At 49.1% G+C, this 286,210-nt stretch overlaps 4 protein-coding genes and 1 long non-coding RNA gene across 11 annotated transcripts in view; 4 read left to right on the forward strand and 1 right to left on the reverse strand.

Moving 5' to 3' along the window:
- Nucleotides 1–33,350: 33,350 nt before the first annotated feature.
- CHST8 (carbohydrate sulfotransferase 8) lies at nt 33,351–178,485 on the forward strand. 3 transcript variants are annotated; one of them, XM_008987701.4, is made up of 4 exons: nt 33,351–33,684; nt 98,948–99,163; nt 176,485–176,519; nt 177,000–178,485. In XM_008987701.4, exons 2-4 carry the CDS (start codon nt 99,034–99,036, stop codon nt 178,104–178,106), a joined length of 1,272 nt encoding a protein of 423 aa, XP_008985949.4. In that variant the 5' UTR covers nt 33,351–33,684; nt 98,948–99,033; the 3' UTR covers nt 178,107–178,485. The 3 variants fall into 3 exon arrangements, with proteins under 3 accessions (XP_008985949.4, XP_002762041.4, XP_017823524.1); XM_002761995.6 differs by lacking the exon at nt 33,351–33,684 and adding an exon at nt 94,729–94,977; XM_017968035.4 differs by lacking the exon at nt 33,351–33,684 and adding an exon at nt 165,140–165,311 and having other exon boundaries at nt 99,012–99,163.
- LOC144580787 (uncharacterized) lies at nt 170,198–208,658 on the reverse strand. 5 transcript variants are annotated; one of them, XM_078359821.1, is made up of 7 exons: nt 208,505–208,658; nt 174,555–174,667; nt 174,189–174,318; nt 172,808–172,856; nt 172,442–172,566; nt 171,807–171,884; nt 170,198–171,077 (listed from the first exon to the last, which is right to left on the reverse strand). In XM_078359821.1, the coding sequence occupies exons 4-7, from the start codon at nt 172,820–172,822 to the stop codon at nt 171,065–171,067; spliced, it is 231 nt and encodes a 76-aa protein (XP_078215947.1). In that variant the 5' UTR covers nt 172,823–172,856; nt 174,189–174,318; nt 174,555–174,667; nt 208,505–208,658; the 3' UTR covers nt 170,198–171,064. The 5 variants fall into 5 exon arrangements, 3 of the variants coding, with proteins under 3 accessions (XP_078215947.1, XP_078215946.1, XP_078215945.1); XR_013530929.1 differs by lacking the exon at nt 171,807–171,884; XR_013530930.1 differs by lacking the exon at nt 171,807–171,884 and having other exon boundaries at nt 172,791–172,856.
- LOC144580786 (uncharacterized) lies at nt 208,130–213,103 on the forward strand. Its single transcript, XM_078359817.1, has 3 exons — nt 208,130–208,725; nt 211,288–211,383; nt 213,066–213,103. The coding sequence occupies exon 1, from the start codon at nt 208,247–208,249 to the stop codon at nt 208,706–208,708; it is 462 nt and encodes a 153-aa protein (XP_078215943.1). The 5' UTR covers nt 208,130–208,246; the 3' UTR covers nt 208,709–208,725; nt 211,288–211,383; nt 213,066–213,103.
- KCTD15 (BTB/POZ domain-containing protein KCTD15) lies at nt 213,065–228,159 on the forward strand. Its single transcript, XM_008987703.5, has 5 exons — nt 213,065–213,158; nt 213,785–213,960; nt 219,486–219,630; nt 223,699–224,004; nt 225,199–228,159. The coding sequence occupies exons 1-5, from the start codon at nt 213,093–213,095 to the stop codon at nt 225,355–225,357; spliced, it is 852 nt and encodes a 283-aa protein (XP_008985951.1). The 5' UTR covers nt 213,065–213,092; the 3' UTR covers nt 225,358–228,159.
- A 56,044-nt stretch (nt 228,160–284,203) lies between these two features.
- Nucleotides 284,204–286,210, forward strand: part of LOC108589723 (uncharacterized) — a 12,305-nt gene continuing 10,298 nt past the window's right edge. The window contains exon 1 of the long non-coding RNA XR_001909031.4: nt 284,204–284,336. This is a non-coding gene — a long non-coding RNA (uncharacterized LOC108589723). The remainder of the gene's footprint in view (nt 284,337–286,210) is intronic.

Below are 286,210 nucleotides of genomic sequence, written 5' to 3' on the forward strand. Positions count from 1 at the left end.
CCAAAATCACAAGCTTAAGGAAAAAGTCAAGCTGGGAACTTCTCAGGGCAAACCTGCCTCCCATTCTATTCAATGATTTGAATGTGTCTCCCAAAAAGCAAAATGTTGGAAACTTGATTTCCAGTGCAAGTGTTGAGAGGTGGGGCCCAAAAAGAGGTGATAAGGTCATGATGGCAGAGTCAATGGATTAATGCTGTTATTAATGTGAGCAACCTTCTGCACACTGAGATTAATGCATATCTGATCGCCTCCTTCAGAGAGGCTAATCAGAAACTCAAAAGAATGCAGCCATTTGTCTCTTATCCACCTATGACCTGGAAGCTCCTTTCCCACTTTGAGTTGTTCTGTCTTTGCTTCGAGTTGTCCCTCCTTTCTGGACCAAACCAATGTTCATCTTACATATGTTGACTGATGTCTCATGTCTCCTTAAAATGTATAGAACCAAACTGTGCTCTGACCACCTTGGACACATGTCAGGACCTCTTGAGGCTGTGTCACAGGCACACATCCTCAACCTCAGCAAAATAAACTTTCCAAATTAACTGACACCTAACTCAGATATTTGGGGTTCACATAATCCAGGGGGATGTTTCTCAGTGTTGCATGGGAAACCTTCACTATTGACTTATTTCCTCACTCCCATCCTGTCTCAGTCAGTCTTTGAGGGAGGAACAGTTTACTTATAACCCCACTTCTGGTACCAAAGTTGATTTTTGTTAATATTCTTCTTATTACTTCATTCAACTAGAATGGGCTTAGACACAAACATTTTTTTTTTTAATATGCAGAATCTGTGAACAGGAATCCAGCCAGGTTTCAGGAAAATCTGTGACTCACTCTGGACTCCCATTACCACATGATTGAGAATATGGCTGGCCCCTTTCCTGACTGTTTAAGTCACTGGTTTAGCCACAGGAAGGACTGAGTTTCCTAGATGTATTCCAAAATTCTGGTCAGGGGAATCTCTGTTGGCCCAGTTTGGGTTAATGACCACTCTTGGTTCAAACTTCATGGGCCAGGATGGAGGTAGGGTTAGGGTTGGGGAGCAGGTAGGATGATACTGTGCAGAATGGATACCTGTACAATTGTCAAAATAAGAGGCTGGGATTAGAAACTCGTTTGAACAGAGAAGACACCTCCAAAAGGTAAACAAAAACCTAAAGACATACAGGCATGCCTCATTTTATTGCATTTCACTTTATTATGCTTCACATATATTGGATTTTTTTACAAATTGAAAATGTGTGGCAATCCTGTGTTGAGCAAGTATATTGGTGTCATTTTTCCAGTCACCAAAATTGCTGACTTTCTGTCTCTGTGTCACATTTTGGTAATTCTTGCACTATTCCAAACTTTTTCATTATTATTGTGTCTGTTATGGTGATCTGTGATCAGTGAAGTTTGATGTTACTATGTAAGTGTATATACATGCCCATATAAGATAATAAACTTAATTGGCAAATGTTGCGTATGTTCTGACTGTTCCACCAACTGACCATTCTCCCCTCTCTCTTCCTCTCCTCAAGCCTCCTGGTTTCCTGAGACACAACAATATTGAAACGAGGCCAGTTAATAACCCTACAGTGGCTTCTAGGTGTTCAAGTAGAAAAAAGAGTTGGCCATCCCTCACTTCAAATTAAAAGCTAGACATCATAGCCTTAGTGAAGAAGGCATGTCAGAAGCCAAGATGAGCCAAAAGCTAGGCCTCTTGTGCCAAGCAGATGGCCAAGCTGTGAATGCAAAGGAAAGGTTCCTGAAGAACATTCAAAGTGCTACTCCAGTGAACATATGAATGATTGATTAGAAGGCTAAACAGCCTATTGGTGATATGGAGAAGGTTTGATCTTCTGTCCAGAAGATTTTCTGGACATTTTCTTAAGCCAACATTTTCTTAAGCCAAAGCCTAATCCAGAGCAAGGGCATAACTCTCTTGAATTCTGTGAAGGCTGAGGGAAGTGAAGAAGCTACAGAAGAAAAGTTGGAAACTAGCAGAGGTTGGTTCATGGGGCTTAAGGAAAGAAGCCATCTCTGTAACATAAAAGTGTAAGGTGAAGCAGAAGGTGCTGATGGAGAAGCTGCAGCAAGCTATCCAGAAGATCTATCTAAGAATGCTGATGAAGGTGGTTACACTCAACAGCAGATTTTCAGTGTAGACAAAATAGCCATCGATTGGAAGAAGATGCCATCTAAGACTTTTAGAGCCTGGGAGGAGAAGTCCATGCCTAGCTTCAAAGCTTCAAAGGACAGGCTAACTCTCTTGTTAGGGGCTAATGCAGCTGGTGACCTTAAGTTGAAGCTAATACTCATTCTCCATTCTGAAAATCCTAGGGTCCATAGGAACTATTGTAAATCTACTGGGCCTGTGCTCTGTAAATGGAACAACAAAGCCTGGATGACATATTCTTACAGCATGGTTTACTGAATATTTAAAATCCACTGTTGAGACCTACTGCTCAGAAAAGAAGATTCCTTTCAAAATATTACTGTTCATTGACAATGAACCTGGTCACCCAAGAACTCTGATGCAGATGTATAAGGGATTAATGTTGTTTTCATGCCTGTGTATGGGAGTCAGAGACCACCTTCAACACCTTATGTGGGCTTCAACTCTTATGTGGTTCTTCAGCGGGATCTTGAAACCAATGGACACAAGGCAAATTAACAAGAGAAAAGCACACAAATGTTATGAGTTTTACATGTACATGGGGATCTTCACAAGAGAGTGGAGCCTGAAGTGGCCAAAGCAAGATCTTTTCATACTTTTTAGATAAAGAACAATGAATTTGAGAAGAAATGACAGGACAAAGAAAATTTTGCTGGGGCAGTAAGTTTTCTAGGAGGGCAGCAAATTTTCTAGGAGTCACTAGAAGATATGGGGAGGGAAACTAGTGGAAGACAAGAGTTACTTTGTTAAATCTATTTATTCAGGTCCAGTGTAGCCACCAAATCCCAGTCTCTGTTCATCAGGGCTGTTTTCTTGACCTGGTATAGGTGAGGGCACCAGTCCAAGAGGAATCTTTATGGCTTGCTGAATGCAGAAAGAGACAAGTCAGCTAGCCCTTTCTGAAACCGTAATTTCTCTGATGTTTTCAAAATAATCAATATACTAATATATGCTTGATATAATAATCATTGTACCAATCAATAATCAGTTTTTTGAGATGGCATGTCCTTTGCTCCTTTATCTATTAACACAACATCCATTCTGCAGATCAAGGAGTAATTTTGTTTTTTAAGTCTAATTATTTAAGAACCACATGCTGTAAAGATACAGCTGTCATAGGCAGTGGTTCCTCTAATAGACCTGGGCAAAGTGAATTGTAAACCTCTTGGAAAGAATTAACCATTCTAGATGCCAATAAGAACATTTTTGATTTATGAAAAGGAGGTCAAAATATTAACATTAACAGGAGTTTGGAAGAAGTTTATTCCAATCCTCACCGATGAATTTGAGGGATTCAAGACCTCGGTAGAGAAAATCACTGCTGGTGGGGTGAAAATAGAGAACTAGAATGAGAAGTGGAGCCTGAAGATGTAACTGAATTGCTGCAATCTCGTGATCAAACTTTAACGGATGAGGAGTTGCTGCTTATGCATGAGAGAAGAGAAAGTGTTCACTTAAATCTACTCCTGGCGAAGATGCTGTAAACATTGCTGAAACGACATAAAGGATTTAGAATATTACATAAACCTAGTTGATAAAAGCAGCAACAGGGTTTGAGAGGATTGACTCCAATTTTGAAAGAAGTTCTACTGTGGGGAAAATGCTATCATACAGTATCGCAGGCTGCAGGAGAACCTTTCATGAAAAGAAGAGTGCATCATATTTCATTGTTGTCTAAGAAATTGCTACAGCCACCCCAGTCTTCAGCAACCTTGACCCTGATCAGTCAGCAGCCATCAACACTGAACCAAGACCCTCCACCAGCAAAAAGATTACGGCTAGCTGAAGGCTCAGATGATCGTTAGCATTTTTAAGCAGTAAAGTAGTTTTGAGTTTAGGTACATGCATTTTTTAGACGTAATCCTATTGCACACTCAATAGACTGCAATATCACATAAATATAACTTTTATATGCGCTGGGAAGCAAAAAAAAATCATGTGACTTGCTTCATTGCAGTATTTGCTTTATTGAGTTGGTCCGGAAGTGAACCTGCAATATTTCTGAGGTATGCTTGTATAAGATGTATTTTCTATTCAGGAGAAATATCTGTAAATAACAGATAAATCAGATTCAAGAAAACAGGAAACACCCTTGATATCACCTATTCAGACAATTACTATTAACACCTTGGATTTGGGGGTGGTTTTTTATTTGTTTTATTTTTTAGAGATGGGGTATCGCTATGTTACACAGGCTGGACTTGAAACCTGTTGCTCCACCCTCCCGTTCCCTCCTCCATGTCATCCTTGGGTACACATCCTAACAGTCTTTTTTCCCCTGTTTTTGTAAGAAATTTTACATGTATGTGGCAGCCAAATATAAGAGCTCACCTTGCTTTATTAGAGGCTGAAAATAATTTGATCTTTCTTCTCTTTTTTGTTGCTTTAGAGAGACAGAATACAAATATCTTCTCTCTCCTCCTGGGAAGCTTTGCATAATTAAGCCCTTCCTGCCCTGGAGGGAGAAGGGTAACCAGGTTTTTGGTTCTTAAATGATAGGTTGAATGGCTCATCCAATCAAGTATATTGTGAAAGAGCAAGAGAAGATGAGGAGTTTGTTGGCATTTGAGGTCTGCAATAAACAATACTGTTCCTTCCCACCACATTTGAACTGATTGAAAAATAAAATACAGTAATCAGACAGATGGAGATGAAATTGTCAGCATTGTTGAGGCTAACAGGATCTGTAGCCCCTGTTGTCTATTGGGCTTCCCAAGATAGATATTAGAAAATACATATTAAAATATATTTTGTTATATATAATAGATATTTACATATCATATACATTTGTTAATTATATATATGTCAACTTTATATATATGATAAACATACATCATACATAAATTATATGAAGTTTATTATTATATGTTTATATTATATATATGAAGTTTATTATATATACGTTTATCATATATACATATGAAGTTTATTATTATAGGTAATAAAAATATATATTTTATTATACAGACAAAGTCTTACTCTGTGTCCAAGCTTGAGTGCATGCTGCGATCATAGCTCACTGTAGCCTTGACCTCCTGGGCTCAAGCCATCTTCCTATCTCAGGCTCATGAGTAGTTGGTGCTATAGGCATACAGCACCACACCCAGCTAATTAGAAAAAAATTTTTGTAGACAAAAGATCTCACTACATTGCCCAGCTCTTGGTCTCAAGTGATCTCCCTACCTCCCAAAGTGCTGGGATTACAGGCCTGAGCCACTGTACCTGGCCTGGACTTCCTAATACTACACCCCACTAGCAACTCCCTCCTCACCAGCCATGACAATGGTTAGTGACAACCCCCTGCATATATGTCTGCAAAAATGGGTACTACCATATTCACTTTGCTCTGAAACCTGCGTTGTTTCTTATCAATACCCTTTACTTTACGGATCTCCGTTAACTGGCGTCTTTGCTATAATAACTTGGGACTATTATGGAAAGCGCTGTAATGAGCATCTTTATTCATATATTGTTTTTAATCTATTTGATGATTTACTTATGATAAATTCCAAGAAGCGGATCACATTGCAAGTGTATACATATATGGCCACACTAGTGTCAGGAAGGGGAATAATAATTTAGCTAGCAGCATTAGAAAGTTCTTGTTTTTCCACATGCTCATAAGCATTGGCAATCCTCCTTTTTAACTCTTTGCAAATATGATAGACCAAAACATTGTTTTAACATACACTTCTTTTGATCACTGAAGTTGAATGTCTTTTCATGTTTATTGGCTGTTGCATATCCTCTCTTTTGGAATTGGTTGCATTTGTCTTTTCCTCTTTTTTTAAAATTGTTTATTAAGAACTCTTTATATGTTGAGAATGAAACCACCTTTGCAAAAATTATGACACTGAGAAAAATCTGACATAGCTGACTCCATCTAGGTTTTAGCCTCAACACTGTACCTGTTCATTCCTGGACATAGGCCAAGCTAACTATAGAAAGCATTTGGTTTATAGTTTAACTTTGAAACAAAGACGATAACAGCTCCTTCCTACAACCAGCCCCTCCTTGCTTTGGGACCAAGATTGCCTTTGTAAATCTAACAGATTAGCCACAAGAAACTGAGTAAACAGAAGTCAGCAATCATTCAACCCCGTATGATTTCAATCCTGACCCTACCAATCAGCATTCCCCATTCCTCAGGTTCCTTCCCACAAAACTATCCTGGAAAAATCCTAGCCTCTGAGTTTCCAGGGAGGCTTATTTAACCCCCATCCTTCCACTAGGCTGGCCCTGCAATTATTAAACTCTTTTTCTACTGTAATACTGCTGTTTCAGTGATTTGGCTTTATCTGTGTCACAGGCAAGAATAACCCATTGGATAATTATAAGGACAATGATCTGTGCTCATCACAATATGAGCAAATATATGTGAACATAATATGAGCAAATACAAAAATGTGAGTGCTGCAAATGACTCTCCACATACATTCTCCTGGTAAAATTTTGTTTTCTGGTTTTATGGATAAGATATAGGAATCACCTGGAAAATTTTCAACATACACATGCTGGCTAAATTTACTAAATATTTAATATATTCCAGACACTCCTCTAATTGTTTCACATACATTACTTTATCAAATCCTCCAATCCTCACAGCAACAGCTCTGGGCACTGAGAGGTTAAATAACTGCCCAAGGGCACAGAATCAGCAAATGGGATCTAAGTTCATTTACTGGCCACAGAATCCTTGTTCTATGTCCTAATGCCACATGTATTGACTTGAAACACTGGAAAGTCTGCAAAGTTTCCTTGGGATGAGGCTGTTGCATGCATGTTAAAAAACTCTCCAGGCAGTTTGACATACCCCCCAGGATGAATACCACTGATTAGTAGTGTTTTGTTTGTGTTTTGCCTAACAGAAGTTTTAAATTTGTAATGTAGTCAGATTTGTCCTATTTCTGTCATTTTATTCTTTAGTACTGCAATAAGAAAAGAGCCTTCCTCAGTCCAAATGCATCAGTTACCTATTACTGCACAGGAATCTGCTCTCAAAACATAGTGGCTTAACACAATAGCAGTATATTACTTGTTTCAACTATCTAGATGGTATTTGGGTGGAGCTCAGCTGGGTGGTTTTCCTGCTGGTCTTGCCTGGGATCACTTACACGGCTAAAGCTGATAGGTGGTTCTGGCTTTGGGTTGGGGCATGAAGGAGTTCCAGAAATGCCAACCCAAAAAAATGCCACTTTGGACTTCAAACTGAGGCATCTGGGGAACAGTAAATGCAGGAAGGAGATTCATTTGAGCTTCCCTTATCTGCCTGAAGACAGAGTCTTCTAAAGGAACTCAGATGTCATGAATTGCCTCCCCAGTAATCTCATGAGCCAAGGAAATTTAACTCAGATCACAGGAGAGAAAGCTGGAGATCAACAATATGTCAACACTTTGTCCCAGGCTGTCACCTGTTCTTCTGAAGGGTCATCCATCATTCCCCCAAAATCACTTACTCCCCCTTAGGCTGCCTACATCCCCTCTCCTCTATGATGAGGGTATATAAGATTGTAGATCTCACTGGATTGGAGAATGTCCACTTTCTTTCCTGCAATGCTCCCATGCATGTAATACATGCATGGAATCTGTTAATCTGCCCACTGTCAGTTTATTTCATAGACACAATTACTGAATCCTCAGTAAGTAGAGGGATGGTTTTCTCTCCCCGGTAGGCACTTCCATTCTGTACCACATAGCCTTTCATCCTCTTAGAGGTTAGACTGGTCTTTTTGTGACATGGTGATCGCAGGCCTCTAAAAAGGCCAGGTGGAAATTGTAACATCTCTTAAGGTAGAGGCTTCAGAGCTGATGTGGTATTGCTTCTCCTGCACTATATTGGTCAAAGCAGGTCATGAGGCCAGCCTACCTTTAAGGGATGACATCTTTGTTCAGTTCATTTCTTGATAGAAAGAACAACCAACAAAGCCACATTGCAAAGGGTCATGGGATGGGGAGGCGTGACTCGTTGGATGACATTCTTGTAACAATCTACCACATCAACATGTTAAATTCACTCTTCTGTGAAGTCTTCTAGTACTTTTTTTTTTTTTTGAGAAGGAGTTTTGCTCTTGATGATCAGGCTGGAGTGCAATGGTGTGATCTTGGCTCACTACAACCTCTGCCTCCGGGGTTGAAGTGATTTTCCTGCCTCAGCCTCCCAAGTAGCTGGGATTACAGGCATGTGCCATCACGTCTAGCTAATTTTTTGTATTTTTAGTAGAGACAGGGTTTCACCATGTTGGCCAGGCTGGTTTCAAACTCCTGACCTCAGGTGATCTGCCTGCTTTGGCCTCCCAAAGTGCAGGGGTTACAGGTGTGAGCCACCGCGCCCGGCCCTAGTACCTTTTTTAAAGGTAAAATTTATGTCATGTAAAATTAAGCATTAACCACTTTAAAGGGTATAATTTAAAAAGATAATCCACATCATCTCTATCTAGTTTCAAGACAATTTTATCACCCAAAAAGAAAAACCCATACTCATGAAGCAGTCTTGCTGCCTCAGCCCCTGCCAAACACCAGTCTGTTTTGTTTCTCTACATATTTATCTATTCTAGAGTTTTTATGCAAATGGAATCATACAACATGGGGCCTTTTGGGTCTGGCTTCTTTCCCTTGGCATCGTGCTTCCAAGATTTACCCATGTTGAAGTAGGATTGGCGCTTTATTCCTTCTTATGGCTGAATACTATTCCACCACATGGATATAACACTTGGCTTGGCTATTCATCTGTTGGATATTTGAGTTGCTCTGACATTTTGGCTATCATGAATAGCACCACTGTGAGCACCCAGTACTCTTTTGATTATTCTTAATGTTGAAATTGTTTCCACATCTGGAATTCAATTTTGTATGTGGTTTGAGATAGGAAATTTCACTTCATTACTTTCACTTATCCCAATGTATTTTATATGCTATTCTTCTCATACTGACTTCATCTTCCTCCCTTGTTAAACAACAGTGTGTGTCCTTGAGCAGGTTTTAATTTTTTTATTGTTTAGTTTTTGAGATGGAGTTTCACTTTGTCACCCATGCTGGAGAGCAGTGGCACAATCTCGGCTCACTGCAACCTCTCCCTCCCAGGTTCAAGTGATTCTCCTGCCTCAGCTTCCCGAGTAGCTAGGAATACAGCCGTGCACTGCCACACTCAGCTAATTTTTGTATTTTAGTAGAGATGGGTTTCACCATGTTGGCCAGGCTGGTCTTGAACTCCTGACCTCAGGCAATCTACCCGCCTTGGTCTCCCAAAGTGCTGGGAGCATGCTCGGCTCTGGGCAGGTTTTTAAAAAAATTATTTTAGAGATGGAATCTTGCTCTGTCACCTAGGCTGAAGTGCAGTGGCACAGCCATAGCTTACTGCAGCCTCAACCTCCCAAGTTCAAGTAATCCTCCTGCCTCAGCCTCCTGAGTAGCTGGGATTACAGGCACAAGATATCACCCCTGACTTGGGCAAATTATTTACCTTTTTTTGTGCTTTCATTTCCTCATCTATAAAGGTGGGATATAATGGTAACCTATATGGGTTGATGTCAGGATTAAATGAGTTATACCATGTTTAGAACAGGGTATAGCCCATAGCAAGTGCCCAGTAAGTACCTGCTATTACTGTCAGTAATTCCAAATTTCTACATATGCAAGGGTCTACTTTCTGTTCAGTTGTCTTACTTGTCTATTTCAACTGTTAGTCAGCATCCCAAGTCTACTTTCATTGTTCTTTTTCATTTTTTAGTTCATCTTAGTCCTTTGGAATTCTTCCAATTGAATTTTATCAAGTTCTTCTCCCTAAATCCTGCTGAGAATTTTATTGGAGTTACATTTACAGATTAATTTAGGATGGATTGAAATATTTTTATTGCCAAGTCTTCTTATGCCATAATGCATCTCTTCATTTATTAAGCTCTTATTTTATATCCCATGATAGAGTTTTATAGATTTTTAAATATTAATATGTATTGCAAATTTCTTTTCCTGGATATTCTTTTCCAGGATATTTTATATTTTTGATGTTGTGGTGAATCTTTTTCCTCCATTATATTTATTTTTATTTATTTGTTACTTTTAAACATGGTTTTTATTATTTAGAGACAGGGTCTTGCTATTGCCCGGGCTGGTCTTGAACTCCTGGCCTCAAACCGTTCTTCTACCTTGGCCTCTCAAAATGCTGGGATTAAAGGTGTGAGCCACAGAGACCAGACCTTGTTATATTTAACTAGTTACTATTTTTATTTGGGAAAACTACAGATCTCAGACTCTTTTTGTTGTTGTTGGTGGTGGTGATATTCTAATGGTTTTTTATTTGTTTAATTTTTTGAAATCAAATAACTGCCTTTTTTTTTCTTTTTCCGTCATTACACCTACATATTTTTTCTTGACTAATTGCGCAGGCTAAGACTCTTGGAGCAATACTGAATAACAGGCAATAGTGACTCTAAGAGGGGGTTTGAGGAATGGCAGTGGGCGGCAGGGGAGGGCACCTCCTGAGCAACATAAATGGGTGCTTCCCAGAGGGAAGGCAGTCACATGTCTAGGGACTGCTCCAAAGAAGAGAGGATGGTCTCCAATCCAGAGTGAGGGTTGTGCCTTTGATTCGGTAAGTGGTGAACAGTTATTAGCGCTTTCTCAGCATCTCGGCACAGTCAGGTCATATTTTAGAAGCACTCATTAAGTCCTTACGAATCATCAAAGGAGAGGTGCTGAGGATGGGAGTTCAGTGCGGCTGTAATGGAAGACGCCAGGTCTTCTTTAGAGATTAGTGTTATCTTAAACCCCTGTGGCCCTGCACATGCAGAGAGCAAGTTCATGCTTCCTCCTAAAGAGGTTCAAGTGAGGCAGGGATGGAGCATTTTCCATCTGATATCAGACCCTCCCTGATGGCTGGCCCCAAGGGCGACCTCTGTGATCCTTGCTGTCTCACCCTGGAGAAGAATGTCTCACTTTATACTTCCAAGTTGGGCCCGGCTTTGTTTTTAGTCTTGTTATTGGTTGTTGGATGTAAAATAAATAGCAATGCATAAAAACTCAAATTTTTCAGCTGGGCATGGTGGCTCACACTGTAATCCCAGCACTTAGGGAGGCTGAGGCAGGAGGATTGCCTGAGGCCAGGAGTTTGAGACCAGCCTGGGCAACAAAGTAAGACCCCCTGCATCTCTACAGAAACAAAAAAATTAGCTGAGCTTGGTGGCGTGTGCCTACGGTCCCAAGTATTTGGGAGGCTGAAGTGAAAGGATTGCTTGAGCACAGGAGGTCCAAGCTGCAGTGAGCTATGATTGTACCACTGCACTCCAGCCTGGGTAACAGAGACCTTGCCTCTTAATAAAAACAAAGAAACACCCAAGTTTTCAGGCCTCAAATGGTTGTGGCCCCAGGTTTCAGTATAACTCATCTCACAAACCAGTGGTGGTAACTCAACTTTGTCTTTCTGTGGTGAAGGTCTCCATTATCTGACCTTCCTTGGCTCAGCTCCATATGGGGCTGGGAGCACAGTGGTCATCAACAGGTCAATGGAGATGGCCGGACCTCAGCAGCAGAAGAGCAAGAGGAGCTGGAGAACAAACCTCCATCTGGAAACTGGGAAAGGAAAAGACAGCCCAGGCCCACGCAGGAGGGAGCAGCTACTGTTCCCAGCAGAGGCAACAAGGAGGGGCAGCCCTCATAGGGCAGAGAGGGGAGCAGGCTGATGGGAGCTGGCAGGGCTTCTGTGATGAGTTTGGGCAGTGGGGCACATCTTTTTTTTTGAGATGGAGTCATGCTCTGTCACCCAGGCTGGGGTAGAGTGGTGTGATCTCCACTCACTGCAACCTCTACCTCCTGGGTTCAAGTGATTCTCCTGCCTTAGCCAACCAAGTAGCTGGGATTACAGATGTGTTCCACTATGCCTCACTAATTTTAGTATTTTTAGTAAAGTTGGGGTTTCACCATGTTGGCCAGGCTGATCTCGAACTCCTCACCTCAAGTGATCTGCTTGCTTTGGCAAGTATTGGGATTACAGGCTTGAGCCACAGTGCCCCACTCTGTTCATGTTTAAAAACAGGTTTGCTGGGAAGTGGAGGTTGCCGTAAGTCAAGATCACGCCACTGCACACCAGCCTTGGTGACAGAGTGTGACTTTGTCTCAAAAAGCAAAATAAAGACAAAAAAGAGGTTTGACCTGAGAAATGGAGACATCTCAAAGTCCTAGAAGGAAACACCCAGGGGGAGGACAAGGCCCAGCAGAAAGACCTTTGTCTCTCTGACCGCAAGTCCCACCAAGAAACCGAAGCTCTGGTGGTGGGTGGGCCTACTTAGACCCCACTCTCAAGCCACACTCTGGCTCCGCTGGGCTTCTAATCAGCCCTGGCTGTCCCTGGTTGTCTTTATTTTCATAAGGATGAAAGCAATGCAAGTGTCCCTGGCTTCTGGGACATCAAGGTCCAAGAATGGTGGTAGGCAGTGGATAGACCCCAATTTTCTGCCCAGGCCCAGCCTGGGATTCCTGGCTGGGGGCTTTGACTTGGCAGTTGACACCAGGGTGTCTTGTGGGGATGCAGGTGGTGGCTTGAAATAGCCTTTGCAAAAATTGTGACAATGAAAGGAATCTGACCCAACTGACTCTAACTTGCTTTTAACTTCTAAGCTGCCCTTGTGCATTCATCGGCAAAGACCAAGCTAATTTATGGAAGGAACTTAGTTCATAGTTTAATTTTGAAACAAAGATGGTAATAGCCCCTTCCTGAAACAAGCTCCCTCCTTGCCTGGGGACTAGACCGCCTATGTAAAACTGACGAATTAGCCACAAGATTGGAAATTATGGTTTAGGAGTAATGCAGCCAGTGGCCACAGGATTCCTAACCTCCCCAGTTGCTCCTATGGATAACACCACTATTGTCAAACCTAAGATTGATGTTCGAGATAGTTTTCAGACCCCGCATTCCAATGGACCACCTGGTGCCACCCAGACTGGTAAAGACTGGTAAACTGGCTCAACTAGTTCCATGATCCCACCTAGTAACAGAAGACAGAAACAAAACCCCACTTTAATCCCCCTGATTTCATTGCCAACCTGACCAATCAGCATTCCCCACTCCCTAGTCTCCTGCCCACCAAATTATCCTTTTAAAACCCTAGTCTATGAATGTTCAGGGAGACTGATTTGAGTAATAAAACTTGTGTCCTGTTTATCTGGCCATGCTTTTATTAAACTCTTTCTCTGTTGCAATAATGTTGTCTCAGTAGATTGGCTCTATCTAAGCAGCAGGCAAGAAGGACCCATTGGGCAGCTACAGGCTGCTGGATGGACAAGGCTGCTCTACCCACACCTGACAGTGCCTCAGTCTCAGTTGGTGAAGCTCATCACTTCACCTGAGAAGGGCAGAAACCCGTATCTATCTCTTATCTCTGGCAATAGAAGGAGCAGAGTTTTCCAAAGCATCTAAGACAGATCCCAGATCTTGAACAAGGTAGACCACTCACCCTGGCAACTGCTTACTCTGATTATGGGGTAATGAGCCCTGCTTCAAGGGAGCACTCTGAAGTTGCAGCTTTCTTTCTCCATGATAGACCTTGGCTCATGGATCACACCTCTGCCCCATCTCTGCTTGGCTTGTGGTTCATGACCTACATGAAGAACCAATCTAAGTCTGGTTTGGGCTCTCCTTCCTTCTTTCTTTATTTTTTTAAATTTATTTCTGAGACAGAGTCTTGCTCTGTCACCCAGGCTGGAGTGCAGTGGCACCATCACAGCTCACTGCAACCTTGACCGCCCAGGCTCAAGCAATCCTCCTGCCTCAGTCTCTGAAGTAGCTGGGACTACAGGTATGCACCACCACACTCAGCTAATTTTTAAATTATTTTTTGTAGAGATGGGGTCTTGCTGTATTGATCAAGCTGGTTTCAAACTCCTGACCTCAAGCAATCCTCCCACCTTGGCCTCCCAAAAGTGTTGGGATTACAGGTGTGAGCCAGTGTGCCTGACCTGGCTTTATTTTCATGTGCTTGCCCTTGCTGGAAAGAGAGCCTATTGGCAATTGATACAGAGGAAGTGTTTTAATTAACGGAGCTGGCCTGAACATCAGGCTGGTGCAACTTTACTCAGCACTAAAGATGATCACAGTTTAACGTGGGGGTGAAGAAAGCAATGAAGGAAATAGATCAGATGAGGCAATATTGGGAGTTTATGAAGTCAGTGCATTTTCCAGTGGCTTCACAGTGATCGCTCTTAAACCAGCTGTCACCCACGCATGAATTATTGCCCCAACCTGGGAGGATGGGGAGGCCGACAAGACATACACCCGCATACAGGGCATGGGCTCTTGCCTGGATCGTAATTCTTTCTCATGCTGTTAAAACGGAGAGCGCTGCGATAGCAAAGAGATATGTGGCCCTTGTGATATCTTCAGAAAGAAAAAACCCTGGGGGCAGGAGAGGAAAGAGGAAAGCTAAGAAATAAATAACAAAGCAGGATGCTATTTACATACTGAGGGAAGGCCTTTGAGACTGAGCTCAGCGCCTTGGATGTCAGTAATAACTTGGTGATGGGAATAAAGAGACTCACTGCAAAGCCACATCGCCGAGATGGTATCAGCGATGATTTCCTCTTTGTTTCCAGACAAATTTCAGCGCAGTGATGGGAAGACAAACCTTGTTGAAGGAAACAGCGAGGTGGGGGTGAGGGTGAGTCCGGTGGTCCCCGTGAAGACTCAATTATGTTGGCTGTGAAGAGATTAATTAGAATTGAATTTTCTATTGATGTAAAACCGCCTTTTGCACCTGCTGCTGGCATCCTCATTACTGGTTTTCCATTATAGGGGATTATATGGTACAATGAAATAAACTTTATGCTTCCTGGGGGATGCTCCTAAAATGGGTTTACTGTGCTTAAACTGGTGGTGAAGTGAGTTACCTGAGAGGACTGTGATTTAATCCCTGTCTTTTCTTTTTTTGAACCAGAAAGCCTCTATCCCTTTCTGGAATCATAAGTTGCAGACGTTTTCAGGTCTGCGGGCCAGGCTCAGGCTCTGTGAGGTGTAGGCCCAGGCGTGCCTGCTCGCTCTGTCCCCAGACATCACAGAGATGATGAAGTTGAAGGAATCTTTGGCTCCTTGCAGCAGAATGAACCATAGAGGATGAGGCTCTGCAAGAGCTGGCCCAGAGCCCCGAGTGAAGGGAATTGGAGCCCTTGGGATTTCTGTAACTTGTTCTTTGGGAAGGAGGTAAATGTGTGGGTGGAGGCATGAGAGGCATCTGTGGCCTTAGAAAATAATGAGCAAGTAAACACCAGGTGAGGGAAAACCGTTTCCTGTGCTGTGAACCACCTGTTCCTCCCTCCCAAAGTTAAGCTGGGGAAGCCCAGGTCCAGAGTGAAACCATCTCTGCCTGAGATGACCTCAGTAAATGCTTGTTTTGTTTGTTTTAAGTTTTAGGGTACATGCGCAGGATGTGCAGGTTTGTTATACAGGCAAAGGTGCCATGGTGGTTTGCTGCACCGATGAACCCATCACCTGGGTATTAAGCCCAGCATGCATTAGCTATTTATCCTGGTGCTCTCGCTCCCCCGCAAGCCTCCACAGGCCCCAGTGTGTGTTGTTCCCCTCCCTGCATCCAGGTATTCTCATAGTTCAGTTCTCACTTATAAGTGCAAACATGCAGTCTTGGTTTTCTGTCCTGCACTAGTTTGCAGAGGATAATGGCTTCTAGCTTCATCCATGTCCCTGCAAAGGACATGACATCATTCCTTTTTATGGCTGCATAGCATTCCATGGTGTATATATACCACATTTTCTGTATCCAGTCTATTATTGATGGGCATTTGGGGTGATTCCGTGTCTTTGCTGTAAATGCTTCTTAAATGGAAAGCAGAAGCACCACCCTCAAGAGCCCTTACTCATCTCCAACCAGGATAAGTACTGATCTTTCAGCCTCTGCTATTCCATCTGTTAAATGGGCATACAACAGGATGGTGGGGACTATGGGAAGCCATTGTTCTCAGTAGTTTGATGTGGACCTGATTTAATCTAAATCACCTTATGATGCTACGTTCCAAACACAGCCAAAATTGGATCTCCAAGGATGCAGATGGTACCTTGTGTTTACATGAAGGTGCACTGGAATCCCATGTTATGGGGGCGCCCATGAGCTGGAGTGGGGAGCCTGGATGGGAAGCAGAAATGTCAGAGGCTCACACACACCTGCTTGTGCTTGTCTATCCCTGAAGCGCTGCTCAGGATGAACCCATCTTGAGCCCCAGAGCTCACAGATGTCACTGCTTCTCCTGAGCAGCGGCCACAGCAAATGCTTTCCTGAGGCAGAGCCGGGGAAACTGCTGGGCATTGCCTCAACTTCTCTGAAGCATCAGTAAATTTGTGTTCAAAGTGAAGATTGAGGGACTGAGCACAGTGGCTCATGCCTGTCATTCCAGCACGTTGGGAGGCCAAGGCAAGAGGATTGCTTGAGCCCAGGAGTTTGAGGCCAGTCTGGGCAACATAGTGAGACCTCATCTTTACAGGTTTTTTTTCTTTTAAATAGCTGTGCAATAGGGCCGGGCGCAGTGGCTCACACCTATAATCCCAGCACTTTGTGAGGCCAAAGCAGGCGGGTCATGAGGTCAAGAGATCGAGACTATCCTGGCCAACATGGTGAAATCCCATCTCTACTAAAAATACAAGAATTAGCCAGGCATAGTGGCACATGCCTGTAGTCCCAGCTACTCAGGAGGCTGAGGCAGAATTGCTTGAACCCGGAAGGCAGAGGTTGCAATGAGCTGAGATCACACCACTGCACTCCAGCCTGGTGACAAGGCAAGACTCCATTTCAAAAATAAAATAAAATTAGATTAAAATTAAAAGAAAGAAAAATGTTTGTTGTAAAATAAAACAGAAAAAAATAAGTCAAACACATGCATAGCTTATTGAGTCATTATTATTACAGCCACCACCTAGATCAAGAAACAGAACTTTGCCAGTGTCCTGGAAGCCCCGCCTGGGTTTCCTTCTTGTCTGAACTGCCACCTTCCCTGCAAAAGTGACTCTCAAATAACTTTAACAGTAACCTCTTCTCTGTCTTTGTTTTTGTCAGAGGTGTTTGAACCAGAGGGACTCCATCTTGAATAGGGGCAAAATGAGGCTGAGACTTACTTGGCCCTCTTACTTGGCCCTCCCTTAGAAGGTTAAGGCATTCTAAGTCACAGCACAAGATATAGGTCATAAAGACCTTGCTGATAAAACAGGTTGCAGTAAAGAATCCAGCTAAAACCCACCAAATCCAAGATGGCTATGGGAATGATCTCTGATCATCCTCACAGCTACACTCCCACCAGTGCCATGACAGTTTACAAATGCCATGGCAATACCAGGAAGTTACCCTATATGGTGTAATAAGGGGAGGCATGAATAATCCACCCTTTGTTTCACATATCATCAAGAATTAACCATAAAAATGGGCACCCAGCAGCCCTCGGGGCTGTTCTGTCTATGGAATAGCCATTCTTGATTCCTTTACTTTCTTAATAAACTTGCTTTCGCTTTGCACTGTGGACTTGCCCTGAATTCTTTCTTGCATCAGATCCAAGAACCCTCTCTTGGGGTCTGGATCAGGACCCCCTTCTGGTAACATCTTTCATCACCTAAGTGTGCCTTCCAAGACACATGATATAGTCCTGCCATTTTTAAACATGCGATCTGTTGAGTCTCTTTCAATCCACAGGTTTCCTCCCCTTCTTTTCTTTACAATTTCTCTGTCGAGGAACCAACGCCTTTTGATCCACAGAGTTCCCGCTGTCGGGATTCTGTTGATTGATACTCTTGGTGCAGTTCAAGATGTTCTTCCCTATTCCCTGCAAATTGGCAGCTGGATCCAGAGGTCAGGTCAGACTCGCCTTCTTTGGCAGGGCCAGAGGTGCTGCATTCCTTCATTAGGAGGAACATAATATCTGGTTTGTCTCTCTTTGTGTGATGCTAACAGCTGTTGCTGCACAATGCTTAGCTCTGTTAATTCACTAGGGGTTTCAGAATGGTGACATTCTAATTCTGTCCTTCCTCCTCACATACTAACTTGAGTACTTCTCTAAAGAGATGTTTCCAGTCATCCACCATTTGCTTACCCAGTCGTACAGTTCACGTATAAACAGAGGCAGAATAAATGTGTGATTCTTTCCTCTTTATTTACCTGTTTTTAAGAGAGTGAATTTGTTCCTCATACTCTGAAGGTGACAGTGTTTTAGGTAGTTTCATAAATTGATGATTTAAACATATTTGGTGGGTTTTTACCCATTACGATGATCATCTTTGTTGATGCTCAAATGGTTCTATAGTCAGCCAGTGGGAGCCTCTTACAGGTGGTTCCTGTGTCCTTTTGACATGATCTTTCAGTCTCTGATAGCCTCCTTGGTATGAGAGAAGTATGACAAGATGTTTCAGGCTCATCTTAGACATTTCCTGTTCCAGACCCTGAAGCAGCCATTTTTCCAAGAAGTCCTGGTTTCGATCAGTAGAGAATCTATGTGTCTATCTATCTGTCTGTCTATCTATCTATCTATCTATCTATCTATCTATCTATCTATCTGTCTGTCTATAATCTATCATATATCTATCCATCTGTCTCTCATCTGTCTATCTTTTCAAAAAAGAAAAAATGTCAAAAGAGTAAGAAGTCAAGCCACAGACTGCAAGAAAGTACTTCAAAACCTTTGGGAGGCCAAGGCGGGTGAGTCACCTGAGGTCAGGAGTTTGACACCAGCCTGGCCAACATGGTAAAATCTGTCTCTACTAAAAATACAAAAATTGGCTGGGCATGGTGGCACATGCCTGTAATCCCAGCTACTCAGGAGGCTGAGGCACAAGAATTGCTTGAACCCGGAAGACAGAGGCTACAGTGAGCCAAGATCCCACCAATGCACTCCAGCCTGAGTGACAGAGTAAAACTCTGTCTCAAAAAAATTTTTTTTCAAAAGATATATCTAATAAAGAACTGTTAATCAAAATATACAAAGAAATGAGCTATTAAGCCATGAAAAGACATGGAAGAAACTTAAATGCATATTGCTAAGTATAAGGAGCCAATGTGAAAATGCTGCTAACTATATGATTTCAACTCTATGACATTCTGGAAAAGGCAAAAGTATGAAGACAATAAAACACTCAGTGGTTGCCAGGGGTTTGTAGGGAGGGAGGAATGAATCAGCAGAACACAGAGGATATTTAGGGCAGTGAAACTGTTCTGTGCAATACTGTAATGACGGATGCATGTCATTATATGTGTGTCAAAATTCACAGATAATAAGAATGAACCATAATGTAAGTTGATATTGGTCAATGTTGGTACATCAATTGCAGCAGATGTGCCACACTGATCTGGAGTATTGATGGTGGGGGAGGCTATGTGTGCCTATGGGAAGTGGGTATACGGGAACTCTGTACTGTCTACTTAATTTTATTGTGAACTTAAAACTGCTCTAAAAAATAAATTCCGTTAATAAATTAATGTAAAACGTCTCACGTGTATATATTGATTCTTCCAATTCAAATGTAGAATTATTTGGTGTTGGTCAGGCACAGTGGCTCACCCCTGTAATCCCAGCACTTTGGGAGGTTGAGGAGGGAGGATTGCTTGAGCCTAAGAGTTGTATCGTGACCAGCCTGGGCAACAAACACAGCAAGACGTCCATCTCTATGGAAAAAAAAAATACTAAGAATTATTGGAGGTTGGGTTGAGTGGCTCATGCTTATAATCCCAATACTTTGGGAGGCTTGCTTGAGCCTGAGTTCAAGACAAACCTGGGCCACATAGTGAGACTCCATCTTGACTTAAAAAAATTTTTTTTAAAGAAATATTGGGTGCTTACTTATTCTTTCTTATACCTGAATTCCTTTTTCTCACCAAAAAATCCTGGTTCTCAAGGGCCCAGGAGTTGACAGAATTGAAATACGCAATAATTACTTATCTCCTTTATCCCATATTACACACACAGCATTCTCAGTATAAAATGCCAATACTACTTCAATCAACATCATCGAAAAGTTACAATTTTTTTAGCATGTTTTTTCTGCTTGCTTTCCTTCTCCTATCCCTTAATTTGTAAATAACTGTACTATATCTATAGTCCGTGAATATAGCCATTATATACTATGCTCTTTTCAATTTTCACTTATTCCTAATTCTGTAAATTATATATTTAAAGTTCACCACCTTATGCTGCTGTCTCTATAGACACTTTGGTTCTATAAAGTCCATTCTCTAGTAAATTCCTCAGGAAGGAATCATGGGAACACTATTTCCTGAACTTGCATATTGATAAGTTTGTTTGTACCCTTTATACTTGAAAGTCAGTTTCCCTGAATATAAGATCCTTGGCTCACATTTTATTTTCTTGAGTTCTTTAAATATGTTACTCAATTTTCTTCTGGCACAAATGTTGCAGTAAAAAAGTTGATGATAATCCAATTTCCAATCTCTTACACATCATAGGCTATTTTTGCTTAGATGCTCAAAAGATTTTTCTTTTCCTTTTAAGTTCCATCATTTAACTAAATTCATGCCTTGGTGTTAGTTGTTCTGGGTCAATATTCTCAGGAACATGGTGTGACTTTTCAATATGTAGTTTGAAAACCTTTCTATTTCTAAAAGGTGTAGTTTTGAACTATAGCTTCTAGTATTTGTTCTGATCCTGCTTTGGGTTTTTCTTCAGGGAACCCTATTCTCTGTATGTTGGATCCTCTTTACCTAACTTTGAGATCTGTCACTTTCTCCTGAAGCCTTTATATCCTTGCTTATTTCTTTGATTTTTAAAAATGTCCACTTGTTTCATCCTCCATTTCTTCTAAGGAATTATCTCTAGTGTTTATTCACTCTTGCATTCTTTCTAGGTTAGTCTTAATTTCTGAAATGTTTTTCTTTTAAACCTATTTTACCCCTTAAGTTTATTTAATTTCTGAGTTTTTCTACTTCTGATTTATGTTGTTTTGTTGCATCTTATTTTGTTTCAATAACTTCTTCTAGCTTGTTCTAAAAGAACAGGTTATAGTTTTTTGTTTTGCAGGCATGTCTTTTGGTGTGTTGCCTGTGAAGATGTTATTCTATTTCTTATTCTTCTTTTAAAAAATAACTTTATGTGGAGTAGGACTTTGATCCTTGCCTGCTGCTCATTTTTGTAAAGATGAAATTAATTTTTCTGGATTTAAAAATGGGGTTGAGTTCAAGGCAGCTTTTATAACTTCACAAAGCTTTCTCTTTTGTTGTTTTCATGCACTGTTTAAAAAAATGGTGGCTTATTTATTATTTTTAGATTCTTGATTCTTATAAAAATGTTTCCACTTTTATCTGGATCCTCTGCTTCTTTCCCCTCTATTGTTCCTGCTCTGTTTAATTTTGATTCCTATTTCAGCAGTTTCTGTTTGGTGTGCAGCCCTGTCCTGGAAGGACGACCTGGCTGGTCAGTTTCAAGAGTTCACAGGGGCTACCCTACTCCGTCCTCTTCTCATCTTTTTACATGAGGCCCTTTGTACTTACACACTATTGGAGTGAACAAAACCCTTCCATTTCACCTCCTGTTGTCAAGCTGGATCTCTGTGCTTTCCAGTGAATGAATACCTGTTGCCTCTTTGGGGTTACTCCTTGTCTTAGTTCCATTTTGGGTTGCTATAACAGAACACTGAATAATTTATAAAGAATAGAGGTTTATTTGGCTCATGATTCTTGGGACTGGAAAGTTCAAGACTGAGCAGCTGCATCTGTGAGGGCCTTGCGCTGCCTCAACTCTTAGCTAAAACAGAAGGGAAGTGGGGATGTGCACGAAGAGATCACATGGCAAGGGGTTACACAAGAGGGTGAGAAACCAAGAGACACCTTGCTCTCATTGTAACTAATCCATTCCCTCAAGAGCAAGAACTCACTCTCTTGAAAGGACATTAAGCTACTCATGACTCAAATACCTTTCACTGGGTCCCACCTCCCAATGCCACCACACAGAGGATCAAATTTCAACATGAATTATGGTGGGGACAAACAAATCACACCCAAACTGCAGTGTTCCTGTTCTTAGGGATGACAAACACCCTGTTTCTTTCCTTTGATTCTTTCTGCACACATACTAATACTATGCAGGTTTAATTAACTGTTAGTTACAAAATGGGCAGTCCCTACCCACCAATATTTTGGTGTTTTAGGGAATTGCCTACTAGTTTTATTGTGAATGTTTCCCACAGGTTTTTGGTTTTGCTGTCTAGTTGGTCTGTTTTTATTAGTGACATCTTCAAAATGATGCCCCTAACACTGTTGCCATCTTCTCAAAAACACCCTAGGGAGAACTTCAATACTGACAATTTAATATCCTTAAGGAATGCGTTGTAACAACCAAACAGGTGGAGAAAAAGTATGTAAACTGTAGTTTGCATAGAGTGTCCCATGCTGATTATGACACTGTACCTGGTCCTGCTGATGACTTCCCCTATCTGGTCAGCCCACCCAAGGTCAGCCCCAGGAGGCAGTGCTATTCTCAAGCACCTACATCTCTCTTCTTCTCCACCAGAGACTTTCCCTTGTACCACCAAAGCTTGCCAGGCTGCCTTATGCTTCCTGAGATCACTCCCAAACAAGCTGCCTGAACCCACGTGCTTGTCTCTTGTCTCCTTTTGAGGAAACACAACCCAAGGTGGACACCAAGTTATATTCCAGTAGCCTGGCCTGATTCAAGCATTTCTCATGTAGTGTAATGATACGATTTGTCTCTATGTCCCCACCCAAATCTCCTGTGGAATTGTAATCTCCAGTGGAGGAGGGGCCTGGTAGGAGGCAACTGGATCATGGGGGTGGTTTCTAATGATTTAGCACCATCCTGCTAGTGCTGTCTTGTGATAGAGTTTTCATGAGATCTGGATGTTTAAAAATGTGTAACACCACACACTGGGGGCAGTTGCGGGGGTAGGGGAGAGACAGAGGGGAGTGAGGAGGGAGGGGAGAGTGGGGAGGGATAACATGGGGAGAAATGCCAGATATACACCTAAAGTTAAATAAATAAATTTTTAAAAATGTGTAACACCTCCTTCTTCTCTCTCTTCCTCCTGCTCCCACTGAATAAGATGTGCCTGCTTCCTTTCACCATAATTGTAAATTTCCTGAGGCCTCCCCAGAAGCAGAAGCCTATACAGCCTGCAGACTCGTGAGCTGATTGAATCTCTTTTCTTTATAAATTACCCAGTCTCAGGTAGTTCTTTATAGCAATGTGAGAACAGATTAACACATGCAATCTGCTTATGATTTTCAAAAACGGAAAATGTTAGCTTTATATATATATGTGTGTGTGTGCGCGCGCGCATGTGTGTATGCATATATATAGTGAGATAGGGCCTCGCTCTGTCATCCAGGATGGGGAGCAGTGATGCAATCATAGCTCACTTCAGCCTCAAACTCTTGGACCCTAGCAATCCTCCCACCTCAGCCTCCCAAGCAGCTCGAACTACTACACCACACCCGACTAATTTTTGTACTTTTTGTGGACAGGGTCTCACTTTGTTGCCCAAGCTGATCTCAAATTCCTGGCCTCAAGTGATCGTCCCATCTTGGCCTCCCAAAGTTCTGGGATTACAGGTACAGGCAACTGTGCCTGGCAGCTTAATATTGTTAATGGCCTTTGGTGAGAAATCTGTTTAGTCCACATAAATTCAATGCTTATCTCTCCTCGTCTATACCCCCTTAGTTCCCTCCAGAGGCCCTGGTTGATTAGTGGCTTGCCTCGGACATTGTCTTTCCTAAATGCTAGATTTGTTTTCCAGAATTCAGCAAGCTTACCTTCTAATTGAAGGTTCTATTTTCTTTTTTTTTTTTTTTTCTGAGCATGGAAGTGAGAGTTCTTTATCTGTAGGTGCCAGGGTCTCCTCTGTGTTTAACAAAATACATGTTGCATCATTGTCTCCTTGGTTCTTTGTGACTGAGAGTCTTATTATAAGTGAGGCCATGCCAGGTGAGACAGGTCAGGGCAAATGCCACCTTTGATCCCCAATCCCCAGGGTGGACAACTCAGCCACCCTGCTCATGGCTCCATCCTAGTCTGCCTTATATTCTAGTTAAAGTCTGTTTGTCTCTGTCTGTCTATCCGTCTGTCTTCCTGCCTTCCTCCTTGAGGATGAGCTGCCTTATCCCTTTGCACTGCCCACCTCCTGCTCCCCACCCTCTCCCTCGTACCTCAGCAAGGGCTTGGCTGGGCAGTCTGCACTTGAAGGCAGATGACCCAGACACCTGTAAAGGGAGCTGGGCTTTGCCTCTGAGCCTGCCTCCAGCTAGTGCTTGGGCTTGGGAATCATCTTAGCACATCTGTAACTGGGGCTGAGCTCTGTCCCCCTGAATCACAGGACAAGGCACCAATGCAGGAACAGGGGTGAATGGTGCACTCATTGGAGCCCAAGACATCGCTGCAAAGAGAATGCAGACAGGAAGCTCTGTCTGAGGATAGGGACAGGAGACAGAGTGTGACAGGTCCCACACTGGGATATTCATGGCTGCCTTCGTGCCACAGGCCCTCTTGCATGATGTCAAAAGAGGAGATTTGCGTTGTCTTGCTTTTTTCAAGCTAACTTTAAACACGACTGACAGCAAGATGTCTCCGGCACGAAAGCCAACAGGGAGGCGACTGTCTCTCTGTTTCCATGGCTACAGACAGGACGCCACTGGGCAGTGCTTTCAACTCCAGGGCATCCCAGGCTCAGCCTGAGGGATGAAGTTTCCTGGGCACTGGAAGAACCCAGCAACAAAATGGCAGTTGCTTCTCTCAGTTTGTGCTCCAGCTGCCTTCTATTTTTAGTGAGAGAGAGTTTCATTTTTTCAGATGTCCAAGGGTGTCCATTCAGAACACCTGCACCCAGGAATCTGGGAAAGCTGGAGATGTCTCCATAAGCCTTCTGCAGGCCATGCCATCTGTTGACCTTGGCACCTTCTCTGCACTGGAGGATGGCTTAGCAATGCTGGGAAGGGGGTGTCCCCTGGGAGGCTGGCTGGCTGGCTGTCACTTGCTGAGCAGGGGGCAGAAGGGGTTGGCAGTACATTTTCGCATTACCTGCTTCCAATTTGGAAAAAATGTTGTGCATCTAGGAAACCAAACGCTTAGGCTTTTCCAGTTTCTCCTTTACCTCCGTGGACCTGTAAAATAAGGATCTGAGCACATCCCTCCAAAGCTAACTTGTAAATTTCCCGTTGCATTGATAGAGTTGGGCTGTTTCCCCACCCAAAATCTCATTTTCAATTGTAATCACCATAATTCCCACATGTCAAGGGCAGGACCAGGTGGAGGTAAGTGGCTCATGAGGGCAGTTCCCCCCATGCCATTCTCATTATAGTGAGTCTCACGAGATCCGATGGTTTTATGAGTGGCTGGTATTTCCCCGGCTTGCACTCACTCCATCCTGCCTCCCGTGAAAAGGTGCCTTCCATTATGATTGTAAGTTTCCTGAGGCCCCCCGCTATGTGGAATTGGGAGTTAATTAAACCTTTTTTCCTTTATAAATTACCCAGTCTCGGGTATTTCTTCATAGAGGCATGAGAATGGACTATGTGCATCTTCTCATAGGAGAGTGGATGGCAGAGGCTGCCCTTCAGGGGCCCGGGTTGGGTGCTGGACATGGGGCTGGCATTCTGGGTCTGCCACTCTCAGATGTCCCTCTGAGGGGCACCCTGCCTGATAGGTGGACTCCCCCCTGATTTTGTCTCCTTGGATACATCATCTGTGAGGCTTTTGTTTTCAGTCCCGGTGGAGAGATTCTTACTGCCAGGCACTATGTGGGCTCCTGGCACATTGTGAAAATAACACTTACTCAGGACTGCCTGGGGAAGAAAGGCCATACCTGCTGCTGTTTTTCCATATCTGCTGTGGTCGCCCACATGGTTTACGGCACAACTTGCCTATGTTAAAAGAGACTGAGAAAACCTTGGGCACTCACCAACTACGTTTGGCAGATTTTTTTTTTTTTTACGAGTGTCTGTCTCGGGCAGGCAAAAATCAGTTCCAAGCTTGGTGACCCTTTTGCTTTCTAGCTCTGGGGGTGCAGACCTGAGGCTCCTCCAGAATGCAGTCCCCCCAGCCTGGCTATGACACTACCACTGGCATGTCCTTGATGCCACATTTCTAAGCCCATCTGATCATAAACCTCCCTGGGACAGGGAAGTCTCAGAGTGCACTTCCTCGCCTAATGGCATGCCCCCAGTGGCATTTGATAAACGTTTCTGCAGTGTTCCTGGGGAAATAGTTTTATTCACTTCAAAGCAATCCTTTCTTTCTTCTCAAAATCTCCAAACCCAATCCTTAATACCAAGCATTAAATTTAGAATAGAATTCAAGTTTACATTTTAAAAATGCTTTTTTTTTTTTTGAGACAGAGTTTCACTCTTGTTGCCCAGGCTGGAATGCAATGAAACAAACTCAGCTCACCATAACCTCTGCCTCCTGGATTCAAGCAATTCTCCTGCCTCAGCCTCTGGAGTAGCTGGGATTATAGGCATGTGCCACCACAACCGGCTAATTTTGTATTTTTAGTAAGATGGGGTTTCTTCATGTTGGTCAGGCTGGTCTTGAACTCCCGACCTCAGGTGATCTGCCCGACTCTGCCGCCCAAACTGCTGGGATTACAGGAGTGAGCCACTGTGCCTGGCCAAAAAAAAAAAAAAAAAAAATGCTTTTAGGTACTTCAGGAACTCAGAAGATACTTAAGCCCAACTTCCTGCCACATGACAGAAAGACACTTGGAAAGGACAAAGGAGTTTTGAAAATGCACTCTGGGCTCTGATTCTGGACAGGAGATCCTGCTTTCAGAGGCCCCGCTACCCCACTCGGACCCCAGAGGGTTGAATATAGTTGAACAACCTGCAGCCACTCTGCTCTGGGAAGTCCGTAGCAGGTGCTGAGCCTGGACAACTTGGACTAAGCCAGAAAGTTCTCCAAATTAGGGAGCATTTAAATAGAAGGGCTGTTTATTTAGGTCATATAGTAATTTCCACATTTTAATAGCTACCCCAGTTAATGACTAACAACATATAACCAAACAAAAGGGTTAGCCCCACCAACTTGATTGAATAGAGAGAACTATTTATAATGAGCTCATTCGTATCTGAAGGCAGATAGAGGCACAGAAATACTCCAGTGTTAATAGAAGTCAAAATCCATTTACTACAGAAGGTGGGGAGATGTTCCCCATGCAAGCTTATACCCACTGTCTTTCACTGACAGTGCAAAAGTAAACTTCAGCCTGGCCCTGTATGACATGAGTGCTCAATTAGTTTGGTTCCAATTAAATAGGATTTACTGAATTGTGACATGGAAATATTCTAGAATTTTAAACTCTTTACCCTGAAAGTAAAAAGAAAAGTCTCTACTATTTCTATCAGGAACATATTAGACCCCCCTCCTGCAGTTCATCACCACCTTAGTGTCCTTTGCCTCACCATGGGCAGGGTTGGAGAAGGAGTCCCTGCTCTGTCACTGGAGGATCATCCGTCTCAAGGATCCTTGGGAACTGAAGGAGTGACCGGGAGCAGACAGTCAGTGGAGATTTTTTTTTTTTTTTTTTTTTTTTAATTAAGAAGCATCAAAATGAACTTGAGTTTGGCAAGACCTCAGCAGAGAAGCCAGGCTGGCTGTGAGCCCGGTTTGCATGGGAGGCTGGACTTGGTTTGGGTATGGCTCTTTCTTGGGCTCTGGGATCAGCAAAGCCCCCTACAGACCTGCCCACCTCAGGTTCTGCAAGGCAGGGAGTGTTCTGCAGCTCTAGGAACAGTGGTCACTGCTAGAGAGCCAAATGGCTGCACCCAGGGTACTCCAACCTTGTTCCCTGGTTTCTGCCTGCTTCCCTCCTGGGTACTCAGTTCCTTTCTGCTCTGTTGGATTCTCCAGTGTCCTTTTAAGAAAGTCTGGCAGGGCATGGTGGCTCACACCTTTAATCCCAGCACTTTTGGGAGGCTGAGCAGGAAGATCCCTCCAGCCTAAGAATTTGAGACCAGCCTGGGCAGCATAATGAGAACCCGTCTCTAGAGGGGGAAAAAAAAAAAAAGCAAAAAACCTGGATGTCGTGGGGCACACGTATGGTCCCAGCTGCTCAGGAGGACGAGGTGGGAAGACCCCTTGAGCCCAGGATTTTGAGGTTGCAGTGAGGTAGGTCATGCCACTGTACTCCAGCCTGGGTGATAGAGTGAGATCCTGTCTCAAAAAAATAAAATCCCCCCTTTTTGTTCAAGTTAGTTATGGTTTCTACTGTGTATTACATAGAAAACCGTATCTGTTCACCAACTCTCCTCTGTGTTAATGACTGCTGCCACTTCAGCCTGCCTCAGAAACTTCTCTTTAAAGAGAAACCATTCTTTTCTTTTCTTTTCTTTTTTCTTTCTTTCTTTCTTTCTTTCTTTCTTTCTTTCTTTCTTTCTTTCTTCTTTCTTTCTTTCTTTTTGAGATGGAGTCTTGCTCTGCTGCTGAGGCTGGAGTGCAGCGGCACAATCTCGGCTCACTGAAACCTCCACCTCCTAGGTTCAAGTGATTCTCTTGCCTCAGCCTCCGCAGTAACTGGGATTATAGTCATGCACCACCATCCCCAGCTAATTTTTGTATTTTTAGTAGAGATGGGGTTTCACCATGTTGGCCAAGCTGGTCTCAAACTCCTGACCTCATGATCTGCCCTCCTTGGCCTCCCAAAGTGCTTGGATTACAGGTGTGAGCCACCGCGCCTGGCCAAGAGAAACCATTCTTAGGCCCTGAGGAATGATGGTGAAGTTTCAGAAATTATGACAGGTATATGGAGTTTAGGGATGCCTAGAGCCCCCAGCAACATTGCTCATGCAGGGGACTCCCCCCAAGATGTGCCAACGTCAGGAAATTTCAGACCTCTCAACTCAGAAGAAAACAAAGCAACCCTCCAGCTCCTTGAAAACACAGAAGTAGGGCCGGGTGCAGTGGCTCACACCTGTAATTCCAGCACTTAGGGAGGCTGAGGCAGGCAGATCATGGGGTCACAGGACCATCCTGGCTAACATGGTGAAACCCTGTCTCTACTGAAAACACAAAAAATTAGCCAGGCGTGGTGATGCACACCTGTAGTCACAGCTACTACTCGGGACACTGAGGCAAGAAAATCACTTGAACCTGGGAGACAGAGGTTTCAGTGAGCTGAGATTGTGCCACTGCATTCCAGCCTAGGCAATAGATTGAGACTCTGTCTCAAAAGAAAAGAAAAGTCAAATGGTGACAGAAATGGGGGAAGAAGAGAGGGAAGGACTGGGAAAGAACATTTATCCCACAAGGTGGCCAAGGGATGCCATGGCTGGAAATGGATCTGAGCCTCCTTCCCTGGTGAGAAATTTTTAGAAATCATGGAATCACACTGCAGGCCTGGAAACAGGGCTCCAGATCCTGGGCTCCCATCCCTCACCATTTGAATGGGGAAGTCCAGGCCTGGAGAGGGGTGGTCTGGAGCCCACACAGCAGAGCAGCTGGGGAAAGCAGTTCTGTTTCCAGGAGGAATCTCCTGCCTGGACTGCACTCTGATCAGCACATCACTGGCCCATCTGTGTGTTGAACTTACTTCAGGAAACCTTGGGGTCACAATATTGCAGAGGCCATTACAGGGCCAGATGCCAGATGTGGAGGCCAAGCCATACCCGGAGGTGACTAGTCTGTGGGTGGCTAGGGGCAGGCCAGCCACAGGACTCCAATTCCCAAAATGCCGTGACACCCTTCACCTTTACTCTGCAGGGACAGTCTATTGTTCTTCTGCAAACAGGGAATAGGCTCCGAGGGGTTAGGAGATAACTTCAAGACCCCCTAGCTGGCGCCTGGGAGAGCTGAAACAGACCCCCTGCCCATCTCATCATTCCCTTCTTTCTCCCATGGTATAAGGAGACAGAAGAGGTGTTCCTGACTCGCCGGTATAGATGGCTCCCAAACCCTCTGTAGAACAAGCATTCTTCTTCTTCCTCTTCTTCCCCTTCTTCTCCTCCTTCCTCCTCCTCTCCTCTTCTCCTCCTCCCCACGCCTTCTTCTTTTGAGATAGAGTCTTCTCTGCCACCCAGGCTGGAGTGCAGTGTCACGATCTCAGCTCCCTGCAACCTCTGCCTCCCAGGTTCAGGTGATTCTCCTGCCTCAGCCTCCAGAGTAGCTGGGACTACAGGTGTGCACCACCACGCCCTGATAATTTTTGTATTTTTAGTAGAGATGGGGTTTTGCTCTGTTGGCCAAGCTGGTCTTGAACCCCTAACCTCAAGTAATCCACCCACCTCAGTCTCCCAACGTGTTGGTATTACAGGCATGAGCCACCATGCCCAGCCTGTTCTGGTTTCTCTCATGGCAACAGATGGAAGGTTCAGGACTCAAGACTCAGTCTTGCCAAACACAATGTGAGACTGTCTCAGCTTCCCACTGTGCCACCTTCAGCCCCCAGCCCAAAGGTGGGCAGGAACCTTCACTCGAAGTATTGGCCGGAGGGAAGGGGGCCCAGAGCCAGTGGAGGTGGGAGTTTGCCTGTGTGCCAGAGCCAAGCTCCCTCCTCCTTCCTGAATCCTTGTTGCAGCAAATAGAGTGGCATGTGAACCTCTCTATTAGCCCTTCTGGGGCTTAGGCTGTGGGCACATGGGGCCATGCACTAAAAATGTCTTTTCACCTTAGTTGGGATGCAAAGAGACAAGTTTGCCACCAATCTTTCGGTGGAGACACACATATCAAAAACCGCAAGCAAGCACACAGGGCTTCATGCCGGGGAATTGCAGCCTTCCTGCTCCTCCCTCGCTGCAGAGGCTGAGCCTGACTTTCAGAAAAGGGCATGCAGCCCTTGGCAAATCTCGGAGGAAAACTCACTGTGAGTTGGTGCCAGGGGCCGCAGCCCCCTTGGGGGATTTCCCCACAGCCTCGAAAAACAAGAAGGAAGTCTGCGTTAAAAATGGAAAATGGAGAGAATATCGAAGGAATGCAGCGTTGCTGATTCCTAGTGGTGTCTGCCTGAATATCAGATGCAAATAAGTGCTAATAAGTACAGTTGGGGAAGCTAATGGAAAAACCATCCTTCCCAGGAGGATCGCGGCACACAGATGCACAGGGTTGCTGAGATGGCTTGGCTCGCTCCACTCACTGGTCACAGCAAAGCCTGTGTAGATGCATCCCATTAAAATAAAGCCCGTGTAGACTTGTCCCAAGGAAGTACTCACAGTCCAGAGCCCCCTTTCCAGCTTTGAGGCTGGGCTCTGGGAATGGGAGCTCCCATTCTCTCCCCATTGCACAATTAAGTCTGTGTGTTTGTGTGTGTGCACGCACGCGCGCACACATTTGCACTCCCGAGTGTGCATGGTACTGAAGAGGTTCTCTTTATCATCAGGCCTCTGTGGCCAGAGTTGTGTGTTCTGTTCCAAGCCCAACTGCAGACAGGGAGCTCATGGGCAGCAGGCCAGCCAAGCTATGGTCAGGAGCCTGGGTGGCAAGAGGGGCTGCAAGTGTGGGGCGAGGGGGCCACAGGGACAGGGATGGGGTCAGTGCACTGTGAGCTAGTCCAGCAAGTGCCTTTCTGCTCACTCCATCCTCCCCTTTCTTTATTTCTGCCTTCTCTCCTGCTCTGCTCTGACAGCTTTGGGATGTGGGATGAATAAGGGTTCTACTGCCCTGTTCTTCCTGACACTTGAGTCCCTGGCCTTTGCACTCAGCTCCTCCAATCTGCACCTGACTGAGGTGGAGGAGGGTGGTTTCAGCCACACACACACACACACACACACACTCCCTTCACGCGTGCAGGCAGTGGAGCGTGCCTGGGTCCCAGCACAGCCCCAGGCTTGGGACATTCCGAATCTACAGTCCTGGAGAGGGAACCCCAAAACCAAATTTATTCCAGTTTGGACTCATCACACCTGGGCCATTCTCCAGAGTGTGGAGCCCAGCAACCTGGTGGCATTCTTGCACCTCAATTCTGTCTATAACACGAGTGATACTGTCTACTTTGTTGCTGCAAAAATTAAAGGAAGACCATGAGCTGTTTGTCATGTTTCTATTTGTCTTCTTAACTGTCCTTGTCTATTTCTGGATGCTATGAGCTTACCTGGAGCATTAAGGAGGCCTCGGGGCCCTCGAGTTGAGTGGTTCTGCTCTCTGCCTGCTTTCCCCCATTCCAGTCAGTCAAGAACCACAGGCCCATCTTGCTTCCCAATTCCAGCCCTCACTCAGGGTCAGCTGGTCCGAATCAGGCCAACTAGCCAGCAGGTACCATTAGAGAGGGGAGGGCAAGGGTGTTTCACGTTATTTTATTAAAGGCTTCTCAGCAGGTGTTTGAAAATACTGGGTGTCTCTTCAGGACTGATAGGAGACTAATGTGCCCAGTTTCCTAGAGCTCCTGTGAGAAAATAGCCTGCGCTCCTTTCCAAGGCCTGCTTGCCCCTTGCAGGCGGGGGCTGCCTCTTAGAAAGAATAAGGACCCGAAACCAGGGCCCCGTGTTCCTGTCCCTGCGCTGCCCCGGTGCTATATGGCTGTGGGCCGGTTCCATTCCCCACACTGTTTTCCCAAGTGTGTATGAAGAGGGTCGGTTGGCCCCGCTCTCAGGCTGGTGACCTGAGAAACTTCCAGGATGAAGCCCTGAAGGAAGAGCCTGGATCGCAGGGCACTTTCAGCAGAATCCAGAGCCTCAGGGATTGGGGATGGATGCAGACACGGGGGTCTGAGGCAGCCCGCGGCCTTGGCCGAATTCCACTCGAGCTGAAGCCCGGAGAACTCCCAGAATCTTCCTCAGGATCAGTCTTCCGCCATTCGCGGGCCCTGCGCCCCCGCAGCGTCGGGTCCTGGGCGCGCGCCCCTGCCCGGCTGTGGTCAAGGCCAGTCCCGGTGACGCCCGGTCTTTTACCCGGGTCGGCGCCGCGTGCGACGAACCGAGGAAGTGGCAGCACTGGCCACGGTCTGGAGCCAAGCGGCAGGCCGGAGTCCGGCTCTCCGGGACCGGGAGACCGCCGCAGCCCCCGCCACGACCGCTCCCACCCCCGCGGCCGCCGGACCGCGCCCAGCAGCGACTCTTTCTGAGCGCGCGGCCAACAGGGCCGCGGGAGCCGCAGAGCGCGCGTGGGCGCGGCAACCGCGAGCCCCCGGGAGGGCCAAGCGCATCGCGGGAGCTATCCGCGCCCGGCCCGGCTACCGCCGTCGCCGCCACCACCGCGGGGCGGGGCACGGGCCGGGGGCGGGGCGCCGGGCGGGCGCCGCGCTATTTCCAGCCTCGCCGGAGGCTTCGCTCTCACTTCGTTGGGAGCCTTCCTGGCGCGCGAGCCGGCTCCGACAGTGCTGCGGGAAGGAGAGAGGACAAGGCGGCGGCGGCGGCGGGAGGTGGGGGACAGATCGCGCCGGGGGCTGAAGAGGAACGCCGCACCGCGCCCTCTCGCTCTTCCGCGCGCTCCGGCCGCCGGCCCCACACCACTCGCCATCAGATCGCACCGGGTTCCACTCGGAGCAGGAGGAGGCACCGGGCTCGAGCTGGGGCGGAGGTCCTGCGCGCCCCGAGCGGAGGATCCACCGCGGAGAACCGCGCCCGGACTGGAGGCGTCCGCGGCCTCGGGAGCGTCCGCTGCGCCAGGTAAGTGGCTGCGCCCATACTCCATCCCTGTTCCCGCCCTGCGCAGGCTCCTGGCCTGCAGGGACGCCAGGAGGGGTCCCGAGCGGGCCCGGGACTGCACTGCGCGCCATCCAGGCCACCGCACCTGGATGGGAGTCCGAAGCCGCGGGCGGAGGTGGGGCGCGCGGGGCTCGGGTCTGGCTCCACTTTAGGGACCAGTCCGGATAGCGGGAACTTTAATTAGACTTTCGCTCCTTGGATCTCACTCGTCGCCGCGCTTCTGTGAACTGCCGCCCCTCTGGCCCTCTGGGTCCCTGCGGACCCGCGCTTCTCCTCTGGGCCCTGGGTGCTGCGCACGGGGAGGCGGCGTCGGGCGCCGAGACGCGAGCGCCAAGGGCCGGGCAGGAGCGCTCGGGGTGCCGGGGCTTCCTCGCGCGTTCCGGGCCGGGACTCGGGCGGGTTGCCGCGGGCAGGGGCGAGGGGGGAAGTTTAAGTGGCCTTGGCTTCCTACCTAGCGGCTCCGTCGCACGCGGCCCCACCCCGCGACTCTCCAGGGCACCCGCCTGTTAGTGTTGGAGGCGAGTGTGAGTGCGTCAGTGATGGTGTGAAGGTGTGTGCGTGCGTGTGTCCGGGAGTGCGGGAGTCGGAACCTCGGGCGGCTCCGGTGGGCGCTGAAAGGATCCGTTTGGGGCGGGACCGAGCCGAGCTCTGGCGGCAGCTGCAACTCCGGCTACCCACTGCAGCCTCTGCAGACCCGCTCTGGCCTCGCTGGAGGCCGGCCGGGCCAGGAGGGCGATCGCAGGTTTTGGCAATTTCGGGGCGGGGGTTTGGGTCTGAGGTGACCCCGATTTCTTCTCCGGTGCGGGACTCCAGCCATCCTAACTTTGGCGTACGTCTTGTCTCCACGCCCGCGACCCCGACCCGGAGCTGAAGCGGCTGCGGCTCCCTCGGCTGTGGGCGCTGCTGCCTGGCTGGCTGTTTTAACTGAGAAGTAGGCGCCGAACCTGGGACTTTCTGTCCCGCAGTCGTTCCCGGTGTCCCAGGGGGCTCCGCGTCCCTGGGCCACCCTAGCTGGCTCCTGAGCCGTGATCAGCTCCCTTAAGGGGAGCGGGCGTCCCGGCCCCTCCATCTGCTTGGCGCGATCTGGCGCAGCAGCAGAGCACGTGGGAGAGGCGTTGGGTGCAGGGAGGTAGTAGCTGCTCTGGAGTGGATGGTGGGTGGGGCGGGGGACAGGAGTAAGAGGAAGATCAACCCCCTTTTATCCCCCCTGCCCTCCCCAGAGCTTCAGTACCAAGCCCACTTTCCTGGGTCACCCTTCTCTTCTGAGTTGACCTTGACCCTTGCCTGCCTGTGGGGAAGACCTGCCCTAGGACACAGCACCCGCTGGAGCAGGCTGGGCAGAGCCTTCTTTAAAATTTTTCTAACTGCCAAGACCTTTCCTGCCCTGTCCCAAAGGCAAGGCAGACAGATCACAGGAAGGAGTGACACTCATCCCAGCAGAAGATCCTCCTTTAATTTTAATTAGGACACCCCAGGCACAGAAGGTGGGGGTGGGGGTGGAAGTTCATTCAGGAGTTTTCAGTAGACTGGCCTCTGTGAAGTGACCCCTGGGAGGAATAACTTTGGAACCCTGAAGAGAGGGAACCTCTTGAGGGTATGAGTGTTGGTTCCAGTTGGATCAGCTGATCAATTATCCAATAGCATTTGAACACAGAAAACCTCAAAGTCGGAACCTGACCCATCTCCTGGGCCAGTCACCCGGGGACACATAGTGCAGCCCATTTCTTTACTTATTTATTTATTAACCTGGAATCAGACTCGGTAAGAGTGAATTATGTTTCCCGGGTATTGATTTTTTTAAAAAGACCCCAAATTAAAAAGTCAAGGCTTTCTCGAAGCAAGGTCAAGGATTAATTATTTATTGAGAGGCATCAATCAGGCAGCTCGGGGGGCTCATTTATAAACCGCCTGAGCAGGCAAAATAAGCGTCTTCTGATTTTCCTTGGCTCTGGCTGGGAGGGGACAGCAGGCTCATCTGACCTCCTAGGCTTGGCAGAACGTCCCCCTGGACTGTGACCGACGACGGAGGATGCTTTGTAACTCAGCCTGCTGTTAGAGATGCCTTTTTAATCTTGTAGCCAGAGTATCACTTGGGAAATTTCATGCATATTTGCTGTGTTTCCATAATGAACATTTACTGATTACAGGGTATCCAGGGAATTTCATTTTTTAAACATTTATTCAAATCTCTGTTTATGTAAGCTAATAAGTCTGAGAAAGTTCAGAAACTACTTTTTTGCTGTGTGTTTGTTGAGAAACTGTGCCTTGTGGGCTCGTGTCAGAATTTGTCTTCAATTCTCTTTAAAGGAGGAGAGTCAGATTAGCCTGATTGGAAATGTCCCGCAGGCTGCCCCCCTGCTCTGAGCTCCGAGTTCCTGCCAGAGGCGGCCTGATAGGCTTTTTGTGGTTTTGCTGATGGAAGAGAGAGAAAGGGCTCTCTGAGCTTTGATCATTGTTTGCTGATGCGTCTGGCTGGAGAAATTTTTTAGTGGGTGTGGCCATGCTTTTAGGGGCTGATGGGGTAGGTGTGTCCCTGGCTGACAACCCCATCTTCTGCCTGCTGCCTGGCCTGTAGTCTGAGATCCTTGTCTTAGCCAAATCTACTGCTTTGCAGCTTGGAAAATCTAACCACCCCAATTTACTGGTGCGTGGCAGCCACAATGGAGAAACGTGGGGCAGCTCTTTAATGAGCAATTAGAGCCAATAAATACCACCTGGAACAAGGGGCCAGCCTTTCAGCTAACCAGAAGGTGATGAGTTATAGAAGGACATTTATATGGTGCTGACCCAAGGAGATCAATGTGACCCAGCACCGAGACAGCAAAAAATGAAATAAATAAGTACATAAATTTTTGAAAAATTGGGTGCAGTGGCTCACACCTGTAATCCTAGCACTTTAGGAGGCCGAGGCAGGCGGATCACTTGAGGTCAGGAGTTCAAGACCAGCCTGGGACACATGGTGAAACCCTGTCTGTACTAAAATGACAAAAATTAGCTGTGTGTGGTGGTGGGATTACATTGTAATCCCAGCTACTTGGGAGGCTGAAGCAGGAGAATCACTTGGACCCAGGAGGCAGAGGTTGCAGTGAGCTGAGATCGTGCCACTGCACTCCAGCCTGGGCGACAGAGGGAGATTCTGTCTCAAAAAAAAAAAAAAAAAAGTTTAAATTGAGGATGGTGCCCAGATGTAGATGTGGCATCAGTGTCTTGCGACTTTGGAAAGCAGGCTAGGCGTGAGCAGCCTGCATGGTGACAGTGTGCTGAAGGTAGGCTGTTTGGTGCTGTCTTTGCTGCCACATTCAGGACTCATCTGACTCCAGAGTGGCTATGTTCCCTCTGGAGGAAGCCCATGGACCCAGACAACCCGGGGACAGAGAGCTGCATTAGCTCAGGTAGCAGAGGATGCAGGAGATGCCATCTCATTTCTCATCAGCTGGAGGATGTGTGACCCTGTGGCCAGTAAATCAGTGTGGCAGATGATGAGGCTTACAAATTGGTCATGGAAAAAAGTGACTTTTACCCTGTACAAAACTACCTGTCATTGTGATGTGGCGTGCTAGCCTGCACTGGCTGGGTTCCTTGCAGGGCTCTTATAAATTTGGCGGTGCAGCCTGGGCCAATGAGAGATTGGGGAAGGCTGCATGCAGGTGAGTTGACACCCAAGAAGCAGCCCTGGCCCTGTGGCCAGAGCCACCTTTCAGGAAGTCAGAGAGTATCTGTGCAATAGTTTGGATGTTTGTCCCCTCTGAATCTCATGCTGAAATGTGATCCCTGCCTAAAATGCAATTTTTAAAAAATGCGATCCCTGATGTTAGTGGTGGGGTCTAATGGGAGGTGGGTCATGGGGGTGGATCCTTAATGGAGTAATGCTATTTTGGGGGAGTGAAGGAGCTTTTGCTCTATTAATTGCCATGACACCTGGTTTTTTAAAAGAGCCTGGCACCTACCCCCTACCTCTGTGATCTCTGCACACATCGGCTCCTCTTACCCTTCCATTGTAAGTGGAAGAGCATGAGGCCCTCACTAGATACAAATGCTCACACCATGCTTCATACATGTACAGCCTGCAGAACTGTGAGCCAAATCCTTTTTTTTTTTTTTTTTCTTTTTTAGAGGCAAGTGTCTCACTCTGTTGCCCAGGCTGGAGTACAGTGGTGCTATCACAACTCTCTGCAGCCTTGAACTCCCAGGCTCAAGCAATCCTCCTGCCTCAGCCTCTTGCATAGCTGGGACTACAGATGCACACCACTATGTCTGCTAATTTAAAAAAAAAATTTTTTTTTAGAGATGGGGGTCTCCCTATGTTGTCCAAGCTCATCTTGAACTTTTTGCTTCAAGTGATCCTTCTGCCTCAGTCTCCTAACGTGCTGGCTTCTTTTTTTTTTTGAGAAGGAGTCCCACTCTGTCACCCAGTCTGGAGTGTGCAGTAGTATGATCTTAGCTTATTGCAACCTCTGCCTCTTAGGTTCAAAAAATGCTCCCACTTCAGCCTCCCAAGTAGCTAGGATTATAGGCATGCACCACCACGCCTGACTAATTTTTTTTTTTTTTTTTTTTTTTTTTTTTTTTTTTTAGTAGGAATGGGGTTTCACCATGTTGGCCTGTCTGGTCTCGAACTCCTGACCTCAAGTGATCTGCCCACTGCAGCCTCCCAAAGTGCTGGGATTATAGGTGTGAGCCAGCGCGCCTGACCTTTATTCTTTATGTATTACCTAGCCTTCAGGATTCCTCTACAGTAAAAGGAATGGACTAAGACAGTCCGTATGCAGGCCTGGGGCTTGGGACAGCAGACACAGCTGTCCTCCCAGGTTGGTGGCCTGGGTCTCACATTCCCTCTCCCCACATAGAACACCATACATTTCTGGGAAATCAGTATTTCTTGGTGCTGGTGACCGAGGGCAAGATTCCCTTTCCCTGCCAAGCCATGGCCAGTGTTGGCCCTGGTGAGTGACATTTATTTGAACTAAATTGGAATCATCAACATTGAAACCTTATGCCAAATGATTCTCTCCTACACTCCTGGTGCCAGGCCCGTTGTCACTGTCCCTCACCCTATCCTCCCTGAATGTTTATGGAGCAGGCATTAGGCACAGTACCAGGCATGAGGTGAACAAAGCTAAGGGTGGTCCCTGCCCTTGTGAGTTTATAGAGGGTAGGATGGAGACCCTCCTCATTTAGTCCTCATTCACTATTCACTTTCTGCCAAAGACATTAATAAAAAGAATGGCAAATGTGTGATTCTAGGCTGTGATAAGGATACAAAGAATATAAGGAAGTAAACACCCAGGTGCTATGAGACCTACCAAAGAGTAATCTAAGCTAGACTGAGAGGTCAGGAGGACTTCTCAGAAGAGGTGGCCCTTCAGCTGAGGTCTGAAGGAGTGGGAACTAAGCAGGGTTGGGGGGCTGTGTGGGAGGAAAGGACTGAGAGAGAGACTCCAGCATGCCAGGCAGGCGCAGGCAAGAGCGTGCCAGGGCTCCCTGTGGAGGGAATGTATGAGAGGGAAGGAAGAGCGCTGTCCAGGAGCTGTGGGAAGGCCCATGTGGCCAGCAGAGTGAAGGAGCAGGTGAGATGTGGCTGGAGACCCGGCTATGTAGCAGCTTCACAGTCAGGGAGGGACTTGGGACTTTATCCTACGAACTCCTGCAGAGGAGGGAGCTGCAGTAATCCTGGAGAAAGACCACTGTGGCCTTAAAGAGGAGTGGATGGGCTTCCCCTCAAGGCGTTGGCCTGGTCCATCAGGCTCTGGCTCCTGGAGCCAGGATGGTTGAGCCTAGCGTGCAGTGCAGTCTGTCTACGCTGGTTGAAAACACTGTGATGTAGGTGGTGCATCTATGCTGGTTGAAACCAGTGTGTGATGTAGGTGGTGCATCTACACTGGCTGAAATCAGTGTGCAATATAGGCGATGTGTCTACACAGGTTGAAACCAGTGTGCGGTGTAGGCAGTGTGTTTATACTGACTGAGCTAGTGCACGAAGCAGGCACTCTAACACTGGTTGAGCCCCTAGTTTGTGATGCAGGCCGTTTGTTTATACTGGTGGATCTCAGCACACCATTCATGCCATCTGTCTACATTGGTCAAACCAGTGCGTTCTGCAAGTCATTCTGTCTAAACTGGTACCCGGCTAGGTGTGGGAGGGGACATGGTGAGGAGTGGTCAGGATGCTTACTCATGGGACACTATTGGGAGCTGTCTACTCCCAGAGATAGGGCCGCCCCCTGGAGTGCCAAGCACCTGTCCACTCTGGCTGGCTCACATCCTCCCAGGGCTGGGTGCCAGGCCACTGTTATGTGCTCTGAGCCCTTGGTTCTTCTACTGTCCTCCTCTCCTGTCTGCTCACCATTCAGCCCTAGCAGGTCTGGGGCACTCGGCAAGTGACAGCCCAGTGCCTGTGGCTCCGTGTTGGGGACAAGCTGCTCAAAGCTCAGATCCGTGGTTCTGGTCCAGCTTTTGCCTCCAGACTCATTCAGGATGGGCCTCCACCCAGGGGAATGGAGCTGACCACCTGCAGTGGCTCAGATGCCCACTTTCCTCCAGAGCTGAGTGCTGGCCAATGGTGATCTCTGTTTTGTCCACTTAGCTTCCTGGACCCCCAGAGGTCCTTCACCTGCCACCTGCTTGTCCCAGAAAGAATCCTCTCTTATACCCTTTTCTCACTCTCAGCCTTCTCTCCTTTTCCTCCTTCCCAAGGGAGCCAGTCTCTACCTGCTGTACCCTCTGCAAGGGGCTCTGCCCAAGGCTTGGGGCTCTACAGTGCCCTCTGATGTTGGTGAATTTCCTGTGGCCTGCTGCAGCACAGCTCGGGCCGGGGGTTCCCTGCAGATTATGGCCCCATCTACCAGGCTCTGTCCTCCAGAGCTGGTGACCAGAGAAGCAGGTCTATGAGTCACCCCATTTCCCGTTTTGCCCACGCTGCTGGCTGCAGGCTGAGTGGCTGCCGAGCTGCAGGCAATAGCCCAGGTCGCTGTCACCTTGTCCTCACTGCCTGGGTCTGAGCCAGTTCCTCCCTGGCTGGGCCAGACCCAGGGATAAGAGGGAAGAGAGCCAAGCAGAGGATGCTAGGAGCTACACATTACTCCTTGGTCCCTAGGCCCCCTCCCAGAGCTGATTCCTTGCCCAGAGGACACCCTCTTCAGGCAAGTCTTCCTGGGCTAGACGGGCCACTTCATTCTGTCTGCTGCCTTCACCACTGTGGACCCTGGATATACCCAGATGCCAATCAGTAAGAAGCTGACACGGGAGAGCCCCTCTGCCAGTAGCCCATAGCCTGGACACAAACTGACCCGCACTTAGTAGGCAACTCATCCCCACCTTCAAGGCTGCCTCTTTTGGGAGCTGACTCATCTCTTAGGACAAGACTTATTCAGGCCAGCCTTGCAGCACTGAGACCCTCCTCCAGCCTTGAGCTGCAGGAGCTCTGCTTGCTGTGCCACATCCAAGTACCCAGCAGACACTGACCCGGACCTGCCATGTGCAGAGCCTCATACACTGAGGAAGTTGAGCAAACAGAAGCAGGTCAGTGTTGGTGCAGATGCTGCTCTTTCCAGCTGTGTTGGCTAGGAGGAGCTCGGCATGGAGAAGGCACTCAGAGATTACCTGTGGGCGGGCAGAGTGCATTAAACTGTGCAGTCTGTCTATATGAGTGGAGCCAGTGCGTGGGGCAGGAAGTCTGTCTACACTGGTGGGGCCAGTGCGTGGGGCAGGCAGTCTGTCTACACTGGCGGGGCCAGTGCATGGGACAGGCAGTCTGTCTACACTTGGTTGAGTCTAGGGCATGAGCAATGGAACCTTCCATGTAGTCTGTGCTTGCTCCACTCTGTGGGGTCTTTGCACAAGGTTCAGAGCTCTCGAACTCTCTGGATTCAGTGGCTTTTCCTGTGGCTGAGCTCAGCCCAGGTCCCGGCTTCCTCTCAGATGTTGGCCAGGACCATCAGGCTCTGTGCCCCAGAGCTGGGGTGGTTGAAGTCAATGTGCAATACAGTCTGTCTACACTGGTTGGAATCAGTATGTAATGTAGGCAGGCTGTCTACACTGATTAAGCCAGTGCACAAAGCCGGTGCTGTCTACCCTGGTTGGGCTCAGCATGTGATTCAGCAATCTGCCCACACAGGTTAAGCCGGGGGTAGATGCAGCCAGCCTCTCTCTGACTTGCTGAGGCCAGTGCTCTTGGTTCCTTCTGACACCTTCTCCTTTTCGTGTGTGATTCTTTCTTCCCTATTCCTCCTATAGACATGACATCTAGGGCCGATTTCATTCTGACTTCAAAGGACTCAGCTTTCTTGTGTCTGTTTGAATCCCCTTGGCAGAAGCTGGCATGGGCTGGGAGTGGCACTGGGATCGAATTTGGACGTCCCCTCCCTGTCGCTGTGCCTGGGGCTGGGCCTGCTGCTGGTGCAGATGCCGCCTGCTATCAGTGGTCAGCGCTACCTCGCCATCCCTCTCGGCAGCCACTCACATGCCTCTTTCTCACAAAAGTCATTTCGCAAGGAGTACCGCCGTGGCATGTGTGGGAAATTGAATTTCTCCTGGTTGGGGCCATCTTGCTGTTTCTTGCTTAGATTTGGGGCCTCATGAGGTTTGGCCTCATCTGCAAATTTAATTTCATGACCATTCATCCCTGTGAAAGCGCAATCTATGCCTATTATTTCACTCTTGTTGATTACTTCTTCCACGGGTTAATGTGTCAGTGCACAGCCATGGCAACCACTCCCCGCCCTCCCTCCACCCCGGGCAGCCACCTCTAGGTTGCGACTGAAGCCGGCACCTGGAGTCAGACCACCTGGGTTCAATCCTGGCCTTACCATGTGGTCACTGTGTGGACTAGGGACTCACTTTCCTTATCTATAAAACAGGATAACAAGAGAACCCAGCTTCTAGAGCTGCTGTGTCTAACAGCCCACAATCAGTGCCAGCTGCTACTGCTATTATGACTGTTATCCCAGTGAACGGTCACTCAGTCCCGTTTTATCTTGAATGTCAGGAAGCGAATTCATCAAGGGCCTTGCCCGGTGATGTGACAGAGGCTTGGGGGGCATGTAGCCCCACTGGCCAGTGTCCCCTCAAGTCCTGCTTTTTCTTTCTTATCTTTTTTTTTAAAAAAACAGGGTCACCTTCTGTCACCCAGGCTGGAGTGCAGTGGTGGGATCTCAGCTCACAGCAACCTCCAAACCCTGGGCTCAAATAATCTTCCCATCTCAACCTCCCAAGTAGCTGGAACCACAAACTCCCACCACCATGCCCAGCTTATTTTTTTTTTTTTTTTGTATTTTTAGTAGAGAAAGGGTTCTGTCATGTTGCCTAGGCTGGTCTCGAACTCCTGAGCTCAAGTCATCCACCTACTTTTGGCCTCCCAAAATGCTGGGATTATACAGCCAAATGCTGTTTTTTCTAAGCAGTTTGCTAATGATGTCTTCTTGTCCTGCATGTACTACCGTACATATTTAAGCCTTTTATTCTAAATGTAGTACGCATACAGAAAAGCGAACAGACCCTACATGTACAATGCAGTGAGTGTCTGCAAACTGAGCATGCCTGTGTCCCCAGCACTGGAGAAGGAATTGGAACATGACGGGGACCTGAGAACCCCCTATGACCTCTTCCAGTCGTTCACCTCTGCCACAGAAAACTGCTCCCCTTACTCCTAATGACATGGATTGGTTTTCCTTGTGTGTGTGGTTTCTTTCTTTTTTTTGAGACTAGAGTCTCACTCTGTCACCTAGGCTGAAGTATAGTGGCATAATCTCGGCTCACTGCACCCTCCACCTCCCAGGTTCAAGTGATCCTCCTGCCTCAGCCTCCCGAGTAGCTGGGATTACAGGCATGTGCCACCATACCTGGCTAATTTTTGTATTTTTAGTAGAGACAGAGTTTCATCATGTTGGCCAGGGTGGTCTTGAACTCCTGTCCTCAGGTGGTCCACCCACCTCAGCCTCCCAAAGTGCTCTGACTACAGGCGTGAGCCACCACTCCTGGCTCCATGCTGGATAGCTTTCTAAAGTGGTCGTACTGATATTCCCACCTCCTCACCAGTTACGCATGAGCGTTCCATACATAACTCTCCCGCTCTGCGTCCTGTCCAACCAACACTTGGCATTGTGGGTCTTTCCCATTTTAGCCATTCTGTGAGTGTGCAGAGGTATCACACCGTGGTTTTAATTTTATTTCTCAGATGACGAATGCAGTTTATTTTTTTACCAAGGATATTTTGGACCTGGAAACATTATTCAACAAATTTGAAAATTTCCTTTCGTCCCCAAATTGTAGAATTCACTTCCATCCCCACATTGTGGAAACGGCTGGCGGTGCTTCTGATTTCTCCTGCTGGGCGGGTTTGAATCTCCCAGGCTGGAAGCCAACGGATGGAGTAGACAGGAGTTTCTCTGGATGGATTTGGAGAACTGGCCACCTGCCCCAGAATCACATGGGTTGCTGGTCAGAGATGCAGATTCTGGGCCCTAGACCAACTGTGGACTGATGAGACAGGCTTTGATCCATTCATCTCTCTAGGGCTCTTTTTTTCTTCCTCTTGTCACGAGACAAAAAAAAAAAAAGAAAAAAAGCGTGGCGGCTGCCCTGTCCGTCGTGCCCATGTTTGTGTCACAGTGCCCAGAATAGTCCTGCACAGGGCAGGCCTGCCGGGGTGAAGGGTCTCCCATTGGTGTCTCCATCCTTTCCCACCCCAGCTGACTTGACGGGGACTCATCAGCTGGGCTGCCATGGTGAGGGCTCTGGAAGTTGGGTTCTTGTTCTGGGGGGTGTCGCACGTCTGAATGACCTCCTTCTCCTCCAAAGCCAACTTCCACCAGAGCTGCTGCAGTGCACCCCACAGCCTTGCTCACCCCCAGTCCTCTAGGCACTGGCCATTTGAGAGCATCTTTGGGTGACCTCCTCCCTGATGATGCATCTGTCATTGGGTCCCTCTGGAGAAGCCTAAGAACCCCCGTTCCCCCCCAAAACAACAGCACTCCATCCCTCCACCGTGCGGCCTCCTGAGCTTTTCCAACACTGTTTTTTCATAGATGATGTGCCCTTGGTCAAACAAATGCAGAAGAGCCATATCTGTCATCAGCTGCTCCACTCCTGCCCCCTTGGCGTTTTCATGAGGACCGTGGTGAAGCCTCCTTTCTTCGGATGTGGCTTGCCCCTCCTTCCTCAAGTCCAACAGAGCTACTGGGAAAGCAGGATGGCCCAGGGGAGGAGAGCTCTGGGTCAGACCCTTTGGGTGGTTTTGAGACCCAGCCATTGCCCCCAGGGGAGGGAGGCAGTTTCATACACAACCCTGACTTAGCCAGCAGGGAAGGGAGGGCAAGGGATTCTGGCTGGGATTACTCCTATAATGCCAGCTCTTTGGGAGGCCCAGGCAAGAGGATCTCTTGAGCCCAGAAGTTGGAGGCTACAGTGAGTTATGATGGTACCTGCTCCACAGAGGAGGGAGCCCCAGGCTGGGCCTCAAAGATGGGTGTGTTGGGGGGGGATGACAACACCTCGTGGACCACTCAGTTTGAGCTCTGTCCCTGAGGGCCAGCAATGGAAAAAATGCGGGCTTAGTTCCCAGGAGATATTGAGGTCCAGTTGACCCAAACACAAGTACATAAGGCGATGGTCAGGGTTCGCTGGAGAGCTATGGAAGGTTTCCTGGAGGAGATGAGCTGGGGATTGCTTATTTCAAAGGCCAGGGGTGAGAACTTTTTCCTGGCACAGTGGAAATTCTCTCCAAGCTTTGGGACCGGGGGCATGGACAGTGTAAGCCAACTACCATTTGCTTTAAAATAGGGTGAAAATGAAACCATGACACACACATTGTTTATGCGATATGGAGGCCGGCGTGCAAAGATGGAAGAGCTAAAAGCAGTTTGGGAAAAACAACACCTTTTTTTTGTGGGAAGACAGATTAGAGAGGTTTATGCTCTTCTGTGATAACTAATATGAAAGGTTTATCAAAGTTATATTAAAAAAAAAAACCCTTGACGCTTTCTCCAAAATTGATTTGAAGACTTGGCAGATTTGAGGAATCATTCAGTAACGTTTTACGGGTCGATGCTAATTTGATGCAGCAGACCTGTGCATCGCGCCAATTTCCTGCCAAACCAACATTAAGCACGGACCTCTCGTGCAAGGTTTATAGGCAGACAGCTCATAAAGATGCATGCTTGACAAGTATTCTGTTTCTCTTAGGATGTGGAATATGAAGTGTTTATCAAAAACCACCTAAATCGCCCTTGCCTTGACTCGTAAACAATCTGGCGGCTTCAGGCTTGGGTCCCTCGCAGTATTTCACATCTCACTGCTCCAGGTTCTGGTACGTGCGTGAGTGCATCTTTGTCTCCAGAAGCCACAGTTAGAGGTAGAAGTGTTACAGGAAACGGTCCCAATCCAGACTCCAAGAAGAGGGTTCTTGGATCTCACACACGAATTTGGACAAGTATGTAAAGTGAAAGCAAGTTTATTAAGAAAGTAGTCCGGGCGTGGTGGCTCACACCCATAATCCCAGCACTTTGGGAGGCCACGTCCGGTGGATCAAGAGGTCAAGAGATCAAGACCATCCTGGCCAATATGATGAAACTCCATCTCTACTAAAAATACAAAAATTCATGGTTGTGCACACCTGTAGTTCCAGTCACTCAAGAGGTTGAGGCAGGAGAATCACTTGAACCTGGGAGGTGGAGGTTGCAGTGAGCTGAGATCGTGCCAATGTACTCCAGCCTGGGCAACAAGAACAAAACTCAGTCTCAAAAAAAAAAAAAAGGAATAAAAGAATTGTTAAATAAGGGGTAGATTATTCACGCCTCCCCTTTTTAGACCACATAGGGTAACTTTCTGGCATTGTCACTGCATTTGTAAACTCTCATGGCGCTGCTGGGAGTGCAGCAGTGAGGACGACTAGAGAGGTCACTCTGTTACCATCTTGGTTTTGGGTGGCTTCTTTACTGTAACCTGTTTTATCAGCAAGGTCTTTATGACCTGTATCCTGTGCCTACCTCCTGTCTCATCCTGTGACTTAGAATGCCTTAACCATCTGGGAATGCAGGCCAGTAGGTTTTAGCCTCATTTTACCCAGCCCCTATTCAAGGTGAGGTTGCTCTGGTTCGCACGCTGCCGACAGAAGGATCCTTGTGGGGTATGAGTTACCTAAAGAAAGGTTAACTTTTATCTGGGCACAGTGGCTCACTCCTGTAATTCCAGCCCTTTGGGTGGGCCAGGTGGGAGGATCTCTTGAGCCCAGAAGTTCGAGGCTGCAGTGAGCTGTGATGGCACCACTGCACTCCAGACTGAGCAAGACCTTGTCTCTTAAAAAAAAAAAAAAAAAAAAAGAAAGGTCCCAAAGTGTAGGATCCAAAGCATGGAGAATCCAGGAGGGCTCAAACATCCCCTCCCTAACAGACTCTCCAAGGCTCCCTAAAAGGAAACAAAGGCTGCACCTTAATGAGATCTTTGGCCCTAAGGAGATAGATTTCTTTTTATTTTTTATTTTTTAAGACAGAGTCTTGCTCTGTTGCCAGGCTGGAGTGCAATGGCACCATCTGAGCTCACTGCAACCTCTGCCTTCCAGTTCAAGCGATTTTCCTGCCTCTGCCTCCCGAGTAGCTGGGACTATGGGCGGGCACCATCGTGCCCAGCCAATTTTTTGTATTTTTAGGAGAGACTGGGTTTTGCCACATTGGCCAGGATGGTCTCCATCTCTTGACCTTGTGATCTGCCCACCTCGGCCTTCCAAAGTGCTGGGATTACAGGCGTGAGTCACCGCACCCAGACAGGAGATAGATTTCTTGTTCTCATGTTTGTTTCCTGTGCTACTGCATGATGGATCTTCTCTGCATAGCTGTCTCCATCCAAATCTGCTGTCAGAGCCTCACCAATTTCAGGAGATCACTCGAGCTTTGTTTTGCTGGTCGGAAAGTGTTTAACAGTAAAGATTATCAAAACTCCTTTCTTTCACCACTGCACACCACCGCTGATGTTTTCCTCAAAGGACAAGTGGACTTGTGCGGTGTTACTTTACGGTCTCTGCCACTCCAGCCCCTCTGGTCTCCTCCCAGGGCAGCGTTAATTACCCGGGCTTAAACGAGGAAGGTTGCAGGTGGGGCAAGGCGCGCAGGCTGCTGTCAGCACAAAGCCTCATGGGTTTCCGAAAGGGGAAATTTGATCTTGGGCAAATGTCAAGGCGTTTTTGAAATCTGTGTTATGATATCAGCTCGTTGCTGGTGTAGGACTTCATCTGGATTTCATAAATATTGTATGGGACTCCCTCATTGCCACCCTGGCCGGCCAGAATGCACCACTGCCACGCCTTCACACACACACCGGCTCTCCATTACAATTGCAATCTATCGCTGAGTTGTCATGAAAAGCCAATTGGTGATATTTCAATCACAGTATTCTTGTAACCAATTCCATTCAAATTCCGTTGGAAAGGGAGTTAAGGTTTCATCCTGCTGCTGGGAGAATGATATGCTAAATGGAGCTTCCTGGGGCTCTGGCAGCCAGCCAGTGCTTTGTAATTTATAGTTCACCTTTGTGGTTCTCCAAGTGACCTTGGAAACTGCACGCTGGTGGATTTTTTAGCTTCACACGCTGTCTTCCATCCCCTGGTGAGATTGCTCCCCAAGTGAGCGCTCCCTGGTCCCTCAGGCAAGAGCCTGAAGGAGAGGATGTGGATGGCGGGGGGGAGGCGAGGATCAGAACATTTCTTGTTGCTGCTGACCTTTTTCTAAAATTACTGTCAGCCAGGAAACAGTCAAATATTGTGCTTAAAGGTGGCTTGCAGGTGACAGGAGCCTCTCTCCAGCCCCAACACACAGCAGGTGATCCTGACAAAAAAAAAAAAAAAAAAAAAAGGAGGGGGTACAATGTTCGATTACGTTCATCAGCTATTTTTGGCTGAGGAATAAACAAAATGGCCCAAACTGCTGCCATTGAAGATTCTAGCAGGGGAGTGGCATGTAGAAAAGATTAATGTACAATTAAAACCCATGTACGGGGAAATTACAGGGTGACAGCTATCTAATGCAAACACCGCAGATGTGTAATTAAGAGGAGTTACAGCGCTGGAGTTTGAATTTGCTGAGGGAAGTGCCAGGGTGCTGCTGGAGCCCAGGGGCAGGGGAACGCGGCTGAGATGGTGTGGGGGCTGCAAAGGGGATGAGGAGGAGCCCCTCAACATCGGGGCAACTTTGTAACCATAGCAAATCCATTGGCTGATGCACACCGCAAGTCAATGTGCTGAGATGCCAGGTTGCGGCAGAGAAAGAGGATTAGTGGTAAGGTCATGGAACGAGGAGATAGGAGGGAACCTCAAATCCCTCTCCTTGGGGAATGTGGAGTTAGGATTTTTAAGTTGTGGAGTGGGTAAAGTGTGAAGGTGGGAGAGTGCAGGGTGAAGTCTTGGGACTGGGAGAGAAAGAAGCTGTGTTCTCAGGCTGATTCCCATCCTCTGTGGGGAATCCTCAGACTGTTGGCTGCAATTTGGGGTCTGAAAAACATCTTTTTTTTTTGACACGGAAGTTTCACTCTTGTTGCCCAGGCTAGAGTGCAATGGCACGACCTCTAATCACCGAAACCTCCTTGGCTCCTCCGCCCCAGCAGTTTCAAGCAATTCTCCTGCATCAGCCTCCCAAGTAGCTGGGATTACAGGCACATGCCACCATGCCCGGCTAATTCAGTATTTTTAGTAGAGACAGAGTTTCATCATGTTGACCAGGCTGGCCTCAAACTCCTGACGTCAGGTGATCTGCCCGCCTCAGCCTTTCAAAGTGCTGGGATTACAGACGTGAGCTACCGTTGACAGGCCCTTCTGCTACAAGGAAGTGGGCCAGAGTGCAGCCTGATTAATGCTTAATTATAACTGTATTTCTGTCCAGAACCCAGCATGCAATTCTTGCCAACCCCATGGGGACAGTTTCAATCTGGGCTGTTGTGGAAGCCGTGGCTCCTTTGCGGCTCAGCCCACCTCTCCGGGTCTGCCTGTCCCTGTTCCAAGCCTCCAGCCCTTTCTGGGACCGCCCTGGTCTCCCCGACCTCCCACTCACCTTTGGCTCTGTGGCCTTCAGAGTCCATGGATGCCTTTTGTGTTTTTAATTTCTCCTGCTTTGTCAGCTTTTTAGGAATATGTTACATTATGTGGAAGTTGGATGCTAACAAGATTTGTATGAATAAATTAGACTCTTAACTGTTTTATGTTATTACAAAATTGAAATGGACTCCAATGACAGTCAGAATTAATGTTCTGTTGCCAATAAATGCCACTGAATGTGACTGAATCTTCAGCGCACTCTCTCTTCTTGGTGTCTCTGGCCCTCTGGTCTTGCCCAAGAAGGCACCTCCCTCTTCCTTCCAGCGAGGTGGGTGCTCCAGGATGCCTCCCTGCTGGCCCCTGGGTGATGGTTGAGGTGCTGCTCTGCCCTGGTGTGTTTGAGGTCCTACGGGGGCTGCCAGGAATATCTGCTGCTGATGCTCCCAGGGGTGCCCAGTGATGGGAACTGCCCTGGGCCCCAGGGAGTTCCTTGCCCAAAGTCACACCCCATCCCGCCCCCAGGGACTGCTGCTGCTGTGGGTTCACCAAGGCCCAGCCCCTTGTCTCCATTTGGGACCGCTCTGAAGGTTCCTCCCAGCCCCAGAGCACCTATAGGTTGGGCTGAGGCCTCATCAAAGAGGCATTGCTGTTGGCTTGGCTCCTGCCCTCCTCTGCTCCTTGCAGGGGGAATCCCAAAAGTCCTCCCCTACAAACCTGTCTGCACCATCCACCCCAGAGCATCCAGGGAACTCAGTCCAGGATCCTGGCTCTTAGGGACTTACCTGTTTCTAAACCTGTGGTGGGCCAGGTGAGTCCTCTTCTGCCAGGATCAGAGTCCTCAGGGGACAGAATTGCTGTTTCTGCCCTGGGACCCCTTCTTGAGCTCAGGACTGGGGGTAAGGCACTGACCAGGTTCTCAGCTTCAGTTTAGATCTCCGTCCCCTACCCCCTGGGCCGGGTTCAAGCAGCAGCAGGGTTAAGGGCTCCCCTAGATCTCAGCTGCCAGACCTCAGCATGCAGTGGGCCAGCCTTCTGGCCCTGGGTGAGGAGCTTTCTGCTAGGAAACTTTTTTTTTTTTTTGAGACGGAGTCTCATTCTGTCACCGAGGCTGGAGTGCAATGGTGCAGTCTCCGCTCATTGCAACCTCCACCTCCTGGGTTCAATCGATTCTCCTGCCTCAGCCTCCTGAGTAGCTGGGACTACAAGGAGCATACCATTACATCTAACTTTTGTATTTTTAGTAGAGATGGGGTTTCACTATGTTGGCCAGGATGGTCTTGAACTCCTGACCTCATGATCCTCCCACCTCAGTCTCCCAAAGTGCTGGGATTACAGGCATGAGCCACTGCTCCCAGCGTCTGCAAGGAAACTTCTGTGTCCCCAAGGGGCTAGGCAGAACATGGGCTGGGGATTGGTGGGGTATTGGAACTGGTTCCCACAGCTGAATGTGGAAGGAAAGAACGGGGCTGGTAAAGTAGGGAGACAGAGCCTCAGACTGCCCAGAAATTAGGGGTTTCTGGACAGCCCAGGTGGAAAATTCAGCCACCCATGGGGCCAGGCCTCAGGGCAAGAGGGATGTGGTCTAGGATGCCGGAGGAGACCTGCTGCTTTGGAGGGGGCAGTGGGACTCCGGTTATCATTACAGGAAGGGATGGGGGTTTCCAGGGGGGCTAGGTATTCAGATACTCAAGAACAGAGGTCCATTTTTATGTAAAATCGCTTCCCCTCTGAAGTCTGGAGACTAATTCAGAATTTAAACCAAAGCGCTGCGATGACCAAACCATATGTCTGTATGTTACTTTGGCCTCTGGGCCTGAAGAATTTAGAGCCCAGAACTTCACTGGCAAGGTGGATGATTTCTGCCTGGAGGATGAGGGCCTGGAGCTTAGTGTCTCACCAGAGCCCTGGAAAGGGACAGGAACCACCAGGACCACAGGCCATGGGTGCAGGGCTATGGGGCTCAGCACCCACTGACTGTGGCCTCTGTTCTGGGACATCCTGTCTGCTGGGAAGGGGTCAAAGCCCTCGCCTGTGGGACTGCAGGAGGATGGGCAACTGGCTGGGCTCTGTGTGCCTCTGGATCCTGGCAGCCCGACCCACTCCCCCAGGACCTGTGGATGAGTGGGTAGCAGAGGGGCCTATGGAGGACCCCCCCTCCATGTTCCCTATTTCCAAGGAATCTAGTCAGAGCATTCCAGCTTCCATCTTCACAAGTCTCTCTCTCTCTTTTTTTTTTTTTCTCCTGAGACGGAGTTTTGCTCTTGTTGCCCACGCTGGAGTGCAATGGAGCGATCTTGGCTCAGTACAACCTCTGCCTTCTGGGTTCAGGCGATTCTCCTGCCTCAGCCTCCTGAGTAGCTGGGATTGCAGGCCTGCCACTGTGCCGGGATAATTTTTTGTATTTTTAGTAGAGATGGGTTTCAGCATGTTAGTCAGGCTGGTCTTGAACTCCTGACCTTGTGATCTACCTTGTGATCCAATGTGCTGGGACTACAGGTGTGAGCCACCGCACCCAGCCCCTTTTTATTTTATTTGCTTATTTTATTTTATTTTTTTTAAGACAGGGCTTCTGTCACCCAGGCTGGAGTGCAGTGGTGCAATTTCGGCTCACTGCAATCTCTGAGCCCAGATTCAAGTGATTCTTGTGTCTTAACCTCCTGAGTAGCTGGGACTACTGACACATACCACCACAATGGGTTGATGTTTGTATTTTTCATCATGTTGGCCAGGCCGGTCTCGAACTCCTGACCTCAAGTGATCTGCCCGCCTCAGCCTCCCAAAGTGCTGGGATTACAGGCGTGAGCCACTGGGTCCCACCAGAAGTCTTAGAGGTTCTCCGTGGAAATGCCTTTGCAAGAGCAAAAAGAAGAGTAAAGTCTTACCGTTCCTTTAATCCTTCTGGATCTGGTGTTGGCATACATGTCCCAGAGAAGGGGCTATCTTACGTCTGTATCATTTTATATATGTAAACTCGTAAATCATATTCATTTTCTCAGAATGCAATAATCTTTATGTCTACTGCACCTAACCTGTTTAATCATTTCGTATATCATGAATTCTTTCCTACCGTGATGAAGCTGTTTCTATCTTGCTTTTGACACCTGCACGGCATTCCTTCCAGTGAATTTATTGTAATTTATAGAACTGACTCCCTGTTGGACATTTTGGGGGCTTTTGTTTTTGTTTTTCAGTTTTAAAGAATGTCGATGTGAACCTTGTGGTATACCTTTGTGCCATCCCAGCATCAATTCCAGACGTTCAGTACTTCTCAACAAATCACCTTCCAGAAAGTCTCAGCGGTACGTGAGCGGGCCTGCTTTTTTCTCATAATTACAACCACACTGGGAATCTTCTTTTTTATTTTTTATTTTTTAAATCTGTGTCAATTAGATGGGTTAAAGAGGGGCATAATTATTGCTTTTTTAATGTACATTTTATTTTTACCAAAGTTATGTATGTACATAGCTTCTGCAGGCAGAAAAGGCTTTCAACACTTCTCCCAGCTCTCCTGAGCTGTGTCCTGGAGGCAGCCACCTATGACTCTTCGAGCCATTTCCCCAGCAGGCGCTGCAGTTCTGCCTCCATATTTCTAAATAACACACGTACACCGCAGGTGCAAAATGGCCAGCCAGTTGTACAGGCATCATTTATTGCACATTCACTCTTTGCTTGCTGATTTTTAAATGCCAGCTTGACCATTTGCTTAATTCCTGTATTAACTAGGGCCCCTTCTGGACTCTTCTGTTCTAATTTGACTATTCTAGTCCCGGCACCCACGATTTTAATTACCGTCGCTTAGGAATGCATTTCTAGTATCTTACCGGGGCAGGTACCCTCTTACTATGATTCTTGTATGATATCGCATTTTTATTCTTTTGGATATAATAGGGTGTCACATTTCAAATAATATCTAGTGAAGATTTTTAATTGGGATAGTGTTTCACTTACACAGAAATTTAGGATAAGTTTACAGATAAGTTGACTTATTTATTTTTTGAGACAGAGTCTCTCTGTGTCACCCAGGCTGGAGTGCAGTGGTGCAATCTCAGCTCACTGCAACCTCCACCTCCCGGGTTCAAGTGATTCTCCTGCTTCAGCCTCCCTAGTAGCTGGGACTACAAGCACCTGCCACCACACCCAGCTAATTTTTGCATTTTTAGTAGAAACAAGGTTTCCCCATGTTGGCCAGGCTAGTCTCAAACTCCTGACCTCAGGTGATCCACCCACCTTAGCCTCCCAAAGTGCTGGGATTGTAGGCATGAGCCACCACACCCGGCTTTACTGTATTTATTATATATTACCATACTGGGTCTTCTGATCCATGTACTCAACAACTATTTATGGAGAACTGAGTGTGTATGCATCAGGTACTGTTCTAGGCACTGGGGATATAGCAGGAAGTGAAGCAGAGGTGAATCCCAGCCCCCATGGAGCCAACCTTCTAGCAAGGGCAGCAGGCAATGAACACTAATATACTTAAGTAAATCTTGGCCGGGAACAGTGGCTCATGCCTGTAATTCCAGCAGTTTGGGAAGCCAAGGCAGGAGGATCTCTTGAGGCCAGGAGTTCTAGACCAGCCTGGTCAACACAGCAAGACACCCGTCTCTACCAAAAAAAAAAATTTTTTTTTTAATTAGCCAGGCATGGTGGTGTGTACCTACCTGTAGCCCCAGCTACTTAAGAGGCTGAGGTGGGAAGATCAGTTGAGTCCAGGAGGTGGAGGCTGCAGTGAGCAATGATTGTGCCACTGCACCCTAGCCTGAGCAACAGAGCGAGACCCTGTCTCTTTAAAAAAAAAAAAAATTTATATATATATATATATATATATATATGAATTATGTAGTGTTAAAATGTGGCACTTGCTTTGAAAAGCCAAGTAGGCTAAGAAGGATTGGAAGTGTGGGGTGAGGGAGAAGGGGAAGGGTTGGGGTGGGCCTCCCCAAGAAGGTAAGATGAGATTTGAGTATGGGAAGATGTGGGTCTTATAGACAGTCTAGGCCAGTTGTTCTCAGCCTGGGCGATTGTATTCCCAGGGGAATTTGACAACAGCTGGAGACATTTTTGACGGTCATGACTCAGGGGGTGCTCCTGGCATCTGGTGGCTATCGCACAGGGACACCCCTAAATACTCTATAGTGTACCTGACAGCCCCAAGGACAGAGGAGCATCTGGCCCCACATGACCATATGTAGAGGTTGAGAAATCCTGACCTGTGTGAAGATGGATATGGGCAGAGGGGGAACCCAGCACAAGTAACAGGGGGAACACTGGGATTTGGGGCACAGGGCGGCTAGGAATGAGGCTACATGGGGGTGGGGGACAGGGGATATGGGCCTTGCAGGGCAGAGTACAGAGTGAGGAATTTGACTTTACTCTGTGTAGGGAACAACAGCAGGGTTTTGAACAGAGAAGTGCCATGATTGAAATTATATTTTAGAACCGGTTCCCTGTTGCTGCCATGATAAGGGGCAAAGAGGCCTGGCAGTGGGAGAGGATGATCCATCCAGCAAGATGCTGGCAGTGGACGTGAGCAGATGGGTTGAATTCCAGACATGTTTGAAGGCAGAGCCAACAAGATTTCCTGATGGGTTAGATGGGGTGTGAGGAAGAGATAGCTTTTGGTCTGAGTGACTGGAAGGGTGGAGTGACCCACAGCTGAGGTGGGAAAGAGTGTGAAACAACTGTTGGAGGGTCTTAGGCTAAAGAGTCAGTGAAGGACAGACAGGATTTGGATGTCCAGTGCACATGCAGTGGCAAATGTTGAATATTTGGTTGGATATACAAGTCTGGAGTATGGAGAGAGGTTAGAGCTGGAGAGGTTATAGCCCAGTGCATTCGTTTTCTTGGCTGCCCTGAAAACCCAATGCATAGAGAACAGCAGGAGTATTACAGCAGAGAAAGTTTAATGAGGGCCAGATATGGTGGCTTGTGCCTTCAATCCCAGCACTTTGGGAGGCTGTGGTGGGTGAATTGTGAGAGACCAGGAGTTCAAGAGCAGCCTGGGTAACACGGTAAAACCCCATCTCTACAGAAAATACAAAAAATAAGCTGGGCATGCTGGTATGTGCCGGTGGTCTCAGCTACTCAGGAGGCTGAGGTAGGAGGATTTGCTTGAGCCCAGGAATTTGAGGATGCAGTGAGCTGAGATGACATCATCACACTCCGGCCTGGGCGACAGAGCAGTTTAATAATTGCAAGGCCAGCCCGGCAGTAGTTGGGAGATAAATTCTTAAATCTGTCTCCCTAAAAATTTGGAGGCTAGAGTGTTTCAAGGATAGTTTGGTGGACGGGGAACTAGGGAATAGGGAATGCTGACCAGCTGGGTTGGGGATGAAATCACAGGGCATTGAAGTTGTCATACTGTGCTATGTCAGTTTCTGGGTGGGGGGGTCACAAGACCATTTGAACTGGTTTCTTGGTATGGGTTACTGGTCCAGTAGCACTAGCTGGTTCATCAGAAAGCAGTGTCTGAAAGATACCTCAAACACTAGTCCTAGGTTTTACAATAGTAATGTTATCTATAGAAGCAATTGGGGATGGTGTAAACTCTTTTGACCTTGTGGCTGATTTGTTAGTTTCACAAAGGTAGCTTTGGTCTCCGAGCAAGGAGAGGGTTAGTTTCAGAAAGGGACTACTGTCATCTTTGTTTTAAAGTTAAACTATGGCCAGGCGCAGTGGCTCATGCTGTAACCCCAGCACTGTGGGAGGCTGAGGCCGGCAGATCTCTTGAGGTCAGGAGTTTGAGACCAGCCTGGCCAACATGGTGAAACCCTATCTCCTAAAAATACAAAATTTAGCCAGACAGGTACGGACCTGTAGTCCCAGCTACTAGGGAGCCTGAGGCAGGAGAACTGCTTGAACCTGGGAGGCAGAGGTTGCAGTGAGCTGAGATCACGCCACTGCACTCCAGCCTGGGCGACAGAGTGTCAAAATAAATAAGAAATAAACTATGAACTAAATTCCTCCATAGTTAGCTTGACCTATGCCCAGGAATAAACAAAGACAGCTTGTGAGGTTAGAAATGAAATGGAGTCAGCTATCAGATTTCTTTCACAGTAGTAATTTTTGCAAAGGTGGTTTCAGAGATACGCATTTGGGAGTCATCAACATACAGATATAGTTTATTTATTTATTTTTGAGATGGAGTCTCACCCTGTTGCCCAGGCTGGAGTGGAATGGTGCAATCTCAGCTAACTGCAACCTCTGCCTCCCAGGTTCAAGCAGTTCTCCTGCCTCAGGCTCCCTAGTAGCTGGGACTACAGGTGTGTGCCTGTCTGGCTAAATTTTGTATTTTTAGGAGATAGGGTTTCACCATGTTGGCCAGGCTGGTCTTGAACTCCTGACCTCGTAATCCGCCCACGGCAGCCTTTTAAAGTGTTGGGATTACAAGCGTGAGCCACCGTGCCTGGCCAACATATAGATAGTTTCTAAAGCTGAAAGACTGATCGAGGTCAGTGAGGGAGTTAGTGCAGATAGAAAAGCAAAGAGGGCCAGTAACTGAGAACTGGAATATTCCAACACGAAGACACCAGGGAGATGAGGAGGACCCAAAACAAGGCAAGCAGTGACCAGTGGGACAGGAAGAAACCAGAGAACTATCATGTCCTGGGAGCCAGGTGAGAAAAGTGCACCACAGAGGAATGCATGGTCTTTTGTGCCCAATGCTGGTGGCAGGCCAGGTGGGCCGAGGACCAAGGGCTGCCAGTGGGTTCTGCAATGTGCCCCACCCAAGAACAGCTGTGGTGGAGTCAGGGGAATAAAGGTGTGATTTCAGTGAGTCTGTGGTAGAATGAGAAGAGAGACACTGGAGATTGTGAATAGGGGTAACTTAAGGTGTTTTGTTGCAAATAGGGCAAAGAAATGGGGAGATAAGCTGGGCATGGTGGCTCATGCCTATAATCCCAGCACTTTGGGAGGCAGAGGCCAGTGGATCACGTAAGGACAGGAGTTCGAGACCAGCCTGGCCAACATGATGAAACCCCATCTCTACTAAAAATACAAAAATTAGCCAGCTGTGATGGTGCCTGTAATCCCAGCTACTTGGGAGGCTGAGGGAGGAGAATCGCTTGAAACCCAGAGGTGGAGGTTGCAGTGCACTGAGATCACGCCACTGCATTCCAGCCTGGGCAACAGAGAGAAACTCTGTCTCAGAAAAATGAATAATAAATGGGAAGATAGGTGCTGCGGGAAGAGGGGTTGACACGTTTTTGTTTTTTGGGTTTTTAGTTTTTTTAGGATTGGAGAAATCACAACGTATCTGTATGCTGATGAGACTGATAGAGTAGAATGTGAAAAACTGATGTAGCTCAGTGGGGAGAATTGCTTGGGCCCAATCCTTGAGAAGCTTAGAGTACTGGAGCTGGTGGATGTGAGGGATCAGCCATAGGTAGAAGCACAGGCAGTCCTCCTAGGCTCAAAGCTGGGAGAGCAGAACGGTGGGGGCAAATATGGTCACTAGGATCTGGAAGTCCTTGTGCTCGCTGTGTCTCTGCCTCTCTCTCTCTCTCTCTCTCTCTCTCTCTCTCTCTCTCTCTCTCTCTCTCTCTCTCTCTCTCTCTCTCCCCCCCGCTCCTTTCTCTCTCTCTCTCTCTCTCCCACCCCCCCAGCTTTATTGAGACGTAATCACATACCTCACCATTCCCCCACCTGCAGTGCAACTCCCTGGTTTTCAGTATGTTCCCAGTGTTACACACCCGTCACCACAGTCAATTCCACAACATTTTCATCACTCCAGAAAGAAAGCCTGTGCTATTCACAGTCACTCCCCATTCCTTCCTGCCCAGTCCTAGGCAAACACTAATCTGTTTTCTGTCTATACATTTGCCTATTCTGGACACTTCCTGTCAATTGAATCCTACAATGTGTGGTCTTTCTTTTCTACTTAGCATAATGGTTTCAGGGTTGAGCCAGGTTGTATTAATAGTGCTTCATTCCTTTGTATGCCTGAATAATATTGCATTGTACAGATATACACATTTATTCTTATATTTTATCCATTCATCTATGGATGGATATTTGGGTTGTTTCTACACTTTGGTGATTATTAATAAAGCTGCTGTGTACATATTCGTGTACAAGGTCTTTGGGGACATATATTTTCATTTTTCTTCGGTACACCGGGAGTGGAATTGCTGGGACATTTGGTAAATCTATGCTTACCCTCTTGAGGAATTGCCAGACTGTTTTCCAAAATGACTACACCATTTTACATTCCCACCAGCAATGTGCAAACATTCTCATTTCTTCACCTCCTTGGTAAAAGTTGTTACTATCTTTTTTTTTTTTTTTTTTGAGATGAAGTGTCACTCTGTCACCCAGGCTGGAGGGCAGTGGCCTGATCTTGGCTCACTGCAACCTCTGCATCCTGGGTTCAAGTGATTCTTCTGCCGTCATGCCTGGCTAATTTTTGTATTCTTAGTAGAGACAGGGTTTCGCCCTGTTGGCCAGGCTGGTCTCAAACCCCTGAGCTCCAGTGGTCTGCCTGCCTCAGCCTCCGAAAGTGCTGGGATTACAGGCATGAGCCACTGCGTCTGTCCTGTCTGTCCTGATCACAGCCATACTAGTGTTTGTGTGCCAGTATCTCACTGTGGTTTGGGTTTTTATTTCCCTAATGAATAACAATGTTGAGCATCTTTTCACGTGCTATTTTGCTGCTTAGATGTCTTTGGAGATGTCAGCTAAAAAAAAACACGTAATTTATAGATTTAGAAAGAAGAACTTTATTTCTTAAGAAAGGGTTCACAACTTGCAGATGGGAAGTGCAACCTCCACCTGAAAACCAAAGGCAAGCACTTAGAGGGAGGGCAGGTGGAACGAGACTTTATGCTGAATGGGCTGGCCAAGTATACATATTCAGCAAGTTATAGGAAGAGCTATGAATATTCATGAGGGGCGTCTGGACGCATACATACTGAACAAAGATGCATGTTACATGCATCCCGTGTTTACCTTGGGTTGCAGACTTTGCATTTAAATGCATTACAGTTAGACTCTATATGTCAAAAGGTGAAGCGCGACATGAAGGTACTCAGTGCACAGCCTCTGGAAACTGGCCAGAACCAGGCCATAGTGGGTAGTTTCGTATCAGGAGAAAGTTACTGAAATCAGTCTCTTGTCCAATCAAAGTTGCAGTTATAGCTGGTAAATCAGAGGGGTGGGGGTTCAGTTAGTGCCCTGCCGTGGGTGAGCTGCAATTGTTTTAGTATTGTTTATCTCCAAACCAGGGCTTATTTAGCTGCTAGACAAAAGGAAACTCCTATGGCAGTTAGAGAATAGTCTTTTTTTTTTTTTTTTGGAGACAGAGTCTCGCTCTGTAACCCAGGCTACAGGAATGCAGTGGCGCTATCTTGGCTCACTGCAACCTTTGTCTCCCGGTCCTGGTTCAAGCAATTCTCCTGCCTCAGCTTCCCGAGCAGCTGGAATTACGGACACATGCCACCATGCCCAGCTAATTTCTGTTGTATTTTTAGTAGAGATGGGGTTTTACTATGTTGGCCAGGCTGGTCCTGAACTCCTGACCTTGTGATCTGCCCACCTCAGCCTCCCAAAGTGCTGGGATTACAGGCATAAGCCACCACACCTAGCTGCATAGTCTATTTTTAATAGATAGAGGTGCATGACTATCCTTGCCTGGCATGGCCTTAGGTAGTGTTCATAATTGGGTGTCTTACTGCCAGAAAGAGTCTGTTCTCTGATTCTTAAAATCTCTATGTTAATATTCATTCTGGTCAGTTGTGTCTAAACCACAAAAGGGATGGGAGTCCTGCTGTAGTAACTCTTAGGAGAGGAAGTCTAATGGTGGTTAGCAAGGGAGAGGTGTGTGTCCGACCTCCCGTCCGGCCTGACCAGGAGCTCAGTTTTTGAGGTTTCTCTGGGGTCCCCTTGGCCTAGGAGTTTCTTTTTAGTTCTCAGAGATGATCTAATCAGATCTTTTGTCCATAAATTAATTGGGTTGTTAAATTTTTTACACTATGATAAAAGGGTTTTTTAAATGTATTCTGGATGCAAGTTTCTTTTCTTTTTTCTTTTTTTCTTTGACAGAGTCTCACCCTGTCACCCAGGCTGGAGCCCAGTAGCATGACCTTGGCTCACTGCTACTTCCTCTTCCCAGGTTCAAAGGATTCTAGTGCCTCAGCCTCCCAAGTAGCTGGGATTACTTACAGGTGCCTGCCCCCACGCCCAGCTAATTTTTTGTTTGTTTTGTTTTGTTTTGTTTTGTTTTGTTTGAGACAGTCTTACTCTGTTACCCAGGCTAGAGTGCAGTGGTGTGATTTCAGTTCACTGCAACCTTCACCTCCCGGGTTCAAAAAATTCTCCTGCCTCAGCCTCCCAAATAGCTGGGACTAGAGGCATGTGCTAGCATGCCCAGCTAATGTTCGTAGTTTGTTTTTTTTTTTTAAGACGGAGTTTAGCTCTTGTTACCCAGGCTGAAGTGCAATGGCGTGATCTCAGCTCACCACAACCTCCGCCTCCTGGGTTCAGGCAATTCTCCTGCCTCAGCCTCCTGAGTAGCTAGGATTACAGGCACACGTCACCATGCCCAGCTAATTTTTTGTATTTTTAGTAGAGATGGGGGTTTCACCAGGCTGGTTTTGAACTCCTGACCTCAGGTAAGCTGCCCACCTCAGCATCCCAAAGTGCTGGGATTACAGACGTGAGCCACCACACCCGGCCACAAGTTTCATATTAGATCTATGATTTCCAAATATTTTAGCCTTTTCTGTCGGTTGCCTTATTTTCTTGATGGTGTTTGCAGTTCAAAAGTTTTCAATTCTAGTAAAATCCAGTTTATCTTATTTTTGTTTCTATTGCTTATGCTTTTGGGATTGTGTCTAAGAAAGTCTAGACCCACCTAAGGTCATGGAGATTTACTCCTTTCTGTTTTTTACTTATTTATGGTTTCTATTTAATGTTCATTTCTAGGTGAATTGGCAAGCGTTTTCCAGGCAATGTTATATAACAGTGGGCTTCCTTTGTTCTATTCCTGAGTTTAATATTTCACCATTAATCATTGATTGCATCTATGGGATGAGATCTTTTAAAATTAAAAAAAAAGCATCCTATATCACTAGCGTTTATAAATAATTGAAGACTCTTTTTACCCCCAATGTATTAAATCTATAGACATAAACATGTTTTTTTCTCTTTTGATCTATTTATGCAGCAAACTATATTAATATTTATAATATGGCTAATAGTGAGCCATTCTGTAATGCTATTCTGAATTAAATCTTAATTTGTTGGTGTACATAATTATTTTATCATATTGCTTGTTCAATAGCCAATAGTTATATCATTTCCTTGTGATTCTTTGACTCATGAATTATTTGGATGCAAACACTTAGAGCATTTTTTTCTTTTCTGTTTTTGAGAAATGAGTTTCTAATTTTGTTGCGTTGTGGTGCAATGCAGAGATTGTGGTGTGCATGCTATTGATTATTTAATTTTAGTAAAGAATTCCTTTGTGTCCTGGTTAGTACATGATCATTTTTTTGGTCCCATTATGTTTGAAATAATATGGCTCTTCTAATGGCTGCATTTAGAATTCTATGTATATCTGTACCTGTATAGATTCTTTAGCTCAGTTTTGTATACTGCTTGTATCTTCTGTATTTTTAATTTTTTTTTTTTTGGCTGCTTAATTTATCAACATCAGAGTGAGATGTGTTAAGATCTCTGAATATGGTTATGAATTTGTTCATTTTCTTTGTAATTTTATTAACTTTGACTATTTGTTTTGTAAAGCAATGTTACTAGGTGCATATAGGTTCAAGATGATTATGCTTTCCTCATGAATTATTTCCTTTTTCTTTGTGTAATAACTCTTTTAAATCCCATCAATGCTTTTTTTGTCTTATGTTCTATTTTACCACGTATTAATATTACAAAAAAACTCTGTCTTTGTTATTTTGTTTGGTTTATCTTTGGTATCTCGCTTCACTTTCAATATTTCTGTGTCATGTTTTGAAAGTGTCTCTCTAGCAAGTTTAATTCGTTTCCTTTCTTTTCATGGTTACTGGCGTATTTATACTTTTTCTTTTCTTTTCTTTTGAGATGGATTCTTACTCTGTCACCCAGGCTGGAGTACAGTGGCATGATCTTGCCTCATTGCAAGCTTTGCCTCCCAAGTTCAAGCAATTCTCCTGCTTCAGCTTCCTGAGTAGCTGGGACTACAGGCACCCACCACCATGCCTGGCTAATTTTTGTATTTTTAGTATAGATGGGGTTTCGTCATGTTGGCCAGGCTGGTCTCGAACTCCCAACCTCAGTTAATTCACCCACCTTGGCTTGCCAAAGTGCTGGGATTACAGGCATGAGCCACCGTGCTGGTCTATATTTTTTCTTTTTTCTGTTTTATTTGGTGTTTCCTACTTAACTTGCTTTTTCATTGTTTCTTTTTAAAATCTATCCAGCTTTCTAAAGAATTGATTGTATATACTTTATTCTTTTTTTAGTCCCTCTTCTGGTTTGGAAGTTACACATTCTATTTTTTATTCTCCCAGTGATTTACCTTTATGCTAGTGATATACACACTTGGTTTAACACAGTATGATTTAAGTAAAAATGTCTACCTTCCTCGAAAACAACATAATAATCTTGGAACAGTAATTCTGAGCATACTCTGATCTTATATCTTTTGTTGTCCAATTATAGTGCCATATTATTTATAAAGTCCCCACTTTTACATTATTACTGTTGATTATTTCAACTTACAGCTGTTTGCCAATTTCTTTTCTCACTCTTGCTTATTGCATTCTACTCTGTGTGAGTTCCATTTTCAACTGCCTCACGAAACCCCTTAGTAGTTCTTTCAAGAAAGGCATATGTAAATGCTCTTGAACTTTGTTCATTTAAATATTTTTCCCTTTATAGTTGAGCTGGGTATAGAATTCTGGGATGATAACTGTTTTCCTTTAGCTGTCTGAAGGCTTATTCATTATTTTCTGATTCCCCCCTGCTCCTCAAAGAAGATGAGAGTTATTGTGTCAGTTCTTTGTAGATGATATCTTTCTCTCTGGTTATTTTTTGGGCTTTTCTCTGTTTCATATTCTTCGGCTTCACTGAGTTATATATAGGTGTATAGTTTTCTTTTTCCTACTTGGAAGTCGAAGCACTTATTCATTCTTAGGACTCAGGGCTTTCTTAAGTTCTGCAAATTTTTTAGTCTTCATCTCTTCAAATAGTTCCTTTACGCTGTCTCAATATTAGCCTTTGAAATGCAAGTCGCATGTGTGAAGGACAATATAGCATGGTGGTTAAGAACACAGACTCTGGAGATGGTTACTTGGATTTGACTTCTACTCCAACACTTAATAGCTGGGGAAAATTACTTAAACTCTGTTCCTCAGTTTACTCATCTATATATTGGGGATAATAATATGTTACCAAACTCTTAGATTGTTGCAAGAATTAAATGAGTTAATGTATATAAGGTGCTTAAAATGGATCATGCATGGCACATGGTTAGCTCTATATAAGCCTTGGTGATTAATGTTCTCTTGAGTGCCCTAAAGACTCTGTGCTGACACTGACACAGTTGCCTAAAGGTCATTAGTGTGAGATACCCGGAAGGACCCTGCCTTTGTTTTAGTCCCTGGGAATGCATTTTGACCAGAGTCTATGATTATCAGTTTTATTTTGGACCTTCTCATTCTATTCTCTTCTTTGGAAATCAATTTCATGTTTTTCCATGTTTGCATTCTGGGTGATTGTTAGATTCACCCCTTGGATCACTGTCTCCCAGTTCACTGATCTGTTCTGAAATCCTAGCAATGAGTTTTTAATTTCAATCACTGTATTTTTCATCTCTCGGAATTCTATGGAGATCATTGAAGTCTACATGCTTGTTTCCTGTAGTTTCTGGTTCTTTCATGCCTGTTTTATTGTTTTTGTGCATTTCATAATTTAAAATATATACATTAACATGAACAATAGATAAATTAACATAAATCGGGTTTCTCCCTTATCTCGGGGTCTAGCCTTTCTGCCTGTTTTTCAGCTTGTTTTTCCTCATGGTGAATCATTTCCTTTGGTAGATAATAATTTCTGTGCAATATTCTAGGGAAGCAAAAATTATCCAAACTAATTTAAGATTGTTGATATTTTAAAAAATGGTAGCCCTATGCTTCCTGGATTGTGGAAGTATTGCTTCAGAACATTTCAAAAATTGTTTATGCTGGGAGCTCCCATGGGTGCGTCAGTTTGGGACCTGTTTTTCCTACTATTTCTAGCTCCATATTGGTCATGTAAATTTGAACCCCACAGCCACAGTTCAGGCTTGGGATTCTTTTCATTCTGGGAGACTTCTTCCTAACCCAGAACTCTTTATGTTTTTTCTTAGACAGTGGTTGAGTTTTCTAGGCTTCCATTTCACTGACGTGTGAGTCCTTCTAGAGCTCTAGCTGTGTTGCAATAACTGACTTCCAGTTCCTCATCTTATGAGGGCCCTGACTGAATTTCCTGTGGGCACCAAGGCCCCGGGCCCTGACCTCTAGGTTCTGCCATCTGTGTTCAGGACACCTGCTGACAGTTCATTGTTTCAGTTCATGCATCTGAGGATTTTCTTTTCTTTTCTTTAAGCTTAGCTATGTATCTAATGATTTTTATCGGGCCAGACATGGTGACTCATGCCTGTAATCCAGTGCTTTGTGAGGCTAAGGCAGGAGGATTGCTTGAGCCCGGGAGTTTGAGACCAGCCTGGACAAGACAGCAAAACCCCTGTCACTGAAAAAATGTAAAAACTAGCCAGGCATGGTAGTGTGCACCTATAGTCCAAGCTACTGGGGAGGCTGAGGCAGGAGAATTCCTTCCGTCCAAGAGTTCTAGGCTATAGTGAGCTATGAGTGTACCACTGCACTCCAGCCTGGGCAACAGAGCAAGACCCTATCTCTGAAAAAGAAAAAAAGAGATTTTATCTTATATCTTATTCAGCATTGCTATACATTTGGAGTTGAGGATGGTGATGGTAGGGGCTGTATGAGTCTTCTATGTGTTTTATTTATTTATTTTTGAGACAAGGTCTAGCTCTGTGGCCCAGGCTAGAGTGCAGTGGTGTGATCTCAGCTCACTGCAGCCTCTGCCTCTTGGGTACAAGCAATTCTCATGCCTCAGCCTCCTGAGTAGCTGGGATTACAGGTGCTGTCACCACTCCTGGCTATTTTTTGTAGAGATGGGATTTTACCATGTTAGCCAGGCTGGTCTCGAACTCCTGATCTCCAGAGATCCGCCCACCTCGGCCTCCTAAAGTGCTAGGATTACAGGCATGAGCCACCATGCCTGGCCTTCCATGTCCTTTTATTTAGGATTTTTGCATCTATACTGACAAACAAGATTTAGTCTGATTTTATTTTTGTTTCATCTTTGACAGGTTTTGGCACCAGGGTTATGTGTTATTCATAAAATTAATTAGGAAATTTTTCTCTTTTCTTTATCCTCTGGAACATTTTAAATAGCATAGAAAACGTCTGTTCCTTGAAGGTTTGAAACTGTCTGAGGACAGTGCCTTTGGGGGCCGGGAGGACTGTTTCCACATATATTTCCCATTCAGCTTCTCTACTTCTTAAATCAGTTTGGATAACTTTGCCTCCCTAGACTATCATACTTTTAATCAAGATTTTAAAATTTATTAGTAGAGAATTCTATGTGGTATTCTTATATTTTAATATTTTTTTTGCATCTCTACTTATCTCTCTCTCATTAATGTTGTTTTCCTCTAATCTTGGTTAGTCTTTACCAGAGATTTGTTTATTTCATTGGCCTTTTCTAAGAAACAGCTGTTGAATTTACTTATTCATCCTGCCATTAAACTTTTTTTTTTGTGGTGGGGGGACAGAGGCTCGCTTTATCGCCCAAGCTGGCGTGCAGTGGGGCAACCTCAGCTCACTGCAACCTCTGCCTCCCATTTTCAAGTGATTCTCCTGCCTCAGCCTCCTGAGTAGCTGGGATTACAGACATGAGCCACCACACCCAGCTAATCTTTTTGTATTTTTAGTAGAGACAGGGTTTCACCATGTTGGTCAGGCTGGTCTCGAACTCCTGACTGCGTGATCCACCCGCCTCAGCCTCCCAAAGTGCTGGGAGGTGCCCAGCCACTGTGCTCAGCCTGTTAAACAACTTTAAAAATCAGGACTTGCTGCTGTTATCTTTAATGCCTTGTTAAGGCTTATTTCCTTGTTCTTTCCAATTTTTGAAGTTGAGTGTCTGTCCAGGTCATGTATTATCTGTCTTCTTTACAAATGAAACATTTAAACTGATGATGCTTCCTCTGAGTATAGTTCTGGCCACATTCCGTAAGTTTTGGTATGCATAAATTGTCATTAGCATAATTTTTTGTAGCCTAAAATTGCTAATTTTATTTCCTCCTTGATACAAGAGAGGTATTCAGGAGGGTACTTTAAACTTTTTCTTTTTTCTTTTGTTATTGATTTCTAGTTAGATAGTAATGTATCCCATACATTTTTTAAAAACTACCATATTTTCATAAAATCTAAAATGCTGTTGATTGTAATGCACTCCGTTATTTTTTACACCACTAAGGAAGGGGGGAAAAAATTGCCCATTAAACCGTAACATCCCATCAGTTGTAAGAAGCATTCTGGTTTCAGAGATGATGTGAAAAAATATAATACATCTTAAATGTGTGAAGCGGGGAGTTTATTTCCATCAGTGTGAGAGCATTGTGGCCCAAGAATGTGATCTGTATTGTATTTGTTCTCTGAAATATATTGTAACCTGGTATTTGACATGTGGTTAGTTTTGTTTTGGGGGGTTTAGTTGTGTTTCTTGAGACAGGGCTTCCCTCTGTCACCTAGGCTGGAGTGCAGTGGCCCAGTCATGTCTCATTGTAGCCTTGAAATACAGGGCTCAAGTGATCCTCCCACCTCAGCCTCCCAGATAGCTGGGACCACGGGTGCACACCACCACACCCGGCTAATTTTATAAAATTTTCTGTAGTGACGGCATCTCCCTATGTTGCTCAGGCCGGTCTCAAACTCCTGAGCTCAAATGACCCTCCTGCCTTGGCCTCCCAAACTGCTGGGATTACAAACATGTTGGTCAGTTTTTATAAATGTTTTACAGGTGCTTGAAAAAACATTTATCTATTTATAATGTATCATTATTTATAATTTATAATGTACTTCTACATTTTCCAGTTACAAGAATATACATATTTCTTGGCATTCTATACATTATATATGCATATATCACACACAGGCCTATATAAAATCGGTGTTGAAATTGTGCTTTTTAAGTCTTCTAAGCCTTGCTATTTTTTGTTTATTGCTTGGTTTTCCATTGCTGCATTGAGATCTGTTAAAACCTTCCATTTTGCTGGCGGATTTGTTAATTTTCCTCATGATTTCTGCTTTTTGCTTTATTACACACACGTACAGAAACACACGAACATATATATACACATACACACATGCATATGTATGCATGCACATACACACACACATACAAGTTCTTTTTTTTTTTTTTTTTTTTTTTTTTTTTGAGATGGAGTCTTGCTCCGTCACCCAGGCTGGAGTGCAATGGTGCAATCTTGGCTCACTGCAACCTCTGCCTCCTGGATTCAAGCGGTTCTCCTGCCTCAACCTCCTGAGTAGCTGGGATTACAGGTGTGTGCGAGCACATCTGGCTAATTTTTGTAGTTTTAATAAAGATAGGGTTTCACCATGTTGACCAGGCTGGTCTTGAACTCCTGACCTTAAGAAATCCCCCTGCCTCAGCTTCCCAAAGTGCTGGGATTATAGGCATCAACCACCCCACCTGGCCACACACTTATTTTTTTTTATTGCATTTTAGGTTTTGAGGTACATGTGCAGAACATGCAAGATAGTTGCATAGGTACACACGTGGCAGTGTGTTTTGCTGCCTTCCTCCCCTTCACCCACATTTGGCATTTCTCCCCATGCTATTCCTCCCCAGCTCCCCCCGCCCCACTGTCCCTCCCCTACTCCCCCCAGTAGACCCCAGTGTGTAGTGCTCCCTTCCCTGTGTCCATGTGTTCTCATTGTTCATCACTCGCCTATGAGTGAGAATATGCGGTATTTCATTCTCTGTTCTTGTGTCAGTTTGCTGAGAATGATGTTCTCCAGATTCATCCATGTCCCTACAAAGGACACAAACTCATCATTTTTTATTGCTGCATAATACTCCATGGTGTATATGTGCCACATTTTCCCAGTTCAGTCTATCATCTATGGGCATTTGGGTTGGTTCCAGGTCTTTGCTATTGTAAACAGTGTTGCAATGAACATTCGCACACACATATTTTTAAGGGACAAAGTTTTGCTCTGCTGTCCAGGGTGGAATGCAGTGGTGCAATCATAGCTCACTGCATCCTCATCCTCCTAGCTCAAGGGATCCTCCCACAGCAGTCTCCCAAATAGCTGGGACTACAGGCACATACTACCATACTTGACTAATATTTTAAATTTTTTTTGCAGAGACATAGTCTCACTATATTGCCCAGGCTGGTCTCAAACTCCTGGGCTCAAGTGATCTTCCCACCTTTGCCTCCCAAAGCACTGGGATTACAGATGTGAGCCACTGTGCCCAGCCAACACGCATATTTAACTATAAATTTTTTTAGCAAGTTTAAAGTTATTATCTCTGACATCCTCCAAAACAAGCAAGGACCTTTGCACACCGGAACTGTACACTGAGCATTCTCTGTCTTCCTTATTATAATTGAGAGTTTTCCCACCTTAATACAAGAAAGTATCATTAATATTTACAATAGGGCCGGATGCAGTGACTTACATCTGTAATCCCACCACTTTGGGAGGCTGAGGCAGGCAGAGATGGGCGGGTCACCTGAGGTCAGGAGTTCGAGACCAGCCTGGCCAACATGGTAAAACCCTGTCTCTACCACAGATACAAAAATTAGCCAAGTGTGGTGGTGTGCACCTGCGATCTCAGCTACTTGGGAGGCTGAGGCAGGAGATTCACTTGAACTCGGGAGGCAGAGGTTGTAGTGAGCCAAGATTGTGCCACTGCACTCCAGCGACAGAGTGAGACTCCATCCCCCATACCTCCCCCCAAAAATGTACAGTAGATAGTATAAATTTAATTAACTAATGTTCATGTATTTGAAATCTCACTCATTTTCTGTGGGTTCTTTTTTTCTTCTTCCCAAAATGTATCCTTTAGAGATTCAATTTCAGGGTAAGCCCTCTTAGTTCTGGATGTCTGAAAATGGCTTTATTTTGCCCTCATTTCTGAATAATTGAGTAGGATGACCTTTACTTTTCTGTAGCACTTTATAAAAATATTATATTACTACATTGTCTCCTGGGCGTCTCTTGATGCCAAAATGTTTACTGTTGGTAGGTCTCTCTTTTCTTCCTTTAAACTTTGAAGTTTTTCTCTTTATTCTGACATTCTGGAGTTTTACCAAGATTATGAATTTATTTATTTTTTCATTTTAAGATTGAGTCTCACTCCCATCTCACAGGCTGGAGTGCAGTGATGTGATCTTGGCTCACTGCAACCTCCACCTCCCAGGTTCAAGCGATTCTCCTTCCTCAGCCTCCCAAGTAGCTGGGATTAGAGGCATGCACTACCACGCTGGGCTAATTTTGTATTTCTAGTAGAGACGGGTTTCACCATGTTGGCCAGGCTGATCTCAGATTCCTAACCTCAGGTGACCCACCTGCCTTAGCCTCCCAAAGTGCTGGGATTGCAGGTGTGAGCCACTGCACCCAGCCTGAAAGGACGGTTCTATACTTCACCCTCCCAGCGACATCCTTGCCTGGAAGTGCCCTCCCCTATCCATTGCCTTTCTGCTTTAGGGCTCACCTTGCTTGTCCTAGCATGGGGGTCTTCCATGGCACAGATGGGAGCAATGCCATGGTCCCTGGCTCAGGGACCGTCTTTGCCCCACTGAGAATGCCATGAGGGGGAGCCTGGAGTCCCAGCACCACCTACACATGGACCAGTGCACAGTGGATGCTCAGTGAGGGTTTCTGGAACAAACAGATGAGGTAAAGGTGGAGAGGCAGGAGGGAGGAGGTGGTGAAGGCAGGAGGGGAAGAGGAGGAGAGGATAAGGTTGGGGGGAGTATTGTTCCCGAGCCCAGCTCTGGGTTCTGCCTGTTCCCGAACGCCAACCTTTGCTGCACTGCTCCCAGCGGGTGCCAGCTCAGAATGCCTGTTTAAGTCACTCCACAAAGCTCAGCTTCTCAATCTGTTTTATATTTGCAAGGGCCAGATCCACATTCCTTTTTTAAAAGTCAAGCTTCTGAGACAGTCGTTTATATTCACAGTGATTCTCCTTTCAAAAAGTTCTTTGCATGGGGTATGGGGAGTCATGGATCTTAGGGACTCTGCCAGCAAAGGCTCAGGGTCACACAAAGACCCCGTGATGGTATCTGTGTTGTAGAGGAAGAGACCAAGGGACTCGTGGATATTCCAGAGCAGAGGTATCTTCAAATGGATGGGATGCATGACTGGAGCCTGCAGTCCATCCACTGAAAAGTCACTTTCCGAAGTGAACTGTGGACAAAGGATCCTCCTTCCTGGGAAGGACAGCTGGTTATGGATGCTTCAGATGTTTGTGTGCATGGAGATTGGACTTTGCAAAACCCACACTTTGGAATATTCTGGACAGTTAAAAAGCATCAGGTGGCCAGGTATGGTGGCTCACACCTGTAATCCCAGCACTTTGGGAGGCCGAGGGGGGCGGCTCACCTGAAGTTGGGAGTTCGAGACCAGCCTGACCAACATGGAGACCCTATCTCTACTAAAAATATAAAATTAGCCAGGTGTGGTGGTGTGCGCCTGTAATCCCAAGTACTTCAGAGGCTGAGGCAGGAGAATTGCTTGAACCTGGGAGGCAGAGGTTGCCGTGAGCCAGGATTGTGCCACTGCACTCCAGCCTGGACATGAGCAAAACTCCATCTCCAAAAAAAAAAAGTGTCAGGTGACTCACACCTATAATTCCAGCGCCTTGGTAGGCTGAGGCAGAAAGATCGCTTGAGCCCAAGAATTCAAGATGAGCCTGGGTAACATAGTAAGACCCTGTCTCTACAAAAAAAAAACTTTAAAATTATCTGGGCCTGGTGACTTGTGCCTGTAGTCCCAGCTACTCAGGGGGCTGAGGTAGGAGAATCACCTGAGCCCAGGAAGTCAAGGCTGCAGTGAGCTGGGATGGCACAACTGCCTCCAGCTGGGGGGACAGAGTGAGACCTTGTCCACCAAAAACGTTTAAAAAGCATGAGGGGCCAGGTGGGGTGGCTCACGCCTGTATTCCCAGCACTCTGAGAGGCAGAGACAGGCAGATCACTTGAGGCCAGGAGTTTGAGACCAACCTGGTCAACATAGTGAAACCCCATCACTACTAAAAATACAAAAGTTAGCAGGGCATCATGGCAGGTGCCTGTAATCCCAGCTACTTGGGAGGCTGAGGCAGGAGAATCACTTGAACTCGGGAGGTGGAGGTTGCAGTGAGCTGAGATCCTGCCACTGCATTCCAGCCTGGGGAAGAGTGAGATGCCATCTCAAAAAATTAATTAATTAAATAAAATAAAAAGCATGAGGTAGGTTCATGTACACTTCTGGAAAAGACGACTAAAAATGGTGTTAAGTGGAAAAAAAGCAAACCGTAGCACAATATGGATATATATAAACCGTCTGTGGCTAAAACACAACACAAAGCCACACTGTAGGTCCTCTGTTTACATATTTGAAAGTACATACCTAGATGTCTGAAAGGAATTATGTCAATTATCGTAGTTCAGAGTAGACGGGATTGGGATGACTTTCAAAGGAATCTGCACTTGCGCTGTTTTCTTTGAAGGTCTTTTTCTGTGAGAATGCGTACCTGCGTACTTGTGTAATTTAAAGAGAAATATGGATTTTGAATTGGGAATTTATATGGTTTACCCTGAGCTTCTGGGACTTGCATTGTTTATTTCCTTGAGGGATTGTGTTAAGTGACTTACCCAAAAAGTTCGCTGGACATCTCAAAAGGTTATTTGACAGATAATTTAAAAAAATTATACTGCCATTTTTATGCATGAGATATACTTAAATATCTCAAATTGTTTTCTAAAATTGGAAATATATTTGCTTTTTCCCGCCTTTGTCTTGCCCCCTCCCCTTCCCAGCCTCCGGTAACCACCAATCTTGTCTCTGTCTTCATGACAGATCCGGTTTTTTGGTTCTCACATATGAGTGAGAACATATGATATTTATCATCCTGTGCTTGGCTTATTTCACTGGACATAATGGTCTCCATTTCTATCCACGTTGTTGCAAATAACAAGATTTCATTCTTTTTAATGGCTGAATACTATTCCATTGTGTATCTGTACTGCGTTTCCTTTATCCATTTATCCACTGATGGACACTTAGGTTGATTTCACATCATGGCTATTGTGACTAGTGCCGCAATAAACGTGGGAGCGCAGATAGCTTGTGATACGCTGGTTTCCTTTCTTTTGGATATATACCCGGGAGTGGATCATATGGTAGCTCTATTTTTAGTTTTTTTGTGGAATCTCCATACTGTTCTTCATAGTGGCTATACTAATTTACATCCCCACCAACAGCGTACAAGAATTCCCCTTTCTCCATATCCTTACTAGCATCTGTTATGCCAGACAGACTATTTATAAGTGAAGTGTATTTGTAGTTTAGGCCAGAGGTCAGCAGACTTTTTCGTAAATGACCACAGAGTAAATATTCTAGGCTTCGTGGACCAAAAGGTTTCTGTGGAAATCACTCAATTGCCATCATAAAGTGAAAGCGCCCACAGATGATTCAGAATGGGCATGGCTGTGTTCCAATAAAACTTTATTTCCAGGAACAGGTGGCTGGCAGGTTTGGTCCATGGGCTCCAGTTTGCCGAACGCTGGTTTGATGGATTGTAAGACACAAACGGGTATTGGAAATGGAGGAAGATGGCAAATGAAATGTGTTGGGTGTTTAATCAGGACTAGCATAATGAAAGGATTGTTTGAGTATCTGCAAAACTGAAAATTAAAAAAAAAAAAAAAAAAAGCTTTTCTCAAGTACAAACATGTAGCCTCTTTCCGCTGGACCAGGGTGAGGCTGGGGCTGCTGAGCCCTGAGCTTCATCCCCCGAGAACACTCCTCTGTGAGTCCTGATGGCTTGGGGGTGGAGGGTACGGGCAGGCCTTCTGCAAGCCTGAGCTTGCCCATGGTTTATACTAAATAGGCATCTGGGAAAGTGATCAGGGCCCCCGTGGCCCACCCAGCCCTGGGCAGGCAGCAGATAGGGCCAGACGGGATGGACAAATGACAAAATGACATCTTTACTTTGGGAGGGGACAAGTGGTGTCCCTGCAGCTGGAGGCAGAAAGGCAGGCCTCTCACTCCGGGACAGGGTGTTGGAAACGGCTGTGCCCTACACAGCTTTCTCATGGATCCTATCTGTGCAGGTGCCGTGGGGGCTGAGAGAGAAGCAATGTTGGCTGCACAACAGGAAGGGCCCATTAGCACCCATCAGTGTAGCCCATGCTCATTAGTCATGTGGCTGGAGATGAAGCACTTGTATCTGGAACTGAGTCCTTCATGCCCCATGGGACTGGAAAAGTCGGGGTACCCATAGGGAGGATGTATTGTCTCCTCCCCTTCATGCCCGTGGAAGCCCTCCAGGCTGAGTGTGAGCATGTGTGTGGGGGTGTGTACACATGTGTGTGGACCCTGCAAATAGGTGTGGCAGAGAAACAGTCACTAGCAGAAGAGGACTCTGTTGTCTCCTCCTCCCAGCCTCATGGCGACAATTCTGTCTGCCTGGTATTTCCAGAGTCAGGTTGATGAGAAAAGGAAGTGCACACAGGTCCAGGAAGAGGGGACAGGGTGATGTGGAGACGGACAGAGTTACACCGTAGAGAAGAGGACTGGCAGGTGGGAGGGTCTGGGGAAGTGGCCCACAGAGCCCAGAGGCTGGGCATCAGGGGAGAGGATGCTGGCGGAGCTTGGAGAGTGGGAGGACAGGGGCATTGGAAATTTTAAGGCAGAGGTGGAGACACCTGGCATGACCAGTGGAATCCCTTTTGTTATCTTAGTGAGATTTGAAGATAGACACTTAGAGAGTGGTTGTTTTGAGACAGTCTTGCTTTGTCACCCAGGCTGGAGTGCTCTGGCACAATCTCAGCTCACTGTAACCTCCATCTCCCAGGTTCAAACAATTATCCCATCTCAGCCTCCCGCATAGCTGGGACTACAGCTGTACATCACCATGCCTGGCTAATGTTGGTATTTTTAGTAGAGATGGGTTTCATTACATTGCCCAGGCTGGTCTTGAACTCCTGGCCTCAATTTATCCACCCAACTCAGCCTCCCAAGTGCTGGGATTACAGTTAGGTGGTATTTTTCTGAAAGGGACTCCAGGGATGCCAAAGCCACCCTGGGGGCCAGCCCCTGTGTGATCACAGCTGTGTGTGTGCATAAGGGTGCCCATGAGAAGGCATCTAGGTTTGCACGTAGTGAGGCTGCAGCCAGCATTGCCCTACCTAGAACTGGGTTTACAGATGGAGGGTGAAGGGCACATTCATCCCCTTTGCATGTGTCCTGGCCAACAGTGGTCAGCCACAAGTGGGTGTGGCCCAGAGACCCTTTGCTTAGGTCTAGGTCTGGCTGTGGGAAGAGAAGTGGGAGAAATAACGTAGGAGAAAACCTTCATGCAGCCCCAGACGGAATTTCCTCCCCTGCTTGAAGTCAGATCCAATTCACAGCCGCGCGCAGCCCAACGGCTGGCGCTGGCTCTGTTTGGTAACATCACAGCAAACGGCCACCTTGTCTCTATTTTGGTTCTTGCTTTGCCGCTTCTCTCTGCACCTTTCAAGAAGTGTTCCTTCCTTCTGGAAGGCTGGGGTGGCAAAGCTCCCCCAGCTCCCTCCCATTTTGGTAAATTAAGGAACAAACGGTGCCAAATTGTTCTTGTCTCTTTTGCCAGATGATTCGTAACCAGCTTGTTTTCTTTTCCTCCATTGAGCGAATGCATTAAAACTAAAATTAAATCATTACCGGCAGCACAGACGACGCTCCCCCTCATAATTACATCCTCTTAATGGGCATCTGAGAGCCCAGCTCATTTTAATGCTTGCTAGAAAACGTCTCAAACGCATTTATTTATTTATTTTTAGGTGTAAAGGTCAACAAGAATATCTTACCTTAATTTGACAAGTGCACAAGAAATAATGCAAGACTCGTTTATGTTCAGGTAATGCACAAAGCAATCTATAAATCAAGCTGAGGGAATATTAGATGATGCCATATCGGAACCATCTGCCTTCATTCTCAGAACAGTCGATACCACAGAGAAAGCGCTGAAGACGTAGTGATTTATGCCCTTGTGTCGGGGGAAAAATATTGGCCATTTTTAGAGTCACTTCATATCCTAAAACAACAGGGCCTGAGGAAAAGAATGAGAGTGGGCCTAACCCTGAATGAATGCATCAGACAGCACATCTGACACTCGGTGTTTGATCCTCTCTGCTGGAGAAAGGATGATCCCAAGGTCCTTTCATCCCCATGACTCTGCCCCTTCTGCTATTGCATTTGAGAGGCTGCCACGAATGTTGAGATGCTGTGGAAGGGAATTAACTAAATTGCATCTATGTGATTATTGCCAGTGAGTAGAGGCCATGGCACAGAAAACCTGAGACCCTGGGTTCTCCATGCCATGCACACCGCATAACACTCTGCCCTCCTTGGGAGAGCCTTCACTTGCCTTCATCATGGATCTGGGGGAATGTACAACCTCCAGCATATTGGAGGATGTTAGGCTTGTCCAAGGATGTCTCAAATGGGCTTTGTGAGGGGGGAAAGATAGCCTCTGAGCAATTAGGGTTTGGAAAAATAGGGGAATCGTCTTACCACCTACCCCAGAAGTGGTCATGGGGAGCAGCAATTGTCCAGGGAGGAGAGGGGAAGAGAGGGAGGAGAAGGAACTGATCAGGAGACCATCTAGCAAATGTATGAGGATCTGGGGAGGGAGAAGATTTGGAAGACTTGAATGTTGAATAATTGGAGAGGTTTTTTATGGGGGCTTCAAAATATGAAGTTATATATGTATATGTATGTGTGTGTATATATATTTGTTGTTGTTGAGATGGTGTTTCATCGCTGTTGTTATGAACAGGCTGGAGTGCTATGGCTGGATCTCAGCTCACTGTTACCTCCACCTCCCAGGTTCAAGCAATTCTCCTGCCTCAGCCTCCCGAGTAGCTGAGACTACAGGCGCATGCTACCATGCCTGGCTAAGTTTTTGTATTTTTCGTAGAGATGAGGTTTTACTGTGTTAGCCAGGATGGTCTCGATCTCCTGACCTCATGATCCGCCTGCCCCAGCCTTCCAAAGGGTTGGGATTATAGGCATGAGCCACCATTCCTGACCAAAATATAAAGTTATATTTTTGTAATCAAATTATAGAAATTAAGGCCTTTCATCTTTTTCCTGATGGGTAGAGCTCTGCAGAATTTTGAATGAAGGAGATTTGGAGATTCTGAGATTTTGCTCTGTGACACTCGTGTTAGGATGTTACGGACTGTCATGAGTGTATGTCGCTGTTTATGCTGTGGTTCCCATCACGGATCAAAAACAAGCGTTTTTTCTTTGAAAGTGAGAATATGCTTAGAGGAAGAAAGTTTGATTTTTATGCTTATAACAGTAGCACAAAAATGGGACAGTGAGCCTCAGGAAACCTATTTGTATTGCCTCTTTAGTTTTATCCTTTCCAAGAGTTGAAGTTGGTTCTCATACTATGAGGGAGAAATCAAAGGGCTCCACTAAGTAGAATCATTCCCATCAGCCACAGGCACCACTGCACCATGCTCATGACCTTCTGTGCTAAACAAACCCACAGACACACAGGCGCATTCCTGCTTCTTAGAGCTCAGGTATGGATGGGTTCCTGATCTGCCCCAGAGAGTTTTGGGTGCCGACCACAGAGTTCACATTGTCACAGAGTTCACATTGTCACAGAGTTCACATTGTCACAGAGTTCACATTGTCACAGAGTTCACATTGTCACAGAGTTCACATTGCCATCCACAAATCAAACATGAGCATTAGAACTCTGATTTTTGTTTGCTTGTCCTTCCTGTTTGGGGGTGGCTGAAGATGATACTGGCAGCTCATCTCAAAGATGGATTTGTGTCTATTGCAAAGATGGCGGCATGCACCTTCATGGAGGTGCTGGCAAATTCCAGGCGGTGATGCCAAACCACTCTCGTGCCTTAAATAATGTTGGACCAAGATCATGTGAAATTTATTCTAAAACCTGTGGTTTTTATTTCTTCCTGCAAAGCTCCATTCTCTGTTTCACATGAGAGAAATTAGCAATGAAACACCTCGTCAGGATCCAAAATGCCTGCCACCCATCTGTGCAAAACCCTGGCAGTCCTCGAGGAGACAAATCCTCACCTTCCTGGAGAACTTCCATGAAACCTGCAGTGAGGGCAGCCAGACCTTGACTTGGCAAAGAAACTGTGAAGGCAGCCTGGAGTGCCAAACTATTAACTTAGAGAGGGTGGCAGGCTTTGAGTTTTGCAAAAGCCCAAATCTATTGTTTGGCTATTAGTTGTGATGAATGGATAATGAAGGGAACCAACATAGACTGCATGAGGCATGGCCAAAGATGCTATCATTGAGGAAATGCTGGTTTCTTAAGTCTTGGTAACTAACTATAGAATTGATATGTCTTTGAACTGGAGTCAGATTTCCTCCAAGTGAGCTGAATTGGAAAATAATATTAAACTTCCATTAGGGGGTTCCAGAAATGCTGAATTCAAGACAGGGATTGTGTGCGTTTCTATGTGTGTGACTATGGGGAAACCTTACAGATATTTGCAGAATATACTCCATCTATTTCCTGCCAAGTGTCAGCTTCTAGTATTTCACCAAGTCATTTTATTTTTTTTTTTTTTGAGATGGAGTTTCGCCCTTGTTACCCAGGCTGGAGTGCAATGGCGCAATCTCGGCTCACTGTAACCTCCGTCTCCTGGGTTCAGGTAATTCTCCCGCCTCAGCCTCCTGAGTAGCTGGGATTACAGGCACGCACCACCATGCCCAGCTAATTTTTGTATTTTTAGTAGAGATGGGGTTTCACCATGTTGACCAGGATGGTCTCGATCTCTTGACCTTGAATTTCACCAAGTTTTTAAGAAAACTTCAACCTTGTTAGCAAAGTAATTAAGCAGAAAGAAAGAAAAGAAGAAACAAAACCCACAAAAACGAAAAGAAAACCCCACTGCATTGAATGCCTTGCTGTTTTCCTGATTCTGTGAAGTCGAATAGCTGTGAATTCACATTGCACACGGGTTCTTCTGAACTGTGAATTGAAATTGTCAAAGATGTTGGGCAAGTCTGTGGGCTGAAGGTTACCATACTTTTAATCATCTGAGAAAAGACCAGCTGCACCAAACTTTTAAGATTGATAGTTCTGAATGGTGCTTGGCATACTCAGCAGACATGATTGAAGCAGGTTTGCAGACACAAAGCGTAAACATAAAATACCAACCCGTCACTTGTCCTGACACACGCCAGCAGTGGTAGCCCAGGGCCAGCGCTGGCTGCAGAGGCATGGTGCCAAGGTTGGCTGCTTACTTTCCTTTCTTGATGAAGTGCTTACAGGCCAGTTTCTGGAAGCCCTTTCCAGGAGCATCACATTTTTCTGTGAGTCTGCCTACAGCCTGAGCTCCCAAGACATTTCCTAGAGACCTCCATTAGAAGCTTCCATTGCTCCCATTACGTGCAGGTGTTCAGCCTTTGCCAGCTGCAGGTTCATGGGATTGTCTGAGGGACATCACATCGGGGGGCTCTGTTCATCTCCCCCGAAGTAGTCACTGACATAGGAGCGACATTCCCTGTATGCCAGGCGCTGCTCCCTTATTGCCGGTTTTGTCCTCATAACCTTGCAAGGTAACCAGAAGAGATCATTACTCCCATTTTGCAGATGAGTAACTGAGGCACGAAGAGGTTAAGTAGCTTATGTGGCTGGTAAGTGGCGGAACCAGAGTTTGGATCCAGGCATCCTGGCAGCTCCAGCCTCCTCCTCCCAGTCATCATATGTGTTCCATCGTTCCGTTTCCGTTTCACTCATGTATACAGAGCAGCTAGGTTTCCTGAGCTTCTGGATATGACAACAAGCAGGGGGTGCCCAGCTTGCGGGAGAGTGAATTACGTTTTTTTCAAGAGCCAAAACATCCACATCAGAAAAGCTTATAGCCGGCAAGCATGATGTCAGCACACATTGGTATCACAGCATCAAAGTAAAAACTGTGTAATTTTTAACAGTCAAATAAAGCTCTCTTTGAAAATGACCAGTTTTCACATGAGAATGTTGGACAGATTTCCACATCATGGCCTGAGATTTCTCACTGACTCTGTTGCTGTTGTCTCTTCCCACGTGCCCTGTTTCTGCCTCACCTTTTCCTCCAAGGCCAAGAAGGGTTCTGCCTCTGCTCCTGTCTCATTCAGAGTCAAAGCCAAAATCACTGGGGTGGCCCACATCATTGCCCCTCATTGCTTCTCTGACTGTATCTTCTTTTGTGCCTCTTTATGTCTCTCTCCAGACACACTGGATATCAAGAGTGCTGTCACCCCAGGGCCTTTGCACAGCCCACTCCCTCTATAACCTTTGGTTCACATGTTACCTTCTCAGTCAGTATTCCTCCCACATATTCGCCTTTGGCCTCAAGCCCTCCCAGTCCTCCTCCCCCTACTCTGTTTTCCTTCTGTCCTTAGCATTTCTCACCCTCTAAGATTTATATATAATCTGTCTCTCTCCTGGTTGGAGTGGAATTCTATGAGAGCAAGATCTTTGTTTTGTTGGTGGATGGATCCCAATTGCCTAGAATAGTGCCAGGCATGTAGGAGGTGCTCATTAAATATTCACCACGTATGTGATTTACCTCCAGAGGGGAGAAGGGGTGCAAAGGGAACTCTAGTACTGGTAATTGTTTTATTCTTTAAGCTTGGGTGATGAATGTGCTGATTCTTCTTTATATTATTTACGTGTGTGTATGTGTGTGTATTCTGTATTTCTGAAATGTTTTATATTGAATTTTAAAAAAACAGGGTCAAAAACTAAAAGCAATGTATAGTTTATGTAAGTGGCAGGATCCTCTTCACCACTGAAAGTATTTCTTTTGAGGGGCTGGGTGGGTAGAGTCTCACTGTGTTGCCCAGGCTGGAGTGCAGTGGCATGATCTCAGCTCACAGCAACCTCTGCCTCGTGTATTCAAGTAACCCTCCTGCCTCAGACTTCCCAGGAGCTGGGATTACAGGCGCCCACCACCACATGCGGCTAATTTTTGTAGAGATGGGGTTTCTCCATGTTGACCTGGCTGGTCTCAAACTCCTGACCTCAAAGTGATGCACCCGCCTCTGCCTCTGAAAGTGCTGGGATTACAGACGTGTGCCACTGCACCTGGGCCCCATCAAAAGTATTTCTTCTTCTTTGTATACCATGTCATGTCAGCGATGGAAAGTGCAGGTTCTTAAGCAGATGTGTTTGCAATGAGGAAGATGGAATGAAACAGGAAGAGAAGCTGGGCAGGGGCTCTGACCAGCCGGGCAATCGGGGACCACACTGGCTGGAGGAGCTGCCTGTCAAAACAAGAGCACTGGGGAATGATGAGAAATGAAGTGGAGAGTCAGCCAGGACGAGACAGCCTTGGGCCATTCTGAGAGCAGGACGCTTGTTGTAGATATCTGACCACCTTGGCAGGGGAGCCTGCATCTCTCTGTTTGACAGAGGGGAGGGAGAAAGAGAAATGACTCTTTTTTTTTTCTTTTTCTTTTTTTTTTTTTTTTTTTTTTGAGATGGAGTTTTGCTCTTGTTACCCAGGCTGGAGTGCAATGGCACGATCTCGGCTCACCACAACCTCCGCCTCCTGGGTTCAGGGAATTCTCCTGCCTCAGCCTCCTGAGTAGCTGGGATTACAGGCACAAGCCACCATGCCCAGCTAATTTTTTGTATTTTTAGTAGAGACGGGATTTCACCATGTTAACCAGGATGGTCTCGATCTGACCTCGTGATCCACCCGCCTCGGCCTCCCAAAGTGCTGGGATTACAGGCGTGAGCCACCGTGCCTGGTGAGAAATGACATTTTCTAACCCACCAAGATTGAAGACGCCTGAGTGGAGAAGGGCTGAGTTCAGAGACCAGGATGAAGACATCACGTGAGGTGACGCTGTGGCTCAGGATGAATCCAGGCAGGACGCGCCCAGCTCCAACACTCCCTGTGACCCCATGAGATCCCCCAAATCCTCAGAAGGGGAGCCACTTCCTGGGTTTGCAGTTACCTCCAGTTTATGTATATAATCAGAAGGAGTAGGAGTCCAGGCGGTGTGGAAGCTCTGGCCCAGCCCAGGGCCGTGTGGTCCGCAGGCTAGGTGAGCTGGCTAATGTCTGGGTATTGTGGCTGGGAGGACACAGCTGGTCCCCGCACACCCCGAGCAGCTTCCTGGACATCGATCCATGCCTCTGGTGAGCATGACTCCTTCTGAGGAGTTCCATTGATCAGGCCAGATGGAAAACTAGTAGCTGTGATTGGGACGAGTGAATATTCATTTGGAAATGTCAATGAGTAACTGGAGATGATGCTTGCAGTGGCTTGTCTGGCAGGATCGATTCCAGACATGAGGTGAACCAGACGTTGGCGGGGACTGAAGGCGGGAGCCAGGGACCCTGGGTGGGGCAGGAGGAGAGTTGGGGGCCAGAGAAAATATAGGACAGTGAGTTCAGACACAGTTACCTGCCTCCCCACCCCCAGTTTTAAGGTGCTCCTGACTGAGGCTTATATCTTCCAGTGGGGCATTCCCCGCACCTTGGCCACCAGGCCTGGGGACAGCTGTGTGCATGGAAGGGATTGAAGGGCCTCAGGACATGCACTTGCTGAGAGAATGAATGGGTCTGCTGAACCTGCCTTCCTCCTGGGCATGCCAGGAAGAGGGGCTGCAAGAGTGTCAAGCTGGAGGGGTCTCTAAGCTCTAGCTGAGACCCTTCTCCCACCTCTTTTTTTTTTTTTTTTTTTTTTTGAGACCGCCACCCAGGCTGGAGTACAGTGACATCATCTTGGCTCACTGCAACCTCCGCCTCCCAGGTTCAAGCAATTCTCCTGCCTCAGCCTCTTGAGTAGCTGGGATTACAGGTACACGCCACCACACCGGACTAATTTTTGTATTTGTAGATGTGGGGTTTCGCCATGTTGGCCAGGCTGGTCTTAGACTCCTGACCTCACGTGATCTATCCATCTCGGCCTCCCATAGTGGTGGGATTACAGGAGTGAGCCGCTGCACCTGGCCCCGTCTCCCCACTTTTATCAGTAGGTCCCAGCTCTGCCCAAGTCAGGGCTGGGGCCAGAGGAGGCTGGGAGGTTTTGATCAGGGTCTCCTTGTACTAGGATGGAGGGATGGAGGGATTCAGCCACTTCACCCTGGGAGCTCTGGCCCTTGGCTAGAGGCCTCCTGGATAGAGGTGGCAAGTCATTACTGCTGGCCTGGGAGGCCAGGAGCCCTGTCAGCTTATTGCCAGGTGCACTGTCACCTAGGTGTGGCCCGCCGCTTCTCCCAGCCCTGATTAGCCATCTGCAGGAGCTGCCGTCAGCATGGAGGAGGGGCTGGGTCCTGCTTCTCTGTGCAGACTGCTCAGCTAATGAGGGGGTCTGTGAAATTTTTAATTACGGCTCCCATGCCTGGCTTAATTATTTGCATATGGCTTTTACAAGTGGGAAGAGGACGATTGCATGCAGCGTAGCACTTCTCCTCAGCTTCACGTTTGACTTTAATTAAAGGCAGAACCTGAGGTCTTTCCATCACTAATGATCGTGGAAAATTAGCTTCCAGTTCCCAAGAGGTCTCCAGAGTAATGCACCCTGAGGCGGAGAGCAGGTGGAGAGGGGATGGAGCAGGGAGAGGAGCGGCAGGCACAAATGGCAGATGGTCCTGCTGGGCTGCCACTCCGGAGCCTCCCCAACTCGAGGCCACCCTCCCACCGCCTTCCCTCCAGGCTGCGTGGACAAGGGAGCCTCACTTTCCTCTACCAGGAAGCAGACCTGACTTTAGGCGGCAGCTCGGAGGAAGCCCTGATGAGCTGGGGTGAAGGTTGCCACAGTCATTCTCCTAGTGGCCAGGAGCTGGGTGTGTCCTGGCTGCAGCTGAACTGCTTCCAGCTGGTGGCCACAGGCAGAGAAATCGGAGGTTCTGAAATGAGTATATGTATGTGCACATAGTCTACAGCATGTGCTCACCCAGGCACGCAGATACACAGGATAGAGCCATAGATGTGCATCTGCATGCTCACACATGCGTGTGTGCCTGTGTCCCCTCAGGAGCAAAGGAGTGAATGTGTAGTGGGCCCTATGGCCACCCCTGGGTCTCCATCTCTCTTGTCTCCTACTCACTGAGCTGGGAGGGGCTGACCCCAGGGCAGTTTCATCCCACTGTTTCCAGTACCCAGGCCTGTGCCCTCAAGCACAGAGCATCCCCTCAGCCCCCAGCACACTGGGTCAGGAGGTTCTGTTGGCTCAGGATCCAGGGGTTTGTTCCCTGGTTGCAGATGGGGCTCCCTCTCTTCTATTGGACATAACGAGCATGCCTGTAGCTTGGACTATGACTGTTGCCATTGAACCATGAAGGGAGCTCTCTGAGGATAAAGCCTGCCCCAAGGACAGAGCAGCAGAGCCTGGTTCCCCAGCGACACTGTAGAGCCTCGATTTTCCTGATGAGCTGGGTTTTCTGTTTCTCACCTCCAAAATCATCCTGGTCTAGGCAGGGTTTGTGTCCAGTGCGTGATCTGACACTGCACGTGGTTGACGGCCACCACTGAACCATGCAAGAGCTGGTTTCCTGGCAACACCCCAGCCTCCTCCTGTCCCACTGAGGAGGCTACCCTGTAGGTCAGGGCTGAGCCTTCCTGGCAAAGGGGCTGAAGTCATCAGCCAAGGCTGCCGTAACAAAGACCACAGACTGGGTGGCTTGAACAGCCGTGTTTAAGTGCCATCTGGTCACAGAGCTTTAGGAACCAGCCTCTGACCCCTGAAGCTGCAGCAGCTTCTCTTCCCACAGGTTTTTTCTTTCCTCTGGTGATTTTGCACAAAATCCCTTGAATCAAGAAGCATTGTTCTTACCCAGGGGTCACATGCCTTACCCCAATCTAGGCTCCTGGGTTGTGGGGGTTCCAGAGTGGCAGCCCAGCAGGACCATCTGCCTTTCCCAAATCCAGGCTCCTTCTTGAGCCTTATGTCCATGCTGGATTTGGCCTGATGCCCACCCATTGCCCCCTCTTTTATCACAGGAGGCTGAGGCAGGAGGATCACTTGAGTCTTCTTTCATCATAGAAGGGGTGACAGGTGATGGACCTCAGGCCAAATCCAGCATGGACATGAGGCTAAAGTAGCTTTTTAAAAATGTGCATTGCTTGCCAATTTCAGAATAGGGAAATTTCAAGTTAAAAATTCAGGTTTCCAAGTTGGAAGGTTTAAAGGTCTGCATCTGCTACAAGAGTCATCAGCTGTGTCATTTAAAAAATAATTTCTGGCCCAATCAGGTGGCTCACACCTGTAATCCCAGCACTTTGTGGAGCTGAGGCAGGCAGATCACTTGAGGCAAGGAGTTCAAGACCAGCCTAGCCAACACAGCAGAACTTCATCTCGACTAAAAATACAAAAATTAGCTGGGTGTGGTGGTACACGCCTATAGTACCAGGTACTCAGGAGGCTGAGACAGGAGAATCGCTTGAACCCAGGAGGCAGAGTTTGCGCTGAGCCAAGGTCGTGCCACTGCGCTCCAGCCTGGGCAACATAAAGAGATTCTATCTCAATATAATAATAATAATAATAAATAATTGTTGCCCCAGTGTGATGGCTTATGCCTATAATTCCAATGCTTTGGGAGGCTGAGATAGAAGGATTGCATGAGACCAGCCTGGGCAATATAGTGTGACCCCATCTCTACAAAACATTTTTTAAATTAGCTGGGTGTGACAGCATGTACCTGTGGTCCCATCTACTTAGGAGGCTGAGGCAGGAGAATCACTTGAGCCCAGGAGTTCAAGGCTGCAGTGAGCTATGATCACACCACTGCACTCCAGCCTGGGTGACAGAGCAAGACCCAGTTTCTTAAAAAAAAAAAAAGAAGGAAAAAAAATCCAGGTTTCCAAATGGGGAGATCTGAAGGTCTCAATCTACTACCAGGGGTCATTGGATGTGTCACTTGAAACATAATTTTTATTATGAAAGTGTCATGTGGTTGTTATAGGAAATGAGCTGCTTCAGACAGCTGCTCACTAAAGACCAATGACTGACATTTTGGGTCCCACTATAAAAATGCCTGTCTTCATTCCTCTTTAGAGCAAACACATAAGAAGTCAGGGCTTGAGCAACCCCTCATGTGATCAGCAGGCAGGGGGGGTCACTGGGGCATGAGTGTGGGGTCTGTGTGGATGCTCTTTTGCTTTGAGATGTTCCCAGTTCGCCAAGTGCTGCCCCACCTGCCCCCACCTGGCAGACCGATGCCATGGATAACCGTGTACAGGGATCATAATGGTTTACAACTCTTCTGCCTGTGTCCTTGAGGCTGAACAATGAGGTCGTCTGAAACCCAGGATGGTAGAAAAGAGGCTGCAGGCTTAGGGAGAGAAACCAGACTCCTTGGATGTTGTTCAAGATAAGCAAATAATTAAGCAGAGCCATTTGGAAAGAAGGTGAGACCGCTGTAGGATAACAGGCACCCTGCAGAGAAGACTGGGACCCAGCAGCCCATTCCACCTGACCCAAGCTTCTTCCTCCACCCCAGGGCAGCATCCCACCATACCTCAGGAATCTTTCCAAATAGCTCCATGGTACCAGTCCACCAGGGACCTACTTATTGGCTGGGAAAACAGAAGCTTAGAGATGTAGCATGAAGATGCCCCAAATCTCCCAGTGATAACACTGAATGCTGAGTGCTGTCTCCTCTGTGCTACTCTCCCACAGTTCCCTCTGCTGGAGAAAAGCTATTAGTCTCCAGGAACACACAGGAGGGTGCCTCGTTTGGCCTGAGGGCCATCAAGGAATGGTGAGAGATGAGACTGGGCATGGGAGGTCAGCAGAGACAGGATATTCACAGACCTGGTGGATAATGCTGAGATGTTTTAACTTGGGCCACTGGGCACCTGTGGGACTCGGGAGTGACCACAGACATATTACAGGAGAGCTGTCGAGAAGGTGAGCTGTCCAGGCCACAGGTGCTGAATCAGAGCCACACCGAAGGACTGGGAGAGACAGGACGCATCTTCAAAAGGCCAGATCTGCACTCGGGTGTCTGGAGAGAGGGAGGAAGTGTTAGTCTGGACCCACATTTCTGGCTTTTTAACATCCCATGGGGAAAAAGAAGGGCACCAAGGGATCACTGGGGTGGAAGAGACTTGGAACACAGGATGCTAGCTGGAAGGAGACCTGGGGTAGAGACTAATGGAGAAGGCAGTTTCCTGTCTCATGCATAGTCAGTCACTCATTAGCACTTCCAGGTCATTCAAAGCCTTGGTCCCTTCCTGGTGGCCTGAACAACACCTGTTTTTCCACAGGGCAACCAGAATAGGGCCAAGAGACTTGATTGTTCTGCCATATTCTTAGTCTTGAGCCTTCTCTTCACATTGGAAGAGACCAGCCTATTTTGAGGTGAGGTCCAGGGAAAATCCTGCTGGTCTGGTGGAGGTCAAGTCTATGGGGATCCACCTGTAATTCCAGTGCTTTGGGAGGCCAAGGTGGGAGGATTACTGGAGGCCAGGAGTTTGAGGCCAGCCTGGGCAACATAGACTGCATCTATGCCAAAAATTAAAAATTTAATCAGGCATTGTTCCCTCCCCCCCGCCCAAGCTGGAGTGCAGAGGTTTGATCTCATCTCACTGCAACAGCCTCCCGGGTTCAAGTGATTCTCCTGCCTCAGCCAACCCAGTAGCTGGGATTACAGGTGTGCACCACAACTGGCTACTTTTTGTCTTTTTTTTAAAAAAAAAAGGAAAAAAATAGAATGAAAGAGAGGAAGGAAGGGAAAGAGAAAGAGGGAGAGAGAACGGGAATGTTGCTTTATTGCAATCAGGCATTGTTAAATTGAGTAGTCCGAGCTACTCAAGAGGCTGAGGTGGGAGGATTGCTTGAGCCCAGAAGTTCAAGACTGTAGTGAGCTGTGATTGCACCAGTGCACTCCAGCCTGGGTGATAGAGTGAGACCCTGTCTCTTAAAAACTAAAAATAAAAATTGATCTTGGAGGTTACCCTTCGGAAGCCAGCCAGCTTCCAAAGGGTATGGCCATGCATGCGTGCTGAGCAGACCCACAGAGCACAATCACTGGACTCCATGTGACCCCAGCTCGAAGGACCTAGCTGGCCCCAGTTTAGGAGCTTTCTTTTGCCTTCATAATCTTACTAGCTTCTCTTTGCTCACCATACATTGCCCAAGCACCTGCTCTGTGCCAGGCACTGTTGGCAGCTGGAAACACAAAGACAAGTCCTCTGGGGCCTCCTTGTGCCAGCCACAGGGAGAGGGATTCCCTGGAAGGCAGCCAAGCCTTCTTGCCATTCTCTCCTCCTTGGGATTCTATGGACTGCTGTGTGTCTCTGCATCCTGCCAGGAGCCGGGGCATTCCGGGTTTACTCACACACTCCTCTCTGTCCATATTGTACTCCAACTTTCAATTTTGAGAAGTAAATATGCAATTTTTTCCTCCCTATAATTTTCCCTGCTGTGGCTGCGGAGCTCAGTGCTTTCTAAAAGTAAAAGGCTGGCCACTCTGCATCCTACATCCCCTGGTGGTCTTGGCAGGATCCGGCAGCTTGGCTGGGGAGAGATGCTCTCCAGGCTGTACTGTCAAGGGAACTTTTAACCCAAATAATTCATGTTCCCACCTTCTTCCATTAGCAATAAGTGCCAAGAAGTAAGTGTGTATCTGTGTGAGCATGCACACGCATGCATGTCTGTTGCGGGAACATTAGCAGAGGAGGCTAGGTGAGTGTATTTGCTTACACAGCCAAACTTTGTGTGTTCCTCTGGAGAAGCTCAGACCTTCATGTCTCAGTAACTGAAGGTCAGAACAGTCTGATCTAAGCTTTTGTTTTGGAGAAGTATGGCTGGGGTGGAGAGAGGGAGGATTTGAGTCAGATCTGGGGTGGCGCTTATTTCCTGCATGTAACCTTGGTCATGTTTAGTCTCTGTGGGTCTTCATTTCATCATCTGCAAAAGAGTGATTAACTTGGAGATCTGCTTCCCAGATCTTCCTTCCAAGAAGGATTTGCTGACCACTGGGGGATGTGTGGTCATCAGCCAGCCTCCAGTCCTCAGCTCCATGAGGGGCTACCTCATCTGCAGCAAACTACCTCATGTGAGATTACACCCTTCTCTGGGCAGCGCATATCCAGCTACTGAGTAAGGGGGTGGTGTAAAGGTCCAGCTGTATCTTCCTGCTACAGGACACTCTGATGGGCTGAATCCATTCCAGAGCCCACCATCGAGGCCCTCATCCCTGTTCCACTTCTCCTTCCCACTCCAGCTTCCTCCCTTTTCCCTTCATGGGTATTGATGCTTAATAAACATCTTACACCCCAAACACCATCTCAGCATCTCCTTACAGAGAACCGAACCTGTGGCAAATAAGGATGATGATTTTTACTTCAAAAGGTTACTGTGTGAAAGCTAAATGGGATGTTCACGTAATATCCAGCATTGTGCCCGGAACATGAACAAATCATGATAAATGCCTGTTCCTTTTTCTTTTCTTCCCCTAAAAACTATAACTCAAAATCCCATTCTGGGCCTTGAGCAGGTGTTCCTAACCTGTGTTCTGTAATATTGGTTTGGAAAAAGCCCAGCGAGGCAAGTGGCCCTGAAAATCTGTGCTACAGCTAAATCTGAGATCCTGGCTCACAGCTTCAGAGCCGTTTTTGTCCCTGTGAAGTTCATTATCCATGGATCACGTCAGCCCTCTTCAAGGTTCCTCACTGAAAAGAAATTGAGCATGCAAATACCCTTTTATCATAATCACCACGTATCCACAGGGTAATTCATAAAAGAGCAGGAAATATATTGAAATTCAATATTGTTTTAGTCCAAATCAATATTAATAATTGTTTGCATTTTTAAAGTGCAATTTGCAATTGAAAAGTGCACAAAGATCAACCAGTAGTTGCTAACACATCAAATTTTCCTATTAAAGGCATAGTCCCTTAACTTTAAAACATTTCTTATACAACAGGGGCTGGAGCTGATCCGTGGAAATGGCTGTCTGTTTACATGCACAACATTAGAATGTGCTTCCATTCTGCATGAGTGAAAGGCCAGTCACTTTTATTTTTAAGTTTTTGATTTCTTTAATTAAATTTTAAATTTAGAGATAATTATATATGCATATATGGTTGTAAGAACTAATGCAGAGAAATCCCATATAGGCTTTACACTCCTCCCCCAATTGTAATGTCTTGCAAAACTGTAGAACAGTGTTACAACCAGGATATTGACATTGATACAGTCAAGATAGAGAACATTTCTTTCCCCACAAGGATCCCCATGTTGCTTTCTTCAGATCTTTAAAAATTAAAGATTTTTGCATGAAAAAGAACCCTGTTAGATTTCTGCCTTGAAACGGTAGCTGTCACTAAATGAGGCACCATCCCAGCTGGGCTCAGTGGAGTTCACATAGAGGAATGGTCCCCTAGGTAAGGAGTAGCCCAGGTGGAATGCACCTCAGCCTGGCAGGCCTCATGGGAGCACAGCTTTGCACATCAGAAAGAACCTGAGAACACAGTTTTCAGTTTGATACTTGCAGTGTGGCCTTTGATCCCTCAAACAAGGACAGGGTTGTCAAGAAGGGAAACAGCTTGACTGGGCTCATGTAGGCCACAGGGGCCCAGTTATCCCTGGAACAGCCCTTCTCAGAGTGTAGAACTCTGGGGCACAGCCCTGGCAGCCTCCCTGATGCCATGCCATGGGAGTGACCCAGATCCCTAGTGAGAGGGACAGGCAGCAGGTGTGGGTGAGGGGCATCCTTGACTGAAGCCCACCTGGTGTGCTTGAAAGCGACCCAGTGCAAATTAAATTCACAAGGTGCCTCCCTGTTCCAAGGCATTTATCTTGCAACGGAGGTGCAAGAAACTTGGGAACTCATCTACAGCAGATATTTTGGATGAGGACTGATTCCGAGCTAGGGAAACTCAGGTCCTGAAGATCAGACTTGAGTAGAGGGGAAGTCAGGCCGGAGAAACTGGGTGCCCTGCTCTAAGCCTAATGGCCGTCGCATGACATCCAGATGCCTTGTTCAAGATGCTTCCACTGAGTTTGGCTTTTTTAAGATGGAGTTTAGCTCTTGTCACCCAGGCTAGAGTATAATGGTGCAATCCTGGCTCACTGCAAACTCCATCTCCCAGTTCAAGTGATTCTCTTGCCTCAGCCTCCCGAGTAGCTGGGATTACAGGTGGCTGCAGTTAACTTTTGTATTTTTAGTAGAGATGGGGTTTCACCATGTTAGCCAGGCTGGTCTCGAACTCCTGACCTCAGGTGATCCACCCACCTCAGCCTCCTAAAGTGCTGGGATTACAGGTGTGAGCCACTGTGCCTGGTCTTTGTGTGTGTGTGAGACACAGTCTCACTCTGTTACCCTGGATGGAGTACAGTGGCACAATCTCCGCTCACTGTCACCTCTGCTTCCCAGGTTCAAGCAATTCTCCTGCTTCAGCCTCCCAAGTAGCTGGGATCACAGGTGCACACCACCACACTTGGCTAATTTATGTAATTTTGATAAAGATGGGTTTTACCATGTTGGCCAGACTGTTCTCAAACTCCTGCTCCTGACCTCTAGTGATCCACCCACTTCGTAATCTTTTTTTTTGAGATGGAGTCTCACATTGTCACCTGGGCTGGAGTGCAAGGGCACAATCCCGGCTTACTGCAACCTCTGCTTCCAGGGTTCAGGTGATTCTCCTGCCTCAGCCTCCTGAGTAGCTGGGATTCCAGGCACCTGGCACCATGCCCAGCTAATTTTTTATATTTTTAGTAGAGACGGGGTTTCACTATGTTGGCCAGGCTGGTCTTGAATTCCTGACCTCATGATCCACCTACCTCGGCCTCTCAAAGTGCTGGGATTACAGGCATGAGCCACTGCACACAGCCTTCTAATCATTTTTAAGTGTACAGTCCAGTGGCATTAAATACATTCACATTGTTGGGCAGCCATCACCATTATCCAGCTCCAGAACCTTTCATCATCCCAGACACTACCCATTAAACAGCAACTCCCTGGTCCTCCTTCCAGTCCCTGGTAACTTCCATTCTACTTTCCGTCTCTATGAATTGAACTACTCCTGGTACTCCACACAAGTGGAATTACACAGTATTTGTCCTTTTGTGTCTGGCTTGTTTCACTTAACACGATGTCTTCACGCGTCACCGATGTCGTAGCATGTGTTTCAGTCATTGACCAACACAGGCAAGCTGTAATTTTTTAGGGGATTTCCTCACATCACACTATATTTTAAAGGTTTGGGGATACATTAGTCCATTTTGTGTGGCTATAAAGAAATATCCAGCCGGGTGCAGTGGCTCAACCCTGTAATCCCAGCACTTTGGGAGGCCGAGGCGGGTCGATCACGAGGTCAAAAGATCGATACCATCCTGGTCAACATGGTGAAACCCTGTCTCTACTAAAAATATAAAAATTTAGCTGGGCATGATGGTGTGTGCCTGTAATCCCAGCTACTCAGGAGGCTGAGGCAGGAGAATTGCCTGAACCCAGGAGGTAGAGGTTGTGGTGAGCCGAGATTGCACCATTGCACTCCAGCCTGGGTAACGAGTAAAACTCTGTTTCAAAAAAAAAAAAAAAGAAAAAGAAAAGAAAAGAAATATCCGAGGTTGAGGAATTTATGAGGAAAAGAGATTTAATTCACTCATGGTTCTGCAGGCTGTACAGGAAGCATGGTGTTCGGTGTCTGCTTGGCTTCTTGGGAGGGATTCAGGAAGCTCACGGTCATGGTAGAAGGCAAAGTGAGAGGAGGCAGGTCACATGGCAAGAGAAACAGCAAGAGACAGATGAGGGAGAGAGTCCTGGACTCTTGTAAATGGTCAGATTTCACGTGAACTAACTGAATGAGAACAGACTCATCACCCAAAGGGACGGCATCATGCTGTTCATGAGGGATCCACTTCCACGATTCAGTCCCCTCCCACCAGCCCCACCTCCAACACATTTGGATATGTGTCCCCTCCAAATCTCATGGTGAAATGTGATTCCCAGTCACATTTCACCATGAGATTTGGAGGGGACACATATCCAAACCATGTCAGGGGACAATCAGTCAACTTTGTGACATTTCAATGGCTTGTGTCTTTTGTGTAAAAACTGCACCTGTTAATATACATGTATATGTAGAGATAGAATCAACATTTATCTTGAAAAATGTATTCGTCTTCAAGCTCTGTGATCTGAAATCTGTCGTACTGACACCAAGAGGCAAAATCGAGGTTCTGGTGGCGATCGTGCCTCGGGTATTTCAACCTTTACTGCTTCATTGGGCTCCCTGGGGACCTTTTCTTCCTTGTCTCTTGTCATAGGACTGGGTCACTCTTTGGACCTGATTCCAACCCAGCCCTGATGAAAACAAACCCTTAGCTCCCTGAAACATAAATGACCTTTTTAAAATTCCAGGTTCATGGAGTGCCTCTCTCCAGATGGCCCCAAACACTTCCATCTATTAACTCGTGCTCATTCAACATGCAGCAGAGGCTATTAATCACATTCCCTGTGCCGGGGACGGTGCTAGGTGCTGCGAATACAAAGACAGGGAGAGGTCTCGATGCGATTCCTGATTCCTGAGCTGCCGAGTCAGAGGCAGGCAGCAAACATTCTTCCCACAGTGAGTGAAGGGCTGTCACCTTGATGGTCCTCTCGGGGGACCAAGGTTCATACATTCAGGGCACTGAGTCAGCATTCTGGACTCTGCCAGGATGAGGAGGAGGAGGAGGGGACTCAGTTTCTTTCCATGCAGAATGACTGTCCCCTGCTCTGCCCCACTGGCGTAAAATGTCCTTAACATGTAAGAAGCCCTGGACAGAGATAGTGTCCATGATGTGGTCAGTTGATGTCCATGGTGCGGTCACTTGACGTGGCCTGTCATGTCACTCTTTTACCATGCTCTGAGACTCCCCTTGCTGCTGCTGTGTGTTTGCAGGCGCCCTTCAGCCTCCACCTGGCAATGTGTCTGCGATGGTGGGAGGCTGGGCTGTGGTGCTCCTAGTAGGCTTATGGGGGCAAGCTTTAGGACCATGTGAGCCTGATTCACATGGTAACCTCCACCCCAGAATACCCTTTCTCTCCACTGCAGAGCATGGGGATAGGGGGAGTAGAGAGAACCCTCCCTTGTAACAGGGGAGCAGACAGTAGGGGAATTGAATTGCCCCCCGCCCCCAGAGTAGTATGGCACCATGCGGGGGCCTGGGGATTTCAGGACCCAGGCCAGCACTCCCCGGCAGCAGGGCAGGAGCCAGTCTGAGTCTGCAGCCCCGTCTTGGAGTCTGAGCACTCGCACCCATCCGTCATCCTTGCAGAGCATTGCAACTTTATGCCTACGCATAAAAACTGGAGGGACTCGTCCCAGAGTTTGCTGCTGCTGCCGCCGCTGCCATTAGAGCCGTTTTAATTAGCTGCAGGATTTTTAATGAGCTGAAATCAAGAAGAGCCCCATCTCAGAAGTAAGCGAGAGCCGCACACAGGGAACTAGTCTGACAAAACAGAAGGAGGTAGTGCTCTCGGGGGACCAGGCTATGGGCTCGCACCGACCGATGGATCGGCGAGGAGCAGATGAGTTCCTGAGGCCAGGAGGCTGAGGAGGGAAGCTGGGGCCAGTGCAGAGTCCCTGCTGCTGCCACCGTGGCAGAAGGCACGGTGCCGGATTCAAGGTGACGGCAGTGCCTGGCTCCATTCTCCTCAAGTTGCCATAGCAGCCTCTCTCCCAACAAGCAGCTTCTCTGGGAGCCCTCAGCCGGGAGGGACGTCATTGTTCTCTCCTGCCCATGTGGTGCAAGGAGACCCACCGGACAGAGAACTTTCCCGAGCCCGGGGTCCGCTGACCACGTGGGTGCACCTATGCTGCCTGGAGCCAGGCACAGGGACCGGTCCCCACGGCCACAGGGGGTCCTCTGGGCAGCTGGGGGGAGCGTCCAGGCCTGGAAGCAGCCGCAGCCAAGCGTGTCCTTGGAGCCGTCCGTGCGTCTGTCCGCCTGCTGCCGGTCGCCACTGGAGGTGCGTGTGTTTTGGCTGAATTCCCAAGTCCTTGCTTGTGCCCTGAAGTGAATTTCTCCAAAGAGACACATTTTTAAATCAAATAAATAAGGAAATGGGAGGAATCCTTGGCCCTGCCCTGTGTCCCAGGAGGTGTTTATAAGATTAATTGGATCCTCCCCCCCTCCCACTTAAAGTAAAAATTGGTGACGCTATTCAGGCTTCGGGGAGTGAAGCCACCAGGAGGACTGGGAATTGTGAGGCTGGGAAGGAGCCTCTAGAAACTCACAGGGGCTGTTTATTTTTCTTGCCTGAACCCTCCCTCTTCTCTGACCCTGGCAGGCTGGATTTTCTTATTGTCTATTGGTCTTGGGATAGATGTAGGGAGGAGAAGGCAGGTTTTGCCCTTGTCATTGGAGCTGAGGGTGATGTAGTTTGTGGTGAGGATGGGACAGTCCCAGGTGGGAGCTGAGGCCTGTGACTGTATTTATGCCCCACCCCCAGCCCTCTAGGCCCCAGCCTGTGACAGATGGTGCTGTCCACTCCCCAGGCAGCAGCTGGACTCCCAGGAGAGGGAGACAATAGCTTTTAGACCAGCAGTTCCTGTTGCCTTGAAAATAACATGTGACTTTGAAGCCTGGGGCTCTCTGAGGAACAATAGAGGATTCTACACCCCCTGTAAAGCCCAGGGGTCCGTTGGCGACCACCCTTCTTTCCCACACCTTTGGGGAAAGGAGGGTTCTATAGAGTCTAGTTGTCATCCTTGTGGGGCATTGAAGACCCAGTCATATTGCTGGCTAGTTACCTAGGAGGGGAGGCACGCTGACCTTTTGATTTCTGTTTGCATGGAGTTAGCTGGTCAGATGGTCCCCAGTGAGAACAAACACAGAGCGGAGGGTCCCAGAGGGAAAATCTGGGGTCTGGGGCTTAGAGGCTGGACTCTGAAGCCACAGGCTCCAATGCCAGCTTCCCTGGGTGTAGAGAGGGTGTTTGTGTTCTCTTGGGGTCCAGCAAAGGGGAGAGTCTTTGAAAGGGGAGACGCGAACAGATGAAGCTCCACCATGGAGGTGTGGTCCTGGGTCTGCGTCCCCTTCCCCTTCCTGGATTTGGGACCAGGGATGTGGTCCTTGCCCCGGCTCCCAGACACATGGGTGGCTGGAGCCAGGCTCCGTGGAGTGGGTTTGGTTTGGGCAGGTTCAGAAACAAGTGAGGACAGGTCGTGGCTGCAGGATCCATTTCGTCTTTGACAATGGATGTCTGCACTGGCTCGAATGGAGACAGACTGGGGAGAAGAGGGGACCGCCCAGCTCTCCTGTAACCATTCTGCAGCGCCAGCTACTGAACAAATGCGATGATGATCACATATGCTCCCGAGTCCCCTTTGTTCATCAGATAGAGCCTGATATTGAGGGACCCTTTATTAGCTCTTTTACCCGGCAGCCCTGGGCACAAGCCACGAACTTGTTCTCCTTCTTCTCTCCCTTCTTGCAAAATGTCTTGATGTTGGAGGCCACCCTAGGTCAAACTGGCTTCCTGGTGTCTGACTCAGGGGGCTGCAGGAAGTGCGCCCACACCGTGGCCAGCTTACCCAGGGGTTCGTGATGGTTGCCTTCCAGCTGGGGCCTTGCTGGGGACCTTCAATGGGGTGTGTGTGTGTGCGCGCATGTGCGCACACAGGCACTCACCAGCATGCACCTGGGCATGTGTTCATATGCATGTTAGCGAACCTGCGCCTGCTTAGGTCTGTGGGCGTGGTGCATGTATGAACGCAATCCCCATGACCATGAAGTAGCCGCTGTTCCCAAGAAACCTTGAACATTCTTCCTGGTCTCCCTCTGAGAGCCTTGGCTCCCCTGTATCAGTGTGTGACATCTTTTCCATTCTTCTAACTCCTTTCTATAACTGCCTAGGGCACCCCTGAGTCAGGCTGGAGAGAACAGCTCTGCCTCCCTCATCAGCCACTCACTCTCTCCTGAGGTTTTGGGGCTGGCCCCTGTGGGCCTGGGACTCTGCAGTGCAGCATTGTCCTCATGGAGGGAGGGGCTTGGGGGACAGTAGGGCATCAGGGACAGTAGGGCATCATAGCCTGCTTTGGGGCTTGCACTGCTACATCTGTGTCTTTGCAAGGCAGTGAATTCCAGGACCCCATGACGGCCTCACCAGACAGCTGTGGAGAGAAAGGTCCCAGCCCCACGCAAGGGGCTTTGAGTCTGAGCCCTTGGAGACATGTGACTGTCCATTTCTACTCTCTGCAAGAAGGGCAGGGGTGGCCTTGGTGGATGACAGGAAGCAGCAGTTTGTCTTTGGGGCAGAGGCCATGACAGTGAGATCGGAGCCAGGTTGACACCCTGGAGCCAGCTCCAGAAACAAAATGGGCCCAGCTCAGTGCTTCCGTAAAAAGCTGGAAGGCTGCGGGAACCACCTGCTTGACACAGTGCAGAGAGCCCAGTGTCAGGTGCCTTCCTGGTGTGGAGAGGCCTGGGGCGGGTTAATTAAAGTTAACTGAGTGAAAAACTAATTACAGAGACTGCAGAGGGGAGAAACCCAAATCTGCAGTTTACCCTCTTGAGCCCTTGAGCCTTTCAGAAAAACAGTCTGGTCGTGGGGAGTTGTTTCTGGGCAGGGGAGCAGGGAGAGAGCTCTGCTCATTCCTTATGCTCCATGGGCTGGGTGTGGGGCTTCGTCCCCCAGCACTTGGGTCCGGCTTGGAGAGGAGTCGCCTGGCCGGAGTATTGTTCCTCGGCAGGGGAACGTCCCTGCCCCAAGCAGCACATCTAACCTGGGGCTTGACCAGCCACCCAGCTGTGGCCTCAGAGGCTTCCTGTGCCAGGGTGGGGAAGTTCCCCCAGGGCTCCTCGGGTGGAAAGAGGGTGATACCTCAGGCCTGGCCAGGAGGGTCCACTGGAAAGTAAGGTGATGGGGTGACCTTCAAAGCAGGGGGTCCCTGGAGTGCCTGCTGCCTGTGCCTCCCTCACCCTGCACTCTGCCCATGCCCTCCCTACCCCCACTAGGGGAACTGACATTCTTCCTTTGGCCAAATGGCCTTGGGGTGCCCACATCTCAAGGCACAGCCTGGCCGTTGGCGTGACTTGCTGGTATGTGGGGGATGGGGAATTTCTTTCCCTGTCTTCTAATAGGAAGTAGGGTAAGAGGCAAGTCATGTGGATAATACTGTGGGTCTGCAGTGGCCAGAGTAGCTAGTGCTACTCCCAGGAACACGAGGGGATGTTAGCACCCAGCCTCTGTGCCTCTGAGCTTGGAGTCTGTTGGACACAGGTCTGGCTTCCCCACCTCAACTCCAGGCCAAAGGCCTTGAGTGCAGGGACCTGTGTGGTCTGGCCAGAGCCTCAGCTACTGCTGGTGTGACTGTCCAGAGGGACCGCCATCCACCAGCCCCATCTGTCAGTCCATCAGTAAGGACAGCCCTGACTGGCATGGGGGGTCCATCTATGCCTGAATGTCCTTTGAGCCTAGCAGGCTCCTTCTCAGAGCCACCTGCTCTATGGAGATCTTGTCCCTAGCACCCTATAGAGAGGAGCAGGGCGGAGGCACATCCAAGAGCTTCTCTGCCCACTGGGCTGGGGGCCGGAGATAAAGACTCAGGTTCCTGCCTGTCTCTAGGCCCCAACCCTGGGAGCATGCATGCTTATTTGGAGGCCTGAACAGTGTAGGGGGTGACTGCTGGTTACTGACCGGGGGTCTGGGGATTCCCACCTGGGCTCCGCCAGGCAGGGCCAGAAGGTGTCTCATTCCATTATTTTTCTGGAGGTGCAGATATGGGAGACCCTGGTGGGAAGCTAGCATTCCAGCCAGAGGTGGCAACGGGCTTCCCTGAGACTCCCGGGCTGAAAGGGTGGAAGGGATACCCCTGGGTAACTTGCAGAGGGTAGAGGCATCCGGGAGTTGCACTTGAGTTGCTGCAGTGAGCGGGGCCTCCACCTGCCCGGGTGCCTCAAGCCTTGGTGATGACTGCCTCCCCTCTGCCCCATAGACCTTGGCCTGATGGATGCCTGGTGTGTACGATGAGGGAAGAACGTGCCTCCCACACCCGAGAGGTGACCCCGGAGCAAGCCCCGGATGACCCAGCGACCTAGAACGATGCGGTTGGCCTGCATGTTCTCATCTGTCCTGCTGTTCGGAGCTGCAGGCCTCCTCCTCTTCATCAGCCTGCAGGACCCCACGGAGCTCGCATCACAGCAGGCACCAGGTGAGTCCTTGCTCTGGGTCCTGCCATCATTGACCCCAGCTTTCCAGCCGGAAGCTCAGGCCTCCACAGCTGCTCTGGTGTGCTGGCTCTAGGGGAAAAGGGCAAGTCTGTGCCAAGACCCCTGGCAGGCAGAGTAGGGGTCCTGGCTTCCCGGGGCAGGCATCAGTCTCAATGTGGGAGTGCTGTGTCTGATGCAAGACCTCCAGCCAGCGCCTAGCAGCAGGGTGGCCTCTCTTGGAGGTCACGGCAGGGCTGCTGTCTATTCAGCCATTTGTCGCCTTTGATGAAACTCAGATTTAAAAGGATTCTGCCACCTCTTGGGCCTTTTCCATATTGTGGGGGACATCAGAAAGTGGACAACTTCTCCCTGAGCCCATGCCCCACAAGTGAGACTCAGTTTCTCTGCCTAGCCTATCCCTTCTGGTCTGGATAAAGGGGGTCAGGGTACCTCTGGCTTTGTGAGGCCAAGACCCCCTCCAAGTGTCCCCAACTTCTACTTCCATTCCACCCCTGCCTAGTGCCCAGTGGTCATAGAGGGCTGCTGGGGACAGTTGGGATGGCAGGGAGGCCAGAGCAGGAAGGGTGATTCTGACATCTCAAGGCAGACCGGGATATGGAGAGGGGAGTTGAGGCAAGGTCTCTGCTGCTGGGACACCGTCCCCATCCCCAGAGATACAGCAGGGCAGGACATCAGCTGGCAGGGGGCCAAGGCCTGGAAGCTCTCAGCTTTGGAGTCACAGGAGGGCAGGGTCTCAGCAGTGGTCCCCATTAGGGGCGGTTCCATGAAGCCACCATGCTCTAGGGTATGGACAGGCTGGTGCAGTCCCAGAGACACCACTCCTCCCCAGGGACACCCACTCACTGTCTCTTGCTTGTTCAGTGCTGTGAGCCAGAAACAGGATGAAAGAGAAGGGGGCCAGAGATGCAGGCAGAGGGCTTCCTGCACAACCCCCTGCCAGAAGCCCAGAGCACAGGAAGGGGTCTCAACTCTGCAACCCCTCTGCCCCCATTGTGGACGAGCAGCCATGATGTGTGGCCCTTAGTGCATATTGAGGGCCCATGGGCATCAGGAAGAAAGATCAAAAGAACACAAGGTGGCCAGAGCTGGGGCCCTGGGTCTGAACTGCCAGAAGCCCCCCCCCATGGGCAGGTGGATGAGTTGAGAGTCAGAGGGAGGCAGCCAAGGCGGTGGCCTCCAGGAGACAGTGGGTGAGTCATCGGTGCTGACTCACGCCTGGGCCGGACCCCCACAGGTGGTGGCTGTTGGAAGTGGGTCTGGCCGTTCCCAGGCTTCTGGAGCAGCAGGTGCACAGAAGCTCCTGTGGGAGGTTTGCAGCCTCACACAAGCCCCAGAACAGCTTCATGACACTGTGTTGGCAGAACATGACCCCTTGGGACATACCCCTTGGGACAGCGCCGTCAGGGTAGACTGTGAGCTGGTACCTGTTTTCTGCACAGAAGCAAACTCAGGAAGAAAGGCAAGCAAAAGTTGCTTGGGTGTGTCCCTGGTGTGTGTGTGTGGCTGGGGTTGCATGTGGGCAGAGGGTCCAGCGGCCAGTGCACCCGTTCTGCAGGAGGAGCCTGGGAGAGGAGGAATGAGTGTGCCTGTGGTGCCCACCTGGGACCAGGGCCTAGACCCATATGTGGGACACTCCTGGATGGGACTGTAGTTTGGTGGCTACAGCTAGTGCCCTACCCTGCTGCAGCGAGAGTTCTTGCTGTGCAGGTCTTGTTGCACTGCCCAGCTGCCTGAGTGCACACACATATGGATTACAGGTGGGCTGGGGACCCACGGGATCGCTGGGATTTCTGGGAAGCTCGAAGCCTCAGGCTGGTGGGGGATGTCAGATGGCATGGAGCCAAGCACATCATCCCTCTGCAGCCAGCAAACCTGGGCATGGAGCACACGTGGGTCTTCTGATGGTCCATGCAGCTGGACCACTCTCACCACGTGCCAGGTGATAGGCAAAATTGACGGTCTGGGTAAATCACACCAAACACAGTCATAAAACTTTAAGTAATGCTTACGTTACTTTCCCTGAGCAAAGTGTCTCTGACACAGGCTGTTTGTGTTGATTTGTTACTATTCATTTATTCCTTCCCTGTATTTCTCACGGCAGCCTAATTGTGATTCGGTACCAAGAAAGCAATATCAAAGTAATTTTCCACAACATTAGTTACAATTTTCTTCTGATCTTTCAAGTGAAACAATCCCATCCTGTTGGCTTCTCCGAGCACATAAACCTTGATTACATTTATCTGTTGGAAACCAGTGCTTACGAAGTGTATGTGTCCAGTTGCATGGCTGGGTGGCCCCAAGGGCCCCTGACAAGCCTTCTGCCTACGGATTTCTGTTGGTAGGAGGTACAGACTCTGGGAACTGCCCTGCCATCCCAGTCAGGCAAACAGGCAGGTGTTGGGGCGGCGGGTATGGAGTGCAGATGGGTGGATCTATGGAGGAAATTCTATACCGTGGCATGAACTGTTTGGTGACGGAGATCTCTAGAAGTTGCAGTTTGTGGCACTGTAAGTGTGGAAGGGGGACAGGGAGTTGGCAGGAGTTCTGAGTGGCTTGAGGCCCCTTGGGGTCTGGCCTCACTCATGTCTCTCCCATGCAGCCACCAGGGGTTAACGGCACCTGAACTTCCCATGGATCAGCCAGCCTGGCTCGGCTGGCTCAGGCAGGAGATGGAATTGCAGGGGGTTGCCAAACTTTTGTAAATCAAACCACATTTTAAACACTTTTTGCTATCATCCAAATCAAATCTTTGGAAACAGAAATAGCTACCCAGTAAGCTACCCACACTTGAAGATGAGGTTTTGTGTATCAGAGAATTCACCTCTCCAGTCAGTTATTTTCCAGTCTCCAGCACTGCCAAGCCCTGAGGCCAGAGCTTCTGCTTTTGGGAAGTTTACTTTTTGATCCAGTAGACAAGATTCACCTCTCCTCCAAGAAAAAGACATGGAGACCAGGTCAGAACCAGGAATAACAAATACCAACAGTCAGGTGTGGTGGTGCATGCCTGTAATCTCAGCACTTTGGGAGGCCTGGGTGGGAGAACCACTTGAGCTTCGGAGTTCTAGACCAGCCTGGGCAACATACTGAGACCCTGTCATTACAAAAATAATAATAATAAAATTAGTTGGGTGCAGCAGTACACACCTATAGTCCCAGCTACTCAGGAGGCTGAGGTGGGAGGACCCTTTGAGTCTAGGCAGTCGAGGCTGCAATGAGCTGCGATTGTGCCACTGCATTCCAGCCTGGGTGTCAGGGCCAGACTGTCTCCAACAACAAAAAACTCCCAATGTACTAGCCCCGGGGGCTGCAGAAGGCTGACTCCACATTTGGTTGAGCAAATGGAATTCTATGAGCTGCTTTTTTAATGAATGTTTTATTAAAGAGAGTTTGGAACACACACAGTAGTGGAGTAGGATAGTGCCATGAACACCATGTTCCCGGCACCCAGCACCCCCCACCCCCACCAAGCTGGCCTCATGCACAGCACCATCCACTTCCCTCCCTCCATGTGATCTTTGAAGCCTATACTATTGATAGATATCCTATCAATTCAGCCATAAATATTTCAATATATTTCTCAGTTTAAAGAAAAGAACCATTTTGTTGACATTGCCACTAAACCCATTCCTTAGTAACATCAAATTTAACAATTTCTCAGTAACATCTGAGAGCCAGTCAATGCGCAAATGTCCAGCTGTCTCACAAATACAAATACCTTGATTTCCAATTGTTCCATCCAGTATCCAGAAAAGGCCCATATATTGTAGTGGGTGCATAAGTCTTTTAAGTCTCCTTTCATCTGTAAGTTTCCTTCTCCACCTGTATTTTTCTCCTGATATTTATTTGAGGAAACCAGGTCATGGCTCCTATCGAACTTTCTGTAAGTTGGGATTTGGCTGATTGGGCCTGTCCAATACGGATGAACATTGTTCTCTGTTCTTTGTCATCCCAATAAATTAGGTGAATCTTGACGCTTTGTCAGATACAGGTTTGGATTGGTTTTTGTTTTGTTCTGGGGGAGTTACAGGGGCAGGAATTCGAGGGTGGTTCTGTATTCTTCCATCAGGAGGTCCCTGTTTGCCTGGCTGTCTTGTGTTATCAGCTGCCAGTGGTGGAGCCTAGATCCAGCCATTCATTAGAGGTTATGCAGCAGCAATGTTCTGATTTTATCATTCTTTTAAGTGGAATGGATTTTGTTTTAATGGGGCAAGGTGACTCATTGTCAGTGACCCATGAAGCCAAAGTGAATGGTGTGGATTGATTGGTTTATTCATAGGTAAGCATATAAAACTACAATGTTACCATACAGATTCTGTTGTGGTTTATTCATAGATCAGTATATAAAACTACAATGTTACCATACAGATTCTGTGTTTTATTCATAGATCTGTATATAAAACTACAATGTTACCATACAGATTCTGTTGTGGTTTATTCATAGATCAGTATATAAAACTACAATGTTACCATACAGATTCTGTGTTTTATTCATAGATCTGTATATAAAACTACAATGTTACCATACAGATTCTGTTGTGGTTTATTCATAGATCAGTATATAAAACTACAATGTTACCATACAGATTCTGTTGTGGTTTATTCATAGATCAGTATATAAAACTACAATGTTACCATACAGATTCTGTTGCTCCCACACTATAAATAGTTCTTTCTTTCAATGTTTGGCTTTTGCAGAGTGAGTTTTCTTTAAAGTGGGGCCACCCCATATCTCAGAGCCCTTTGCCTTTTTCTGGAGTCAAGGAGTTGTAGGTGGTTGTTCTGGGGTGCCCAGAGGGAAGGCAGCTGTGGTGGACTGCAAAAATCCCCCTCAGGGACCTCTGGCACAGACCATGGGACTGGACGGCCCCCATGATGCCTAGGTCTATGGCCTGTCTCCGGGCACTCCTGCAGGGCACAGGGACATTTAAGGATGAAGATAATGAACATTGACTGAACATTTACTTTGGGCCAGCTTTTATACTGAGCACTTTACCTTTTTTTTTTTTGAGACACAGTCTCGCTCTGACGCCAGGCTGGAGTGCAGTGGCATGATCTTGGCTCCTACAACCTCTGCCTCCCAGGTTCAAGCAATTCTCATGTCTCAGCCTCCTGAGTAGCTGGGATTACAGCTGTCTGCCACCACACCCAGCTAATTTTTGTATTTTTAGTCAAGACGGGGTTTCACCATGTTGGGCAGGTTGGTCTCCAACTCCTGAGCTCAGGTGATCTGCCTACCTTGGCCTTTCAGAGTTCTGGAATTACAGGCCTGAGCCACCACACCTGGCTTTACATGTTTTAATGCATATAATTTTCTTTCTTTCTTTCCTTCTCCCTTCCCTTCTCCCTTCTCCCTTCCCTTCTCCCTTCTCCCTTCCCTTCTCCCTTCTCCCTTCCCTTCCCCCTTCCCTTCCCCTTTCCCTTCCCATCTCCCTTCCCTTCCCTTCCTCTGTCTTCCTCTCCCTCTTATTCCCCTCCCCCTCCCCTCCCTCCACCCTTCCTCCCTTCCCCTCCCCTTCCATTCCTCCTCCCCCTCTCTCCCCCATTTTCCTCCCCCTCCCTCTCCTTCCTTCTCCCCGCTTTGCTCACCTTTCCTTCCCTTCCCTTCCTTTTCAGAGGCAGGGTCTTGCCCTATTGCCTGGGCTTGTGTGTACTAGTGCCATGATAGCTCACTGCTGGGCTCGAGTGATCCTCCCACCTGAGCCTCCTGAGTGGCTGAGACCACAGGCAGATGCCATGACACCCAGCTATTTATTTTATTTTATGTACAGGTGGGATCTCACTATGTTGCTGAGACTGCTCTCAAACTCCTGGACTCAAGCGATCTCCTGCCTCAGCCTCCCAAAGTGCTGAGATTACAGGTGTGAGCCACCACAACCGGCTAGGTATAATTCTTACAAAGAGATGATTTTTAGTTTGAGACAATGTGCCAACACTCACTGGGGCAGATACAGAAGCAGCAACAATACTAATACTAGCTGATGCTCTCGGGCCCTTGAGATGAGCCAGGTACTATCACAAGCACTTTACATGTATTTAATACTCATTTAATACTTTTTTAACTTTCAGTACTTTTGAGGGTGCAGGGGGTTTTAGGTTACATGGATAAGTTCTTTGGTGGTAACTTAGGAGATTTTGGTGCACCTGTCACCCGAGCAGTGTACTCTGTGCCAAATGTGTAGCCTTTTATCCCTCACGCCCGTCCTAGCCTTCTCCCCAAGTCCCATAGTCTGTGTCACTCTATGCCTTTACGCCCCCACAGCTTAGCTCTCATGTGTAAGTGAGAACATGTGGTATTTGGTTTTCCATTCCTGAGTTACTTCATTTAGAATAATGGTCTCCAGCTCCATCCAAGTTGCTGCAACAGACATTATTTTGTTCCTTTTTGTGGCTGAGTAGTATTCCATGGTGTATATATACACCACATTTTCTTTTCTTTTCTTTATCTCTCTTTTTTTTTTTTTTTTTGAGATGGAGTTTTGCTTTTTTCTGGCCAAACCTCACATTGTCCTGAGATGGGGCTTCCACGCCTGGGCCCCTGGACTTGCCAGCCAGGAGTAGAGATCCTTATGTGCCCATCTGTGTGAGGCCCCTGCAAACCCATCTGCTCAGCTATACCGAGGCAGGGAGAGGTGCACAGTGAGATGGAGGTGGGGGGAGGAGGAAGCTCGGGCTCTGCTCTCGGGAGCTCACAATCTGTGGGGTCAAGGAAGGAGGTTATCCAGGCCCTTCCCTAGAGGGCTCCAATCTAGGGGACAGTGGAGGGAAGACCAAGTCCTGGCTCAGTGGGGCCTGGGGACACTTAAGGCAGATTATAAACCCTTCTCAAGAGATGAGAGTTGGAGGAGTCAGGAGGACTTCCTGGAGGAGGGGAACTTTAGGCTGCTTGCTTGTCCTCTCTAGTGCACGGGAGGTGCTGACCTCCATTGGGAGCAGTGAAGTGAGCTTGGGTGAGATTCCAGTGGAGCTGGGAGTCTCCCCTGGAGGACATGCTGCTATGCGTCATGCCCAATGTCTCACAGCTAGAAATGGACAGAGCCAGCAGTCCACTGCTCATGGATCTGACTGATGCCAGGGCTCTTGTTTTGATCTCCTGGAGGTAGTGCTTTGTTGACTGGAGAAAGTGTGGCTCTCGCTCTGGGTCCCAGGTTTACCAGAGACACACTGCCCTACCCCTGCCTGTGTGGAGGGCAAAACTGCAATGTCAGAAAGTCTGTGCAGCTCCAAGAGTGACTGTCATGTCCTGGGTGTGTCCCCCTGGAGCTCTGAGACCACACCACCAGGACTAATGCCCTGTGTGGGCCAGGACCACAGGGGCACCTGCTAAGAGGCTCTCAACAGCTCACCCAAAGGAAGGTGACAGAGGCAACAGGAGCACAGCGGCCGCTCCTGCCTGCCCCCTCTGAGCAGCTGGGCCACATTGGCTGCAGGGGAAAGAAGCCTGCTGGCCCTCTCAGAGCGAGTCCGGTCCTCCCGCAGCTGGGTGTCTGAGCCCACACTCCTTCCAAGGCTGGTACCCACCCCTCCAGTTTCCATGGAGCCAGCTGCTCTCCCCGGGCAGGTGGGTTTTATTGGAACCCTCTTGAGTCTGTTTCCTGAAATCATTTTCTAACGGCATTGCAGAACATCATATATATCTCCTACAAACCTTGCGAGGCTGACACATCCTTGTTGTGACTGTGAATATCAGAAGTGACATGTAATTGCAGTGATCCATCCTGTTAAGTAGCTGGCAATACATTATCTCAAAATCAGCAGGGCTGGGACTCTCAGCCCAGTGTCTCTAAACAATGCACCTGCAGCTTCAAACCCTCTTCCTGAATGCTGCCCAAGGCTGCCAAGGGCCACCTTGCCCTCCTGTGCCTTGCTTTTCCTGGGCCACAGTGAAGACAATTTCACCCCAGGGAAAGCCGCACACTGGGTTTTCAGTTCTCCTGGAGTGCCCCCTCCTTATCACCTACTGCATCAGGCTCGAGTGGAGTGCTTGTAACAGTGTTCCTTCCAAGGGTGGCCCTGGGAGTCTTGTCCTCCTTTTTTCTCGAAAATGGCAGAATGGCTTCATGGGGGTTCCTTCTAGGCCAGGCTAGCCATCATTGAGCACAATTGTAGGTAGGGAGGGGTGGACAGGGTGGCCAGAGCCCAGGGGCCCAGAAAACCAAGCCCCAATTACTGCTTCACACCTGGCCAGGGGTACCACCCACACTGTGCTTTATGCTAATTATGGGGTATGGTTCACATGGATTGCAGTGTGAAGGGTACCCCCGGAGTTTTGCAAAGACCAGTACTGATGAAGGGGTAGACAAGGAGCTCCCCCTACATGGTGATTGCCCAAGTGCCAGAAAAAGGCAGGGTCAGAACATGGAGCCTTTGGGTCTGGATACTCTGAGCTCAGTGGGTTTCATGAGTCTGGGTAGTGCTGGCTTTGGGACTATCATTGGATTCTGCTCTTTAGGGGTGGGAGTTATGAAGGACCCTCACTGCCAAACTCCCTGGGAGGCCCTGATTTGGAGGGGCTCCCACTGTGGTCCCCATCTCTGCAGTGAAAGTTTATCAGCCTCAAGCCTCTCTCACCTGAGCCTGGGTTGTTCCCCGTAGCAGTCCCATCCTGTGGCTCCCCAGTCTTCTACGTGGCCACGATTTCCTGGGTTCCTTCAGCCCCTGCAATTGGAGTGAATATTAGATTCTTCCTGCAGAAGACACCCTGGGGGTCTCTAGCTAGAGCCTCACTTTCCTTTGGTGCATTAAAATATGCTAAATGAAAAATAATGAGCATGTAGGAACTAATAACAGGAATCACCTAATTAAATTAGGAAACAGACATCACATTGCTGTAATCTGAAAATTGATATGAATAGAAACGGTCCCAGAATTGTTATGCTAAAGGTTCCTAGGGGCGGGGAAATTAAAAAGGAGAGCAGAATAGAAAATTGGGATGATCATGTCCAATAAGAGTGAGACTTACATTTTAAAAGAACTACAGTAACTTGCTAAAAATAGAAGAGGAGATCTAATGAAGTATTGGACAAAAGGGGCTTTGAAAACTGCAGAGCTCCACGCACATGTATCATGGTAATTTATAAAAATGAGACAACGTAATCAAGCTTCCGTGTACATGAAACGTAGTCAGGGTGGTTGTTTACTGGGTGCCTGGCACGTGGTACTCCCTCGACCTCCCCGGCTGGCATCTTTATCCTTAACTGAAACTTAGCGGGGATCCATCATTTACCCAAAGTCCTGAAGCCTGCGTGGCTAAGCCAGAATTTGAGCCCAGATCTGTCTGATTCCAAAGCCTGTGCTTGCCTACTCCGTCCTTCTTTCCTGTTGCTACTAGTTAATGTCACAGTCTATAGGTTTGTTTTTTGTTTTTGTTTTTTGAAATGGAGTCTCGCTCTGTCACACAGGCTGGAGTGCAGTGGCCTGATCTCAGCTTACTGCAACCTCCACCTCCTGGGTTGAAGCCCCCCCAGTAGCTGAGATTACAGGCACCTGCCAGCACGCCTGATTAATTTTGTATTTTTCATAGAGATGGGGTTTCACCAGGTTGGCCAGGCTGGTCTCAAACTGCTGACTTCAGTGATCCACCTGCCTCAGCCTCTCAAAGTGCTGGGATTACAGGCATGAGCCACCATGCTCAGCCTATATGTTTTGTTTTAAGAATAAGGGTCTTGCTCTGTCACCCAGGCTGCAGTGCAGTGGCACAATCATAGCTCTCTGCAGCCTCAAACTCCTGAATATTTTTTTTTTTTTACTGTCTGTTGTTATTCTACCATTTTCCTCAAAGGACATTTCTTGCCAACACCCAGCAGATTATCAACTCCCTGAACCGAAGCCCCAAGGCTCTTCCACTGGGTTAATAAAACCCACAACAAGGACACCTTCTGAAATTTCAGTTCAGCAGGAAAACTGGATCTCCCATTATGTGGGGGCCAGGGCAGGCGGTTCCGATGCTTATCCCGCGTCCCCAGGTAGCCCCGGTGTTGGGTTGTGTCTCCATAGCGGTCAGTTGTTCCCCAGAGGACCCCCATGGGGGGTGAATCCAGCTCTGTTAACCTGTGTCGTGAGTTATAGCCCAGAGGCTCAGAGCAGGTCTCAGATGTGGGGTGACCCTGTTCCCACTGTGTCTGGCCCAGAATACATTGGAGGGACGGAGAAAGGAAGAAGCGAAGGTCAAGATCTGTGTATGAGATGCCGCAGGATCACATCAGGTCTGGAGTGCCGGGACTGCGCCTAGGGCCGGGCATTGAGCCCAAGGAGGGACTGAAGGCTGGGTGCTGGGGAGGAATGCCACCTGGCTGGACTTCTTTTCCCTCCACCTGTGCTACCCCTCCCTCACCTCTGTCCCCATTCACTGCCTGAGCGTCTTCAGTGAGAGTCATCCAGCATCAGAGCCAATTCTCCCGCTCAGCCCAGGGCAGCTGCTGTGGAGAGGCTGAGGGCAGGGGAGACTCTACTCCCCAAGGGGCACCAGGCTCCACAGGGGCCTGAGGAGGGGAGCCCTCTGCCCAGATCTGTCGCCTTTCACCAGCCTCACTTGGCCTGGAGTCTCAGGGTCAAGCAGGAGGACCTGGGGACATCCAGTAAGTTGAAACAGGACACACCCACTGCCAGCATGAAGAAGGGACATCCTGGGGCCCCTGTTCCTAACACAGACAGCAGGGAAGTGGTGAGGAGTCCACCCACACTCCAAGGACAGGGCTGTTGCTATGATGGCTGTCCTTCTCCGTGGCCACTGCGTGGGTCTTGGTTTTTTTTTTAAAACCCTGAAAAGGTGATGGTGGTAGTTACGAAACAGGAGCTTGGAGGTCCAGTTCCGGAGGCCAAAGGGGCAGGTCTGTAGGAATGGACAAGGGCTCATTTGCCTTCTGCTGGGCTCCAACTGCCCGCCTGTGGGATTATCCCGCTCTTGCATTGAGGTCGGCACCATTTGTGGTGCTTTTGGGTCACTGCAGGTCCCCCTCTCCTCACAATATTTGCAGAAGTTGGGAGCCGCTGGGCAGATCTCATTTAAGCCAAAAAAGCTTCACCATTATATGCCTGCTGATGTTTTCATTATGAAGCTTATTTTCCAGGATTTGTGGCTCTGCAGTTTTGACTTGAATCATAGTGGAAGTCAGTGAAAGATTCGCTCATTTTGAAATTTTATTTTATGTGGGGAAAATAGCTGTGCTTAAATCGATTCAGTTGTTCCCTCTGACAACTGCCACTGGGGAGTCCCTGCACAGCGCTGGCTCCTGGTGGGGGAAAGAGGAGCTCCTGAGGGCTTCTCGTGTTCGCGTCTGGGGTCTCAGAGGGAAGTCGGGGGCTGCCTGTCATCTTGCCCTGAGGCCTGGTTGAGGCATTTTTCAGCCCCCCCCAGAAGGCCTGAAGACCCCTGAGAGGGTGGTCTGGCCTCATCCAAGCTCCCCACCAAGCTCTGAGCCTGGTCCCAGTTCTCCACCGGGGTGGGACTGCAGGGATGGTAATCCATGAGTCCCTTGCTACATTCTGGTTGTGTCCAAAGGTGCTTCACCATGGGAAGTGCTTGCAGCATTCCTCAGGTCCTGGATGGAGTCCCAAGAGACCCCATCACACCTCCTGCAAAGGCTGTAGCCATTTGTAAATGCATCTGACATTTGTCTTCAGGGTCTGGATCTGCCCTGGAGGAAGGGAGACGAGGGGATGTCTGTGGAAACTGTTCGGGGTCACTGGGACCCATCAGACAATGGATCTGACAGAGCCACATGGAGGGAGAGACCACAGGATGGGAGGGGTGGGGATAGGGTGAGGGGAAGGTGGACAGACAGGCCCCAGGGCCAGGTGCCACCACTGCTCCGCTCTAGCCCAGAGCTCTGTGCAGGAGTGTAGGTCCAGAGTGGCCAGATCCTTTTTGTGTTTGTTTTGTTTTTTTAAAAAGCTAAGAATCTGGCCGGATGCAGTGGCGTGTCTGTAATCCCAGCACTTTGGGAGGCCAAGGCGGACTGATCACTTGAGGTCAGGAGTTCAAGGCCAGCCTGGCCAACATGGTGAAACCCTGTCTCTACTAAAACTACAGAATTAGCCAGGTGTGGTAGCAGGCGCCTGTAATCCCAGCTACTGGGGAGGCTGAGGCAGGAGGATTGCTTGAACCCAGGAGGTAGAAATGCAATGAGCCAAAATCATGCACTACACTTCAGCCTAGACAACAGAGAGAGAACCTGTCTTAAGAAAAGAAAAGCTAAGGATCTGTAACATACATTTATGTGGATTATCCTGATATTAGGGGCAGCTCTAATTTGGAATGTGTTCTTCAAAGTTAGGTAATAGGTGGTGGTTGGTACCTTCTGTTGGTTGGAATAGCTGGGAGGACTGGATCTTTCCCATACCCTAAATTCCTACGGGGCTGAGACCTGCCCCCTAGGCCCTGTTTGGCTCCATGCCTGCTCTCCCTGTGCCCCATGGGAGGACACAGAAGTGGTGGGTGGAAGGGGACCCATTGAATTACTTTCAGCCCCATAGGACCCCCATGAAGCCAGACCCCATCCAGGCCATAAGCAGAGCATCTCCCCGGCCCCACTGACCAACAGGGGCTGCACAGAGCCCCTCGGTGGTGCTGTCTGGTTCAGTGACCAGGAGCCCTGCCAGATACCCTGTCCACCATTCAGGTCTGACAGAGGACCTGGGGGGTCTGGGAGGTGACTGGTCAGCAGAGATACAGGGGAGGCAAGGGCCAGGGAATGGGTTCTGGGGAGCACACCTAATTAAAACCTTCCTTCATTTACGCAGTTCCTCATGTACAAATATTTATACCCACTGGCCAGCTTCTGTTGCTGTAGCAAAGAAAGAATCATTTCCAGAAAAGCCTTGCTGGGTGTGGGCACTCCCTCCAGTATCCACCTGGGGATGGAGGCGTGGGTGCCTGTAGGTGTGGATGGAGGATTTCTGACTTGGTGGCCTGCTTCCTGCAGTGATGGGGTGTGGCAGGCATGGCCGTCCTGGCTCTCTTTCTTCCAGCCTAGGGCACCGTGGCAGCCATGCCCAAGGGTCCCTTTGGAGACAGGCTTGGCACGGCCCAGCAGGGGGCGCTTTGCAGATTCGCCTTCCCTGCTGCCTCTATGTCATGGAGATGTACCCGGGGCTGGGAGAGGGACTTGAGACTCCTGAGGGCATTTAGGGAGGCGGCATCTGGGAGTGTGGTGCGAGCAGTGATGACGGTGTGAGCACTCAGTGCCTATTGTGTACCAGGCTCTGTGTTTTCCATGTTTTACCAATATCCTCATGCTGGAGCCTCACTGGACCCGTCTCTGTTTTGCAGATGGGAAAACTAAAGCACAGAGAGGCAGAGTCACTTGCCCAAGGTCACACAGCCAGGAAGTGTCAGAGCTTGAACTAAAAGCCGGGTCTTCAGATCCCAAAGATCTGAAGTCTTTTTGGTGACCTGACAACCACTCAGGGCTGGGAGCAAGCACTATGCTACGAGACGCACAACATTGGAGGGCCGGCATGGGGTGGGGGTCGGGGGCCACACGGCACTGCCCTGCAGACTATTGGGGTATGCTTCATTCCTGCTTACAGCAGACGTGTTCTGGTTCTTGTGCACGTGTGTGTCCTGGTGAAGGGTCAGGTCCCCCAGTGTGTGCATGTGTGTGTGCATCTGGCCCTCACCCATAATCTGGGTGTGTATGAGTATGTATGCTCACCTCAGTATTACTGTCCACCCACGGGTAGACAGGTACCTTACGGCTCATGTGAGGAGCTCTTCACCATGAAGTCTGGAGTGGCTGCTGTGAGCATACCCTGACGATGTCACCTGACAGGTCACAGGCCAGGCAGGGGCAAATGACTTGGGCCCCACAGGAGGAACTGTCTGTCAGTTGTCAGCCACAGAATTGGGTGACAAATTGCCATTCCAGCAGGCACTCAGCAAAGCCAATTATTGTAACCCCTTGCCCACGACCCGCACAGACCAAATAATGAAATTACATTCATAATATTTCAGGTCGAGTGATTGCTGCTTGAATTAGTTCCTTCCCAGAACCCAGCCTGAAGTAGCGGCAGTAATTAAAGGATTTTTTGGGCTTAAATCAACTGCGCACATCAAGCGTGTACAACACACAGGACTTGCAAAACGTGTGGGCCTTGGCCCTTCACTGGGGAGTAAGGAGGACAGTCTGTGATTGTGGGAGGACCACAGGCTGGGAGGAGGCGGGTTCTTCCTGCTGGAGAAATTTTCCACTTCCACTAATTTATTTTAGACACATTTACTGAAAGATCCCTGTTCCAAAGGGGCCTCACAGTGAGTAAGGTGATGGGGACTTTCTGGGGTCCACCCCAACTCCTCCCAAGCCAGGCATTTCAGCATTGTTGTAGGGGTGGGGTGCTCTGTTGCCCAGACTAGAGTGCAGGTCAGAGTTCAATGCAGCTTTGAACTCCTGGGCTCAAGCAATCCTCCCACCTCAGCCTCCCCTGTAGCTGGGACCACAGGCACGCGCCACTATGCCCAGCTAACTTTTTAATTGTTTTGTAGAGATAGGGTCTTGCTCTGTTGCCCAGGCTAGTCTCGAACTCCTGTTCTCCTGAACGAGTGATTCTCCTGCCTTGGCCTGCCTAAGTGCTGGGGTTACAGGCATGAGCCACCATGTCCAGCCCAATTTTAGGATACTTCCATTGCCCCCACCACCAAATCTTTTGCACCCATTTCAGTCACTCCCCATTTCCACCCTCAGCCCCAGGGGACCGTGAATCTCCTTTTTATCACTATAGCACTGCTCTTTCCGATCATTTCATATCAGTGTAATCATACACTGTGTGGTCTATTATATCCGGTTTCTTTCAGTCAGCATAATGTTTTTGAGAGTCATTTTTTAATATTTACTCATATCAGTTTGTTTCTTTTTATTGCCTAATAATATTATTCTATTACATGGAATTGTGGTTGATCTGTTCACCAGCTGATGGATATTGGATTGTTCACACTTTCTGGCTATTCTGACTAATGCAGCTATGAACACTGATGTGAACGTTTTTGCGCAAACCTGTGTTTTCATTTTTCTTGGGTAGATATTTAGAAGTCGAATGGCTAGGTCGTAATAGTAAATCTACATTACATTTAAAGGATACTGACAAACTGTTGGCTAAAATTGCTGCACCATTTTACCTTCTCATCAGCTGGGTATGAGGCTTCCAGTCACTCCACATTCTCATCGAGACTTATTATTACCCGTCTTTTTAATTATAGCTATCCAGTGGGTGTGAAGTGGTGTCTCACTGTAGTTTTAATTTGTATCTCTCTAATGATGAACGATATTGAGCATATTTTCATGTGCTTATTAGACCCTTGGATATACTCTTGAGTGAAATATCTATTCAAGGTTTGGCCCATTTTAAAAATCAGGTTACTTGTCTTTTCATTGTGTTGTATTTCCTAGATGTAATTGTTACTCGATTTGCAAATAACTTACCCCATCGGTGGCTTGCCTTTTCATTTTCTTAATGGTGTATTTTGGAGTGGAAAAGTTTTTAAATTTAAAAAAGTGTGATTCATCATTTTTTTTTCTTTGATGGGTCATGCTTTTTGTGTTGTATCTAAGAAACCTTTGCCTAATCTTAGATCATAAGGATTTTCTCTTAATGTTTTCTTCTAAAGTTTTTTTTAGTTTTGGCTATTACTGGTTCATTTTGAGCTATATTTTGGGTATCATCTGAGGTCTAACTTCTTCTCTTTGCATGTGAATATCCAATTACCCCAGTTCCCAGCGCATATTAAAGACTATCTTTTCCCTATCGAATTGCCTTTGCACCTTGGTCAAAAATAGACCATAAATGTAAGAATTTATTTCAGAATCTCAGTTTACTTCGTTGATCTGTATGTCTGTCATTTTTGCCAACAGTTCAATGTCTTGATTAGTATAGATTTATAATAAGTTGTGAAATCAGGAAATGTAAATCCTTCAGCTTTGTTCTTTTTCTAAATCGTTTTGGGTGTTCTGAGTCTTTTGCATTTTCATGTAAATTTTAGGATCAGTTTGTCAATTTCTGCCAAAAAGAACAACGCCTACTGGGACTTGATAGGAATGGCACTGACTCTAATGCTAAACTTGAGGGAATTGTCTTCTTGACGGTGCTGACTCTTCCAATCCATGAACATGGAGTATCTCTCCACTTATTTAAATCGTCTTTAATCCCTCTTAGCAGTATCTTGTAGCTTTCAGTATACAAGTCTCATCTTTCTTTAGTTAAATGTATTCCTAAGTATTTTACCTTTTTTTTGATGCTGTAGTGAATGGAATTGTTTTTTTTGTTTTGTTTTGTTTTGTTTTTTTCGATGCAGAGTTTCACTCTTGTTACCCAGGCTGGAGTGCCAATGGCACGATGTCGGCTCACCGCAACCTCCGCCTCCTGGGTTCAGGCAATTCTCCTGCCTCAGCCTCCTGAGTAGCTGGGATTATAGGCACGCACCACCATACCCAGCTAATTTTTTGTATTTTTAGTAGAGATGGGGTTTCACCATGTTGACCAGGATGGTCTTGATCTCTTGACCTCGCAATCCACCTGCCTCGGCCTCCCAAAGTGCTGGGATTACAGGCTTCAGCCACCACGCCCAGCCTGGAATTGTTTTTCTAATTTCATTTTGGGATCATTCATTGCTAATATATAGAAATGCAATTGATTTTTGTATATTTATCTTAGAACCTGCAACTTGTTAGTTAATTCTAATAGTTCTTTATATAAATTCCCTAGGATTTTCTACATTCAGGATTATACTGTCTGCAAATAAAGAGATATTTACATCTTCGCTTCCAACCTGATGCCTTCTATTTCTTTTTCCTGCCTGACTGAACTGTTTGGAACCTCTAGTATGGTAGGAATTGAAGTGGTGAGAGTAGACGTCCATGTTTTGTTCTGCTCTTAGGGGAAAAACATTCCATCTTTCACCAATAAGTATAATGGTTGCTGTAGGATTTTTGTAGATGACTTTTATGACTTTGAGAAAATTCCCTTTATTGTTTATTGCGAAAAAAAATTTTTTATCCATGAATGGGTGTTGGATTTTGTCAAATACTTGCTCTACATCTACTGAGATGATTATATAGCCTCATCCTTTGTTCTGTTAAAGTAGTATGTTCTACTGATACATTAACCTCACATTCTTGGGATAAATGTCACTTGGTCATGGTGTATAATTTTTATATGTTGCCGAATTAAGTTTGCTCAAATTATGTTGTTTGTTTTGTTTTCTTTTGTCTTGTTTTTGAGGGCTAATTGTAGTTTTCTTGTGATGTCTTTGTCTGGCTTTGCTATCAGATTAATACAGGTTTTAAAATAAGTTGGGAAGTGTTTTTTTCCTCGTACCCTATTTCTCTGGGGGGATTGGATTTATTTCTTTTTAAATGTTTGTTAGAATTTATCAGTGAAGATATCTGAGACAAGACTTCTCTTTGTGATACATTAATGTTTTTAAAGATGGAGTTTTGCTATGTTGCCCAGGCTGGACTCTAAGTCCTGGGCTCAAGCAAACCTACCTCCTGCCTCAGCCTCCTAAGTAGCTGGCACTACAGGTACATGCCACTACACCTGGCTCCAGACATTAAAATATTATTTTCTAGTTCAGTGCCTCCACCCTAGATCTACTCATGTTTTCTGTTGGTTCTTGAGTCAGCTTCAGTAATTTATGTCTTTCTAGGGCTTCGTTCACTTCATTCAAGTTGCCTCACTTGTTTAGCCTAACAGCATTCGTAGTTTTCTCTAATAACCACTATGATGTTCTCATTTTCATTTCTGATTTTAGTAACTTGTGTCATCTCTCTGCTTTCTTTCAACATTTACTTAAAGGCTTGTCAGTTTTGTTGATCTTTTCAAAGAACCAGCACGTGGTTTCACTGCTTTTGTCTGTTGCTTTTCTGCTGTGTTTCATCACTTTCCCTCTTCTGTTTGCTTCGGGTGTCATTTGTTCCTCTTTTTTCATTTAAGGTGGACTAAGCTACTGATTTGAGATCCTTCTTTTCTAATAGACATCACTGCTATACATTTTCCTCTAAGCACTGCGTTAGCTTTAGTCAACTTTAATTTTTTCACTTCCAGATCTCCTTATTAAATTTCTGTCTGATCTGCTGATCTGTTGGTTCTCCCAACTTTATCACAACCTTGGGCTAGCTGAGACTTTTGAATTATTTTCAACAACACTCTTGGTCATAGAATATTCCAATCAGTGTTCACGCCTGATTCCCCTTGGTAGAATGTAAGCCCCAGGGAACTGGGCAAGCTGATGAAAGCAGCCCCAGGCTACAATGCCATAACCTCATACTGGTCAGTAGATTTTCTTGAGTAAATGCTTCTTGATATATTGTATGTTTTTGGTCAATTTCCAGAGTTTTATTTTCTTTTTTTTAAGGGATAGGGTCTCAGCCTGTCATCCAGGCTGGAGTGCAGGTGTGATCATAGCTCACTGTCACTGCAACCTCAAGCTCCTGAGCTCAGTGATCTTCCCTCCGTCCCCCAAGTAGCTGGGACTACAAGCATATACCACCATATCAACTAATCTATATGTTTTGTTGTTGTTGTTGAGATGGATCTCACAGTATTATCCAGGCTGGTCTTGAGCTCCTGATCCCAAGCAATCCTCCTGCCTTGACCTTTCAAAGTCCTGGGATTCCAAGTGTGAGCCACTGTGCCTGGCCAAGAGTTTTAAAATGGTGGTGGTGGTGGTTTTCTCACAGTGCTGGAGGCCAGAAGTGTGAGATCAAGGCATTGGGCAGGGTTGGTTTCTTCTGGGACCTTTCTCCTGAGTTTGTAGATGGCCGTCTTCTTCCTGTGCCCTCCTGTGGTTTTCCCTCTGCCGCTGTCTGCATCAGAATTTCCTTTTTATAAGGACACCAGTTAGAGTGATCATTAGGGTCCACCCTAATGACTGCATTTTTGATACCAGTGGGCTGAGGGAGGTCCCCGAATGCCAGTGGGACCTCCACTGCAACCAGTGTCTAGGCTCTTGACACCCTTGCAAGAAGGAATTCAGAAAATAGTGCAAGTATGGAGATTTATTGCAAAGTGAAAAGTACACACTTTGGCTGGGCAAGGTGGCTCTCGCCTGTAATCCCAGCACTTTCGGAGGCTGAGTGGGGGGGATCACCTGAGGTCAGGAATTCAAGACCAGCCTGACGAATACGGTGAAACCCTGTCTCTACTAAAAATACAAAAATTAGCCGGGCAAGGTGGTATGCACCTGTGGTCCTAATTACTGGGGATGCTGAGTGAGACAGGAGAATTGCTTGAACCCAGGAGGTGGGGGTTGCAGTGAGCTGAGATCACACCACTGGACTCCAGCCTGGGCAACAGAAAAAAAAAAAAAAGTACATGCTCAAGAGAGGAGTGCCGGCAGACTGAAGAGCCTCACAGTAGGGTGTGGGGCTGCTACCTCTGTGGGGTTCTTTAACCCAGGGTTGGAATAGCCATGAAAATTCCCGGGGGAAAAGTGGAAATTTCTTAGAACGGAAGTGCCATGGATTTTTGCAGCAAACACAGGTGGTCTCGGAACTGTCACAGCGCTGGTTGGTGTGAGTTAGGATGCTAATGAGCACACGGCGAGGTCCAGGGAGAAACCGAGTTCAAATCTAGTGCCATGTTGGCCCAGTTGGTCTTAGCTTGGTCCACACCCTGTTTTTCAGGGTCTCGTCAGCCTATAGCCTCAAGTCATGTGAAACTACTGCCTGGAATTTTGATTCTCCTGGGGCCTCCCTGTTTTATTCCTGTCTCATTTTAACTTAATTACCTCTTCAAAGACTCTATCTGCAGTCACATTCAGAGGTACTGGGGGTCAGGACTTCAAGGTGGATTTGGAGGGGAATGAAACTCATTCTATTACAGATGGACTTGCAGTCTCCATCCTGGCAGAAGACCCCTAGTGTGTGCAGGCTGGGAAGGGAGCCAGGCTCTGATCATTCAGTCTGAAGCATCCCAGTTGGCCCTCCTATTTCAGGGTTGCCTGCTCCTCCTCCCAGCTTGGAGTCTGTGGGTTCTTTGCAGTTTTCTCAGCAGGTCGCTAGGGGACAGTTGCCTGGTCACTGGATTTTCTCCCCTCTCCCTCCCCTCCCCCCTCCACCCCTTTCCCTCCCCTTCTCCCTCCCTACCCCTTCCCCTCCCCCCTCCCCCTCCCCCTCCCCTCTTCCCTCTCCCCTTCCCCATCCCTTTCCCTCCCCCCTCCCTTCCTCCTCCCCCTCCCCTTCCCTCCCCTTCCCTCCCCTCCCCTCCCCTCCCCTCTTTTTCTTTGTTTTCTTTTTTAACACAGACTCTTGCTCTGTTGCCCAGGCTGGAGTACAGTGGCCCAATCATAACTCAATGCTGCTTTGAACTCTTGGCCTCAAGTAATCCCCTCCCATCTTGGCCTCCCGAAGTGCTGGGATTACAAATGTGAGCCACTGTGCCCGGCTGCCACTAGACTTTTAAGCCCACATTTCACCCCTGCCATCTGCCTATCCAGGTACTTCCAAGTCTCGCATTGTGCTGCATTCTGTGGGTCAGTCAGTCTTCCCTTCACTCCTCTGCAGGCTCAGCTAGCAGGTCTCCTTCACCCTGTAGAATCTGCTCCCACCCTCCATCCCTTTCCATCTTCCAAAATTGTGTTGCAATCTGGCATCTGCTGCGGTTCCTCTCTAGTTCTCTTTGTTACCATGGCCCCTCTGTTTCATTCCTTTGCTGTGATTGTGCTGGGATCTTGGGAGGAAGATGAGCTCAATGTACACATTCAATCCCTGTGTTTACCCAGAAGCCTCCTGGCTTCTCCCCAAGAAGAGGTCAGAGCCACAGCCTGCAGAGGAGGACATTGAGGCAGCTCCCTCAGCATGAGGCTGGCGCTGCTGGATCCAGTGGGGAGAGGCTATGGTCCCCTAGGGCTGAGGGGGGCAGACAGACAGAGCTGTAGGCGGGGCCTGAGCATCTGTCCTTGGAGTTCTGGAGTCCTGGAGTCCTGAATCTCTGCTGCTACCGAGAGAGAGGGAAGGAGACCTCCAGGACTTGCTTTTCACTAGGGGGGCTCTGGACTTGGTGGAGAGGTGTCTGTTCACTTCAGGGCTTCCATCCCAGGCCTGGGCTCCCAGGACTGGGCCTGCTTAGCCTCCTCCCCTTCACCCCCCCCCACCAATGATGTCATAGGTGTGACACTCTGCAGCCAAAGACCAGGCAAGCCCAGGCGGGTGTCTACCACCTCCAAAATAAAACGTGTTTTCCAAACTGTTGCTGAAGCTGCTAAAATGTTTTTTAAAACATTTACACTTCTCTTGATATAAGGCAAATACCTTCTGTCAGCGGGGGTGGGCCGGGTGGGGGAGCCCTGGGCGGGGAGGCAAGATCCAGCGGCTTTGGTGTCATTGGTGACAGCCATGTGTGTTCCCTTCCGGTGGAATTTCTCCTCCCAAGGTCTCTCTGTCCTTGTGGGGGATGTGGGAACTGGGTCCTCGGACGCTTCTGTTTTAGGAAGCCTCAGCTCGCTGAGAAATTGTTCTAGGGGAAGTGTCTTTGAAGGAGGTGAGGCGGACACAAAGTCCAAAGCCGAGGTGATGGGGAGTCCCCAGGATGAGTGTTTCCTGGGGAGTGGCAACCATCCCAAGAGGTGGCAGGTGCTGGAGACAGGACTGCGGTGGGGGACACCTGGGGAGACTGGACTGCAGCCCCAGGGCTGCCTTCCCAGCCACCTGACCAAAGGGGATGGAAGGCAGAGAGTCCCCAGACACCCCAGGCTGTCTGGGCCTGGGGAGCGTCACAGGGCCCTAGAGAGGGGGCTGGGGACCTGGAGCAATTCACTGTAAGTTACAAAAAAAGAAATCACATGCATCAGACCCGAACTGTGCACAGCTGCCTGGCTTTCCACTCCAGCAGGACCCGTGACACCCACTGTCCTCCAGCCGCTCTCAAAGGCCAGGGAAGCCCGCCCACCCCGGCCTCCATGACAGACCCACTGCTGCAGCCACACACTCAGTGTGTCAGGCACTAGTTGGAATGGCTTCTGATCACACATGAGGCCCTGGGGCTCCGGCTTCTTCTCTGGGGAAGCACCGTGTGTTCTCTCCCAGGCAGTGCTGTGGTGGTGGCAGCCAAGCACATGGCTCCTCTACCAGCCTGGAGTCACCCTCTATGCCCAGAAACTCCCCCAGGAGAAGGGCATGGGTGGCTCCTCATACCATGGCAAGGGACAAGAGGGACTGTGTGGGCCTGGTGGTCACATGCACACTTAACATACACCCATACATGTACACACATACACCCCCATACCCTATACACATACCATACATACACCACACATGTGCCACACACACACTCCCATACACACCACACATACAAACATATCACACATGCATACCCACATACCCCACACATGCACCACACAAATATACACACAGCACACACATGCACCACACATATACCCACACCACACACATGTACATATCACACAAGTGCACCAAACATGCACAGATGCCACATATATCTGTACACACCACACATATGCACCACACATGTCCACACTGCACACACCACACACACCACATACGCTTACCCACACACACAGTATGCACGCAGGACACACACTGTGCCCGTTGGCCTCTCTCCACCAGCCAAAGCTCCTCTGCCAGCCCTGGCATCTGCTTAGAGTGGTGGAGAGGCAGCCCTTTTTTCCTGGGGCTCCCACAGTAAGCTGAGCAGCTGGAACTTCTCCCCTCAGGGCTATGGGGACGCAGAAGGCAGGGAGCTGGGCAGGCTATGGTTTGCAGTGTCGGGAGCCTACAGGGCAGGCCCCCACTTGCCTCTCCTTCTGCCACCATGCAGTTCCTTCCCCCCTGCAGTGGTCAGCCTAGCCTTGGAGCTGGGGCTAGTTCAGGGGGCTCCACATCAGTGAGAGCCATGTCTATCATTGCTGAAAGCAGAGCAGCCACCAGCACTGGCCCAGTCTGGATGCAGGGAAGAGTGGTGCTCAGACTTGGCCCAAGCCAGGGTGGCCACAGCTTGGTCTGACCAGAGATGCCCTGTCTGTCCTCAGCTTGCACCTCTGGCCATCCCAGGTTCAGGGCCACTCTGCTCTGTCTGGTCTGTGGAAACAGGAACCCCAAAGTCCATGTAATCACAAGGGAATCGTTTGTAGGAGGCAACCGTTCCCAACTGGGAAGCTAGTGCTCTCTGGTGACCGCTCTGGGGCCTGTGGCCATGCCTGGAAGCCCTATTTCAGGGTCTTTGGAGTCAGCATTGGCTCAAGCAGCATGCGTTTGCCTTGACGCCAGCAGATGGAGCCCTGAGCTAGCTCACAACCCTCCAGTCCCCATACATCCTCCATCTTCTGTCCTCTGTGACTGGGCATCCTCCAGGACAGAGCCCGGGGATCTTTCTGTCTCTGAACACCCACAATCACCTTCCCACACTGCGTCGCCGCAGTGTGTACAGGACCTAGCTCTGCTATGCTAGGTTCTTAACACACGTCTGTTGTGTGGTTGGTTGGTTGGTTGGATGGATGGATGGTTGGATGGATGGTTGGATGGATGGATGGATGGATGGTTGGATGGATGGATGGATGGATGGATGGTTGGATGGATGGATGGATGGATGGATGGATGGGTAGGTGGGTGGGTGGACAAATGCATAGATAGGTGAATGGACAGATTGATGGAAAGATTGATGGATCAGTAGGTAAGTGGTCATATGGATGAATGATGGATGGATGGATGAATGGAGACATGAGTGGGTGAGTAGGTAGATAGATGGATATGGGGGTGGTTGGGTAAATGGATGGAGGGATGGATGGGTGGATGAATGAATGGATGAAGGGATGGATGGGTAGATAGATGAATGGAAAGTTGGACAGATGGGTAGGTGATTGGGCAAATAGATGAATGTGTGTGTTGGCAGGTAGGTGGTTGGAGGGATAGATGTTTGGATAAAGGGATGGATAGATGAATGGATGGATGGGTAAGTGGGCAGATGGATAGATGAACAGACTGATAAATGAGACAAATGGATGGAGGGATGGGTAGATGGATGGATAGATGAATGGATGGATGGATGTATAGATGGGAAGATGGACAGATAGGTGGGTGAGTGGGCAGATGGATGGACAGAATGATGGATGAGATTAATGGACGGATGGATAAATGGATGAACAGACAGATGGATAGAAAGATAGATGGGTGGGTGAGTGGGCATATGGATAGATGGGTGGGTGGACAGACTGGATGAGATGAATGAATGGGTGGATGGAGGGAGGGAGGGATGGATGGATGGTCAGACTGATGGATGAGAGGGATGGATGGATGCCTGGGTGTATGGACGAATGGATGGACAGACAGATGGACAACGGGTAGGTGTATGTAGTAAAAGAAGGAAATACATGAGGGGAGGCAAAGATTTCTTGGTAGACTGAAGCCATAGCCCCTGCTGTGGACTAAATTTTCTCAGGAAATAGGTTGAAAGCTTAACATCATCTCCAGAAGCTATTTTCTTGCCTCTCTCATACCCAGCATTCCTTGTCGTCAGTCTCGTCATCAGGCTCCCTCTGGCGCTGCCTTTCTTACCTCTTTGTTCCTTGGTTGCACCCCTTCTCTTCCCTGGGGCTGGGCATTCTCAATTGGTAACATGAACCTGGAGGGGATGTGAATGGAGATGAGGTTTCTGGGGAGAAACAGCTGTTTCCACCCTGAGCATAACTCCTGGCCCATCACGGGCTTTGGTAAGCTCGAGTAGCCTGGCAGCTGCCCCCAGATCCCCACCCCCACCCCACGCCGCCTCTTTCCTCCCCGCTTTGATGTTCTCAAGTTAGTCCTGGCTCAGCCTCTGCGGCTGCTGATATGAATACACTAAGTGGATCAATAACATGTCAGTCCTTTGCCGGGAGCAAGGGGAAGAGGGGGTCTGCATCTATCAGGTGCTGAGTGACAGCAAATCATTTTTCACCTGGCATTCACCCTTCCAAAGATAAGTGCAGCTCTGCTCGGAACAAGAAGGCAACGTCAGAGGCTCCCCTGCCCCAATTCCTGCAGAGCCCAGGGCACCAGCCTGGCTCACATTTCCACACCCTACACATGATCCCATGTTGAGTGTCGGACTCAGTGGGAGTGTGTGCACGCCCAGGGTTCATGAGCACATGTGTCTGTGGGTGGGACTGGATCTGTGTGTGTGTGTGTGCGTGCGTGCACATATCTGAGCATTTGAGAATGTGCATGACTGTATATGTGTAGATGTCTGTGTGCACCTCCATGGAAATCTCAGTATCCATGTGAATATGTGCATGCACAGGAACCTAGGAGCATGTGTCTGACCATTTGTGTGCATGTGTGTTGTCTACACAAAGGTGTGTGCAGGGCCTGTATTCATCATCAGGGTGCTGCTGTATATGCCAGCATCTGCATATGATTGAGTCCTCTCTCCAGGAGATGTGATTCCAGGGAAGGCTGTCCTTCCCTGGGCCATCTCACTGTCACTCCCTGCTTAGCTGGTAGAGTGGAGTAGTGGCTAGAACCCTATTCTCACCTGCTATCCCCCTTCCTGCTAAAGAAAGCAGGTATCTGTAGGAGGAAGGCAGTCTGAGGGAGAAGGATCCTGGGTTGGACAGGAGTGTTTCAATTGTAAGAGACAGCATCAGGTAGGGCTGTATCTAGGTGCTGCCTCGATGTAGTCAGTGTCCGACCTACCCTCTGCGGGAAGACTGAGCTCGTTCGGAAAAAACCGGACCGCAGGCTAGAGGAAATTCCTTAAGTTCAGGCTTTATTGAGAGGAAAGAGCCTCCGGGCAGGCCAGCCGGGACGAAAAGGAAAAATGGCCGCGCCGCTCAAAGGGGCAGGGTTGTTTTATAGGGGGCTGAAGGGCTGGGGGTGGGGAAGCCAAAAGCCGAGGTGGTGGGCAACTGTTGGTCAGTTTGAACTGCTGGGCGGGAAGCTGGGCGGCGGGAAGCTGGGCGGCGGGAGGGCTATGGCCGGTATGTAAAGTGAGAGATAAGGGAGCCTCTTTGTGGGGGAGGGAAAGAGAGAGAGAGAGAGCTTTTGCGGTAGGGGCAGAGTTTTCCAAACATTCCCGACTCCTTAAAGAAAAGAAAAAGAGGGGGTCAGGGGCGTCGGTTGTCTCTCTGGCTACTTCCTGCTGACAAGGGTCGACGGGGGGGTTCTGAAGAGGTTTCTTTTCCTAAGGAGCCTGGATGTTCGGGGAGAGGTCTGTTTCTTGCACTCGTTCAGGGTAGGGTTGGAGCAGCATCTGGTGGATGGTGACTCGAGTCAGTTCTTGAAAGCGCCGCTATAGGAACTGTAGAAAGCAAGGAGCAATAAGTAAGATTAGGCAAACAGCTACTAGGGGCCCAAGCAATGGGGACAAGAGGGTATACATAGAGGAAGACCACCACGCCGTGGCTTCAGCCGAGAACTTCTGACTCTGCAGGTTAGTTTTGAGTTTCTGGAGGCTCTCGATTCGGGTTTCTACTAGGCCGGATTCATTGATGTAGTAACAGCACTCTTCCTGTAGGAAGATACAGGTCCCTCCTCATTCAGCAGTGAGCAGGTCCAGGGCTCTTCGGTTCTGCAAGGCAACTTGGGCAACTGAGGTGATCTGTCGTTGGAGTGATGCTAAAGACTCAGTAGAGTCATCAATAGCCGCTTGGAGTTGTGAGGTCAGTCGGGCTATGGCCAGGTGAGAGTGGACTAGTGCCCCTCCTCCTAATCCTGAGTAAAGTAGGGGAGGTAGCTGTCTAGAGGAGTAGTCTCTGGCGGTGGGGGAGTTGAAAGCAGGAAGGGGCAACCATACAGCAGCTCAAATGGGCTAAGCTGTGATGGGCCCCGGGGGCTTGCTCTTACTCTGGTGAGGGCGATAGGAAGTCAGGTTACCCAGGATTGGCGGAGCTCAAGCATGAGCTTGGTCAGATGCTCCTTTATTAGGCCATTGGCCCGTTCTACCTTACCAGAGGACTGGGGATGGTAGGCGGCATGTAGCTTCTACTGAATTCCTAGAGAGGTAGAAATGGCATTAGTGACTTTGGAGATAAAGGCTAGGCCGTTGTCTGACTGTATGGTAGCTGGGAGTCCAAAGCGTGGGATGATGTCTTGAATGAGATGAGTGGCTACTGTCCCGGCAGACTCAGAGGCTGTGGGGTAAGCTTCAATCCAGCCTGAAAAAGTGTCAACAATGGTTAGCAGATGCCGGTACTGTTTGTGCTTTGGCATATGGGTGAAATCAATTTGCCAGTCTTGGCCAGGTAGGAACCTGCGTAGCTGATGAAGCTGGCGCCGGGGATGACAGGAACTCTGGGAATTAGTTTTCACGCAGACAGTACATGAGGACTGGACTTCCTGTATGGTATTGAGGAGGCGGTGGGGGTGAAAAAGTGGGTGGAGGAACTGGTATAAGGCTTTAGGCCCAATGTGGAGTGAATTATGGATGTCTTGGATTATCTGGTACCTTTGCTTTTCAGGGAGGATGAGGAGGTTATGCTTGAAGGCCCAGTCATCCTTGAACTGTACCCCGGGGGTAGACTGGAGGGTCTGGAGTTCTGAGGCAGAGTATTGAGGGCTAGGAGAAAAAGGCTGTGTGGGCTGGCGGTGGGGAAGGTTATGACGGCCTTCAGCTTTGAAAGGATGTCTCACCCCAGAAAGGGAACTGGGCAGGTGGGGATTACTAAAAAGGAGTGGGTGAAGGGAGTGGAGTTATATGAGCACATGAGTGGTGGGGTTTGATAGGGGATACTCGGGGTCCCATCGATTCCCATGACTAAGACCTGGGAAGGGGTGAGATGGCCAGAATAAGAAGGAAGTGCGGAGTAGGTAGCCCCCATGTCTTGTGACCCTAGGCTCGGCGAGGGTAACCGGAGTCGGAAAGCCAGGGCCCCGCTAGTCATCTAGCAGCCCTAGTAGACTGGGGAACGGAGCTCCCTCGGAGGTCGGCTCCTGGCAAGCAGGCTCCTCCCTACTGAGGGTGACCGCCGGCTGCGTAACACCAGTGTGTCTGTTTTGAGGAACCGGCACCCTGGGGAAGCTGGGGCAGTCTGACTTCCAGTGTCCCGGGAGCCGACAGATAGGGCAAGGCTTAGTTGGTGGCCATGGTTGTGGACAGGCTCGGGACCAGTGTCCTTCCTTTCCACATTTGAAACATGCCCCTGGAGGGGCATGGGTTTCGGCCTTGGGCTTCTGGTTCCCTGCCGGCCTTAGAGCCGCCACTAGGGCTTGGGTCTGGAGGGCAGCCTTCTGCTTCATGCGAGTTTGGCGGGCAGCCTCAGCCGCATCTTCCCTGGCATTGAATACTTTAAAGGCCATTTTTACCAGGTCTTGGATGGGAGTCTCTGGCCCCTCTTCTGCTTTCTTTAGTTTCTTTCTTATGTCGGGTGCTGACTGGGAGATAAAATGGGAGGCTAGATCTAGTCGAGTGTACCGGACTAGGGCTTCTTATGTTTGAGTGAGGTATTGGAATTCTTTAATATAGGTGGACGGGTTGGCTGAGAAGGATCCTAAACGTTTCTCAATTTGGGACAGGTCTTGGAGTGAGAAAGGAACATGGACCCTGACTAAACCTTCTGCGCCTGCTACTTCTCGGAGTGGGGCCAGGATAGCTGGCTGGTGAGAGCGGGTGTGGGCCGCCACCGGAGAGGCAAGAGGAAGTGTGGCCTCTGAGGGAGGGGGCTCGGAGGGAGTAGAGGGAGAGCGAGGCATGGCCTCTGAGGTAGGAGGTGCAGAGGGAGTGGGGGAAGGGCGTGCCGTTGATGGCGACTGGTTGCTGAGATTGGCAGGAGAGGACAGATGTTCAGGCAGATCCTCCGGTGAGGAGTAGGGAGGGGGAGAGGTAGTGGAGGAAGATTTACGGGGGGTTCGAGATAAGAGGATTTGGTAGGTGGAGCAGGAAGAACATAGGTCGGGGTGGGTACGGAGGTCCCAAAAAGCCTGGACGTAAGGAATTTCATTGTCCTTGCCCGCGCGGCGACAAAAATCGTCGAGATCTCGGAGGGTGTTGAAATCAAAAGTGCCAGTCGGGGGCCAATGTGACTGGTTACTGAGTTTGTATTGGGGCCAAGCCACCTGAGACAGGAAGATAAGCTTTTTCTTTCTGAGGGTTTGGGAATATCCCAATTTGGTAAAATTCGCAGCAAGCACCCAAGGGGGGTGCTCAGAGGTATTTTGGACTCCGAATTTCCTATGGCAGGCGCAGCTACAGACTCTCCGGCGCGGATGGGCAGATGCAACGAAAAGGCGTCCCCGTTCGTTGCAAATTCCCCGGAGTACAATTAAGTACGGAAAGGGAAGCGGTCAGAGGGGCGTCCCCCGTCTGGCGGCTGTCCCTCGGAAGGCTCCTGGAGCCGGAATGGAAGACTACCTTGGCTCGGCCGAGACTAGGCAAGGAGTCCGTGCGGAACGCCGGAGAGGGAGCAACTGCACCGTGCCATAGGAAGAGGAGACGGGAAGCGGGGGAAGGCAAAGCAAGAAAAACTTGGCTTACCTTAATCGGAATGTGGAGGTGGCAGGGCCAGTGTTGGGTAGGTCGGGGAGGGGGGCCGTGGCCGGGCCAACAGCCTCAGCTCCCGTCCCGGGTTTCCGGCACCATTTGTCCGACCTACCCTCTGCGGGAAGACTGAGCTCGTTCGGAAAAAACCGGACCGCAGGCTAGAGGAAATTCCTTAAGTTCAGGCTTTATTGAGAGGAAAGAGCCTCCGGGCAGGCCAGCCGGGACGAAAAGGAAAAATGGCTGCGCCGCTCAAAGGGGCAGGGTTGTTTTATAGGGGGCTGAAGGGCTGGGGGTGGGGAAGCCAAAAGCCGAGGTGGTGGGCAACTGTTGGTCAGTTTGAACTGCTGGGCGGGAAGCTGGGCGGCGGGAAGCTGGGCGGCGGGAGGGCTATGGCCGGTATGTAAAGTGAGAGATAAGGGAGCCTCTTTGTGGGGGAGGGAAAGAGAGAGAGAGCTTTTGCGGTAGGGGCAGAGTTTTCCAAACAGTCAGAACTCAGCTTCTCCATTCCTTGCTTCTGCCTCTCCCCTTGTGGGCTTCAGTCCCAGACAGTCTTTTGCCAAGGGGTGGCATCTCTGGGCCTCCATTGTCACCCCATTGTGTCACCTGACATTGGGCATCCTTGAGCCAATTTCTGTGGCAGGGGGATCCCATGCCTCTCCTGGTGTGGGTGGTGCCACCTCATCCAGACCACAGGGGCTGAGAGTGAGGAGGAGTGGCTTCCTGTGGTGAAGCCCACTATGGTTGGGAAGGGGGAGGTCAAGTGGACGGAAGCTGAGTGTGGATGCTTCCTCCTGGGGTGAGGTCTTGTGTCCCAGGCACTAAGGGATTCAGCCTACAGGCACAGGACCTGGCTCCTCAGTGCCCATGCCCCCACATGGGTGCTGTGCAGTCACTTGCATGCAGCCAAGGGCAGCTGCTCTGACCTCAAGCTTTAGATGAGCCCCGCTTCCTGACCAGACTCCACAGGTTACCCCACACCCAGGCCCAGTCCCCTCCTGACACACCCTGTCCCACAGGCGGCATCCGTGCCCCGGGTGTGGGGCCTGGGACCTCCACTGTCCTCTCACTGTGCAGAAGGGGAAGGTACTGGGTGATCCCCCACCTGGGGTTCAGGTGCAGCACTGGGGGCTTCACCTTCCCCAGTGCTCTCTCTCCTCCTAGATAAGGACACCCCTAGCCCCCGTCCAGGCACAGCCCAGGAGCCATGAGCAGTTCTCCTGTCAAGTGTGGCTGCGAGGCTGCTGAAAGCAGGTGGGCTGCTCTTCCCAGGCTCCATGGATAATTGAAGATCCCTTAAAATGTGTGTCTGCAGCCTGGAGGACACCCCCATTCCTCACTATGTGCAGGCGGAAGCCTAGCCAGTATTGCCCAGGGCCGTTTCTGCCTGGGAAGGCCCTGGAGGGGCATGGAGGACAGGTCCAGACCTGCCACTCCTGGGCCCTGCCCTGCCCCCTCTCCTTCCCTGCCTTTCCTCTTTTCCCCATCCTAGCAGGTAGCAGGCATGAGACCTGGCCCTGGGGCTCCCCAGCCAGGTGGCACAGAGAGGCCCGCTCTGGGTGGGTCAGTGTTGGGCCTGGGGAGGTCCCCAGTCTCTCTACCTCTCCTTGGGCACTGACAGAGCCTGCTCCAAGGATGGGCTTGGCCTACAGGGAGGGGCCACACCTGGGCACACCCCAGCCAAGGGCCAGGCTGTAGCTGCTCTCAGCAGATCCCTGGAGGAACCGCCCAGCAGATGCTCGGGGGCAGGGAGGGAGCGAGGGCACAGAGCTCCCAGGAGCCATCGGCAGTGCACAGCTGCCGTCAGGAGACCAGCCCCACTGTGTGTGCGCATGAAAGCATGTGTATGGGGGGGAGGTGATGTTAGAACGGACTTGAGAGTGTGCACAGAGCGTGGGAGTGACCAGAGCTGTGTGGCTGCCTGGGACTGTGGGGACACAACCACGTCTCTATGTACGTCTCTATGGCTCTGTGCATTACAAACCCCTGATCAGGGAAGAGGTCTTAGTGGGGAAGGGCATTTCCTTTTGGCTCCAGGCTGATGCCTCTCCTCACATACTCAGCTCTAAGAGGCATCCTTTACCCACTGTTATGAGCTCCTCCTCGATTCATTCTGAGAGCTGAGCCACAAGTCCTAATCCTTCAAACCTGAAATTCCTGGTAATGAAATCTGTGAAAGGTGAAAATTAAAAATGCATGGCCACAATATCCTGGTCCCTGTGGTGGCCCGAGGTCCCTGCTGAGCTCCGCGTGGGGCCTCGAGGTGGCAGTACCTGCCATGAGCCTGGCGAGCCTTCGCTCCCTCATTAGCAAGAAGGGTGCTTCTGCCTTCGCCTTCCTCTGCTCTGGAAGAGACTGTTTCTCCCTCGGCTCTCCTACCCACTCTGGCCTCCCGGTCCTCACCACTGGGACTCTGGGGGTCTCGACACAGAGGTGTGAGGAGAGAAGGGTTGGGGGCTGCCAGGGTGAGCCCAGCGAACAGGGCTGGAGGCTACAGCCTTGGGCAGCCCCTTATCTCTGGTCCCATCTTCTGTGTTCCTCATCTGGTTGTGGTGGGTGCTTTGGGGAGGCGGGAGGCTCAGGGCAGAGTGGCCTGGGCCAGGGCCTGGCCACAGGGTCTGGGTGGCTGGTATCTTGGGCTGAGCTGGACTTGCCCACTGGGGACACTGGGGACACTGGGGATGGGGCCATTCAGGGTTCTCGCCTGGAAGTGGTCCTGTTTTCCTTGGCCCAGAGAGAAGCTTTCAGGACAGGGCATGAAGGTCATTGCATGCTGCACCAGGGACTTCTTGCACTCTCCCGCTTCCTCGAAAGAGAGCTGGGGTCTGAGTTGACCCAGGTCTATCCTGGGGCCTTCAGGAACAGGGCAGAGGGCCCTCAGGCCACTGACTTCCTGAGATGATTGTGCTTTGTGGCCAAGAATGGAAGGTGTGGTGGTGGGTGGGGCAAGGGACAGGGCCAGCCAGTCATATACGAAGTCCTAAAGGCCTGGCCATGCTGGGACCTGGTATTGATGTCTTTAAAGATGAGTATCAGCCAGGCACATTGGCTCATGCCTGTAATCCCAGCACTGTGTGAGGGTGAGGTGGGAGATCACTTGAGCTCAGGAGTTTAAAACCAGCCTGGGCAATATAGCTAGATGCTGTTTCTACCAAAAATACAAAAATTAACATGGTGGCACATGCCTGTAGTCCTAGCTACTCAGGGGCTGAGGTGGGAAGATGGCTTGAGCTCCGGAGGTGGAGGCTGCTGTAAGTCCTGGTGGCTCCACTGCCCTCCAGACTGGGTGATAGATCAAGACCCTGTCTCGAAAATAATGATAATAACAAAAGTGTGGCATCAGCTGGGAGGTGGGGAGTGAAGGCCATGGACGCTAGAGCTCCCTCTGGGTGGCTCTCAGGGTGGAACTGAATCGCTGTCCTGGGAGCAGGGAAAGCCACCCAAATATCCCGCCTCTTGACAACAGTGCTCCAGACTTGGCAGGGACAGGTTTGCATTTGATTCTTCATCCTGACCACCGTGAAGAAGGGGGACCCCTGGCAAGGGGCTAGGAGACATGGGCCCGGGCTGCAAGCAAAGGGGCTGAGGGGACAACGTGTGCTGGCAACCCGGCCCTCAGGACCATCCCGAGTGCTCAACCTCCATGCGGCTGCTCCTGCACCTGCACCCGCACCCCTGACCTTCACCCCTACCGGCAGTGCTCCCCTCCCAGCTCCTGCACCTTCCCCTCCTCTGCTTGTATCTCAGTCCCACCCACTTTTCCAAGCCCAGCCCCTCAATGCTGCTTTCCCAGATCCCTTTCCTCCCCTTCCCAAGCCCTTTCTGTGCCAAAGATGCACTTTATCCAGAGTCACCCAGGAGCCACTCTGGCCACGCGTCCCGCTCCCCAGGTGTGTCTTATGGTCAGGATCCTCTCCCACCACCTCCCTTTCTTCAAATGAGGGTACTGGCTGATCCTGTGTTCCTGCCAGGGGAAAAAAACTTGTTACCTGGGGCATTCCCTTCTGGAAATCTTCCATCCGTCGGGCTTAGGATGGCTAGGCAGGGCAGGACCACACTGGTGCTGACCCGGGAGGCCGGACCAGCCTCCCATGGTGGCTGCAGCACTGTGCAAGGAGTCCCCGTGTGTGTGAACCTCTGTCTGCGTGTGTAGAGTGTGTGCCCCCGGCCCCTGAGAGCCTGTGGCCACGTGAATCCATGCACATGAGTGTCCATGCACTTGTGTGTGCCCCGATGTCCCAGAGTGGGCTGTGGCTGAGCCGAGAGTCTGCTGTGGTCAGGCCACGCTTGGTGCTGGGGCCTCACTGCTGGCTGGGGCCTAGCATCTTGTTGTGCCTGGCTTCTTTATTAATCCGTTTGTGAATAGACTTGGGAGTTCATGTTGGGAATCTGGCCATTTGCTCCCTTTTCCTCCAGGCCCCCCCCAGGAGGAGGAACACGTGTTAAATATTTGCGGTTTTGCTGCATTAGGTTTTAAAGTTCAGCCATAATTACCGTGACCAGGTGCCACGTGGATCTGCTCCCTGGAGAAGGCTCCTGCCGTAGCGGACTGGTGTCTGCATTCCAGGCCAGCCTCTGTGTGCCGTTTGCACAAACCTGTGTGCCTTGCCTTCCAGCATCTCCCTTTTGCAGACCCCACTGGTTGCTGGGCCCTGCACTCAGCTGGGCTGTGCTCTCTGTGGTTGGGTGTTCTCCTCTGGCCCAGCCCCGGCCCACACCCCTGAAGAGCAGGCTGTGGGCAGCTGGGGCACCAACATGAGACTGTGGTGAGCAGAGCCTGGGAGCTCCAGCAAGTGCCTTTGCCCCCACGGCAGGCTCACAGCCATACCTGTGGCTGTCCAGATACATGCTGTCAGAGCAGATGGAACTCTACTTCCAGAGCACATGTTAGTTTTTAAGTCCCCCACCCTAGCCTGCCCCATGTCAGACTAGTCGGCTACTCGTTCATGTAAATTTCATCCAATCATGTTTTCTTGCACAAATTCAGCATCATTCACACATCCCCGTGGAGTTCACAGTTCTCTCCAGGCCTGAGCGAGTGGTGGCATCCATGTCCTTGACGTGGTTGTATGCAGATGTTGCTTTTGGGGCGACCCCGGTGGCCAGGGTGGTGCCCTCGGCTTCCTGGGTAGCAGCTGCATCTCTGCTAGGCTTGACCTGGGCCTACACCTCACAGCTCTTAACAGTGATGACTTTCAGGGTTGCTTCCAGATCAAAGGAACGGGTGGGGGAACACAGTGCCAGCAATGCCAGACAAAGGAAAAGGGGCACATTCAGCTGAGCCTCACATAACTGCCCTGCAGTCCCTGGAGAGAACTCCTGGCATGGCCCTTGATATTTGGGTATGGTTTGATGAGCGTTCCTGAGATAGCCACAGGCACCCAGACATGCACCTACCCTCAACAGACTCCCAGCCTACTGGGAAGACAGCCACACATGCTCAGGGTACAGGTACTTAGGAGGGAGAGGTGCAGGGGAGCCCAGACCAGGGAAGGAAGGGAGGGAGGCAGACCCCACTTCTTTGAGCTCCCTGAGAGGCCTGTGAGCCCAGGGCAGGAGGGGCTGGGATCATCTGGGGAGAGGATGCAACACCAGGCAAGCTTGCCCAGTGAGGGAGACTCAGTCATGAGGACAGAGATGAGCTCCCATTCCATAGGGTGCTGCTGTGTTAGTCTAACTTCTGGCCCTGCCCTCTGTGGACCACAACTGAGTCCTGTGGGATGGACTTGGAATAAGCAAGAAGAGCATCTAGGGCATGTTGAGAAAGACCCCGGCACAGGGAGCTGCTCTGTTGGCTTCTAGCAGGCATGGGGAGAGGAGATGGGCACTCCCCCACTGTGTAACAGCATACCCTGCAATTTAGTAATCCCAAGGCCCCCAGGCCTCAGTTTCCAGTAGAACTTAGAGTCTACTCTAAGTTTAATGGAAACTGTCATTAAAGTGCAGGTGGGGCTGCAGTCTCATCCGAAGGCTCAACAGCTGAGGGAGGATCTGTCTCCAAGCTCACGCAAGTGGCTGCTGGGAGGAGTGAGTCCCTCTTGGGCTGTTGGCCAGAGAACTCCCTCAGTTCCTTGCCATGTGGGCCTCTCCATAGCACAGTTCACAGCATAGAAGCTGGCTTCTTGCAGGGTAAGCAAGCCAGAGAGGGAAATGAGACAGAAGTTGCAGCGTCTGTGTAACTTAACCTCAGAAGTGACAGCCCATTATTGTAGCTGTAGTCTACATGTTAGAGGCCAGTCTCCAAGCCCAGCCCACATGGGGAGGTATTGCGAGAGCATGTTGCCAGGTGGTGGGGATTGCTGGCACCATCTTAGAGGCTGCCTGCCACAGGTGAGGTACAGCTGAGGTGCTTTCATAGGGAAATCATAACCATCACAGGTGTACTGGCCGATGCACACAGCAAGTCAATACACCCAAACCTGATTGCAACAGAGAAGGATTTAATTGTAGGGTCACTGAAGAAGGAAATGGGAACGAACCTCAAGTCAAGCTTTCCAAGGAGTTTGGGGCTGGGGTTTTTAAGGGTTTTTGAGTGGACTGAAGTGTAGAGATTGTTGATTGGTGAAGTGCAGGGCAAAGTGCCAGTGGCAGGGGGAGGAAGAACCCATCTTCTCAGGCTGATCCCATCCTCTAGGGGGTCTTCAAACTGCTTTTCCTGGAATTCACAACCTGAAAGAAAAACATCTTATGTGATCCTTAAACAAAAGCCTATGATTCTAAGGTCGGAGATCCTGTCTATAGGAGCAATGGGATGCCAATCAATTACGAAACACTCTTAGGACCCTCATGTCAGAAATCCTACACGTAAGAGCAATGGGAGTGCATGTCGTCAAGACCTAGCACCACGTAACTTTCCTCTACAAGGAAGTAGGCCAAAGTGCAGCCTGACTGTTGCTTAATTATAGCTACATTTCTGTCGAGAACCCGGCATGCAATTCTTGCCAACTCCATGGGGACGGTTTCAAAAGGACATGCTCTGCCTCACGCTGTAAAAGGGTCACTCTGGATGCTGTGAAGAAACAGTCAGGGGAGGCAAGGATGAAGCAGGGAGATCTCTTGGGAGAAACAACACTTCATGAAAACTCTCTGTACGGTGGACATAAGGTTAACCATAGAAGGTATCTGAAGCGACACTGAGAATTAAATGAGATAATACAGGGCTGCACTAAGTTCGTGCTTTGGTCTTTTCCCCTAAGATGCACATACCCCACTGCCTTTTCGAGAGTCTGGTGTGTGCTGCTGCCCACTTGAGTTCACTGGATGTGTTACTGGAAAGGAGTCCCAGTCCAGACCCAAGGGAGGGTTCTCGGATCTCACACAAGAAAGAATTCAAGGTGAATCCATAAAGTGAAAGCAAGTGTATTAGTCAAGATTTTCTAAAGGGACAGAAAGTGCCAAGTGGATCTAATAAGAACTAACAAGATAGATGTATATATGAAGGGGGGTTTATTAAGAAGTGTGGACTCGCACAGTCACAAGGTGAAGTCCCACAATAGGCTGTCTGCAAGTGAGGAGCAAGGAAGCCAGTCTGAGTCCCAAAACCTCAAAGGTAGGGAAGCTGACAGTGCTGCAGTGAGTCTGTGGCTGAGGGCCCGAGAGCCCTAGGCAAGCCGCTGGTGTAGGTCCAAGAGTCCAAAAGCTGGAGAACTTGGAGTCTGATGTTCAAGGGCAGGAAGCATCCAGCACAGGAGAAAGATGGAGGCCAGAAGACTCAGCCAGTCGACTCAGTCCGTCAAGTCCTTTCACCTTCTTCTGCCTGCTTTATTCTAGCTGTGCTGGCAACTGATTAGATGGTGCTCACCCAGATTGAGGGTGGGTCTGCCCCTCCCAGTCCACTGACTCAAATGTTAATCTGCTTTGGCAGCGCCCTCACAGACCCACCCAGGAATAATACTTTGCATCCTTCAATCCAATCAGGTTGACACTCCTATTAATCATCACAACAAGTTTATTAAGAAAGTAAAGGAATAAGACAGTAAGAGAGGCTACTCCATAGGCAGAGCAGCAGCTTGGGCTTCTGGACTAAGGATACTTACTTTTTTTTTTTTTTTTTTTTTTTTGAGACAGAGTCTTGCTCTGTCGCCCAGGCTGGGGCACAGTAGTGCGATCTCGGCTAACTGCAGCCTCTGCCTCCCAAGCAGCTAGGACTACAGGCGCGTGCCACCGCACCCAGCTAATTTTTTGTATTTTTGTATTTCAGTATTTATAGTATTTATTTTAGGTTTCACCATATTGGCGAGGCTGGTCTCAGACTCCTGACCTCATGTTTCACCTGTCTTGGCCTCCCAAAGTGCTGAGATTATAGGCATGAGTCACCGTGCCTGAACGGACTAAGATTACTTTTTGATTATGTGCTAAACAAGGGCTGGATTAATCATGAGTTTTCTGAAAAAGGTGTGGGCAATTCCTGGAACTTAGGGTTTCTCCCCTTTTAACTTCCAGGTGTTGCCATGGCATCTGTAAACTGTCTTGGCGCTGATGGGAGTGTATCTTAGCATGCTAATGCATTATAATTAGCGTATAATGAATGTGAGGATGACTAGGGGTCACTTTCATCACCATCTTGGATTTGGTGGGTTTTGGCATCTTTACTGCCGCCTGCTTTATCAGCAAGGTCCTTGTGACCTGTATCTTGTGCCGACATCTCATTCTGTGATGTAGAATGCCTAACCTTCTGGGAATGCAGCCCAGTAGGTCTCAGTCTTATTTTCCCCAGTGTCTATAAAAGATGGAGTCACTCTGGTTCAAACGCCTTTGACAGATGTGTCTTCATGTGTGCAAACAATGATCGAGACGAGGTTTGGATTCTTCACAAGGGGCCTAGAGCCTGTGCCCAAGGCTGTGGCCAGATCCTCTGGTTTGCCCAGAGAAGATCCTGGGCAGAGAAAAGGTGTGAGGATGCACTGTTCTCCTTGCTGTCTGCCTGTGACCTCTTTTCCAACCGAAGCAACTCGTGAACTCAGGGAAACGAGAGCCTGTCTCAATGGCTCAGTCCACACAGGCAGAGATTGAGGTGCCGAGGGGAGGGAGTCCCTTAATCCACACGCTGCACACATTGGGACAGCTGAGCCTCCACTTCAACCCAGCCAGCTCTGCCCTGCGTGAGCTTGGCCATGTGAGTTCAGCTTCGTGCCGACTGTGCTCTGTTGCAATGCTGCCTCTTTTTCTTGGGCTCTGAAAAGCCGCCCCCTGAGGCTCATGATTGCCCTTACTTTAAAGAAGAGGTCAAGCACATTGACCTCCTCACTCAGGAGATCCTCTTGTCTAGTCCTTGTACCAAGAATCATTGTTGTACACTGGCTGTTGCAAGGCTCATGCCTAATAAATAAGCCCATGTTCTGTTTTGCCCCCAGCTGGGCTGTACTATATACTGTCCTGACACTGACCACCTGGAGTTAGCATCAGACTCCACAAGACCGACCGACCTTCAGACACCAGGCACAAGTAGGGTCCCCAGGCTACCTGCACCGCTGGCCAACTGGCTACAGAGTCAGGCGTTCCTATGGATCTGTAGCCAGTTGGCTAGCGGTGCAGGTGCTGGTCCCCCCTCCAGTTTGAAAATTTGTTATAAAGATGCAGAATGCAGGCAAGCACTATCCTTACAATTGCATTTTTGTTAGAAGGATACTCACAGAACAGGATCTGGGAGGGTCCCAAACACAGAGCCTTAGCAGGCTCTGGGCTCCTCGTGAAGAACCCAAAGCTTGTCTGAAACGTTGTTTGCTCATATGAAGACACATCCAATGAACCAAAGTGGGCAGCTGGGCATACCAGACCCTCGGAAAGGCAGTGGGGTATGTGCATCTTAGAGAAAGAGACAAAAGCATGAGCTTAGCTTGGTTCTCGTATTATCTCATTTAATTCCTACAAGGTCACCTAAGGTAGGTTCCATGGTACCTCCCTCATGGAGTCAGGGCATATCACCCTCCCAGCACATCAGTGTTCAGCTGGGAGCTCCTCTGAGCCTCCGTGTCTAGAGTTTTTATTGAGATTGCATTACGAATTGGGGTTTGATTATGAGTAATCAATAATTGATGATTGATTGGCTGCATGACAGAACTCAATCCCCAACCACCCTCTCCCGCCTTCTTAAAGTGGTTGGTCTTTCTGGTGACCAGCCCCTATCCAGAAGCTCTCTCGGGGCCCACCAGGACCCATCTCATTGGCATAACAAGGTATGCCTATCACTCTGGAAATTCCATGGGTTTTTGAAGCACTGTATCTGGAACCAAGGGACAGAGACCAGATATATTCTTTTTTCTCTTTCTTTCTTTTTATTTATTTTTTTTTTTTTGAGACAGAGTCTCTCTCCATCACCAGGTGCCAGGCTAAAGTGTAGTGGCACGACCTTGGCTCACTGCAACCTCCACTTCCCGGGTTCAAGCAATTCTCCTGCCTCAGCCTCCTGAGTAGCTGGGATTACAGGCACGCGCCACCATGCCCAGCTAATTTTTTTGTATTTTTAGTAGAGACGGGGTTTCACCATGTTGGCCAGGATGGTCTCGATCTCTTGACCTCGTGATCCGCCTGCCTTGGCCTCCCAAAGTGCTGGGATTACAGGCATGAACTACTGCACCCTGCCTCTTTCTTTTTTTGAGATGAAGTCTCACTCTGTTGCCCAGGCTGGAGTGCAGTGGCACAATCTTGACTCACTGCAACCTCCACCTCCCAGGTTCAAGCAATTCTTCTGCCTCAGCCTCCCAAATAGCTGGGACTACAGGCACCCACCACCACGCCTGGCTAATTTTTTGTACTTTTAGTAGAAATGGGGTTTCATCATGTTGGCCAGGCTAGTCTTGAACTCCTGACCCCAGGTCATCTACCCGCCATGACCTCCCAAAGTGCTGGGATTACAGGTGTGAGCCACCAGGCCCAGCCCAGATATATTCTTGATTATCCCATGGCCCATGACCAAGTGAATATCGCCTTGTGAAGTACAACTTTCAAACTTGCTCTGGGGTTCGTTTCATCATCTCCTGACTAGTTTTCCTGGCATCTGTCAGTTCCATTCTCATTACTTGTATGCCATCCTAAACCCCCTCTCTGCATAAGATGGGGTATAACAGATAAATGATTGCCGGCTCTTGCTTCAGCTTCGAAAGAACATGCAACGTAAGAGTCAGAACTTCCTACACAGGAGCCACAGCCAGCCTTTAGAAATACATTCTCAAGGGCCCGCATACCATAACTGCAGCCTGCTGCAGAGACCTTCACCAAGTTCTGTTGCTAATCTGTGATCTGTGAGGCAGGCCTCTCTGTGAGCAGACAGCAGCGTTAGAGGCATGTGAACCAGAGCAACTCCATGTTGAGTAGGAGCTGGGTAAAATGAGGCTGAGACCTACTGGGCTGCATTCCTAGACGGTTAAGGTATTCTAAGTCACGGGATGAGATAGGAGGTTGGCACAAGATACAGGTCATTAAGGCCTTGCTGGTAAAACAGGTTGCAGGAAGGAAGCCAGTTAAAACCCACCAAAACCAAGATGGTGATGAGAGTGACCCCTGGTCGTCCTCGCTGCTACACTCCCACCAGCGCCATGACAGTTTACAAATGCTATGGCAACGACGGGAAGTTACCCAATATGGTCTAAAACCGGGAAGCATGAATAATCCAGCCGCCCTCGGGGCTGCGCTGTCTATGGAGTAGCCATTCTGTATTCATTTACTTTAATAAACTTGCTTTCAGTTTGTGAACTCCCCCTGAATTATTTCTTGCACAAGATCCAAGAACCTTCTCAGGGGGTCTGGATTGGGACCCCTTCGTATAACAGGAGTGCTGTCCCTCAGGTGGGGTGAATATGAAGGGATGGGGTGGCAGCTCGCTGGGCCAGCCCCCAAGAGAATGCCCTGCCATCATCGTCCCAACTTCAGGAGCTCAGGGAGAGGAAAGGAAGGAGGAAGAGCACTTCCTCAGTGCCCAGGCGAGGAGGGGCACCACAAGTGAGGTCTTTTGGGAGTGGGGACCCACCTTCCTGATCCCAGAGCTGCCTGCTCCCATCCAACCCAGCGTACCACCCTGGGAGTGCTGACTTCCCCCAGGGCCCTTCCTGACATGGGAACAGGGAAGACACTGCAGGTGAGCTGGGGTTAAGGTTCTGCTGACAACCAAGTGTCCTGCCCAGCTTGGTCCCTGAAATGTCACCTGACCCCAGGATCAAGCTGAACAGAGGGTACACGGGGTCTCTGTGTGAGGCTCCTCTGTGCCATGGCCTGGGCAAGGCCAGAGGCTGCATCAAATGTCAGATAGGGAAGTCTCAGCCCAGGGAAGAAGAAGGCTCTAAAAAAGGTTTGTGTGTGTTGGCAAGCAGCAGTGCCAGGCCTGGCTTTTGATCAAAACATCCTAGCTGTTGGCAGAGACAAAGGCAATCCCTGGAAACAGCCTGGCTGGGGAGAGATGGAAGAGAGACCGGGGTGGCAAGGGGGTCAGCTCTGGCCCCTCCCTAGCTGGCTCACAGTCTCCCACCCTCTCAGGGCCAACCTTGCTCCTCCATGGGGCGGGAGGGGGCACTTGGAGACAAGGCTTAAAATGCCTTATAGGCAGAGTTAGCAATCAGGTTTCAGGAGGAAGCTCACAGATTGATGGGAAAGGTGTCAAAGGCACCCTTGGCAGCAGGAGAGTGTAAATGGGATGGGGAACAATATGTGCCTCCAGTCAGGCTGCCCCTTCTCCTGACTGCCCACTGCAAGGACAGCCAGAGGGTCTTATGTTCACACACTCACACACTCACACACACTCTCACACGCACACACACGCACACACACACACACGCGCGCTCTGTCTCTCTCTCTCTCTCTCTCTCTCTCTCTCTCTCTCTCTCTCTCTCTCTCTCTCTCTCTCTCTCTCTTCTGCAGCCATACAAAATCACATTCTTGGCTGGGTGTGGTGGCTCACACCTATAATCCCAGCACTCTAGCACTTTGGGAGCCCAAGGAAGGATCACTTGAGATCAGGAGATCGAGACCAGCCTGACCAACATGGTGAAACCCCATGTCTACTAAAAATACAAAAATTAGCAGGACGTGATGGCGCACAGTTGTAATTCCAGCTACTTGAGAGGCTGAGTCAGGAGAATCGTTTGAACCCAGAGGACAGAGGTTGCAGTGAGCTGAGATAATGCCACTGCACTCCAGCCAGGGGAACAGAGTGAGACTCCATCTTAAAAAAACAAAAAGACAAAAATCACATTCTCCACCTTCTACCAGAAGGCTTGCTCACACCTGTAAATGATGTGTGCATCCTCTCCACCTGTTTCTAATTAAGGATGTGTGTTTTCTAAGGCACCATCCCTCCACCTGGCAAAGTCCTTAAGGAAGAGACTGCTCCCTGCTGCAGGCCAGGGGCGGCCTCAGCCCAAAGATGCTAAGAATCTGTAGTGACAGAGACAGACACAGGGCAGGGATCCCAGCCCCAACCTGCCCTTGGAAGGACCTATTGCCTCACTGTGATGTCATAGACCCTCAGCCTGGGGACAGTCTCGGGAGGCTGTTGAACTGGAGGCTGTTGAACTGAGACTTGGGTCGAGAAAGGAGGCCAGGAGATAGACTGGAGGGTGCTTTTGAGTCAAGGTGATGTTCTGGTGGTCAACAGTGGGGGACTAGCCAGGAACTGATCACGCCAGACTCTGTACCAGCCTGGAGCCCACCTGGGCTCTCCCGGATGCTCCTAATCAGGATGGAGGGTAGAGGTGCTTGCTGTGGGCATTTAGAAGGCTCCCCACTAACCACTCCCAGGCCTGCCTCCCTGCGGATGATTTGCACTGCACTGTTTTGTTAGCTTAGCTCTGGCATCCTTGGGAACAGTGAACTCATTTTTGCAGAGAAGGGATGCCTCTGAGGCACTCAATGATGTCTGCTTGAGCTCAGACCAGGTGCATCACCTGGTGTCTGCCAGGGCAACTGGGGTGACTGCTTACCCAGCAGATGAGTGTGTGTGAGCAGCTCTGGGGACATGGGGCACTGAGAGGGGTCTCATGTTGGGGGCAGCCAGGAAATGTCCTGTCCAGATGCCCTTCCTGTTCATGAGATTTTGTAGCACCAGCACACACCCTGGCCACCACCCCTCCACCCCACCCCATACTGTAGACGTTGAGAGTCTGCGGTCATGTAGGATGCAGCCCACAGCTCTCCCCAACATGCATGAAGGATCGTGTGGTGTATCATTGTCATTCTGAGGAGTTCAGCAGGACTATGACAAAACAGGCTGCAGTAGAGAAGCTGGCCCAAACCCACCAAAACCAAAGGTGGTGGTGGAAGCAACCTCCAGTTACCCTTAAGATGCTAATTATAATACATTAGCATGCTAAAAGACATGCCCACCAGTGCCATGACCGTTTACAGATGCCAGGGCAACTCCCAGAAGTTACCATATATGGTCTAAAAAGGGGAGGGACTCACCTTTTTAGAACTCACCACTCTTTTCCCGGAAAACTTATTAATCACCCCTTATTTAGCACATGATCAAAAAGTAACCATTAAAATAGTCAACCAGTAGTCCTAAGGGTCGCTCTGCCTGTGGAACAGCCACTTTTTATTCCTTTACTTTCTTAATGAACTTGCTTTCACTTTACTGTCAGCTCACTCTTGAATTCTTTCCTGCACAAAGCCAAGAACCCACTTGGCCTTCTGAGCTGAGCCCCAGTTTTGGGGTTTGCCCAGAGACGATTCCATACCCAGGTACAGGGCCACTGAGACATGCAGAACTGTCCCTAGCAGGGAATATGGGCTGCCCATGAATATGGGTTCACTGTGGCCACAATTACAGCTGGGACAAATAGCTGTTAGGTCCTAATTGTCAGCTTTTCCAAATCTGGAAAAAAGCCACGGGACAGAATTCGCAGAAGGGAATTGTCCCCAAGGACTACTAAAGACCTTTCTCAAGGCTGTGGGCATCTGTTTACAGAACAGTGTCATGGAAACCACATGCCAGTTCGATCTCTGAGCCAGGCTCTCCTCTGAAGCATGGCTGACCTCCTAGGATGGGTGTCCTGACCACCACTTCCTTTGAGCTCCCCCTAAAGCAGGAACAGCTGCAAGACCTCTCAAACACCGAACTGAGAAGGAAGGGGTGATGCATTTGGCTGGGAGCAGCAGCGGCTTAGTTGCCTGAGAACTGAGTTCCTCTAACAAAGAAAGTCCCTGCCCTTTTAAAGGCTTACAACTCTAGAAATCACACGTGAAACGGTCTTGAGCTCACAGCTCAGGACAGTACGGTGAAAGGGCTTGGTCCCTAAAGTAGGCCTGGGATACATGACTTATGTGGGGGTTCGATCCTGTTTAAGTAAGGGCAGTGCCTTCGGAGAGACCCCCCCATACCATACCTGTGATCGATAGATGGGCTCGTGGTTAGCAGTAGCGGTCTTATCCTTGACTGGGCTGGCAGTGCCACAGTCCCTCCTCTGGCTAACTTCTGACTTCTCCTTTTGAGATGCATTGTAGAGGCCGAAGGTGATCAAGGGTCTCCTTCTTCACCCTCAGTCTTCTCCAATGTGTTTTCTCTCCAGTGAATGCCCCTCACCTAATGCTGAACTTCTCACTCTCCTCCAGCTCTGCTGCCTCTGCATTTGATAGCCACTTACATGGCCCCCAGCTGTGACTCAGTGATATCTCCAAGTCCTAGAGAATTTTCTCCTGTCATCTTCAGCAACAAGTGGTTGCAGTTTTCATTATCATAAGACCAAAAAAAAAAAAAAAAACTGTAGCTGAGAAAATAGATATGTGCTTTCCACCCTACGCTGAGAACATCTTGACATTTAAATCCAATTACCCTTTTCCCATTCTTGATGAGAATATGACATGCAGCTAGAACATTCTGCTAGATAAATATATCATATTCTCTGTCTGCTCAAAACCTCCCAGGGGCAGGCAGATTTAGGGATCCTGTGACCCCCGTTCACTATCAGCCTCTGTAAGAGGGACAGGGTCATGGACCGGCCAATCTAAAAGGCCCTGAAAATGTTTGCCTGGAAAATTTTTGCAGCATTTGACCTCTGCCTTTCACTGAGTCATTAATTGGGAGAATTGAACAATTGCAGAAACAGGGGGACTTTTGTCCTTTGTATCAAATCTGTACACATTTAGAGCCCCCATCCCTAGGCTTTTGGCAAAACACCACAAACCAGTGGGCCCTGGGCAGAGGGGGATTAATTAAGCACATCCCCATATGACTTCAAAACGTCCATCGTCTCAGAAGCAAAGAGCCATCGACTCTAAATGAAGTAGAAAGGCAGAAAGGAACCCTTACCGCTATTAATATTAGTTCTGTAAATATTAGAACTCTTTTGACATCTGGAGAGATGGAGGGCAAGGTTTCTTAAGCATATGCGCAGACTGTTCTCTAGCTAGAGAAGGAGATGGTGGGCGGGGAGGATATCGCCAGGATTAAAGCTGGAAGGACCCTGCATCCTTTGCCTTCCGGAAGGGTCCACTGGTGTGGGCTTCGTCCACAGGGATCGGACAGAACTCCCCCGCCCTCCTCCTGACTCCCATTTACCATGTAAAGTTACAGGGTTAACTTGACTCTCCTTGATCCATTTCCACCTGCAGAGAAAAAGGAAAGTGAAAGTTCATGGAGATACAGAATCTCATTTTTTTTTTCTTTTTTTTTTTTTTTTGAGACAGAGTCTCTCTGTGTCGCCCAGACTGGAATGCAGTGGCTCACTGCAACCTCTACCTCCTGGGTTCAAGTGATTCTCCTGCCTCAGCCTCCCAAGTAGCTGGGACTAAGGCACTTCCCACCACCCCCAGCTAATTTTGTATTTTTAGTAGAGATGAGGTTTCACCATACTGGCCAGGCTGATCTTGAACTCCTGACCTTGTGATCTGCCTACCTCAGCCTCCCAAAGTGCTGGGATTACAGGCCTGAGCCACTGCGCCTGCCCAGACATACCATTTTCAACCAACAACAGGGCTATACAAAGAGTTTAGGTGAGGACACTTCCAGCTTAGGTATTCTAAAACTAAAATGTATTCTTTTTTTTTTTTTTTTTTGAGACGGAGTTTCACTCGTTACCCAGGCTGGAGTGCAATGATGTGATCTCAGCTCACCGCAACCTCTGCCTCCTGGGTTCAGGCAATTCTCCTGCCTCAGCCTCCTAAGTAGCTGGGATTACAGGCATGCGCCACCATGCCCAGCTAATTTTTTGTATTTTTAGTAGAGACAGGGTTTCACCATGTTGACCAGGATGATCTCGATATCTTGACCTCGTGATCCACACGCCTCAGCCTCCCAAAGTGCTGGGATTACAGGCTTGAGCCACCGCGCCTGGCCTAAAATGTATTCTTTACCTTGACTAGAACATTCTGCTAGATAAATATATTGTATTCTCTTGACTTTGTACTTCAGCCTAGTCCACTGCACCTGGCCTAGAATCTCATTTTAACTGTTAATTCCAACCAGGATGGCATCCCTTTCCTATCCTCCCCAGTCATGACTATTACTGAGACACGGGTTACCGCTGCAGAAGTCTGACCTGCAGACTCTGACTCAACGACAGATGAATGAATGCACTCTTACGCCATTACAGTATTTCAAGTGGGCTAGGGATGGCCGTTGGCTACTTTTAGAGGGTAAAATGCAACCAATCGACCCAGACTTTCTGTCCATCACACATTTATTCCTTCAAGATGTTACAACGGGTTCTAAGTTAACACACTTGTGGATAATCAACAAGGTTAAGAGAATGGTTTATCCCTGACAAAAGCTTTAGGTTGAGTTGCGGGGGGCGGGGAGCACCAGAGTAAATGGTATTAACAGGTAATTCCCCTTCCCAGCACAAAATTAACATGAGTAAACAGAGTGGAGACATGGATGTGGGATAAGGCCTTTTGATCAGTCTCTATCTCTTTCCTATCTTAATGGACAGACCACTGCTTTGGTCTGCCCCAATAAAACCTTTCCGCCTTCCAAAAAGTTTAAGACTAATCTATAACTCTCCCTAATACATCTTTAATGTTTTCTGTAATATTTTGTCAACCACCCTGAGTGAATCTCAGCATATTACCATCTCCGTTGGCCCCTCCCCCACCCATCCACAAGATGAAGTGTTAACAGGCAGAGGAAGGCTAGCTCCACCCTCCCCAGCACAACTCCACCCTTCCTGCAGAAGTCATGGAAGCCAGAAGTCATCCCTCCCTGCCTTCCTCCCCTTTCATCCCGGCTAAGTGGCCAGTTGTGTCCCTCCCCTGAGGATCTCATCATCCTCAGATACCCCAGAGAGTGTTTGCAGTTGTTCATCCCAAATTACCCTGTTGTTTTAGCCTGTTGTGTGCTCAGAGCTGATTAATAAACAGAAATTAAGTCATTCATTTACTTTTTGCTTCAAATCACAGCGTGAGACTGGAGTGGCTGATATTTCACTGGTATTTATGAATGCGTGGATGAGTGACTGTGGCTCTGCTTGTGTGTTGAATGGAATTCAAGGCTCCTTCCGTCAGCCCCAAAACATCTTTCCCAAGAGCTCACATGTACTTGTCTATTTTTTACAAAAACACCTTTTGTCTCTTCTAATAGTCCCCATATGGTAAGGTAAGAGTTGAGGATAGCTCTCTTCTCCAACATCCAGGCTCTGGGCATCTCTCAAAAAGAAATGGTTAGAGAATCTGATGAGGTCTTGGCTGAAAAGCAAGGGTACCACAGAGAACCAGACCAGCCCCCATCCTGATGAGTGGTGCCTCCTCACACAAAAAGCTATGGTTCAGGCTGGTGTGGTCAGAGGAGAGCAGCGCTCAGAGACAGAGGTGAGGATGGAGACTTTTGTTTTCCTTATGAGTCTTTCTGTGTTACTTTTAAAAAGAAAGTCGGCACTTTAAAGTATTTTTGGCTGGGCACAGTGGCTACACCTGTAATCTCAGCACTTTGGGAGGCCAATGTGGGAGGATCACCTGAGGTCAGGAGTTCGAGACCAGCCTGACCAACATGGAGAAACCCCATCTCTACTAAAAATACAAAATTAGTTGGGCATGGTGGCACATGCCTGTGATCTCAGCAGTAGCTCGGGAGTATCGGAGGCTGAGGCAGGAGAATCACTTGAACTTGGGGGGTGGAGGTTGCAGTGAGCTGAAACCATGCCATTACCAATGTGCTGTAGCCTGAGCAACAATAGCAGAACTTCCCCTTCCCCTCCCCCCTCAATATATCTATATTTTTTTCCCTAAGTCAGTTTGTCAGGGATGCTAATAGATTGTCCTGGAATTTGATGCAAATACAAGGGTGTGCCAGAGCCAGCCATTCAGCAAGCTTGTAGGAGCCCCAAGTAGAGAAACTGGTTCCCAGGACCAGACTTCATGAAGCTCCCTCCAAGGGTACCTCACTTGTGGGTTGTGGAGTTCCTTTGTGGAAATCCCCAGTCTTTTAGGATGAGAGAGCTCTTCAGTGATGCCCAGGGACCTTTCTCAAGGCTGTTGGCATCGGTTTGCAGAACTGAGTCATGGAAACCACATGCCATACTAAATTTGAAGTCTGAGCAACTGCTGGGCTGAGAAGATCTTCAGGTTTCCCTGTGGCCACGCAGCCTGTGTGGCGTCTGCCATGGGAGGTTGGGTCTAGGACAAAGCTTGCTGGACTGGGTCACTTCAGGGAATTCGTGGAAACAGCTTTCCCAGGGGAAGGAGAATCACCCTGAAACAGACCCAGACTGGCAGTGTAAGTCAGACATGCAGACCACGGTGTTGAAACTGCAGCATGGAGTTTATCTGCCTCTTCTCTCTCTCTTTCAGCTCTCCATTTCAGGAGGTTCAGGTAGCCCTAAAGGTCATTACAGGGCCACCTGGCCACCTATCCATCTTCCCCATTGGAGAGTGAACCTCTCTAGAGATAAGTTACTTATTTTTGCATCAGCACCCAGAACTGGCATCATATGGGACAATGCATACACAAGTCTTAGTTTCTGAACCTATCAGGATCTTGGGGGACTGTCCATGCTGTTGAGACCCCATTGTAGTCATTTCAGTTAATCATATAAATGGCCAGAACCTCACAGGTTATCCATGGTGTTGATAAACTTTACATTTCCAGGGGTCTCCTATTCCAGAGAATAGGACCTAGGGCTAAACCCTTAGAGGGGAGAACGTTGGGAGCTGTCCGTGGTTCTGAAAACAGCACTCCCTCTCCTTTCAATTGCCTGTGCTACTGCGGCAGGGTCATTTTGATCAACTAATTGCCAATTTTCTGCTTCTTGGTCCAGCTTAGACCCCAGCCAGAATCTGGCCTGCTGCTGTCAATCATACTCTGAGGTACCTGCATGGTTCTGCTTGTATTGACTCTGCCTGTAACCTTCATCCTGCCAGGTGCTGATCGAGGGCTGGCCTGTGACTGCAAGGCTGTATTTTATTCCAGTCCGGTGTACGTCAGGTTCCCTGGAAAGCAGACTAGGCAGCAATTTGCGTTCAGGAAGCTTGTTGGGTCTATATTATGCCAGAAGAGTTAAAATAACTTTGGAGAAAAGTATAAGTGTCTACTGTCCACTGAAAGTCAACATGAACTGTTTCTGATAGTCCTTTTTGGCAGAAATGGGAAAGAACCTGTTTTTCAAACCAGTGGTCACACACCATGTACCTGAGGCCACGTAAATCTTCTCTAGCAAATACCATCATCCCACCAACATGGTGGCTGCAATAGGGGCTACAACTTGATAGAGTTTATGGGACTCTGGTGGGACTTCCATGTCTTTTGTGGGACTAGACTGGTGAAATTCCATGGCAATTTGATGCTGATGACTACTCCTGCATCCTTGAGGTCTTTTATCAAGCACAGTCCTAAGGATTTTAAAAAACTGCTGATCTCTGTGATATCCCCAGGAAGTAATATTGCCTTTGACTTAATATCTAGATTCCTAGGAGAGGGCCACCGTCAAAGGCTGGCATTCCCTGTGATGATTGTTCTTATCGTGCAGATCAAGGATATGTGGGTTTTGCCGGCTGTCACATATATCCATTCAGATTATACATCTGGGAACTGGGGAGAAATACTCCAGACTCCAACTGGGAGTCTGTGAACCCAGCATGAGCCAGACTTGGTCCATTTATCACCTTGTATTCCATGTGCCCTCACTGTATCAGGGGTGCTATGGCAACACTTCCTATTCCCAGGGGTTAAGTCCCCAGATGTAAATGTCAAAAAAAAAATCTAAAAATGTCTGAGTGTTCTCCTTCCCCGAGTGTACAGCTGTTCAAATAAATGGCTGTAGGTCATGTTGGGGAAGGATTGAAAACATTCCTGTGTGCACTTGCCGTATCATGTGTTTCTTCTTAGGGATGTGGTCTCTCCTTTGGTCACTGAGTTCTGGATCTGAAAACTGGGTGTATTCGTCTGTTTTGTGTTGCCTATAAAGGAATACCTGAGACTGGGTAATTTAAAAGAAAAGAGGCTTATTTGGCTCATGGTTCTTCTCATGGTTCTGGTTGGTGGCTGTACAAGCATGACACCAACATCTGCTTGGCCTCAGGAAGCTTTTACTCTTGGCAGAAGGCAAAGGGGGAGCAAGCATGTCATGTAGAGAGAGAGGGAGCAAGAGACAGGCCAGACTCTTTTAAACCACCAGCTCTCATGTGAGCTAACAGAACAAGAACTTACTCATTACCATGGAGAGGGCAACATGCCATTCATGATGGCTCTGCCCCCATGACCCAAACTCCCCACCAGACCCCACCTTTACATTGGAGATTTCATTTCAACATGAGATTTGGAGGGGACAAGACATCCAGACCATATCAGTGGGCAAAGAACTGTGCCATTTTCTTGGGACAGATGATCACCCCTCCTTGATTGCTTTTTGTTGCACTAATTGGCTTGTTGACTGACTGACTCTCTTGTTTTGTGGGATGCCATGTTCTGGTGACCACCTCCATAGCTCTGTGCAGAGCCACCCCTCTTGGCTGCTACACTGACATTGGTACTCACTAGGACAAGTATACACACTTTGGTTATGATGGCTAAGTACCACCGTGTGGCTTCTGTTATTTTACAATCCTCTTGTCCCCCATCAGTCTCAGGGTGTCCAGGTCTGTAGTGGCACTGCCCACATCCAGCCCTGTCCTACAGAGGAGAGGCACTGCTGGGCTTCTCAATCATGCTGGTGCTTCCCGAACTCTCTGGGCTGCAGAGGCATCCTGTCCTCTGAAATAATAGGCCGGTGGTCCTCTGTTCATTGAAGACCCTGCAGAGATCTGTGTCCTACAACACAACACATGCCCTCTGATCCTCCTGCCCCTCTCGCCAGTATGTTCTGTATTGCTTTAGAAAGGGGGAGGGGGATATCTTCCAGGCAGTGGTGTGTTTTTCAGCTTTCCCTCGCACTTCCACTGTAGCATAACCACCTTTGGGAGTCTTTTGATCTCTTCCTGCACTATCTACCACAGCAGTTCTATCATCCCTGCTTCATTGAGTGTGGGCATTGCTTTTTGCACATTTCTGAGAGCCATCTAGCAGCATGGCAGGAAGTGTATTGCAGTGTCTCCTGGGGTTCTTGCTGTACTGTCAGATCCTCATTCCCAAGAGAATCCTCCCCTATCAGTTACTCTTCTGTCCAGCTTTGTGTTCTTCTTGAGACGGAGTCTCACTCTGCCGCCCAGGCTGGAGTGCAGTGGTAAGGTCTTGGCTCATTGCAACCTCTGCCTCCCGGGCTCAAGCAATTCTCCTGCCTCAGCCTCTGGAGTAGCTGGGATTACAGGTGCCTGCTATCCAGCCTGGCTGATTTTTGTATTTTAGTAGAGATGGGATTTCACCACATTAACCAGGCTGGTCTCGAACTCCTGACCTCTGATAATCCACACTTCTTGGCCTCCCAAAGTGCTGGGATTACAGGCATGAGCCCCTGCACCCCACCTCTCTGCTCTCTTGTCTACCCTGCATGCCCTGCCCCAGCATCAAGGTCTATGTGTACTCTCCTGGTTCCTGCCAATATCTGATTTCTGGATCCTCCTTTCCTCTTGGGGTATAGTCCCTTTCTTCCCTTAGCAAATCTAGCACTTCCCCAGTGGGGATAGGCTGTGATTTAACCATAGTTATTGGTCTAGTGGAGAAAAGGTGGGGGCATATTCTGAGGAAGGCATGTGTTGTGCTGCAGGACAGAGACCCCTGTGGCATCTTCAATTAATAGAAGACCACCAGCCTGTATTGCAGAGGGTGGCAGGCTTCTGCAGCCCAGAGGCTTGGGGAAATCTGGGGATTCAAGACTTTCACATGCTTCAAGCTACAGTCCCCATCCCATTTCTCAGGGTCGTGTTCCTTCTCAGTCAAGCACCTGCTGTTGCTAAGAGTCAGCCTTCAGAAGCTAGATACTCTTTCTTTTTCCCCTTCATTTTTTTTTTCTTTTTTTAAAGAGACAGTTTTGTTCTGTCACCCAGGCTGTAGCTCAGTGATGCAATCATAGCTCACTGCAGCCTCAAGTGAACTCTTGGGCTCAAGCAGTCCTTCCACCTCAGCCTCCTGGGTAGCTGAGACCATGGGTGTGCACCACCACACCCACCTAATTTATTTTTATTTTGTGTAGCTCTGGGGTCTGTCTATGTTGGCCAGTCTGACCTTGAGCTCCAGCCTTAAAGACCTTCCTGTCTTGGCCTCCCAACGTGTTGGGATTCCAGGCATGAGCCACCGTGCCCAGCCTCTGCTACCCTTAAGTCCTGAGAGATCTGTCCTCTTGCTGGAGGCAAGTGTCTCTGTATAGGCTGCCACAGAGACAACTGACACTAATGCCATTGTTTCCAAATTACTATTTGCCCCATATTTTGTAGCCTTCAGATACATTTATTTACATACCAGGGCATTTTCTTCCACTGGTGAGCCATCCTAGTTTACCATCAGTAAATATTTTAATGGTGGCATTACTGCCTCTGGCTTTGAGCCAAGGCTGCCTGTGCTGCCCCTATCACCAATGCTAGGGACCTCCTTGCTGGCTGGTTAGCAGGTGATTCAACCCTAACATTTCATCTTAGCATCTGCTCTCTCTGCCCCACTGGCACTGAGTATCGGGTTCCTGGGAAAGAGACTCTAAAGAAGTGCAGGAAGTGTCTCACAGGGGGCTGGGGGTGGGGGAAGGTGCCCTTTGATCAACCCCTGTGGGGTAAGTAGGGAAGCAGGAGTGAGTGCACCAGTGGGGATTTAGTCTGCCAGTCCCACAGGGAGCTCTGGAGCTGGGATATTCCCACAGAATTGTCCTGATTTGATGCAAGGGGGCTGTGCCTTTATACAACACATCAACCAGTGGCTGGATGCAGGCAGCCCCAGGGGAGAAGGTGAAACCTTGGGTGAGGGGACATTATCCATCTCAGACCCCCCAGCTGAGACCACTCTCTGGAGAGAGACCCAGCCGAGCTGCAGGGCTGTGATTTCACAATCTCACCTGACCCCAGCCTCCCTGTACCCTTCACCTGTGACTCCCAGCCCCTGCTGTCCCGGCCTCTCCATCCCCCATGGGACAAAGAGTGACTGAGGCTTGCTTACTTGATGCAGGCAAGACAGTTTTTTCCAAATTCCTTGGCTTATTCGAGGATCATTAAAAATTAATTGTAGCTGGTGTTACTGAACTCAGAGCAGTTTTCAGTTTTATAAAAGCCTTTTCCTTCCAAATATTGCCATTTGGTGTTACAGAGATACAAGCAAGATCTCTACAAAACTAAAATAGCATTTAAAAAAAAAATGACACTTTAGAGTTCTAAAATATGTTCACATAGTTTTTTTAATCCATTTAATTGAGGTGTAATTTATAAAGAAGAAAACACATGCATTGTTTTGGCAAATATATCCCATCACCCCAATAGGAGATGCAAAACATTTCCCCCACCCCAGAACATCCCCTGATGTTCCTGCTCACTCACTCCCCGCACCGCCCCCAGCAACCACTGATCTTATTCCATCTCTAGAGACTCATTTTGCCTGTTCTAGAATTTTATATAAGTGAGATCCTACGGTGTGTGTTCTTTTATGTCTGGCTTATTTTGTGCAGCGTAATGTTTGTGAAATTCATCCATAATCGTCAGGTGTATTACTAGTTGGTTTTTTCTTATGGACAACCCTGTATGCCATAGAATGGATGTGCCAGCCGGGCGCGGTGTCTCACGTCTATAATCCCAGCACTTTGGGAGGCCGAGGCGGGTGGATCACGAGGTCAAGAGATCGAGACCATCCTGGTCAACATGGTGAAACCCCGTCTCTACTAAAAATACAAAAAAAATTAGCTGGGCATGGTTTTGAATGCCTGTAATCCCAGCTACTCAGGATGCTGAGGCAGAATTGCTTGAACACAGGTGGCAGAGGTTGCGGTGAGCCAAGATCACGCCATTGCACTCCAGTCTGGGTAACAAGAGCGAAACTCCGTCTCAAAAAAAAAAAAAAAAATAAGAATGGATGTGCCACATTTATTTATCAGTTCACCTGTTGATGGGCATGTTCTTTGAGTCTCCTGGACACAGCGTACCTGGCCACAGGCCATGTTGTCTTTAGTGACACTTGGGCAGGAGGTGTGACCTCATCACAGCCACGCAGCCAGGAGTTAGCAGGAGGTTAGTTCTGCGCACTAGGGGGACTGATTTCGCTCCAAACAAAAGACCCCCAGAAAACAAGGATCTGGTCAAATAACTGGAACATTTTGTTCTTTTTTTTTTTTCAAGGCATTAATTTTTCCATAAGATGCTCTGGTCATTTTCTCTGGACACTACTTGAGCTAGTATCCTGCCAAGCAATAGGAATTCTCCTTTTTAATTCAGGGCAACAGTAATTGAGGGGCAACCTGCAGAGCAATCAGTTTGGGCACATGCATGTCAAACGGACTATATATCATGACATCAGACATTTTGAGAAAATTGCTTTTCCTCCCTGAATGCCAAGTCATAAATAATTTCAGGTTGGGGAGAGCTCTGGTAAGCATATGTTTGACTCCAGGGAATGGCCTGTAAATGCAATGGGCCAGAGAATAAAAAATGAGGGGGCAGATTTGTGGGGTCACTTCTAGTCAGGATCTTGCTATAACTCGTTGTAGTGGAAGTCATAGGTGCCCCACCCAGATGCACTTCAGCAGACTGATGCACCCTCCCCCTGCTGCGGTGAGTGGGGACAGCTAATGGCTCGCAGCTGCACCTGTCCTCAGAGATCTGACCTCAGCTGATAGGAGTCTTCTCTCCTGGAAGGTGACAACTTCCCCCTAGAGTTAACCTGCAATCCATTCACATGCTGGTAAACCCCTTCTCCAGGGAGGAAGAAAACAGAGCCCCAATTTGCAGCACTAGAAAATTTCTATGGTGTAAATACTCCCACTGCATCCAGCTCTAAGCTACCATGTGAAAATAAACAATACATTGCTTGGGGGATATAGACATATGACACACACACACACACACACACACACACACACACAGCTACTAAGAAGAGAAAGGAATGATAAACACAGAATTCTGTAAAGTGGTTACCCTAACAGGAGTATACAGGAGAGGGCTGTCCGAGAGGGGCGCAGAGGGAGCTTCAATGATGTTGACAGAATTCTGTTTCTGAAACTGGGTGGTGAATACCTGGCTGTTTGTTTTCTTCGTCTTTACAGTGTTGTATATTTTCTTTTGCATGAATGAAATGTTTCATGACAAAAACAAGTCTAAGGAAGCCTTTTAAGCTTTGAGATTTTTTTTTTCCACTGACACACACAGGGTGGTGCATATCTCTCTTTGAGGAGGCGGCTCGGTGGGTCTCCTGACTCCCCTGCACTTGCCCGCTGGGTACGACTGCAAAGTCCACATGTCTAATGAGTTCTGGTGCTGGAGGAACACGGCCTGGGGAAGGAGATTTTCCTGTCCCTCAGGACAGGGAGAAAGAGGAGGTGGATGAGGGGCTGTCCACAGAGCTGTCCCGTCCAGCGCTCCCTCCAAGCACCCAGGAGAATGCTGCCCACCACTCGTCCAAAGTCAGGTCTTTCCTGCTGTCTGATCCATGGCATTGAGGGCCTTAATCAATAGTCATGTTGCTATGCCCCAGGCACTCGCCAGGCCCCAGCATTCTGCTTCCACTGGAGACTGGTGAGCTCAGGGAGCTCCACATTCCAAGGGAGGAAGTGCAGGACCTGACAGGTCTGGACCTGACCAAGGCCTCGCACCTGGTGAGAAGCGGAGACACAGCTTGTGCCAGGACAGCTGGGACCTGCAGCCCATGCTCTGGCCATCACACAGTGCCACCTGCTCGTTGGTGCCAGTGCCACTGGGCAGGCTCATGGCCATGTTGCCTCAGGTTCCTTTCCCTGAGCCTTCCTGGCTTGAGGTTCCACTTCTGCTCAAAGCTTCTGCCAGGGTCCCAGCTGGGGACAGGGAGATGAAGGGTCTGGCTCAGACCTGGGACCTAGGGTCTCCTACTTTCTCAATATGGTGGGGGTGGTGGGCTCCGTCAGGCTCCTTCAGCAAGCCTGCAGCCAGGCTCCTCACCTTGTCCTCTATTGCAGGAGATGCACACAGCCTTGGACAGTAAGCCCTGATTTCCCATTATACAGAGAGTAAAACTAAGGCTGCAGACAGGTGAATTGCTGCCGGTCCTGGGCCCTCCAGAGGCTCTCGTAGCTCAGATCCTCAGTGTCCAGGCCACCTTGCTTCATGCAGAAACCAGTGCAGTAAGGAAGGAGAGGCCACGCTATGGGTAAAGGTGTGACAGGCCTTGGAGGAGGAGGGAGGTGCAGGCATCAGGACTGAAGGCTCTTGCACAGGAGAGGCTCAAGGAGTGAGGATGGGAATCTCCCATCACACAGGTGCACACCCCTGAGGGCATCAGAGGAGTTCAGCACTCCATGTGAGATGAGGCCTGGGCAGTGCCAGGAGAGCAGCGGGGGGGGGGGGGGGGGGGGGGGGCAGGAGAGGCCCTGGCAGGCAGTGCATGCCCCAGGGATGGCAGCAAGAGCAGCTGTGTCCGGGGCTCCCCCAGCTCACCATGGGTCTTGCCTCTCAGCCCTGAACAAAGCTCTGAGGGAAGACAGCAGGTGGTGAGGAGAGCAGACCCAGAGTCAAGGACAACTGAGTTTGATCCCTCGTGGCTAACCATGTATATATCACAACTTCCTCAGTGTCAAGCTGGGGCCAAATAATGCCGACCTCATGGAGCCAATGCTATGAGCTCTTCACAACCTGTGGGTGGCTGGAATCAGCGGGTGCTCAATGAACCCCATCACGGATGAAGACAGCAGAGATGGAGGTCAGGGTTGGGCTCTGCCTCTCAGTCCCTGGGTGGTCACTGGGGCCAGTAACTTGGGTGGGTCCTGCAGTCCTTGGTCTTCCTGCTACTCACCCCCCTCCCTCCCAGGTACTGTAGGTGCTACCGGCAGGTGGGTGCGCCTGCCCGAGGCCCAGACCACTGAGCCAGGAGACCCAAGGTCAGGCTCCAAAGAGGGGAGCCTGGGGCTCAGCTGTAGGCAGGCTGTATGCCAAGTGCTTGGCACTGTCTAGCTGGTGCACCTAGTGCCCAGCTCACAAAAGGATTTGGGTTGTGGCCTGCATCGTTCAGCAGCTGTTGGCAGGCACTTTGCGCCTTGCTATCTGCCTTCCTCCTGCCCACAGGCTGCGCTGAGTCCTCTGTGAGACCTGGCGCCCTGGCTGGGTATGGCCCATGAGGCTGGCATGCCTGGGAGACCAAAACGCCCAGAGACTGGCCGGAGGCTCAGGCCTGGAGGGACCCTGAGGAGATGGGGCCCTTTGCCAAGGGGTGCAGCAAGGGGATTTGGAACCCAAGAGAGGAGGGTGGCCTGAGGGGTGTGGTGACAGCATGAGGTCACAGTGATCACCAAGGGCTACTTAATCAGGGCCAGTGGGGTTGAGAGGATATACTTTTGGGCAGGGTCCTGTTACTTGAGTAGGGTCCTGGCTGAGTTCAGCTGCTCTAGCTGCTCATAACTAGCTGTCCCCTGTAGGGGCTGTGGTCACCAGTGTAGGCACATGCTGGGACAGACCTCAGGGTTTCCTGCTCAGTCCCCTCTGGGGTGACTCCAGAACCTGGATCTGAGAGCCATCCATCCAGGAACAGAAGCCACCAGAGTTAGCACCTCCCTGTGCCCTGGGCCATCCTGCCTCTGCATCCCCCACCCACCCCTGCATCCCCCACCCCTAAGCCTCAGGCTACACGATCCCTGAAGGCTGCCAAAGGCAAGAGCCAGTCCCTGGCGTCCACCAGCAGTCAAGCACCTGCGGCCCACTTTCCCATCAGGATCCAGGAGTATTGATCCTCTTAATTGGTTGCCCATAGGGAACCAAAGAATAAAACCAGGCAAAGCGAAGCATTCTTTTTGTTTTACAGAAGTGTGAGCGGCAGAGCCTCATGGTTCTCCTATGAGACCCCAGGCACCAGCCACCCACCCCCAAGGGAGAGAGGAGGCAGCTGTCGGCCCTGGGCCAAGCCTCTCAGCTGGGGCATCCGATACCCCCTCAGACCAAGCCTCTCCTCTAGGACACTGCTGGTGCCCCTCAGCAGCAGGTAGATGCACTGCCCCCACCCCACACTGTCTGGCAACCCTCCCAGCCAAGCCGGGGAGGGCCTGAGGATTTCATTATGAGCTCAGATTATCATCAAGGACAAGGGGGAGTGATGGGGAAGTTACAAGCTCTCCTTTTCATAATGAATCCCATTTCCTCTTGCAGTTGGTTTTCTTGTAACAGGTGCTGTTGCAGAAAATGGAACAAAAGCTAAAAAGGCAAGTGATTAACTTGGCCAAAAAGCCTTCCCAGCAGATGTCAGGGATGGCGGGGCAGGGTGCCCACAGCCTGCCCACTGCACCCTCGCCTGGCTCGTCTGCCCAGCTGCCACGGCAGGGACCCATATGTTCGCAGGATTCACGGCGTGGCTCGGTGTTAGGAAGCTCAGAGCCGCCCTCCCGCTGTTCAATAACTGATGACCATTTTTCTCCAATTAAACTGAAATTGAAGGATCCTCAGACGTAGATATCCAAGGGAAATAATTAGTGCCTAAAATGTTAATTGTGCTCAGATATGCCTGTGCTTTGGCGGCGGCTTGCCAGTGAGCAGGCATAGGTAGGTCACCTTCTGCCCTCAAGTGGCCCCTACCATTCAGGCTGGTCTCCTCAAGGACCCCAGTGTGGGCAGCCCAAGACCAAGACCCTGGACACCTTTTCTGTTTGTGGACACTGGCTTAATGGCAGTGAGACGTGCTGTGAGCCCCCCACCCCCCTGCCTGGCCTACCCACCATCCCCGGGCACTGGCAGGCAGCAGCAGTGAGTGGTTACAGCAAGGACATGGAATTGGACAGCTCGGGCCTGGACCTCCAGCTCTGCCAGCCCACCTGGGCAGCAGTGTAGATGAGGGTGACCCACTTAACCTCTCTGAGACTCAGTGAGTGCCCTCATGCTAAACAGGGATGATTTTACCACCTATCCTGCTGAAGCCCCCACAGGAACAGAATCATTTCTCTCTCCACCCTGTTTCGGCCCCTCAGCCTGGGGCCTGCAGCACCAGCTCCCAAATGAATGAAGACAGAGTGAGCATTCCCCCTCCGCCAGCGCCAGGAGGGGTCAGGGATCAGGGTAGCGTCGTGGTGTTCCCCCTTCTGGGCAGTGGCGGGCCCTGCTTGGCCAGCCATTCTGTGCCCACCAACCCTGCACCCAGGATCGGATGAGGTTTTCTGCCCAGGGATTGGAGTGAGATTTGTTGCCTCAGCTGCCTAAACCCCAGGACGAAAGGGAGGCTCCGTCTGGGGGGTATTGGGCACACCAGCTGCCAGAGCCCAGGAGCCCTGGGATGAAGTGGGGGCTGCCCATGCTGACCGAAGTCCCCCCAACCTGCTCGCTGCCTGGAAGGAAGCACCACCCCACCTCTTCCCCGGGGAAAGGAATTTGCTCCCACGGGGATTCTCCTGCTCATTACTCGGCCCACGCATGAGCCGGGCTTCACTCTCTGCTGAGATGACACGTTTAAGAGGCTTAGTCTTCTTTGTGCTATGGGTCCAGAGGAAATCCACTTAGATATTTCGTGTTCCCTGATCTGCCACATAATAAGATTCCTTTATCTCTTGTTGTCATGGGAAGTATATATTACCTGATTAATATTAATGTGTTGGCCGATTAATATTAATATCTGAACCGATTCGTAATTCACAGGCAATGATACTAAGGAGCATGGCAGAGCCCAGGCAGCTGTCCATTTCAGGCCGTTCCCCAGGGAAGCCTCGGAAGTCGAATCTGACCCTTCCTGCCGCCCCTTGTTATGGACACCCTGTCATTAGCAGTGTCTGTCAGAGCTGGCATGCAAGTGTGTTTGGACTCTGATTGTGGCAATTAAAATCCTTGCCGTCCAAGACGGCATATTTTATCATTGAAATAGCATTTTACATTCTCCTAACATATTTCCCCAGTTGTTAAATTAGGTGATAAAAGGTTATTTTTGCTTCTGAAGTTGAAATACGTTACCATTATTCCTTATCTGCCTAAAATTAGAAAGGTTTCAGAATTGGTGTTCTAAAGGTTTCATTATCAAAATTTGCCAGACTTTATAAAACAAACAACATTTTTTTTTTCCTCATGTTCAACAAAGATGAGCAAAGGCTTTGTCTTCTGACATTGGAGATTGCTTTCAGCACTCAGTGGAGAAAGAAGCCACAGCCTTCCCTGCAGCCAGGCGGGTGCACTGGGGGCTGTGAGGAGGCTCACTTGCATTTGAATTGGAGCTGCCACTGTCACCTGTGCTACTGCCTGGGCATCAGAGGCCACACAGGTCAGGAAGGTCACTCTTGCCCAGGGGGATGGCACAGCCAGAGGCAGCACCTTCACCAGCGGGGGTGGCCAGGAGCCTGCCCATGTAGGCTGCATGTGGCTTCTCCATCTCCATTCCTGTCTCCTCCAGCATCCCTCTCCAGCCCCAGCCCTTGCTAGGCCCATCTCCAATCCTTTCCTCAGGACCTCAAACACCACCACCTGTCCACCATCTACCTGTTATCCTTCCACCATCTTACCACCATCCACCCACCTTTCTCCCACCAACCACCCACCATTCTCCTACCATCCCCACACCATCCTCTCACCATCCTCTCACCATCCCCCCACCAATCACCATCCCCCATTAACCACCTACCAGCCCCCACCAAACACCCACCATCTCCCCACCAAACACCCATCTTACCCCTACCAACCACCCACCATCCCCCCACCAACCACCCATCATTCTTCCATTAACCACCCACCATCAACCCACCCCATTATCCCCCACCATCCACATACCATCCCCACTATCCATGTACCATCCCATCATCCCCCCACCATCCATCCATGTACCATCCCCACACCATCCCCCCACCATCCATCCATGTACCATCACCACACCATCCCCCCACCATCCATGTACCATCCCCACACCATCCATCCATGTACCATCCCCACACCATCCATCCATGTACCATGCCCCCACTATCCATGTACCATCCCCCCACCATCCATCCATGTACCATGCCCCCACTATCCATGTACCATCCCCCCACCATCCATCGATGTACCATCCCCACACCATCCCCCCACTGCCCTCTATGTACCATCCTACCTGCCATCAGTGTGCTCCTCAAATGCTTTTCTCCATCGTCAGTGCATCACATCTGGAAGGCACCCTTGGGTGGCACAAGACCCCTCCTCACTCATACCTGCCAGTCAAGTGTGCCATGAGCAAGGCTAAGGCCACATACCTGCTAATGGACTGCTTTGTACCTGGCATCCCCAAGTCACCCTGGTCCATGACCTCTTATGAGCAAACCATCCTTGCTCTAGCACTCTAGGCTGCAGGGCTCTTCCGAGGACACATTTCTCTCTGGAAAAAGCACACCAGGCAGGATGAGGGACTGTTCTGCTGGGATCAGTAGAACTTGCAGTGCGTCTTAACCCCATGCCTGCTGTCATCCCTTTTCCCTGTTTTTGGTTTGATCCAAGGATGGGATCGACTTTACCAAAGAGGAGGCTCATCCTCTCCCAGACTTCCAACCAGGACGGAGCTTTAGCTGGACTGCTGGGAACAGTCCAGGGTGCTGTTTGCCCACCCGCATGCCAGCTCCAGCCTCTGCCATGTCTCACAGGGACAACTATCCCAGATGTTAGAGGCAGGGGTGACAGCCTCTCAGACCAGCTAAGAACAGAGCTGGGAGAGCAAAGCTACCAGTTTCCTCCCGAGCCCAGGCTGGGACCTACACGCATCTGCTGTGGATGTGAACCTTGAGGTTGATCTCCAAGGATGTGAACCTCTGAGATCCTGCTCTGCAGGGCAGGGTCTTGGTGGAAAAGGATCCCTTTCTGTTGAGCATCTGAGTAGGAGATGCTGGCCCAGGGGCACCTGTTTGCAGCCAGATCCTCCTCCTCCCGAGGTGCTGAGCCCTGCAGACCCATCCTAGCCTGGCTCATCCTCATGTCTCTCACTTGTGGATGCAGCAGGGCTAAAGGCTGGACATGACATGCTCAGGATGCCCACCACCCACACACCCCCCCAGGGGCTCAGCATGGTGCCTTCCTGTGGACTTCCAGATTCCCAAAATCCCTGCTGTCTGCAACCACAGATTTTCACAGAAGCCTCTGGCAAGGAAACCTGATGCCTCTGTCAAAGTTCACACTGCCTGACACACCTGTGCTGTGCTCACCCTGCCCCATGCTCCCTGTTACACAGCAGCCCCTCGTTCTGTAATCAACTCCCAGACAAAAAACATGCTAGCAGCCGTTGTAAGCATCCCCCATGTGATTTATTGCCATCATCACAATATTTTGTTTGGAGCTGTAATCCTGTGGACATAAATCAAGTCATTAGAAGAAATGACGTTTAATCCTGCAGAAGATGCCATGGTGGGCTGAGCAGCAGTGAATCACCGCTCACCCTGCTAGTGAATCATTCATTCTAGAAAGAACGGCCCTCCACACACCTACCTGGCCTGCTCCTCAACCCCACCACACATAGGCATGAAAGAAGGCACAAGCCAGGCTGCTTTGTTTCCTGGAATAGCACATTTCACAACTGCAAAGAGGTGCCCAACACACACACCCGGTGCTCCAGACTGAAGCCTTGATGCCTCCGGAAATGCACACAGCCTGGAGGGGCTGCCTCTGTGCCCGCGGTGGGCTCTCTTCGTCCTGAGAGCAGCCACACTGGTTGGACTTCAAAGGAAGCAGGGAAACAGCTCAGATGTCTTCTTTAGCTCTCCTTTCACGGTGACCCCAGCCGCCCTACGAGCAGCTGTTACGTGGGAGCATATTCCGTTTGCAAAGCCGGCAGGTCTAATTGCAGGGACTTTGGTGGAGATGTGCAGGCAGAGGCTAAGCAGAGACTACGAGGCCTTGAGAGGGGAATTCAGAGACCTGAGGCACTGTCTTCCAGGAGCCCAGTAAGCTCCTCCGCCCCCACCCAGGCAAACACTGGCTTCGAGTTCCCTATAAATGGCACCTCCCTTGGAGCAAGGAGACACCCCCAAAATGCTGGAGGGCAAAAAAAAAGGAAGAGGGCTAGGTCTTGGCTGAGGGATCACCTTAGAGGACTTCATGTTATTGAATAAGATGAATACTGTGAGGATGGCAAATTCTAAGTACACATGAAGATCATGAACATTCTAGCTATTTCCAGTGTTTACATCTTAATATTCTTGTGCTCAGAGCTAATGAGGCTGGCATTAGGCGGTGATGTGGGCCTGTTTCGAGGGTGCTGGAAGTTGCAGGGCTGGGTTGGTGTGTGTCTGCCTCCAAAACCGAGGTGTGTGGCCCAGATCTGGCTAATGGACAGTTTCACCCAAGCTCTGTTTCACCTGTTTCCAGCTGAGAGCTGCTACCTGCAGTCACCACCCGAGTCTGTCTCTGGTTCACCATAAGCCAGAGTCGGGTCTTCTCTCCAAGGGCTTCTCCATTCCTGACCTCCCTGTCTGGGGGTCCTGGCAGCATGCTATCGGGGGAGCCCCCCAGACATTTCCCTCACCCTCACTCCTCATACCCCTGACTCACCGAACCCTCCAGCCCTCTGGCTTGGTTCTGCAAAATCCAACCTCCCCTTTTCCTATGCCTGCCCAACCTGCCTGAGTTCAGATGTCCCCACTTCTCACCTCCATCATAAGGTAAGAATCCAAATTTGTTTTCCCGCTTCCTTTTGGGCCTCACTCTTCTCCTAGTTCCCCAGTCATCTCCAGAATGACTTCCCAACATCCAGCCCTCAGGGGTGTCTCCACCCTCCCCACTTTCCCCACCCTGCAGTCAGCCCCCCAGGGCTTGGAGACTATGCAGGTACTGAGGTTGCAAAGGGCCTGTGGTTTAGGTATGGGGGTGTGGAGCCAGCCCTACCCAGCATGACTGTGAGGGGACCGTGGAGGGCAGGCTGTCTGTACTCCCTTGATGGCCTGGGCACCCCCTGGCCAGCCCACATGGCCCTGTAGGGGCTGCTGCTGCTACAGGGTGCTGGACTGGGCAAAGCAAGAGCTGGCCATTCAGAATGGGTGCAGTGGCTCACATCTGTAATTCAGGTACTTTGGGAGGCCAAGGTGGGTGGATTGCTTGAGCCCAGGAGTTCAAGACCAGTCATGGTGAAACCCATCTCTACTGAAAACACAAAAATTAATCAGGTGAGGTGGTGCGCGCCTGTAATTCTAGCTACTCAGGAGGCTGAGGTATGAGAATCACTTGAACCTGGGAGGCGGAGGTTGCAGTGAGCCAAGACTGCGATACTGTACTCCAGCCTGGGCAAACGAATGAGACTCAGTCTCAAAAAAAAAAAACTGGCCATTCAGAAGGGAGCAGAAAGGGGCTCATGGACAGATACCCAGGGGAGGTGATGTCCCCACAGCCAGCCACTGATAAGCCCAAGATTGGCATCCATACTAGAGTTTGTTGCCTTTTTTTAAGAGATGGGATCTCACTGTGTTGCCCAGGCTCAGCATAACAGCTCAAACTCCTGGGCTCAAGCAGTCCTCCTGCTCCAGCCTCCTGAGTAGCTAGGGATTCCATGTGTGCACCACCATGCCAGTATTATGCTCAATTCAGACCCCTCAAAGAAGCTGGCATAATCCTCAGGCCAGAGCCTTCCAGAGCTGCTTTTGCCCCAGGCCTTGGCTGGACCTGACTCCAGGTTCAAGGCCCTGTTCTGGGAGATTGACCCCAGCTCTCAAATGTAGACTGCAGCTCTCCAGACCTTCAACAGGGAAGAGCCAGACTCACGCCTGGAGCCTCTGAGTGTTACAGCAGTCCCTGGCCTGCCCTTGTAATCTGTGAATCACGAGAGTCTCTGTTCTGTTCTTGGGGGGGCGCACAGAGGATGACCCCTCAGCTGCAGCTACCCCTCAGTGTTCCTTAAGATGCCAGAGAGAAGACACTGGGGGCAGGGGGGGTGGGGGGCCTGGAACTGTCGCTGCCCATTCACTGTGCTTGAGTTGGGGCCGCCACCCAGACTCCGGGACCCCTGTGAGTAGTCAGTGACCATCTGTGCACAGCCATCTGGGAGCTTTTCCAAGGATCACCGCACCCATCCCTGAGCCCCTGGGCATCCCTTTTCAGTCCGGAGCCCCACTCTCCTCAAGGGATCTGGAGTGCCCCCCTCAGGCCAGAGTAGCCTGCAGCGGAGGGCACTTCAAAGAAACATCACTTAAGACAGATTCACTTTTGTGGCTCTTTAGGGTATCACAGCAACAGCTGTGACAGGCCTGACAGCTCCAGGCCAGCTCAGTAATTGACGTGGCAGCCAGAACAATGCATCCCAAGGCGGGCTGGAGCTGGACCGATCATTATCTTGCGGTTGGGTCACCGTGGTAATGAGGCTGCCCCACTGGCTGCCTGACTCCATTCCAGGTAAGAAGGATGCGCTGCCCACATCTGCCCTGCAGGGCCAGTCTCAGGGCTGGGCCATTGGGTAGGGGGCACTTTTCCTGCCAACAGGCATGTGTGTGTGCATTCTTGCGCTGCTATAGATAGATACCTGAGACTGGGCAATTTGTAAAGAAGAGGTTTCGTTGGCTCACAGCTCTGCAGGCTGGACGGGAAGTGTGGCCCTGGCATCCACTCAGTTTCTGGGGGGGATCTCAAAGAGCTTTTACTCATGGCAGTAGGCAAGCAGGAGTGTGTATGTCACCTGGTGAGAGCAGGAACAAAGAGAGTTGGGGGCAGGCGGTGCCACACTTTACAACAACCGGATCTCACGAGAATTCATTGACTAGTACGAGGTTGGCACCAACCCGTGAAGGATCCCCCCATGACCCAAACACCTCCCACCAGGCCCCACCTCCAACACTGGGATTACATTTCAACATGAGATTTGGGCAGGGGCAAATGTCCAGACTGCATCAAGACAGCCCCTCTGTGGGGCCACCCCAGACTGAGGCTCCAGCCTGACTCACTCACTTCTATTTGCTGGTAACCTCACAGTGGGAATTCACCATTATTTAGACCAAATGAGGTGCCTTCCTGCAGAGCTGGCTGGGGAGTGGTCACCATGTACCCTGTCAGCCAGGCAAGAGAAGGCACTGACGTCCATCCCTTCTGACCCACCGGACATGGTGCTGTGAGGTCACTGAAGCCTCTAACGCCTGAGCTCAACTGATCCTCCCACCTCAGCCTTCTGAGTAGCTGGAACTACAGGTGCCCATCATTGTGCCAGCTAATTTTTTTCATTTTAAGAGATGGGGTCTCACTATGTTGCCCAGGCTGGTCTCAAACTCCTGGCCTCAAGTAATCCTTCTGCCTTGGCCTTCCAAGCACTGAGATTACAGGTATGAGCCACTGTACCTGGCCCTGCCTTTTCTTGACACCCTTCAGTCTCTAGACACATCCCTTCATCCCAGGAGCCTTACTGTCATGGTGCAAGGTCACTGAGCTCTGCCAGAAATTTCCTCATTACCCTCAGGTGCCAATTTATTGTCATGATCTTCAGATGTCATCTGCAACCCTGACTGAGTGGCTAACATGTCGCCTGTCCCGCATTGCCTGCAATGCCTTCCAAGGCTGCTATCGCACATGGAGTTGCTGGCCAGTGCCTCACCTCCTTGCTAGACCGGAAGCTCCATGAGGGCAGGGGCCACACTGTCATCAGCATGTAAGATGCTGCTGATGCATACGGATGCTCCATCAGTGTGGAGTGAACGGACTCATGGTGGCAGGTATAGGGCTGTTGTGTGTGGTGTGCTGCAGGGTGGAGGCCAGCCAGTTGGTCTTGCTGTAAACATCCCACATGGGAAGCAGAGACAGGGCAAGCCGGAGGCAACACGAGTTTACGGACTAGTGTCACGCAGTTCATTCATTCTCATTTGCAGCAATCCACTAGCTCTGGCTTGTTCTTCCGGCCACAAGTGTTGAAGGAAGACATGCGGCCAGGCGCGGTGGCGCTCACACCTGTAATCCCAGCACTTTGGGAGGCCAACGAAGGAGGGTCACTTGAGGCCAGGAGTTGCTGGGCAACATACTGAGACCTTGCTTCTATGAATTTTTTTTTTTTTGAGACAGAGTCTCAGTCTGTCACCCAGGCTGGAGTACAGTGGCACAGTCTTGGCTCATTGCAACCTCCACCTCCCAGGCTCAAGCAATTCTCATGCCTCAGCCTCCCGAGTAGCTGGGATTACAGGCATCCGCCACCACACTGGCTAATTTTTGTGTTTACTTAGTAGAGACGGGGTTTTGTCATGTTGGCCAGGCTGGTCTTGAACACCTGACCTCAGGTGATCCACCCGCCTCAATCTCCCAAAGTGCTGGGGTTACAGGCATAAGCCACTATGCCTGGCCCAACATGTGTGTGTGTGTGTGTGTGTGTGTGTGTGTGTGTGTGTGTAAAATGTTTAAATTAGCTGGGCTTGGTGATGCGCACCTGGAGTCCCAGCTACTTGGGAGGCTGAAGTGGGAGGATCACTTGATCCCAGGAGTTCAAGTGAGCCATGATCATGCCACTGTACTCCAGCCTAGGCAAGAGTGAGATCCCGTCTCAGAAAGGAAGGAAGGAAGAAGGGGAGGGAGACAGAGAATACATAAAGGAAGGAAAAGCCTGGCCTGTTGTAAGCCATGTGCCGTGGACTCCTAGAAACCACACGGGGATGTGCACACACACGCACTCCCAACCCAGGGCACACTACATTGCACACACGGGAAGCATGCTCCTGTGTAGTACAAACATGCTGTGGTGCGTTTCCTCACCATGCCTGGTGTAACAGATCATAGGACATGCGCACCTGATCTTACACAACATGCACACCTGTGAGGGTTAGTGCAGTGGGTGGCACAGGTGTGCTGGGGTCCCATGCACCTTGAACACGGTAGGTGTTACTGCAGGCTCTGACTGAGGAAGGCTGTGAGGCAGGAGCTGAGGACCCCTCCCTGTAGACAGGTGGGGCACCAGCTCAAGACTCCCCTCCCCCACCCACCCAGTGATGGGCAGGTGGGTGGATGAGGCGCAGGCGGGACAGCTGTTGGGTTCGCAGACTGGCTAACTGGCTGACTGGCTGGCTGACAGGCAGCTCTGACGCTCAACTCTGACAGCTCTGAGGGAATTCACGGCCAAGGCTGAGCTGACAGGAACTACCCAGTTGAATCCTGGATCCTAATCACGAAGGCGAAGGAACAGAATCACTAAACAAAACAAGTGCAGTCAAAGCCATCAGGCGCTCATCGGCCCAAGACAGGAAGATGCTGGCTCCCCTCCTCTGCAGATGCGCTCGGCGTCACTGTGCTGGGTGCAGGAGCTGGGCTGCGGGAAATTCAGCTGCTGCAAGGGGAACCAGGTGATTGGCATGACAGGAGCAGCTGGCTTCCAACCGTTGAGCTGTGGCTCTGCCCAGCACCATGGCCCACCTCATGTGCACATTTGTGGATTTGCAAGAGGTATATGTATAGCACATTTTACCAATGAAACAGGTTCAGCAAGGTCAAGGGACTTGTCCAAGGTCACACAGCAGTGGGTATGTGTTCTTTTTATTTTTTTATTTATTTTTTTGAGATGAGAGCCTTGCCCTGTGTTCCAGGCTGGAGTGCAACTTCCAACCTCTCCACCTCCCAGGTTCAAGCGATTCTCCTGCCTCCACCTCCCAAGTAGCTGGGACTACAGGCGCCCACCACCATGCCCAGCTGATTTTTGTATTTTTAGTACAGACGGGGTTTCACCATGTTGGCCAGGCTCCTGACCTCAGGTGATCCACCTGCCTCAGCCTCCTAAAGTGCTGGAATTACTGGCATGAGCCACCATGCCTGGCCTGTTTTCTCATTTTTGATGTGCTGAGCCTGCATTAAAAACTGCAACTCCACATGGACCCTCCAGGGTGGTCTTCCATGTGGTCCACAGAGAGGAAGCAAGCCCTTGCTCTGGTCTGAGCCAAAGGTCACTGTAACTGAGTTTGGTTATCTCAGAGACTAGGGGAAGAAGCCCCCACCCACCCAGAGGCCAAAGCTGGAGGAGACAGGCCGGTGCATGACCAGTCCGATGCAGCCCCCTGGCATGTCTAGCCTGACTGCCACCTCCCCTCCAGGTCCACACTTTGACCACAGAGCTGCTGTAAGGGCCCGGGAGCAGCTGACACCTGTGCCCAGGGCAGCCTTGCCACCTGGAACCCCACGTACCTGTCCCGGGTCCTAGGGCAGCAGGTGACTCTGACAGAGGCTGGTATCCAGGCTGTGCCCTGGGGATCCAGCAGAGAATGTAAAAAGTTGGATTTTCTCATGAACACAGGTGAGAATTGAAGGCCCTTGGGTGAGGCTTTTTCCCGGTGAATTCTGTGCCTGGGAGTCCAGGCTGCCCGCTCATTGCTGCGGGTATTGAAATTTGAATATGAATAGCCTGCCGCAGATGGAGGACGCAGTTCACTATGAGACAGTCAGAGGCACAGGGGGAGGACAGTGTGCCCCTCAGCCCTGGGCCAGTGGAGACCTCACAAGGGCAGAGCCTGAGCTGGTGAAAAAGGAGCCAGAGAAGGTGTGACCTGGTCCCAAAGCAGACTCCAGCTTGGCAAACTGGATGGCCAAAGAAGGTGGGGAGCGCCGGGCTTCATGGCCGTCCAGCCAGGGCTACAGGTGGACAGACTCCTCCAGTGGGATTGCCCCTGTCCAGCTAGCCAGGGGGCTGGCACCTGCCGCCTGGATGCACAGGCCCTTCCCAGCTGGGAGGCTCCAGCCAGAACCCTGGGCCCAGCTTCTGGGAAGCTCCATACCCCTCCTCATGTCCAAGGCCAGCTCTCAGTCCAGGAAGTACCAGCCTTTGCACAGGCGCTTGTGGGCATTGTGCCAGAATGACACAGATGAACAAGACATGGGCCCAGTCCCAGGAACATCAAGGGCTAATGCAGGCCTTCGCTACTGATCAGTGTGTGACCCAAACCAGCAGAGCTATTTCTTCACTTCCTTCAGGCTATCCTGCCCAGTCTTCAGAACACCCAGCTTGGTGTGGTGGCTCCTGGCTATAACGCCAGCACTTTGTGAGGCCGAAGCAGGAGGAGCATTTGAGCACAGGAGTGTAACGCTGCAGTGAGCCAATATTACGCCACTGCACTCCAGCCTGGATGACTGAGCAAGACCTTGTCTCAAAACAAAAAACAAAACACTCTTAAAGCCCCATGAGATCACATTAGTCCCTGTCTATATTGGGTCAAATTTGGTGCCTGCCCCACCCTCAAAAAATGCTTAAGTCCCAACTCCCTGTGTTTGTAAACTGTGACCTTATAGGGTCTATGCACATGTAATCAAGTTGAGGCCACTAGAGTGGGTCCTATCTTTTCTTAATTTTTTATTTCCATAGGTTATTGGGGAACAGGTCGTGTTTGGTTACGTGAGTAAGTTCATTAGTGGTGATTGGTAAGATTTTTGGTGCACCTATCACCGGAGCAGTGAACACAATTCGTAGTCTTTTATCCCTCATTTCCCCTCCCAGCCTTTCCCCTGGAGTCCCCAAAATCCATTGTACCATTCCTATGCCTTTGCAGCCTCATAGCTCAGCTCCCATTTATGAGTTAGAGTACTAGTCTCCAGCTCATCCAGGTGGCTGCGAATGCCATTAATTGATTCCTTTTATGGCTGAGTAGTATTCCATCATGTATGTATATATACCAGAGTTTCCGTATCTAGTCTATTGATGGGCATTCGGGCTGGTTGAGTGGGCCCTATTTTAATGACTGTTGTCCTTGTAAGAAAAGGAAAAGAAGCCAGGCATGGTGGCTCTCACCTGTAATCCCAGCACTTTGGGAGACCACAGTGGGCGGATCACCTGAGGTTGGGAGTTTGAGACCAGCCTGACCAACATGGAGAAACTCCATCTCTACTAAAAATACAAAAAATTTGCCAGGTATGATAGCACATGCCTATAATTCCAGCTACTCAGGAGGCTGAGGCAGGAGGATCACTTGAACCCGAGAGGTGAAGGTGGCAGGGAACCGAGATCACACCATTGAACTCCTGCCTGGGCAACAAGAACAAAACGCCATCTCAAAAAGAAAGAAAGAAAGAAAAGACACACATGCGCAACAGCTGTGTGAAGACAGAGCAGAGATTGATCTTCTGTTGTTGCAAGCCAGGGACTGCCTGGGGCTGGGGAGGCAGCGGAGGGAGCTTGGTCCTGCTGCCACCTTCATTTTGGACATCTAGCCTTCAGAACTGTGAGAAAACATATTTTGTTATTTTAAGCCTCCCAGTTTGGGATACTTTGTTACAGCAGCTGCAGGAACAAGTCAAGGTACCTCCCATGATGGTCAGTTATACACATTGCTTTGCCTAGGCCATGGTGCCCCAGGGTTTAGACAAATGCCAGTCTAGATGTTTCTGGGAAGGCATTTTTTAGATGTGATTTTCTGGAAAATGCATAGCCTCTGAGTAGAGGAGGTGACCTTCCACAATATGGGTGGCCTTCATCCAATCAGTTGAAGGACTGAAAAGAGTGAAGTTCCCGGAGGAAAGGGAGTTTCGGACTCCCTTCCCATGTAACCTGCAGCACCTGATCTTCCCTGGGGCTCCAGCCTGCTGGCAGATTTTAGATTGACAGCCCCCAGAATCGCATGAGCCAATTTCTTAATCCCTCTCTCCTCCTCCCCTCCTCCCCCTTTGCCTCTCCCTTCTCTCTCTCTCCCTCCCTGCTCCTGTGGGCTCTGTCTCTCTGAGAACCCTAACTAGCACACTGCCCCCCCCCCATTCAGAACCCTCCATACTTCCCATGGAGTGGAGCCTGGCATTTCCCTGGGGCTTCTCTCCCCTGGCCTGCCCACCTTCTCTCCTATTAGCACCCTGTACTCAGGGCAGGTCAGCTATAGCTCAGCACTGCTCTGTGAAGTCAGGTGCATGACCGGCAGTGGGGCTGTCCCAGGGCTCGGAGGCCTTTTTCGTGCATACCTGAGGTGTGGGAGCAGCAGGGCAGAGGCTGACAGCCTGGACTCTCCAGGACAACAGTGCTCATCCCACCAGATGCCACTGTAATGGGAGTCCAGGTGGGGCCAAAGCTCAGACTCAGGGTACTGCACATGCTGGGGACCAAGATGCAGTCGGGGGATCCCCCTCCACACCCCCAGTTGGGCCAGTCTGAGCCAAGAGGAGCAGTCGAAAGCCCTGGAGGCTCCCTGGCCTGTTGGGTAATGGAAGTGGACGTGGAGTGGACCACACCAATGTGTGTGGGGTGGCCTGTCACGCAGACTCAGCTGCCAGAAGCCTTGGGCACATGGCTCCATCAGGAAACTCCAAAAGACCAAGAAGGACGAGTCAAACTCCACCACAGGCAGTGACTTGGGACTGGCATGGCCTCTCCTGCCCTCCTCCCCCCAGTTCTCTCCCACACCTGTCCCTCTGCAGATTTGACTCCTTAAGGACAGTCGCAGTGATTGGTAGGAGTGGCAGGACCCTCCCACCATCACCCATCAGGGTTTGGGGCTGGGACATAAGCGGCCAGTGCAGCCATCACTCTCCCAAGCATGAGCCACCTGGGGCTGGGGGAAGTCACAGACTCATTCAAGGCATTTGGGTCTTGTACTCACCTATCAGTGCTGCTGGCTACAAGGCCTGACGGAAAGGTTGCTCCCCAGATAACACCCCCCATGGGTCCTGGGCAGTGGGAACTGGGGCTTTTGTGGTGCACCCTGCAGGTCTTCCTCCTGTGAGCCTGGAGAGGAGCAAGCAAGAGACCCTTCTCTTGGACACACTGGTGCAGCCCCTCCCCAGCTCTGCCCCAGCCCCAGCCCCAGGCCTGATGACTAAGACATTGGCCGCACACACACACCAGCCTCTGCCTCTCCTCAATCAGGAGGCTTTTCAGCCAAACGCTGAGAACTTCAGCCAATGAAGAGTTCACACTGTGGAACACATTTGGCAGTGCCCATAACTCACGCCTTGTTTATTCTCACCGATGCTCTTATCATAGCGCATGTGTTCCAGCCACTCCACGCATGTCATCTGTCCAGAAAGAGAAAGTGCTTGTTTATTTCTTACTGTGCAGGGAGATAGAGCTCCCTTACAGACTGTGAACCTTATGTTGAGAGGAGAGGTAACTCGAGACACTGAAAGTGGGGTGTGCGTGGTTGGCCTTGGATTCTGTCGAAGGGGTGGAGATGGGGAGGCAGGGGAGGTGCGTGGCAGCATTGGTGGTGGTGGATGGAAGATGTGGGTTGTGGCTGGAGTGGTTTTGCAAGGCCACTGCTATTGTCTAGATTGTACATTTATTTAGGGGCTTGAGAGGGGGCTGGAGGTGGTTATAGTGAGGCCAAAATTCCTTCCCACCCATAAGTCCCCTCATGCCACTGGTACCACTGACTCCTGGTGGCAAACCTCCCCTCATCCTCCTGAGCCCTCAGCTGTCTTTCCCTGGATACACATGGAGCTGTCCAGGGTCCTGACATGCAGCCTACTTGGGGATGTGCGGACTTCTGCCCCAGGATACTAAGGTTCCTCCTGGCTTTCACTCACCCAGAGCCGGCAGTGGTCTTTGCTTCAGCCTTTATCTGAGTGGTGCATGGAAGAGCAGCTTTCTCCATGGAAAAAGTGAGGACGCTAGGCTCATGGCAAGGGGGTGATCTCTTTATATTTCATTCATTATGTTTCTGTCTTTATTAGAAAGTGAACTTGTGGCCAGGTATGGTGGCTCATGCCTGTAATTCCACCACTTTGGGAGGCTGAGGAAGGAGGATTGCTTGAGGCCAGGCATTTGAGACCAGCCTGGGCAACATAGAAAGACCCCATTTCTATTTATAAAATAAATTTAAAGCATTTATTTTTTGAGACAGAGTCTCACTCTGTTGCCCAGACTAGACTGCAGTGGTGTGATCTCAGCTCACTGCAACCTCTGCCTCCTGGGTCCAAGTCATTTTCATGTCTCGGCTTACCGAGTAGCTGGGATCACAGGCATGTACCACCACATGCAGCTAAATTTCTTTTGTATTTTCAGTAGAGATGGTGTTTCGCTATGTTGGCCAGGCTGATCTCAAAGTCCTTCACTCAAGTGATCAGCCCATCTCAGCCTCCCAGAGTGCTGGGATTACAGGCATGACCCACCATACCTGGTGGTAAACTTTAAAAAATGTTAAAGTGAGCTTATGGGGATAGGGCTAATCTTTGATGGATAAGCTGCCATGAGTTTAAGGGTTGGGAACAGTTTTATGGCAAATTCAGGTGGTTCTTAAGAGGTTACTATTCTCTTATTGTCCACAAGGCAATTTTTCCTTTCAATGGAGGAAGTTGCAGGCAGGTGTGCTTTACAGGCACATGTAAACAGGAAGTCAAGAGACTCACCTAGCCCCAGGCTTTGTCTGGCAGGACCTTCTCCTCTAGGTCACGCCCAGGGCTGTAGCTCAACCAGCGTTAGAGTGGGACAGTTAGGCTCAGAGTCCAGAGGTCCAGGAGACAGTGTCCCGCATCCAGTCTGCACAAGTAAAATAGAACAGGACCACAGCCCACCACCCTCCAAGGCTGTGGGGACAGTGCCAGTGGGAGGTCACAGCCTTAGCGACCACAGCCTCAACAAGAACGTGGTTTCCATCTTCCCCCCCAACCCCAACTGGCAGGATCCCTTTTGGAAGTGGCTCCTCAGCCCCCCTCTTGGCCAAATCTGGTATGACTCATTTGCTCCAGAAAAGGAATATATAAGCACTGTCATACCTTGACAAGATGACAGGAGTGACAAGCAGAGTGATTTTCTGCATCTGAGACTCTGAGGAGAGGAGGTTTAGCAGAGCCAGCTGCCATCAGCAGAAGAAAATAATTAGAGAGATCTGGCAGAATGGAGAAAAACCGAGTGGTGTGGCAGGTCCCTTCTGGTGAAGGGATCCGTCGTCATCAGCTTCTGGAAAGGAGTCCTAGGGGCTCATGCTGGGACTGCCGCACTAAAGATGGGAGGAGGAAGGGGTGCCTGGCAAGGAAGGAAATAGATTCTGGGGAGGGCTGGGGGGCGGCAATGAGCAGCTCGATCCTAAAGACTCCTCTCACAGGCCAGGCAACTGCTGCTTACAGCCTGTACCCTGAGGGGTACAGCCAGGTCTACTCCAAAGATCCCCCACATGCCTGCATGGGCACATACGCTTGGGAATGCCCAGGAAGATAGGGATGCTCTGCCCTTTTTCCATGGGAGAGCATATCCTTATATCAAGCCCAAAGGGACAAGCAGAAGGAAGATGAACTGTGCCCCAGTTTTTGCCTGAATTTCTGCTGCTCGGGACGTGAGGAAGGTTCTGGCAAGCTCAGGGAATTCAGGCTGTCCAGTCCAGGGCCAACCTTGCATCCATTTCCTGGCTTGCTAATGAACGAAGGAGGTGTACAGGCACAGCCTCAGATGGTCTGGGGCATGGCACTGGCTGAGTCTGTACCACTGGATCCCATGGAGAAATTCACAGAATCTCTGGCTCAGGGAAGACCTGGATGTCCCTTAACCAGCAGGGCTCCTGCCACTGGACTTCTGCCCCAGCCATGGAGACAGCCAGGAAAGTGCTGGACCCTGGAAGCCCCCACCCGCAGGCAAGTAGCCAGGACTTGCTCAGGTGTGGTCGGGCATAGTGCCCCAGTGTGCCAGTCAGAAGTTCCAGCTCTCTGCTTAAGGGATAGCTGGTTCTGATGGTAACTGTTGCTCAGGACAAAAATACCCACTCACATGGCACCAGACCAGATAGAGCCCTTGATGCCTCGGTGGCCAGCCAGGGACGGGCAGAAGGATCTGGCTTCTAAACAGATTCCCCCCAAAGGGAATCTTGTCCTCCCAGGACATTCCCCCAAAACAGACCAAACAGGGTATGGCCACAGATTCTTCTGCTCTGGCCAAAGGTTGGCCTCACCAGAGCTTGTTTCTTGGGTTCCCCAGCCCAGACACAGGCCTCCTTGGTGGGCAGAGGGGATGTTCTAGAGCAGGGCCAGTGACACACTGGTCTCTTACTTCCTGGGGTCATCAGTCAGTGAACTCCGGGCAATCGACATGGGCCCTGCTTAGGGCTTTGGAGACCAGGGTGGGTAAGATATGGTCAACTCACCCCAGAAAGCCAGAGCCAGCCCAGAAGGCCCACATCACAAAGCAAATGCCCAGGTTAGGGAACTTCCTGGAGGAAGAGGAGTGTGTTCCTTTCCTAGGCCTGGTGTGTGCAAAGATGAGGGTATGAATATGTCATATTCCAAGCACAGAACTCCATAGCGGCCACCACTGGGGCATAGCTGATGAGGTGTGGAGAGAGGGTGGATCGAGCTTTCTGGAGTGTCCTTTCCCTGTGAGTTAATGATATGGTGGGGTGCAGGAGGAGATGGTCTGCAAGTGTCCTAGCTGCTCCACAGGGAGGTGTGTGGGTACCCGGTAGGTCACTTGGGGAGGCAGGCATGATGCAGAGAAGAGAGCCTCCGCTCCCAGCCCCTGGGACCACATGTTTGCTGCATCCCCATTTTCTGCATGGGTAGGGGATGGAGGGGCTCCAGCACTCGAGCCGTGCCCTCTCCCTGCCTTTCCCCAAGAGCCCTCCACCTGGATGTCCACAGCCAGGAGCCCAAAAGCAGTTCACTGGGAGCCACAGGGCACATCCACTGCTAATACTGTCCTTTTCTGTTTGCTTTTCAGGAATAAAGTTCAGCAGGCCATGGCAGCCCCACCAGGTAAGTTCTGAGAGTCAGCCCTGGGGAAATGGGGGAGGGCTGGGAAGAAAATCAGGGGCTCGCGTTGAATCCATTATTGGAAAGAAAAATGTGTCCAGCATTTCCCAGGAGCATTGGGAACAAAGCCCAGGGCTCTGGACCCACGAATTTCCCTTAGTCGTTAGAGGGCTGCTTTGCACGGAGCTCAGAGAGAGTAAATCTGAGCCCAGCTGCGGGCCACCTGCTCCCAGCAGTCTCACCCGTCCCGGGTTCCTGGGAGGACTGCGCCATCTTGTGGCAGAAATAATACTCGCACCTCGGGGAGGGAGGCCTTTAGGGGGTTGGGCCAGGGCTTAACCCAGAGGGGTCTCACCAGCAGGGTCAGCCTGTCTCCCAAACCTGAGGGACAGGACCCCCAACCCTGGTGAGAGTCTGGCTTGTGTGGGACTCAGTGTCTGGCTGTCCTCGCCACCCAGATAACCACTTCTCTTCTTGACCCAGGACCTCCCACCCGGTGGCTCCAAGGATAGTGACTTGGAGGTTCCCACAGAGAGGGTCTCTCGAGACTTGTCCAGCCGGGCCCCAAGGGGCCTCACCCTGCCAGTGCCTGACCAGCCTCAACCCCTGCTGCAGAGGGGGACCCGTCTGCGACTCCGCCAGCGCCGTCGCCGTCTGCTCATCAAGAAAATGCCAGCTGTGGCAACCATCCTGGCCAACAGCTCGGAGACACCCTGCATCCGGCCGGGACCCAGGACCCTGGACGGCCGCTGGATCAGCCTGCACCGGAGCCAGCAGGAGCGAAAGCGGGTCATGCAGGAGGCCTGTGCCAAGTACCGGGCGAGCAGCAACCGCCGGGCCATCACGCCCCGCCATGTGTCCCGTATCTTTGTGGAGGACCGTCACCGCGTGCTGTACTGTGAGGTGCCCAAGGCCGGCTGCTCCAACTGGAAGCGGGTGCTCATGGTGCTGGCCGGCCTGGCCTCGTCCACCGCTGACATCCAGCACAACACCGTCCACTATGGCAGCGCCCTCAAGCGCCTGGACACCTTCGACCGCCAGGGCATCTTGCATCGCCTCAGCACCTACACCAAGATGCTCTTCGTCCGTGAGCCCTTCGAGAGGCTGGTGTCTGCCTTCCGCGACAAGTTCGAGCACCCCAACAGCTACTACCACCCGGTCTTCGGCAAAGCCATCTTGGCGCGGTACCGGGCCAATGCCTCTCGGGAAGCCCTGCGGACAGGCTCCGGGGTGCGCTTCCCTGAGTTCATCCAGTACCTGCTGGACGTGCACCGGCCTGTGGGTATGGACATTCACTGGGACCACGTCAGCCGGCTCTGCAGCCCCTGCCTCATTGACTACGACTTTGTGGGCAAGTTCGAGAGCATGGAGGAAGATGCCAACTTCTTCCTGAGCCTGATCCACGCGCCGCGGAACCTGACCTTCCCCCGGTTCAAGGACCGGCACTCACAGGAGGCGAGGACCACGGCCAGAATCGCCCACCAGTACTTCGCCCAGCTCTCGGCCCTGCAACGGCAGCGCACCTATGACTTCTACTACATGGATTACCTGATGTTCAACTACTCCAAGCCCTTTGCAGATCTGTACTAAGGGGCAGCGCAGCTGGTCAGGCCACCCTGCCCTAGTCACTCACCTGTGCTCTCAGGCACCCTCCTGTCCTTGGTTCCTCATCCTGGGAGCTGAGAGGTTCCCTGAGCAACAGGGCTCTGAGGAGCCATGGCCGCGGATGGGGGCCCCTGGCCTGGGCTTGTTTCCTCACTCCTTGGCTGAGGGAGACGCTGAGGACTAGGACAGACACCCCCAAAGCAGGGAAGTCTGAGGCCCAAAGGATGGGTCCCCAGCGGTAAGGGATGTCCTGCACTCCCTTAGCCATTGCCTTGGACCAAACCACATGGTTTGCAGCTTTTCTATGAGCGAGGGGGGAGGTTTCCATGGATTTAGGTTCCCAATAAAGCACATGGTTTCCAGAGCAGCGGTGTGTACTCTGTGGTGGCATGTGAGCACGTGGACCCTGGGCTGAGCTTTCTGGAGCTCTTTCTGCCTTCCTAGGACAGCCTGAGCCAGGTGCCTGCAGGCCCCACTGCAGAGAAGTTCAGGAGCAGCCTCCATGGGAGGAGAGCACAGAGGACCCAGCAACTCGGTCAGGGCCTGCAGGCACCTGAGGCTAGAGCCCAGTCAACTGTGACTCCCATCTCAGTCCTGGCACATTCATCTTGAAAGGAGAAGATACACCTGTTTCCATGGGGGCTTCCTGGGGTTTTCTTATCAGTGCACCTTGCTGGGGCCTCTGGGGACTGCCAGAGCAGTGGCCAGCTGTCCATCAGGGCATGGTGCATGCATCTCAGCGGGTGTGAGGCTATCGGCAGGGAGCGAGGCTGGCCCTGCTTTCTGCACCTCTGAGCCTGAGGCTGTCATCGCGGACACTGGCCTTGATCCCCTGGCCCCACTCACCTGACAAAACTGCCCCAGGGCTTCCAGGATGCACCTGCTCTGGAAGGGAGGAGAAGCTGTAGAGCAAACTTCTCCAAAAGCATGTATATTCACAGCAGAGAGGGCTTCGGAAGTGTCAGCAGCCAAAGTGGTTCTGGGAAGGTCTGAGGAGAGGTGCTTGTTGGAGTGTTGAGTGTGGGCGTGAGTGCAGCTCTGTGTGGGTTTGGTTTGTGATGGGAAGGGCTGCCTGACTCTGGAGTCTCTGCCCTGTCAGCCTGTCTGCAGAAACCTCTGCAGGCGCTCCTGGGTCATTCTGTGGGTTGCTCTGTCGGCCCTCCCAGGAGGCTGCCCTCAGTCTGTCCCAACTTGCCAGGGGAGATGCTGCTGGTTCTCTAGGTGAAGATGCCACTGGATCCCCAAGTGGAGGCCCTGCTGATCTCCAGGTGGAGGAGCTGCTGGATCCCCAGGTGGAGGCGCTCCTGGAATCTCCCCAGGCTCACATGCTCCACCTCCTTTTCTGCCTCCACCTTGGACCCTGGAACAAGGAGAACAAGGCACCGAGCCTTCCCCCTGCCTCTTTGGGATAATATCCATCCAGGAGATGGAGAAGCAGGGAGACCTCCCTTGGGTTCCAGCTGGAAGCGGCCTGGACCACCCAACAGAAATGACCCAGAGGGGCAGGGAAGAGGCTCTGGCCAGGGCCTGGGAAACTTGGAACCTGCAGAAGCTGGGACAGCAGATGTCAAGGGGCCCAGAAAGCCAGAGTGGCTGCCCTGCACCTTAGCCAGGACCAGGGTCCATGGGAGAAGAGGCAGGGAAGTACCTAGTTGAGGACGACCTAGAAAGAGATGCCCTGGGCCCTAGCACTCACATCATGAGACCATGTCCACATGCAGGAAGGTGTCCCTGGTCATGGGTACGTTTGGTGAAGCCAGAGGCAGCACCCCATGGCATCTGCTCAGCAGGGAACACCTGGACACCCCCCTGAGGCAGCATCTGGGAGCTGTCTGGAGATAGTGAGGATGGCCCTGCCCCTCCCGCGTGTGTGCGCCTGTGTATTGTGTGTATTGGGGGAGAAGGCGCACTCATTTGTGTCATCTCTCAGAGACGCCCTGGCCCGAGCTGGACAGACATGCACACACAACACATCCATCCGTGGGGGGCTTTTGTTGCAGGTGGCGATGACAGAAGGCAGTAACCATGATTACCATTTGATGGCCCTGAGAGTAACCTCCAACTAAAAGCCAGAGGCCCAGCCTGGAGACCACCCCAGCTCCAACCCCCACCCCAGCCCCAAACTTCACAGAGCTCGGGAGGAGCAGACCCAGCGCTGTGGTAGGGAAGTATGTGTGTGTGTGCCTGTGTGTATGTATGTATCTCACCTGTGCTGTGCAGTGGGTGTGAGTGGCCTGTGCTGTGGGGTAGGTGTGAGTGGGTGTGTGAGTCTGGGTGTTTGGCCTGTGCTGTGGGTGTGTGTGTTTGTGTGCGTGTGCCTGTGCCTGTGCTGTGGGGTGGATGGGTATGAGCATGTGGGGGGGGGGTTTCTAGCCTGTGCTGTGGGGTGGGTGTGAGCGTGTGTGTGTGTCTGGCTTGTGCTGTGGGGTGGATGGGGGTGTGTGTGTTTCTGGAGTGAGGAGTGTGTGTTGTGTGTGAGCTCGAATTCGTGCGGGAGGTGGGCTGTGTGCAGTCTGAGTCCTGACTGTCTCCAGGACCATCTTGTACACCCCCTCCCCATCTCTCCCTGCCCATCCACTGGCCATTTTGTGGAGGGGCCATCTGATGAGACCACAGAAAGGGCAGCCAGCAGCTGCCAGGGGTGGAGGAGGCCCATTGAGTTGGGAGAATAATAGCCCAAGCCCCATGCCCTCCCCATCTTGGCCCCCCTGTGAGCCCCTCAGGGAAGTCCCGGCCAGGCCTCTGCCCTTGAGTGGCTGAGAGCTCGAGGATGGGAGCCCTACTCTGAGCAGTGACAAGAACAAATGTCCCAAAGCCTAGGATCCCTCCTGGGGCCGGTGAGCCCCAAGGGCCTTGAGTCTCCTGGGGAGATGAGATTCAGGGTCCACAGACGGTCAGGTGGGAAACCCAGGCAGCTCTGGCCTCAGACGTGGCCAAAGCCCCTCCTCCCCGCTGTCTCCAAGGAGCTTGGTGGCCCATTCGGGGCCTGTCCAAAGGGCCCAGGACGGAGTTGGGCATGCAGTGGAGAGAGGGTCCCCCATCACCTCCCCCACTCTCAGCCAGGGTTTGCCAATTTTTTCCTCAGGACTGAGCCCCTTGGTGAGGGACAGGAGCCCATGGAACCATTGGTTCTGAGTCCTGGAGGCGGGCTCACCTCCCTGCCCCATTTCCTCTTGGCCCTTTCCTCTTCAAGGAGCACCCATGACCAACCCAGGGAATGTCCCTCACTCCTCTACTCCCTTCACAAACCCAGGGGATCCAGAGCTGGGCACAAGAGGCTCAGTGTTGACCCCTGGGATCCAGAAGTGGATAAGGGTGGGAGTTGGGAGTAGGGTAGTCTGGGTTCAAGTAACACTGGCCTTACCTCCGGGAATCCCCAGCTGATGGGTACCCCGACTCCTGGATGAGGGATAAGCAGGTGCCCTGGGGAGCCACCCCCGGGTGTGGGGAGAGGACTGTGTGTCAGCCCTGGCTGCCCTGCCCAGGCTCGGGGAGGGACCTCAGGAGCCCTGAGCTGGGTTCTTCCCCCCTCCCTGGCCTAGCTGCTCTTTGGCCCTTCTCACTGCCCAGGGCTGGCTTTGCACAAGAGGCTGTGCTGGCAGAGGGGCGCCTGGGGTCTGGGCCAGGTGAGGACTGCTAGGGGATGATCTTCCTGCCCGTCCTTCACCCTGCACTGGCCTCAGGAAGGGAGGGGCAGGGGAGCAGCTAGGGGGTGCCAGGAGCTCTGGAAGCTAGGAAAGGGGGCAGGGGGCGGGAGCAGAGGGCAGAAGAGAGCCACTTCCTACCACGGGCCTGGGTGACCCTGCAGTGCCACAGAGTACTGAGCATGGAGAAGGGCAGGTGCATGTGCCAGCTGTTTAAGGTGGGGATAAGGCCGGGCGCAGTGGTTCACGCCTGTAATTTCAGCACTTTGGAAGGCTGAGGCGGGCTGATGATCACAAGGTCAGAAGATCAAGACCAACCTGGTTAATATGGTGAAACCCCATCTCTACTAAAAATACAAAAAATTAGCTGGGCTCGGTGGCTCACGCCTGTAGTCCCAGCTACTCAGAAGGCTGAGGCAGGAGAATTGCTTGAACCTGGGAAGCGGAGGTTGCGGTGAGCCAAGATCGTGCCATTGCACTCCAGCCTGGGCAACAAGAGCCAAACTCCATCCCACCCCCGGCCCCCAAAAAAGGGGGGTGACCAAGGGACTGGGAGCCCGAGTGTGTCAGGGATCACTCGTGCTGGGTGCTATGCTGTGGCCTCGTGCGCACTGCACTGCCCAATGCCCCTCTCCCAGCGGGCCCGGTCACTCCTGCCTCTCTCTACTGTGTAGGTGAGAAGACTGAGGCACAACAGAGCGTGGCCAGAGCTGTGCGGCGCAGGAGTTGGAGCTGGGATTGCGTCCTAGCGGCCGACGGGGTCCCCTCGCCTTTGTGCCCACAGGCGCAGAGCCGTCCTCCGCCGCCAGGTGGGGCTAAATCCCCGCTCCTGAGCAGCGGCCTGGAGATCCCCGGCGGGGCCGCCAGGTGGCAGCAGCGCTCCGGCCGCGCGGCTCCAGGTCGGGTGCGCCCCGTGTTCCCAGCCTCCCCACTGCGCAGTCCGCTCCTCTATCCTCCTTCCAACCGTGGGGTCACGGGGCTCCCGACCCTCCATTATCTTCCGGCGACCTCCAGAGGTTACTCTCAAACCCACCAGCTCCAGGGAACCAGCCTGTGTTAACACCAATCCCCGAAATACCTGCAGCACCCCTAAAGCAGTGACATCCACAGCCTCCCCGGGGGGTTGTCCCGCACGCTCCAACAGGGTGATGTCAGGCCTTCTCCAACCTCAACTACAACTCGAACACACACGTGCAAACACAAATGCATGCACACACAACCACATGCAGACACCCATCCTCACAAACGCACCCAGATATGCAGACACACGCATGCACAGACACCCACCATTACGCAGACACACACGGAAACACACAGAAACAGGCATGGCTCAGGAGAGGGCCTCTTGCTGCATTAACTTAAATGGGAAGAACCAGAAAGTCCCTCACTGTCTCAGCCAAGTGCACACCTTCCCACGCTGAGCCCTGTGCTCCACCTACCCACCTGCACTGGCCAGAGGTACCCTCAACGCGCGCGCGCACACACTGGATCCCAGTCCCTTACTCCTTAAGCACCTCTTGCGTGCACCTGTGCCCTCTCTGCACACACAGTAGGCTTTCCCATCGGCAGAAAACAAGCTGTCACCGCCCCATTTAAAAAACGGCAACAAAAGCCAAAATAGACAAATGGGACCTAATCAAACTCCACAGCTTCTGCAGGGCAAAAGAAACAGTCATTAGAGTGAATCGGCAACCAACAGAATGGGAAAAATTTTTCGCAGTTTACCCTTCTGACAAAGGGCTGATATCCAGAATTTACAAAGAACTCAAACAGATTTACAAGAACAAAACAAACAAGCCCATTCAAAAGTGGGCAAAGGATATGAACAGACACTTTACAAAAGAAGACATACATGAGGCCAACAAACATATGACAAAATGCTCATCATTACTGGTCATTAGAGAAATGCAAATCAAAACTACATTGAGATGCCATCTCACACCAGTTAGAATGGCTATCATTTAAAAATCTGGAGACAACAGATGCTGGAGAGGATGTGGATTAATAGGAACACTTTTACACTGCTGGTGGGAGTGTAAATTAGTTCAACCATTGTGGAAGACAGTGTGGCAATTCCTCAAGGACCTAGAAACAGAAATTCCATTTGACCCAGCAATCCCATTACTGGGTATATATCCAGAGGATTATAAATCATTCTACTATAAGGACATATGCACATGAATGTTCATTGCAGCACTGTTTACAATAGCAAAGACCTGGAACCAACCCAAATGCCCATCGATGATAGACTGGACAGGGAAAATGTGGCACATATACCCCATGGAATATTATGCAGCCATCAAAAACGATGAGTTTGTGTCCTTTGTAGGGACGTGGATGAACCTGGAGACCATCATTCTCAGCAAACTGACACAAGAACAGAAAATGAAATACCGCATGTTCTCACTCATAGGTGGGTGTTGAACAATGAGAGCACATGAACACAGGGAGGGGAGCATCACACACTGGGGTCTGTGGGGGGGAGGTAGGGGAGGGACAGTGGGGGGTGGAGAGTTGGGGAGAGATAGCATGGGGAGAAATGCCAGATATAGGTGATGGGGAGGAAGGCAGGAAATCACACTGCCACGTGTGTACCTACGCAACTATCTTGCATGTTCTTCACATGTACCCCAAAACCTAAAATGCAATAAAAAAAGTAAACAAAACGGGGAAGCCATAGCCCCACGGCCCCACTCGTTTCTCTCCTCTCCTTCCCAGCAGAACCCACCATGGCTTCACCTCCTTTTCACTCTGGACCCCATCCTGGCCTGCCTTTCAATCTTGCCGCCCACAGAGGCCACTGACAAGGCACCTTCCACTGCCCCACATTGGCAATTCCAGGCGCTCCTCTGCCTCCCCACTCCCTGGGTGAGCTCCACATCACCCCTGTGCTGGACTCCCGGATTTGCCCCTGCAGCTCTGATGAGTAGACCCCCATGGCCAGCTGCCTCACCGCCCCCCCATCAGCATGTCCAGCAGGTGCCTCCACTTGAACGTCTCACCCGAACCGCACACCTTTCGCACCTCAAGCCCCTCATCTCCCAAGCTTCCCAGCTCAGCCTTCCAGATATGGTTCCTTCTGCCCTGCCTCCCAGATATGGTTCCTTCTGCCCTGCCTCCCAGATATGGTTCCTTCTGCCCTGCCTCCCAGATATGGTTCCTTCTGCCCTGCCTCCCGAGGGCATCCTGATCCATGCCCATCCTCCCTTTCTAGGGCTGTTATTTAACCCACGCTGCTATCACACTAGCATCCCCTGCCTTGGATCCTGAAGTAATAAGTAACTGCGGAACTTACTGGTTTACCAGGTACTGCTCTAAGCATTTCATACATTTTTTTTGTAACCCCACCCCCTGCCCCCCACCTCCGACCCAAGATCTTGGCTCAATGCAAACCCCACCTCCTATATTCAAGCAATTTTCCTGCCTCTGCCTCCCAAGTAGCTGGGATTACAGGGCCTGCCACCACACCAGGATAATTTTTGTATTTTCAGTAGAGACAGAGTTTTACCATGTTGGACAGGCTGGTCTTGAACTCCCAACCTCAAGTGATCCACCCATCTCAGCCTCCCAAAGTGCTGGGATTATAGGTGTGAGCCACCGTACCTGGCTAGCATTTCGTATATATGAGGTGATTTAATCCTCACCACAACCCTGTAAGATAGTTATCATCCTCTCCATTTTTTGCCGATGAAGAAATTGAGACACAGAGAGGTTAAGTAATCTGCCCAAGGCCACACAGCTATCATGGGGATGTTCCAGAATTTAGACCCTGGTGGTTTGGCCCCCAGCTGTGTACCCATGAGTACACAATTCTTACTAGCTCTCTGTGCTCCAATGGGGTAGGAGGTTTTTCAACAGCAGAGAAGGAATTGAATGGTCACTAGGGCAAGGGAAATACAAGCTCTCTGGGGAGAGAGAGGGAGCATCCCAGGCATTGCTTGTGCCTGTTTGCAGTTTATCATGGATGGCAGGACACTGACACACCTTCCTGCTGCAGTACAAGCAAGGTCACACAGGGTTCCTCCTAGGCATGTGTGACAGCGGAGGGAAGGGAACAGAGAATAGTTACCCGAGCAGGGCCAGGCTGGATGAGGAAGGGCATCAGGACAGGAAGGGCTGATGGGCAGAGAGAAGGCACTGCAGTCTGCAGATAAAGTGAGGTGGGAGTTGGGGACCTATGACCTGGAGATGGTATGGTTTCCTGTGGTGATAGGCAAACTGTGGCCAGGATCGTGATGACCTCAACCCCTGCCCATCATGATGATCTCCTGGATGGAGTTCCAGAGCTTGTGAACAAGTCACGTTCCATAGAGGGACCCTCTTCAGCCTCCTCTGGGGTCTGGCAACATGGTCGTCCTGTCTCTGTGCCTGCATCTGGCTCCATCAGTTAACAGTTGCTACCTGCCCACCCACCTGCCTGCTGTCACCTGTGCCAGCCTCACCTGTCACACTTGCTACCTGCCCACTTGCCTACCTGCTATCACCTGTGCCAGTCTCAATTGTCACACTTGCTACCTGCCTGCTGTCACCTGTGCCAGCCTGTATCCACCTGTGACTACCTGAGTTTGCCTGGGACCACTTGCACCTGTCTCTATCTGCCTGGGTGGGTGGTGGCTGCTGGGCTACAAGTCAGACCCTTCCTCGGGATACGGGGCCTGAGAGCTGGGGCAAAGCAGACAGAGTCTGCCAATCTGGCCGCACCAGCTGGAGATGAGCCCAGGACTGCCATCGCCAAAGCCTCGAGCCTGCCCCTGGAGAGACCACATTTTGTGGATGGCAGTCCCCAAAGACCCGAAAGAGAGCCCTATCTGGGAGGATGGGACAGGGCCGGCGAATCTGGGCTGGAAGAGAAGGCTGCATTCCTGCTCTGCAGACCGATGTGCTGAATTTTACTTTTCCTTTTAGTTATTTCTTCTTCTTAAATCCTGTTTCTCTCCCTGAGGCAACTAATCTATTATTTAACATCGGATTGTGCGATTGAAACTCCAAGGCAAATTGAAAATTATTTGTGTTTGAGGTTTCAGGTGTGAAGCTGAGGCAACCATTTCTGGGAGATCCTGGGAACCTGGGCAAAGCTAGTGAACCCTCAGCACTGCTCCTGGAAGGGGCTGGGAGGATCAGGCTGCAGGAGGTGGTCTCCAGGCCCAGCAGGTCCCGAGGGCCCGGCTACACTCCAGCCTTGCCCACGCAGAGCCCACAGTTCGGGGGTCATTAATCTCCACATGACATTTCACTTGGGAAATGCTGTCAACGCCTCCCGCTGGCCGAAGTCCTCGAGAGGCCGGGCAGGTGCCATCAGTCACCCTGGGCCCGCACCCACCCTGGGGGAAAGGCCTCGGTCATGGGAGGATTAATGACATGAGAAGAAGGACTCGTCATCATTTTTCAGGGTTTGGCTCTCTCTGGAACTGCAGGCGGCGTTGCTGGCCTAACAACAGAGTCAGCGGAGAGTGACCAAGGGACACGGCTCAGGGTGGGGAGCCTTGGCCTTGGACCCTGGCTGAGCGCCTAAAGACTGATAGAGCATGCGACCTCCTGGCACTGGCTCTCAGGACCATCGGGAGGGGCGGGAATGAGCCCAGGAGAGCATGCACAAACACTGTGTGAGCCCAGCATAGACACTTGAGGCTCACGGAAGTGGGGGACTGGGAGACGCCAGGTCGGTAGAACATCAGATTTTGGATAAGGGATAAGGAGATTGGATTTTGTGCTGGAAACATTGGAACCCTTGAGGGGCGTACTATGGTCAAGTTCCAAGTCCAGAAGGATCCAGAATGAGGCTGGGGGCTGTCTTAGTCTGTCTGGGTTGCTACAATAAAAATCCCACAGACTGGGTGGGTCGGACAACAATTTCTCACAGTTCTGGAGGCTAAGATCGAGGTGCCAGCAGATGTGGTGTCTGGGGAGGGCCCTCTTTCTGCTGTGAACCCACATAGTGGAAGTGATGAGGGAACTCCCCAGGGCCTGGTATCCCATTCAGGAGGGCTCCAGCCTCAGGACCTAATCACCACCAGAAGGCCCCACCTGCTCACATCATCACTTTGAGATTGAGGATTTCCACATATGACACAACCTGGGGGTGGAGGGGGCACGGACATTCAGGGCATAGCAGAGGCCACCAGCACACCTCCATCGACACTTGGAGCAGTCACACACATCAGGTCTTGTGCTAGGCCTCAGTCATGGCACCCTTGTGCCCCCAGCTTGGAATAGGGTGAGCATCAAGCATCTGGGACCACGGAGAAGTGGAAGGGCTCCCCCACGAGGTCCTCTGCCATCCAGACAGTCACTAGAGCTTCTATGCCCCTGCGGGAACTCCAACCTGCTGCTAGCCTCAGCCACAAACCCTGGAAGCTACACCAACTATGAAGCTGTGCACTGCCCCCCCACCCCACCCCAGCCTCATAGCAGGTAGCTTTGTATAGCACCCCACCCGCCCCACCCCACTCTGGGCCATGTCTCTGCCTGCTGCGTCCATAGTGTCTGGCCCCAGGACTGAGCCGCTGTATGCACTTACCCACTTCAACCTCCTTCGGGTATGTGAGCCCCTCCCCTGCTCCCCATTCGTCCCTCTCTACCATGATCTGAACCAGAGGCAGGCACAGAGACCCAGCCTGTTCCAGGGCCAAGGCCAACGATGGGCTCAAGCTGATATATGTGTATTTCACATAAATAGAGCTTTGCAGCCTGCAGAGAATATATCATTGTGTTAATCTGCTTACACTGCTATAAAGGAATACCTGGGACTGGGTAATTTATAAAGAGAAGAGATTTAATTGGCTTACAGTTCTGCAAGATGCACAACCATAGGGCCAGCATGTGCTTCTGGTGAGGCCTCAGGAAGCTTCCAATCATGGCAGAAGATAAAGGGGGAGCAGGTGGATCACTTGGGAAGAGGGGAGCAAAAAAGAGGAGGAGGTGGTCCCAAACTCTTAACCAGCTCCTGAGTGAACTAATACAGTGAGAACTCACTCATCACCATGATGGTGGCACCAAGCCATTCATGAGGGATCCTTCCCCGTGACCCAAACACCACCCACCAGGCCACACCTCCAATACTGGGGATCATATTTCAACATGAGAATTGGAGGGGACACACACTCAAACTATATAAATCATTTATAAGAGGCCTCTGGAGTATATATAAAAGTTTATATAGGCTGGGCAGAGTGCCTCCCACCTGTGATTCCAGCACTTTGGGAGGTCAAGGCAGGGAGATCACTTGAGCTCAGGAGGTCGAGACCAGCCTGGGCAACATGGCACAACCCCATCTCTACAATAATTAGCCAGGTGTGGTGGTGCACGTCTGTGAACCCAGCTACTTGGGAGGCTGAGGCAGGAGGATCACTTGAGCCCAGGGAGCAGAGGTTGCAGTGAGCCAAGATCATGCCACTGCATGCCAGCCTAGTCAATGAACAGACTGTTTCAAAAAAAACAAAAGGTTTATGTAAATAACACACACACACACACACACCACACCCCTCAGTGAATTCCCAAGAAGGGAATCTGAAAGCCACGTCTTTAATCAACAGTCATAACCACTGGAACTTGCTATACCTGGTGTCCTTTGGTAGTCAATATTTTAAAAACCCATTGACACCAACCTCAGGTGAAGGAGGACCTTACTGAGGGCTCCAATAAGATGGTACATACACAGTGGGGTGGCAGGAACCAGGGCCTGGGACCTCACATGCTACCAAGGCTCTGCCCACCGGCCTCGCCTCGGCACTTTCTGCTTCCTGCCTCTCTGTCCCATTCAGGGTCCATTTCCTCTGCCCTTTCTGTACCATCGCAGAAACATAGACGGGGACACACTATAGGCTCTGCTGACATCCCTAGTCCCAGCCCCAGCCCAAGGGAGACTCATGGGTCCAGGAGTTCCGTCTCTAGAAATCTGTCCTACAGAAACTCCAGGCAGGGGGACAGGAACAGGGGTGGGAAATGATCATTGCAGTATCATGCATGTGAACTATTAGAGGACTGGAAACAACCTGAATATTCACCAAGAGGGAAATGAATGAACAAATTAGGATTCACCCAGGCTACCTAATATCATGTATCCTCTTAAAGAGAAAGCAGCAGGGTCTTTCATTCTTCTGTTCAACAAAGACTTTCTGAGCACCTATTGTATGAGAGACACTGTGCCCAGTGAAGGGCATAAAAACACTGAGTAAAGGTAATCCCAGCACTTTGGGAGGCTGAGGTGGGTGGATCACTTGAGGCAGGAGTTCAAGACCAGCTTGGTCAACATGGCGAAACTCTGTCTCTGCTACAAATACAAAAATTGGCTGGGCATGGTGGCAGGTGCCTGAAATCCCATGACTCAGGAGGCTGAGGCACAAGAATTGCTTGAACCTGAGAGGCAGAGGTTGCAATGAGCCAAGATCGTGCCACTGCACTCCAGCCTGGGTGACAGAGCGAGGCTCCATCTCAAAAAAAAACAAAAAAAAAAACCACTGAACAAAAATCCCATCTGTGCCTTGCAGAACTCAGTCCACTGGGAGAATCAGACTCTAACTAACATGAATAGAAAGACTTGGCCATCACAAGGGCTATGATGGAGATGACCTTGTCAGAGAAGTCAGGGAAGGCTTCCTGGAGGAAGTAGTAATGGAGAAGAGATCAGAAAGACAAAGTGAGAAAGGGAGGAGCATGTGCAAATGCCCTGAGGTGATAGCCTGAGGGTCCAGGCAAGGGACTGAAGAAGGTGCTAGGGCTGGAGCACAGGGGTTGTGTGGGTGTCATTGATGAGCCACCCAGACCCCCTGTGGGAATGAAGGACTTCCCCCAGGAGGCCCTGGAGGGCCACTGTTAGCCCTCTTAGTAGACTGCTGAACTGAAGACAGCTGCTCACCTGTGGTGACACCTATACCCAATGGCTGATGCCATGGAGGTATTCCCACCCCTACAGGGGCGTCCCAGCTCCGAGCCTGCATGTGCAATCAGCTGAAGCCTTTGCTGAGATTCCACCTATGAGGACAGGCCCATGGCCCCCCAGAGATGTCCACATCCAAATCCCCAGAATCTGGGGATGCACTACCTTATTTGGGAAAAGGGACTTTCCATTTTTTTTATTTTCTATTTTTTAAGACAGAGACTCACTTTGTCACCCAGGCTGGAATGCAGTGGCCCGATCTCAGCTCACTGCAGTCTTGACCTCCCAGGCTCAAGCGATCCTCCCACCTCAGTCTCCTAAGTAGCTGGGGCTACAGGTGCACATAACCACACTTGACTAATTTTTGTATTTTTAGTAGAGACAAGGTTTCACCATGTTGCCCAGGCTAGCCTTGAACTGCTGAGCTCAAGTGATCTTCCTGCCTCGGCCTCCCAAAGTGCTGGAATTGCAGGCCTGAGCCTGGCCTAAAGGGACTTCTCAGAGGTGAATAAGCATGTAGGGATGAGGGCACTGCCGAGGCCTATCCAGGCAGACACCATGTGATCATGGGGGTCCTTGTTACTGGATGGGTGGAGGGGCCGAGTCCAGGAAGGAGATGGAGTGACAGAAGCAGAGCTGAGTGATGGACAATTTTGGAAGGAAGGGGCTAGGAACCAAGGAATGAGGGAAGCCTCTAGTTGAAAAATGCAAGGAGGTTGGGAGAGGTGGCTCATGCCTGTTATCCCAGCACTTTGGGAGACCGAGATAGGTGGACTGCTTGAGACCAGGAGTTCAACACCAGCCTGGGCAATGTGGTGAAACCCTGTCTCTACTAAAAATACAAAAATTAGCCCGGCTTGGTGGCAGGCACCTGTGATCCCAGCTACTCAGGAGGCTGAGGCAGGAGAATTGCTTGAGCCCAGGAGGCAGAGGTTGCAGTGAGCCAAGATCCTGCTATCTGCACTCCAGCCTGGGTGAGTGAGACCCTGTCTTTAAGAAGGAAAGAAAAAGGCAAGGAAACAGCCTTCCCTGGAGCCTCCAGAAGGAGTGCAGCCTTGCTGACCCATTTTAGGCCCTGCATTCTAGAACTGTGTGATAATACGTTTGTGTTGTCCTAAGTCACTACATTTGTGCTGGTTTCTCACGGCAGCAAGAGGAAACTAATCCAGCCTCAGGGTCCCAGCCTTTCCCTCTGCCTAATCCCACTGTCCAGACCCCCTCCATCCTGCAGATGCCGAACCTGAGAACCCCCACTCATAACCTTCCATATGCTAACATCTATCAAGTCGCACTCCAGGGGAACCCTACCTGACCAACCTGAGAAGGCAGAGGCTATGCTGAGATCTTGGAGCTTGGTCAGCATCCTCTCTGCCTGGCAACAGCTGTGGGTGGAGCCCAGGCAGCCTAGTCATTAGATGAAAGTGCAATCAATGAAACTCACCACTGCTGAGATGAGGTGGTTTACCCCTGGAAGGAAGTGCAATGTGGGGGGAATGTATCAGGTGTTTGAAAACTCGCCAGGAAAAGCAAAGTCAGTGGAACAAGGTGGCTACTCACTCTTTGAAGAAAGATAGCAAAGTGCCGAGAGCAATTAACAGCTGAGTATGGGCCAGGCTTGTGGCTCACACCTGTAACCCCAGCACTTAAAGAGGCTGAGGCAGCAGAATCGCTTGAGCCCAGGAGTTCAAGACCAGCCTGGGCAACATAACAAGACCCTGTCTCTACAAAAAAAAAAAAAGTTTAACAATTAGCTGGGCATAGTGGCTCATGCCTGTAATCCCAGCTACTCAGGAGGCTGAAGCAGGAGGATCACCTCAGCCCAGGAATTCAAAACAGCAGTGAGCCATGACTGTACCACTGAACTCCAGCCTCAGTCTCGGTGTGGGGGAGGGGGGAGAGCTAAGTGTGAAGCCAGAAAGCCTCTTTGGTAGCATCTAAGAAGGCTCTCATCTGCTGCAGCTGAAGGGCAGAGAAAGCCTAGGACCTCACAACGACCAAGTTCCAAAGATTGAACTCTCAACCTCAGCAGGTCTGCTATGCCAAGGCCAGCCACTGGTTGGGAAAGAATGGCATCTTGACATTTGAGATGGGACAACTCATCAGAGTCAATATGTTCCCTAATCCTAAATGTCTCGATTGCCTTGAGCCCTCTAAGCCTGCAGAAGTGGCCCTTCTTCTTACTTTCTGGTTTGTTTGTTTTGTTTTGTTTTTCTGAGGTGGAGTTTCGCTCTTTTGCCCAGGATGGCGTGCAATGGTGCCATCTTGGTTCACTGCAACCTTCACCTTCTGGTTTCAAGCGATTCTCCTGCCTCAGACTCCTGAGTAGTTGGGATTATAGGCACCTGCCACCAGGCCTGGCTAATTTTTGTATTTTTAGTAGAGACAGGGTGAAACCCTGTCGGCCAGGCTGGTCCCGAACTCCTAACCTCGTGATCCACCTGCCTCAACCTCCCAAAGTGCTGGATTAAATAGGCGTTAGCCACCACACCCAGACCCCTTCTTTCTTATTAATGCTCCCTCATTCCTTGAAGGAATGCAGAGGTCTCTGTCCTGCAAGACACTGTGCACCCCGCTTCAGGATCTGCCCCCACTTTCCCTTCTGGCTGCCACGCTGATAATTAGTGGGTCTGTCCAGGGTTCAGTAAAGGAGAAAGAACAAACAACACCCAAAGGCGCTCCAGGACCAGTCCTGCCCACATCGTAGCAGGAGCCAGGAAAGCACACAGGGACTGCATTCGGTAGGTGCTTGGCTCAGGAGGGGTGCCATATAGGGCTGGAATAGGCTGTAGAGTTTATCAATATGAGAAGTGTGTCCTGGTATACAGGATTCAGTATCTGGTAAGGACCACAGGAGGTGGGCCATCCTAGTGCAAGACTGCTAGGCTAGCCTTTAGAAGCTGGTCCCTACTGAGTGAGGTAGGAATGTCAGCACTGTGGCGTTAGTGATGGAAATGGAGGATACAGGGCTCAAAGAAGTGGGCATGCTGTAACACTGGGAAGAAAACAGCAGATGGTCATGTTCCCCAGGGGCCTGCAGGATATACCACTGACCAGGGCAACAGGGAATGTGCCAGTAAGGGGAGCAGCGGCATCACCAAAGACTTAAGTGAAGGTTTCTTCTGTGGACCAGGATGCTGGCAGCAGTCTCTCGTGGGACTGGGATCATGGGCAGCAGTGAGGGCAAGGGAACCCCGAAAGAACAGAGGCCCAGGGGTGTTGCTTAACCACCAGCAGTGAGGGGGATACAATTATTGTAATAAGTGCAAGGTCAGAGGGGCAGCCAGGTAGACTTGAGCTGCAGAGAGCTTTGGAGATGGCTAATGGAACAAGGCATTCCCAGGCAGCAAAATGGATGGGGAGCCAGCACCTGGGCTACTCAATCTGTGCAATCCAAAGAAATCAAGAATGGCTTCCTTGACATGTACAGGTTAAAAAAAAAAAAAATCAAGAACAGCAATGACCTCGATTTTAAAAAGTCATGATCCCTTTCCCAGTTTCTGGGCTTGAGTCGGTTTCCAGAGCAGGAACCCAGTGACCAAGAGAGAAGTCAGGTCACCAGGATGACTCTGCAAAGCCAAAACAAGTATGTACCGTCATCAACCTCCAGTCCTCCTCCAGGGGACCCACTGGGAACAGGGAACACCTAGGCACATTTAGGACTGTTGGAGGGTCTGAGCTGATATAGACACTGAGATCTTATGTGTCATGGTGGTGCTCAACTAGAGTCAGGCACATGCTCGCCCACGTCTGGCTTCCAGATCCATGGTTTCACCCACTGGTCATTTTCCCAGTCCCCAAATGTATAACTGAAATAGACATATTAGCGATTGTCTTTATTCTCATATTCACTTCCTGACCCATAGGGTCAGAGCTTTGTAGTAGGACAGGCAGACAGGAAACCTCTGTAACTGCCCTCTGACCCTTCAAGATGATAAATGACAAGCAGAAACAATATTGCATCCCAGGTGGTGGGTGGAGATAGCAGATATTGGTGCTATCCTTTAGGATCTAAAGGATACAAGGGTGGGGTCCTTGTTGTATCTCCATTGAAATAATTGATTTGGCTCCTGCAAAAACCAGACAGAACCTGGAGATGACAGTGGATACTCAGTGAAGTGGGTGAAAGTACAGCCACTGCACCACATGGGGCATCCTTGCTAGTGCAAATTATCAGGACCTCAGTACATGACATTTGGCTATTGATCTGGAAAATGCATTCCTTTCCATCCCTATCGGAGAACAGTTTGCATTCACTTGGAATGGATAACAGTAAGCATTTACAGTCTTGGCCCAGAAATATGTTAACTCTGCAGTCTTCTGTCTCATTATAGTTCCAAAACACCTGGATTGCTTGGACATTCTGCAAAACATCGTATTGGTGTGACATATCGATGATGTCATGCTAATCAGAATGGATAACCAACAGGTGGCTAACATGTTGTGGACCTTAGTGAGATCCATGCACCCCCGGGGGTGGTAGGTAAGCCCAGTGAAGTTTCAGGGTCCTGTCACATCAGTAAAAATATTTGGAGCCCTTGTGGTCTGCCACATGCCAAGACATCCCAAGTGAAAGTCGAATAATGACATCTTGCACCTCCCCCTTCAAAGAAGGAAGTACGATACTTGTAGGCCTTTTTGGGATTTGGAAGCATTGTCCACACATAGAAATGCTCCCCAGACCACATCTTAGAAAACAGGAAAAGCTGCCAGATTTGAGTCAGCCCAGAGCAGGACTGGAATGCAAGAGGTACTAACTCCTGAACCGTATGCCCCAGAGGACCCCATGGCGGGAGAGGCATCAGTACTGGGGAAAGACACCATGCAGAGTTTTTGGCACGCCTCAGAGGAAGAATGACGATGCAAACTCTTAATGTTCTGGCACAAGGCCATCCCACGCAGAGAATCATAAACCTTTGGAAAAGCAGCTCCTGCCATGCTCCAGGCCCTGGTATAGACAGAGCTCCTGCCTGTGTGTATTAGTCTGTTTTCACACTGCTATGAAGAACTATCTGAGACTAGGTGCTTTATAAATGAAAGAGGTTTAAGTAACTCACAGTTCCACATGACTGAAGGGGCCTCAGGAAACTTACAAACACGTCTTTCTTCTCATGGCGGTACGAGAGAAGTGGCGAGCAAAGAAGAACACATCCCTTATAAAACCATCAGGTCTTATAAGAACTAAGTATCACAAGAACAGTAAGGAGGTAACCACACCCATGATTCAATTATCCTCCATCGGGTCCCTCCCATGACACGTGGGGATTATGAGAACTGCAATTCAAGGTGAGATTTTGGGTGCGGACACAGCCACACCACATCATCCTGCCCCTGCCCCCTCCCCAAATCTCATGTACTCACATTTCAAATCATAATCATGCCTTTCCAACAGTCTCCCAGAGTCTTAACTCATTCCAGCATGAACCCAAAAGTCCAAATCCAAAGCCTCATCTGAGACAAGGCAAGTCCCTTCTGCCTATTAGCCTGTAAAATCAAAAGCAAATTAGGTACTCCGAGATACAATGAGGGTACAAGCACTGGGTAAATACAGCCACTGCAAATGAGAGACACTGGTCAAAACAAAGGGACTGCAGGTCTTCTGCAAGCCCGAAGTACAACAGGGCATTCATTAAACCTTAAAGTTCCAAAATGATGTCTTTAACTCCATGTCCCACATCCAGGTCACGCTGATGTGAGAGGTGGGCTGCCATGGCCTTGCACAGCTCCACCCTTATGGCTTTGCAGGATACAGCCCCAGTCCTGGTACCAATTTATAGTATTAGTTCATTTTCATGCTGCTATAAAGAAATACCTGAGACTGGGTAATTTATAAGGGAGAGAGGGTTAATTGGCTCACGGTTCCAGATGGCTGGGGGAACTTGAGGAAACTTACAATCATGGCAGAAGGAGAAGCAAAACTGTCCTTTTTCTTTTTTCTGTTTGAAACGGCATTTCACTCTTCTTGCCCAGGCTGGAGTGCAATAGCACCATCTTGGCTCATTGCAACCTCCACCTCCTGGGTTCAAGCTATTCTCCTGCCTCAAGCTTCCTGAGTAGCTGGGATTACAGGCACCTGCTGCCACACCCAGCTCATTTTGTATTTTTAGTAGAGACAGGGTTTCTCCACGTGGTGAGGCTGGTCTTGAACTCCTGACCTCAGAAGATCCGCCTACCTCAGCCTCGAAAAGTGCTGGTATTACAGGTGTGAGCCATGATGCCCAGCCGCAAACACATCTTTCTTCACACAGCAGCAGGAGAGAGAAGTGCCGAGCAAAGGGGGGAAAGCCTCTTATAAAACATTCAGATCTCATGAGAATTCACTCACTGTTACAAGAACAGCTTGGGGGTAACCACCCTCATAATTCAATTACCTCCCAGTGGGTCCCTCCCAAGCCACGTGGGGCTTACAGGAACTATAATTCAAGATAAGATTTAGGTGTGGACACAGCCAAACCATACCACCACAGGATCTCAGTGAAACTGCAGCCACAGCTGCCAGTCATCAGCTGGGTCCTGTCAGAACCACCAAGTCAAAGGCCAAGTGGACTCAGCTGCCTCCTATCAAAGATAGAAGCTGGCTGGAGGCAGTGGTCACACCTGTAATCGCAGCATTTTGGGAGGCCGAAGCAAGACGATCATTTAAGCCCAAGAATTTGAGACCAGCCTGAGCAACATAGTGAGACCCCGTTTCTATAAATAAAAAGTCAAAAATCAGCCATGTGTGGTGGTGCACACCCACAGTCCCAGCTACTCAGGAAGCTGAGGCAGGAGGATGACCTGAGCCCAGTAGTTGGAGGCTGCAGTGAGCTGTGATGGCACCACTGTGCTCTAGCCTGGGTGACAGAGGGAGACCTTGTCTCTACATAATAAGATAGAAATGGTACATCCAAGATCAAATGTGATCAGGGTGGGAGGCCTCAAGTGAGCTGTGTGAGCAGGGAGCCCGGGCCTGTGGGATCAACACTGCTGCATTGAGGCCTCTTCCTCAGTTTGCCCCTGTGGCCTTGGGTGAGGGGCATGATCAGCTAATGAAAGAGGAAATGGCTAAAGTCCGATTCACAGATGTATTGGCTTGTTGTGCAGAAGCAGGTAAAAAGTGGATGGTGGCAGGGCACAGCGGCTTACATCTGTAATCCCAGCCCTTTGGGAGGCTGAGGCAGGCAGATGCCTGAGCTCAGAAGTTTGAAACTACCCTGGGCAACATGGTGAAACCCCATCTCTGCTAAAATACAAAAAAAATTAGTCAGGCATGGTGGCACGTGCCTATAGTCCGAGCTACTTGGGAGGCTGAGGCAGGAGAATCGCTTGAACCTGGAAGGCAGACGTTATGGTGAGCTGAAATCGCACCATTGCACACCAGCCTGGGCAATAAGAGCAAGACTCTGTCTCAAAAAATAACATTAATTAAAAATAAAAACTGATGTTGTCTGCCCCGCAGCCATGGATGGGGTGTGCACTACAGCTCCACTCAGAAGTGGCCTGGAAAAATGGTGGTAAAGTGAAATCCGCCCAATGGGTAGAACTTTAGGTCGCCCACTTTGGTGGAAAGGGAAATGGCCTGAGTTGAGAATATAATGGGCTCATGGACAGTGGCCAATGGCTTGGCCAGGCAGTCAGGGACCTAGAAGGAGAAGATAAGAAGGTGGGAGACAAATGGAAGTCATGTGGATGGGACTTGGCACACACCTAAAATCCCAGCACTTTGGGAGGCCAAGGTGGGCGGAGTACGAGGTCAGGAGATCAAGACCAGCCTGGCCAACATGGTGAAATGCCATCTCTATTAAAAATCAGAAAATTAGCCAGGTGTGTTGGTGGGTGCCTGTAGTCCCAGCTTTCAAGAGGCTGAGACAGGAGAATCACTTGAACCCAGGAGGTGGAAGTTGCAGTAAGCCAAGGTCACACCATTGCATTCCACCCTCCGCCCTGGTGATAGAGACTGCATCTAAAAAAAAAAAAAAAAAAAAAAAATTCCACACAAGAGAACCTGGTGACAAGGATGGAGGCTATGCATGGGTCCAACAACAAGGCTCCCACTCACCATGGTTAACGTAGCCGCTGCTATTCCTGCTGCCAAATCTCTAATTCACCAGCAACAGAGACTGACGCTGAGTCCCAAATGCAGTACCGTTCCATGGGGACACCAACAAGTCATTTGGTGGCAAGCCCACCACACTGGATCCCTTTCATCCTGGAAGGAGCAGTGATTCATTCTGTCAGGAATAAACACATAGTCTGAGGATGGGTTTACCTTTCCTGCCCGCAGGGCCTGCACCAAACCACAAGCCCAAAGGCTTACAGTGTTTGATGCACAGTGCAGCATTCCACATGCCATTGCATCAGATAAAGGGACTCACTTTACAGCAAAGGAGGTGCAAGGATGGGCTGGTCATATCACCTACTGGATCCCTGACTTCTGCCAATCTGATAAGCAATGGAAAGACCTGTTAGAAGCACAGCTGGCCAGGCACGGTGGCTTATGCCTGTAATCCCAGCACTTTGGGAGGCTGAGGTGGGCAGATCACCCGAGGTCAGGAGTGCAAGACCAGCCTGGCCAACATGGTGAAAACCCGTCTCTACTAAAAATACAAAAATTAGCCAGGTGTGGTGGCGGATGCTTGTAATCCCAGCTACTTGGGAGGCTGAGGCAGGAGGATTGCTTGAACTCGGGAGGCGGAGGTTACAGTGAGCCGAGATCACACCGTTGCACTCCAGCCTGGCAGATATGAGCAAGACCAAGTCTAAATAAATAAATAAATAAATAAATAAATGGCAAGAGAGGGTTCAGCCTGGTCAGGTGGATAGTCTGCTTGAATTGGGGCTGGTTGGCTGGAACTTTGTGGTCACTTAGGTCTAGAAAAGCAGATCGTGGGGCTAGACACCAGGTTTTAAGGACATCATTAAATAGCTCACAAGGCAGACCCTGTTGCATGTCTTCTAACACATGATGGCCTCAGCTCGATGAGTCCTAAGAAATAATTAGCTCTCCTTAAGTCATCCTAGAGTTCTTCAACAGCAGCCAAATTATACACATGAACCAACGCTTCCAAACGGCGTGGCTATGCAGCAGGTCAAAAGAGAAGGCATGTAGGACTCACCATTAGGCTCTGGGGGAGCTGCTTCCCCTCCCTGGGCCTCAGTTTCCCCATGTGTGGAAAGGGCCAGTGATATGGTCTGGATCTATGACCCCACCAAATCTCATGGTGAATTGTAATCCCCAATGTGGGAGATGAGGCACTTTCTCATGAATGGTTTAGCACCATTTCTCGGTGCTGCTCTCGTGCTATTGAGTGAGTTCTCCCAAGATCTGGTTGTTTAAAAGTGCACAGCACTTTCCCCTAACTCTCTCGCTCCACTCCAGCCGTGTGATGTGCCGGCTTCCCCTTCACCTTCCGCCATGATTGTAAGTTTCCTGAGGCCTCCCCAGCATAAATTACCCAGTCTCAGGTATTTCTTTATAGCAATGCAAGAACAAATAGAACCAGCTCTTCCAAGCCAGCACATTCCAGCACCCCAATCCAAGGAATCCAAGAATTCCAGACCAAACCTGGTCTTCCAGGTCATTGTGAAGGTATATTTGTCAAGGTGGGAGAATATAATGTATGTGATTAAATAGTTGCTAGCTTGATTTATACCTTTTAGGTATTTAGACATTATGATATGTAGACCTCTATTTATACTTTTATTCTCAGTCCTGAAAATGTTAGAGGTGGGCCAAGATATGTAATACACACATGCATAATTTTATAAAATACCTATAGTATATATAACATATGATTATATATATTATATAATTATAAATAATAGAGTAACACGTATATCATCCCAGTCTAATTTGTGTTTGGATGTGTATACACACACACACACACACACACACACACACACACACACAGTTTATATCAGTCAGATAAGCATACAATCATAAGCACGAATTTCTCCTGCATCTGCAGGAGGCTCATGCAACCCCACCCTGTGTATCTCATTCTGTGGCTCCAGTCTGCAGCCGCCTGGAGCTTATTCTTATGGCCACAGCAGAAACTCAAGAGGAAAGCCCAGCAGTGGAACCATACTTTAAGGCTCTGCATAAAGCCACAACCTGCTAACTCCCCTTGGTGACGCCCAATATCAATATGGAGAAGTTATTTCTGCCAACCACAAAGCCATGGCAAGGGTGTAGATGTCTCTAGGTACTATAGAGCAGAGAAAAATTGGAATCAATAATTTAACCTATCACACATACCAAACAGAGGTTCCCTAGGAAGAGGAAAATGAGATTGCCAGGGTGTGGGGGGATTAATTTGTAATTAGTTTTAATTACTAAAAGAATCGATGTTTTAATTTTTTACAACGTATCTGTATTCCCATATTCTTTCTGTAATAAAGCAAAATTCAGAAGCCCTCAATTCTCTCCAATTCCAGTTAAAATCCTAATAAAAACAATTATCAGTTGATTCATTTGGAAGACCGCCTAGCCATTTTGAAAAATAAATTCTTTTTTAGATGCAGACCTCAAACCATAGGCAGAAGTTAATTTCAAAAGGATGAGAGACCTAGATGTAAAAACAGAACTGTAAAAATTCAGAGGGTGATAATATTATGAAATATATCAAGATGCTTTTTCTTTTTTGCACTTCCTTGGGTGACCTTCTAGCTTTTCAGCCAGAGGCTTGCATAGCCTAGAGGTGGAGGGGGATGGAGGGAGGGAGACAAGGAGGAGGGAGGGAGGGAGGGAGGAAGGGGGAGGAGGGAGGAAAATAAGAGCGGACAGGGAAGGGAGGAGGGAGAGAAGGGTGAGAGGAAGCTAAGCTGGTTGAGGGAGGGGACACAGAGCAGGAGACAGAGGCCCACGTGGATCAAAGGAGTGACAAGGGAGGGGCCTTCCATACTCCCTGAGAACAGCAAGAGGCAACAAACAAGATACAAAAGGATACACACTTATATCCCATTCATGTACAAGTTTACAACCTACACAAACGTTACATTGTTTATGAACACATTCCAATGTTGCAAAAAGTATAAAAGGGTATACAGGAGGGATACAACTGGCTGGGGAAGAAGGGAGCGGTTTAACTCATCTGTATCATTTTGTTTTGTTCCTTAAAGAGAAATCTAAAGCAAATATTCCAAACAGTTTGTTACATCTGGGTGTCTGTTACATTGTTTTGCACACGTTGAAATACATGCATGATAGGGGAAAAGCAGGCTGTGAATCAGTAAGAATAGTTTGATCCCATATTTTAAAATCACATGTGGGCACAAGTGTGCGTCTGAGTGCTCAGGTTTGTGTGTAGGTGTCTTTTTGCCTCTGGTTCTGTGCATGTCTGTCTGCAGACTGTGTGTGTGAGTGTGGTGTGGGTATGTGCATGTCCCTTTGTGTCTATCACCTGTGTGTGTGCATATGTGTCTGCGTATCTATGCAACTGCATGTCTGTCTCTGCATATTTCTGTTAGTGTGTTCACGTCTGTGTCTGTGCAATTGTGTCCATAGTTGTGTTTCTGTATATGTGTCTTTGCGTGTGTGTATCTTTTTTTTTTTTTTGAGACAGAGTCTCGTTTTGTGGCCCAGGCTGGAGTGCAGTGGTAGGACCTCAGCTCACTGCAATGTTCCCCTCCCAGGTTCAAGCGATTCTCCTGACTCAGCCTTCTTAGTAGCCAGGATTACAGGCACCTGCCACCATGCCCACTAATATTTGTATTTTTAGTAGAGATGGGGTTTCACTATGTTGACCAGGCTGGTCTCGAACTCCTGACCTCAAGTAATCCACCCGCTTCAGCCTTCCAAAGTGCTGGGATTACAGGCATCAGCCACTGCACCCAGGCATTGCATGTGTGTATCTGTGTGAGTCTGTGTAGTTGTGTGTGTGTGCCTGTATACCTGTGGGTACATAAACAGAAAAAAAAAAACAAGATGGACAAACAATAAATTACTGACATAGGTACTTCTGGGAAGGCAAGACAGAGGAGTTTCGTTTCCCTTTTGTACATTTTATGGTGATTTATTATTTTTTGATGATGATGACATATTCTTTATTTATAGTTTCAAATACTTTTTTAAAAGACAGTACATGGAGACTGGGTGCAGTGGCTCACACCTGAAATCCCAGCACTTTGGGAGGCCGAGGCAAGCGGATCACTTGAGCTCAGAAGTTTGAGACCAGCCTGGCCAACATACTGAAAACCCATCTTACTAAAAATGCAAAAATTAGTCGGGTGTGGTAATCCCAGTTACTCAGGAGGCTGAGGCAGGAGAAATGCTTGAACCCTGGAAGGAGAGCTTGCACTGAGCTGAAATTGTGCCACTGCAATCCAGCCTGGGGGAGAGTGAGATTCCGTCTCAAAAAATACAAATAAAAGAAAAGTACAGAGTTTCACAGCTTGAAAAATAAAAAGAATTTTTACCAGCCAACTCTGCACTCTGCTTCAGACTCCGCCCTTGAGCTGCGCTTTGCTTTGCCTCCTGGGCCTGAATCATCCATCCCACCCACCCTCAAGGGCCCTGGGGACAGAGGAGCCTGGGGACACTTCCTGGCCCAACCCCAGGGGCAGAGCCCAAAGCAAGCATGACATTTCTTTGGAGCCTTGTATTTTATCTTTTAATGTTAGGCAGTTTACATTCCTCCCCGTAATGTATACATGTTTGTCTTGCTGACTTATCAATTCTGGAGTCAAGGGGCCACTCGCCACTGGGCACGTGTCTATAAACCCAGCATTTTGGGGGAGTCGATTGAGGTCAGGGGTTTGAAACCAGCTTGGGCAACATTGCAAGACTCCATCTCTACTAAAGGTTTTTGTTTTTGTTTTTTTGAAATAGAGTTTTGCACTTGTTGCCCAGACTGGAGTCCAATGGCGTGATCTTGGTCAGTACAGCCTCTGTTTCTAGGGTTCAGACAATTCTCCTGCCTCGGCCTCCTGAAGAGCTGGGATTACAGGTGCCTGCCACTACGCCCAGCTAATTTTTTCTATTTTTAGTAGAGATGGAGTTTTGCCATGTTGGCCAGGCTAGTCTCGAACTCTTGGTCTCAGGTGATCTGCCTGCCTCAGCCTCCCAATATGGTGGGATTACAGGTGTGAGCCACTGTGTCCCGCCTACTAAAGATTGTTAAATTGGCTCCTGATGTGGTGGTGCATGCTTCTAGTTTCAGCTATTCAGGGGGCTGAAGTGGGAGGATTGCTTTTGCCCAGGAGTTTGAGGCTTCAAGGGAGCTATGAACATGCTGCTGCACTCCAACTTGGGCAATGGAGTCGGCCCCTTCCCCTTAAAAAAACAAAAAAAGTGAAAGGGGATTCTGTTGTCCTCACCCTCCTGTGCTCCTGTGCACCTCTTGTGGGTGAGTTTTAGACAACAGTACCTGAGGAGGCGTGGGGTTGTAACCGTGGCTTGACCAGAGCCATGTTGGAAGAGGAAACCAGCCATCAGCTCTAAACAACAGCTCCTAGTTACTGAGCTGGGCCAAGTCCTTTGCTTTGCTGTGTTCTCCCATTTAATTATTCCAGCAACCCCACCCTCTAGGTCCTATCTCTGTTCCCACACTACACAGAAGGACATTGAGACTGGAGAGGTGAAGCCCAAGGTCACCCAGCTGTACTCAGATGCCCAAGTTCATGCCCTGCACAGACTGTCTACTACAGGGCAGGCCCAAGGAGAAGGAATTGCCTGTGACATGGAAGGGGGTCCACATACTGGGCTTGTCTCTGATTGAATAAAGATAACTCTCCTCATTGTCTAAACTTTTTTTTCATGGGAAAAACTCCCTTAGACCCTTGTAAATGCATCTACAGAGCCTCAGGTGGTCACCTGGAGCCAGAGTGGCAGCCACACACAGTCACTTGGGGCAGGACTCTGTGGAAAGCCATTCCACCAGATATCCAGTCTGGGCTTATATAGATTGAGAAAAGTGAAGGACTCCCCCTGCCCCTCCCCCCCAGAGGGCTTCCCTGGCGCTCCTTGACTGTAACAGCCTAATCTGTTCCAACAATCTTTTCAGAGCTATTGCACAAGAAGGGTTATGGGTCCCTGGGAAAGCTCTTGAACTCTCCCCAATGTCAGGCCAGCTCAGGGTTCTATGCTTAAACATTTGGGGGCCCAGCCCCCAACACAAAATCCATCCTCTCCTCCCTGCCCTAGGGAAAGCCTGAATTTGCCCAGTACCCACTGCCCTCCCAGGGGTTCAGGGCAGCAGCCCCATTGGCTTGCAACTTGGCATGTGACCCAGTTTTGACCAATAGGATGTGACAAGGAGGGCTGCGGGAGCCACTAAGATAATTCCCTTGTTCTCCGTGGGTGTCTAGGCAGGTGTAAAGCTTTGAACTCTGTTCATCTTGAGACCAGAGAAGTGCTGGCATGAAAACAGGCCAAGGTGCTGAGGATGGCAGAGGTAAGCTGGGAAGACCTGGTCCTTGAATAGTATTCCAGTCCACTGATTCATCTCTAGGCGCATTCTGTGAAGCAGGTGCTATTTGTGGCAACCTTTGCTACTTGCGCCCAAATCCACAGAGCATTTGAGAATTTGATGGAAAAGGCTCAAATGCAGTTTTGAGCAATTTAGGGGGCTGCTGCTTCCTGTACAGGCTGCAAAAATGTTAAAGTTCATCGTCAGGAGGTCTTGGGCTTGTCTCATTTTCACTCCAGTGCTGGCTCCTGGGGATGGCAGGGTTGGTTTGGTTCTGAATGGCACACCTGGGCTCTTGGCAGAAGGTAGAAAGGCAGTCCCTGCCTTCCTGCCCACTAGAAGCTCTGAGTGTGCCAGGGACTGGGCAGGGGCAATTTGGGTGTGGGGGACAGGTGAGAGAACTAACAGTCCCATGTTTCATCACTCCCTTTAGTCTCCAGATTCTCTGGGATCCTAACCAGGAGGGAAGATTGGGGGGATTCCCAGGGTAGAGATGGAGGCCAGGTGGATGTGAAACTGTGAGCTCTGGTCCAGGCTGGTTTATTCCTAGCCTATACAGGAACCATCTCTGAGCTTGAGATGAGCATACATCTAAGAGGGTCTGACCTGTACTCAGGAAGCCTGGGGGTGGGGAAGAGACAATCCTTCGCTAAAACCTGAGTCCTCCCTCCCCGAGACAGCAGCAGGCAGGTCTCTCAGTCTGTTCATCTGCTTGTCTGATTATAACCTTGCTGAGAAGGTTGAGTTCAGCAGAGTCCGTGATCTCATTTTGGGTTCATTTCCCCTTCATTATTAAGATCCTAATTTTTAAACACAGCCTGCAAACAGTAATAGCAACAAAGTACATCACACTGGAAGCCACCCTGAAACATTTGGAAACCTGAGGTCTTGCCATTGCTTTTACATCCTGCAAATACCCTGCTGTGTGAGAGCACAGGTTTGAATCTGCTATTGATTGATTGATTGAGATGGAGTTTTGCTCTTGTCGCCCAGGCTGGCGTGCAATGGCTCAATCTCAGCTCACCGCCACCTCTGCCTCCCATGTTCAAGCAATTCTCCTGCCTCAGCCTCCTGAGTAGCTGGGATTACAGGCAGTCACCACCACACCCAGCTAATTTTATATTTTTAGTAGAGATGGAGTTTCTCCATGTTGGTCAGGCTAATCCCTAACTCCTGACCTCAGGTGATCTGCTCGCCTCAGCCTCCCAAAGTGCTGGGATTACAGGCAAGAGCAACCTCGCCTGGCCTGAATCTGCTTTTGAAACTATGAACTGTAATGGACTAAGTGCCAGCTCTTAATGATAGAGCAAGTTCTCATTGGAGTCACATCCAACGTCATCTCCTGAACCACAGTAATGAAACAGGATGTGTTCCACGAGATGTTCCAACATGGTATCAGTCCAAATTCTACATCCTTCAATTAAAAAATACATCACCTTTGCATTATATACCACAGACCGTCAAATACCTATCACTGTTCATATCCAAGTCTCCCAATGGAAGATAGGGTTGACATTCAGCTAGGAACTTTTAAAACATTCGAGAATAAATTATGACCCAAACTTACTGTTCTTAATGACACGTATGGATTAGGAACCCAGAAACAAAGTCCCCAGCAGTATTAATGAAATAAAGGTCGTTTGAAATGGCCAGTTCTCGTTTCGACTAACTTGTACATTTTTTATTATAATTGGTATAAAGTGAGACTCTTAAAAAAACACGTAGGAATTTAAAATAAAGTAGAACATCCTATTTTCAGGGTCATCAGTACCATGGTGAGATTTGTCTCTTAAACAATGACACTTAGTATCTCTGTAGTTCCATGAATACTTTTGAAGTGTCATATTAAAACCAATCTCATGGCCTTGAGGCAAAGAGAAGCAATTAGTCTTGGAGTTGTGAATAAATAAAAATCCATTTATACACCCGTCCTTGACATGTACCTTGCAAATCTTAGAAACTTCATCTAGTGGGAAAAGAAACGTTAAATCATGAATACCAATACTAATCGCATTGCCAGGTGGCTTCCTAAAACAGTTTCGTTTCTACCAATCTTTCAAGTATTAATTTATATGTATATATTCACCCATATTGAACACAAAACAAAGGCATTCCCGCAGCCACCTAGGATGAGGAACAAAAGAGGTGTGAGGGGTGCTGGGGCCACAGGGGCCATGACAAGGGGATTTTCAGTGGGTCCCTGGTCCTCCAACAGAAGCCTGCTGGCATTTTCCCTCATTCCATCCTTCTCAAAGGCCTGGGAAGGGGAGGACGTTTCTGTCCATGAAGTTGGGGGCACCCACACCCACAATCTCCTCTGACTGTAATTCTAGCCAGCATGTAAGGGTGGACTCGGGAGATCAAAGTACTTGAATACTTGCTTCACTTTCTATTTGGGTCTGGTCCCTCAATGCTAAGTGGGATGTGCGTTGATGGAGGGCTTTGCTGTTCGTGCTTGGGGCAGTCGACCACAGAGCCGGGCCGACCTGTCGGGCCTGGCCAGGGTGCGGAGCGCGCAGAAAGAGCACTGTTGAACCGAAGCTGCGAGCTGGGAGCCTGGAGGTACCGGGGCGTGGGGAGCAGAGTGGGCAGCCCTTGGGCCTCGCGGGAGCCCTCCACCCCACCCTTGCACAGATCCCTGACCTACTTCCAGGCCTTTTCTGTTCCAGGAGCAGCTCAAAATCCATAAATTAAGGAAATTAACTGATAGGGCCTGAGGCATCTTTGTAAGCTATTTAAATCTATAAATTTACAACATCTTCTGCATATATCAAGTAATTGAACTAACTGCAGGGATGTAACTTTAATGAGAAAATTTCCCCCTTACTCCTGTAGTTCGAGTTCGAAAATAAATAAATAAATAAAATCTTCCCTTAGGAGGAAAGTTTCGACTAATTCCCGCGTGGAGAAGTTACGGAAGCGCGGTTTGGACGCTCTCTCCACGCGCGCAAGGTCCTCTAGTCGAGGGAGAAAGGCCTCCCACTTCACCCTCCCCCTACTGGCACCCCCAATCCCCCGCACCCTGGCTCCAGGCCGACCCAAGCGTCCCCCAACCCCAGAGTGCGGCCGCTAGGGGGCGCTCAGGCAAGGCCGGAGCTCCTGGTCGGGGCCCAGGAGTGGTTCCCCGCCGGAGCGCACCCGCCCCGCGGCCCCGGCGTCCCGGGAGCCAGGCGGGGGCGCAGTGCCGGCCGGGCGCCCGCTCCGTTTCCTACGAGCGGGGAAATGGTCGCGGAGGAGGAGGAGGAGGCGGCGGCACGGGCGGGGCGCAAATTAAAGAGGAGGAAGAGGAAGGGGAGGAGGAAAGGGAGTGGGAGAGGAGGAAGAAGGGGCAGCCAAAGCGGAGACCGGGGAGGGGCGCTCAGGGCGCGGACCTCGGCCGCCGGGAGTCTTGGCCGCCGCCGTCTCCATCTCGCCGCGCGCGTAAAGGAAATGGCGCGTCTGGCCGCGAGCGGTCGGCCCGGTGCCCCCGTGCGTCCCTACCCTGCGGTGGCCGACCGCGTGTCCACAGACGTCACGGAAGAGGAGCAGCGGGGCACGGACCCCGGGAGGGCGGCCGGGGAGCGGGAGGAGGGGCGGCCTGGCCCCCGGCTCCGCTCCAGCCCCGGCCGACTCGCAGCCCAGTTTCTTCCCAAGTCCCGCCCCCAGCCCCGGGCGCCGCGGCGGCGGCTGCTCTCCTCTTTGTAACCGAGGAGTCAAGAAATGTGAGAAACGTGCCCTGTGTTACTTATTTGGGAGCCGAAAATTTATGCCCAGCTGAAAACGCCCGGGGAAATATTACATCAGATGAAATGACAATGATTAAAATCAGCCTCTCCCCCGCCCCCTCCCCGAGCCCGGAGGAAGCCCGGGCGCCGCGTGGCCGGCCGGTGGGGGGCGGGGGGCTGGGCCGCGGAGGGCGCTGGGGCCTGGGCGCACCGCTCCCGGGAGGGTCCTGGCCGCGGCCCCGGCGGGAAGGCGCGGGCTCCGGGAGAGGCGGGTGGGGATCGCCGGCAAAAGGAGGGGAAACGGCGCGTTTTTGTCGCTGAGCGCGGCAGGCGCGGGCGCGCGGAGCTAATTGCGACTCTAATCCTCTGCCCCGCGGCGCAGCCGAGCCCCGAGCCAGGAGTCGCAGCGCGCGCCTGCTCGCGCTGGGTAATTCGGGGCCGGATCGCTGCCCTTTGCGTCCGGACTGGGCCGCGGCGAGGCGCCGGCTACGGGCTGGAGTGGGGGGGCTGGTTTTCTCTCCGGCAATCGAGGGAGGCCGCCGGAGAGAGAGGAGGGAGGAGAGGAGGTGGGAGCGGCAGGAGGGTAGCCGGAGAGCGGCGCGAAGAGGAGGCGGCGGCGGCCGCGAGGAGGGGAGGAGGCAAGGGGAGGGTGGGGAGGGGAGGCCCCGGCGCGCCGCGCCGCGAGAGGCCGCGCGAAGCGGGGGCCGGGGCGGGAGGGGTGGGTGGGGGGAGGGTTGGGGGCGAGAGAGAAAGTAACTCCTGGACGAGACCGGAGCGACCCGCGCAGCGAGCAAAGGCGGCGAAGCTGCGCCCGGCACCCGAGACCGGCGGCTGCGGGGGGCGGGGGCTGTGCCCGAGCCCGATCCGCCGCTCCGGCTCCGAGGTAAGCCCTGCGCGGGCGGCCACCGCTCAGCGCCGCGCACCCCTGTCCCCGAAGTGGCTGCAATACCGAGAAAGTCGCCCGGCGAGGGTCCGGACCTGGGCGGGGGCGGCCGCTTTGTCCCTCTGCTGGGCGGCGGGGGCTGGCGACGCGGGGGCGCCCAGCACAAAGGCCTGGTGCGAGAGGGGGGCTGCCCACGTGGGCTGGTCCTGGCCGCGGGTGGACCCACCCCACGCGGGCCGGCTGGGAGCTTCCTGCCGCGCGGTGTGTGTATATTCGCGTGTGTGTGTGTGTGCGCGCGCGCGCGCGCGCGCGCGCGAGTGTGCAGGTTCCCGCACTCTGGCCCCTGTACTGGGCCGAGCACCCTGCAGAACTGGCGAGTTTCCGAGGTCAGAAACGGGCTCACGCAAGTGGGGCTTCGAGATGCACAAGGCCCGGCTTGGCGCCCAAAATCAGAGAAAGAAAGTCTCCAGCGGGACAGATGTGCTACCTCTGACGCCCACCCCACGAGTCCAAAACCTGGCAGGAGGAGCTGTAGCTCTGGTGGTGGTCCAGGGCGCGCAGATTTTGGGGCTGGAAGTGGGCCGCGATGAGACGGGATCGCTGCCTGCAGATTCGGTTCCCCGCTGCCCGCCTTCACCCCATGACCTGGACGCGCGCACCGGGCACTCTCTCGCAAACACACCCCTGGTGGACCCCCGCCGCTGCAGCGCCTTTCTGTCTTCCGGCGGCCCCCACCCCCGACTGCAGAAAGATAAGCTTCAAAGTTTTCGCTCGGTATCTCAAATGTGCATGAAGGAATTTAACTGCACGAGTGAATAACAGCATTAGTTTCAATTATTTTTTTTTTTAATCCCAGCAACAATAAACTTTGAGAACAAAAGCGCTTTTACGTCCTTAATTAGGCGAGCTTCCCATCTGTGGTCTCCAAGTGTCTGCCTCTTGATTTAACTTTGTCCCCGCCCCACCTCCGCCGCACACCCCTCCCCACCCAGTCGGGCTCGGGCGCTTTGGGTGCCGCGGCCACCCCGCCCGGCGGCGCCTCCAGTCTGGGCCCAGCCGGCTCCCGTCGCCCCTAAGTTCACACCGGCCGGTTGGCTCCGCGGCTGGGGCTGGCGCGCACCAGGTGGCCCGCCTGCCTCTCTGGGGCCACCCCTGGGGAATATTCTGCAGGCCCCCGGGACTTTCGCCCCTGGCCAGCGCCCTGAGTATGGAGCCGAAGGGAGCTCGAGTGGCGCCTTCTGTTTACCTTTTATGGTTAAAATAACAGCTTAGCAAAGAAGCGACTTCACGAAGAAGCGATTTAGTGAAATCGTCTCAAGCTGCCGCAGCTCAGCCAGTTTAATCACCCCCAGAGAGCTGAACAACTGCGAGCGCAATGGGACACAAAATCATTTTGTGTGTAAATGAGCGTGGCATTCTGCTCACTTCTCTCTGCTCGGGTGGGCGGGGCTCGGCGGCGGGCGGGCAGGGACCCGGGTCTCCCGCCGCAGCTGGAGAAGCGGGTCACTACTGGGCCAGTTCGGAAACCCGTGGGCGCTCCTGCCCGCTAGCGCTGAGGCCCTTGCAACAGGCGGGCCGGGGCGTACTGAGGCTGGGTGGTGGGTTTTGATGCTGGTGTTGGTGGAATGAACTTGTATCTCTCACTGCACCCACTTCTGTGCTTCTAACTTCAGCAGTGGTCTCCAGAAGAAGGTTGTGGTCCCGCACGGATGCGCTCGTTGGGGAAAACCTTGGAGATTCACAGAAAGGCGTAAAGCCTGGGGCTTCCAACGGTAAGTATCTGGTTTACCATGAACATCAGGTTGTGCTTGGGAGAAAAAAGGGGCCAAGAACAGGGTGGAGCAGCTTCTGCGATGGGGGATTGGTGTTCATGTCACTCTGGAAGAGTGTCCTGGTACTGGAGGAAAACCTCTTGCAGTCCGCTTTGACAGAATTGTAGCAGCAATTCCTTCCTGTTCAATTTATCCTCAGCCCGTCTTCCCTTCTGACTCCTCCCCCAGCAGAGCTTCCTAGGGCAGGATCATCCATTCCTGAGGTCTGTTTTGGTTCTCAGAACTTCGTTGAGCTAAGTGACCTGGTTTGGTTTGGTTTAAGCTTTCTGGAACTCAGGAATCCCGAAAGCAGTGGACCCTGAGCCCCAGTGAGGGTATACATTAAACATCACTGTCTGCTCATTGCAGCCTCCCACCCTAGTTTTATGTTAGGAAACTTGCCCCAGCACTCAGGGCAGAACAAGTCACAGGAGAGCAACCTTACATTTGCAAGATTCGATTTTCATTGGATTAAAATTGGACGTTGAATTTCAAGGCACAAATTGCAATCTCAGAGTTTTCATGGGAAGAAGCAGTCTCATGGGTTCCAAGAATTTCATGTGGTTGCTTTCTTAAAAGGCGAAACCTGCAAGAGATGGCCAGGATAGGTTTGTGGAAGCAAGTGTCTGTGGATGTGTTTGAAGGGGGGTGACTATTCACTGCAAATTTTCTCCTACCTCCACTTGGAGACAGCTGTAAGTTCAGTGAAACGAGCTGTAGAATCCTGCCCCTCTCTGCCCCACCTACACAGAGCCGGCAAAGTGCCCCCTGCCCCACCCCCCCGTGGCCTCCAGGGACTGAGGAACAATCTTATTTCAGGTGGCTATGGCACAGAGGAAAGTCACTGAGTGCCCCCGGGGGAAGTAGTAGATAGAGTTCACTGGCTGATCTGCTTGCTCTCTGCTTCCTCCTGGCCTGCTCCTGATGCCTCAGGGGGTGTGTGATCCTGAGGGGCCTGGAATGCATTAGACACAGACAATACCACTCTGGGAGGCTGGGGAGAAACTGTGAGGTACAGACTAGGCAAACAAAGACAGGTTTTCTCTGCTATTGGGAGCCACAGAGGAGAGGTAGCTTCCCAAGTGTCTTGCTGCCATCCATGTGCCTAGACTAATGCTGAAAGGCTTCTGTCTGGCCAGATGCAAGCTGTATCTTATCACCACGGGGATGGTAGTAAGAGAGGTCCTAGGTTTCCCGGCCCATGGAGGGCGAGGGGTGCTTCCTGAGCCATGGTCCACAAGGCCATTCCAAGAGGAGACATGCTTGGTAACATGGCTTGAAACCAAAATACCAGGAAAATCTGATTTGTTCTGAAACATTTTGGGGCAATAATGGTGAGCATATGTTTCAGTGCTGTCATTAGCTGAATTAGCAGACATGGAGCTGCCCAGAAAACACATGTGACAGTGCGACTTGTATGTGTGCATGTGTGTGTATGTGTCCTCTGTTAGGGCCTGGAGGCCTGCTTTGGGGTGTGGAGACAGGATAGAGAGATAGTGGCGGTGGAATCAATTAGGGAGGGCTGCATGGACCTCACCAGGTCTCAGAGAGCATGCAGAAAGGATAATTCTAAGCGTCTTTGACTCCTCGGGAGATGACTCCGAGGAATAAGCCTTCTCTGGTTTTGTCAATCCCTCCCACAGATACTCTGGGCAGAGATGGAAGCCTAGATGCCTCACCGCAAGGAGCGGCCGAGCGGGTCCTCGCTTCACACACACGGCAGTGCCGGCACCTCGGTGAGCCTGCAGGGTGGGCTGGGTCCCTGCTGGGGGTCCCCTCTTTCCCTTCTTCCCCAGCGCCTGTTCACTGGCTGTCCTTCTTTAGGGCCACCACATTCAAGGTGGCTGTTGACTGTCTGAGGATTATGTATTTTTGAAACAAAACGCTCTTAATTTGATGTGAAATTTACTACATGTATAAAACTCAACGCCTTAGGTGCTGAGGAAGTCACTAATTTAGAGGTGTCTCGTTACTGAGACAAACTTGCAAAAAACCCCTGAATCCCAGTTCACAAATTGGTGATTCGTTTGTCAGGGGATATTTCACATCTAACACATAAGCCCTCGACCTTTAATTAGAATTTTGCAGTTTGTTTTATGCCCCTGGAGGCTGACACCTTGAAAAAATTTTTTTTCTTGATTTCTTATTGCTAATAAGCATCTTTCTTTTTTTCCCTGTAGTACTTTGAAGAAAATGATGCAAATACACTTTATTACAGTGGTGGCCATAATTTGTCAGCTGAATATGTGATCAGGCAGTGGCGGAAGTGATCTGATTAGATCTGTGATCACACTCGCCATAAAGGGAGTGCATGGCCATGTCGTGGAGAAACTCTTGTGTTCTGCTTTGTTTCCATCTCTAGGAGGGAGGAAACATGTCCCGGCTGTCTCTCACCCGGTCGCCTGTGTCTCCTCTGGCTGCACAGGGCATCCCCCTGCCCGCCCAGCTCACCAAGTCCAATGCACCTGTGCACATCGATGTGGGCGGCCACATGTACACCAGCAGCCTGGCTACGCTCACCAAGTACCCCGACTCCAGGTAAGAGTGAGCTGCTTGAAACACCAGGTATGTGGCGGGGGCTCAGGGCAGCATCTGAAACCTGCCTGGGGGATCTGTCCCCTCTGTCACTCCATCCACCAGGCTCTCCAGAGTGCACAAGCTGACACAGACCAAGGGAGCTAGGGTTGGGGAGTCTGAGCCTGCCTGTTGAAAGCTGCTATGCACAGAGGCTTGTGACCTGACTTGGCGGCATTGGTAGTGCATGATGGTGCTCCTGACCCATCTGCAGGGGCCTCAGGCTTATTCAGAGCCAGCCCTGCCTCACCCTGCCAGTAGCGGTCTGGGTAGTCTCATACCTTCAAGGTTCCTCTAGAGTGAGACTTAGGCCTTGCCTCTGCAGGGGGTCATTTGTGAGTGATACTAAGTAGGTAAGTCTTGGGGTTATGGGGATAGGTGTTTAGTCCTGTTTCCTATTCCACTGCTGGGAAATTCACAAGGGGAGGGAGGAGGAGCTGTGGTGAGCTGCAGTGTGCCATCTTTGTCATTTTCAGTGGCCACTGCTGGGCCTTTGAGACTAGCAGCTGGCTTCCCTTGGAGCTGGTATTGCAGTGACTAGCTAGGAATGAGCCACATACCCCCATCAGTGGATAGAGGGTCTCTGGCCAGGACCCTGGCTGGGGGTTTGCAGGTACCCCCCATGCTGCTGAACTTACAGGCTGCCCAGGCCATTGGGCCTGCAAGAGGTGCGGGGTGCTGGATGCTGCCTACTCTCCTGCTCTTCCCTGTAGGGCGTTTCTCTCCTGGGTGAGGGACCTGCTTTCCTTGTTGGCACGGCAGCAGGGCTGGCCTGAGGTGGTCTGGGTCTCCGAGCAGCTTGTTCAGCTGAAGATGTTTGCTCCTGGCACAGAGAAGCGTCCGTCGCTCCCCTGGGGCTGCCGAAGGCTGAGTGTGGGAGGGCCAAGGCTGTGGGCATCACCCCTGAGTTATGCATTTAAAATAACAGGAGGAGCTAATTAATCCACCAGACACTGAGGGATCGTCTCTGGGGAGCATATGTGGCAGGCTGCATTGTCACCGGTGTGGCTGCTCAGAGCAGGGAGAATGGTGGTGCATGGATGTGGCTTTCTGAGCCCGTTGGAGCGCTTGCAAGGGCAGGCATGCTCCCTTGAGGAGGAAAAACTGGAAATGTGTGCAGTGTCTGGCTCCAAATTCGGTGAGTCTAGGGTACAGATGGTGACTGGCATTTCGGTCCCCCAAGTGGATAGAGACTCAGCCTGGGGCCCTGTGGCCTTGGGGCTCATGGGGTGGGGATAGAGCCGTGCGGCCAGGTCAGCAGTTTGGGTCTGTGTGCTCATTTGCAAAGCCCTGACTAGGATGGGAGATGGATTCTGCTTATTTAATTTCAATTTTGCCTTCTGTGGCATTCCCGAGTTGTTTAAGATAGATCATCCCTTAATCGGTTGCCGACGTTTGTGAGTGAAATTCATAAAACCTTAGCCCACAACCCTCTCTGAAGAGTGTTTCCTGAAATCAGACAGTTGCCTTTCTGATTTGGAGTAATCACAGCCCAGGCCCTGGGGGAGGCGGGTGGGAGGCCCTCCTCATTCTCGGCTCCTGGCTGCTGCCTGGGAGCAGGAAGGCAAAGGGCCATCTCCCCTCACCAGGCCCTGCTCACCCATCACTCTGTTCTGCAGTGTAGGGTGTGCTCTCATGGAGAGCTAAGGCCCTTGTGGCCCTGTGATCTGGCACATGGAACCCTCCTGATGTGCCCAAGGAGTGGCAGTCTACATTGGTTCTCCCCCAGGGCTGGAGCTCGAGATGGATCTGTTCTGCCTGAATGGCCTCTGGCTGCCATGGGGGTGCTCTGCAGGCCTGAAGCTTTGGACTAGAGGCCAGGGATGGTGTGACCTGTAGGGCAATCGGGACAGGGAGTCGGCAGGGGCGGGGGGGGGGGGCTGAGAAGTGGGCTGGGCAGCTGTGCTGGCAAGAGCCCCTCAGATTTCTCCTGTCCTTCTTGTAGTGGATTATTAGAATGGAAGCACTGTTTTCCACCAATTCTGGAAAAAATCCATCTCACCCAGTGTCGCTAATCTATGAGACACCTAGAGATGGAGAATTAAGTGCTAAGGTCCTCAGGGGGTTTCTGGATGGTGGTGATGACCTGCCTGAGGCAGTACTGTAAAAGCTGGGGACCTCCACCCTCAGCTCCCCCCAGGAACTCTGCCTGGGCTTCTGGGTCTCGGCAGTCAGGGTACTCTGGGTGAGAGAGACAGCTGAAGAGCCTTGTGCTGGGTGCCTCCTCTGGTCTGCCCAGGAGCAGTCACTGGTCCTCACCCAAGACAGCCGAGTGCAGACAGGGCTGAGAGTGGACTGCTGGTGTCCTGCCTGCTTGACCTCCCTTAGCTGCCACCATCACAGGCACACTCTGATATCCACCCCAACTGTGGGAAGCATCTAATGAAGATGGCCAGGAGCTTCAAAACTCATAAAACCTGGTGCCTGAAACAGCCAGGAAATTGAAGCCACAGCTTTTTAAAAAAAAAAAGACGAAGGCCGTCCTGATGCTCCGCCATTGTGCACACAGGGCAGGTGGTCAAATGCATCTTTTCTGCCTCTGAGGGTCCCAGCTGCTGCAGCGTGAACTGGCTACCTAATTCCATGGAGGACTTCGGAAGCCGGTCCCTCAAACCCTGCAGCCTCTTGCAAAGGGTGGCATGGGCCGTTTTCCACAGGGAATATGTGGAGCCACTGATGGAGCTGGGGAACTCACACCTGCAGCCCTGAGGATGGCTGGGGGCTCCTCCATGGGGATTATCCTCACCTTTCTTCAACCTTCTCATGTCCTTGGCAGCCTCTGACACTGAGGACATGAAAGGCCTCTGTCTTGGGAGAGGCTGTGCAGCTGCCAGTTGATCCAAGAGCCGATACTGAACCATGAAAAGATCTAGAATCAGCCAGTCCTGAAATAAGGCAGATGGAGAACCTTCTAAGTTTGCACCAATGAGAACCTAGAACCCATCCAGCCCTGGAATTGTGGGTACATCAGAAGTCTTCTAGACCAACAGGACCGGCTAGAGCCTCAGCCAGACCTGACGTCAGAAGGGTCGGGAACTCAGCCAGGCCTAGAACTCTGCCTGCTTGCATGGACCTTGGAGCTCCACCAGAAAGGGTGGGGAGAGTTCCCAGGGAAGCTGAGGGTTTGGATTTGCTGACTCACCTGTGGATGTGGCTCTTACTTCCCACTGGTGCCACGTGTGGATGCTCAGCCACCTGCCAACCACTGCCCATGGTGTCTGGCAGATTCGGCCAGACCTATCTGTCTCCAGGAATGCTGGGTGGCCCTCACTGACATCTGGATGCCCACACTCTGCTAGGCCAGGTCCTAGGGCCTTTGGAACTAGAGCCAGCTATGGAACCCACAAGTCTTTCCAGCAGGGACTGTGACCTGCAGTGCCACTGTTGCCAGGCCTAGGGGGGTGACAGGGCTCATTGGTCTATCGAACTCTGAGATGAGGTGTATCTGGGTGGCTGCAGCTCTGGTTCCACAGGCTCAGGTTCACAGCAGGCTCTGACCTCCCCACGCCCATCCACAAGGCAGCCTTGCCTCTTTCTCTCTCTTTTCTTTCTTTCCTTCCTTCCTGCCTCCCTCCCTCCCTCTTTCTCTTTTGTTTCTTTTCTTCTTGTCTTTCTTTTGTTTTTTGTGACAGCATTGGGCTTTCTTGGCCAGGCTCAAGTACAGTGGTGTGATCTCAGCACATTGCAACCTCAAACTCCTAGACTCAAGTGATCCTCCCACTTCAGCCTCCCAAGTAGCTTGGACTACAAGTGCATGCCACCACACCCAGCTAATTTAAATTTTTTGTAGAGATGGGGTCTTACTGTGTTGCCTCGGCTGGTCTCGAACCCCTTGTCTCAAGTGATCCTCTACCTTGTGCCGGGATTACAGATGTGAGCCACGGTCCCCAGCTAACCCTTGCCCTTTATAGTGCCCTGTGCCAGGACAGAGACCTGCACCATGTTCACAGAAACTCCATACCTGGGCAGACCATGGTTGATGCCTTGAGTGTGCCAGACCATCAAAGCACAGGATGGTGTGGACGGGAGGCCCTGAGGGCAGACTTGGGGGCTCTAACCCCCTCAGCTCCTGCCCAGCTAGTGTGTCATGGGTGCAGGTGGCAGTGGGGCAGGGCCCTGGAGGTGGCTGGCTTGGAGTGGACAGAGGAGTGGGCTGCTGTGGGGACAGGGGCATCCCTGCTGGTGCAGGCAGAGAGTGAAGGACTTAGGTACCAGCTTGTGTGCAGGCCAGGCTGGGAAGCCTAGGTCCCAGATTGGAGCTACTGTTCTCCCAGCTGTGCAGAGAAGCTGCCACCTTGGCGGGGTCCAGCTGGGTAGGAGTGTGGTCCTGCCTGCTGCAGGATGTCTGGTGGTGCTGCCTTTGGGGAAATGATGCCAACCTCCCTCCTATTCCCAAGCCAAGCCCTTGGCTACCCCCACCTTTCTTTGGGGTTCCTAGTTATCCATAGCTTGACCTGGGGTCTGCCAGGGCAGTTGCCAAACCAGAGGCAGCTACCCTGGGCACTGGGGAGGTGGGATCAGTTGTGGCTCTGAGGCCTGGCTCCTTCTCCCCGGAGTGGACAGGGACAGGCATCAGGGGCTCCCCAAGACCCTTTTCCTGGTCCTGCATTTGTTATAACCACTGCCCTTCAGAGGATAGAGTACCAGCTCCACCACCCCCCAGGGTGATGTGCATATGCTCTGGCATGTGTGCATACATGCATGCACTGTGCTGCATAAGTGCATGGCTTGTGTGTGTGTGTACACACTGGCATGTGTGTGTATGCCTTTGTGTGTGTGCAAGGGCCGTGTTGCATGTGTGTACTATGGCACACTTGCCATCCCTCCTGCCTGCCTCTCTCTCCTCCCATGGGCTCCCTGAGTGAGCAGCAGTCAGGGATTTGTGCCATTATGTCTGTGGGTGCCTGGTATTTACAGGTGTGTGTCCTTTCCTGGATGTGTCTGGATCTGTGGGGTATGTGTGTGGGGGGAAGGAAGGGACTGCATGGCCCTGTGCCTGTTGCACAGGCGAGTTGTATCTCACACTGGTTTACATGGGTTGGGTGAGGAGGATGTGTGTCCTCATGGACCATCCTGGCTGGTTTACTGGGTGTGTGGCTGTTGGCGAGGGTGTTGGGTGGTTCATGTACACTTTCTGGGTGGGTCTGTCTGGCAAGGGTGGTTGTGTGTAGGGAGTAAGGTATTTGTGTCTCGCTGTAGCTTTCCAGGCCTGTAACATAACATGTGTCGGCGGGCTGGTGTGTACAGCTGGGTGTGTCCCTCTCTGGCTGTGGTGAGTGTAGGCAGGATGTGTGATGTGGCCTGATAACTGTAGCCTGGCCGCCCTGGGTGTGTGCAAATGTTGTCAGGCCTGGAACAGCCCCCGAGTCGCCCATGTCAGGTCCCTTGCCCCTCCAGCCGTGTGTGCCCTAAGGAGTGGGGGCAGGGTGTGGGGAGACAGGCCAACTTACCCCATCCTTCAGACATCCCACCTCACCCGTCTCTTCCAGAATAAGCCGCCTCTTCAATGGCACCGAACCCATCGTCCTGGACAGTTTGAAGCAACATTACTTCATCGACCGGGATGGGGAGATTTTCCGCTATGTCCTGAGCTTCCTGCGGACGTCCAAGCTGCTGCTCCCGGATGACTTCAAGGTAAGTCCGAAGCTGACGCCCCACCACCCCTGCGCGGCCTGTGGGATGGCATTACTCAGGGGATGCTGTGACTTAATAAATGGACCCCTGGTTGTCATGGCAACCATAAAAAGTTAAACGATGAAGCCGAGGGCTAAATCAGTTTTTCTAAACTAATTTTGTTTTCTCACATTTTTAGCTTATTTATCAGGGTATATAAAAACAGATAAGCTGCGCAACGTACCCCTGCTGAATGTTTGTCATTTTTAAGGATGGGCGCATGCCAGCATTATAGTAGTTAGAGGTTCATAAATCTGTTCCATTGGTTGGGCACAGTGGCTCAAGCCTGTGACCCCAGCACTCTGGGAGGTCAAGGTAGGTGGATCACTTGAGGTCAGGAGTGCAAGATCAGCCTGGCCAACTTGGTGAAACTCCATCTCTACTAAAAATACAAAAATTAGCCGGGTATGATGGCTGGCGTCTGTAATCCCAGCTATTTGGGAGGCTGAGGCAGAAGATTGTCTTGAACGGGGAACTGGAGGCAGAGGTTGCAGTAAGCTGAGATCATACCACTGTGCTCCAGCCTGGATGACAGAGCAAGACTCTCTCAAAAAAAAAAAATTCTGTTCCATATTGGGCAATTTGCAGGGAGAAAAGCCCTGATGACCCAAACAGCTACCCTTTATATGCTTTAAACAAAAGGTAACCCCCAGGTGTCAGGGTGAGCCTGTCCGGGCAGGTGACATGGTTACGTGGGTCCTGCCTCATTCTTAGCCCCTCCGTGGTGTCAGGGACCCTAGGAGGAAGGAAACTCAGACCTGGGCTACTGTGTTATGTATTAATACTATCAAATGTCTGTCCTTCCTTCATTCTTTCCTCTATCCAGAGGACCAATAGCCCTGGGGCCTTGTCTTTCATCCAGCTCAGTTACTGGATGCCAGCCACTGAATTGAGACTGAAAACACAGTGAAACACACCCTAGGAATTGCTCCCAGAAACTTAGAATCTAGTGGGTGGACAGATGTTGAACTTGAATTCCATGTAACCTAGGCTGGGTGCGTTTGGAAGAAACAATGTTTATCTGGGTGGTGAAGGCAGAACAGGGGCAAACACAGGTGTGAGGGCCTTGGTGCAGGGGGTGGGGGCGGCAGATGGCTTGATGCATTCCAGAACTGGAAAGAAGGTGTCAAGCCTGGAGCCTTATGGACTGGGAGGGGAAGGGCAGGAAGGGAAGCTGCTGTTTGATGTCAGGACCTTGGCAGGCAGCCCAGTGCCTGGCACTTAATGCTGAATGCAGTGGAAGGGGTATGTGCAGGGGAAAGACAGTCAGATCTGCAAATTGGGAAGATCTCTTTGGCTGTTGTGTGAAAAAGGAGGCAGGGCGGGGCAGGGGTGAGTACAGTGGATGAGGCCCCTTCCCAGGCCAAGAGAGGCTGGGTGGAGGCTTTGGACCAGGACGGAGATCAGATGGAGCAAAGTGGCACATTGGACTTCTGTTTAGGACAGGCACAGTGGCTCACTCTGTTCATCCCAGCACTTTCGGGAGGACAAGCAGAGAGGATCTTTTGAAGCTGGAGTTTAAGACCAACCTGGGCAAGAGCAAGACCGTCTCTACACACACACACAAATTTTCTTTTTAATTAAGAAAAGGCTGGGTGCAGTGGCTCACATCTGTAATCCCAGCACTTTGGGAGGCCGAGGCAGGTGGCTCACCTGAGGTCAGGAATTCAAGACCAACCTGATCAATATGGTGAAAACCCATCTCAACTAAAAATACAAAAATTAGTACCTGTAGTCCAATTGCTTGAACCCATGAGATGGAGGTTGCAGTGAGCTGAGATTGCACCACTACACTCCAGCCTGGGTGACAGAGTGAGATTTTGTCTCAAAAAAATAAATAAATAAAAATTAAAGAAACATAAATGTGAGGCTGCAAAAGCACATGGGTGAGCACTGGCAGTATAAGGGGCCTCTTGCAGGTGCCTTGGGGCTTGGGGCTTGAATTCTGAGTTGGTGAGTGGAGGCCCCAGGGTGGACCAGGCTGTTGGAGTGTGGTTTCTGCCCCTGCATGGGAGAGCTGGTGGGGCATCGGATGGAGAAATCCTGGGCCATGAGAAAAGCTGAGGTTTTCTGGCATGCGGTTGTCATTTAAAATCTCAGGAGAATGGCCAGGAGTGGTAGCTTACACCTGTAACCCCAGTGCTTTAGGAGGCAAAGGCAGAAAGATCACTTGTTCCCAGGAATTTCAGACTAGCCTGGGCAACATAGAGAGACCAGGAGACCCTGTGTCTACAAAAAAAAAAAAATTCATAAAAATGATCCTGGCATGACTTATGCCTATAGTCTCAGCTACTCGAGAGGCTGAAGCAGGAAGATCCCTTGAGGCTGGGATCAAGGCTGCAGTGAGCTATGATCACATCACTGCACTCCTGCCTGGACTATAGAATGAGACCCTGTCTAAAAAAATAAAATTAAAAAATCTCAGGAGCAAGTGTGAGTGGAGAGAGCAGAGGCCCAGGATAGAGCCCTGAGGAACCCTTGTGCTAGGCAGGAGAGGCCTGACTGATGACAGGCCCAGAGGTCAGGGTTAGAATCTAGGCCTCCCTCCAGGTGGTTCCAAAAGCCAGGGCCAGCAGGTGGAAGGGACTTAGGGCCTGTAGGATAGGGAGCTGGGCTTCTTGCCTCTTCATCAGACATGAGTCATGGGACCGTTGGGAACTTGGCCATTCCCGGTGGGATGGGTATGGGTGAGCGTGTATGGTGTACATACGTGGCCCAGGGCATGGAGCCACTGTCAGCGCCTGAGGGACAGTCTGTGTGAGCCTGCCCAGCCCAGAAGGGGGCTGCCTGGCAGAGGGTAGGCTTCCCTTCCCTGGACACTCTGCCTGCTTGGGCAAGGGTTGGGCCAGGCACTTGGCATATGTTGCATCCTTTGACTCTCACTTTCATTCTCAGAATTGGGTGTTAATATCCATTCTATACGTAAGGGAACTGAGGTCGGGCGCAGTGGCTCACACCTGTAATCCCAGCCCTTTGGGAGTCCGAGGCAAGTGGATCACATGAGGCCAGGGGTTCGAGACCAGCCTGGCCAACATGGCAAAACCCCATCTCTACTAAAAATACAAAAATTTAGCCAGGTGTGGTGACAGGGGCCTGTAATCCCAGCTACTCCGGAGGCGGAGGTTACTGTGAGCTGAGATCAAGCTACTGAACTCTGGCCTGGGCAACAGAGTGAGATTCCATCTTAAAAAAAAAAAAAAAGAACTGAGATGCTCAGTAAGTGAGGTTTAGAGGTCTCAGGGCTGGTTGATGATGAAGCGGAAAACCCAACCCAGGCAGGCCTAGCTAAAGATGAACTTTTTTATGCCTCTGGGTGGGCACAGGCTGGCTGCCCTGTGCCCAGCAAGATCTCTTCTCTTGGTGGGATTCTAAGACAGCAGCAGGTCCCCAGGCATGGGCACAGCCTCATCCTCTAGTGGAGCTTCCGGGTCTTTCCATGGGGAGGCTTCTCTGCCCAGTGCCTGGAGCCAGATGGAAGGGCTCAGGGGTGCTGGCACAGATGCACATCAGCGGCTGCCCCTGGGATAAGGCTAGATTCTTTTTTTTTGTTTTTTGAGATGGAGTTTCGCTCTTGTTACTCAGGCTGGAATGCAATGGCGCGATCTTGGCTCACTGCAACCTCCGACTCCTGGGTTCAAGCAATTCTCCTGCCTCAGCCTCCCGAGTAGCTGGGACTACAAGCGCGTGCCACCATGCCCAGCTAATTTTTGTATTTTTAGTAGAGACGGAGTTTCACCATGTTGACAAGGATGGTCTCGATCTCTTGACCTTGTGATCCACCCGCCTCGGCCTCCCAAAGTGCTGGGATTATAGGCGTGAGCCACCGCACCCGGCCCAAGGCTAGATTCTTTATACTTGCACTCAGTTGCCCCATCCGTACAATGGGTGCAACTGGCCCAGTCCACATGATACCCTGGGGGTGGCAGTTCCTGCAGAATTGGTTGGAACTGGCAGGATGCCTCCCCTCTCCCCGACTTCCCCCACCCCTGAGCCGACACGTACAGCAACACTGTGTGCGCACATCCCCAGGACTTCAGCCTGCTGTACGAGGAGGCACGCTACTATCAGCTGCAGCCCATGGTGCGTGAGCTGGAGCGCTGGCAGCAGGAGCAGGAGCAGCGGCGCCGCAGCCGAGCCTGTGACTGCCTGGTGGTACGCGTCACGCCTGACCTGGGCGAGCGGATCGCGCTCAGCGGTGAGAAGGCCCTCATCGAGGAGGTCTTCCCCGAGACCGGAGATGTCATGTGCAACTCCGTCAACGCCGGCTGGAACCAAGACCCTACGCACGTCATCCGCTTCCCACTCAACGGCTACTGCCGGCTCAACTCGGTGCAGGTGAGGGCTGCGCGCCACTGCCCTCTGCCGCCCCCCGGCCTCCACGGAGCCCTCCAGGGGCAGAGCAAGCTGGAGGGAGGTGCGATCCCTGAAATGGTGAAGCCCTCCGTGCCATCCTGCAAAAAAGGCAACAATGTGTCGATGCATAATTTATGTCCCTCTCATAATTAAATGATGGCGCCTGGGGGATGGACTTAAAAAAATCGATCTGTACTGTTTTTTTTTTTCCAAAAGGATGTTCTATAAAAATGGCCCAGAGTATTTTCAACAAAGCGTGCTTCATTTGACACCCAGAGTCTGACTTTGGATTCAAATTAAACCCAGGCAACAGGCGAAGCAGGACAGAGGCTGAGTGGAAAGGCGGCCCGGAGCCCCTTCCCTCTCTCCCTGCTGACCTGAGAGCTGCTGGCACCCACCAGCTGCCAAGAGAATCCCTGGACGGGCTCTTCCTGGATGGGTCTGAGAATTGGAGAGCTCAGATGGAGAGAGGGTCTATTTTCTAACAGCGCCTCACAGACCCAAGAGCCTGGCACATTTCTGGGTTAGGGCAGAATGGGCTTTGCAGGGAAGAGGTCCCCCATACACACATTCCACAGCTTGTCAGTCAGAACTTGCTAGTTGCAGGAGACAGTAATCAGACCCCACCCTCACAGAGGCGCAAGCCCACATAGTTGTGTAGGCCTGCAGAGACTCAAATATTGAGAGGACCTCTCCTTTTTCTCTCCCTCCGGAGCTCACATGAGCTGATTTGCTCCAGGCCTCAAACCACTTGGAATGCACAGCTCAGGGAAACCGGTGGATGCCGAGAGGCTGGGGGACAGGGAACTCTCCATTACTGGGGCAGGACTCGGGAGGACACTTGAGGCCATGTGTCTGAAGAGAGGGCCTAGGTTACACCCTAGAGAAGAAAGAAGGGACCCAAGGGCTCTTTTTGCCTCCCTGAATCAAGGCCCTGAGGGCAGCAGAATGGTGGCCTGGATGGGGTCGCTCACCTGGGTTTGGTAACCTGAGGGGTCACTGGGCCTGGCCACTCCCATCCCTCTGGTGGTGGAACCCAGCACCTGGTTCTGCAGGGACCTTTGTCAGTGAGTGAGACTGAGATGGTCACATCAGAAGGTGCTCTGGCTGCCTGCCAGGCCAAACTGGTGTCCTCTTGCAGCTGGGCCTTGATGACCTCTGTTTCTTCCTGGGCAGGTCCTGGAGCGGCTGTTCCAGAGGGGTTTCAGCGTGGCTGCATCCTGTGGGGGCGGCGTGGACTCCTCCCAGTTCAGTGAGTACGTGCTTTGCCGGGAGGAGCGGCGACCACAGCCCACCCCTACTGCTGTTCGGATCAAGCAGGAACCCCTGGACTAGTCCCTGCTTCAGTGCCCACCTGGGCCCCCCAGGGACCTGGAAACAGTGCTGGGGAGTTCTTCCTGTGCGTGCTTGGCTGTGGGCATGAGACCGAGGGTGAGGCAGGAGGGTCCAAAGCTGGCCCAGGGAGCATCAGGGTCCCAGGTGTCGTGGCCCCAGAACGTGGGATGCTGGAGGCATGCCTGCCAAAGGATTGTTGATGTGACCCAAAGATGCAGCAGTGGGAACTCCGCTGCCAGTTCTCCCAGCCCCTTGGCTCCCCACCCTGGCACAGAATCCTCTGAGGACCCGGGGCCTGCTGGGGCAGGGTTGGAAGAGGCATCTACAGCTACTCCAGAGGAGCTGTTTATCCTTCTCCACATGGGGCAGACTCTGGTAGTGGGTCTCCTAGCGTCTGAGATGGCTTATTTTTCTACAGTATTTAAAATGGAAGCAACCATAACAACTGCAAAAGTCAGAGAGGCCGACAAGGGCCAACGCTTCTTTATCTGGTGCTCAGTTCTCAGTCGGACACGCATCATGGCCGCAGGGTGGACGAGCTGCCTGGCGTTCAGGCCCAGATGCCTGCAGGGCTGGGGCTCTTGGGACAGATGCAGGGATGTGTGCTGCAGGGCTGCTGGGAGGAGAGTGATGGGGGCCTGGGGGCTGAGTGGCTCTGTAACCATCTGAGACCCTCACCTTTGCTACCGTCTGGGGCTCAGGCTCCACCTCTGGGTCATGTGACCTCCCACTGCCTGGGGGGCTTCCAGTCCTATCTGTGTGGACTGGCACCTGGGCTGCTGGAGAAGCCTTCTCCCATTCTGACCAGCCTCAGGGCTGCACCTTACCTCAGGAATGGGCCCCACCCTGAAGGGGCCCATCTGTCAGCAGCATCTTCTGGGTCCCCAGCTCAGGGAGCCATCCCCAGCTCCAAATTTCTCACTCAAATATGCACAGAGTTTTAATTAAACTTGTTATGCTAGCCTGTCAAGGAGACCCGGACACGGGCAGACCTGGCGCTCTTGACCCCGGATTCCAGTGAGGACTGGCCCCGAGGAGTCCTTACAGACCTGCTGCCTCCCTTATAACAGGCCCAAAGATGGACCCCTCCCCCCCCCACCTTGTGACAGCTCCCCGTGTGTTCTCTGGTGGAGAAACTGCAGAGGACTAGTGGGTGGGGCTTCCCAGCCATCACCATCCTGTGTACAATGGCTGTAGGCTTGTATATGGCTCCTTTAATATTGTAAAGATGCTGATGTACAATTGTGCGTTTGTGTGAACACATTGCGTTCCTAGTCCATGCCATAAATGATGCTCTAATGAAAAGACTGGAGGCTCTGTCCTGTGCAGAAGCAGCAGCTGGACTCCCACATTCGATGTTGTACAGGGAGGTTTGCGGGTGGAATGGAGTCCTCTCCCACAGATCCTTCAGTTCACATCGAGGAATAACCCGAGGTGGTGGTGGGGGAGGGTCAGTGGCTGGGTCCTGAGCTTGGAGTTATTTATTGCATTTGGGTGCCTGTCCCCTCCAGGCAGCACAGATTCTGAATTCTGATTCACAGCCCCTAGCCAGATGGGAACTGGGAAAGAGACAGAAGATGTCTGGGTGCTCTTGAACCCTGTCTTAAATGTTTGGGATTATCTCTCTCACTGTTCCTTGGTTGGGGCTGATGTCCTCTTTAGAGTCCCACATAGTGGTATTAGAAGATGGTAGCTGGTGGCTCAGGCCAGCCAGGGAGGACTGAGTCACGCAGCTAGCGTGAGACTTGCAGTTCACCTAAGCACAGAATGAAATCTCAGTATGCCTCTATGTGGAGATTCACATAGGCCTCCAATTTTAATAAGCCTTTTTGCATTTTTTTTCTCAAAGCTCTTATGTTCTAACCCATGAGAACCGTTTTACCTGCCCCTAAGGGCCACCAGCTTGGACCTGCCTCAGAGGACAGCAGCACAGACCAGCTGATCCCTGTCTGAGGCCACAGAGCAGACGCCATCCCCCTGTACAATCAAATTTGCTGGACAAACTTGATAGGTTTCTCTGCTTAGCAACGAGCCTATAGTTGGCACATCTGTGTTTTGGCATCTGAGGCTCTCATCTGAGTGGAGGAGGAAGTGTTGTGTTGATTAGCAAGGAAGCCTTGTGAAAACACCTTGATGCTGTGTGTGTTTATGGATTTTTCTGATAGCCAGCATGGTTACCGATTGGTAGAGATTCTCGAACATTCCCAAACTCTCGTTTTGAGTAAAAAATTGTGCTAAAAATAAAATTTAATAAAGAAGGGGGAAAAGGAGTAACTCTACCTGACTAAATGTTACTCTAATTTATTTCTTTCTTTACTAATTAAGTAAAATCAGGGAGTATGATTTTACATCGACCAGAGAATTCCTGAATTTGTAGGGAAACACCGTGTTCCCATAATGATGCTATAATTCTAATATACCTAGTCCCCATAAGCAGCAAGTACAAATTATTCCTTTAAAGCATTCTTATACTTCCTGGAATGAATATATCATACGCAATCTTTTATCAAATGCCAGCAGTATAAATGTTACTTCTGCTCTTTGCAAACCTCAAAACTCATTTCTCTTGATTATAAGCAACTGGACAGAACCATGCCAAAGCTTCCCAGTTTCCCACCAGACCCCTGCCAGTGAGTTCAGAGAACTTGCAAAGCCACAGCAGTGGCCCCAGCCACTGCCCCGCTTACATGGGGCCCAATGCCAGGTCACAACACTAATATCTTTCAAAAAATATCTTTTTTTTTTTTTTTAAGCTACTGCTTGACTGTTCCTTAGAATAAATAAAGGATATTTTATAAATTACAGCTCTAGCCCTTGGTTTGTAATTTCACAAAAGCAGCCACAAACAAGTACTCTGGCATGGGTCCTCAGGAGCCACCACTCGTCACACTTGGGACCTGGTATGGCTACTGAGTAAGACCTTAACATCCGAAGTCCCAAATCCCAAAGCTTCCCGATCTGAAGACCAACCAGAGAGCAGCAGCGTGGTCTCTGGGTGCTCAGTGCACATGCTGTTGGCAGATCTGGGTGGGAGGGTGGTACAGGCATGGCCTCCCTTCACCCCTCCAGACCCCCAAGCCTGGACTTAAGTGTTCAGGGTGTGATGAGCATGTTGTGCTATGTGGGCTTTGCATATGTATATATCTGCGAATTAAACCACTAACATTTCAAAAAAGGAAAGTGGACCAGTCACAGTGATTCATGCCTGTAATTCCAACACTTTGGGAGGCTGAGGCAGGAGGATTGCTCGACCCCAGGAGTTCAAAACAAACCCGGGCAATTTGGTGAGACCCCCATCTCTACAAAATAAATTTAAAATGAGCCAGGCATGGTGTTGTGCGCCTATAGTCCCAGCTGCTTAGGAGGCTGAGGTGGTGGAAGGATCACAAGTCCAGGAGGTTGAGGCTGCCGTCATCCATGTTTGCACTGCTGCACTCCAGACTAGGCAACAGAGCAAGCCTCTGTCTCAAAATAAAATTAAAAAGAGAAAGCACAGCCAGGTGTGATGGCTCACGCCTGTAATCCCAGTACTTTGGGAGGGTGAGGCAGGTAGATCCCCTGAGATCATGAGTTCAAGGCCAACATGGCGAAACCTTGTCTCTACTAAAAACACACACACACACAATTAGCCAGCTTGGTGGCAGACGCCTGTAGTCCCAGCTACTTGGGAGACTGAGGTGGGAGAATCACTTGAACCTGGGAGGCAGAGGTTGCAGTGAACTGAGATTGTGAGACTCCATCTCAAAAAAAAAAAAAGGAAAGCACAGATGTGAGAAATGGGGAAACTGTCTCCAGTGACCTACTGACCAAGAGAAGATTTAAGTTGACTAAGCCCAGCAGAGCCCGCCTGCTTCCCCTGCCTGGAGGTCAACACACGTTCTCTGGGGAATGCTGTCTGCCAAGATGGCCCCATCCCATGAAGCCTTGCCTTCCCTCCCGATTCTCCAGAGACAGGAAAATGGCTGCATTGGGCCTGGGGGATACTCAATTTCTCCCAAGTAGATGCCCAGGTAGAAAATATAAAAATGGGAACTGCCAGGGGATGTTCAGTTGGAGGCAGGAAAACTGCCTCTGTTCAAAACAATAGGGAGCTCTAGACACAGCTAGAGGGACAACTAATGGCTGGAGAAGGCAGCCACTGGCCTGGATGGAGTCTGACATCTGGGCTGATGTGGCTGTTGTAGGAAGTAGGATGTCATAGTTTGATGGCCATCTCAAGGGGCGTACGCAAATGTGTTTGCCACGAGGCTCAAGGCCACCGGTAATATTGGTCTTGTCACGTGTGTGATGAGAATGTGGGTGGCTCTCTTTGCTCACCCCAACCCCACCCAAAGGAGGTGACTTTTGTAGAGAGAGGGCTTGCCGTCACTTGGAGATCAGGGGCTGGCAGCCGTCTTATCTCTGATGGGAGCTTTGATGTGGAGTTACCCAAACCAAAGGGTCTGGGTCACTGTATAGGGTAAAGCCCACGTCGTTAATTGCCACAAGTTTTGAAATTATCTACAAATGAATATGCTTAGAATGAATGTTAAGAATAGGGTCAGGTGTGGTGGCTCACACCTGTAATCCCAGCACTTTGGAAGGCTGAGGTGGGTGGATCATTTGAGGTCAGGAGTTTGAGACCAGTCTGACCAACATGGTGAAACCCTATCTCTACTAAAACAAAAATTAGCCAGGCATGGTGGTGCATGCCTGCAGTTCCAGCTACTCAGGAGCCTGAGGCAAGAGAATTGCTTGAACCTGGAAGGTGGAGGTTGCAGTGAGCCAAGATCTCACCACTGCACTCCAACCTGGGTGACAGAGTGAGACTTATTCTCAAAAAAAAAAAAAAAAAAAAAAAGGAAAGAAAGGAAGGAAGGAAGGAAAGACTAGAAGGATGATGTTAATGCATAAGTCAAAAGTAGCTCCTGCCTTTATTAGTGAAAGATTTCTCATTAGATCGAATGAAGTTTCTTGTCAGTATCCACAGAAACCTACAAAGGCATCACAAAGATAACGCTCTAATGTCCAACATAAAGCCCGAGACAAAAGATGGTCTAGGGCACCTGCTTGGAGGAAGGTCTATCCAGGAACAACTGTATTTAGGTTAAACTGCTAAATTCAGTGTTGGTGACAGCTAAAGACAACTTCCTGCCAAAACCAAGACTAGCTCTAATGTTTTCTTAGAAGCACCAGAGTTTTCTAAGGTGACCCAAATCGAACACAACTCCAGGGAAGGTTGAAGGTCAGAAAAGAAGAGTGTGTCCCTGCTCTTCCTGGATCCCACAACCAGTGAGTCCTCACTGCCACAGCCTCTGTAAGCCCAGGGACCTTTCTCTGTGACCTTTCAGTGGAAAGGAAACCCCAGCCCCAGAGAAGCCTACCCTGTCACATCCCAGCCTAATCCCTGGATCTGGTTCAGGAGTTTTTTCCTGCAAACCCCAAAGCTAGACAAGCAGAGCCCTACTGGGTCCAGGGTGAGCACTGCAGACCTTAGAGCTGCAGGCAGAGTTGGGGGCTCACTCCTGGTGAGGGGGCCACCCCTGAGGTCGTGCATCTAGGCATGGCTGCCTGTTGGTAGCTGTTTACCCACAGGGAATGAGAACCTTCTGTGTTTTTATCTCACCCCCAGTGAAAGGAAATGTTGGGTAGAGTTTTTGCTTTTTGTGGATAAGTCATGATTTGGAAAGGGGTGCTGGTGTGTCTGTTGAGGCTTTGGACGTTGATTATCAAAGAGTCCCTGCTTCCCTGCAAAGATCCTTATCTTCTCTTCCCAACCATCTAAGAGCACCATTTATTGGTGGCCAGCAGGTCCCAAGCATTGCAGGTGCTTGGAGGGCAAGACAGCTCATGAGGCTTGGAGCAGACTTTTTTCTTTTCCTTTTTTTTGAGACAGGGCCTTGCTCTGTTGCCCAGACTGGAGTGCAGTGGCACGATCTTGGCTCACTGCAACCTGTATCTCCTGGGTTCAAGCTATTTTTGTGCCTCAGCCTCCTGAGGAGCTGGGATTATAGGTGTGCACCACCACGCTCAACTAATTATTGTATTTTTATACAATACAACATATTGTATAAAATATATTGGGCCAGGCTTGTCTCGAACTCCTGGCCTCAAGTGATCCTCCTGCCTTGGCCTCCCAGTGTGCTGGGATCACAGGTGTGAGCCATCGCACCCAGCCAGGAATTGTTTACTTTCAATTGTGTACTTGCAGCTCTGTAAATTCATCAGGAAGAGACCACAGTGCAGTTTTGCATTTTGTTATGACACTGAACGTGTATTACCCCAAATTCACTGATTTGCATGTAGAGAGAACCACCTCTCAGGCCTCACGACTAGCATCTCCATAGCAAGGGAAGCTTCTCTGAAATTCTAATGAGAGACCCAGAGAAAGAGGCAGGCACACTCCCCGGGACACACAAAGGAGAGGGGTTAGGGGTCAGCTGCATCTGGGGTTTTGTCTTTGTTTCTATCACACAGAACAGCCAGTCCCAATAGCGCCCAGGCCTCACAGGACAATGCTGTTCCTGGACCCGAAGCCACGGCCCTGGTATAAGAGCTAGGTCATCAGGGCATGCTCCTAGGATCCTTCTTAACACAGAAATTACAAACCAGGCCAAAGTCTTAAAGAGCTGGGGCAGAGCCTGGGAAGCGCAGGGACGCCCAAGCCTCGCTGGGGCCGGGGAGGACGCCTGCCCTGCCCGCAGAAGAACCCAGGCCGCACATCCCTGGCTAAACCGGGCCAGAGGTGCGCTGCCAGCCGTAGCTGGGCCAAGCCTGTTGCTCGAAGCCTGTGTGTAGTATGTCACCAGAACTTCCTTTTCTGTGTCCTGGACCCGGTCCAGGGCCCCCAAGGAAGCTGCGGTTTGGGGCGAGCCGAATGCACTGGCAGGGCCAGGCTGCTGCTCCCGGGACTGACGCGTGCCACGCCCTCCTGGACGCGGACACACCCCCATTTCCCCCGGCCCAGAGCCACGCCTGGCCCCGCAGCCAAACAGCGGGAAGGCAGATTGGTACGAGTAGGTACAAGGTCCTGGAATTCTCGCCCGGTTGCCACACACTGCACGGAGCATAATTGGGGGAGGTTGTGCAACTGCCCGGGAAGCCGGGGCGCGCAGCGAGGGCTCTCTTCAAGTCCCCATCAGAGGCGTCCGCGGAGCCTTGGGACAGAACCTGACGCCACCTTCGGGTGGACCGATGGCCTCGCTTTGGCAGAGGAGTAGTGTGGCTCTGCCGAGAATTGGGGAGCCCGGGTCCCTCCAGGGCCAAGGAGAGGGAGGGCTGGCGGAAGGGGCCACGCCCACAGCCCCAGGTGGCAGCAGCGGTGGTGGCGGCTCTGGCAGAGCATAACAGGAAAATGGCCTATCTCCAAGGGCCCCGGGCTGGACTCAGACCAGATCCCACGGGGGTGGGCCGGGAGGAGCCCGCGGGAGACCGGAAGCTGACAACCCCTTCCCTATCCTGTGGGTCTATTGTGGGCCCACGGAGCCCCCATGGGTGGGTCCATCCCCGGGCCCAGTGAGTCACTTCCCCAGGCCCTGGAGGCCTTGGTGGAAGGTGCCTCCCTCTCCGCAAAGCGTCCTTTGTTCTTCTGCTGGCTTTGCTTCCTAACCCTCTCCTCCCCTCTGAGTTGCAACCCTCTAGGTTTTGGGGGCACCAAGCTCCGAGGCACACAGAGGCATGGGTGCTGCCTGGAGAGTGGGCTGGCCCCGCAGAAGCCTGCAGCTACTTTCTTGCTCCCTCAGTCCCCTGCCCTCTCATGGCCCAGGCTGTCCCACCTCCCAGACGTCTGAGGAAACCCCCACTGTCCTACATAGATTGTGGTGCGCAGCCTCCGGACTGCAGATCCTGGACGCACATCAGGAGGGAGAGAGGGAGGGAGGTTTGAATGCTCTTGCCCTGGCCAGCACCACCCTGAGCTGCTGCACTGGCCACAAGGCTTCTCTTGCTTCAGGGAGAGGCTTCCAGCACCACCACTGGCACTCCTCCTTCCCTCTCCCTTTGGCTTCCCTCAGTTCCCATGGCGAGGTAGAGGAATCCTTGTAGAAGCCCAGCCCAGGAAGGAATTCATCAAAGCACCTTCCCACACAGCCTCTAGTTTGCCTCCTCTCCATTCCCACCTTTCAGCCCCAGCCTGGCTGGCCACGTGGGGGGCTCTCATGCCAGGCAGTGCCCAGCTGCCGGGTGAGTGAGCAGCCCTGCACAGAAGGCAGCTGACTACCATACACATTGCATGTGTGGATAGCACCAGCCTTGCAGCCCTGTGAGGCTCTGCTTTAAAGAAATAGAATACTTTTTTTTTTAAACAGAGTCTGTCTCTACCGCCCAGGCTGGAGTGCAGTGGTGCATTCTCAGCTCACTGCAACCTCTGCCTCCTGGTTCAAGTGATTCTCCTGCCTCAGCCTTCCAAGTAGCTGGGATTACAGGTGCCTGCCACCATGCCCAGCTAATTTTTGGGTTTTTAGTATATATGCTGCACTTTGTGCAGATGGGGTTTCACCATCTTAGCCAGGCTGGTCTTGAATTCCTGACCCCAAGTGATCCACCCTTCTTGGCCTCCCAAAGGGCTGGGATTACAGGTGTGAACCACTGCACCCAGCCAGAAGACTAATTTCAAAATAAAAACACCCCTGTATGCACAGATTCTCAAATTGTACTTACAATAGTCAAAGAAAGGAAGGGGGTCCCTTAGTGTCCTAAAACCAGGAGAGATGAAGTTGATTATGGAACATCACTTGATGAAATGCATTTATCCTTCCACAAATATCTACCGAATTCTACAATCAGCCGGGTTACTTGAGGCCAGGCTCTGAGTCCTGAGTGTTCCACGCAACACCAGCTCCCCAAACCCAGACAACTACCACCCCCTACTTCTTACCTCCCCAAGGAAGAAACAATATTTAATAGTTTCATTTATACAGAAAAGGAAGGTACAAGCTTTCTCCTTAAGGAGGGGTCAAAAAAGCAGCCTCAACTGGCTCCAGAGCCTGTGCTCCTGATTAAAAACAGAGATTAGTATATTGGTCTCCTCTTGTGGCTATAAGTTACCACAAATGTGGCTTAGAACAACACTAATGTTTTTTCTTTTTCTTGTTGTAGAAACAGGGGCTCCCTATGTTGCCCAGGCTGGTCTTGAACTCCTGGATTTAAGTAATCCTCCCACCTTGGCCTCCCAAAGTGCTGGGATAGCAGGTGTGAGCCACCATGTCTAGCCCAACGCTGATTTTAAGATGATCCATTTTCATTTTGCAATTCTAGATGTCAGAAGTCTGACATGGGTCACACTAGTCTTAAATGAAGGTGTCAACAGAGCTTCATTCCTTTCTGGAGCTCTAGGGGAGAATCTGTTTCCTTGTCCTTTCCAGCTTCTAGAGGCCACCTGCATTCCATGGCTTGTGGTCCCTTCCTTCGTCCCCAAAACCAGCGGTATAGCATCTTTAGATCCCCTGACCCTTGTTTTTCTGGACTCTAGTGATTCCATTGCTCACCCTCCACCCCTCAGATAATATCCTTCCTCTACTAATTCATCTTAATTCCCCTTTGCCACGTAACCTAAGATACTCACAGATCCCCAGGTTTAAAATGTGGACATACTTGGTGGCATTATTCTGCCTGCCACATCTAGGTAGCAACTTTACTCAAAAAATTGTTATTAAACACATTCTCTCTTTCAGGCACTAGGATATGGTAGTGAATTAATACAAAAAAAAGCCCCAGTCTTGTGGAGCTTACACTCCAGTGGAGAAAGATGGACAAGAAACAAAAATAAGGCCAGGTGCGGTGGCTCATGCCTGTAATCCCAGCACTTTGGGAGGCCCAGGTGGGAGGATCACTTGAGTGCAGGAGTTTGAGACCAGCTTGGGCAACACAGGGAAATCTCATCTCTCAAAAAAAAAAAAATTAGCCAGGTGTGGTGGCATGCACCTGTGGTCCCAGCTATTCCAGAGGCTGAAGTAAGAGAATTCCTTGAGCCTGCAAGGTTGAAGCTGCAGTGAGCTATAATCATGCCACTGCACTCTAGCCTGGGTCCTGGGTGACAGAGCAATACAAGACAGAGTGTCTCAAAAAAGAAAAAAATAATAAACAACAAAAACCCAATAACAAAAATAAGTAAAATGTATCATAGGTTAGACAGTGCTAAAAATAAAGCAAGGAAGGGGAATAGGAGTGTGTGTGTTGTTATTTTGGAGAGTGTGCTGGACATCTTCCATTTGCCCTGCCCCCTGCCCTGGGCCTGATACTGTGAACAGTGTGAAGGGGTTCTCTTGCCCTCTGACTTCCTATTGGACATGGCTGATGGGAAGCATCTTCAGGATACTGGAGGGCAGAGGGCAAGCCAGCCTCTCATCACGCCTCTAAAGACCTTAGCCCTGGGCCGGGCCCAGTGGCTTATTGCCTGTTATCCCAGCACCTTGAAAGGCTGAGGTGGGAGGATTGCTTGAACCCAGAAGCTGGAGACCATCATGGGCAACATAGCAAGAACCTGTCTCTGTAAAAAAAAGAAAGAAAGAAAGAAATTAGCTGGGTATGGTGACATATACCTGTGGTCCCAGCTACCCAGGAGGCTGAGGCAGGAGGATCCCTTGAGCCCAGGAGTTTGATGCTACCGTGAGCTATGATCCTACCACTGAGCTCCAGCCTGGGCAACAGAGAGAGACCCTAGTTCTTAGAAAATAGTTCTTAAAAAATAAATAAATAACAAAGACTTCAGCCCCTGCCAGGGGCTTTTCCCACACAGCCCACCTGAATCTGAGACTACCTCTCCATTCTCCCCTTCCAGCCTAGTAACTTCAGTTGGCTATACTACCCCTAGGAAGACTCATTACCCTTTCTGATTTTTCTATATCCTGTCCTTACCTTTGTAAATACAGGTTAGTATCCTTCATCTGGAAATGCTGAATTTTGCATTTTTTAAATTTTGGAATATTTGCATATATGTAATGAGATTGCTTGAGGATTGGAGCCAAGTCTAAACACAGAATTTATTTGTTTTGTATACATCTTATACACATAGCTGAAATGTAACTGTATAGAGTAGTCTATAGAAAGGTGTTACGATCTCAGCCACCTGGATGGACAATCTGTGATGAGTTGGCATCACCACCATTCCTTTTTTTTTTTTTTTAAGACCAAGTCTCACTCTGCACCCAGGCTGGAGTGCAGTGGCTCCATCTTGGCTCCCTGTAGCCTCCACCTCCTGGCCTCAAACGATCCACTGGCCTCGGCCTCCCAAAGTGCCAGCATTATAGGCATGAGCCACCACACCCCGCCATTACTGACTCTGAATTTATATGCTATCAATAAGCAATCCATTTCTTACACCTATAAGTACTTCACAGTTAAAAAAAATTGGTATATCATTCATAAAATTAAAAAAATAATGTATTTAGAGTACCTAAGCAGCACCATAGCATCACCGAAATACCACATCAGTGGTTAAACAGCAGGGACAAACAATGGCAAAGCTCTCAGTCTCTACCTCTGATGCTGCATTTTTTTTGTTTGTTTGTTTGTTTTGAGACAGAGTCTAGCTTTGTCGCACAGGCTGGAGTGCAGTGGCATGATCTCGGCTTACTGCCACCTACCTCCTGGGTTCAAATGATATTCTTGCCTCAGCTTCCCGAATAGCTGGGATTACAGGTACATGTCACCATGCCTGGCTAATTACTGTATTTTTAGTAGGGATGGGTTTTCACCATGTTGGCCAGGCTGGTCTCAAACTCCTGACCTCATGATCTACGTGCCTCAGCCTTCCAAAGTGCTGGGATTATAAGCGTGAGCCACCATGCCCAGCCAATGCTGCATTTGGATTCAAAGGTTACTATATTTGCATTCAGCAGGAATGGGTTTAAGAAAAAAATAATAAAATATAAATTGATTATACAAAAGTAAATTTTAAAAGGTTACTATACACTGTATTTTAAAATTATTATTATTATTTGAGACTGAGTTTCACCTTTGTTGCCCAAGCTAGAGTGTAATGATGTGATCTCGGCTGACTGCAACCTCCACCTCCCAGGTTCAAGTGATTCTCCTGCCTCAGCCTCCTGAGCAGCTGGGATTACAGGCACATGCCACCATGCCCAGCTGATTATTGTATTTTTAGTAGAGGGGTTTGACCATGTTGGCCAGGCTGGTCATGAACTGCTGACCTCAGGTGATCCACCTACCTCAGCCTCCCAAAGTGCTGGGATTACAGGTATGAGCCACCGCATATTTTTTGGTTGGTTTTTTAGGCAAGAAGCAACTGTACATGGTGGTCATTCCAACACTGCATTCTTCTGTAAGATGTTTCTTTTTCTTTTTCTTTTTCTTTTTTTTAAGATGGGGTTTCACCATGATGGCCAGGCTGGTCTTGAACTCCTGACCTCAGGTGATCCACCCACCTCAGCCTCCCAAGGTGCTAGGATTACAGGCGTGAGCCACCGCGCCTGGCCATAAGATGTTTCACACTTGGATCTCTCTCCAGTTTCTCCAACAGCTTGGCTTTCTATGCTACAGATACACATAAATGCTCCTTTTTTTCTTATCACTGTTACCCTGAGGGGTATCTGCAGGGCTTTTTGACATTTTTAACCATATCTTTATGCTACAGAGCAGAGAATGAGCAAAAGAACACAGTGAGTAATGCAGGTAGGTCTTGGACCCATGTGGGACATTGTGGAGAACCTGCCATTGGTGCGTCCAGCCTGAACACATGCCGTTTTATTATGCTTTGTGGGTGTGCTTATGCAGGGATCTGGGCAAGCATGGAAAAGATATCTTGCCACTGATGGGAGCTGGGAAGTCTTTTATTCCTTGGAGACACTGAATCAACTGTGTGTTGTGTGCTTGTGTTTTGGCTCCAAACCATTGCATGAAGTCAACCGTGGAATTTTCTACTTGTGACATCAGGTTGGCACCCAAAGTTTCAGATTTTGAAGCATTTTGGATTTCAGATTTTCAGTTTAGGGTTGCTCAGCTGATGGTACTTTATTAATTGGAGAGTGCTGTCTGTTTTTACCAGGAAGGCCTCACTGAGCTGTATGTAAGATTTAAATAAGACCCCAAAGAAGGTAAGGTGGGAGGTTGGGCGTGGTAGCTCACGCCTGTAATCCCAGCACTGTGGGAGGCTGAGGCAGGTGGATCACGAGGTCAGGAGTTCAAGACCAGCCTGGTGAAAACCCATCTCAACTAAAAACACAAAAATTAGCTGGATGTGGTGGCCTGCGCCTGTAGTCCCAGCTACTTGGGAGGCTGAGTCAAAAGAATTGCTTGAACCCAGGAGATGGAGGTTGCAGTGAGCCGAGATGGCACCACTGCACTCCAACCTGGGCAACAGAGGAAGACTCCACCTCAAAATAAAATAAAATAAAAATGCAAAAATTAGCCAGGCATGGTGGCTCGCACCTGTAGTCCCAGCTGCTTGGGAGGCCGAGGCAGGAGAATTGTTTGAGCCCTGGAGGCAGAGTCTGCAGTGACCGAGATGGCGCCACTGCACTCCAGCCTAGGTGACTGAACCAGACTCCATCCTCATCCTCCGCAAGAAAAAAGAAGTTAAGGTGGGAGGCATGCAAATTCCCAGCAGAAGAGCATTTGGGGGAGTGCAAGAGTGCAAAGCCCCTGAGGTAGGAGTGTGCCTGATGTGTCTGAGAAACAGCAAGAAGGAGGTTCTATCACTGGGGTGTGTGAGGGGCTGGGAGCTGCAGAAAGTGAGGTCACAGGGGTGCCTGGGGTAGGAGGGAAGTCAGATCATATAGGGTCTTTGAAAAAGCTGGTGTGGCTGGGCCCAGTGGCTCACGCCTGTAATCCCAGCACTTTGGGAGGCCAAGGCGGGCAGATCATGAGGTCAGGAGATCAAGACCATCGTGGCTAACATGGTGAAACCCCATCTCTACTAAAAATACCAAAAATTAGCTAAGCATGGTGGCAGGTGCCTGTTGTCCTAGCTACTTGGGAGGCTGAGGCAGGAGAATCGCTTGAGGCAGAGATTGCAGTGAGCTGAGATTGTGCCACTGCACTCCAGCAGCCTGGATGACAGAGAGAGACTCGTCTCAAAAAAAAAAAAAAAAAAAAAGATAAAAAGATAAAGAAAAAGGTTCTGCCAGTGCTGCACCCTCTCAGCACTTGCCTTCAGGTGCATATAGACCTTATGGCTTCCTACTGCTCCTGTAGTTCTCTGCCTGTTGTTGGCTAGGAGTGCAACAGTTCCTCATGCATGGGGCAGGCCAGAAAGTTAATAAGGCCCCCCGTAGCTCTATACAATTGTGGAGATGTCAAACACCCAAGTGTCTTGCCTCTTGCATCTGACAATGGGGAGGTCTGCTCTAGGCTCTCTCAGAGGCCTCCAATGGGGCTAGAGTGCAATGGCGTGATCTTGGCTCCCCACAACCCCTGCATCCAGGTATAAACAATTCTCCTGTCTCAGCCTCCTGAGTAGCTGGGATTATAGGCATGCGCCACCATGTCCAGCTAATTTTTGTATTTTTGGCAAAGATGGGGTTTCACCAAGTTGGCCAGGCTGGTCTTGAACTCTTGATCTCAGGTGATCCATGGCCTCCCAAAGTGCTGGGATTATAGGCGTGAGCCATCATGCCTGACCTCACTTGTTATTTTTTTAAGAGTCAGAGTCTTGCTCTGTTGCCCAGGCTGGGGTGCAGTGGTACGATCGTACGTAGCACACTGTAAAGTTGCCCAGGCTGGACAATAAGGTGAAACACTGTTTCTACTAAAAAAAAAAAAAAAAATCAGCTGGGCATGGTGGTGTGTGCCTATAGTCCCAGCTACTCAGGAGGCTGAGGCAGGAGAATTGCTTGAGTCCAGGAGATGGAGATTGGAGTGAGCCAAGATTGCACCACTGCACTCCTGCCTGGGCAGCAGAGTGAAACTCTGTCTCAAAAACAAGAAAAAGAAAAAAGATACTCAGAGAACTCACTGCATTATTTTTTCTGAGGCCCATAGCTAGCCCACCTTTCTCTTCGCAAGTTTAGGTCATTTTTATCACTGTCTGTTAAATAATTCCCAGGATATTTAGTTCTATTTAGAGGGGAGTATTTTAATTGCCTCCTCTTCACCCCCTTGGCTGGGGAGGAATTCCTGCCCTGGGGTTGTGGTGATGGTCAAATACACAAGTGGTGAGACTGGACAGATGACATTGACAGTTAACAGTCACATATACTCATGGCCTGGGGGTGGAGAGCACCACACACCACACAGGGTCACATGGGTGTTGGGGACAGAAGGAGCAGCCGGGGGCTGTGGGAGGCAGACTTTGCAGTATTGAGAGAGTGGGGTGCTCCCTGGTTTCAAAGGGAGGTTGTGACTGGTCCTTTTGGAAAATTCCATGGGCTAATGGGGACCAAAACCCAATACTCAGGGACAAACAGGAACTGCTCCTGGTCTCCCTGATAAGGAGGGCTGATTGACTACAGGATTCTATCAATGAGAGCAGAGTGAGGAGGGAAAGTTGCAATTAGGCCACTCGAGGCCCTCCTGGTTTTACTGGATGTAAGGTAGCACATGGTAGTGAGCCTTTATACCAAAGGGAGGAGCAAGGAAAAGTATCATTAGTTTTAAAATTCAGAAGAACTTTGTATTCTGATAACCAGATGTATTTATTTTTTATTTATTTATTTATTTATTTTTGAGAGGGAGTTTTGCTCTTGTCACCCAGACTGGAGTCTAGTGGCCCAATCTTGTCTCACTGCAACCTCTGCCTCCCAGGTTTAGGCAATTGTCCTGCCTGAGCCTCCCAAGTAGCTGAGATTACAGGTGCCCACTACAACACCCTGCTCTTTTTTTTTTTTTTTTTTTTTTAATTTTTAGTAGAAACGGTGTTTCTCACCTTGTTGTCCAGGCTGGTCTTGAACTCCTGACCTTCATGATCCACCTGCCTTGGCCTGCCAAAATGCTGGGATTACAGGTGTGAGCCACCACTCTTGGCGGAGCCTTCATTTTTTTGTATCTTCCACATAACCTAGACGAGGTGCTGAAGATTCCCACAACCTAGAACTTCCATCAAGCACTTAAAATAAAAACAAAGAGCCCGGAGGAGATGGCTTACACCTGTAATCCCAGCACTTTGGGAGGCTGAGGCGGATCACCTGAGGTGATGAGTTTGGGACCAGCCTGGCCAACATGGGGAAACCCCATCTCTACCAAAAATACAAAAATTTGCCAGAAGTGGTGGCGAGTGCCTGTAATCCCAGCTACTCGAGAGGCTGAGGCAGGAGAATTGCTTGAACCTGGGTGGGGGCGGGCGGAGGCGCAGAGAACTGAGATCATGCCACTGCACTCCAGCCTGGGAGAGAGAGTGAGACTTCATCTCAAAAATACAAAACAAAACAAACCCAAAGCTAAGAAAATCTTGCTCTCTCTGGACAAATGAACAAAAAACAACTTAAGGAAAACCCAAAAGGCACCTAGTGGTGAGTCCCCATGCCCCCTCCACAACAGAAGCACTGGCAGACAGCCTTACCCATCTGCAATGACAGCCTGCAGGGGTAGCATCAGCTTAGCTCTGCGTCTATCTACCCTCCATGCAGCGGCATAAGACCGAGGTCCTCTAACCATTTAGCAAAAGAATGTAGCCCACAAACACCAAGCAGCTCAGGGAATTGCCTTCTGCCTTAACCAATGACATCAACAGAGATGGAGCAGGACTAAAAGTAGCCCTAGCAGTGCTAGAAGAATGAAGCAGTTCCAAATCACATTGAAAGTGTTCTGACGGGCCGGGCACGGTGGCTCAAACCTGTAATCCCAGCACTTTGGGAGGCCAAGGCGGATGGATCACCTAAGGTCAGGAATTCGAGACCAGCCTGACCAACATGGAGAAACTCCTTCTCTACTAAGATACAAAATTAGCTGGGCATGGTGGCACATGCCTGTAATCCCAGCTACTTGGGAGGCTGAGGCAGGAGAATCTCTTGAACCTGGGAGGCAGAGCTTGCAGTAAGCCAAGATCGTGCCATTGCACTCCAGCCTAGTCAACCAGAACGAAACTCTGTCTCAAAAAAAAAAAAGAACAAACGAATGAACAAATGAATGGAAGAAAGAGAAGAAAGAAAAGAAAGAAAGAAAGAAAGAAAGAAAGAAAGAAAGAAAGAAAGAAAGAAAAAGTGTTTTGATGACCAGTCTGTCCCTGAAACTAATGCCTACAAATATATGTCAGAACCTATATACTAAAACTAAATAGAGTGACTGCTTGCTAAAAAAAGTTTTTTTTAAAGAAGGCTGACTTTTGTTCTGTTGCCAGGCTGTAGTTCAGTGGTGTAGTCACAGCTCACTGCAGCCTCAAACCCCAGGGATCAAGTAATCCTCCTGCCTTAGCCTCCTGAGTAGCTGAGACCACAGGTGCACACTACCATTCTTGGCTAATTTTTGTCATATTATTATTTGTAGAGACAGAGTCTTGCTATATTGCCCAGGCTGGTCTCAAACTCCTGGGCTCTAGCGATCCTCCCACCTCAGCCTCCCAAAGTGCTGGGATTATAGGTGTGAGACACCATGGGCAGCCCTAAAACAGATTTAAATAGGATCAAGAGTGTGCAAAATGATATCCAGTGTCCGGAATACAATTGCAAAACACTCATCATACCAAAGAACCACCATTTGAATGAGAAAAGACAAACTGTCTCCAAAACCTAGATAAATCAGATGTTGGAATTATCCGACAAGAATTTTAAAGCAGTCTTGACGGGCACGATGGCTCACGCCTGTAATCCCAGCACTTTGGGAGGCTGAGGCAGGCAGATCATGAGGTCAAGAGATTGAGACCATCCTGGCCAACATGGTGAAACCCCGTCTCTACTAAAAATACAAAAATTAGCTGGGTGTGGTGGTGTACGCCTGTAGTCCCAGCTACTTAGGAGGCTGAGGCAGGAGTATTGCTTGAACCCAGGAGGCGGAGGTTGCAGTGAGCCAAGATCGCGCCATTGCACTCCAGCCTGGCGCCTGACAATGGAGCGAGACTCTGTCTCAAAAAAAAAAAAGCAGTCTCATAAAAATGCCTCAACAAACACTTCTACACTCTCTTGAAACAAATGAAAAAAGGAAGTTTAAAACTCTCAGCAAAGAAAGAGCAGCAGTTTAAACAAAGAACCAAATGAAAATGAATATTATAAAACTGAAAAATATAATAACTGAAATTTGCAAAAATGTCCTAGATGGACTCAGTAGTATAAAGGAGATGACACAAGACAGAAATGATGAACTTGCAAAAGATCAATAGTATATGCTCCATCTAAACAACAGAAAGAACACAGACTGAAAAAAGGAAAAAGAGCTTCAGTGTTCTGTGGGACAGAAACAAAAGACATAATGCTCTTATATATCATCAGAATCCCAGAATGAGAAAAGAGTGTGGACTAAAAAAGTATTTAAAGAAATACAAAAAGAAACCAACCCCAAGATATATCATAATCAAACTTCTGAAAACTAAAAACAAAGACAAAATCTTAAAAAGAGCCAGGGAAACAATATGTTCCCTATGAAGGAATGCCAATTCAAATGATAATGAATTTCCCACTGGAAACTATCGAGGCCAGAAGGAAGTGACCCAACTTATTTATTTATTTATTTATTTTTTTTTTTGAGACAGGGTCTCACTTTGTCACCCAGGCTGGAGTACAGTTGTACGATCTTGCTTACTGCAACCTCTGCCTTCTGGGGTCAAGTGATCCTCCTACCTCAGCCTCCCAAGTAGCTGGGACTACAGGTGCATGCCACCAGGCTTTGCTAATTTTTAAAGGTTTTTATAGATACAGGGTCTCACTATTTTGCCCAGGCTGGTCTCAAACTCCTGGGCTCGGGTGACACTCCTGCTTTGGCCTCCCAAAGTGCTGGGATTACAGGCATCCCAGAGTGCTGGGAGCCACTGGATGTGGCCAGCCCAACATTTTTTAAGTACTGAAAGAAAAGAACCTCCCACTGGAAATCCTCTATCCAACGAAACCAGCCTTTGGGAATAAAGGGAAAATAAAGTCGCTGGCACACAAAGGAAAACTAAGGGAATTGTTGCTAGTGGATCTATCCTTGGAGGAAGCCCCCCAGACAGAAAGAAAATGGTAACAGAAGGAGGTTGGGACATGTAAGTATTATGTTAGAAAAAAGGAAAAATCTCAAATTAATCACTTAAACTTCCTTTTCAAGAACCTAGAAAAAGAAGAGCAAATTAATCCCAAAGCAAGTAGAAGGAAGAAAACAATAAACACAAGAGCAGAAATCAATGAAATTAAAAAAGGAAAACAATAGAGAAAATTAAACCAAAATCTGGTTCTTCATAATGATCAGCAAATATATAAAGCTCTAGCAAGACTGACAAAGAGAAAAAGGGAGAAGACACACATCATCAGTATCAGGAATGAAATGGATGATATTGCAGTAGATCCTGGTGCCATTAAATGAATACTAATGGGATACTACAAATAACTTCACACTCATAAATTCAACAACTTAGAAGAAATAAACCTATTCCTCAAAAACCATAAAACTGAGCCAAGATACAATAGATTACCTGAATTATTCTGTAACTATTAAAGACATTGAATATGTAATTATAAAACTTCTGAAAAAGGAATCTCTATGGACAGAATGTTTCATTAGAGACTTGTGCCAAACATCAAAAATGAATGTTTCGATTCATAAACATCAATTTTGCACAATGTTTTTCAGAAAGCAGAAGAGGAGTAAACACTTCCAAACTCATTTAACTGAGGCTAGTATTATCCTCATAACAAATTCTGACAAAAAGGAAAACTAGGAGGCTGGGCACCATGGCTCATGCCTGTAATCCCAGCACTTTGGGAAGCTGAGATGGGTAGATTCCTGAAGTCAGGAGTTTGAGAACAACCTGGCCAACATGGTGAAACCCTGTCTTTACTAAAAATACAAAATTTAGCCAGGCATGGTGGCTTGCGCCTGAAACCCCAGCTACTCAGGAGGCTGAGGCAAGAGAATAGCTTGAGCCCAGGAGGCAGAGGTTGCAGTGAGCCGAGATCACGCCCCTGCACTCTAGCCTGGGCAACAGAACAGGACTCCATCTGAAAAAAAAAAAAAAACAAAAACTACAAACTAATATGTCTTATGAACTTAGACACATTCTCAACAAAATTTTAGCAATTGAATTCAACAATCTATAAAAAGAATAACACACAACAACCAAGTGGAATTTCTTACAGGTATGCAAGTTTGGTTCACTATTCAAAAATCAATCAATGTCATCCACTGAATTAACAGGCTAAAGAAGAAAAATTATATGATTATGTCAATTGATGCATTTGACAAAGCATTTTAAAAATTCAACAGCCATTCATGATAACAACTTTTTTTTTTTTTTTTTTGAAATGGAGATTCAATCTTGTTGCCCAGGCTGGAGTGCAATGGCACAATCTCAGCTCACCAAAACCTCTGCCTCCTGGGTTCAAGTGAGTCTCCTGCCTCAGCCTCCCTAATAGCTGGGATTACAAGCGTGCACCACCATGCCTAGCTAATTGTTTTGTATTTTTAGTAGAGACGGGGTTTTTCCATGTTGGTCAGGCTGGTCTCGAACACCCAACCTCAGGTGATCCGCTAGCCTTGGCCTCCCAAAGTGCTAGGATTACAGGCATGAGCCATCGCACCCAGCCGGTAACAATTCTTAGTACAGTAGAAATTGAAGAGGACTTCTTCAACCTCATAAAGAGGATCTACAAAAAACCTAAAGCTTATATCATACTTAATAGCAAAAGACTGCATGGTTTCCTCTATGGTCAGAAACAAGGTAAGAATGTTCACTCTTATCATTCTTATTGAACATAATATTGGAAGTCCTATTCCCTGCAATAAGACAAGGAAAAGAAAGAAGCATACAAATCAGAAAGGAAAAAAATAAAACTGTCTCTATTTGCAGATGACATGTTGTCTACAAGGAAAATCCCAAGGAATCTACAAAAAACTTGTAGAACTAATTAAAAAGTTCAGTGAGTTCAGTAAGGTTGCAGGATATAAGATTAACATGCAAAATCAATTGCATTTTTATATACTGACAACAAATAAGTGAAAATAAAAATGAAAAATACCACTTAAAACTGCTCCAAAGAAAAATACTTAGCTATGAATCTAACAAAACATGTCCAGAATCTGTATGATGAAAATTACAAAATTATAATGAAAAAAATCCAAGAAAACCTGAATACTTGGAGAGACATACTAAGTTCATGGATTGAAAGACTTAACATAGTAAAGATATCAAGTCTGTCTAAATGAGCTATAGGTTTAATGCAATTCTTACCAAATTCTCAGCAAGATTTCCTGTAGACATAACAAGCTTCTGCTAAAATTTAGGCTGGGCGCAGTGGCTCACACCTGTAATCCCAGCACTTTGGGAGGCTGAGACAGGTGGATCACTTGAGGTCAGGTGTTCGAGACCAGACTGGCCAACATGGCAAAACCTCGTCTCAACTAAAAACTCAAAAATTAGCCAGATGTGGTAGTGCATGCCTGTAGTCCGAGCTACTCGGAGGCAGGAGAATTGCTTGACCCGGGAAGTGGAGGTTGCAGTAAGCCAAGATTGCACCATTGAACTCCAGTCTAGATGTTGCAGCAAGACTTTGTTATAGAAAGAAAGAAAGAAAAGAAAGAAAGAAAGAGAAAGAAAGAAAGAAAGAAAGAAAGAAAGAAAGAAAGAAAGAAAGAAAGAAAGAAAGAAAGAAAGAAAGAAAGAAAATGTATAGAAAAAGACACAAGACTTAGCTTGGCCAAAACAATTTTGAAAAAAAATATATGGTGGGAAGAAACATTCTACCTGGTGTTAAGATTTTAAGATTTACTACATAGCTACAGTGAGTAAGAAAATGTGGTCCTAAGGATAGATGTATGGATCAATGAAACAGAACAGGGAATACAGAGGTAGATTCACATAAAGATGCCTGACTGACAACAGTTGACAAAGGAGCAAAAGGAGTTTAATGGAGGAGAAACAGACTTTCCACTAAATGTGCTGGATCAATTGGACGTTCATAGGCAGAAAAATCAACCTCAACTTGTCTCACATCTTATACAAACCTTAACTAAAAATGGATCATGGACTGAAATGTAAAATTTAAACTTATCAAATATCTAGGAAAAAATATAAGAGGAGACCAGACACAGTGGCTCATGTCTGTGCTCCCAGCACTTTGGGAGGCTGAGGCAGGCGGATCACTTGAGGTCAGGAGTTCAAGACCAGCCTGGCTAACATGACAAAACCCTGTCTCTACTAAAAATACAAAAATATTAGCTGGGCCTGGTGGCAGGTGCCTATAATCTCAGCTATTTGGGAGGCTGAGGCAGGAGAATTGCTTGGACCTGGGAGGCAGAGGTTGAAGCAAGCCGAGATCATACCACTGCACTCCAGCCAGAGCAACAGAGAGAGACTCTGTCTCTTTCTCTCTCTTTCCATATATATATGTGGAAATGTTTAGTATCTAAGACTATTATCTACGAAAGGAAACTTTGATAAACCAGAATGAAACACTTTTTCTTTGCATGAGATTCAGGATGAAGAGGCAAAATAGAGACTAAGAGATACTATTTGCAAATCACATATATGACCAAGGACTAGTATCTAGACGGTTAAAAAAAAACCCTCAGAATTCAATAGTAAAATATGAAACAAAACAAAACTCTCCAACCATCCAAATTAGAAAATAGGCATAAAATCTGCACAGACATTTCTCTGAAGAGAATACACAGAGGGCAAATAAAGATGCTTAACATCATTAGCTGGTAGAGAAATGCAAATTGAAACTTACCGGGACACTTCTGCACACCTAACAGAATGGCTAAAATAAAAAAGTAGCAATAACACCAAATGCTAGTGGGCATGTAGAAAAACTGGATCACTTATACATTGCCGAAGGGAAGCACGTAAAATGGTTCTGCCACTCTGGAAAATAGTTTGGCAGTTCCTTTGATAACTAAAAGTGAACTTATCATATGACCCAGCAATTATACTCTTGGGCATTTTTTCCAGATAAATGAAAACTTATTTTTATGTAGAAGCATATACATAAATGTTCATAGATGCTTTATTCATAATAGCTCCAACTTGAAAACTACCCAAATATCCTTCAGTGGGTGATGGTTAAACAAACTGTGATAGATTCATACCATGGGGTGCTACGGGCAATATAAAGGAACAATCTGTTGGCACACACAACAACATGAATGAACCTGTAGGAAATTCCGTTTAAAAAAGCCAGTCTCAAAAGAATAAAATGTGTGAATCTGCCTGTATAACATTTGTAAAATAATGTAATTATAGAGATTGAGAATAGATTCGTTGTTGCCATGGGTTAGGGTTGAAAAAGGGATGGGGGAAAAGGGATGGGTATTTGTATAAAAAGGCAGTACTAGGAGTCTTGTGATGGCACAGTTAAGTTTGTTTGTTTGTTTTTGAGACAGAATCTTGCTCTGTTGCCCAGATTGGAGTGTAGTGACACAATCCCAGCTCACTGCAACCTCTGCCTCCCAGATTCAAGCGATTCTCCTACCTCAGCCTCCTGAGTGGCTGGAATTACAGGCACCTATCAGCACGCTTGACTAGTTTTTGTATTTTGGTAGAGACAGGGTTTCACCATGTTGGCCAGGCTGGTCTCGAACTCCTGAACTCAAGCAATCCATAGGTGTGAGCCACCTCACCCAGCCCAGTTAAATATCTTGATTGGAGGCCAAGCACGGTGGCTCATACCTGTAATCCCAGCACTTTAGGAGACCAAGGCAGTTGGATCACCTGAGGTCAGGAGTTCCAGACCAGCCTAACCAACATGGAGAAACCCCATCTCTACTAAAAATACAAAATTAGCTGGGTGTTGGGCACATGCCTGTAATACCAGCTACTTGGGAGGCTGAGGCAGGAGAATTGCTTGAACCCAGGAGTAGGAGGTTGCAGCAAGCTGAGATCATGCAATTGCACTCTAGCCTGGGCAACAAGAGCAAAACTCCATCCCCACCCCGCAAAAAAAGTATCTTGATTGGGGGTGATGGTCACACAAAGCTACATATGTGGCAAAATTGCACAGAGCTACCTGCAGGCACACATGCATGCACACACACAAAGGCATGGATAATCGGTAAAATCTGAAAAAGCTGTGCATGGCACCAATGTCCATTTCCTAGTGTCGACACTGTACTATAGTTATATAAGACATTACCATATCGGGGAATTGGGTGAAGTGTACACAGGACATCCCTATATATTTATTTGCAATTCCCATGAATCTATAACTATTTCAAAATAAACAGTTTTAAAAAATAAAGCTTCAGACTTTGAACCCATGGAGGACTTCACTTGGGACTCTGGGAGGCCCCATCTCTACTGAAATACAAAAACTAGCCAGGTGGTGGCAGGTGCCTATAATCACAGCCACTGGAGAGGTTGAGGCAGGAGAATCATTTGAACCCAGGAGGTTGTGGTGAGGGGGGATCGCATCTCTGTGCTCTGCTGCCCCTCTGGAAGAGGATATCAGTTTTATTCTATGTCCTCACACAGTGCCTGACTCCTATGGGGTGCTCAGTGAATATTTGCCCAACAAGAATGATAAGGAATAAGGACATTGGGGCTTCTCAGGGAGAAGAGGGAGCCCAGGATGCCCAGCTCCCCAGCCTGTGTTGGCCTTAATGTTTGTCTATACCAGGGGTCACCTAAATAACTTCAAAGTGTGGAAGAGAGCTGGCATTATTCCAGCAATAGGTACATAAAATGACACCAGGCTGGAGTTTGTTTATTCCTTCAGCAACTTCAGTAAAGGCAGGAGGTGAAAGAACCATCCAGCGAAGGTGCTAGGGATGTGGAGGGGCTATTCCCTATCTTTCTACAGGGCACATTGAATAAAGGTTGTTTTGGTTGTTGAAGTGCATTAGAAGCCAGGTGAGGGCAAAAACACAAGTGCACCAGGAGGTCTGGGTAAGAGAGGGGTATTCAGAGTGAGGAGGCAGGGAGGTAGGGATGGTGGCGTCTGTCCCAGCATGGGAGGTGGAGTTTGTTTGTTTGTTTGTTTGTTTTTGAGACAGTCTTGCTCTGTCGCCCAGGCTGGAGTGTAGTGATACCACCCCTGTTCACTGCAACCTCTGCCTGCTGGATTCAACCGATTCTCCTGCCTCAGCCTCCATGAGAGAAGCCACAGCACTGGCAGGTGGAGCTGTTCACATCTTTGAGCCACAGACACAGCCTGGCAGGTGAGGCAACCTTTGTGCCCATAGTCCCCATCACCTAAGCCTCAGAGTGTATGCCCAGTCTGTGGGCTGCCAGGGAAGTCTTTTCTGCATTCTCTCTATTTTCCTTCTTCCTCATCATGCATCACCTCCCGTTCTCTCTTCTCCCACTTACGTAACACAAGCCCCATTATGTCCCAGTAGATGTGAGTAGATAATGAGGAGGTGGAAGTAGAGGGTCTTAAGGTAGGAGGCAGGATTCAGCTCCAGAGGCAGGGTTCAGACACTGGACCAGATTGAGGACTAGCTAAAACAGGGATGAGGTGGAAGCAGCTTTCCGTAAGACATGCCCACTAGTGCGCCATGTCAGTTTACCATCACCATGGCAACACCTGGGAGATACCTGCCTTTTTCATAGCAATGACCCAGTGACCCAAAAGTTACGACCTCTTTCCTACAAATTTCAGCATAAACGACCCCTTAATCTGCATGCAGATAAGAGTGGGTATAAATCTGACTGCAAAACTGCCCTGAGTTGTTGCTACTCTCTGCCTATGGGGTTGCCCCACTCTGCAAGAGCAGTGACAGAGCTGCAACAGGCCTGGAGCTGCAACACTGCCACTTCAGGAAAGCTGTTTCTTCTCCCTCTGGCTTGCCTTTTTTGTTTTGTTTTGTTTTGTTTTCTATTGAGCCAGAGTCTCGCTCTGTTGTGCAGGCAGGAGTACAATGGCACCATCTCAGTTCATTTGCAACCTCTGCCTCCCAGGTTCAAGTGATTCTCCTGCCTCAGCCTCCTGAGTAGCTGGGATTACAGGCAGGCACCACCATGCCTGACTAATTTTTTGTATTTTTAGTAGAGATAGGGTTTCGCCATGTTGGCCAGGCTGGTCTCAAACTCCTGACCTTGTGATCCACCCACCTCATCCCCATTTTAGCTAGTCCTTAATCTGGTCCAGTGTCTGAGTCTTGCCTCTGGAGATGAATCCCACCTTCTACCTCAAGACCCTACCCCCACCTCCTCAATATCTACTCACACCTGTTGCGACATAATGAAGCTTGTGTGGATCATGAGGTCAAGAGATTGAGACCATCCTGGTCAACATGGTGAAACCCGATCGCTACTAAAAATACAAAAAAATTAGCCAAGTGTGGTGGCACGTGCCTGTAATCCCAGTTACTTGGGAGGCTAAGGCAAGAGAATCTCTTGAACCCAGGAGGTGGAGGTTGCAGAGAGGTGAGATCATGCCATTGCACTCCAGCCTGGGTGACAATCTCCAAAAAAAAAAAAGTCAAAGACAAAGAGAAAATTCTAAAAACAGCAAGAGAAAGTATCTAGTCACCTAGAAAGGAACCCTCATCAGACTTACAGCAGATTTCTTAAGGGAAAACTTACAGGCCAGGAGAGAATGGGATAATATATTTAAAGTAATGAAAAAACAAACAAACCTGCCAGCCCAGGATACTCTACCCAGCAAAATTTTCCTTCATAAATGAAGGAGAAAGAACGTATTTCCCAGACAAGCAAAAGCTGGGGAATTCACCACTATTAGACCAGTCCTACAAGAAATGCTTAAGGGAGTCCCACACCTGGATGTAAAAAATCAATACTAGCATCATGAAAATGCACAAAAATATAAAAACCACTGAAAACACAAACAAGAAAGAGAAAAAACTCAAATGTTATGACTATAGAATACCACAAAACTGTAGTGATAAAGAGACAGGAAGAAAGAAACAAAGGGTATAGAAAACAACCAGAAATCAAGTAATAGAATGACAAAAATAAGCCCTCACATATCAATAATAACCTTGAATGTAAATGAATTAAATTTCAGCCAGGTGCGGTGTCTCACGCCTGTAATCCCAGCACTTTGGGAGGCTGAGGCGGGTGGATCATCTGAGGTCAAGAGTTCAAGACCAGCCTGGCCAACATGGTGAAACCCTGTCTCTACTAAAAATATAAAAAAATTAGTCAGGTGTGGTGGCTGGCTCCTGTAATCCCAGCTATTCTGGAGGCTGAGGCAGAAGAATCGCTTGAACCTGGGAGGTGGAGGTTGCAGTGAGCCAAGATCATGCCATTGCAATCCAGCCTGGGCAACAGAGTGAGACTCCATCTCCAATGAATAAATAAAATTAAAATTAAAATAAACGACAAAAATGGCTTAAATTTCCACTTATACAGACTGGCTGAATAGATAAAGAGAACATGACCTAACTATATGCTGCCTACAAGACTGAAACAAAGGAATGGAAGAAGATATTTTATGCAAATGGAAACTAAAAGTGAGCAGGAGTGTCTCTATTTATATAAGACACACTTTATGTCAGAAATAGTATAAAAGAGACAAAAAAGGTCACCATATAGTGAAAAACAGGATTCAATTCAGCAAGAGGGTATAACAATTCTAAACATATACACACCCAACATTGGAGCACCTAGATGTATAAAGCAATTATTATTAGATCTAAAGGTCAAGATAGACTCTCACACAGAAATAGTTGGGGACTTCAACACCCTATTCTCGGCATTAGACTGATCATCTAAATAGAAAATTAAGAAGAAACATTGGATTTAAACTGCACATTAGACCAAATGAACCTAACAGAAATTTATAGAACATTTTATCCAACAGCTACAGAATACATTCTCATCAGCACATAAAACATTCACCAGGATAGACCATATGTTAGAACACAAAACAAGTCTCAAAAAATTTTTTTAAATTAAATCACATCAAGTATCTTCTCAGACCACAATAAAATAAAACTAGAAATTAATAACAAGAGGAACTTTGGAAATTGTACAAATACATGGAAATTAAATGACATACTCTTTAATGACCATTGTGTCAAGAAACAAATAAAGGGGAGATTTAAAAAATATTGAAATAAATGAAATTCAAAACACAACATGCCAAAACCTATGAGCTATAGCAAAAGCAGTGCTAAGAGAGAAGTTTATAGCAATAAATGCCTACATCCAAAAGTAGAAAAATTTTAAATAAGTAATTTGATGAGGTGCTTCAAGGAACTAGAAAATTAACAACAAACCAAACCCAAAATTAGTAGAAGAAAATAAACAATAAAGATCAGGGCAGAACGAAATGAAATAGAGACTTTAAAAATACAAAGGATAGCCGGGCGCGGTGGCTCAAGCCTGTAATCCCAGCACTTTGGGAGGCTGAGGCGGGTGGATCACGAGGTCAAGAGATCGAGACCATCCTGGTCAACATGGTGAAACCCCGTCTCTACTAAAAATACAAAAAATTGGCCGGGCATGGTGGCGCGTGCCTGTAATCCCAGCTACTCGGGAGGCTGAGGCAGGAGAATTGTCTGAACCCAGGAGGCGGAGGTTGTGGTGAGCCGAGATGGCGCCATTGCACTCCAGCCTGGGTAACAAGAGCGAAACTCCGTTTGAAAAAAAAAAAAAATACAAAGAATAAATAAATGAAATTTGGTTTTTTGAAAAGACAAACAAAATTGATAAACCCCTTGCTAGACTAACAAGGAAAAAAAGAGAGAAGTCTCAAGTAAACAAAAGAAAAAAGGAGATATTATAACTGAAACCACAGAAATACAAAAGATCATGACAGATAGCAAATTGGAAAACCTAGAGTAAATGCATAAATCCAGCACACATACAACCTACCAAGATGGAATCAGGAAGTAATAGAAAACCTGACAGGCCAATAATGAGCAATGAGATTGAATCAGTAACTAAAAGTCTCCCAAACAAAGAAAAGTCCAAGACAGGATGACTTCACTGCCAAATTCTACCAAGGTTCCAAAGAATAACTAATATCAATTCTCCTCACCTAATTTTAAAAAATTGAAGAGTAAAGATCTCCCTACTCATTCTGAGACCAGAATTACCATGATAACAAAACCAGACAAAGACACAACAACAAAAGAAAACTACAGGCCAGTATCCCTGATGAACATGATTGCAAATATTCTGAACAAAATACTAGCAAGCCAAATCCAGCAGCACATTAAAAATGAACAAAAAATAGGGTCAGGTGTGGTGGCTCACACCTGTAATCTCAGCACTTTGGGAGGCCGAGGCAGGTGGATCACTTGAGGTCAGGAATTCAAGATCAACCTGGACAAGATGGTAAAACCCTGTCTCTACTAAAAATACAAAAATAAGCTGGGCGTGGTCACACGCACCTGTAATCCCAGCTACTGTGGAGGCTGAGGCAGGAGAATTGCTTGAACCCGGGAGGTGGAGGTTGCAGTGAGCTGAGATCACGCCACTGTACTCCAGGCTGGGTGACAGAGCAAGAGTTCATCTTAAAAAAAAAAAAACACCATCACCAAGTGGAACTTTGAAAACTGTACAAATACATTAAAATGAATCCCAGGAATGCAAGGATTATTCAACATACACAAACCAATAAATGTGATATATTATATCAACAGAATGAGGGACAAAATGCGATATGATCATCTCAATAGATACAGAAAAAGCATCTGATGAAAACACTCAACTAGGCATAGAAGGAATCTAGCTCAATATGAAAAAGATTATATATGACAAAACCACAGCTAACATCATAATGAATGAGGAAAAGGTAAAAAGCCTTTCTCCTAAGAACTGAAACAACACAAGGATGCCTACTTTCACCACTCCTATTCGACATAGTACTGGAAGTCTTAACCAGAGTAATCAGAAAAGAGAAAGACAAAAAAGGCATCCAACTGGACAATAAGATCAAATTGTCGCTCCTTATATATACATATACAGAATTGAAAAGTGAAAGTTAAAAAATTTACTATAGTGTCTAAAACAATGAAATTATATAGAAACAAATTCAACAAAAAAATAGATAAGAACTTTGCACCTAAAACTGCAAAACAAGATAAATGAGAGAAGACCTAAGTGGAGACAGTTCATGTTCACGTTCAATGTTACCATATGTCCATTTTCTTGAAGTGGATCTAAGGATTCAAAACAATCTCAATCAACACAATGTCAGCAGGCCTTTTTTGGGGGGTCAAAATTAACAAGCCAGTTGTAAAATTTACGTGGAAATGTAAACTCCTAGTATATCCAAAACAGTTTTTAAAAAAGAAAAGCAAAGTTGGAGGACTTACAGTTAACCTCAAAACTTTCAAGAAAAACAACAGTAATTAAGACAGTGTAGTGTTGGTGTCAGTATAGACAGACAGATCAGTGAATATAGATTATGAAATATAGATCAGAATGGAGGTCCAGAAATAAACTCACCCTGCTATGGTTACTTGATTTTTATTTTATTTTATTTTATTTTTTGAGACAAAGTCTTACTCAGTTGCCCAGGCTGCCATGATCTTGGCTCACTGCAAACTGTGCCTCCCAGATCCAGGTGATTTTCCTGCCTCGGCCTCCCAAGTAGCTGGGATTTCAGGTGTGCATCACCACACTGCTCATTTTTTTATTTTTAATAAAGATGGGGTTCACCATGTTGACCAGGGTGGTCTCAAACTCCTGACTTCAAGTGATCCACCCACCTTGGTCTCCCAAAGTGCTGGGATTATGGGCGTGAGCCACTGCACCTGGCCAGGTTACTTGATTTTTGACACAGCTGCTAAGGTTATTTAGCATCAGGAAAATGATAATCTTCATAGAAAATGGTCCCAGACACTTGGACATCCATAGGCAAAAGTAAACTTCAACCTTTATGTCTCACCTTACACAAAAATTAACTTGAAATAGAGGAGTAGACTTAAATGCAAAATATAACATTAAGAAACTTCCATAAGTGAATAGAAGAGACAATCTTTGTGAGGTTGGAATAGGCAAAGGTGTCTTAAACAAAACACAAAAGCACCAACATAAAGAAAAAAATTGACATTTTTTTCTTCATCAAAATAAAAAAAACTGCTTTCTGAAAGATACTTTAAAAATAAAAAGTCTTGAGCTCAGGAGTTTGAGACCACCGTGGGCAACATGGCAAGACCCCTTCTCCACTAAAAATGCAAGGAATTAGCCAGGCATGGTGGTGCACGCTGTTGTCCCCGCTACTTGGGAGGCTGAGGTGGGAGAATTGCTTGAGCCTTGGAAGCTGGAGGTTGCAGTGAGCCAGGATCATACCACTGCACTCCAGCCTGGGTGAGAGAGAAAGACCCTGTCTCAATAAATAAATAAATAAAGTCAAGACACATAAAAGACAATATTGTCAATACACAGATGTTACAGAAAGACTTGTATAGTATCTTACAAAAGATTCAATAAGAAGACAACTGAATTTAAAAACGGGTGAAAGATTTGAACAGACATTTCAAAGGCTAAGAAGCGCATGAAAAATGCTCAACATTATTAGTCATTAGGAAAATATAAATTAGAGCTACAATATCAGTAAGCACCTCCACTAAAATGGGCTAAAATTTAAAAGACAGATAATTCTGAGCTCTGGTGAAGGGACTAGAGCTGGAATCCATGGCTGGAGGAAGTGTAAAAATCACTCAACTGCTTTGGCAGTTGTTATAACATTAAACATACACTCGATAGAAAATGTGGTGTATATACATACACACACACACACACCATGGAATACCACTCATCCATAAAAAGGAATGAAATAATAGCATTCGCAGCAACCTGGATGGAACTGGAGACTGTTATTCTAAGTGAAACAACTCAGGAATAGAAAACCAAACATCGTATGTTCTCACTCGTAAGTGGGAGCTAAGCTATGAGAGGATGCAAAGGTATAAGAATAATACAATGGACTTTGGGGACTCAGAGGAAAGGGTAAGGGCGGTAAGGGATCAAAGACTATACATTAAGACTGGGTGTGGTGGCTCATGCCTGTAATCCCAGCATTTTGGGAGGCAGAGGCGGGTGGATCACTTGAGATCAGGAGTTCTAGACCAGCCTGGCCAATGTGGTAAAACTCCATCTCTCCTAAAAATAAAAAATTAGTTGGTTGTGGTGGCAGGTGCCTGTAGTCCCAGCTACTCATGAGGCTGAGGCAGGAGAATTGTTTGAACCCAGAAAGCAGAGGTTACAGTAAGCCAAGATCACATCACCCTGGAACTTAAAAAAAAAAAAAAGCATGATGCCAGGAAAAGGAAGTCAGATACAAAAGAGTATGTGCTGCATTATTCTGTTGATATGAAATAGAAATAGTGGTAAAAAGCAGGTTGGTCACTGCCTAGAGCAGGGGACAGGAAGGCAGATTATCTAGTAGCAGGAGCAGGGAGGCAGCTGTAGGGGTAGAAATGTTCTATATCTTTTTTGGGTGGAGGGTGGTTACATGGTTGTATACATTGGTCAAAATCCACAGGTGCCTTTTATTGTGTAAAAATTATGCCTCAATAAATTGGAATTAAAGAGAAAAAAGAAAAAATATTTTAATGTCATTGGGGGTAGAGAAAATTCTTTTTGAATAAGATATAAAAACTATAAACCACAACGGACAAGGAGAATTCTACTACATTAAAATTGAAAACTTCTGCATATCAGAAGACACCAACCCCAATATTGAAAAAACAACCAACAGGCCAGACACAGTGGCTCACGCCTGTAATCCCAGTACTTTGGGAGGCTGAGGTGAGCAGATCACTTCAGGTCATTTCAAAACCAGCCTGGCCAACATGGTGAAACCCCACCTCTACTAAAAATACAAAAATTAGCCAGGCATGGTAGTGGGCACCTGTAATCCCAGCTACTCCAAAGGCTAAGGCAGGAGAATTGCTTGAACCTGGGAGACAGAGGTTGCAATGAGCCCAGACCAAGCCACTGGACTCCAGCCTGGGCAGCATCCTTTGTCTAATAATAAAAGAATGCTTTGTCTAATAAAAAAAAAAAAAGAACCAACAGACTGGGAGAGGATATTTACAACCCATGTAACAACAACAAAAAGATTAGTATCCAGAATATTTCATAAACTATTATAAAGCAGAAAAATACAAATAGTCTAATGAAAAATGGCTGGGATATCACTGGACAAATCACAAGTGAATAGTCCACAAGCATGTGAGAAGATGTCAACTCACTCTCAAACAGAAATTAGAAGGGCAAAATGTGATTGCCGGACAACAGACTATTGGCAAGGGTGTGGGGAAAGGGGAACTGTTTTGTGTTCCTAATGGGAGTGTATCTTCAGAGAACAAATTGACAAGGAATTTGGCAAGAGCTAGGGAATTTGAAGATGCACTTCCCCACATCACCTGACATTTCCTCATTTAGCTATTTGCCCTGCAATGCTCAAGGTTATGTGCACCAGGTTAGGTGCTCAAAATGTGTTGAGCACTGCATTGGTGTTTTTGGGGTTTTTTTTGGCTTTATTTGGCTTTTTGACACAGGACCTCGCTCTGTCGCCCAAGCTACAGTGCAGTGGCGCTATCCCGGCTCACTGTAGCCTTGACCTCCTGGGCCCAGTGATCCTCACACCTCAGCATCCTAAGAAGCTGGGACTACAGGAACGCTCCACCACGCCTGAATGATTTTTGTAGAGACGGGGTCCCACGGTGTTGCCCAGGCTTGTATTGTTAGCCCCAAAGTGGGAATATGCTAAATTTCTAAGAATCGAGCAATAGGTAAATAAAATGAATAGATATGCAATGGAATATCATTGAGGAATCAAAATGAAAAAACTAGATCAAGATCTGTATGTATCAACATGGTGAGATCATATATATATGAAAGAGAGAGAGCCAGAGAGCAAGAGAGAGAATACATTCTACAGAAGGATATATACTACCCAGAAAAAGAGGTGCTCAGCAGCACCCTAGGAAGGGGTTCCCACTGCAGCCCCATAGAAGTGGGCAGAGATGGAACAAGTGGACAACTGAAAACTGCCTGCAAATAAGGAGTTTCCCAGACTCTGGTGTGTCTCTACGGAGACCCAATCCCCAGCTCTCTGACAGCGATGCAGGTCTTTTGAACGCCTGGGCTGCTGCTGCCCGCGTGCCTCCCCTGTGGCAATAAGCTATGAACAGGCGCTCACAAGCGCTACGATCCCACACCACCTGCACGGTGCAGAATGCGAGATGAGTGAGCCCACAGGGCCTCCAGCTCTGTGCCGCATCACAGCCTCGCCTGCATCTTTCTTCTCTGCTACCATCCCACTCACTTTGGCTCCACAGACTTGCTTTGAGGTTTGGCACTTCCACATTTTTAATATAAACTCAGATTCCGAAGAGTCCAGCATCAAATCCATATATATATATGTCCCCCAAAGAAACTGACTCCCTAACTTTCCACCTGCCCATTGTCTCCTAAAGGACAGGTGTTTGAGTAGCTTGTAGGTCGCAACCTTTTTTCCTAAAAAAGAAATCTATTTTCTCCTTCCCATGCACTCTAACCTCAATAATCCCAATCAGTTTGGGGATGGAACCCTGCTGTGGTTTTATTTTATTTAGAGACCGGGTCTCCCTCTATCACCCACACTGGGGTGCAGTGGCACAATCACAGCTCACTGAAGCCTCTGACTCCTGGGCTCAAGAGATCCTCCTCCCACCTCAGCCTCCCGAGAAGCTGGGACTACAGGTGTGCACCACCATAGCTAATTTCTTTATCTTTTGTAGAGAGGGGGTTTTGCTGTTTTGCCCAGACTGGTCTCTAACACTCAGCCTCAAGCGATCGTCCTGCCTTGCTTGGCCTCCCAAAGCATTGGGATTATAGGCATGAGCCACCATGCCTGGGCTGTGACTTCTGATCTCTCTTCTGAGATTTGGTTGTAGAAGGTGGGGGATGGATGTGTCTGAGGTCTATCTCTGACCATGTTTCTTTCTTTCTTTCTTTCTTTTTTTTGAGATGTAGTCTTTCTCTGTTGCCCAGGCTGGAGTGCAGTGGCATGATCTTGGCTCACTGCAACTCCTCAAGTGATTCTCCTGCCTCAGCCTCCCAAGTAGCTGGAATTACAGACACCTGCCACCAAACCCAGCAAATTTTTTGTATTTTTAGTAGAGATTGGGTTTCCCCATGTTGGCCAGGATGGTCTTGAACTCCTGAGCTCAAGTGATCTGCCTGCATTGGCCTCCCAAAGTGCTGGGATTACAGGCTTGAACCACCATGCCTGGCCTGTGACCATGTTTCTACCTGAGTCTGCCTTTGCCTGTTTTCTGTGGAGGAATTGAGGATGCATTGGTATCTGAGCTGGAGAAGATCGCCAAAGCTGTATGAAGCTCCTTGGTACAGATCAGAGAAACCTGCTGAGAAACAAGAACCATTCCCCTACCTTCCCACAGAGCCCAAGTGTTTCCTGTGCCCTTCATATCCGCCCTCAAGGATGGCCAATGTGGACCCTATCAGCGTCTCTCTTGCCTCTGACTTTTAGTTGGATCTGGCTCCTGGGATTCTCTGGTCCAAGACAGGAGTGAGAGAGGAGCGTGAGGAAGGGCATTTATTTCCTCCAGGGCCACCCTCCTTGAAGGTCACAGCCCAGAGGGGCTATCACATGGCCTTTGGTTTATTCCCCATCCCACTCACAACCAGATTTTTGTGACAGTACCCGGAGAGTGAAATAAACCTGCATTGCCATTGTCTCAGCAGCCTCCGTCTCCCCCTCCCTCTTGTCTACCAATGCACTTGAAGCATCTGTATGCGGCACCTGACATGTTCTAGATGCTGGAAGGATGCTGCCGGGCGAGGGGGTGGATGTAATCTCTGCCTTCGGAGAGAGGTTGGTGTGTCCAGAAGAGGGAAGCGCAGGCACAGAGGTGCCAGCGCCAACATGAGAGCAGGACTTCTGATCATCGGACCATCTGAAAGGTGACCTCTCTGGCTTTCCTCTATTTCTTTACTAGATAATCTTTACTAATCTTTAACAGAGTAAAGATTAAATGAGAAAGGTGGCCAGGCACGGTGGCTCACGCCTGTAATCCTAACATTTTGGCTGGCCGAGGCAGGCAGATCACTTGTCAGGAGTTCGAGACCAGTCTGGTCAACATGGTTAAACTTTGTCTCTAGTAAAAATACAAAAATTATCTGGAAATCGCTTGAACCCAGAAAGTGGACATTGCAGTGAGCTGTGATCATGCCACTGCACTTTAGCCTGGGCAACAGAGCAAGACTGCATCTCAAAAATAAAACAAAAAAAGGCCAGGTGCAGTGGCTCACACCTGTAATCCCAGCACCTTGGGAGGCCAAGGGCAGGCAGATCACCTGAGGTGAGAAGTTTGAGACCAGTCTGACCAACACGGTGAAACCCTGTCTCTATTTAAAAAAAATAAAAAATAAAAAAATTAATTAGCCAAGTGTGATGGTGGGTGCCTGTAATCCCAGCTACTCAGGAGGCTAAGGCAGGAGAATTACTTGAACCCAGGAGGCAGAGGTTGCAGTGAGCCAAGATCACGCCATTGTGCTCCAGCCTGGGCGACAAGAGCAAGACTCCATCTCAATAATAATAATAATAATAATGATAAAGATAATGGGCCAGGCACAGTGGCTCACACATGTAATCCCAGCACTTTGGGAGGCCAAGGAGGGAGGATAACTTGAGCCCAGGAGTTCAATACCAGCCTGAGCAACAAAATGAGATCCTGTCTCCGAAACCAAATAAAATAAAAAGGCAATGTATTTTCTAAAATTCTCTTTTCTAAACTTTATGTAAGACTGAAAAAAATGAAGCCAAGCACACAATGGCTCACACCTGTAATCCCAGCACTTTGGGACACTGAGACAGAAGGATTGCCCAGGCCCAGGAGTTCAAGACCAGCCTGGGCAACACAGCAAGTCCCCGTCTCTCCAATAAATAAATAAATTAGCTGGGTATGGTGGTATGCACCGATAGTCCCAGCTACTTGGGAGACTGAGGCAGGAGGATTCACTGGAGGCCAAGAGTTGGAGGCTGCAGTGAGATATGACGGTACCACCATACTCCAGCCTGGGCAACAGAGTGAGACTCTGTCTCTAAAAATTAAAAAAAAAAAAAAAAAAAAAGAGAGAGAGAGAGAGAAAGATTGTACAACAAATGTTATCTGTGTCCTAGGTCACACTGAGGGCTTCCCATGAATTTTCTCACTTGGTCTTTGCTGGAGCACTGTGGGGGAGGCATCGACATCCCCACTTACAGATGAGACTAACGGAAAAACAGCATGTGACCAGCCCAGTGACTCAAATGTACCTTCTCCACAGTGGTGCCAGACTGACCTGGGAGAAAACACTGACCAGAGGGCATAGCAAGGGTGACAGCTGGTGGGTGCAGTGGGAGGCCAGGCAGGCTGGAGCAGGGGCCTGGAGAGGGGATGTGGAGTGGCAGGGGAGCCTCTGCTGAGGGCTTCCTGGGCTAGGCCAGGGGGCCAGGGGGTCAGGGCTGCAGGGGGAGGATGGAGAGAGGGGGATTGGGAAGAGCCCAGGAGGGGAGCCCGGCCTGTAGAGGTGCTTCAGGCGGAAGCAGCCCTCCCACCACCCCTTTCCATTCACATAAAGCTGGGTTTGTTTCCATTTATCTGCTTGACTTTTCAGCCAAGATGCTGTTCAAAAAACATATTGCTCTAATTTAATCCACACGTGCACCCTCAGGACAAAATCTAAAGAAAACTTCAGTCATGGCCCCAAAGGCTCAGCCTCATGGAAGTGGTAGGGGTGGGCCTTGGGGGTGACACCAACCCACCTTTTAGGGCCAACCCTGAAGCCAGGGCCCACCTACCTGTGTCCTGGACAAGCAGATGGGGATGTTGGTGGGACAGGGGACTCCCAAGGTAGCATCCCTGACCCAATCCCTGCACCTGCCCATGGAGGGTAGATTCAAAGAGAAGGAGACCAGTGGACACAGTGGGAATGGGCTGGGGGTAGGGTTGGTGTATGAGGGGGTGTGCCTTTTCTTTTTTTTTTTTTTTTTTTTGCAATGAAGCCTTACTCATTCTGTTGCCCAGGCTGGAGTACAGTGGTGCCATCTTGGCTCACTGCAACCTCCATCTCCCAGGTTCAAACATTCTCCTACCACAGCCTCCCAAGTAGCTGGAACTACAGGCATCAGCCACCATGCCTAGATAATTTTTTTTTTTTTTTTTTTTTTGAGACAGAGTCTCGCTCTGTCCCCAGGTTGGAGTGCAGTGGTACGATATCTCAGCTCACTGCAATCTCCGCCTCCTGGGTTCAAATGATTTTCCTGCCTCAGCCTCCTGAGTGGCTGGGATTACAGGCAAATGCCAAATCCAGCTAATTTTTGTATTTTTAGTAGAGATGAGGTTTCACCATATTGGCCAGGCTGTTCTTGAACTCCTGACCTCAAGTGATCCATCTGCCTTGGCCTCCCAAAGTGTTAGGATTACAGGCGTGAGTCACCACGCCTGGCCTGGCTACTTTGTGGAGGTTTTTTTGGTATTTTAAGTGGAGATGGGGTTTTGCCTTGTTGGCCAGGCTGGTCTTGAGCCCCTGACTTCAAGTGATCTGCACACCTTGGCCCCCCAGAGTGTTGGGATGACAGGTGTGAGCCACCACGCCCAGTTGAGGGGGTTTGACATCTAATCAGCTCCTTTCCCTCCCTTCCTCAGATATAGACTCAAACTCTGGGGCACACAGCAGTGACATAAGGCAGTTTATTCAAGCATGTGGAGGGGGAGATGCTGTCTGCAGGGTGGAAGCCAGGATAAGCCAGGAGCAGGGCTCTGAGATGGGGCACAGGACCACCTACAATCTCGCCTGAATGCCTGGCGGCATGTGAGTTTGGGAAGCTTGTCTCACAGCCACACCCCACTGGCAAGAAGCCAGCAGGGAGCAAAACCAGTATGTTCATTTCAGTATTCTCTCCCACGTACACACCCATCACATAACTTACTTTGAATCAAATTATGTATATTATTTGGAGGGATCAATTGCCGGAAATGAGAAAAGCCAGAAGGACCTGTCTCACCCAGGTTTATTCAGAACTGAGACTGGAGACACAGCACTAGAGTGTGGAACTGAAATGTCTGATTTGGATTCAAGGTCTAGGACCCTTCTGGTGTCCTGTGAGTCAGGATCTTGTGCACTGGTCCAAGCAGAAATGACACTTCTCTTTCCTTCTAGAGTCACTCCCTTTACTCCATAACTCCCTGTCTGCTAGGACTGGGCTGGATTCCTGAGCAAAGGCCAAGGCGAGAGGATTGCTTGAGTCCAGGAGTTGGAGGCTGCAGTGAGCTATGATCACATCACTCACTGCACTCCAGCCTGGGCAACAGAGTGAGACCCTGTCTCTAAAAATCAAAAACAGAAGAAAAGAAATGATAATGTACAGTAAATGTTATCTGTGTCCTAGGCAACATGCTAAGGGCTTCCCGTAATTTATCTCAGTCCTTGCCCGAGCCCTGTGGAAGAGGCGCCAACATCCCATCTTACAGGGGAGGAGACTGACAGTGAAATAACAAGTGACTTGTGTGGTGACTCTGTAAAGTATTCTCTCTGCTGTGGTGCCGGACAGACTTGGAGAAAATGCTGGCCAGAGGGCACCTTAGAACTCCTGGTGTGTTCTAGTTCATTTCTGCATTGCTAGAAAGGAATATCTGAGACTGGGTAACTGATAAAGAAGAGAGGTTTATTTGGCTCACCGTTCTGCAGGCTGTACAAGAAGCATGGCATCAGCATCTGCTACTGGTGGGGCTTCAGGAAGCTTCCAGTCATGCCGGAAGGGAAAAGGGAGCTGTGTGTCACATGGCAAGAGAGAGAGCAAGAGAGAGGGGAGGGAGGTGCCAGGCTCTTTTAAACAGCCAGATCTCACGTGAACTCAGAGTAAGAATTCACTCATTACCACGAGGAGGACAGCAAGCTGCTCATGAGGTATCCGTCCCCATGACCCAAACACTATTCTAATAAAACTATTGGAGGCCCCACCTCCAACATTGGGGATCACATTTCAACATAAGGTTTGGAGGGGACACACACCCAAACCTATCACCTGGTATTTGAAGAAGCTGATGTCTGTGGCAGCTCAGGAGTGCCTATACAAGCAACGTACATCTGGGACCCTCAGAGACTCCATCCCCACTTGTGACTTCTAAGAGTTGAGTTCAGGCCAGGCACGGTGGCTCACGCCTGTAATCCTTTGGGAGGCTGAGGTGAGCAGATCACTTCAGGTCAGGAGTTCAAAACCAGCCTGGCCAACATGGTGAAACCCCATCTCTACTAAAAATACAAAAATTAGCCAGGCATGGTTGGTGCATACCTGTAAACCCAGCTACTTGGGAGGCTGAGGCATGAGAATCACTTGAACCCAGGAGATGGATGCAGTGAGCTGAGATTGCACCACTGCACTCTAGCCTGGGAGAAAGAGTGAGATGCCTTCTCAAAAAAGAACTGAGTACACAGACCTCCCTCCACTGGGAAGAGCCAGGAGCAGCCCTCAGACTCCATCTGAGTGGCATCTCAAAAGATGCTACCAGAAAGAAGGGATTTAGGCAGATTATGGGGTTTCTGAAATGCACTCATGTATTTCTATCAGAAATGGCAAAGAAGTTGAAAATAGTATCCAAGAAGGTCAGAATGGAAGGAGTTTCCATTGCTGCCTGCTAACCAGAGAACAGCTCTCATTCATGTCTGTGACTGGGCAGGATTCTCGGGGCTGCCTCCGCCAAAGGCCAAGTAGGGAGATCTCTGGAGTCTTACACGGAAAGTTTTGGAATCTCCCAGACTGCAAGATAATCCCCTTGGTCTCAAGACAGGGGCTCAGCTGTGCAGCCAGGATGCAGCTATTAGGAGCTTCCTTGATGCTGGAAAGGGCTTGGGAGACTCTCCTAGGGCATGGCCCACTCAACAGATGGGCAAAGGCAGGGAGGCCATCCTGCATTTTTCAAAAATGGGCATCCACACCAGGTCTGAGTGGCTCTGGTCCTATGGGGGTATCTCCTGACCAAACCTTTGGTGAACCCCATGAGAGAAGCCAGTAGGCACTTGCACAGCAGAGACACTTAGTGAGAACCCAGAGTCAGCGAGCAGGCAGGCAACAGAGGGCTGGAACACTAGCTCCACAAATGTCAGTCCTGTGCTTGCAGGTACCTCCAAAGGAGGAGGCCAAAGTGAAGGCCTAGGACTCCACAGCTCCTGCTATAGAGGGAGGGAGGGAGGGACTGGAGCTGAGGGTAGTGAGGCGCCCGGATATACCAGGTCCAGTAGCAGATGCTGACTACTGCACGAGGCTCCAGGGAGGAAATTTGGCCTACACAACACTACAGCACCTCTTCTGTAACCTCTGCACTTTGGGAGGCCGAAGCATGAGGATCACTTGAGGCCAGGAGTTTAAGACCAGCCTAGGCAATATAGTGAGACCCTCATCTCTACAAGACATATTTTTTTTTTTTGAGAGGGCGTTTCACTCTTGTTGTCCAGGCTGGAGTGCAATGATGCAATCTTGGCTCACCACAAGCTCCACCTCCTAGGTTCAAGGGATTCTCCTGCCTCAGCCTCCCAAGTAACTGGGATTACAGGCATCTGCCACCACACCCAGCTAATTTTTGTATTTTTAGTAGAGATGGGGTTTCACCACATTGGCCGGGCTTGTCCCGAACTCCCTGACCTCAGGTGATCCACCCGCTTCAGCCTCCCAAAGTGCTGGGATTACAGGAGTGAGTCACGACGCCTGGCCTTTTTTTTCGGGGTGTGGGGAGTAGGGACAGGGTTTCACTCTGTCGCTGAGGCTGGAGTGAACTGGTGCAATCTCTGCTCACTGCAACCTCTGCCTCCTAGGTTTAAGCAATTCTTGTGCCTTAGCCTCCCCAGTAGCTGGGATTACAGTGGTGTGCCACTGTAGCTGGGATTACAGTGGTGTGCCACCACGCCCAACTAATTTTTTGTATTTTTAGTAGATATGGGGTTTTACCATGTTTACCAGGCTGGTCTTGAACTCCAGAGCTCAGGCAATCTGCCCACCTCAGCCTCCCAAAGTGCTAGGATTACAGGTGTGAGCCAACAAGCCTAGTCAAAATATACAAATAAATAAATAAAACAGTTTTTTAAAAAGGTTAAAAAGGTGTTTTTTTTTTTTAAAGTAGAGCACCCCCTTAGTTGGGCTAGACCTACATTTTAGCTTATCAGATTGGTCTTTTCAACTTCCAGTGACCAATTAAGATGAAGCTGCCTTTCACCATTCACTCAGTTGACCATGGCAGCACCAACACGTACTAGGTCCCTGGCTCACCTGGGCCAAGGGTAACAATGGCTGCCCATGTTCTCCTGATGGAAACTTTTTTATGGTTTCACAAGGATTTGATGTGATGCTTTTTTCCACGAAGGGCTGAGGCTCTCGACACAACGCTATACAGTAACTCTGTAATCTTCAGGCTTAATCAAAACATATTCTAACAACCTATTCTGGTGCTATGAATGAATGTTTATTTTAAAACAATTTGCTATGGCTTTTTTTTTTTTAAGAGAGAGAAAGAAGGGAATTTCTTGAAGCCAAATTTCTCCCTGCCCCTAAGCTGGTCTCTCCACTCGAAAGACTGTGTCAAACGCCCAGGTCGTAATTAACCACAGAGCTGGTTTGGGAGAAGGGGAGACCGAGGGGGTATTTGACAAAGAATTAACAGATGTCATTTCGGCGGCGGCTGGCCCACTGCTGCTGGGCCATTTGCTGGATGGAAGCTGATTCGGCTGCTGTCGTAAACAGAGAGTAGTAATAATTATGTGCAGGCTGCATTAAACATAGCAGATTGGATGTATAACATTCTGCTAAAAACCAGCTCCTCTCCTGTTTCTGTTGAGACACAATGGAGACAAACCCCCCCAAGTCCCCAGTTTTGAAACTCGTCCCCAAGGATCTTGACAGACTTTCCAAGGGGGAAATAGGTCATGTTGTTTCATGGCTAATTCTGCTGAGGTTCCCGGGATGGCAAAGGGATCTGTCTGCTCAAAAGCAAGTTCCAGGCACACTTCAGTGAGCCAGCCACACCACAGAGCTGCCTTTTTCCATTTGAAAAATGAAAGAATTAAATTCAAAACAAACAACTTCAATTTAACACCAAACTACAGGATAACCAATCTTAAAAATGTCACCGCGTAATGGATCTTAATACCCATAGAAAACAAAAGCAACACCATTGTTCCCCAGCAAATGCAGAGCAACCTCACAGAATTTCAGTGAAGGAGAAAGAAGGGAAAAACACCTTATTACTTCCAACCCCTGCGAGCCATTTTGGTCTCCAAAGGTTTTAGGCTGCCCGAGGCCGTGTGTCTGCAGTGTTTCGGGAAATGACTTGCCTTAGCACGAACGCTGCTCTGTTCTGCAGCGAGGCTGCCTGCCCGGGAGCGGTGCCGCTCCATTTCTGGTTAACTCTTCCTTCCCAGGCTTGCCGCTCGCAAGAGCAGTGCGGGCAGGGCCCAGGGACGCCACTGCAACCCAGCCTCCTGCAGGGCAGCCAGGCTGGCACCTCTAAGAACAGCTTCTCCAAGAAAGTGGCTTTACCAGATCAGCCAGCTACCCCTACTGCTCTGGAGAATCTAGTCTCAAACAAGCTATAAAGCGACTGTCATCAAAACGCACAACACAACTGAAACCAGGGGACAGCGGCCGGGCCTTGTGGGCCAAGACTGGCCGACCCAGCCTCTCAGGGCGCCCTGCTGGGGACAGCTTCCCATCTCTGCCACAAACCCAGGAAGGACACTCTTCTGGTTAGCAGGGTACAAGCAGAGTCCAGCCGGCTACCAGGACATGACTTGGGCCTGAGGACATGGAATGAGGGAGGCATGAGGACAGAAGCATGTTTTCACTGCACATCTGAGCTGAAAGATGACAGAGAACCACTTAGCACTTAAGAGGTTAATACAATTCCTAAGTGTTCGGCAATCATGGCAATTTAGTGCCATTTCGATTATTACACAATAAACAGACCATGTTGTCTGGAAGCAAATTTTTATGAGTATAGCTGAAGGGGCTGCAACTTATTTAGCTGCTGAAACTCGAAGGGAGAGAGACTTCCAAATGCTAACACCATGGAGCAGAAACACAGGTAGCAGAAAAAGGTTATTTTCAGGTCACTGCCCTGGCAAGTCAACACCATGACCTTCAAAATGAGTATGTCCTTAGAGGGAAATCAGGTTCACCAAAGGGCTCTTTACACAGAACCATTTGAATGATAATATTGTTGAGTCTCAGAGCGATAGATTTAGGAATTTCCAGAAACATGTTACGTTAGGCAAAATACATTATGTTTACATGGGGTGGGGTATATACATTGTTTTGGCTACCTGGAATATGCAATGAATACAAACACCCCCAAGACAGCCCATTCATAGACACTCGTCACTGCTGTAGTTTACAGGCACTTGGGTACAATAATCACAAACCTGATCAAATTCCTAATACAACAAGAAAATCAAATATGTGAACAGAAATGTGGGGAGATAGTCACTCTCAACGCCTCTGCAAAATTTTATGGCACGCTGAGCTCCAAGAGGCACATTTTTCCTCTAAGGCACACAAAGGTTCAGATTTGGGGAGGAGGACAGCCCTGCCCCGCTCCACCAATGGAGGAAGGAAATTGCCCCAGAGGTACTTCAGGACTCAAGGTTAAAATGAGCACGTGTGCATCGATACCGTTACATTTGTGTATTTTTAGGCTTGCACGAGGAACTCACATTCATGAAGTGTCTGAAACAACCAAGCTGCCCTCTGCTGAACAAAGCAAAAAGGTTACTATTTTTAACCCCATTTTGCAGATGAGCTAACTGAGGTTCCACCTAAGAAGAAACAGTTTTAGGCCAGGTGTGGTGGCTCACACCTGTAATTCCAGCACTTTGGGAGGCCAAGGTGGGCTGATCACCTAAGGTTGGGAGATCGAGACCAACCTAACCAACCTGGGGAAACCCTGTCTGTACTAAAAATACAAAAATTTGCCGGGCATGGCAGTGCAGCCACTAGGGAGGCTGAGACAGGAAAATTGCTTGAACCTGGGAGGTGGAGGTTGCAGTGAGCTGAGATCGCACCATTGCACTCCAGACTGGGCAACAAGAGCAAAACTCCATCTCAAAAAAAAGGAAAAGAAACAGTTTTGTTAGCACACACAAACGGCTGCTATATTCCAGGAACTCCTTCCAGAGGAGATAGAATCTGGGGAGAAGGGATACCTAGGCCCCCTTCTTGAGGGGAATTGGACAGTCCTATAGTCAGCCTTTGTGCACAAGCTGCAGACCCGGAGAGGTTGGAAGACTTTCTCCTCAAGAGTCCCTGGGACCCATGGAGTTACCTGGCTGTGGGTGGCAGTGGAGTGGAGGGTGGGGACAAGACAAAACTGCAAAGGCACCTCTGCTCCCAGGCTGTGAGAAGTAAGCCTACTTTGGGTAGAATTGGGTGGGCTCTGTGAGAGCATAGCCTCTGCCTGGTGGCATCCACCCATGCACCCATCCATCCATCTACCCATTCATCCATCTACACACCCATCCATCCGTCTACCCACCCACCCACCCACCCACCCATCCACCTACCCATCCATCTACACACTCATCCATCCATCCATGCATCCCTGCATTCACCCACCCATCCATCCATCTATACTTCCATCTATCCTTTCATCCATCCATCCACCTACTCACCCATCTACCTACCCACCTACCTATCCACTCATTCATCCATCCACCCATCCTCAACCTCATGTTGAGGAGGGCAGGGCTAGATCCTGGGACTGCCATGACTGATGCAAAAAACAAAAAGGTCTCAGCTGCCGAGACCAAGTAAGGCTTTCTACCCCATCTCCAATAGATCAGCCTGCCTGACTCCTGAAGCTTACCTGTAGAAAAGCAATGGTCTCGAACAATGGGATGCATAAGAGTTACCTGGGGTACCTATGGAAAATGTATATTTCTGATTCAGTAGGTCTGAGGTGCTGGGGCAGAGTTCAGGGACTCAAATGAATAGGCAACTCAGGTGATTCTTCTTTTTTTTTTAATGGAGTCTCACTCTGTTGCCCAGGCTGGGTGCAGTGGCATGATCTTGGCTTACTACAGCCTTTGCCTCCCAGGTTCCATCAATTCTCCCTGGCTCAGCCTCCTGAGTAGTTGGGATTACAGGCACCCACCACCATGCCTGATAATTTTTATATTTTTTGTAAAAATGAGGTTTTGCTACGTTGGCCAGGCTGGTCTCAAACTCCTGATCTCAGATGATTCGCCTGCCTCGGCCCCTAAAGTGCTAGGATTACAGGCGTGAGCCACCATGCCCAGCCTCAATCATTCTCAAAACAGGTGATCAGAAGAGTACACCTTGAGAAACTTTGATTTTGGGTCACATTTCTTTATGCAAAGTATTCTTCCTAGGTCTTTCAAAAATGCTATGCCTCTCAGAGGTAAAGCATATTTGGTTCTTGACATGAATTTATAAGATACTGTCAACCACCCTCCAGTCTGTTCATCCACCCACCCATCCAACCATCCATCCACTCCTCCTCCCACACGCCCACCCATTCATCTACCTATACATCCATCCACTCATCTATCACCTACCGACCCACCCATCCACCCACCCACCCATTCACTCATCCACCCACCCATTCACCCATTCTCATGCTTCAGTGAAGAATATCTGAGACTGGGTAATTTATAAAGAAAAGAGATTTAATTGATTCACAGTTCCACATGGCTTGGAAAGACTCAGGAAACTTACAATCATGGCAGAAGGAGAAGCAAACACATCCTTCTTTACAAGGTGGAAGGAGAGAAAAGTGCCAAGCAAACAGGTAAAAAAAAAAAACCCTTATAAAACCATCAGATCTCGTGAGAACTCACGCACTATCACAAGAATAGCATGGGGGTAACTACCTCCATGATTCAGTTACCTCCCATTGGGTCCTTTCCATAACGTGGGGATTATGGGAGCTACAATTCAAAATGAGATTTGGGTGGGGACACAGCCAAACCATATCACCCACCTCCCCACCCTCCCACCCATCCACCCATTTACCTGTCTACTCATTCACCTATCCACCCATCCATCCACCTACCCACTCACTCACTCTTCCATCCACCCATTCACCCACATACCTGCCCACCCATCCAACCATTCACCCATCCACCCACCCATTCATCCACCCATTTACCCATTCACCCATTCCACCAAACTACCCACCTATCCATCTACCTACCCACCCATTCACCTATCCACCCATCCACTTACCCACCTATCCATCCATCTATCCATCTCTTCATCCATCCACCCATCCATCCATCCACCCACCCACCCACCCACCCACCCATTCATTCTCCCACCCATTTATCCATTCATCCATGCTTCTGTGCAACAGATCTTTCCTGGACACCGATTCTGTGAAAAGCCATCTTCTAGGTGCTGGAGTGGTAGAAGAGGTCCCAGCAGGCCGTAAAGGGGCAGACCCTAAAGGGAGCTGGTGACTTAGAGAGGGGACACCACTGTGGGAGGCCCAGAGGTGGGTGGGTTCACCACAGTGGTACACACTGCTGTTCCTGGTCTTAGGGTCCCACAAGCAGATGTGACAGATGGCTCACAGCACAGTTTGGACCCTAAGGGCACTCATTATCCGAAAGGGTCAAATTCTTTTCCCCTCAGAAAGAAGAATATGATTCATGACTATTGCATGGTGAGAAAGAGGAGGAGGCCTGGGCATGAAGAAAGAACAGGAATAGAAAGAGAATGACAATGGCAGCCATAGACAGCGTGCAGATAAGGACACCTGAGGCTTCTTTAGAGACCCAAGCAAGGCCTATTGCAAGCCCAGAGCCACCAGGCTTAGAGCTTTCGTTGCCCCATGCTCAGCCTTGATTTGGAATTCCCTTTGAAACATTGTTTATAATTGGCCATTCAGAACAACCTTGGTGCTTATAAAGCTGTCAACCATGTGGTCCAGTCTCACGTCAGTGTCTCAGACAAAGAAACTGAATCCATCGGCTTAAATGTAATTTCAAAGTCAGACAAGTTCAATCCTGCCATTTCTCAAACACTCTGAAGGAGATACAAGATCACAAGGGCCGCGTCTTAAACCTATACCTTCTCTCCTGCCTCTTGACTGGAAGGCTGCACTTGCTGGTCTTTTCACACTCCATGGCAGTCTTCTGCAGGCCTCTTCCTCTTGACCCTGACCTTCTCTCCCTCCCCTTTATTTCTAATCCTGCTGTACAAAAACCCCAAAAGGGCTGGCCTAGTTGATCAAGGAGGCTAGTGCCTGGGTGATTGTGGTCCCCTTGGACTTCTTATCTGAAAAGTGGTGACTATACCATGACCTCATGGATTTATAATGTGTTAAATGAAAGAATATAAAAAAAACATTTAGCCTGTAATCCCAGCACTTTGGGAGACTAAGGAGGGAAAATGGTTTAAGCCCAGGGGTTCAAGACCAGCCTAGGTAACATGGCGAAACCATATCTCTACCAAAAATACAAAAATTAGATGGGTATGGTGGCACATGCCTGTAGTCCCACCTACTTGGGAGGCTGAGGTGGGACGATGGTTTGAGCCCAGGAAGTGGAGGTTGTAGTGAGCTAAGATTGTGCCATTGCACTCAAGCCTGGGTGTCAGAACCAGACCCCGTCTCAAAAAAAAAAGCAAGAAATTAATGAAGGCATCAATACATGGTAGACAATTAATGAATAACTGTTCTCATGGGAAAACCTAAAATAGGGAGGAAATCACAAATTTTATTATTTCAGAATTTATTATTTCATAGGGAAGATTCTATATGTTATAAAAATAAATTTATAAGTTTTGAAGGATGTTCGTATAATTTATGGCAAGAAGTGGAGTGTAAAGTGACTATTATGCAATGTTTCCCCAGATAATTCCTGTATTGATATTCTAATGAAAATAGGCTCCCCAAAATCTGCATTTTTATCGTGTGTGTCTATGCTAGCATTTATGTTATATTCCGAATTAACAAACTTCAAACGCTAAAAAATTACATATGCAAAAAAATGGGGAAAGAAGATATGCATCTTTTGTAAGTCTCAGTGGAGCATAGGCAAACCTCTAGCCCTATCTGATACTCCTAGCTTAAACCACATGGTAGTTTTGGAATGGGGGAACATGAATAACAACAAAACAATAAGAAGGCTGTTTAGGTGTGTGCTAAAAAAGAAAAAAAAAATCTTTAAAATCAGGCTGTGTCCTTATCATTGACTGCCTACTAATGAATATCATTCTCAATAAAGAACCTTCTGGCTCTCTCATGTTCTATTTGTTAAAATAGCATCCAAGTCATTTTCTATAATGCAAAGTTAATGCAAACTCAAAACAAAATAAAAAGAAAAGAATGTCAAAAGAACAAACTTTTAAAAGTCTGCACTTTTTTTTTATTATTAGATGCTATTCCTGACTTGTTAAAATTGATCAAATAGAAAGCTGTGAAAGAGAAAAAATTAAGCCAACTAGAAAAGTGTGACTTGGATTTAATATTTTATAATTGCCAAGGGACATACTGAGATCAATGAATTTTTGCCTGAAATGAACGTCAGAAAGAGATGTACTTCAGTCTTTTAGGGAACATTGGTCTATTTAATTCTTGTGTCTGATGCATGTGAAATAGGCCTGCCTCGGCCTTCTTTCTCTGCCGGGGGCATTGCTGGCAGCGGACATTACCACTTTTAATAGGCCGCTGTCTGAGGAGTGGCAAGGGAGCCCATAACCCATCGACTCTAATGGATCAGCCTGTTTATTCACTTACACCTTTTTTTTTCCCAGCTAATTTTAGTTTTGCATGCTGAGTTGTTTCGCTTTGAATTAAATGAACAGAAACAAAGGGAAAAGCCTGTGCGGCTAATAAACCATGATGATGTTCACGGCCCTCTCAACAGGCTTCTCCACATAGCAGGTATCCCATCTGAGAACAGATTCACTGTGGCATTTTCTCCACTTGTTGACGAAATTAACATTTCATACATGCTCACATTCAGAGGAAAAAATTAAATTATTCAAATCACTTGATTGAGAATGCACCGTTGTTTGGAGTAGACCTACATGCCCAGCCTCAGGCCGCCAACATCCTCAGATTTCAGACACCGGTCAGTGACTTTTTCCGCCTAGGGGGTCATCCCAGAGCTCTCCGTGGGGTCACATAAACAGGAGAAATGCCCAAATGCTTTGCTTTGTCTAATGAAAAACCAGAGAGACACAAGAAGGCTATGTCTGCGTGCCCTTCAACAGAAATAACAAGAGTCAGTGGTTGAAAAACATTCCCCTCCCAAACTCCCACTCTATGCCCAGAGAGCTTGAAGAAAGTTCCAGAAACCTTTTAGGTCAATAGCTGCCAAGGGATATGAGAGAGACAAGAATGTTCAATATAAGAGAGAGGGGAAAAAGGGGGTCAGCTTCCCCTCATCTTCTGAATAAGACCCATTTTTCAGCCAGGTGCAGTGGCTCATGCCTATAATCCCAGCACTTTGGGGAGGCTGAGGAGGGCAGATCATGAGGTCAGGAGTTCGAGATCAGCCTGGCCAATATGGTGAAACCCCATCTCTACTAAAAAAGAAATATAAAAAATTAGCTAGGTGCAATGGTGTGCGCCTGTTGTCTCAGTTACTTAGGAGGCTGAGGCATGAGAATCACTTGAACCTGGGAGCCAGAGGTTGTAGTGAGCTGACATTGCACCACTGCACTCCAGCCTGGACGACAGAGAGAGACTCTATCTTAAAAAAAAAAAAAAAAAAAAAAGAACCCATTTTCCACTTGGGGTTTGGAATTGTCACAAAGACCCTGACTGGAGAGTGGGGGCTACATCCACCTCTCCCCCATTGGGAACTCACATCAATGAGTGGTTTCAGCAGGTTAGAGGAGCTGCCATGTCCCCACCACCAGTAAAACCTAGGAAGGGGGGTAGTGGCCTGAACTTCAGAAAAGGCATTCTCCACTTGTGGAAGAAACAATATTCCCCAAAAGTCCACCCCAGGAGGTCGAGATGAGAGGATAGCTTCTTGAGCCCAGGAGTTGGAGGCTGCAGTGAGCTATGTTCCAGCCTGGGCAACAGAGCAAGACCCAGTGTGAAAAAAAAAAAAAAAGCCAGGTGCGGTGGCTCACACCTATAATCCCAGCACTGTAGGAGGTCGAAGTAGATGGATCATGAGGTCAGGAGTTCCAGACAGCCTGACCAACATGGTCAAACCCCATCTCTACTAAAAACACAAAAATTAGCCAGGTGTGGTGGTACACGTTTGTAATCCCAGCTACTCAGGAGGCTGAGGCAGGAGATTCGCTTAAACCGAGGTGGTTTCAATAAGCCGAGATTGTGCCATTTCACTCCAGCCTGGGTGACAGAGCAAGATTCCATCTCAAAAAAAAAAGAACCACTGCAAAGGATTCATCCTCAAACAATTCGACAACCCCAACGGTTACTGCCCTAACGGTAGTGCGTGGCTGTGTTGTCTCCTGGCAAAAAAAATTAAATATAATTGTTGCCCAATCAGAAGCTAAGATAACTTACAAAGTAATCTGGAAAATATTGAGAGAATTTACACTAGCTGGGAGAGACAGAACATGATCTGTCATTAAATCAAATAAAAACAGGTCTGAGTATTAAGCAGAATGTCAACAACTATCTGAATGAAATCTCTTTTAGACACAACAGCGTGATACCCTACTTTTGCCCTCATGCAATTAAAATAGGGTAATTTTTTAGACCATTTCTCCCAGCTATAATCTGTCACTAGGAGAAGAAAGCCCTTAGCGCCCCAGCTGTATCCAGTTTCACACATGGCTTTTCTTTCCCGTCTACCCTCCAAATCTCAACAAAGCCGGAAATCAGCCAGCTCAAACTCCTCAGCCCTGCCTTTTTAGGACTCACATTCCTTAGCTGTGCTTTCTTCCCTCAAAACCCCAAGTCACCCAAATCACTTTTTCTCCATTCAGCAGCATTTCTTCAGCAAATATGTACTGACTCCTACCATGTGCAAAGCTCTGAACTTGAAGTTTAATTGTTGGCGTGGAGCTAAGTAATACACATTTCTTTCTTTCTTTTTTTTTTGAAACAGAGTCTCGCTCTGTTGCCCAGGCTAGAGTGCAGTGGTGTGCTCTTGGTTCACTGCAACCACCACCTCCCAAGTTCAAGGGATTCTCATGCCTCAGCCTCCTGAGTAGCTGGGATTACAGGCGCGCGCCACCACATCGAGCTAATTTTTGTATTTTTAGTAGAGGTAAGATTTCACTATGTTGGACATGATGGTCTTGAACTCCTGGACTCAAGCGATCCGCCCACCTTGGCTTCTGAAAGTGCTGGGATTACAAGTGTGAGCCACCGTGCTGGGCCACACCTTTCTATTTGTTAAAGAATGAAGAAATGTGGTGTGTAGGGTCCCTGGTGGAACTCCTGCACGGTGTCCTTCAATCCAGAGTCTAACAGTCTCTCTTTCATCAATATGCAAGTTACAATAAAATAATTGATGGATCCACAACGCATGCCCACAGGATGACCGTGAGCAAGAAACTCTCACCATGCGAGAAACTATCACAGAATAATTCTGCTTCCCCTAGATTTGTGTGCCTGGACCTGGATTCCTGCTCTCAGACCCACTGTGCAAAGTGGAGAGGGAACAACAGACTCAAGTTGGAAGTGATTTACTTCATTAGCTGGGATTACAAGTTTAACTTACAAACCAGAGGTCAAAATTTCTCATTAACAAGGGGGCCGTGAATCGCTGCAGGCTTTGGTTCAAGAGGAGACCACTCTTATTACTAACTACACATTTCAATCTGTCTTTGATGTTCTCCTTCTTCCCTCCTCCCTTTTATTTTTTGGCAGAGGAGCTGATTTTAATTGTGCCACTACAACAAGATTCCCTCCATCCCAGGGAGCAGCCTCCTGTCGGCTGCTGCCTGGCGAGTGAGTTTGCAAGATTGGGTGCAGTCTATCGCTCAGGGCACATTTTAATGGCTCCCCTCTCCTACAAGGCTTGGATTGTTTTCCACGTGATTCTGGTTAATTTCGCTGCGGGAAAGGGCATTGGTTTTCCTTGTGAGCTTCTGATCCATCTGCCTCAGCGAGGTGAAATAGATTAAAACAGAGAAGGAGGCACTGTCATTCCAACTTTCTGGACTTGAGGACCAGACCTAGCACATCTCCAGCACTCAGAATAGACAGAGGAGTTTGACAGAGACCATTATGCTACAAAAAGGGCTCTTTTGAGAAATCAGCTTTGGCCGTTTACAAAATGCTCAGGCTGCCTTCACATGCCCCTTTGCTTCAAAACCACTGCCAAGGGTTAAAAGAAGTAACTCAAATGAGATAAAACCTCTGCAGCGTGCACTTATCCTGGGAATCTCAGAATCCCACACCGCAGAGTCCTTTTCCAAATAAGAATACCAGGAAATTGTAGCAGTGATTATGTATTATTGTGCAGCACAAATAAAAGTGCTTAACACACACTTTCTGTTTCTAAAGACCCAGACCTGTGTGCAGGCAGGTCACAGTGGCACAGTGACCATTGTCACTGAACCAGGGCTTCGAATGGAGTCGCTGATGGAAAGGATTCCACTATCTCATTATTTAGAAGTATAGCTGTTATTGAAAATAACTAAATTGTTACTCCTGTCTAGTCTGGGAAGAAGGTCACATTCAAACCACATAAGCTCTAACTACTCCTCAGTTACTATTCACGTACTGCGAATGTTTGTTCTCCCTGAGAAATGTTTTCTTAGTTGCTGGGTGAAGAGCCTGTAGGTCACACAGAGGCTTTGGATGGAGCCCAGTGCCCATGGAAGAGCCTACTAAGCTGCCCCCAATGCAGAGAGTAAAGGCAGCTTCTAGCAACTGGGCTGGCCTGCTCAGCTGCATGGGACTCCTAGCGTGTTCCAGGTGTGGCAGCTTGTTGTGGAAGCCACAGTGCTGGAGAAACAAAAACTCTTCATGCAGGCCTGGTGCAGTGGCTCACGCCTGTAATCCCAGCATTTTGGGAGGCCAAGGCCGGAGGATCCCTTGAGCCCAGGAGTTCAAGACCAGCCTGGGAAACATAGCGGGGACTCTCCCTGTTTCTACAAAAAGTAAAAAACAAAAAAATTAGCCAGGTGCGGTGGCATGCACCTGTAGTCCCAGTTACTCAGGAGGCTGAGGTGGGAGGATGGCTTGAGCCCAGGAGGTCCAGGAGCTCCAGGAGGTTGAGGCTACAGTGACCTGTGATCACACCACTGCCCTCCAACCTGGGTGACAGAGCAAAACCCTGTCTCAAAAGAAAACACAAAAAACAAAAACCTCCCAAAACCACAACTCCTCATGCAAAATAAGCAAAAGTAGCAGGGGTGGCAGCAGTGTCTTGCCCAGCTCCCATCCTGTACCCCCAGGGGGAGCAGGGGGCTTCTCACCCATGGAGAAATTACTGCCTTCTTTGCTTTATTTTATTTTATTTATTTTCACTGCTAATGTTCAGTTTTAGTTCCTTTTACGTCTCCAGTTCCCTTTAACAAAAACACTGATCAGAACTCAAGGAATCCGTGTGACCTGAGGTGAAGAGCGGTTCTCAGCCAGGGACAGTCATCGGGCTCAGATCCGGGAAGCAGCGGTGGCTCCGGGTCACAGGAGCCCGAGGCAGCCCAGCCATCTGGGCCCTCAGCCACTTCCTGGCGCCGCCCGGCGGCACCCCAGGCCAGGCCAAACAGTCACCTTGACCGAGCTGCTGGGGCGTCTCACCCACGCACTGTACCTCCCCCTTCCCACTCCCTTCCTGGCAGGCAGCTGTTCAGCTCCAACAGGGGCCTATCTTAACAACAAGACATCTTAGAAAGGTCCTTATTGCTGGTCTAATTTCAAACAGGCACCACAATGAAGAACTGTCTTTGTGTGGGATTAATTTTAAAACCTCAGGATTTGATGTCAGTGGGAAAGAACCAGTGTGGGGCTCAAGCGGCTGCCTTCTCCTGCTTCTGGCCAGCCCGGGGGCTCATTTCTTAGGAGATGAAAACTCTGACAAGCCCTTCAGTCAAGCTGAAAGCAGGCAGCCGTCCAGCCACAGCCACAGGCCTCCCGGGCATCCTGTGACCCCTCCGAAAAGTCACATTCACTTTGCTCTTGAGAAAGGAAAAATCACGCTGGAGGCATTTTATTTGAAACCATGTGAAATAAGGAAATGTGAAGATGCGAAAATGAAGTGAAAAAAAAAAGTTAGAATTCATTTCCGTCCTTGCAATGGCTTAGAAGCCAAACTGGTTCATTTTGAAAGCGTGTTAAAAATCTGATCCATTCACCAGTAGGCAGAGACTACAAAATGCTTAAGGTAAAATATGTAAATATGTAAAATTATCTGTTGAAAACCATCTCCTTTTGTGCTTGAAAGAATTTTTTAAAGCATCTTTATTTCTATTCTGCATTAATATACTATTGAGCAGAAAAGTTTCTTTTTGGCAAAACAACAAAAAACCAAGGTGCTACGAAATTTAGTGATTCTGAAATGAAGTCCACAGGAAAAAGAGAAGGACAAAAAGGATTTCTATCTTATCGTGCACTCATATGGCATTTTTGGTGATAATTTAAAGTATATTATTAATATAACAAATTATAGAATTCATTTTTTAAAAGCACTGTTCACCTAAAAACTTGAAATAAACCCCACCTTCAGGCCTCTGCTACTGTCTCTTTTGGAAGTGGGGTCCCTCTTCTCCCTGGGTGTCCTCTTCCTCACCTGCCCCGGCCCCCCCATCCTTGATAGATCCGGGGACCTCCCAGCCGTGTGTTTGTACCCACACTGTAAATAATTGGCCAGAAACAGTTTATCTTATTTCAAAATATTTCCAAATTAATTTTTTTTGAAATATGAAAAAGAATGGCAGGATATCTGCCTATAGCTAAATAGTTATCATTCATTCTGTTGGATTTGAATACATTGTATGGCAACAAACATGGTTTCATCACACAACTTGCAGCTTCCAGAAATAGGTGGGCTGGTTGTTGTTGGGTTTTTTTTTTTCCTTTCCCGAATCCCATTTCTTCTGAAGGAGTCCAACCAATGAATGTTTTGTCTCATAAGCCAATACCTCATAGGTAGATTGCTGTCATTTCTTGTCCCCTCCCAGTGGGGAACTATCCCTGGGGACTGGGCCTCCAGCCCCACTGGCCAGGGATGGAGGGATGAGCCTCAGATTGGGAAGGGGTGTGCCTGAAACCAAGTCCACTGAGCTCACAAGCCAGGTGAACAAAATGCTCAGATCCTGGAGGGGAAGATAGCGTCTGCATTTGGCCCAGTACGTGTGACAGCAGCATTGTTTGGGGAAGGTGAAGGTGTTTAAAAACTGAAAAAATTGTTCTTCATTTTGCAAACCCTTGGGTATTTTCTGAAAGATCAGACAATGAAAAGTAGAAAGCTTTCTCCAAAACAGTTTTCAAATCTGCTTATTTTACTAGACACTCCCGTGTTTCTGGCCCTTGTTTCTATGCTTTCTTTTGTTTGAATCTCTTACTGTCTCAAAAAGGTTATAAAAAAATTAAACACACACACACACACGATTGTGTCCAGAAAGCTTTCCAAGGGCTGGGCGCGGTAGCTCACATCTATAATCCCAGCACTTTGAGAGGCTGAGGCAGGCGGATCATTTTAGGTGAGGAGTTTGAAACCAGCCTGGCCAACATGGTGAAACCCTGTCTCTACTAAAAATATAAAATAATTAGCCGGTCATGGTGGTGGGCGCCTGTAATCCCAGCTACTCAGGAGGCTGAGGCAGGAGAATCACTTGAGCCTGGGAGGTGGAGGTTGCAGTGAACTAAGATCATGCCACTGCACTCCAGCCTGGGTAACAGAGTGAGATTCCATTTCAAAGACAATAAAAAAAAAAAGAACAGATTTCCCAGCTCATCCCCACAGAACCTACCTTCCACATCCCTTCCTGTAGACCTAGGCAGACAGAGGCCAGCCCTAGAGAACCCAGGAAAGGTAATGTTAGAAACCTAAGAACTGGCAGGGCCAGGAAGACAGCCCAAGCAGCTAGAAGTATGGTTTAGTACGGGGAAGTTTTGTTGTCTTAGGTTTTTGGGGTTTTTTTGGTTTTTTTTTTTTTTTTGCATTGGTTTTATTTTTAAAATGTTGTATTAAAGCATTATCTATCTTATTATTGGGTTATTGGGCACCTCCTTAAATGCTGCCCCCAGGCAAGTGCTTCACTACCATCATCCTGGTCCTGGCCTCGCCCTGGGGAGGAGATGCCCACCATCTCCCCACCCCATCCCCAGCCTCATCAGGCTCCAGCCTGGACCAGCTAACACGACTGTGGAGGAGGCACTCCTCTCAACACCCTCTGTCAGGAAGGAGGAGACAACTCCTTTTTTTTCTTTCCTTTCTTCTTTTTTTTTTTTTTTTGAGAATGGGGTCTTGTTATATTGCCCAGGTGGGTCTCAAACTCCTAGGCTCAAGATAGGTCTCAAACTCCTGGCTCAAGCTTTCCTTCTGCCTCTGCCTCCCTAGAAACAACTTCTTCACTGCAAGCCAAGTTCATTGGAATCTCCCTCCTAAACCTTCACTGAGATTTAGGAAACATTAACAATAAAACTTCAACAAACCCGAGGCGGGGAGTTACTGAATTAAATTAGAGCTTTTCTCGTACATCACGCTAAAGGTAAATTATTTTGTCTAAATACCATTGGAAACCACATTTATAATATGCAATGGTTTGCTTCTCTCTCTCTCTCTCTCTCTCTCTCTCTCTCTCTCTCTCTCTCTCTCTCTCTCTCTCTCTCTCTTTCTCTTGGAGATGAGGTCTCACTGTGTCACCCAGGCTGGAATGTAGTGGTACAATCACAGCTCACTGCAGCCTCCAACTCCTGGGCTCAAGAGATCCTCCCACTTCAGCCTCCTAAGCTGCTAGGACTACAGGTGCACATCACCACCCCTAGCTAATTTTTTAAATTTTTGGTTAAGACAGGATCCCACTATGTTACCCAGGCAGGTCTGGAACTCCTGGCTTCAAGCGATCCTCCCGCCTGGACCTCCCAAAGCTCTGGGATTACAGGTGTGAGCCACCACACTAGCTGGTTTGCTGCTCTGATAAAGGTCTTGAAAAGACAGGAGGAGGTGTATTTTATTAGCATCATTATCACTAACTGGCACCACTGCTCACTGAGTGCCATGCATGGACTGAGAGCTCTACAATACACATTGTTTTGCTCAGTTCCCAGCAACTGCAATGGCAAATTTGAGGTTGCGCAGAGATACACATGCTGGCCTCAGGGCTGAGCTGGGATGTGAAGTCAGATCAGACTCCAGAGCCCACATGCCATGGAGCCTTGGAGACAGGTTTGCTTTCACTGTTATCTTGCACAGGCGGAGCTCTGGGCAGGGATGCTGAGCCCAGGGCTGAGGCTTGGCCAGGCGGCTGCAATCGCAGATCCACCCTGTAAGCCTGAGGACCCTCAGCTTCCATGGGTAGGGGCAGACCTGCCCTGCTGTAACAGCCCTGGGCAGAGCAGGCATGCCCAGGACCACCCTCTACTTCCTCTGGATGGTGCCTTCAGTGCAGTCAGCGGAAGGACCACTGATTTTTCGTTCTAGGTCCCTATGCAAAAATAATCAAGACTTCCTGTCTGAGCAGCAGGGTAAACAGATCTTCAGCTAAACGGAGGAGGAGGGGTTGTGGGAAGAACCTCTGTTGTCCCAGCTGGAAACTTAAGCATCAGGAAATGCATTTCTGCATGTTCCCAGCCTGCTGAAAAGTCAGGCACAGTAAGGACAAAGCAATCCCCATGCCCCCGAATCTGGCCTTTCCCCTTCCCTGCCTGCTGCTCCAGGTTTCCTGGCTTTCTCACTCTCCTCTCTTTCTCCCAGGGCTAGCCCAGAGGGTGTTTGTTTAAAGTACCTTTCACTAGCATTCCTTCCCAGTCATTCTCTCAGCTTTTCACTTTGCATTACGCCCAGAGCCCTAGATGCAGTCTCCTTCCCCAGCCAAGCTGCTTTCGAAAACTAACCTCTATTTTACATGGGGAACTTTAACCCATTTGCCTCCAAAAAAAACCCTGTAACATTGCAGAGAACACTAAAGCCTCCTTGGACCCCTAAAAATCCATGTCTACCCTCTTCAATTCCCCAAAAGGTAAGCACTGAAGCACTGACTTTGTAATATTTTTTTTCAGAAATGTTTCCTGTTTTTGCAACATATATTGGACTTCATTAAAACTATGGTATGTATTTTTGTTGTTGTTGTTGTTTTTTAAGGAGTCTTGCTCTGTTGCCCAGGCTGGAGTGCAATGGCATGATCTCAGCTCACTGCAGCCTCCACCTCCCAAGTTCAAGTGATTCTCCTGCCTCACTCTCCAGAGTAGCTGGGACTACCAATGCATGCCACCATGCCCAGCTAATTTTTATATTTTTACTAGAGACAGGGTTCCATCATGTTAGCCAGGCTGGTCTCAAACTCCTGGCCTCCAGAGGTCTGCCCACCTTGGCCACCCAAATAGCTGAAATTACAGGCATAAGCCACCACACCTGGCCAAGGCATGCAAATTGTTATTGATGAGTTTGATTGTTCTTTTTACACATATACTGCTCTATAAAATTTTTTTTCATTCAACCATACCTCTTAAAGATCTATTTGCATATACACAGATCCAAGTCACTTTTTAAAAATTTTTTTTATAAACCCCATGCTGTGAACTGCTTCACTCTACTGAGGCATTTTGATATTGATGGGCATTTAGGCTTCTGCTATTTCCAATGCTGCTTCAGAGATGCTTTCTTTGTGCACATATACATTTCTTGAGGGTAGATAAGACAGAAGGGAAATTGCTGGGTTGCATGGTGTGCACATTTCTAGCTCTAAGGGCTTCCAAAGTGCAGCTATCCTGATACATGGGGCACCAGCATCCTCTGGGAGCAGCACCCTTATAGTCCTGCTAGTGCCTATCGGACTTTTAAATTGCTGCCCTTTTGATGGGTGACAAGCGTTGCTTAATTTGTATTTCCCTTTAGACTTGGTACGTTAGAACATATTTTTTTTTGTAATACGTTTTACAAGTCTTTTTTCACACCTCTTTTGTGAATTACTTATTCATAGTCTTTGCCTCTAAAAAAAAAAATTGAGTAATTGGTCTTTAAAAAAATACTTTATAAAGCTATGATTGACATGTAAAAAGCTGTACATATTGATACATACAACTTGATGGGATACTTAAACACCATCTTGAAACCATCACCACTATCAAAGCCATGAATATATCCATCACCTCCCAAAGATTCTCCCATTTCCTTTATTTATTTATTTATCTATCTATCTATCTCTCCATCCATCCATCCATCTACAGACAGGGTCTTTTTTTTGTCACCCAGGCTGGACTGCAGTGGCACAAACACAGCTTATTTCAGCCTCAACTTCCTGGGCTCAATTGATCCTCCCACCTCGGCCTCCCAAGTACCTGGGACTACAGGCATGGACCCCCACTCCTGGCTAATTTTTTTTTCTTTCTTTTTTTAGATATGGGTTTTGCCATGGTGCCCAGGCTGGTCTTGAACCCCTGGGCTCAAGTGATCCTCCTGCCTTGGCCTTCCAAAGTGCTGAGCTTACAGGAGTGAGCCACTATACCTGGCCTACTCCCTTTATTATTATTATTATTATTATTGAGTGTGTGTGGTAAGAACACTTAACATAAGATCTACATGCTTGGGAAATTTTAGGTGTATAATACAGTAGTGTTAACGACAGGCACTAGGCTGTACATTAAATCTTTAAGAACTTAAGTTACATAGCTGGAATTTTGTACCCCTTGACTATCACCTCGCCATTTCCCTCTCTTACTAGCCTTCAGCAACCACCATTCTACTTTCAGCTTCTATGAGTTTGACTATTTCAGATTCCATGTAGAAGTGAGACCACGCACTTCTCTGTATCTGGTTTATTTCATTTAGCATAATATCCTCCAGGTCCATCTATGTTGTTGAAAATGACAGGATCTCCTTTTTTTTTTTTTTTTT

This window comes from Callithrix jacchus, chromosome 22 (assembly GCF_049354715.1).
Source record: "Callithrix jacchus isolate 240 chromosome 22, calJac240_pri, whole genome shotgun sequence".
Lineage (NCBI taxonomy): Eukaryota > Metazoa > Chordata > Mammalia > Primates > Cebidae > Callithrix > Callithrix jacchus.

What these genes read in the sequence shown, in the direction of transcription:
- CHST8 (XM_008987701.4), top strand. Translation starts at nt 99,034, where the DNA reads ATGACCCAGCGACCTAGAACGATGCGGTTGGCCTGCATGTTCTCATCT. An exon ending in CGCATCACAGCAGGCACCAG is followed by an intron (nt 99,164 to 176,484) that starts GTGAGTCCTTGC and finishes TTTGCTTTTCAG; the next exon opens with GAATAAAGTTCAGCAGGCCA. An exon ending in GGCCATGGCAGCCCCACCAG is followed by an intron (nt 176,520 to 176,999) that starts GTAAGTTCTGAG and finishes TTCTTGACCCAG; the next exon opens with GACCTCCCACCCGGTGGCTC.
- LOC144580787 (XM_078359819.1), bottom strand. Translation starts at nt 172,856, where the DNA reads ATGACATGCGTGGAGTGGCTGGAACACATGCGCTATGATAAGAGCATC. An exon ending in TCGGTGAGAATAAACAAGGC is followed by an intron (nt 172,567 to 172,790) that starts GTGAGTTATGGG and finishes GCTCCTCTCCAG; the next exon opens with GCTCACAGGAGGAAGACCTG. An exon ending in GTAGCCAGCAGCACTGATAG is followed by an intron (nt 171,885 to 172,441) that starts GTGAGTACAAGA and finishes CTCCCATTACAG; the next exon opens with TGGCATCTGGTGGGATGAGC.
- LOC144580786 (XM_078359817.1), top strand. Translation starts at nt 208,247, where the DNA reads ATGGTCGCGGAGGAGGAGGAGGAGGCGGCGGCACGGGCGGGGCGCAAA.
- KCTD15 (XM_008987703.5), top strand. Translation starts at nt 213,093, where the DNA reads ATGCCTCACCGCAAGGAGCGGCCGAGCGGGTCCTCGCTTCACACACAC. An exon ending in ACGGCAGTGCCGGCACCTCG is followed by an intron (nt 213,159 to 213,784) that starts GTGAGCCTGCAG and finishes TTCCATCTCTAG; the next exon opens with GAGGGAGGAAACATGTCCCG. An exon ending in GCCGGCTCAACTCGGTGCAG is followed by an intron (nt 224,005 to 225,198) that starts GTGAGGGCTGCG and finishes CTTCCTGGGCAG; the next exon opens with GTCCTGGAGCGGCTGTTCCA.